Genomic DNA, 288,358 nt, shown 5'->3' on the forward strand with positions numbered 1-288,358 from the left:
TAATTATGCAATGTAGTTTAATGAAAAGGTTAACTGTGCATGAGAAATACGATGTCTTTGTCTCAGTGCCAGACCAGTCGGGGAGCAGAAAAACAATTTTTTCTTTCGGGATTTTCCTCACTAAACAAGGTTTATTGCCTTGTGGTTACCACATAGTAATGTAGTGCTCATGTGGAAGAAGCAGGTTCGAATCAAGTTCAGGTCTAGCACCAACTCCATCCCATCAATTCCTGTCAAAAAAAAAAAATTATATATATATATATATATATATATATATATATATATATATATATATATATATATATATATATATATATATATCTCCAACAAATTTACCATTGGTTTTGTCAGAAAAAATAAAATAAATAAATGCAATAGTTGTTCACAGTGCTTATTTTCACAAAGATCTAAAAGATTTACCACAATGCAATTTAAGAAAAGTTCTTGGATCATCTGAAGCGGACTCGTTGTGCTCGATTATTACCTGTATGCCTTGAGAAGCTGATGGTGGTTGTATCACACAGTCCTGAGCTCCATTGTGCCTTCCAGGTGTCTTACTGAGAGCTTTCCTCCACTGGCCTCCTCTCACTGAAATGTAATTACAGCCCCTGCTGAGAGGTATGGATAGCCACATTTCCATACGCTAAGCCTTTAAATATTCCATTAATTGATAATGTAAATGCCCTTGAGATGCAGACTTTAAGCTGGTAAATCACTACTGGGGCCTCCTTTCCATTGCAACACATCTGTCTCAGTGACAAAAGCTCTTCTAAAACCTTCCAAAGGAAACCTTATGACCCTCCTGTTTTTACATTACGTCTATACAAAAATCTACTTTTTATATCTATATCTCAGTAAATTTATTGTAAGTTACTAGTAAAGTTACTAGTGTGAAACGTTTAGGTGTGTTGGTGGCCCTCACCTTGAATATTTAAGTAGTCCCCTGGACGAAAAGGCCACACTGGCCTTGTTTGCTACTCTTCAGAAAATATTGCTGAAAGGCATTCTAGTTTTGTGTGCTGTCCTACAGAAAGTCTTTTTTGCTGGATTTGAGATACAGTGGAAAATGACAGGAAATTAAAGATCAAGAATGTGATTAGAAATCCAACCTGTGTCACCCATATGAGAATCATCACATCTCAACATGCCTGGAAAATGCACTTACCTCCTCATTTTCTGAGCCATCGATGTTCTACAAAAATGAGAGAAACCAGAAAATTGATTTAACTTTTTTTATATAGAAGCACAGTATTTAAAACCTAGCAAACCATGCTGCTTAGAAATGTAAGTGCTTATTCCAACCACAGAGTGTTTATTAATTGAAATAAAAACCCTCTAGAGTCAAAAACAACCATGGGATCAATAATGTATGGCTGCGCATTGTGCATGTGATGCAGCTGTTAATTATTCAGTAAACGGACTAACATACAAGTCCATTAGTGTTTTTTTAAACGCAAAATTCCTTTGCATAAAAGCAGCTAGCTTTCATTTTTATCATGGCTTACAAGCTTAAAGAATTTATGATCGAAAAATATTTATCTCGTTTTGAAAGCGTAGGATGCAAATCTCCAATGATGAACCATAATGGATGATGTCTTTTCAAAAAGAAATGCGCTGTACAGAGCATTCCCACTGCAGGCATTTGAGAGGCTTTTGTCATGAATTTGTGATGAACTGTCAGTTTACAAATATAAAAACATGAATATTGTTGGCATTTACACTGTTTTACTTATAGTTGACACATTTAATATGCTCACTAAAAGCTAACAGGTTTAAATGACTTCCTCTTGCTGAGTGCAGAACTGTTTTTTGCATGCAGGGGTGATTCTGAAAACAGTTCTTGTATAACATAGCATCTGTGCATAACATTTACATTAAAAAAAATGCAGAATATTAGCTTGTTCAGCAGATGGTCACACACTAGCAAAAGCATGCAAACTCATGCATATACAGCGACAAAACTGCCACCATTTAAAAAAATCCATATTATATATATATTTTTTTTTTTACAAATGCTGATTTATTAACCAAATGAATCACCCATCATATATAAAGTATTTTTTTTTAAATATAAATACATATAATTTAATTATATTATATTTATATAACATAAGGTACCCTTTATTTATATATATATATATATATATATATATATATATATATATATATAAATAACAATAACAGACTGACGTGAATGTCATGTATTTTTAAGATGCTGTTGTAAAGTTTAAAGTACTTTTGTTTTGTATGTTTTCTTTTTATTGCATTGCTATTTATATAAAAAAATGTGTTTGATATAAAATATCAATCTAAGTGTCTTACTATAGGGCCCAAAAGATATCCATCACACCCGTTTGTTACTAGTAAACGCCAATGCCTTTGATCACTGGTTAGCGGCGTACACATGAATGATTTATTTGTCATACACCCCTGGAGTTATGCTTAAAGTATTTTCACACCCTTTCCACAGCCTCATCTATCCCACAAACATGTCACCTTGTTACGCAAACTGACAGGAGTCAAGAAAAAAAAGCAGAGACGGTAAACAGCTACACGACGGCGGGACCGAGCATTGCTTTCAGAAGATCACAGAGCTGAAATTGCACCTGACATTTCAAAAGGCGAAAAAGTTACGTGTGCACACGCTCTGCTGACAGAGTTTCTCCCCCGTTCGCCCTCTCTGGGGTGTTCCTTTATTAATGAGCAGCACACATAAAACGCAACAGTATGACTGAGGGTGTCACTCATCAAAAAATACTCCATTCACTGCCGTCTCCTCGCATGGAGAGGAACCACTCTTTTTTATAAGGACAAGAGACAATCGCTGATTGCCTGGTCTTTCAGATGACCAGACCTTCAAGCCTCATTTTTCAGACACGGTATGAATATTGTATGCAAAGTGAAGCTAGTTTTTGGCAGCACAGGGAGCCTAGGACTGAGCCGCAGATATATAGAGGAAGGCTTCTTCTCAAAGAAGGCTTTACTGTGCGGAGATGTGTGTGCGTTTGTGTGCAGGAAAAAGTGAAACCAAGAAAATGCTTGAGTGACACTTTTTTTTATCCAAGCTTGAACTGTTACTTTATTCTTCTAATGCAACACGCCTTTTTTACCATTAAGATTTGTAGCAATAATGCACGGATTTATTTTCCAATCAAAAGAAAACAAGCCAAAAACATTTCCAAAATATGATCAACTGCATTTAATTGTCTGTATAATCAAAGAAGCTGAGCACGAGAGAAGTTTTGGTGTGCACAGCAGAGGCGGCTGCTGTAACTCAGCTGTGGGGCTAATAGGGTGGAGGGGGGAGAGTCTGGCAGGGACAGGTTTGATGTGGAGCTGTCACTGATGGAGAAGGTACTGTACCTGAGCATGTCCAAAACACCAAACACAGACCTCTGCTCCTCCTCTGCTCCAAAAAACAGAATACAGGAACACAGTTGTTTGAATAATAAATACTCTCGAGTGGCAGGGTGCCTGCAGAGACTCGCGCCCAGAAAACGATGTTGATGTGTGGGGAAAGCCGGCCCGACATATGTTGCCATGAATAAGGTATACGCGAGACATCAATGCAGCTTCCGGATTTCCAGGAGCAGGAGTTTCTCTCTGGCGTAAATTGACACATCCTGAGCGGGAATAAACTTTTGCAGGAAAAGCATCGTCCTTCGAAAAAATTTGCCACAATTCATTTCCCGAGTTGGTGACCAAGTCTGTGAAAGTTTCTCTACTGGTTTTCTTGGGAGTTGGTATCTTATTACCTGAAAAAAAAAACACTGGAGAGAAAAAAAAATGTCTCTAGCTGGTCATTAGCTGGACTACTAGCTGATATGGCCGAGGGGTGACCTAGTAGACCTTGGACATTACATTTCTGGACTGATTGTTATTATGTTGTGGCCAACAACAGAGCAATGGATGATATAAAATCCTATACTATTTAAATAAATAAAATAATTACAAATGGTTGAAAACTAAAATTAACAGTTTACTAGTCTATCTTTCTGTGACAAATTTTGGATTAAGGCATGTGTTAAGTGCATGAACGTGAATAAAAATTTGTTGTGAATTTAGACATGAAATTCAAAATTTATACAAGATTTGTTATTAAAATATTAGCATTTGTTTTAATAAAAAAATAAAACTAAGTATATTAAAAGTCTGTTGTTGTCTGTTTGTTGATGTATATATATTATATATATATTTTTTTTGTTTTTTTTTGATAATTTATGATATATGAAATGAGATGATACATCATGTGGGTTGATCCTAATAAATAAATTCAAAATCGCCAACATAATCTGAAAAACATCATGATTTAGATAAACTGTGCATCCTTAGTCTTAAAGCTAGAAGAGCACAAGCTTGCCTTCAGGTCCAGCTCTGTTCCAGTATGAAATTCTATTCACATTGGAAATTGTCAATCTGGTTAGTTAACATAACGACAGAAAAACTTACTTTGTGAAAACATGCTCCTGGTCTAATTCATCAGTGCGAAGAAATCTCTGTCTGACTGTCTTCCTTTCTTGCAGATGCCACTAAGGCTGCAAGGATGGGAAAACAAAGTTAACAAATAGTCAAATAGTGTTGTATCAAATGCAGGATTTCTTGCCTCTAGCTAATGCAGTAGAGCAAATAAAAAATAAAAAAATATTAAAAGAATCATTATTTTTTAGACAAAGTGTCTAAAAAAGTACAGCCGGTGGTGTTTCAGGATGGTACACTGTGAAATCACATTCAGGTCTTGGCTCCACTGTGGTGTTGAATGCTTTCCACAACGAATATTCGGTTTTACTCTGAAATACGACACATTACAGAAGTAAAATGGGTTGCAAATTTAATTTCTGACTTGAACCATGTTCCAAGACACAGTTTGACAACCTAAACTTAGTTTTCCACTTTACATATATAAATAAAAAAAGTTTGAAAAGTTTAAAAAGACTCTGCTTAGCTTTGGAAAAAAAAAAAAAAAAAAAAAAAAGATCACCGGGCAGGTGACTAATAAAAACGCAAGCAGGTACTAGTGGCAGAATATTTCATCCACTTTGGGACAGCTGTGTCTTTTGATGGCCCTGGGAATGGAGCCATTTTAGTAGTTGATGTGTCCAGCCGTAACCGATATCTAATACGCTGTTATGCAGCGCACCGAACATGACAGAAAATCATTAGCCACCATTGGCTGCTAACTGTCACATGAATGATTGAAGAAGCAGTGAAGCGTTCAGTTTTGCGTGGCAGTAAAACGTCCGCCTGAAAGAGCGCGATCCCGGCGAGACTCATGATGAAGCATCTTGAGGGAAGGCCACCTTCACCCTCCTACAGAACATGAGCGGGAGGTGAAAGAGCACCTGTGTTACAGCCAGCTAAGATCTGACACCGGGGTCAGTCGAGCCATATGGTGTCTGTTCTATACCAAAGATCTCTAAATGCCAGCTGATGCTATGAGATGTGGCTTTACACAGCAAGCCGGACACACAGAGGAAGTCAACACTTCGAGGGCACAATGCGGAATGGTACCTTTTCAAAATCTCAGTAATCTTGGTCCCAAGGTGGTTTAAAGGGAGAAGATTTGCCTAGCAGACCAGTGGACAGGTGTGATGCCTACAGACTGGAGGAAAGAGTCGTCCCACATGTGCAAGCCTCTATACTGTAATGAAAGGCTGTTTCCTGTCTTCTCCTCATACTGGGCCATGTAGAGTTTCTCTACAGAGTTCCCCTGAGCCCCATCAGCTCCTCCTGAGAGAGAAAGAGAAGGACAGACACACACACACACACACAGATGTAGACTCCTCAAGGGACTGACCAGTCTGTCTGTGTTCATGGACTACAGACGGTGTTTTGCCAGCTAACTCTCGTCTCAGCAGTCCGTGTTCATTAAGGTCATAACTGTAAAATATTTTTCCTTGCTTTCAAAGTGGGAAACATGAATTAAAAAGGTCGAAATTGTCAAATTACAAATCGAGTCAGCACCTCAATTATTCGCTTCATTTGATAATAACGTGTGGTTAATTATTCAAAAAGGTTAATTAAAACGAGGTTTATGAAACTGGAATAATGCGAGGGCTGCTAATATTTCCCGTTTGTCCAACTTGCGTGTCTGAGCTAAATATTTTTGACAATTAAATCCTAATTAATATAAACATCAAGAAATATTACAGCAACACCCATATGTTCATTCAATCACGTTTCCTAGTGCTTAATTGGTTTTCAGTTAAATGAATATTGGATTAGGCTACTCTTATTTTATTATATAGTATGTCTACATCAAAATCTTGATAGCCTTTACACCTTGTTCTTGTTACAATTTTTATAATTTAAATACAGCAATGACTATGCTCACAAACTGTCATCTAGTATAGAAAAAAGAAAAGACATTTGTGATTTTTACAACCGTTAAATAGTGTAGTTATCCACCATGAAGCAGAGACTAAAACCCTCTTAATCTGGTCAAATCACTGTAATACATGGCAGTATGACATTACTGTTTTTATTGGTGTCAGTGTGAATACCGGGTTAAGTTGGTGTGCGACAAACAGGGAGGTGAAAGCACTTGCTCAGTCCCACTGGAGAGTCTTGACGTGAGCCCTACGGGGCATTATTAAGGGACCCGGAGCGATGTTTCAGCTCCCAGTCTAACCGTCCCGCCAGTCAGCTTGTTTTATTTACTCTGAGCACTGTGTACGTCTCACTGATGTGTCTGCAAGGGCTTGGGAAATAAAGCTGCTTGTCTTTTTATGGCTGCCGGTACTGTTTACGGCTGATGTGTCCTAACCGCCAGCCGATGCTATTTATCTGCCTCCAGACATCGCTACGATTCCCTCGTGCAATATTTCACCTCGAAGTCCATTCCTCAACTGAAGTGTCTATACACATGTGTGTTTGGGGTTTGCTGGGTGAATATCTACACTTAAAAAGACATTCAGATAATTACAGTTGGTTAACAGCTTAAAAGGGTTCAAATGGTTAGTAAAAAGGTTCTAAATCTTTTTATAGCAGTGCTTGTGTTAACGTTAAAAGGTATAGTTCTCCCAGATTTCTCAAAATTCTTATATTTTAAACCTATATGAATTTCTTTCAGCTGTTGAAGAAAAAAGAAAACATTCTGAAGAATGCTGGCAGCCAAACAGTTGACGGTAGCCACTGACTTCCATAGTACAGAAAAAAATACTATGGAAGTCAATGGCTACCGTCAGCGGTTTGGTTACCAACACTCTTCAAAATAAAATATTTGCGTTTAGCAGAATGAAAAAAAAAAACATATACAGGTTTGGAGCAGGTGGAGGGGGTGAGCAAACAAAACAAACAAAAAAAATGACAGAATTTTCATTTTGAGTATGAAAGTATGAAACTTTGACAGCTTATTTGTGCTACCAACATATTGAGATACTAGAACTATCCTCAGAAACAATATAATAGTTATATTTTATTAATCGTTACTAGTCAAAGATAAACATTTAAAATAATACATTTAAAAACAATTTTTTTATTCAAATGCCTTTTTTTCAAGATTACTCACAATATGAAAATAAACTTGTTTCCACCAAAAAGTATCATGAAAGAGCTGTTTTTCCATTTCCCTTCCCGTCTCCAGTCACTAGGAACTGACCGGGCTTTTCGACTCAAATATTTTCATCACGAGCTGGCAGCACCCTTTTATTCATTCTCCCGCGGAGTTCATATGGACATGCTTGGTTTAAACCACCTTATTAAAAGAAAATAAAAAATAAATAAAAAAGGGACTGCAGGAGGACGGGGTGCATGCGGGAGAGAAAAAGAGAAAACGAGAAGAAAAAAAAAAGATGCCTGTAGTAAATCCTGGCACTTCAACGCACACTTGAATTTGGTTTCAAACACTTGTCTTTCCATACCATTATAGATGTCAGCTCCTCTGATGTCACACTAGCAGGAGGCTGAATAAGGTCTCACTCTTGTGCATTTTGAAGCTATCAGTCGACGCGACTCTGTGTTGTGCCACATCAAAAGTGGAGACACCGAGTCACCTGCCGAGCTCTGAGCGAATATCTTCAAATCAGTTGTCCAAGACATTTCCCCCTATTAGTGTTCCACTCCCACACAGGCTTAAAGACGCAGACGGGCCCCTTTTGGATGTGCTAAGCGGGCCTCTGTGTTACAGCTGATAGATCATAAAGCCTAGATGCTTTTATTATACCGCATGGTGACATGTCTGTCAAAGCTCTGCGTGGGGAGGCGATAAAAGAGGCTGGGGATGTAACGCAGGGATGGAGATGCAAGCAGCTACACAACTAATAAACAAAAGCGCACTTGTGTTCCCTCAGCCGCTGCTGAGTGTTTGAAAATGCAATGTTTACCGCAGAGTTGCTAAAAGGGCAAAGAACAAGAACACTGCAGAACACATTATCATTACAGCTAATAAGCAGGCAGCTGGTCAGAAATTCCATAAAAAAAAAAAATTAAACCCATGTTTGTGGGAATCAGATAAAAGGAGCTTTAGATAGACAATACATACATGATATAAAAAAGTAGAATTCCAATAAACCACAACCTATTATAACCTAACACTTCCATTATGATGTTTAACATTTATTTAAATACGTTTTTTCCCCTAATGTATTTTATATCTCCTCATGGTATCGTTCTAAATTTGTATCTCAAAGAGACATCGAAATCCATAAAAAAAGATAAATGAATCATATGTCATTAAATGTAATAATATTCAAATGCTTTAAATACAATAAACAAAATTAAGAGCTGCACATAAAATTTATATTTTTAGCAAAAGCCTAGAAAACATTGCATGGGTCAAAAAATCATTAGGATATTAAGTAAAGATCATGTTCCATGAAGGTATTTTGTGAATTTCCTACCGTAAATATATCCAAACCTAATTTTTGATTGCTGAGAACTTAATTTGGACAACTTTGGACGACTTTCTCAGCATTCAGATTTTTTGCACCCTCGGATACCAGAAATTCAAATAGTTGTATCAAATATTGTCTTATCCTAACAAACCATACATCAACGGAAAGCTTCTTTATTCAGCTTTATTATTGATAACTAGTTTTGTGGTCCAGGGACACATATATAAACCCTTGAGTATGTGATTGACTGCAATGCAAGTAATGTTTGGTGTATATGAAATAAACTCAAGGTAAACAAACACTGAGTATGTAGAGAGATGCAAGACTCAAGGGTGTGTGTGTGTGTGTGCGTGTGTTTCCTGAAAGCACGTGGGTACTGGAAGTGTGTCTTTTGGGGGTGAGTGTAATCTGAGTAGATCATGTTTTCCAGACCTCAGATGAAGAAAAACAGCTCTGGCAGTCTGCCGTTTCATCTTCTGCACTGGGGTCCAAAACAAAGAGATGATGATTGATTGGATGATGAATAATTTAGAGGCGGAGAGCTGTGGGATGAGCAGAACAAGCGTGAGGCTGCCCAGCTCCTGGTCTCTCCTTAAAGATCACATTACAAGAAAAAGTTGCCCCTGATTATACTAATGTGTGTCAATGTTCATTTGCTAACCTGATATATGGAAAATGAAAGAAGCCAAAACAGAGTGGCACTTTGGGAGGAAAGGATCCCTGTGCACCCCAACATGAACTTCCAGTTGATATAGTGCAGAGCGGATTCAACGTACCTGCTCATACTCAAACAGAATTTGTTCCTACAGATCTTTAGGCTGAGGTGGGCTCCTCATTACACGTCTCTGCAATGTTTGAACTTGAGCATGTTATACACCACACTGAATAAGCATAGATGTAAATTAGCACTTCCTTAAAACTCAGCACCTCTCTTCTCAGTTAGGAACAGTTACAGAGATGCTGGTTCTACACCCCCCCCCCCCATTGCAATTATAGGACTGACCACAGGGGGCACTGATGTGATGCATTTGCAGCCACACAAAATGAATAGAAGATAGACATGGGGCTTTTTCCCAATAACAACTCTCATGAAATTTCATTTGGATTGTAAATGTACAGTAATTTACTGTCATAAATGTGTAATGGGCCCCTGAATCCACCGACATTGTGCTGGCTAATCAACTCATTTGACAATGAATAGAGATCTATTAAGAACTTAGCATTTCACATGCTGAAAACGGGACTTTTCCATAAAAAAAACCCAACAACGGGACTTTTGGGGGGAGTGTTTTTGGTGCTAATCTCATTTTGTACATTTACCTCTAAAAACCTAGACTTAGTTCAAATTTATCATAACCATTTCAAAACAGATTGTTTCAAAAATCCCATTTGTATGATATGCTTTGAATTAGATGCTTGTACATTAAATCAAAATAGCATTAGCAATGTTATTTGAAAATTAAAAAAATACCTTCTTTAATAAAGAAAATAAAAGAGAAATTCAATTATTATTTTTATATTTTAATTAATTATATTAATTGTTCATATATTTCATGCAATATCTCATTAAATATTTAAATTTATACTAATATGATCATAAAAACATCTCATAAAAAGGAATATAAAAAATTATATATATATATATATATATAAATATTGACATATTATATTAGCATGAAATTAACAACAGCATTCAAAAAAAGATTATTCTAAAACAGAAAAAAAGGAAAACAATAAAACTTCACAAAACAGACTGATGAAAAACCACTATGCTAATATCCCAAGAGGCAATCCACTGTAAAAACATGTAATCAAATTGAATTTCAATTTTGTGACCAAGTGGTGTGTAATGGAAAGATTGCTGGATGCAAATCACCTGCGCTCCTAGTCAGAAATCAAGTGGCGTGTGCATGCGTGAGTGTGTGTGAGAGCGAAAGTATAATTCACCCCCCGGTAAGAGTAAATTCAGAACGGTGAGGTTGAATCAGTTTCGAGGTGAATGATTGAGTCCTCTTCCTCAGATCCCGCCATCAATGTACAAATGAACAGCTTGGAGGTGAGATACCCGGTGAGGAAGAGGCACTATCACGCCAGTCGTCATTATTCGTCTCCTCTAGTCCCCAGGAATACTGACAGCGAGGGTCCGGGAGGGGGTGGGCTGAGATGGTGTCCTGTTCGAGGCTTATAATGGCCTCCAGGACAGAGAGAGATGGAGTACTGACAGACTGAGGCAGTGTGACAGGGCGCTGCAGCACTCTTTTAATTCTTGCACTTCTCTAGCCAGTCGCTCCTGCGCGGGGTATGGCAGACGGCCCTGGGAGGGCAACGGTGTGTGATATGAAGCGGACGAGCATCCACACACACACACACACACACACACGTGCTAAAATAAAATAAATGACTGAGGGCTCATCTATCACAAGAAAAGTGCTGCTGTGTTTCTGGTTGTGGGGTGGTGGGAAGTTGCAAGGTCATAGTAATTAAGCAAGACCTGCCTTTAAGGTTAGGTTATCTCTAGCCACCTTTAAAAGTCCTTTCAAACTACATTTTCAGTGCATTTTGTGCTCAAAGTGAGCTTGACTTTATCATTGAAATGTTTTGATTATGTTGAACTTTGAAGCTTCTGCAATGAAAAACGAAAACCACAACAAAGTAGTATCATAAAAATAAAAAATAAATCTCTAAACAACAAAAATTCCAAGGTCTTGAGAAACCGTTATGTAAGGAATAATATAGAATATTAAAGAAAATAAAAACATTCATTCAAATCCCTATTCGCTAAAATGAACATAGATTTTTGGTACAGTTAATTGATTACACATGCAATATTTTACAGCAAACATGCTCTAATGTGTCTTCATGCGCTACATTTGAATTTCCACAAACACAAATGAGATTTGAATAGAAGTTTTTAGGTAAATAATGGTTTACATGTTGGTCTAATGTTCATAAAAATCTATCGAATGCGCTCAGAATATAGTGTATAGTTAATATGGGCCACACTAAGTACACATTTGGAAAGACATGAAGATGAGTAAATGGTGTCAAACGTTCATTTTTGGGTGTTTTTATCATACAATATGGTACCTTTACAAAAACACAGTCATTTGAACCTTACCGTTACAATGATGGAGCGCCGTTCATGCCGTGAAATGAAGTTTCCAGCGCAGCCAACTCTCTGAACAATCCCAGCTGTTGCTCTGTGTCACTGAACTCTCAGGTAATTTTGAGGTGAGGTAATTTAACCTCTGAACACACAGGTTACAGGTGAAGTCTATGGAAAATAATGGAGGATGATGGGTGAGCAGTAAATACCAGTGCCTGTGAGGTATAGTGTTATATTTCTCTGACAGGAATGAGACTGACATCACTTTAAAATTAAAAAACGAGAACACCACACATGCTGAAAACAACCTAAGTAATGTAAGACATGAATTTTGACCATTTATTATCATAAATTGAACATTAAAGTTCCAACTGATTTCAACTGGTTTAGATATATTACCATATCTCATTTCACTGAAATGAGGCTGTCTGTTGAATTAAGTGTTCAATTTTGAGTTAAATGATTGACAACTATTTGGAGTAATTGATTCTATAATGAGACATTTCATATTGAGATATATGTCTGCATTCGATTATACATTTTGCACTATTGTATCTTCATGCAGCTGCTGAGTTTACTCTAAATAATAAAAAGAAAAGAAAAGCTCTCACTAGTTTTGTTAATAAGTGTAGTTTACCATAATTATATTTCCAAAACAGTGTGTATTTTAGATGTTCATCTTGCATTGCTTCACCAGACCTCCACTGTGAGTCTGTTACTGTACTATAAATGTGATTTTTTTTTTAATTGTTAGTTTATATACGACATAGATTCATCAGGACAGCATATAAACACAAAAATAAATTCTGTTTTTTGTTCTTAAGATGTATTGTAGATCATGTAAGGTTTAATTTTGAACAAAATAATGCAAACACACAGTATTAGTAGACTTGAATACTTACTTCAAATGACTTTTTGCAAAACACACCCAAAGACTCCAAACGCCATCAGAGTGGTGCTTTAACCGTCTTCTCCTCAGTACTTCACTGGTCAAAGAGAATGCAAATGACATGCCAGTCAAATCACCTCAGAGGCATGGGATGTGTTTGGAGCCTGTTTAAAAGGCCAGACACATAACTGTGGTTTACAACACTGTATGAGTAGGCAGAGAGAGAGAAAGAGACAAAAACACTGCTGATATTTTTGAAGCTGGCAGACGCTCCACATGGGGATTGTGAGTGCTCATCATCTTGTTTAGAGTGCATTAGCAGGCAGCGCCTCAGCCTCCTTTGCTGTAGTTTTCTTGTTGTCGGGGTGGAGTGTCCTGAGGCGATAACAGGAGCTATCCCTCCCTCTCTTTTCATTCGCCAATGCACAGGGGCCTAATTTTCCATCATCAAAGCATGAAATCAGCTGAGAATGCCACACAACAAGAGTCGCTGCAGCTTTGCCACGTGAATTTTGGCCTCTAAATAAAGTTAAACTCCTGGGTCGAAGTAAAGTGGCATTGCCTAAAGTTCGGGTGAGTAGAAACAACAGTGGCCAATTATCTAGAAATTAAACAAACCTCAAGCAACACACATGAATGATAGCTCCCAGATCAAGTTGTTACTTTTCTAAGTGATCCGACAATTTTTACCTGGCACAAAAAAAAAACTCTGTGAAAAAGCCATATCTAGGTACCAGAATTTCAAAAAGACTTGGATGTGGGCCCAAGAATGCCCTAGCAGTCACCTATAACATCACCAGAACATGACAACCACTCCAAAACAGGACAAATAAAAACAACCATTTCTATTTTAATATATTTTCAGCATCATTACTCCAGTGTCACATGATCCTTCAGAAATCATTCTAATAGGCTGATTTAATGCTTAGGAAAGTATTATTAATCAATAAAATAAAATAACTCTGCTTCTGAAATTTTCTTTTTTTAAAGTTTAAAAGTACAGTATTTATCTGAAAAATATTTTTTTATAACATTATATATCTTTACCATCTCTCTTGATAAATTTAATGCCTCCTCGCTAAGAAAAAAAAAAAAGATTCTTACTGACTCCAAACTTGTTTATTAAAAGAATGTTAAAAAACAATTTTAGAATAAACATTTGCCCATAGATGAGTGCGAGGAATGTTTAAGTTGAGAAGTTGCTCAGAAAGTGAAAACTTTTAGAGAAAAATTGAGTCAAACTGAACTCACAGACTCCAGCAGCGCAGACTCCAAGACTCCTTTCTCTCGTTCCGCTACACAAAACAACTTTCTTCATCAGAGGATGGTTACTTCAACAAACACGCACCCTAAGAGAGCAAGAACACTAGAGCTATTTCTCTGTACTGATTGACAAAAAAACATGCAAAATAGATGACAAGATCACAAAAAAGGGCACATAACAAACCGGAGCTCAGTTAGGATGGTTTCACCTCTCAATAATGAATCGCCATCAGCATAGCATCAACATGCAGAGAAGAGGAAAATAAGCTTGGCTCTCTCAGAGAACAAAACTTCTATATTTAATCTGTGCAGAGGGCGTCTTGTGCGCAATGTACAAAACAACAAAATGAATTACAAGTTCTGTGGCATGCAAATTGCATCCCGGATACACTCTGAGCTTATCTGGCCTTGTCTTTGTGATTGACAGGATTTTTTTTTTTTAAATGTGCAGATTATAAATATTTATAATTGGGTTGATATCAGCGCCGCTGAGTTGCCAACTGCATCTATTGAACTAAGGGAGGCAAGGAGACAGCGCTGTAAATCTTAGAGCACAATATGGCATGCAGATGGCATGGCACGCTGATAAATAAGCCTAGCTTTTGAGTGCTGCCACTTTTTTCCGCGAGTTAATGAGTGAAACTATTTTAGTTTGGAGCTGTCAGCGCTGACATGTGGTGCGGTCCTCTGCGGACTGCGCACGGATCCTTGGGTTCAGGGTGAAGTCAACAGAAGCTCGCCGGTTCTCGCGTAACGGGAGGTGACAGTGAAACGAAGGGGGGAGATGGTGAGGAAAATTTGGAACCGGATATTCATGCGCAAAAGAACCTGATCCAGAACCCGGGAATGTCACTGAAAAGCATTTGAGAGCACAGGAAGCAGCCCTGTGTCTGTTCCTGCATGGCTTTTATGCACGTTTTACCCCAGACTGCATATGTCTTACATAAGACGTATGCTATATATTTCCTGACAGGGGTGACTCCCTCGCTCTTCTCACTGTACAACTCTGACAGAGCCATCCAACATCAACATCGCCTCTCCAAATAGGAGCTCCGAGCCTCCTCTGGTCCTCGGAGTATTGCTGTGGAGTAAATTTCCACACAGTGGGCACTATTTTTCTAGAAAGGACTTCAGGGTGAGGAATTTGAACACAGCCACAATGGCTTCATTATTCTAACATTGCTTGGTCCACTGAGAGTCTAAAACAGCTCCCTCTCTCTGGACTGCTGTCAGCCTTCCTCATCTGCACCGAAAGACACAGAGTGAGCAAGAGAGGAAAAAAAGGGAGGGAAAGAGAGCAAGGAGACTGATATGACGGCATGGTTTTTCCAAGACACAAACATTTTGCCTTGAAAAAACAAAACAAAAAGAGAATCAAAACGGAAAGTCTCAGCAGAGGGTCAGTGTTTGACAACTAGGTCACCTAAAGGTTCGCTTGCACATCTCTGCTTAGTGTTTTCCATTAATAAAACCACAGAATATTAAAGCTTAGACTGAAAACTACAGCACGAACCATCTTGGAGTTTTTTGTCGCTGCGGTTGAGGAGCTACGAATGTGATTTCAGTGATACGGTCATGTGTGGCCTCAGCGGTTGCATTGAACTGGAATCTACTAAACTTCGCCGAATCTGAAATAGCTGCCCGTCTTTGATTGCTTTGTGGCGAATGGGCTCATATCTCACCATATCATGAGCTGCTTCAGCCTCGGATCAAACATGAAACACCAGGCTAGGCCACAAACGGAGTACTGCATTAACTTCTCTGGCTTTCCAATAGTCAGCATCTAGGGCAGGCCTGCACACCTTCACAGTCATGTGTTATTTCAGTTTGTATTAAAAAGAAAAGCACAACATGACTTTGGGCACAACTTTAACAATCAGCCAGTGATCAGATACTTTAGTGTGCAAGTTGCACCTATAGTAAATACATGTAAATGTGCACAAACAATTTGCAAACAAACAAAACAAATCATAAAATTTCCCTCCCTCTTCTCATTCTATGCTATATTAAATCCCAAGGGGTTTATGAATTTAAAGCCAGCATGAAATCCAAACTCTTCAAGCAGATTAAATTCAGAATCAAGAAATCCAGGTAAATGCTGTGACAACAGGGGTCCCTGTGCAATTAGTACGCTGGCTACTGCTAATGCAATTAGGCAAACCAGACAGCAAGAGCTGAGAGCCATGGACATAGAGTAAGGGCCCGAATTTCCATTTTATTCCAGAGGACACAAGTGTGCATATCAGAATGGGAGAAATAAATGTTTCTGTTTTCTAATTTAACAGTCTTGACTTTATACACTGAAAATAAACCAAGAAAAAGATGATTACTGTTGCTATTGGGAGCAAGCTGTCTGTAAACAAGCCCAGAGCAGAGAGGCTGTTGCAAAAAAATAAATAAAAGAACCATTTAGAGGATTCTCTCAGGTGGATCCATCAAAGTGGCAAGCTGAGGAACACAATGGAGGACCACCTAGAGGAATAAAACACTCTCTTTTGAGGGTACATAAACAATCATGACAGGCAAATGCTCTTTGAATGTCCCAATGGAAATACAAGCACAAACACTTTAGACTTAAACTAAAGGTAAAAGTTACATCAGTAAACAAAACCTGAACCCAGACTGTAAGAGGAAAATAATTTAGAATACTTGAACTACTAACAGAAAATTTAACTAAATGCATCATTTACTCACCCTCATGTCGTTCCAAACCTGCATGAGTTTCTTTCTTCTGTGGAAATTAAAAGACTAGGGTTGTTTATTCAGCACAGATGCAACTGATTAATCCTGCATCACAGGATTAAATTAGTTATCTTGAATTGTAATAATATTTCTGTATTTTGGCTCAAATAAAGGCAGCCATGGTGAACATAAGAGACTTTTTTTCAGGAATGCCCAAAAATCTTATTGACTCAACTTTTGAATGGTAGTGTAAATCGATTTGTTAAGCATGACTTAAGAAAGTAAACTTTTCCAAAATAAGAATAATAAAACGGGTCAAAACAGTCAAACAATGGTGTGTGAATGACAATTTCCATTTTTACAATCTCCAACTGTCAAACATACAAAGAACAAGACTTTTTTCGTCTTGTCCCTGAAAGGTCAAAACTCTTGGCTCTATTTATCATCACATTCATGCATCTTTCCAGTGTGTTTACGTGTCATATTGATGTGGACAGCTGCCACGAGCGATAGTTCCAGTGTGATGTGCCATTCCCAGACCGCTGATTTTGGAGAGCTCTGTGATCTCCCATTGGGCTGAGTGTCTTTAGCCCAAGGGCTTAAACTCATCTCACATTCCCAAAGCCCAACTCTGGACACATGACTACCTGTCAGGGGAGAGGCAATTGGGCTGCTCGACTGCAACTGGGGTCCAGTACACACACTCACACACAGTCATTTAATGGAGCATGCCAAGGTGATGGCAGACTTCTCCTGCATGTCTAACCCTTGCTAGTCATTTTTCCCCCCAGTCAGTCTGGTGGGTCTTATTTGACATGTATTATAATGTGGTATAGACTCCATAACACTCACAGCATGGCGAGACTAGAGATTCAAATACTGTGGTGAAAATGACATTTTATTTATGTAGACTTTAGTCAGACCAGATGCCATATTCAATTCAACAAATAGAAATGAGGCTTTGGGATAAAAGTACAGCCTGTTCAATACGCTGTCCCATTTAGCCAAAAAACACTGAAAACATCTTTTCACAGATTTCCAGTAGTCTTAAACTCTGGAAAATGACTTGTGGAAATAAAACAGGACTTAATACTTTAAGGCAGTCTTGGCATAATGAACAGACCATACATCTGACCATCACAACCTCATTTTCATTTGTAAATTGAATGACATCTATTGGAGCAAAACCAAATATTAGATAAAGAGTTTGGAATTTATCATATCATATCATATATGATCATGAGACGATAAATGATATGATAATATCATAAAGAGTTGTGATTAGAATTTTGCCTAATATTTAATTTTACGTTATAATTTCTATTATACCATTGACTTTTTATGTAAAAAATATACAATACAAACAATAGCAATAGTGTGTGGATGTGGTAGTGAAAAAAAGGGAATGTAACTTGAATAAATCCAAATATTTCTTCACGTACAGCACAAGCACATTCACAGTTCCTCTATAAACAGCCGTTGCAGGAAACTAAAAAGGTTGGTATTGTCAGAGATGCACAGAAAGGGGATCAGCGCAGGTTTTCTTTCCTGTTGCATGTGGTTCTCTCTTCCCCTTTAGGCTAGCCGTACTTCCTCCAGCATAGGAGCACATGTGTGGCAGTAGAGAAGACTTCAGAAACCACAAACCAACATCTGTGCAGCAAACCGCAAAAACGGCAAGACCTAGAAGCATCTATTTCAAATGCTGATACAAAAGACTTCTTATTAGCAATGACATCAGAGAACACTTCTGGTAACATTATTGAACTTATTAATCAAGGTTGTATACTCAAACTACAAACATTTCTCTCATGACTCATGTGGCTCATAATCATGTTTTTCTTGGCAGTTATTCTAGGTTACTCCAAACGTACTAATCACAAATAAGAAAAATTCTTGAAGTGCAGGAATGAGTTCAATTTGCACATGTGTGACTGTAAAGAGTGAATCACTGAGTCAGTGTATAGAAATCTTCGGGAGAAGCACTCAGTGACCTTTACAGGACGTACTTCTGATCCTTGATCATAAAAAGAAAGAAAGAAATGTAATGCAGCATGTGTCCTGAAGAGCTGTGTGATGCTATTGTTCACAGACGGTGGTTTGACAGAGACGGGACTTCAAGACTGTATAATAATGCTTGAGTTAAGAACTAGGGACATTGAAGACATGATTAATGTGAGATGACTCATTCTACAGCAGCACAGATGAGCCACTGCTCCTCATGACACATAACAATCTAGAAATACTTCAGAATAATAGTTGACAATAAATCATATAATCAAATCTAATCATTCAGATTTGTGTGAAAACATGTATTAAATAATATATGATATAAATGACTAGGTTATATTTCACGACAAAAAACTTTTGAGTAGACTTTCTTTTTTTATAAAAAACGAGGGCAGAGCTATTTTCATCAGCAATATCACAAAAAGCAGTAAAACAAAAGGTTTCACTAACAAAGATTTCCAAAGAGACTTGACACTAGTGTTAGTATCTATTTACATACTGAGAATGCGCTCGCAGCGATTTGCATAATGTTTTTTTCTGCTGCGTACTCTGGGGAGCTGCATTGTAACATATTGATGCTTAATGAACTCTGAAAAAATCGATTTTCCACAGTGTAAATTAAGAAATGCATTATAGCTGTTAAAGCAATCTTGGGGGAAATCTGAGACTTCCATGGTGAAAGTATGCTTAGAAAGTAATAAATTACACGTTACACTTATTTGCTTTAATTCATGCTAATTTCACCCAATTAATTTATCACAGAAGCTTTGTTGCGCTGTCACAAGAGATTCAATTATTTATTCAGGGATTTTGATTTTCTTCCTGTATGTTTGCCGCAATACGTGTGATAGCATCTACCTCAAATCATGTATATTCGTTGGAGTGTTTATGCTAATAAACGTCTGGTATATTTGCACTGCTGTCTTGATGACTCTGTGTGTTTACTTCTCTGTTATATTTATTGCAGCTAATGAGAGTGGCTATGTTCCAAATCACACTAATAGTATGTACATCTCTTATGATGAAGTACATACTTTATAAATGTCATAACACAATGAACAAAAGGTGAGACATAAAGAGTCTCCCTAATCACATGCAAGCATTAAAATGTAGCTAATCTAAATCATTTAGCTTTATATATTTTTAAGTCAACACTAAAGAAGCTTCTTACTTTGTATATGTAATCTGACATATTTCAGATACAAAACAGGACATTCAATGAGAAAGAATCAGTCAGAATGAGTAGTAGACGTTGAAAATAGTGGGAGTTTTATGTGTTTGAGTCTGTGCATCAGACAAAACCATGCCATTCATTCACACAGACGCATAAAACATGCAGAATTATTAGCGACATGCACTGGCTGTCTGTTGTCAGCTTTATTACTGATGACAATATCATATCATAAACAATATAATTTCAAGACTGAAATAAAATGTATTGCTTAACCCTACTGCATAACATTCGCATGCACTGCAGAAAAAGTCTCTTTGTGCTGAAAAAGAGAGGAAGATACAGAAAAAAGCAGGTGGGAAAACCCCTTCTGTGTACACACAGCATGGCTGGCCTATGGGCGGCTTCTCGTAGAGCATGAATTTCTGATTTGCAAGACTAAAACAGAGGCCTGATTGTGTCCAGGCCAGAGTGTTCATCCTGTAAGAGACATGGACAGGAGATCTGCCTTCCTTCCTTTTCGCTCTGGCACATGCTGAGGAGTCATTGTTTACGGTCTTTTTAGATCTGCTGCCCTCAAAGCAACCTTCCTGACAGGACTTTTCCATTCACTCAGAATTCGTGCATGTCGAAGCCTGACACTGTAAAGCCTAACAAACCCTTTTTACGATCGAAGGTAAAACTCTTTTTCTTTTAGGCCATGCTGCCATGAAATCAAAGCTAGCTGTCCATAAACACTCTCTCTCTCTCTCACACACACATGCAAATTGTTGTGTCTCACTAGAAAACCTACATAAGGCATCTGTGGACAGTGCACTCAATTCAGTTACACTCACTATACAAGCCAGTTTTTATGTCCTAAAGACATTGATACACATCATTTAATTCCATAGATTCTGTTGCACATGCTGGAAACATTTTGCTTGAATTAGAGCATTGTTTACCAGCCTTAGTGAATGAAAACCTTCAGCTACCACCCAGACCTTTTCACAACCTGTATTTATGCACTAACTACTTAGGAGCTTTAATAGTGCATGTGTTTAATTTTGGCTGTATTTTTGTATTTGACTTGAAAAAACATTTGAACTAAACTAATAAAAAAGTAATGAATCTATTTCTGGGATGAAAAAGCTGCTTTATTCAAATCATATTTGCAATATTATATCTGTAATCTTTCCAGGTAGTTTTGCATAAAATATTTTAATTATATTTATATACAGGTTTGTTTTAAATACATGGGATAAAAATGCTGCTGTACTCAAAAATAGTTTTTTTTGTGGTGTACTGATTTTTTGCATTAATTATATTCAAAACATAGCTAACTCCTGACGGATAAAATCATTTAAGTTCTTAAATTGTCAAATTGTAGAAGTGGCATGGCTTACAAAGACTGTTTTAATTAAGACAAACAAAGAAATCTGCCCACAACTGACACATTATAGCACTGTCAAAGATTTTGAGTCACAGACTAAACCAAGGATAAAAAGACGCATTGCCCAATATCCCCCTTCCCTAGTGACACCTTCAATTTCTGCAGCAGCTGTGATGGTCCCATTCCGTTCATATTAAAAAGCTTATGTGCTGCTGGTTTTTCCAGTAAATTAGAGAAAACAAAATCTCCTGATTAGTCAATTAAGTGCCACATTAGTCTGGGACTTAATTAAAAGATAGGGCAGCCTCTTTACGGATATGCAGCGATGTGTACAGAATGGTTAAACAGGAGATTGAATGAATGGTGCTTGTTAAAACTCACTGTGAGTCACTTGACATCTTACACGACTGCAACTAGGGCTTCACAAATAGAATGTCAGGCTGTGGTGCTCCATAGATCTTGCTATGCTAATCTGGAATGGGGCAAGAAGCGCCACGCAATCCCAGCTGGCACAACAGAATGTAAACACTCACAATATCACAAGCTTAGCGGTCTAAAGTGCTGATACAAGCAGACATGCACTGATACACTAATGCATGGTTAGAACCTACTCAGATTGAACTTTGGAAGACTGAGGACACCTGAAAAGACGATATAGGGAAGAAAAATCAGAAATGAAACCGCTTTAAAATCAAATTTTTATTATCTCCTTGACAGCAATGTGATTACATGGAGAGAAAATGGTGAGTTATTCTCTCAATGCTCCTGTTTTTCAGACGTTTCTTCTCTTAATGTCTCAAATTATGCTGACAAGAGCAATCAAAAGTCAAAGACCTCAATTTGAACTCAAACATTTCTCAAATTCTCCAAAATCCAAAATAAATGCCATAGGTATTCACTCCTACTGTGTGTCAATAATAATCTCATTTATTTCTGTTTTAATCATTTTAGGAGAAACATCTAAGACATGCATTAAAAAGTAAAAAGTCTCCATTTGCTCTGCATTTACTCGCTGTTTCTAGGAGAAACAAATCAGATATTAAAATTGTTACTGTAATGAAAACAGCAAATAATTAAGCCAAATTAGTTTATTACATTTCTGGAACTATAAAACAGCTATCTGTAATCAGTAACATTTTAGCTTTTAAGTCCTACTGTAGGTTTGCATAATAACAATTTAATAGCAATAATAGCAATTGCATAATTATATTACTCCAAAAGCAACCTTGCGAGAAATATCCAAGACAAAAGTTGCTATTAAAACAGAACTAAAATCCAATGACAAAGCAACCTCTAAATAATGAAACTTCCCTCCGGGTAGATGTATAACCGCTCACTGACTTCCTCAGTACTTGCAAAAATTATAATAGTGATCAGGTATATTGCATCATTTTCAATAAATGGCGACTGTAAATTCACAGAAGACGGTACAGACATGGTGCTACCACATTCATATTCGTAATTTAAGAGATGAGAAAAAGGCGGATATTTCCTTTTGAGGCGGAATAAATTATGCATCATTTCATTCCAAAGAGAGGTAATATTATACTGGCTTTGTCTGTCCTACTTCATAAATCCTGAGCTTTAAAACACTCATGAATGCACACACACCAACACAATCCCTTTCAGCCAACACACACACACAAAAGACACGATTTAGGAGCCGGTACACTAAAACATCACAGTTCACTGGCTGTGTTGCCGTCTCTGCGTCACATTCTACCCAGAACGATGCGACAGCTGACAGCTTGCACAGAGATTCATCCCGCTAAGCGATATTATTTCTGCCACGTGTTAATTTATTAACAACCTGTGCATGCTCTAATGTAGAAAATTTGCATATACATTTTTAACCTGGAAGCCAAATCATGAATATTCCTCAGGCAGTGAAGTATTTCTCTTTGTTATTCACTTTCGATTCTTAGAAGTGGGAGTGAGATGAGAAAGAGAAGCCAAAATCACTCCAATCTTCCACAAGACACATATTCTTCCAGGCCCGCATTCCGATCCTTCCTTAACCTTTTGCTCAGAACACAGCAGAATCTGACATTAAACCTTTTATGTTGCAATTTAGTGCATCCACATGCATTTGACCTGAATAACATAATGCAGGAAATGTATCATGTTCAGTAATGCACAAGTACTGCAAGAACAGTGGAATGAGGATGGAGATTACTTTAGTGAATGAATGAACAAGTCTAGGAATTTGGGGTGGCAAATTTCCATGAAAGACCACAGGATAAGCAGCTATTAAGAGGGTGATGCTGGGACACCGGTAGGCTGCAGGTGCACGTTTCGCACACCTGTGAAGTTTCCCTGTATTCCCTTGCGTTGCCCAGCGATGCAACAATCAGATGCAGGCATAAACACCAGGCTCCTGAGGCAATGCAACAAATCATACCTGTCAGCCTGACAGGTTTGCCTCTGTATGGTGAATAAAACAGACACAAACAGGTGTAGCTATTGTTTGAGGAGTCTGACAAACTAATCAAGATCATCTGTAATGGTGTAATTACAACAGAAAACAGGATTTAATCTTTTCCAACCTTGTGACTGATGATCTCTGGTGCAACCAGGAAAATAAATGAAATTAGTTTTGGTGCCTTTTTTTATTTTTGTAGAGCTGATCGTAATAATATTAATCTCCTAATAATATTCTATCCATCTATCATTTATTTAATTAATTATATCTATTACAGTAATAAGATCCTTGGAGGAAGTTGTCATGAAAATAAATGTCACAATGTAAATGTTCTATCATACTGATAGAAATCATAATCATGATCCTAAAAATATACTTCATTTTCTTCAAACAAAATACACAATTACATTTCTTAGTTGACTTGAGGGTAAAATATCAGTTTTGTGATATTCATCCTTTCACACCCCATCATAATGTTTTGATGTCAGTGTAAAGACTGCATCAGATCTGCACACTGATAGACTTGAGTAAATATGCTAGCCAGATTTGACATGCCACTGACTTCACCACAAGATATCAGACTGAAAAACTGAACTGTACTGTTCTACTGCTGATTGACAAAACCTTAAATAGCTAAATGTGCTGCACATTCAGATGCATATTTAAAGGCCTTTACATAACTGTCAAATCCAGTGTGTATGGATCAAAATACACAAGCTCAAAGCATCACGGCAAACAAGACTGTCAATCATTGAGAATGACTACAGGCTACTGAGGCCTTTCATTTAAGTGATGTTAAGAGCAAATAATCAACCCCCCTGCTTTGGTACCCACAACACATCCATATCAAAGAATGACTAGCAGTAAAAGGTGACATCTAATTTATAGCTCAAGAACTGCGAACAAGCAAGTAAACACGCATTTCCGAACCACGAGTCCAATTCAATTTGCCTCTCCCATGGTTCAATGCGTTTAGGGAAGTGCAGAACATCAATGTCTTGCTAATAGGCTAGAAAAGCCTTCACAGCTAACAATTGGTAAAAAAGTTGCATATAAAAAGTTAAGAGAGATGTTCAAAATATGTCTCAATGTGTCTCTTTTACTTTAAACCCAAAGCCAGTGTTGACAGCACACAACTTCAAAAAGATGAACCATAGAAACTATGAACCGCTCCGTGCCCCGTCTGTGGCTGTGGGCTTGTATTCCTGATCTCGCTAACTACCGCTTGCTGTCGTTGCATTGCTGTTGCTTGGCCTGCAGGTAAAGAGAGATTAAACAGCATGCAGTGCCCTTGTAAAGCAGCTACGTTTTTATGGAAGGGGGTCTTTAGATATTTAAGGTGTGAGTACAATGAGGCAGAGCTGAAATACAAAATACAAACCTGCAAATCATTTACATTTCATTCATCATGTCTATTTTATACTTAATACAATTTATAGGAACAAAATTCCATAAAGTGAGATAAATGCACAATATGACAAGATGAAAAAAACTCAGTGTCACTATTTTTGCCACTTCACAACTGTATGTCAGCCAATAACTATTTAAACCAGCAAATTCAATATGCAAATCAGCACCGAAATTACAAGAAAACAAAAATATTGAATGTAAAATATTCCTGACCCTTGTCACAGTCAATTAAGTTGGCTAGGTAATGAGGCCATTTGCATTGTAAAGCTTCCCCATGTGTGAGGGTTTTAATGAGGACAGGATCTGAGGAGATTAATTGAGTGTGACATTCCTTGAACTCTATTTTTCCCCCTTCCATGTCCTCCATGTCTTGCTTTTGCTTACCTGACTGACAGGTCTACCTTTCAAACTCTAGTATCTGAAAAACCATCCACTCAAACCCCTCCTTGACTCTGATGTTTCAAAAAGGGCAGGATGGTACATAATGCATATGGTCATGAACAAAAGTGCTTGACTTCAAGAAAAGGGATGGGATAAAACAGTTCTAAAATGAAATACAAAATATCTGCTAATCAAAAGACAACAAATTGACAAAAATATTGAGATTTGGTGATAATAAAGCATAATGAGAGATTTACAAGTAATTTTTAAAAAGCTGGTCATTTTAGATATAACATATAACATTTGAAGGCCACATATCCCTCTAAATCATTATATATTTTAGAATAATGAAGCACTGCTTTGGATCTACAGTCCTTTCTTTCATTGTTATCACTAAAACAGTCATAATGTAGCTGATGGCCAGATGGCGGCAGTTATCCTCTTTAAGTTCTTTATCATTCAATATTATACTACACGCTTCCACAAATCAAACCGCATATACATGTCTGCATTTTTGCAACTACAACTCTGAATATGCAATTTTAGAGTACTACAAAAGGTGGCGGGCAATGACAGTTTGAATGGCAGCCATTTCCGCCATACGGGGTGGAGGTGGTGGTCTCTAAAGACTTATTTAATATTGTAAGAGAAATGACCCTGGTACCAAGAAGTGCAACGTCTCTTCAGCCTGAAAACAGAAACAATGGAACCACCTTAATTGTGACATTACAAGCGGTGGCACAGAGAGGAACAGAGGGGGTTTGATTAAATGGAGAAGAGGTGGATGACTTTGTGAAAAGGTCACTGAACACTTACCTGGACTTCTCAACTCCCCCTTTTTCTGAATAAGAAAAAAAGTGGAAGAATATGGATGAAAACGCTCCCATGTGATTAAAGAAGACTTCCAATATTTTCAGCAATGTCATTAGTGAAATAAGATGGTAATTTTCTGGCAGGTGGTATCTGGGCAGAAGGAAGTGAGGGGGGTGGTAGCAGGTTTTCGGTGGGAACAGAAGGCAGCACAGGTGGGGTGGTGTCGAGGGGTTAATTGAGAGGTTAACAAGGACAAAGGTATGTCATTGGTCAGGGAAGACCACCAGCCAGAGGGAAAGACTCCTGACTTACGCAATGCTTCTGATGTAGCAGCACAATCTCTATTTGTTTAGTGAATGTTTAGTTTGTTTTATTAAAAGAGAGATTTTAGTCATTAAAAACCAAGGTGGCTAATGGCCAATAATAATAAAAATGTAAATATAAATTTTTCTATGGTTACAAAAAATTCTCTCTCAAATGAATGTTTTTTAATCCCTAGTATTTTTTTTTTTTTTTAAAGTAGGTTAACTGTTTTCATCATTGATAATAATCAGAAATGTTGGAACATGTGACACTGAAGCTTTAAAAATTCAGCTTTTTAAAAATACATTCCATCACAAAACAGTTCAAGTTTAGAATGATATTTCACAATATTAATGTTTTACTATATTTTTGATCAAATAAACGCAGCCTTGGTATGCATAGGAAAAAAAAAAATTCTCAAAGCCAACCTTTGGAACAGTAGTGTAAAAAATATAAAACCAAATTTCAGCCAATTTTCATTTAGGGTGACCAATCCCTTCCATGTACATGTAGGTATGTAACATGTACTGTATATGTTATGTATGTAACAGAAAAAAGGGGAAACCCTTCTGTTAATTGACAAAGGGGCAAAGTCCTGTCATTTGGAAGCGTCATCAACCACCTTTTAAAGTGCCTCAGCCAATTTAATAGACTGTACAACTCCTCTACCCTTTAATTCAGCGTGACATACCATCCTGAATCTATCACGAACCTTTAAAATCTCTCTGGAGACATTACAGTTTAATACACTAACTAGGATGCTAACGATATGCATTATATCCATCTCTGAACTTTGTACAGGTGAGGCAATTACCGCATGCCTGAATGCGTTGGGAAACAGCCCAGATGCACTGATGCATGACATGCACATGATAAACATTCAGACCACGGGCGGCTTTCTGAGAAAAATTCAATTCAATTTTTCAGTGAATAATCACACAATTCTGCATCACAAGCAGGTACAGACATCCTGGTCTCCAGTTTAACATTTTATTTTTAGAAAATTGTAATGTTGACGGTCCATTTACAAAACAACGCTTGGTACATACTGAAAACATTTAAAAAGTGAATCGAGGCCAAAGAGGAAAGACAGAAACATTGAAATGGGCTGAATACAGATATATATTCACATTCTATTAAAAAATTAAATAAAATTTCATAATCACCTGCATATTTAAATGTGGAATGCATGGTTGTTGTTTTTTAATAGACTATCACATTTTTGTCTGGTCATCTTAAATTACAATTGGCTACAGATGAGCATTAGAAGACACATGTTTGTTGCAATTACATTTAAATAACTGAAGATAACTAAGATAACATTTAAATGTTTATCTTAATTTTTTAATTAAATAGTTGTTTTGCTCTTAGAAGGGTGATTTTACATCAATTTATTCACATCAATGTATATATTTTGTATTAATATATATTTTGTGCATTTTTCAGGCTCTTGTATATATAAGAAAATAAGAAATTCATTAAAATTAATTAAAAAAAAAAAAAGTTTTAGTTTGCTTACTATTAAAATACATTTCAATACTTTGAAAAGCCTTTACAGTAACAACAAACTTTTATAGTCATCTATACTTTTGCATATTCTCAGTGTAAACGAGCCAGTCTTTGTCAGTTAGGTTTAAAAGTGGGTCTCGTCAAAAGACACACAAGAACTAGTCTGATTCTGGAGAGGTAAAGTCTGTAGAGGTAAAGTTGTTTGTTTTGAACCGGGTTCAGTTGAATGTTTCAGGTCAGTTCAGTCACACTGTGTTCTGAAGTACAGTTTGGCAAGTATGTCGTAAGCAGTTTTGACGAGATGAAACAGAAAAAAAAAAAAAAATTACAAACGCACAGCGTACCGAAGGCATTACGCACTATGAACAAAAAATCAACTGTGTTAAGGTTATGATGCTAACATTAGCTTACATAATGCTGACAAATGTCAGCTTTGTACAATTCACAAGAAGGCCTCAGGCAATGCAATCTGAGCTACATGCATGATTTAACAGTCAAAGAAAAATAACACTTTGCAATAGTGTATTCAGTTTTCACCTAAATACTAAAGCAAAAAGGTGCTTTTATAGTGTGTCTTTAGCAGAGGCTTAATAAAGAAAAACAAAAAGTCAAGTAGAGTTACCAAAAAAGCTTGCATAAAGTGGATTTTGGCATCTGCATTCTACACTATTCTCTGTATCCAGTTCATGTGTGTTTCTTTAAAGCGGCAGGAAGTTAACCCCTAATGCTACTTTAATTAAATGAGCTACAGTAGACAGTTTAAACAAAGACTTACAAAATTGGCTATCACTTAAACAACCCTCTCTGTTTTTCAGAAACAGTTCAAAATAAGAATCCCACTTAACACCCACAAAGACTTGACCTCTGACAGTGTGAAAAGTGCTGCGTTTCCACTCAAATTACAGTGATGTGCAGAGCGACCTCAAGTTGTGTGACGTCTACTCCTTTAATTTCAACATCTGCAAGTTTTTACAATTATAAAGTGTGAAGTGTCTTTAAAAACAAATGATAAAAACCTCTGCAAAGAGATGTAAAAACAGTAAATAGAACAAGCTCTGATACATGAAAGTATTGAATATAAAGCGCTGAATATCTATGTCTATGCACTTTTCGTTTATGAGGATATGTGAAGTATGTAATGTATTTTAGTCCTTTCTTATGACCTTTTTGGTCATCCTGAGCTCAGGAACAGATTTTTCACAAGTGTGAAAAGAACACATGCCATAGCTCTCATTCACACATACAAAGACACACAGTCTCGCTCTCTCTCTCAACATCTGTCCTGGCTGTGGCCTGCATGCATCAGGGCGTTTATGTTGGAAAACAGATTCCGCAGCACTCCATGCAGATCTCCAGGCAGTCCGAGGACTCACAGCACGCATCCATAATGCCACAGTCCATGTCACAGGGGCAGTTGCAGTCATCTCCCAGGTCGTCTGCGCAGCAGCAGCAGCAACAGGCTTCTGACGTGCAGGTGCCACACGATGCCTGAGCCACCACCATATTGCACAGAGTGAGAAATTCACAAAACAGGCAGGCCAGGATGCAGTGGACACAGCAGTCTGCTCTCAGAGTATTGAAGTTGGCAGAATAAAACAAAAACAGAATAAACATACAAAATGATTAAAGTATTTAAAGTTGTGTCATTTTCTACATTGTATTTTGTTTGATGTCGCCAGTGGGGCAAAAACTTCACACTTCACCTTAATCAAATTTACAAAAACTGGACTTCACATTAATCAATTAAAAATGTATTTATAAAGCAAAATTGTATTTTATTTTAAAGCAAAATTTTATTTCTACTGTGTCATGTATGTGTGTGTGTAGGAGGTGAAGACGGCGGTTCAGCAGCGGTGAGAGCAAAAGAGGAATCAGAGAAATTCAAAAGGAATGAATTCCACTTTTGGGTTGATTAGTAGCTTTGTGAATAATGGGGTTATTATCATGCAAAAGCACAGGGTTGGTCACGTAAAGCTGATTAACAGCGTCCAACATTTTCACCAGCAAATTGGCATGTCAATGCTGCCGTTTCTCTCATTTCTGATTAACATTTAACCCTCCTCTCGCAGGGCTGCCACATACTAACTTGCCAAATTACTTTTGTTTAAGATGACATGGACACAGTTTTGCAGGAGCACTGGCCAACCATCTTTTGAGAAATTTTGTAAAAAAAATAAAATAATAATAATAATTTATATATAATAAAATAAACACTATATATTTACTTAGATTAAACAATCAGTCAAGTAGCCTGTTCGCATAGAGAATAACAGTGACCCACTACCGGCCCGGACGTGCCGCTCGGACCTCTAATCAACTGCAGAACCCCATCTCAGCAATGTTGTGTGTATCGTTATCAGTCTAAAAGGTGAATTTGCATGGCTTTCATCAGTCCATGGTGTGCTGTCAGAGAGATCGCTGGGTTTGTTAGGGCTCTGGTGAGGAGAGGGGAGAGAGACCAAGGACGGGGCATGAAGACCACTGGATACTCCTGTTTGTTTGATCAAAGTGAATGTTTTTTTTTTTTTTTTTTTGTAGGCGATAGAGCTGACCAGCGGTGGTGCTGTACGGCCTGGACAGTGTTTGAACATGAAAAAAGTTTGCATACAGGTCCACCAAAGGTTAAAAATACTAACTTTCTGAAAGGTCAAACAGTCATACATTCAGATTTCTCCAGTGCCATATTATGTGACAAGGTTAACTACTCCTATACAAAACATATTGATCAAAAATGACATGTCTGCTATTTGATTAGCAATTCATTCAATAGTGATTTAATTTGCGCCATGTGCAATTTTAGTATCAAAATATAGTATCATAGTATCTCATTTAGTATATAATATTCTAGTTTTTTTTTTTTTCATTTGAAGTTTTAGCAATTTTGTTGTGTTTTTCTCATTCTTGTTTTTTTTGTGTCTATATATAAATGTATAAATGTCTATATACAAATAGTTTTTATTTTAATTTAATTTCTGTTTTAGCTTTAGTTATTTAAGTATACCAAGTTAAAATAAACAAAAGTGAAAAATGTGTCTTGGCAACTAGCTGAAATAAAAGTTTGAAACAAGTAAGAAAAATTGCGTGTCAACATCGTTTCTTTCGCTCTATTTTTCTTGTCCTTTTTTAAACTAACAATTTCTTTCTAGAAACAAATTTAAAGCAACATAACACAATGAATTCCCTTGGATGTATAATTTATCAGCAGCGATTAGTGTGAATCTTAAGGAATGAGAGTCTGTGTAATGTACACAGGAGACAGGCTGCCTTATCTCAGCTGCAAAACTGACATCGGCCCAGAAGGTTCATGTTTAATGTCAGACCAAGCAGAGGATGCCCAGATTCGGCCAGGCCAAAAACAGCCCCAGCACCTCAGAGGAAATGGTTTGAGACATCTGGAAAACTCCAAAGGCTAACATCAAAAAGAAAGGCAGCATGACATAAAACAAGCTCGAAAAGTCGCAGACCGGCAAGCGGGTGCAGGAACATTCAAATGAAGAAAGACTGACTGGTGCATGGGTTGTACATAGTGGTTTTAGGGACCAAAATGAGATGGGGGATAAGATAAAATAAAATAAAAAAGCAGTTAATTTGCAGTCAATATGGAAGTGAGCACAGTAAACTTTTTAAAAGAGAGATCCAGATATGCTGGGGAATCTGCAAAGATGGGAAAAACATGGCATTATGATGCTCCACTAATGACCGCACTAGCTTTCTGCTTACATTCCACAGCCTTAATTGAATTTGTCAGAGGGATTTTAGATGACTGCGTGCTTACAACAGAACACAATCACAAACATGCCATCACTCAAGGTCCTAACCCACCCGCAACGGAACAAAAGATCTCTCAATTAGTTGATTTTCTGCTGGGGATGCTGTTATCACAGCCGGTGACGGCAGCCAAGAACACGAGGAATCGCAATCCCCTGAGCAGAGATCTTGTAAGGCTTTATTCTTCAGCTTCCCGGGCTGTTTAGAGCTAATTTCACAGGCAAACAGATTATGGTAATCCGTGTAAACATTAAAACACAACAGCTTGCTGTTTTCCAGGGGGAAATTACAACTTGAGAGAGAACATATTGATTCAAAACAGTTCTGCAAATAATGCTCACAAGCTGTAATGAGACAGACTTATTGAACTGTTCACCCCCCCCCCCCTCCAATTAAGATGTGAAAACTATGACGCCTTTTGAGATACATATTTCTGTTAAATCCGTTGGGAGATAATAGCGTTTGTTACACGTACCTCGCAGTAGGTTCCTACTCGCGAATCACCTGAGATATAAATCATTACGAAAACTTTCCAGTTTTAGAAACCATTCACACCAATGTACCCTATGTTGATTTTGTGCAAATAAATCTTAATATTACAAACAAATACAGAAATGAATTGACGACTCAACATACACTCAAGTTAAGTATAAATAAAGCTTTAAGCATATAATTATGGTTAGAGAATATGAACAAAACGCTAGAAATAATACACATAAAAGGCTATACAAATAAATATTTTTTAATACTAAAATAGCTAGTCTAGCGAAGTCCTAATTTAGCTGAATTCATGTCAAATTAAATAAAACTTAAAAACAGCTGTACAGAGTCTAAAGTGCTCAACAGGTGCAAGAATTTGCTTGATTTAAAAAGGTTATGGTATCAGACAAGCATGATTGAATATCATTCAGTAAAGAAACCAAATACAGAAGCCAGGAAAGCGATGCTGGTACACAGGAGCAAGGATGAGAGCGGGTCTTAATAAGAGAACACTGTGAGAGAGGGTAGCAATGGCCCCTGCTAAGGTGGGATTGACACATGCCAGACACCCCGCTCTCTGCATTCTTGTTAAAAGGTCACACCTTAGTGACCATTTCTAAGCCACCAGCGATTTCCTTCATTAGTGCCCTCTCCTTACCATCACACCTGACAATGTGCGAGCTGCTTTTTTCAGCTCGGCCTTCTGTTTTTCCTTTCCATTTGCGAAACAATACAACACTTCAGAAATAAAGAGACCAATCTAAATTAAAGATTAAATAAAGCAGTGCATTTATGGGAAACAGAACAGAAAAGTCACATATTAGTTGCGGTTAGGCGAAGGGAGGGGAAGACCAGTAGAGGAAATCTGCAAGCACATATGAGTTTGAGTGCGAGTGTTTGTATGTGAGTGTGATGTCATGTACCCTCTGGAGTTGAGCCGGGTTTATTGGAACCAGTCGAGCTGCTTTTACTCCTTCTGCTGTTGTCGCTGTTGACCGACAGGCTAGAGCGAAGCTTTCTCTGCATGCGGTGTGAGACGGGCGACCGGTGCTTCCTGGACTCGGAGGTGGGGTTGGTGGAGGGTGTCTGCGTGACTCCGCAGGGTGTGCCGTGGCCGTTACTTAGCACCGTGTGCAGGCCGTTCTGCTGCCTGCCAGCCTCTCCGTCGATGCCATGCTGCTGGGATGTCGCTAGCCGGGGCAGAGGCTGAGGTTGAGCTACAGAGAGAGACAGAATTTTTTGCAATCATTGGATTGGACCAGAGAGACTTCACAGCTGGCCCTTTATAGCATTAATTTTAATTTGAACCTTAAAACAGAAAAAGAACACACTTTATGGTCGAAATGTGAATGACAACTAAGTAAATTTTAAGTAACAAACCAAGAAATTTGTATTAAGTAAATATTCACAAAATTTATTCAAACATACACAAGGGATTTCTACGTTTCATCATGCCCTGTAAAAACTGAAATTCTGGCTCCAAATCCAGCTAATTAATGAGCTAATTATCCATATATTTTAGTAATTTCAAGGGGAAAACAATGGAAAATAAAAAGCATGCAATTAACTTTTCACATTTAATGCCTCACACAACAGTGCTTTGTTGTATTTTTATGTAATTTTATTTAAACGTGTAAAAAAAAAACAGAACTGGTTTTAAGCACTCTCTAGTCTAACTCTAAAAAAGAAACGCTTAAAATTATTTTTCTATTCTATCTTCATGTTTTCTTTTTATTTATTGAAAAAGAGACCCTCTAAAGACCTGTTCACACCAAAGACTATAACTATAAAGATGACATTAAAGATTTAACTCTACTATTCTTTAATTTGAAGAACTATTTTTAGAGTCCACACCACAGCTATAACGATAAAGGCACAGAGAAACGATATTTCTGGAATCACTTTTAGAATTTTATGAACGATACAAATATTGACAGCCAATCAGAATCAATTCTGCTATAATGAGCTTTAAAGCGGCAAACGAGTGTGTGCTTGCTGTGTGTACTGCATTAGGCTAACCGAGATTTGTCACAGCACTTAAATATTATTGCCCTTTTGTTGGTTTTGATTTCTGCTATTGTCCTCATTTTTAAGTCGCTTTGGTTAAAAGCATCTGCTAAATGAATAAATGTAAATGTAAACTAAAACTAGCTCTCAATTCCCAGTCCTAATGCCGTGTGATCCATAACCTGAATGCACTCTTCTATACTTTCAATCTTCAAGCAGCCTGAACCGAGAGGCTCCATCTGATGCAACAGTAGTCATGGCAAAGTGAGTACTGTAAGTAACACTAGTGTGCATTCAGCTCCGCTGGGAGTCTTATGTACTGTCACATCATGTTCATTGGGCTCCTTTGAATTATTCATCATTTTCCAGCATTGAAGATTTTTTTTTTCTTTATTCTGGCTTTTATGCAAAGATCTTTGCATTTTATGTGGTGTGTTTTATGATTGTGACAACTGAATTTCTCTGGAAGCATGGGAAATGAGTTTCTCTTAATTTTTTCCTTTCGGTGGGAGGTCCACACTGACTGTGCTATTATAGTTAACAAGGGAAGAAATCCAGACCACCTCTTTATAACAACATATCACCCTAGGAAGACGCTGAGGGGAATGTAAAATAACACAATTAAAAACAGGCCATGACAGCCTCATCAGCCAGCTGTCCATCTGTATGTACACTACAGCTAGCAAACAGGAGCAATCCCACTGTTAAAACACATGTAACAAGATGCTTCATTCGTTTAATTATGATCAAATTAATTAGTGGTCACCAAAGCTCAGGGCTAGAAGGATGTTGGTTGGTGTTTAACTATATGTATTTAAAAATGTTTTTGTTAATCAAAACGATATAAACAGTGCATAAAATATTTCTGAATATTTAATAAAATCAAATGTAACTTTTAAAACAAGTTTTTAAAATGTATTTGTAATATTTAAATTTAAAATAGCTTCAAATTACTATATTTCAGTTAGTTACCGAGGGAACTTTCTTAGTTTTTATTAAAGTAGTAAAATCACTAAACTGAAAAAAAAAAAAAATTGAAATAACTAATATGACAAAAGCACACACAAAAAAAAATACTAAAACCAACTAAAATTATAATCAAAATATAAAATGTTGGTGCAATCGTCTGAGTGACATCACTTAATTTTTGTAAGTTCAAAACAAGTAGTTAAAAAACAAAGGTAAAAATAAAAATTGCGGTTACTGCAGTTCTTGCATTGCTCTGCGGTTTTTGCGATATTGCGGTTATCTCAACAGCCCTATTGGTAGCTACCTTACAAAAAATGTTGAGTTTTAAAAAAGTATAAAAGTAACAGCAGTTATTAAAAAGCGATAATTTATTAACTGATATTTGTACATCAGGAATCAGGACAGTTCATCCGGAGATGCCTGGTGTTAAGTGTCCTGACCTAGGGCACAACGATGATTATTTATGAATCCTGCCTTATTCTTAAGAATAAAATTCTTCTTAATTGCCAATTTCTTCTTATTTTCTAACTTAAGAAAAAAAATACAATATTTTGTATTCCCCAAAAAAATCTTAAGAATGTTTTTATCTTTTTTCTTAAAATTAACCTAAGAAAACCTAAGAAAAATTCCAATTCTTCAAAAGAATCTTCTTAAAAATCATCTTGTGGCGAGTGGGGCGGGGCCGAGAGGCGTGGGAACGAGGAGTGAGGCCAGGTGTAGTGATTGGAGATGAGCTGCACCTGCGCCCCACCGCCGGTCTCGAGTCCCACGTAGATGGAAGGATATAAAACTGGATGAGATTAATGAATTTATTTGGTTATTTCACATTAATTGCATTACAACAACAGCTACATATAATACATAGGAGTGCTAGGGATGTGCACAAGTTTTCTGAAGGGACAGCGATGAAGGTATCATGATTAGCCTGTGTGTGACGCTGCTTTTTGCTGACTTCAAAACTCATTAGCAACTCTAAAACGACAAAAAAAAAAAGACAATTGTGTGAGTTTAGCAGTGCGTCATGAATTCATTCAGATAACGGCTGTTATTTTCTTCTTAAGAAAAAATTCAGATGTTCTTAAGAATATATTTGAGAACTTTAGAATTTTAACACTTAAGAACATTCTTACGAACTTCGTGGAATTTATCGTAAGAAATTTCTTAAGTTATTTCTTAAGAAGATTTTCATGAATGCGGCCCCTGATCTTTATCCACAAAACTACATTACTTTGTTTCAGCAGACAGGCTCAAAAGCGGCCCAGTCAGGAACACGTTACACATGCATCTTGCAATACATTGCCAAAACAACAGAACAGAGAATGTTGTGGCCATCTGGAACACACTGATAGGATCGCATGGACTATGTGAAAGCCCAAAGGCTGATGCAAACCAAAAGAAAAGTTCCCCCTCAATAAAATATAAATGTTGCCTTCAACCCAAGATATGATAGGTGATAAAAACTGAATACCCACACTGAGCGTAAAAAACAAGTGGTGACTGTACACAAGCTGACAGGTCACATTAAAACACCATGTTATGGTGCGGAAGGGAGGAAGGGGGGAAAAGAAAACAGTCCAAATTGGTCTTCTAACCGCTCTGTTTCCAACATATCAACAACTGTTGAGAGTGTACATTTGTAGTTGAATAATACATGGTATTCCCCTACACACTCTGTCAAACACATCACAGGCAAACATGGGGTGAGTGCTTCTTGACTGTCTAAGCAGCATCCCAATTTAGTCCCCTGGATCTGACAGCCTCAAATATCCTTTGAGGATATTGAGGAGCATTTTTAAAAGCATTTTTAAAAGGCCAGTGTTTGATGGATTCATAAAGAACACACAAATATAATTGCCATTTGTCATCTCGGATTCAGTGCATGCCCCACGTGGGGACGGCAAGCCGGGACGCTCAGGAGAGATGGCGCACCACTGTGGCATCGCTCTCTATGTAAAACTGTGGATAAACACCCCTTTGCCTTGGTGTCACAGAAAATAGCTCCGCTGGAAGAATTCGAAATTGTACCCCAAAGACGTGGAAGCGGAGCATAGCAGACCTCCCAAGAACGAATATGTATGAACGTCAACGGCGTGGTGCGGCATAAACAAGACGGTGAAAATTCGGTCAAGCAGGAGGGATGTTGAAAAAGAGGTGAGATGGGGCAGGATGTTCTCTCATTTGCGCTGCTCTCTATGGAGACTGAAAGGTAAAGAGAGAGAGGAAAAAAAGAAAAGTAGGTCCCTGTATTTTTGCGGCTTGAGGCCTTTTAATATTTTATTGTAAGAGTGGAGCTGTTTGCTGTGCCCCATTAGGACACCCATCAAACAGGACATACATTAATTCACTTGTCAACTCATGTCATCCAGCTAAACAGCCCCCATCTGTTTCTTATCATCACCTGCTAATGGCTAACAATCAGTACCTGTACAAAAGAGTTGGTCTATAAAAAAACACAATGTGCTCATTGACATTGACAACATGAGGGTGAAAAACATCCAAAGTTTAAACGGTCAAATAATTTTTATATAATTAGAATAATATAATAAAATAATTATACAAGTATATTCCATTTTTTATTAAATATGAAATTATATTAAACTGACAATATTATAAATACATAAACATAATATTTTTTACTTTAAAATTACATGAAAAGATCAATTCTCTAATAAAAAAAGATTGAGAAATAATCCTTCAGTCTAGGATTTATGTATTACAATTTGTGTGCTCTGTATATATGAATGCAACACAAATAACTGTTTAATACTCATGGGCACATCTCTCTGATTGATATGCTAATTTGTACATTTGCACTGACACCATCTCCCAAAACAGCCCGGGGTGGCATTTCTCCTCACAAACACCTATGGCAAGCTTACACCTTTCGATCCAAAGCAATATACTCCCTCAGTTGAAATGATGTCGCCGTATTTATAGAAACAAAACCATGGGAATTTGGTTGGAGGGAAGGAAAGCAGAATGAATATTATTTTTAAAATAAGCTGCAAAAAAAAAATGGCAAGGTCTTCCAGACAAGAGAAGTAAAAGAATTTACATTTTCACTCAGAGGATCTATTGCCCAAGATAGATCCACTGATGATTGTAAACCTACCAAATAAAGTGCAAAACGAAAAAAGCTAATTGAACAAATGTACCTTGTTTAACCAGAACTTTCCTGATATTGTATAACAGCTACAGGTATGTATATTTTTTAGTTGAGTTATTTAAACTTTTGTCCAATTTGTGTCTTTAATACATTTATTTGAGACTATTACCTGGCTTGATCACAGTAACTGCCCTATTCTTTGAAGCCTCCCCAAATGTTGCATGCCAGAACTACTTTAACTCTATTACAGCACCTCCTCCGGCTTGCTGGCACTCTACAATATCTAATTTCTGAGAGACACCGTAGCTCACATCTTATTTTATACTAAATTTCTTGCAGAAGATGAATAGGTAGTCACTATTACTCAGCTTTTTTGTGCTACGGCACACTTTTAATTCTTTCTGACAATCTTTTAAATTTGGCTGTTCGAATGAAACCTGCTGTAAAGAGGTGACACCTGAGAAGGCGTTTAATATTCCAGGGCCACCTTCTTTCACAGTCATTCACTGTCTGTCCTGCTCCCACTTGCCTATTCTTTCACTCCATCCCTCTGTAACAATGACAAGCTGAGCCAGGCATCTGGGTTTTACTAATTTCAAATTTAGTAATTTGGCTGCTGATTGAGTGGAAAAAAAATAACCCCTTCGGACCTTGTTCTGCTTAATTACATTTTATAAGGCAATTGGCAACTCTAAAGACAAGGAGAGAGATTGTGTAGGCTTGAGCTTTTCATCAATTCAAATCTGCATTTGCACTATGTGACAATGCTTGCCATCGAAAACATTAAATTCCCAGAAAACGATACGGTAGTGTGGAACAGGCACAACCTATCAGAAACAATTTTCAAATTAAACATTTTTAAATTAATACTAATCAACTAAGCGATCCTAAGAAAGTCCTGTATTAAGCTCGATTTTATGTTAACCAGTCTTTGATTGGATGCATTTCACCATACACATAAAAACATTGCATACATATGTTAATTCATTAAAACACAACAACTAGACAAAGTCAATGGAATTTAAATCTAGCCATTCTTGAATTGAACTTTTGCCTGATTAGAGTCACTGTTTTGGATCGCTGCATTTAATTTGCAAGTACAGAAAGACGCGTCCAGTGCGCGATAGTGTCAACAGACACCTGCAAGTGCAGAAGGAGGAACAGCAACAACAGCCTCCCCCGGGTCCTAATGCCACTTCTTCAAGGTGTTTTATTTACTTAGGGGGTGCTGTAGGACTACTTGTAATAAAATGAAAGTAAAATACACAAATAACATTAAGATGCTTGTGATTCTGAATAAATGAAGCAGTAAATCACAAGTCTGTTGTAATTTAAACGTCAAAAGCTACAGCTTCGTTTACATTAATACAAATTACGAACATGACACTTGTAAATTAAATAATTTCATATAAACCAATTTATTTATGGATTATCACAAATGAATCATGTAAACTTAAACAGGAGGATCTAAAAAGGATTTGAGTTTTACAGCTCTTTTGTTTTAGACCATCTATTAATGTTAAATCCAAATCTGTTTGAAAATAATGATAACATTTTATTATAGTTATTTTCAAAGTTTCCATTGTACTCTCATTCAAAAAATAACTTTAAAAATGTTTATTAGTTCTAACAAATACGTATTTGCTCAAAACTAATCTAAGTAATTTGTTTATAATTTATTCACAAGAGACGTTGTGTTTTTACAAAACAACAGGAAATATATATTGGTATCAGCATCGGCTATCAGTTAAAATGATTGGAAAAATATTGGTATAACGGATATCAGCAAAAATCTAATATCATGCATTCCTATAAAATGCAATAATCATGGAGGTTACTCAAAATCAGAGAAATTTCAACTGAAATATTTCAAGAGGTTTGAACTACAAATAAAAAGTTATTAATGCAAATAAACTAAAACTAAAATTGAACCCGTGATGCCTTCACCATTCTATTCTAAAGGCAAGAAGAGCTCTGTTGCTGCTAAAGCAGGCCAAAACCACAGTTTTCCTACTTTCACCTTTTTTCGAAACCTGAAACAACATTTACGCAATCCATATCCGCGCCTCCTTCCCTTCTATCCATTTCCAGCACGGTGGAATGGAAGAATGCCATAAATGCAGAAGTTCTTAAAAAACGTGGTTATAAAACGCACATCTTGCACAGATTTAGCCGTTTTACACAGTTACCACATTTTCTCGAAAGATCAATTATGATGTGACTCAGAGACCGAGCCTGAAGGAGCTGCCAGGCTTCATACGTCGACAAGTGCTCCACCCTCCTTCCCAACGACAGCAAACAAAACACCACAAGCTACACAGATGCAAGGAGGCTAGGGGTGTGTATTTTTAGTTTCATGGGTTTACATCAGTGAGTCAAATATTCCACCAATTCCCCCCTTCAAAAAAAAAAAAAAAAAGGACTTGCATAAGGATCCAGATGTAGCATGCATCACTTGGAGGCCGTACAGAACGAGGCCAGGCACCAAGCGATCCTTACAGAGGCACTCAACTGGCAACTAAAGCCAGCCAAGAGAGTTTATTAAATATATATATCTATCTATCCATAGACAAGGTTCCTTTATTTGCTCCTTTTCAATCTCAGCATTAACTGCACTAATGTGACAGCTGTGGGTCACTGGACTCTGTCTTCAGGGTGCCAATCAAGACCTTAAGCCCTGGAATCAGGCTAAAGGAGAGGGGTGCTCGTCTGTTTCTGAGAAGCTTTTTAACGGGAGATGGTCGTATTGATTTTAGCCTTGGTGGGACTGCTGTCTGAATGGAGTCAGTTGGTGGCTCCCGGTCACCCCCGAGTGATCAGAGGCCTGACGGAATGACCTAGCAGAGGTGCGGTGAACCTGCAAACATGCAGGGCAGGAGGGGAGCACATCACAAGAGATCACTGTAATAGAAAAGGGGTTTAACCTTAATGTTGAAGCCAAAACCCTGTTAGAGTGCCAGTAATCCCTCCCGCTCAACTCTCATTTCAAGTGCTTTTCTGGCTGGAAAAGGCAGTGTTGTGTTCAGGTTGCATTCACGCTCTCGAAGCATCAGCGTACCTTTAATCAAAGCGTGGGCCTCAAATCTACATCTTATTAACAGACAGATGCCACTTTCCAATCTATTATTCTTTGCATAGTTCAAACACCAGCGCAATTTCCCATAATGCCCACCTTGCGAACGAAATAACACTGAGCTGATGGTCAATGAGAACAATCAGAAATGCTAATGGTGTGTTAAACCTATAGCTCACAGATGTGTAGATCACTTCTTATCTGAGGTAATTTAAATAAATTTTACACACATAAATCTGCAGAGTTCTAAAAGGGCTTCGGCACTTGCGAGGATGCTAATTGAAACGCTGGGAATTTTTCCATATGAAATGTGTCTACACCAAGACAATGAGGAAATAATTAGCACAGAGGTAGAATCACAATGGCCATTTTAATCAACCCCTGCGCTAGCATTTCACCCTATTTATTCCAGTTTTGATTCCATGACCCACGGCGAAGTAATCACTAGAAAATTACTCCTCTGTTCTTATGGGCTCTTACATCTGAGGAACACGTGATCTGAAAAAATTAGCATCTTGAATCAATCAACTCTTTCCGCCCAAAATGATCGAAATAAAGGCACTCTTAAAAAGTGCCTTTATTTCGCAGGTGAAATGCATGTGCAATGCAGGTGAAATGCATGTGTACTTTCTTAGAAATATTGGTTTTGAGAATTAATAGCAAAGCCTAATAATTAAAGTCAACAATAAATACCTGATTCTGGACCTATTTAACCCTAGTGAGATCACAAAATTCCAGACATAACAAAGAGGCGTTGTCTATGCACAGGATGATATACATGCTAAAAAAAACTGACAATCATGTGAATTATTCAGTGTTTAAACACCTCTTAATCATTACATCATTCCCTTAAAATTAATTCAGGAATGAACAAGCTTTTCTGTCATTTAGCTAGGAGGCTTGCCACAACCCACACATATGAGACTGTGAGAATCTGCATGTGTAATGCCTTTTTTCTATGACACTGTACTTTATTTCTTCATTGCAGCCTAATAGATCAGTGTGCGATTAAAAACGAGACAGATAGCTCAAGCTGACCATCATCCATTTCTGTTTGCCCATGTATTCTATTCTAAAATGGAAATATGATAAAACCAGATAAAATGTTGTAAAGTAGCCAGTCAAGTTGATTTCCTGCTTGGGATTTAAATATCACATCATACTTCCCAATCCAATTAATGCACTGCCTTACAGCCCTACTCTATCCATACTAGGCCAGACCAGAGTCATATAGAGAGAGAGTTGCATCAACTCCATTGACTCCAATGGAACACTTTTTTTCAGCAATGGCGGCTCGTGGAGCCTCTAAATAGTTCCCCGAAGTAGCAGCAAACCGATGCCGCGCCGTAGAGATGCAGCAGAACAAAGCGTTTGCGACGCACTTTTAAAAAGGTAAGATTGGTAAATTTTTAAGATTGGCAGAATACATGGTTTTGCTAATTTTAAATATTGAAAATGTCACATCACTTCAAAACTAGAAATATTACTTCAACTAGTACGAGTTTGTATGCAGTGTCTCACCATGAGTCTCAGCTCCCTGGGTACTGCAAGGCTTTGCTTGTTCCTTATTTCTAGTAAATAATTTTAAAATTATTTAAAAATAATAAAAAATGTGCAAATAAATTTAAGTATAATTAACTCACAATTTTTTTTTCTAATTATTATTTATATTTATATTGCTCCTGCTGACTTGAGCCAACCATTTTTTTCTCCTGTCCATATTAGCGGGGAAGCCATACATCCTAGTGGAGCATCCCCATGCAGCACAGCAAACCATGGTGGAGACTATGCATGGACAACATGAAAGAAAGAACACATACAAAATGCTTGGCATGCTATTAAATTAGAAGTGTATTCATGCTGCAAATAGTTAATTGCATTTATTTGAATAAAAATACAAAGAAAAAGTAATCTCGTAATATATAATTAAAATTTAAAATAACTGTTTTCTGTTTTAAAATGTAATTTACTCCTGTGATGCAAAGCTGAATTTTCAGCATCATTACTTTTAAATAGCAGTGTACTGTACATGTTTATATACGAGTATGCTTAAGTTGTTTTAAACCCGAATATATTGTGTATATAAATAAGCATTATAAGAATTAAACATTAGATATATAATATCTATAATACATAATTATATTACTATATATAACTGTAAGAATTGTAAACAATAAGCTTCATTTTACATTTACTTAACTTGCTAATTACGGCTGCTAATAGTTAATTGACCCATAGTGCGATGCGAGCTGAAAATCACCTGTCACCAGCCTGTCTCTGTACTATCTGAAAATCATCAATATGACATTAGTTAACATGAGATCAGTGAAAAAAAGAAATATATGTAATGTAAAAATGCAACAGCAACCCGTGTTTATACAACTTAACGTTAGCCTGAAATAAGTTACGTTTTTAAAATAACGGTAATTGAACACTAACTCACAAAATGAACTGATTTGATATTTTAAAAACAACAAATCGCTGTAACTATATACTCATACTACATACATATGTTGGTGTGTTGTATAAATATATAAAATAAATGCATTTATTGACTCCTTGATACCAGAAATCGCAGTTCTGTCATTCTACTCTATCAGTCTGAATGGCCGCCAATGCACTTCCTGGAACTATCTGAAGTCTACATGAATCATGTGACAACCAGACAACCTCATATTATGTATTACTACAATTTAAAAACTGAATATATTTTAAAATGTAATTTATTCACATGATGGCACAGTAAAAAAAATTGTTTGTTTGTTTTTGTTACTCCACTCATGTCTTATTATTATCAAGGTTTAAAACAGTTCTTCTTAATATTTTTGTGGAAACAGATGCATCTTTTAGGTTTCTTTAATGCATAGAAATTTCAAAAGAGTTTTTGATTTTTTTTGTTTTAATTTGAAAAAAAAAAAAATTAAATTCATTACATTACAAATCTTTACGGTCACATTTGATCAGCTGAATGCATTCTGAGAAGCGCTAATGGTATTAAATTCTTATAAAAAAAAAAAAATCTGACCCTCAACATTTGATAGTGTGTGCATATCGCTAGTACATGCTCATCTGAGGAGAGAAAATTAGTTCAAACTCAGCATACTGGAGAGACAGATAAGAAAATGAACAACAAGACAGACGTGGAAAGTGGAAACAAGGTTGATGATAGAAATAAGCTATTTTTGTGTCAAACCTGCTTCTTGCAGGGAACAGGTTTCTAGCACTGTCCACCAGATTCCCACACAGCAGGAATGTGGGAAGTGGGTGTGTCAGGACTTTTTCCCCCTCCAAAAACAAGTGGTGAGAATTTTCCCATCACATCCTTTGTTTCCCTAATTATTTCCAACCGACTCAGAGATGAGTGAGATTTTCCATTACTCCACATCCATCTGAACTCATTTGCATAAAAACAATGCCTTGAGTTAGTTAAAACAACTGAGTAGATCCAACTTCAATCTTACATGCGGTACAACAACCTCCAAGATGTTATCAAGCTCAACATTTATAAAGTACACAAACTCGTATGAACAGAACAAGAAAAGTCCCCATGATGCAATCCCATGCTTTACCAGGTAAGAGAGCTCCTATTTCAGTACATTCAAGTTCTCAGCTGTGATTTCCAGATCCAGGCCAACCAAGGCCAAACCACAACGGGATATCTTTGAAGAGCAGAAGAGCAACTGAATGTAACAACTTTACTGCAATAGAATGGTTTCAATACATTTTCTTTTAATCAACACACGCTTCACTCAACCTATTACCAATACTCAATTCACCTATAGCATTATCTTACCAATTTAATTTAAAAAAGTGCTTATATAGATTATTCACTATCATAATCTTAAATCAATGATACTCCCAAAGGCAAAGAATATCAGCACAGCAGTAAATACTGAAATCCATCATCATCGCAGTAAATGTTTTAAAAATCACATTAGTGTCTTTAGATTTAAGCTTAAGTTTTTAGTGGTGCAGAACTGTAAAAAATGCTGACAAAGGTTGATGTCAGTTGAGAATCCAAGTGAGATTGGATGACAAACTCAAAGTACTGACTAGTAACAAGAGAAATGCTTATATCAGATCAGTTTCATATCACTGACTGATAAAGTTCAAAACTAGATATTTTTGATTCATTAAAACCATTAGAGGAACGTTTGTTTCTGTAGACATGGCATCTGTTACATTGCTTTTTCGTTATAGAAAGTGAAAGCTATGATGCATTCTCAGTCAAGCGAAGATGAAACTTATAAGCAACATTCACCAAAAATATGCATAAACAAGAGTTGGAGTCCGGCCAATGATGTCAAGCATGTTTGGATTACATGACTCACACATTTGTTAACACTTACTTCTAACAAGATCATCATGGGTGTGGTTCTCGGTCATGTGATCTTGCCCGTCTGAAGAGGCATCTCCTGGTATCGGAGTTTGGGATGTTTCTGTAGCATCTGAGGATTCATCAGTGCAGGTGTTGCATTTATCTGGACAAAAAAAATTATACATTTTTCTTTAGGAGTTTTGCTCTGTTCAATAGCTGCCAGGAAGCCAAAGCATGCAAAAGGCCAGTGCTGAAGTTCACACTGACTCTCCTCAGCATCAAGAATAGAAAGAAGAGCTTAAATTTGCCAGATAAAACAGATTCCTTTGGTGAATGGTTGCAAAACCTTGTGGGCGGATCAGGTAGGCCTGAGCCAGAACTCTGGATCTCATTTTCTTGATTCTGCTCCCGGCTACACAATACCTGCCAAGGTTTTTACAGCTATAAAAAGTGCATTCATCTAAACTGGAAAATGGATGAGAGCAATACCTGCCTGATAGGCATACAAAAAGATAGGCAACCTTTAAACACTGCACTTAAACTTATTCAGCTCCCAAGTCCAGAGAGTAAACTAGGCAGTATGCTTCTCCAATTCGCTCTATTTGTGGTGGCCTTCGATGTAGCCACACTCGAACAGAGGCAAAGGGCAACAGTTCATTTATTTAGTACTGTCAAAGCAGTCTTGTTACACAAACATGTGTTTTTCCATCACTCAACTGCATGCTGGGAATAAAGCAGGTGACTCAGCAAACAGAAGCGTCCTTTCACTTTTGGTGTGACTGGAGTGTTTAGTTTTGGGCTCTTTCCTTTCTACAGCCCTCGTTACAGCATATTATGAGACAAGATCAATACAATACAGTAGCTCTAGATACAGAGATTGATATCACTTCATCGAGGCTTGAGGCTGATGAATGGAAACCCTTTATTCCAGCCATGACTTAAATGCACATACAATACCAGCAGCCTTGTGATGCATCGCTGTATTTAGTGATTACAGTTTGAAATAAATTGCTCTATTCTCCAAGCATACACAGTCCATGAGGAGGGAAATCCAGTATTAACGGAGAGACTTTGAAAGCCCTACAAAAATCCATTTGTCACCATAGCCTGTGATTGCTTACTTTGTCCTACTTTGCCATTTTTTGACAGTGTTATAATGCTGCTTGGTATAAATAGGATAGTTAACGGTTCAGTGCCTAAGAATAAAAAGAAGAAGAGGGGGGTAAGCTTATTTTACATGTGATAATCTCAAAAGCAACTAGAAAGTTAATTAAAAACTATAATTGGCAGTAGTTCCTGCTAATAGTTACCAAGGCGCTCCTTCAATCTTTATTGAGAAATAATGAAAACATTATCATGCCTACTGGCGCAACATACATACAGGGAATCTGTTTGCTAGTTGCTATTTATGCAAGTCTGGTGTGTTCAGAAAGAATGGGACACCAGGTAAAGTGGGACAAATAAGTTTTAGAATCAATTGTCAAATAAATAGATAAGTAAAAATCAGGAGATAAAACAAATGTAAACATTATTAATAACTGTTCAAAAAGCAAATGTTTTAATTTCTACCTGAGATTATTACAGTGGACATTGTCAAAATGCTCTTTTCAAATATAAACTTCTAAATAATAATAATAGTAAAAACAACAAAAATAAAAATTATCTTATCATGTTTTGTAATTTGTACTATTTAATTGCAGTAATTTATTTGCTATAAATTCTAAATCACTGTTTGATTTTTGCTAATGAGGTCACATCTTAGCTGGAAAACAGATGCAAGTGAAATATAGTGAATAATTGTGTTTAAATACCTATAAATGATCGCACTGAAGCTATATTAATAATTGTTTGGAGATTTAAGCATCACAAAAAAAAAAAAAAAAGGCTTTTATCAGTGTTTTCTTATGCAAAAACTTGCAGTTTTGCACCACCCTTAGTAACATTGTGAAGTGCAGTTTACAAATATGTATGCATCAGTTACAGTCCGAATACTAACATACAATTCACCATTCATGCTTCAAATATACATTCAATACAACAAAACAACCCGTGCACCCATGATATACCCATACATCAGAATCTCAAAAATAAAAAAGGAAAAATCAAGTCTCACACCTGTTGATTTGGACAGAAGTGGGTTCGTCTCCTCTTGTAGCTGCTTCTTTGGCCCTTCAGGCCCCTCCGGAGGTAAAATAGTCTCCGAGGACATGAGCCGGATATTTAGATACTAAACACACCCAAAACAACAATCCTCCAAAGCAATCAGCCTTAAAACCTGGAAGAAAAAAAAAACTATTGTGATATCAATAGCGGCTTCACTGCGTAAGAGTAAACAAACTCTAACGTTACTCCAATATCGTTCATGAGGAGTGACGTCATAACGGCGAAACGTCGTTAAAGTTAGTGAAAAGTTTCGTTTAGGTTTTTTCTCCACAAACGAAACTCTTATTCACACAAAGACGCGCCTAAACATCCTATCAACTTTTTAAGTCAATATTATTCGTTTGCTAAACGTAACAAATCATTCCGAAGTTTGCTGGTTACCTTTCAAACATGTTAACTCCCAAACGTCTTTATTCCCATCTTTTCTTAAGGCAAAACGATGTCCCGTTAAAAAGTTTCCTTAATAGCCCGTTTAGGATCAAAACTCTGTAAAAACTATCGGATTGCTCCCCAAAATAGTGCAAAAATCCCTGTCAAGCAGACGCTGAGTAACGAGTTAGTGCTCGAGACTCCCGCGCGCGCGCGCTCGAGCCGCTGCAGCTGCTCCTGGAGAAACTTTGAGCTGAAACATTTTCATCACATCCGGATTCCGATGATCACAACCAGCTGCATTCAGCTGTTCCAGAACTGAGCCTGTTTGTTAAATGACGTCTGTCTTTCACACTTGCAGGCATGTTTACCCAGCGAGCTGGAGGAGGACGTCGCGTTGACTTCTGCTGTTCCCACCAAACCCGACTAAAATGTCAGTACTTTTGAACCTTAAGCGCATTTAAAGTTGTTGGTGTAATTATAAATAAATAACAGTTCAGACTTCTTGGTTTCATGAGAACATTTTTACTTTGCTGTTAAAAGTGTTACTAGCCTCGACAATTGCCTGATAAATAAATAAATGTTATTGTAAGTTTTTATTGGGTCTTATTGACTGAGTAATGTCTGACCATTTACAGGAAACAATTTATTTGGAATTTAAAGCATGAAAAAAAAATATTGTTGATGTAACTATAAATATTTTTTATGCCTTCTTGATTACATTTGAACATTTTTACTGTTTTATTAAAATTGTTACCAGCCTTGCAGGCAAATAAATAAATAAATAAAGTTTTTTTATATATATATTAGCTAAGCTTTCTTTTGGATCTCAAGTCTCATTAACATATCCTGTCTGTTTCTATCTATCTATCCATCCGTCCCTCTGTCTGTCTATTTCTATCTATCCGTCCATCCATCCGTCCGTCCGTCCGTCTGTCTGTTTCTATCTATCTAGGCTGGTGGCTACGAAAGGCAGTTAACCTCAGGTTAGGAGATTACAAAATGGTGAGAACAACAGATTTCTACTGAGATTACATCAATGCTTACTCGGTGCCTTTAAAACCTTTCAATTCTCAGCTGTCGGAAATCTGCACACATACATATACAAAGAGCCCTGAACTGATTCAGTCCATTCTCGAGGTGGCCTTGCTGGTGGATAAAGCGTATGAGCATGGAAGTGATTGATGTGAAATATGCCCTCCTCATTGACTGGGTGAACTCCATTTTCTGCTCCTAATACAGAAATCACTCCAGGTCTGTGGCATAATGATTTACGATGAATCTGTGTCAATGTTAAACTCACAAACCCCACATAATCCATCTTGCAGAGACCCTCCTCACTGCGGAGAAATGCTGCATTCTCCATTTAGAAGTGTTGAATCTATTACCCCACTGATTGGTAATAACTTTAGGCCTTTGCTCCCTTTAGACTGTAATTACTCAGATACTGATGCTCTTTGTGACCCGGCACCAAAGGCAAAACTCAGCATCAGCAGGGCTTAGCTGACCCTCCTTGTTTTCAAAGTTATCACTTTAAAAGTTACAAGTATATTTAAGGATTAGTCCACCAGATAGAAAATTCTGCCACTATTTCAACTATAAAAGTATTTATACGACATATTATTGTGAGGAACAGATGTAAATTAAATCATTACACTCTTAACAATCTTCCCCATATCCAAGTAATTTTAACTACTTTTATTTTATGCCCTTGACAAAGGCACCAAACCCCCAACTGTTCCCCGGGTGCCGCAGCAAAAAGAAATGGCTGCCCACTGCTCCGGGTGTTTGTTCACAGTGTGTGTGTTCCCTGCCGTGTGTGTGCACTTTGGATGGGATAAATGCAGAGCACTAATTCTGAGTATGAGTCACCATACTTGGCTACGTGTCACTTTCATTTACACTGCAAAAGTGGCACAGAAGCACTTCTAAAGTGACATTTTAGTGTCTTTACAAAGACTAAGACGAGGCATGAATGCATTTACACATCATTTACAGCTATATTCTTTATGTGGTATTATATCTTGAGTTCTGAGCAGGCACAGAGCAGCCTTAACTTGACTGCGTGAAAATGCCTTAGTTTCATAAAAGCCAGAATCAGAGATTTCTGTCTAGATTTTTCATTGTGTTTGTGTCCACATGGGACATCAGTTCTGCGATTTCCTGTGTATTCCACATTGGCAACGCCGAAAAAAATGTATCTTGTGTTAAATCATGCGCTTCCGAGCTCGAATAAGGAACTGAAGTCACAGGGAGTGCATGAAGCCGTCATGTCGTGTCACTGTTGTGTCAGCAAAGCATCTGTCAGAGTCACATTTCAGAGGAAAGGGGAAACGTCTCTATTGACTCCATCTGTTTGTGTGGCGGCATGCCTGATTGCTGAAACGCTGCCAAATCACCCTGGGTAATCCCACTCGACGGAGTCCCTCCGAGTGCTGGGGTTCACAGTGCATGCATGCAGGAAAACCGCCTGTCACCACAACAACATCGCTGACAAAAAGCCACCTACCGTGATTTAGTAAATATTTGAGCTATCACAGCAGGCGTGGATGCACACATGGCAGCACATGAACAATCGGCGAAGAAAAAACAAACCAGAGTTGAAAATGTGAACTACACTGACCTAATAGCTACTTAAAATTGTTTTATTTTAGCAACTCTTGCACTGCTGAGTGATTAGCATATGAATAACAGCATGCACGAAAAACCTACGAGTTCAAGAAGTGATATGCACACGCTCAAAGATCCTCCTACTAAAGCAGCTGCAGTGTTTTGTGCAAGCTTGATCCAAAGAACTTACTTTGAAGTTGGCGATTTCCTCAACTTCTAGATTGGCTTTGCTGAGAAAACTGTACTACTCAATTATACCTGTTATTCATCAAGGAGAACAAATTGCTCCAAGCAGGCAGCCAGGCAGGGAGGGTTTCCTGTAGATAACAAAAAGGCGCAGGAGGCCCCTTGCGGAGCACTGCGACTCGGCTCTCGTTGTTCTTACCATTTGGTTTTTGTTATGGAATTAAAATTTCACAGCAAATGGGTAGAAGGAAATGTGGTGGAATAGGAAACCTGTAATTAGCACTAATGAGCTTATTCTTGGGCTTTGTGACTGGAATAAAAATGGGAGACTTACCGATTCTTTTCCCATCTCGACTTTAATGGCCAGCAAAAGAAAGGTGTCACTTTGAACCAAGGCGCAGGCACAATGCACATCAGTAACTGATCAAATCTTCAAAAGAAACCTTGCTGAAATCTCAGCTAAATGAAAAGAAGCTAATAAATCTCGCTTTGAAGCCAACAGAAAGCCCCCCTACTTCTCAAGCGGACCGTGAAAACTGGATGAACCCTGGCGACCTGGATGATTAATGGCATTGGGGTTATTTTAGACCGGTTTTTTTTTCTTCATATTTGTACTATTTAGGTCACTCTATGATCAAGATACTAACAGCGCTTGTCGTCCATTTTTATCAGTAGGGAGATGTTGTTTCAGACTTGCTCAGTCAAGGGACATTATCAGGGCAGCGCCGAGGTGGCACGGAAAAATAAACTCATTACAACAACAGGCCTCGTGATTAACGATGTGTAATTGCTTTGATAGAAATAAAAACAAACAATTTATAGCACAACGAGAGAAAGGGAATCAGAGGCCGATAACAGTGGGACAGCTTGTATACGCTGAATGCACATCTGGAAGGAATTGTTCAACCACTGAAATATGCAGGTATAATCAGTAGCAAATGTCTGCACTGACATGTTTTAAGTTCATAAATATGTATCTCTCAAATAAAAGGAATTTTGTTTGCTCTGGGCCTGGCAGTTGTTAGGTACTGTAACTAATAACATACTTTATCGGCCGGTGTATACTGCATAGGGCAGACAGCAGGCTGAAGCATGTAGACTTTCAAGTGAACAGCTGCAAAATCACTTGTGATCAAAGTACTGAGCCATATGCAGCCAATATGACCTGGTTGACATTTCACTAACAACCTAAAATATATGTCAAATTATCCAGTCCGTCGCAATACCCCAGGTTTGCTTTTAAGGATGTGGGTGTTCATGTATATTGAAAAAGAGACATTGGAAAAGAACATGGAGAAGTTTAGTAGACTGAAAAGTCAACAAGATATCAAAAACCATTCTATCAACTTTCTTAATGCACATTTCTAATCTTACTTTACCAAATTTATCAGTATACATTAACCCATTTAATATTTGGCATATATTTTATTCCAAAGCATGCTTTTTGCAAGTCAATTCATTTTAGCAAGTTCATGCATTCATTGGGAATCAAACCAATGACCATGGTTATAGTAGTGTAATGTGCTACTATTTTAGCTACAGGAACCTACTTGCTTTTCAAAAACTCATGCACTCATTCAGCTAAATCCTTAATAATGACTTCATAGCGATATTTCATATACAGAAAAAGATGCTTTCTGTGTAAGCATATGATAGACTGATTTTTTTTCTTTGACATGTCTTTTGAGATGACATTATGTAGCTTTTCACATGAAGCTGCAGTCTAAAAAAGTGGTGCACAAGTTAAAATAAGTTTAACTTAACATTCCACTGCTGCACATCTCGCTTGTTTAAATGCAAACTCACATTTGCCCTTTACTTTGTTTTGCGCCACCAACAAAAATAGTTCCAAAGAATCAGAGAATCAAGTGATTGGTGTGTAATTAATAATATTCATTTAGCTGTACTGAAGTGCGATCTGAACAATTTTACCCACATATGAAATATAACTTGTGTAGCTAGACACATTTTATGTTTACATAATTAACTAGAGTATGTTTAGTAGAATGCATTATATCTCCGGGTATAGATTTATCTGTTTATATATTAACTGGGAATGAAACCCATGAACCTAACAATGCATGTGCAATACACTACAATGTGAGCTATGGAAATGCTAATCCAAATGTGTTCTGATTCATACTGATATCTCTGAACATTATTATCATCATCTATAAGGAACTTGTTTATTGATGTGATATCGTAATTCTAATCTCAGTTGTTTATTGTGACTCACAGATGCGGATGTAACGTAAACATTAGGAGGTAACAGGGTCACGCTCAGGCAGGGGCTGGGTGGCATATTTTCCAGGCATACGTGACGTCCCATATAAACACTGTCCTGCAGTAAGCCACCTCACGCTGAGCATACATACCCCTGAGTTTTGTTAACACACCACTGGGTTCCCGTCGATCATTCGAGACACACACACATACTTCGACACACACTAAGCCTCCATGCATTATTGAAATACGGCGAGAGAACACTAGCATTTCCATCCACTCTGATTAATTTAATACTCTCTCTAAGTCCAAGATTAGGCTCTGGCATAGGTCGTAATTAAATATTGAAAACACGAAAGTGCAGGAATATTCAATTCTTTTTAAAGAAATCAGAGTATTAATTTACCTCATGCAGTGGCGGCCTCGGTCACCTGCCGAGAGACAACCACATCACCAGATCATATCACCAGATGCATGTAGCCCAGCTTTGCAAGTCCTTGCCTTTAAATTGACCCCCCTCCCCCCATTCCAATTTCGAGAACCAGAGTCAAATATTTATCCAGTTGATGAGGCAAACGCAGCGTGCCCCACTGACAATAATTAAAATCCGGCCCCAGACAAAGGAGAACAGCTGATCATTTCTAATAGTTTGTATTCGTGTGGTCAGGCCTGGCACTGTTGATTTCAGTAGCGGCCTACTAGAAGTGTGAAGAAGTCTGAAGTGTATTTACAATACGGTAAACACAGCATGTTGGGCCCCACATTTGTCAGTGTTCGCGTGGTTCACTGTTATTAAACTCTTAAAACCACATCGTACAGGCTATTTACCAAACTCAAGTCACCCACTTAAGAGTAGAGTTTTGGAGCGACTCTCAGTAAGAGGAGGACGGGGTCTTTTATCTTATTGCTCTTTTGATTTCCTGTCCTCCTCTTCAGAACGTGAAGAACAGGTTTGACATCAGGACAGCTGGCAGGTTAGACTGGCGCTGTACAGTACATGTACCCAGAAAAAACATTTTTATTTTTCTCTATTTTATAGTAAATGTATAATCTGATGTCCAGGTTACATTTCTATCTATATATAACAAACAGATAGATAGATAGATAGATAGATAGATAGATAGATAGATAGATAGATAGATAGATAGATAGATTAAAGTGATTTCTCTTCAGATAAACATTTGAAACATCAGGTGTGTCTTAAATATATTTCGGAAATTTTTGGCAGTGTACAGTTAAACACGTCCTTCTAAATGTCATGTCTAAGCCAGAGACTAGCCGCATCATGGCACGGAACGAGAGATGCGTGTTAAAACGAGGATTCCACAAATCATAGATCATAGTTGTCTAATTATGTAAATCATGAATTCTCCAAATGTCAGCATTAGGAAAGAGGATTAGGATTTGCCATGGTAAATGATAAATTACCTATCAAGCAGACAAATCAACAAAAATGCAGCTTATATGACACATATTTGGCCTCCTCAGTTTGAGAGAGGTGGGTATATAATCAAACCAAAAATGAATTTAATTACAGTTTAATGGAGAAAAAGCAAATACTGTCAGTCAATTTAAAGTGGTTCTTGTTAGCCTTTGAAAATATTACAAAACGCCAGTGAAATCTTATCTAAGACCAGTAGATGCTCTACTAGGCACTACATATGACAAAACAGCTGTTGAGATGTTATCGGATTGTGTGTGTGTGTGCATTTATCTCCCATAAAAAAATGCTTAGTCATTACGGGAAAACAAAATCAGCAGCCTATCAAAACCAGCTTTATGTAGACACGATGACTCTTTACAAATAGTCAGTCAAACAGTCAATAAATTAAGAATATATGGTCCGATAGCTACAGAAGCCTGTACGTTGGTGTTAATAAGAAACTCGGGCCTGTGTGATTGCACCTGGTCTGTCTGTTCTAAAATTCCTGAAAATCCTCTGTACTAGCATCATGAATAAAAAAAAAATCATCCCCTCTTGCCTGCAGGTCTGTGGTGTTACTCACCTTCACTCAAACACACTGGAATAAACTTGAGACAGAACAAAACATTCGATATTACAGCACATTTGCATATCATTAGCAGAGCAGGGACCACCACCCCCTATGGGTTACTTGCTTATAAATATATTTAAATATATAAATATCATGAATACATTAATTGATATTGCCCTGGCATCCTCAAAAATGCAGTGCTGCCATTGAGTATCTATTTCTCCTGGGAATGAAATTATATATTTGCAGGGTCCCTGTCAGACACGTACACATTTACACACACACAAAAAAAAAGCACCAAATTAGATGTTGGTGGTGTGTTTTTCTACTTTTATCAACCTCATGCTGGAATCTGACTTAAAGCACACTTCTCCTTGTTCTATTTTTTGCGGTTCACAGGACAGAGCGATTACATCAGTGTCTTCAAGCCTGAAGACGTGAGCATGGCTCGGGGCGAACACCTGGCTGTGGTTACAGCGGTGGTTGAAGGGGAAAGCATGTGTGTATGTGTGTGTAGTGGAGAGATACACAGCCACTCTGATCGGCTCCCTTACAACCTCAGAGAAGCCTCAGAAACTCTTATCACATGCGATTAATATTACAACCCTTCAGTTATGAGACAAGAGGCCACACAAGTTTAGCAGAAGGTATCTTCTAGTGTAGTGCTGCTGGCTCGTCTCTCACTGTTTTGAAAAAATCTGTGTATGTCTGAGGAGGGAGAGTGAAATGTGTCCTCCTTCCTGTCTCAGACTCGACCGCTTGATGTGCAATATCATGGAGATTTAACATCTAGTAAACAAACAATTAAATTTTTAGCTATTCTGTTAGTACATGATTCTTCAGTACAAATTTTCTATTGCAAAAAGTGTCAAATTATAATATATATATATATATATATATATATATATATATATATATATATATATATATATATATATATATATATAAATGTAATATGATTAAATATATATATATTTTTTACATGAATCAAAAATGTATTGCTTCTATATCTTTAATCATTTATCAAAACATAATAACTTGCTCCTCGCCTCATAGAACTTTAGTGTTTAACTGACATTACTTTTTCATCCAGCAATCAATTTTATAGAAAATCACATTTCACAATCCAGACAATTTTCTGGTGAATAAAGTCAGGGCTTGTTTTCTTCTTTTTTAAATTATTTATTTATTTAGGTAACAAAATAACTGATATTAGAATAAAAACAGTTATATACTGACACACACACACACACAAAATCTGTGCAGAAATTAAAATATCAGCAGCTCAAATATTTTCCTACATGTCTAAAGTCTATCTAAAATCAGTACAGTCTTTAAAATCAAATTTTTTTACCTCAGTGCTGTGAAACAATGTTAGTTCTCGCATATCTTGTGACCGATTACAATGCATTTCAATGTATTTCAAAGTTAAATACAGCAATTGATAAATAAATAATTTGTTACATATTATTTAGTTTTTCACAAAAACCGACCTTAAGACCTGTAATATAATGCACTAGTCATATAGACTACTTTTCTTGTGCTTTTTTTTATATTTTTGGAGGTTAACCTCCCATGGTCAATATATGCTTTCACTGTATGCAAAAGAGCACTGTGGATTATTCTTACAATTCCACTGAAGAAAGTCTCATGGAAGTAAATGATGAGTTTTCATTTTTAAGTGAACTTCTAATTTAAAGACAGCTTATGAAGAACACTTTCAAAGTCTGTTGACCCCTGCATGACCTCGCTATCTCAGCCTGCGGCGTTACTTGTTGCTAGCACATTGCTGCTGTGCTCCACTTAGCCAATTAACATTAAAATAAAGCCAAACAGATTTGAGCTGATAAATCTTTAATGGTACAGGGGATTTTACACAAATGCACACTTGACAGTGCTAATTTAAAATAAATACTGAACTTGATTAAAAATTCCCCCGGCTGATGGAAGATAAATGTTTAAATAATTTATCAGGTTTAACTGACATGACTGTGATGTTGTAAACAGAAATGTTTTGATGTTCTTAATGTATTTCAACACCATGGCTTCTTGGGCCCCATCCAAGAGAGAAAGGCAGCAGCAAACAAAAAAAAAAAAAAACGTGGTAGATGGACATGTGTGTATGCATGCATGCAAATCTGTGTTTGTGTGTGTGTGTGTGTGTGTGTGTGTGTGTAGCTGTCTGATTCATGCACTAGCTATATGCACTGTGTAAATGAACTTTTGCTCATCTGTATTTACACATTACAGAGTTTGAGTGTAAGCTGTACTGCCATTGGGCATTTTATAATGAGTAATTATGAGAAAAAAAGATGAAAGGATAGGGAGAAAAGCAATAAGGAAAGGAGGGCAAATCAGATGAAATGAGAAAAGCACTGTATTCCTGAAATTTAAACAAAGCATGTTTCTAGCAACTTCAAGGTTATTGGTTTGATTCCTAAAGACTGTGTGAACTGATAAAATGTACACTTTAAATAAAATATAAATTATGTTTCTTCAGATAAAAGCACATCCTAAATGCATACAGTATATGTAAAAAAAAAAAAAAGTAAGAATGAGAGGAGAAACAGATGGGCATAAAGGAAAGTTCTTCAAGCACAATGAGCAATCCCAAGGTTATGAGTTCGATTCCTAGTGAAGATTCTTATGGAATGTGAGAATGAATAAAATGTAAACTTTAAATGCAATAATTTGCTTTGGATAAAAGTGTCTAGTAAATGCATAAATGTAAACCAAAAGATGAGAGGAGAAACTGTTAAACAATTAGCAACCCCAAGGTTATGGGTTTGATTCCAAAAGAATGCATCAATTAATAAAATGTATGTTATAAAACAGTTTAAGTTGCTTTGGATAGAAGTGCCTGCTAAATGCATAAATGTAAAAAAGCTTTACCATGGAAAACTGACACTAAACAAACATGTAAATACAGCAAGACATTCATTGTCAACATGAGCGCATCTACTCACCTTCATCCAGCAGGGCAGGCTGCGGGGGAAGATGTGACATGGAACTTCACACCCAGCTCCCATCCCAGATGAGACTCATCGGAATGCCAAGAGAACGGCTTCCGAATGTCCACCAAGCAAACATCTCATCTATAAACAAACACTCTCACTCACCACCATAAATGAATACATCAAAATTTGATGGCTTGGCCATGTTGCAGATCCACGGCCCACAGCGAGACACACCATGATACAATGTATACCAGCATACATGAATAGCAAACAAGAGGTTGCGATTGCCAGACACTGTTGACTGAATTTTTAAAGATGTTTTTGGGATTTGACACAGGCACGACAGGGAAACACAAAAGGCATACGTGCTAACCCAAGCATTCTGACCCAGTAAACAGAGATGATTTGAGAGGTGGAGTAGCTACACAATCTCAGTTTCAAAGCCGTACAAATTGCATCGAGTTTACTGAAAATGCAGCGTTTTTCATTCTCATAACAAAAGGCTGCGCAAAAGAGGATCTGCTTTGTGCTGACATTACAACTCAAGATAGTTTATTGTGCCCTGTCGCCCCGCACATCAAAGGCAGACGTCGCCTTTAAATGAAGTCGCCCAAGTGGCGGAGCTTTTTATTAACTTACAATCAATAAACATGCAGTCGGGGCGAGAGGTAATCAGGAAACACTGCCAAATAAGCTGACAATGAATCAAAGCTGCTGCTCGGAGGCAACAGCAAAATCCTAACAAGCAGTTTATTACCGGTAGCTGTTACTGACATTAGTCAAAACCAAGAAAGATAAAATAGAATAAGGAATGCGATGCTGGGAAAGCGCCCGGGGGCTGCATGTTCCTCGCATGCTTTTGATAAGTGCACGCCTCCTCTTTGATATGATAACAAATATAAATTGTTTAAAAACATCAAATGCACAGGAAGTCAGGGCCCACATTTCTTTGGAACAGATGCAGCGGCGGACGGAAAACTCAAGGTGCTAAGAGTTTGTTGAGTAGCTGCTTTTTCTGCAAAAGTTTCCCTTTGTTTTTAATAGAGTCTCATCAACTGGTCCAGAATTGCTCTCTCAAACCAGTCAACATTTGCTGAATGCATAAATAAAAGTGTCTGGATGGTTTCTAAGAGTTTTTGACACTTGCAAGGCCATTGGTAGAGGTTCAGGAGGGTTTGCTAAGGCGTTGCTGGTTGCAAGGGATTTTAGGTGGTTTCTAGGGTAATCTAGGTGGTTTCTAGGGTGTTCTGGGCACTTGCTATAGCATTGCTAGGTGGCTGATAGGGTACAATAGTAATAGTGATCCATGTCTTGACAAACACAAATTTAAACGGTCAGCCATACACTGCAAAATTAGTTGTCAAGCATCCAGTTTTAGCAGACATCAGTCCAACAATTCCATAACTTCTCTGTACATTATGGCATAATGTTTGATTATCTCTGCTGGAGTGTCAAACAGCGTGAAGGGCTTGTAAAACTCCAGGTTTCATTTCAGGTGAGGGGGCAGCTTGAAATCAAGCTAAACTGAAGCAGGAGTTATTAAAAGGCTGTACTGTTGATAGTGTGTGTGTGTGTGTGTGTGTGTGTGTGTGTTATCCATATGCCTCTGGTATACTAAGAAGATGCTACTGAGAAGAAAAAAATGTCATCCAAATAATATGCCTACAGGCAGTTATATGCAAATAAGAGATCAAAAGCATGTTGGATGAAAAAAAGGCAGATTGGTGTGAATATCATCAGGCACTGGACTACATGCACTGGAGAAAAAAGATGCTGATGCTCACTGACCAGGTACAGAGAGAGAGAGAGAGAGAGAGAGAGAGAGAGAGAGAGAGAGAGAGAGAGAGAGAGAGCTCTTCACAAGAAACTACAGCATCTTTGATCAGCACATACCAGAACATACACAGACACCACATTTCCTCGATGTAGGTTCAGCATCTCAAAGCAAAGATGTGAAACATTTGAAAACACACTCACACTCATACATGCTTACCTAACTATCTAAATGAGGACATATTAAAGAATTCTACTGCTGTCATTTAAAGCTAAAAGCAAATAAACAAGGTTGTAAATGGCAGAAGTAGAGTTTATTCAGTTTATTATAATAATATAATAAAATACAAAAACACTACAATTAATTTTTTTTAAATATACAATTAATATTTTAAAAAATGAAGTTAATTAAGTATATATACATACATACATTTTTATTAAACTAAATGTAATTCCTAGAGGGAAAATTAGTTAAAAGGCATCTTCACAATATAAAACAATCTGATCATGGTCAATGTGATGTTATGCTAAATCTAGTGAGGACACGTAGCTGCTGTTTACACACTCTTTTTTTCTCACACACCTGCAAGAACCACACATGCATTCAGATTATGTAACATTTACAATAAACACATTTAAGGCAAATAAATCTAATACTTTTTGTCAAATTTAAATCTTGTTAATTATTATTATTATTTTTTTTATTTAGTTTGTAGTTTTTAAGCATATCTGATGAGTAGATGAGAATTGTCCCAAACACTGCATGTGTTGTTGTGACTATTGGTCTGTGTTAATGGTCCATAAAACATGGCCCTGACCAGAAGTCACTCTAAATTCCATTACAGCATCTTTAAGCAAGTTAAGCTAACTGAGTTTCTAATATTTGCATATTTAATATAACATATTAACATAACATTTAACATTTAAATAGACAAATACACCTGATAAAAAAAAAAAACGATTCTGCTCCAAAATCATGTTAATTGTGCTCTAAGAGTATATTTAAATGTAAAATTGTCTGCATGTATAATTTGAAATCTTATTAATGTGATGTTTTGGGCACAGGCAATGCCACTGTATGCATTCAGCCAGCAGAAAAAGCGAGTTAATTGTACTGGACAATAGATATTTGCTTTAATCTTTAAGAGTCGTGTCATTTAAATCCTCCGGTCATGGCTTGTGAATGCATGCTACTCAGAGCAGCGCGCGCACTCGAGAGAGGGTTCATCCGCCTGGATTACAGACACATTCAAACACACGGCTGCATTTTTAACACTGGTCAGCAGAAGCACTGAAATAAATTCCCACCTCGAGCCGCTGGAAGAAATAGGGACGGCTTCTCCATCGAACATGAAGATTTAATCCATCTCCTCCTGTCTTTTCACCCTTTCTTTCTCTCTCTCTGCACCTTTACCGTGCCTCATTATTGCCAATCATCTGAATGCGAGTGCCCACTGTCACCTGCTCTGTAATCTGATTACTTCATGCAAGAATTAGTATGCATATTTAATGCAGGATTTTCTTTTTTTATCCCTCTCTTCTCAATCTTGATGAATGCACGGGCGAGGAGCACGGCTGCCAGCGTCATGCTAATAAATGACAGCTGATTTATGCATCTGTATTCTTTTATTTATAAAAAATAGCAAGCCGTCCGATATTCCGATATTAATAATACAAGTGGATCCACTTTGATTAGGCCAGTGCGGCGAGCTGTGCATATTCAGCATTACAATTAAATCTTCTGATGTGAAATAGGAATGACACGCTAATGAAGCGAGCCAGCGAGCCTGAACCAAGACTGTCCAACATCATTATGGGATATCTCAGATGAAGAGTAATTACGCGCGGAACACTGAGACGTCATTAAAAATCTTCAGTAAGTGATTTAACCCACCATTCCTCAGTAATGCCAGACTGTTTTTTTCTCTCATTTCCCCCTCCACTCCAGGCCGAACAGAAAGTTCATCTTCAGAAGTTCTGGATGAAGGAAAAGAAAATATTCAGGGACTTAAGAGAGTGATACCATCGAGTGTCCTAATTTAATTTTAATTCGGTGCGTCGGTATTTTATACTGGTGGTACGTAATTGAAATCATTCTTTAATAAATTCTGATGAACTGGCAATTAGTTTGTGGTCTGTTTCCTGCAGTCAGCTTGAAATTGATAGCACTGGTCTGTGAGCGATATTACTCAGGACTCTTTTAAATATCAAATCATATTTTGATATAGATATGTTGGGAAAGTGTTTAATAGATGTTCATTTATTCGATTAGACAGTTCATCAGATTTCAGTCTGATTTGCAGTCCTCCCCCTCCCTTAATTTCATCAATGCTTGTTGTTAACCCCACATTCAATTTTATTCCATCATGCATAAACGCCTATCATGCAAGTAACTTTACCCTATTTATGCTGCTATAAACCTGCACACTAATTCTTGCATCTTAATCCAAACGCTGGTCTGCATCTTTAAGTGGCTCAGTGATCTGTGATATAATGTGTCTGGGTTTTGTGGGGATGCAGAACAGCAAATCTGTAATGGGGCCATCGTCAGCTGAGAGCAGGAGACGGGGTGAGCACCAGCAACCCTGAGGAGGAGAGACAGATAGACAGAGAGGGAGCCGTCCAACCCAAACGTGCCTTGCAGCCATGCAATTATTTTCTGCAGTGTGTTCCAATATCAACTCCAGAGCAATGCAAATTATTTAAGACACACTTTTTCAGGAGCTGCAATTATAATAATGATGATCTCAATTAGCGTTGCCATCGCCTCGGACTATTTAGCAGGCGATTCTGCAGCCGCAGGCGAGTCCCTACTGGAGTGAGGAACACAATGTCAGCTGAGCGGAGAGCGACACTTTTGGCCTCTGAATCTCTAAACCCAATTTTGATATTTTTGATATTTTTTGATGCCTTTTGCGAAGAGACAACTAAATTATATGTTGTATGTGCACAGTGTCATATTAAAGATGCACTATCATACACAATCATTTCAACAGGCCTCACAGTTTTTCGAAAACAAACAAAAATCACGTGTAGAGTAGCACATTTAAAATGGAAGGCAGTCTTTGCACTGGGGTGAAAGTTTAAAGTTTTGAAATTATAGCCACAGAAATCACATTAAAATATTAACATGACACTAATATGATAAAACCACATATCTAAACATGTCTGCTTAAAGTTATTACATTTATCCGCTTCATGGAACCATAATAGCAGATAAAGAACCTTTATTTTTAAGAGCATATATCACTTTTCTATTTTTAATAAACTAAAGAACAAATTAAGATTATTTTCTTTGCTAATTAATATATTTTGACTTAACGTTAAACCCTGAACAGACCTTTAAATCAATAAGAAGTACATGCTATTTTCATTAGTAGACTAGGACATTAGTGGATGTCTACCTGAAGAACAAAATGTATGCTGACCTATTTCAGCTTTCACAGTTCATGTGGAAAAGGCTTGTAACACCATCCCATTCTTTTATTCATTGCTCTGTAAATAACTCCACTTTATGAAAAGCAGCGAATGTGACTCACGGATACCTCCAACCACAAGCCATTATTATTTCATGGCCTTTGAAAGAGGGGTCTGTAATGTGGCTCACACTTTTAATGTCTGCGCTCGCTCTGATGTTGTGTGGTACACAGCGGCCCTTGTTGCACGTCGTATGCCATCCCTCACTTGAACTCACAAACACTTCCAAGTGCATAAAAAGCATGGAAGAAGAGTGTCCTGAGAGGTAGCGCACCATGGAAACTGCTGGAGTTACTACAGCAAACCGGGTGCAGGGGAAGCGTTTTGACTGAATGAAATAAAATAAAAAATCATAGTTCTTCTCAGTGACCAGTGGAGGACCTGCTAAAAGACGGATTCTCAGGGACCTGTTAGCTCGGCTTTTGCTGTGAAGTCGAATCTCTTCTGAGTAAAAGGACACTGACCGGGCGGCCCATCAGTCAGGATGAAACCTTTATGCATGAAAATGAGAGCGGGGCCACTCCAGAGACTTGGGTTCAATGACATCCTGCACCGAGCACCAGCTCGTGACTTTGACAAGTTTGCTTTAACCATTTTAAGTGCCTTTTACAATTTTCTTGCAAACTTGTGTTCAACGCATTTCAATTTCAAAGGCAGAAATTAGGTTAAATCACATCTGTCTGTGTTGACCCTGAGTAAAAAGTGCCGTTTCCTTGGGAGAAGGGCTCATTTGATTAGAGTAAAAACCATAGACTGTAAAAAAAAAATATGGACGTAGTGTCCGTGACGTCACCCATAGACTCCTCAATAGCGGTTTTGAACAGGGGGCAAGGAACTCGACCGGAAGTTGAAGTCTGGTGGGGGCTGCCATCTTTTAGCAGAACTTCACTTGCGTTAGCATTCCCATTGACTCCCATTCATTTTGGCGTCACTTTGACAGCGAATAACTTTACATCTGAGGCGTTTAAAGACTCCGTTTGTCCATATATATTTCTAAAGATACACGACAATGTATAAAGGGCTCCATTACCTTCTATGTTACATTATGGCCCCGTATAAACAGTTTTTGTAAAAAATAGGCTAACGATTGCGTCATAACCACTAGTCTCTGTCGCATTACCGTACAGACAGGAGGAGAAGCTCGCAGGCAATTAACTTAATATGGCGTACTGGCGTTACATTTTAAAATACTATACAAAATAATTAATCAGAATACTTACTCCTGCTCACTCACGACAAAGAACTCCCCGCTCAAGATCGCCGTCTCTGCAAGATTAACGATGGCAGTTTGCACGCACAGCCACTTTAGAAGATTTACATCTGTCAGACAGGTTGCTGACGTCGTCAAGCTTCGTTTGAGTCTGCGCGTCAGAAACGGAAGTGCTAAAAAACGCTAAAAATGGGATTCACTTGTCTCAAGTGAGTTCCAATGGGGTCGCTGTGTCCATTTCTTTTACTGTCTATGGTTTTGAAGCCTAAAGTGTGCAGAGCGGGCCGTCGCCATCTTGGCGGCGCGTCACAGCGCGACTCTCCCGGATAATCGAAAATGGGCAAAAAGGCGGGAGCTGATTGCTGAAGCCAAGCCCATCTAGCGCGACGGCATTGTCAGCAGCGGCAATGTCACCTGTCACTCAAGTGGCCACGCCCTTAATTATGCAGAACTTTAAGGCTTAATATAATTTAAACGGATGAGTTATAAAAAAAATTCACGCCCGTCACAGTTGTCATGAAGGGCAAAATTAGCAATATAGACCAAAATATTTTTTTGAACCAGGCTGTACACATTTTTTTTTCTGCTGTAAAGCTGGGCACTTTAACATGGGGAGTCTATGGGACTGACTCTCTTCTGCAGGCAGCCTCAAGCGGCCAGTAGATGAATTGCAGTTTTAGTCACTTCCTTATTGGCTTCACGAGAGCGAGCGCGAGGTTGCCGCTCGGTAAAAACCTTCTTTTACTGTCTATGGTAAAAACCAGGATAAGGAATAAGATCATTTAACACCCAGATAAAGGTAACGATGCATTTTTTTTTAAATGTTAAAAGAATGAATGAAAATTTCCTGAAAATTGATTCATACTTTGGCTATCCAAGATAAGATTGTTTCTTCATCAGAAAAGATTAGTATTACATCACTTGCTCACCAGTGGATCCTTTGCAGTGAATGGGTGCAGTCAGAATGAGAGTCCAAACAGCTGATAAAAACATCACAGTAATCCTCAAGTAATCCACACAACTCCAGTCCACCAGTAAACATTGTGTAAAGCAAAAGCTGTGTGTTGGTAGTAAACGCATCCATTAATACATTTTTTAACTTCAAATGTTATTTAACTAAAAGAATCCTTTATTTCTATAATCGCTTTGACCATTGAAAGAGTCATCTTGTCTGAATCAGGAGAGAAACATGCACATATGAAGCATCGTTTACAAGTCCAAACCGACCAAAATGGTCCTAAACAAATATTTCGGTGGAATTTGATGTGAGTTCAACCACAGGCTAATTTTTTATTTTTATTTTTTGCACTGAAGAAAGCAATATTATGGATAGAGGATTCATGTTTTGGCCAGAAGAAAAAGTTTACATTAAAACGCCTTGATGGATTTCTTGCAGACGTGCAGCTTTTCGTTTCACAAAATGTTTGTGAGGTTTTCATCAGCTGTTTGGACTCTAATTCTGACGGCACCCATTCACTGCAGAGGGTCCATTGGTGAACAAGTGATTTAATGCTGAATATCTACAAATCTAATACTATGAACAAACAACTCTGTACACATTGGAAGGCCTGAGGGTGAGTAAATTATTTTTTTTTGGGTGAACTATTCCATATAATGTATATATAAGAAGGTACAACATATGTAGGTTTAACCATTGATCTGTATGCTTTTTAACAGTCTGAAATTATTATTATTTTTGATACTTGAACTTTTGGATCACAATATGTAGAAAGTTACTAACAAAGGATTTCAGCGACTCGGCTGTATACAGACGCCTAGACGATATGCATTATTTCTGGGAAATAAACCGCTCCCTCACGCCTTGCTTTCAGCGTTCAAGTAAACACATGCTGAAGCTCAACTTGGGGCTCAAAAAATAGCAAATATGCATGAAGATGAGCCGTTTCCACCGCAGAAGGCCCCGGCTGTATCCCAAATAACCCTTTCAAATAAGTCAAGGCAGGCCACACTCTCCTCAGATCAAAGGCGAGGATGGAGAACATGGGCCACGTTCATCACACACACCTCTGGCTCCTCTCCTCCCATTGTCTAAACAACACCCGAGTTGACAAGAGCCGGAACAAAGCAGTGTAAGTCGGCTATTAAAGTTTTATAGTTTTTTTTCCCCACATCTTTTTTTCTCAGCTGTATTTGTGTTGCTATGACGAATTCCTCCACATTGCATAAAAGCATAATGCAGCCCCATTTCTACAGACTGTGTCTTTGTAGAATAAAAGATATATGTGTACAAAAAAGTAAGAACTCCCTGATGTTGGAGGTAGACAGTTGCTTTTCAAATCCTAGTTTTGGTCCTTTATTTTATTCAGCAGTGAAAAGCCATGAATACAGAAAATAATGACGGCCGTTACAGTTCTCAGTCGTGACCTCTATCGCAGAAAACCGTAACATATGGACACAGTACACGGTAATGAAAAGTATCAAAAAGGAGTCTCGATTTGAAGAAAAATGAAAAGACAAAAACAACCAAAAGGTATTCACCAATTACATAAACATGTTTTTTTCTGCTACAGTCCCAATTTACTGTATACATCAGGGATCATATTCCCGGAGAATGATAGTTATTAGAAAAGATACATGATTCAACTGCCAGACGTAATGCTTCAGAACGTATGCACAGAGGTACAAGCAATAAATACACACATTAGGAAAAGCCTTACAGCTAAGCAACGCAGATGCAGGAAAAGCAGGTTTGCTATTCTTAGCAAGCAATGAGAGAACAGTAAAAAATTCAGGAAATTCAGGAGAAAAAAAAAACACTGATCTTTTTAGCTTAGAAAAAAAAAATGTCTGGTAAATTCATGTGTCCACCAACATTTTTTTTTTTTTTTTTTAATGTATCTTTTTACATAATATGCACAATTATCAAAATACAGACAAAATCATCCCAGAAAAAACCCCAGACAATCCTAGAATCTATTGGAGGAGATTGCCGATCTGGAGGTTCTTCTGGTATTATGTGCAAGCAACTATTTTAAGCCTTTTTTAAAATGTTTTTACAAAACCCATGCAAACTCTACAGGTAATATGCATTCTGTAGCTGAGAGTTTCTTTTGCCGATCATCATCATCTCCTCCCGGAAACAGTATAGCTGAGGTATGCACACTTTACGCACTTATTCCATCAAAATCCTGATGTTTTATTATACATGTTTATTCATTCTTATTTCCAGTCCATCAAATGAATTTTGACATGCATTTTTTAAACAACACAATATCCCCTTACAGGTTTTTTGTACATATTCATTCTACAAATGTCTGAGGACAAACTAGTTCAATGCAAACCTTCCACATCTGCCTTAGGGAATGTAAACTGGTGCTTTTGGTGACGTCCTTTATGAATCGGGCGGAAAAATGTGTCAGTGGCGTTCAAACAATTCGTGCAATCTGCCATTTTTTCGAGTTGTGAAGAGGTAGAAGCCTTTTTTGGATAAGTGGGAGAACCCTTTTTGTATCTTCTTTCTTAAAGACGCTGTGTCCTTATATTTGGTGCCATAAAATTATTATGAATGTCATCTTCAAGTCAATTTGCTGACTCCAGCAAAGGATTTGTTCATGGATCCAGCTTCGCCGTCTGTGTGTGTGTGTGTTTATGTGCTAAAACTAGCAGCCAACCCTTGGGTTTGGCACAAAACGGGAACATCTGCAAAGAATGTTTCACACACAGATACAAACTTTGACATTATTGGTTACAATACAAAGCAGTTAACCGTCTCAAATGGGGTTTCTGCATCAGAGAACTATCAAAGAAAGAGAGAAAGAAGAAAAGGAAACAGGCTTTGCGTTATTTTCATCTCCATCCGCTGAATAAGACGAGGCAGAAATCTGTATAACTTTGGTTTGACTGAAAACAGAAGCAAACTTTAAAGCAACAACCGCTTTTCCTCGATGACATCAGCAACGTTCAAATCAAAGCGTTTCACCTCAAATAACTGGTTGCTACTTGTACACCATACATGGTTTAACCACAAACCTTCCCATGATCCAACACGAGCTGTATCTATGAATTATACAAGGAGTCTGAATCAATGGATCAAAGCAAACGTCAGCTGGAAAAGGATTCATCCTCTTCCTGACATGGCTCTGTTGTTTGCTTTTACAATAAAACCAAGCCACATCATTTCATATCGACTTGAAATCATGACTTTTTTGGCTTCACTAGATATCGTAAAGTTTGGTTACTATATTTTCGGTTTGGCTCTGAAGAAACTGACGGATAGAAGACATGACACGTTGGACAGTCACAATAAACAGTACATTTCACCAGTAAAAACGATGACAAGATGGCTTACGCAAATCATAATAGAAAAAAAAAGGGAACACAAAAGGAACGTTTTCTGCACTTCCACAAATGATTATTTTGGTCATGATCCATTTATAGCTGCTCTCTTGCTCAAGGCGGACCACATGACGGTCGGTGAATCGAGCTCTTCCTGTTTTATTCAGGGTCGACCGACATCACGAGGCCAGAGAGAGCGCTCCGTCTGTCGATCAAATTACATCAAAATCATTTATCTTTGTACAGGGCTAAAGGAGACAATCCCAGAGGTTATTCGAAGGTAGTTAGTGGAAAAAAAAATCTTCTCTTTGTACTAGTTAAAGTCACAGAAGACTGACCAAAGAGTCTGGCGGCTTCTGTCTAAGCTATCGGCCGTTGATAGTGTTGGCTTTGGTTTCTAGCTGTTGCCTGTGACTCTTTGCAGGTAGACAAAGCTTTAGAACAAGGAGGTAAAGAGACTAGAAGAATATGCAAGAAACGCATCTTTTCTTTCGTGTTTTTCTTCTCAGCATGGTGCTCGCAGCAGTTGCGACTGAATCACATTTCACATTTTCAGCAGAAACGGAGCTAGTGAGACTCGAGACCTACTTTGAGGACTTTTTTTGGATAGCTGAAACAGTCTTGATACCTTGGTTGTTATTGATGTGATTTTAAGAAATGCCATTTACAGTTGGTTGTGACTCAAAATGAACATAAGCTAAGTTGCGGGAAGAAGGAAACGACAATGGCGGGAAAAAAAATAATTAACAACAACAACAAAAAAAAAAACATTTTTTTTTCCTTTTTACATTTTTTGTCAACATACAGGCAGTGACACTAATTTTTGATACTACTCATGTGCAAAAAATAACAGAGCAACAACTTGAATTGAACCAGCAATTGCAATCTAACACCAGCGACTATTGTGACTTGGATATTCACAAACGTAAAACTTCTTTTTTTGGCAGTACATGTGGCCGTTGGCTTGCTCCTGTTTCACTTCTGTCTTTTTTCGGTCCGTGAGCCTTGTGTCCGTTGCGTGAGGTGTCCGAGCTGATTCGAACGAAATCTCGTCCTTTTATGTTTGTTTTTAAAAAGCAGACGTCTCATGTCTGTCCATCTGTGGTCCCTAAAGATCTGCGCTATAGATTGTCTTCGGGCCAGTCTCCAGATGCATGCTAAATAAATACTCGGCCTGCTGCGTCCAGTCTTTCTGCATTCACGGTGGTTGTGGATTAGTAGAGGGGCGGGGCCAGAAAGGGCCAGAGCCCTGGCGGAAGGGTGGGGCAAAATAGTCATTCCAGGTCCTCCGATAGGTTACCCTCCTCAAGCTCCCGGTCCTCATCCAACTCAGGACTGTGATTGGCTGTGGTTATCAATGACATCGGACAGTCATCGTCGTCCATGTTTAGTGGCTCCTCCTTCACATGAATAGGAGGCCTGTGTAAGTAAAAAAAAAAAAAATAATAATTATCCACAATTTAGACGGAGGTCTGGTCACATATGTTAAAGATCACATTAATGCTGCATTTATTTAATCTAGAATACAGTAAAACATAATATTATGAAATAAGTAAATAAATAACAGTTTCGATTTTTTTTTTATATTTAAAAATGTAATTTATTCCTGTAATGCAAAGCTGAAAACATTACTCCAGTCTTCAGTGTCACAAGATCCTTCGGAAATCATTCACATATGCTGATTCGGTGCTTAAGACACATTATTTATATTCAAAGTTGAAAACTGTTACTGCTTAATATTTGTGGGGAAACTGATAAATTTTTCTTTAATGAATAAAAAGTTCAAAAGAATAACATTTAGATAATAATTGTAATAAAATGTAACATGTATTTTCTGAATAAAAATATTAATTTCTTGATCAGAATCAAGTATCCCAGGAAGCTGTCAAAACGAGTACCTACAAGCTCTGTAGTCTATAGAAAAGCAAATCAAAGATCGTATTACAAATCTGTAGTGAAATAAGAAAAGTGTAAAAACTGTTACTCAAACATGCTACACTCCACCGGAGACACCTTTAGCTCAAGATGCCCTTGATTTCAAAGTCTCAAAAAAGCATTAACAGCAATTAAACCCCGATTAATGAAGCGCGTGTGGAAACGTGAAACAGTTGGCAGTAAAATATGCTCGCCACTGAGAAGTTTACTGATGGCACCTGCTATTTAAATGGGGAAAAGAGTAGCTGCAGCCCCATTATAAATAATGGAGAAATTCTCATCCCCTCGCCCCTGGAGCAAACGTGGGGGGAGTGGAGCTTTTTTTTTTAAATTTTTTTATCTTGTTAATAGAAAGTGCAGGCCTTCGTTAATATGCAGGGGCCGTGATGGCACTTCTCCAGTGAGGAGACAACCTGCAGCTAGACTCCACCATTAATCAACTTCAGACTGCCAGCTGCCTCGGACACCATGATCCATGTTTTTAACTCCAAATGGATGAATATCTTTAGCGACTGTCAATAAATGTAGGTGAAAAAACACAGAGCGGTTTGGCGAGGAGCGGCGAGATGCTAAAGAGAGGGCGGAAGTAGGGTTACTAACAAGAATAATAACTCTGTCATACACAAACAAGGCTTAACATGATCTCAAGCCCTTGGCAGGGAGAGAGGTTTGTGCTACCATGATAAATCTGACAAAACCTAATTATTTCTGACACGTCGGATGCATCAGGAAATCCCGCTGGACTGGAGAGAGAGAACCCTTATCAACTAGTCTCTGTATTAGGCCGTGTCTGGCTGCTCTCTCCTGGGTCCCGCTCATCAATGGCACGGGGAACTTTGAATATGAAAAGAATTTTAAAAGGTACAGATTACTTTAATATTTATAGCAAAATAGATTAATATTCAGATGTGGAAGCGCCAGGATGTTTCAGTCTCCTATTCTCGGCTACGTGCGCTGGAGAGAGAAAGGGGGCGACTACACCAGACCACCACAATGATATATTTCACACCCTCAAGAAATACCTGCGAATGCGAATTAAAAAGTCCTTCCTTTATTAAAGCAATTAATTCAAGCACAATGGCGTCTGGCCGTCAGACAGTGTAATCTTAAGTAAAGGCATGCTTTCGTTTTGGCATGTCCATCGGCCATTACAAGTTCTTTTTTTCTCTGTACTAATTTGACATACTTTCATATAATTTTTATAATTTATGGAATTCGTTATCGTCATTTCATTTCGTTCTCATCATTTAACTGGTATATTAGCCATAAAAACATTAGCATAATGTTCGCAATTATCTATTTTGTCAATGTAACAAAATAGTGCTATAAAAGACGTTTTCGACTGTCACTGCTCATTACTAAAATTACTTTTTCTGCAATCTCAGCCACAACAATGATGTTACTATCTATTTTGGTATCAGAAAGGTAATATATAGTTAGTATGCTCACCTGTGATTTCTGTCATTGTAATTCACCATATTTTTTATTAGTTTGTACATTTTACTTGTGCCACAGCCATAAAACTGAAGCTATTATATTAGTAAACATCTACTTTGTCATCATAATTTTTTGATGGGGCTATAAAAGACACCATTGACCAACAACGTTCACCTAACGTTCCGTTGGCCACATTTATCGTACAATAACAAACAGATATAATTAAAGATATTACGGCGAGACAAATGATCCCGGTCGGTCTGACGTTCCACTGGCCATTAAGCTCGACACAGGCCTTTACTCCTAATGTGAAGAAGCATGGCTTACAGCTTTCATTTGCATTAATTATAAATCAGCAGCATGCTTGTGAGGTTGGAAGAGGAGAGAGAGAGGAAGAGAGAGAAATGATTAGGCTTTGCCGTCCCTTCTACACTGTATTAAGATGTCAGGATGAGTCATTTTGTGTTTAATGAGAGGCTGGCATGAGAAAATCTGGAGCCTGTGTCAGTCTCTGTGTGTGTGTGTGTTTGTGGACACTGGCACAGTGCTTGAGTAAAGATGCTTCCCTTGCCCAAAATTATCAGAGACAACTATTACTACAACACTACCAGTTTCAAGCATGTTTGTGCAAGAGTGTGTGTTTAATAAGGTTCTATATATTAGTAATATTTTAGTAATTTTACTTCCATAATGGGACATTTCAGAGGATAAACAATGAGAAAATTTTAATTGTACTTAATTTTATCCATTGAGAATTCACTTGATAAAAAGTGCATTTAAAAAAAAAACATTTCAGTTTCAATTTCAATCAAATATTCTTTGAATTTTGCTTGCAAACTATTACATTTTCTCCTCCAAACAAGATACATACACACACATATAGTCTGAAAGATGCCATTAATGCAACATCTTAGTCCAATTGTTCTGTTTCTCAGGAGACAAAAAGTGAATATGTTGTCCTATTCATTATTAAACGCAGCTCAGAAAAAACCACTCGCCAAACATATTTCTTCCATTTTGGGCATGCAGAGGTCATGTAACAGATTTCACCTTTATTGAGCATTTATGTCTTAATGCTTCAGCCAGGAAGAGAGAAAATATGACAGACGGACAGAAATAAAAAGACAGAGGGGGGTCTAGAAACACCAGACTTAACTGTGCGTTATTAAAAGTTAAATAACCTGAGGGAGTGAATACACAGGGATTCTGTCTGGATCTCAGATAGTGGCCCACACTACTGTCCCACTTCTGACTCAAACACACTCCTATTAACACACATTTTCAGAGCGTGCAGTGTGTTTTTGTAGCTAATAGGTTCTTTGGGTTGGCGTTAGCAACTCTTTGCATGAAATGTGCGCGTGCAGGTCTGACGGCGTGCAACACACTTCCCACTGCCAGTAACGCTCGTGCTACTATCTTTGGCTCAATAAACACAGCCATCCAGCATGAGTGACATCACTGATTTGGGCGAGCACATGTTCTATATCACCATTCCTCCGACCGGCACTGCATTAATCTTTCATCAGCCTGTGCTCTCTCTCGGTCTCCTCCTTTCTCTCTGTGAGCCATTAAAAAAGATGGAAAGGCAAAGATTCTAAAGTAATTAATGATATAGTTAGCTGCTAAATATTAATAGGAATGGTCTTGCATAAAATATAACATCTAAACCTCTGTGATGCGGACAGTGGGGTAATTACAAGAGAATCTATAATTATATCAGCCTTCACTTCTTACCTATTTATAGGTAAGAGCTGTAATCCAAGAACCAAATGTACACTTAACCCTAAGGTCTAGATGATTTTTTATTATTTATTTGTATGCATGTGTAATTTAAATGTCATTTAGGAACCTTGCGAATATTCATAACACAGCTGGTTTAATGCTAAAAACCTGAAAAACTCAAATATATATATATATATATATATATATATATATATATATATATATATATATATATATATATATATATATTTTTTTTTTTTTTTTTTTTTTTTTTAAGTATCACTTTAATAATTATTCTGTTACTGCTAAAGTACAATATTCAGTTATTGTTTTTGGCACAAAAATGTTTTGGCTATAATTTCCAAACATCATCCCTTAACATTTAAGGTAAGTATTTTAAAATAAATAATATTTGTAATTATTATGTTATTTTATTATTGCCAAACTATAATAAATGCACATTATCTCTCAAAATTGAAAGTAAATGAGCAGTTTGAAACCCATTTAATTTCCATAAAATGTGAAACTGGATTTTTAAGAGTAAAGAGTGAGTGAATTTAATTTTAAAAGGGAATTTAGAAATGACAATTTAATTTTAACAATTTAGGAACCATTCGAATACTCATACCACTGCAGAATCAGTGCTAACAAAAAAAAACGGTATAATATTTTTTATAAACAATAATAATGATTCTGTTTTATTTTTATAAACATTATTTTAGGATCTTAAACACAAACAATTGATCACATGTACAACATGCTGATGAAATGAATAATAATGATATAAGTAATTAACAATAAAATTATAGCCCACATTTCATGATCCAATCGAATCCTGCTGGATGAAATCAAGCACTGCTGAATATATTTTATTATTATTATATTATTCATTTTATTGATTTTGTAAATCAGTATAGACTTTAAGTGTGCTGTTTTGTGTCTAAATGCACATGTACAGTGTGTGTGAACTCACAGTTGGGTGTGTGGGGAGTATCCGGGACTGCTGTGTCCGTTAGTGTCCAGGTGATCTAGTGTGCCGTTGAGATCTTCATGCATGCTGCCCTGTAATAGGCCGGTCGGGCTGCCGCACATCAGTCCTGGAGGACTCGCCCCCATCATACATGACGCGCTATTCATCAAGCCTGGATTACCCAGCAACGGCAAAGAGGTCTCCGCCAATGCAGCCTACGAAAGAAAGAGAGAGAGAGAGGGAATAGTTATACTCAAGCACTTTCAGCAGTCTGCATGTCATAGCGCACGGCTTCCAGCTCCTTCGAGATTATCTCCTCTTTTTTTTATTGAGCTACTTCCAAATTATTGCTGAAGTATCAGTATGATAAAAACAAATGAGAACTGCTACATAGTGGCAGGGAAAAAAACAACAGGAAAGTTTCGAAGAGTTGGAAAAAAAACAATCTCTTCACCTTACAAGACAGGCCTCAAATGAACACAGAATAAAGACAGACGGAGCATCCACATGATAATGAAACCATCCAAAACTTTACCTCAAAACTGTCAAAAAAAAAAAAAGACTTGACATTTTTGCCTCCTGCACATTAAAGTTATATACAGTAATTAAATTTTAAAGTTTTTGCCACGAGCACCTCGCTGGCCGACACTGCGAAGCCAAATCATTTATGACAGTTTGGATAAATATTAATGATTATGCCCCCGCATTTGCACAGGCTGCAATCAGTCTGAGGCCAGGCTGGCAGAGAAGGTACCTGCCTCTACCACACGGTGTCCTTCTAGACTTTCACTGACTGTGCCAACCTCACACACACACACACACACACACACTACCTGTAAGCTGGCGTTGAGAGCTGCCCCATAACCCAGACTGGATGGCAGGTTCTTGACCAGCGTCGGGCTCCTGAACACAACAACACAAACGTTGAAGTTTATTACTATTAATCTGACTGTAACCGCATCTGAAAAACATTTATATTGTGTTTGTTTGTGTTTACCCTGTTATCTTCTGAGATCTGCGTTTCTGATATTCCATTTCGTCCACGGTCCACACTGCGCCTTTCACGTTCTCCACCCGGACGAAACACTTGTGCAGGCTGAGGTTGTGTCGCACTGCGTTCTGTTAAACATACACACATATACATATATACATATACAAATAATATATATATATATATATAAAGAGTACATTTACTTCAATAAATGTATTAGTGTGCATGATTTATCAGTGCAATAAAAAAAAAAAAAAAAAAAACATTTCTGCTGGTGTAATCAAAGTCGCATAGGTGGGGAAAAATATCAATAATATCACATCTTATCTGCTGAACACTATCGTTGTTGTAACATGTTATGGTAGATTAAAACTAAATTATGTCAGTTATTTAAAGATTAAAGTAGAGAAAAAAATGTAGATGTTTCAGGTTTAGAAATTAAAAGGGGGAAAAAAAGTGCAATAATTAAAACTCCAAAAATATATTCAATTTATCAAAATGACCCATAAACACTCCTTCATAATCAAGAAGCGTGAATAAAAAAAATAAAGAAATATGGCGAGTCTTATACGTCACCATAAAAAAAATCTAATTAAAATGTAGCAAAGGAGCCAAATAATAACCTTAGCTTATATTACTTTTTTTCCATGTTTTATTTGAGGGGCGGGTTTTTTTTTTCTTCAAGAAAAGGGAGAGAGAGGAATATATATAAAAAAATAAACCCTCATAAGCAGATCTCGCATCTGACCTGAAAATCCCAGGATTTGATTGATCTTAATGCCCATGGCTCTGAATATGATAATTTTAATATTAATGAGCAAATGAGCAGTTTTATTATGCATGCTATATAGTTATAACTAATAAGCTGGCGGGGCTGAGAGCTCGATCCCCAAGCTGAGCTGATGAGACCAAGCACAGATATTAAATCACCTTTCATTCCTTTTTAAAAATTCTCTGTTAATCAAATGACAAGCCCGTCACCAGCCGGCCGTGCCCGGGCCCTCACAAAAGAGCAGGGAGGCTCCGAATGTAAATTCCTGCTCCGCTATTGTAGGAGGAGGGACCCGAATATGCCGAAAGCCCCTGCTTTGCCTCTTTGTTCCAGCTGAGACCAGATTAAAATATTGAGTTGATAAGGACAGAAGCAAAGAGAGCTGGAAAAAGGGATGCATATGCAGCCATAATAATGCCTAAAAACTCTACATCTCCAAACAGTAAATGAGTCATGGCCCAGCATGCATCTTTACGGGGAGCTATTGCACACCCTTGTGGAGCAGCAATCATACACCAGCATCATTAGCAAGCCAAACCCAAATTAATTCACCTTGCTAAATCTAGTGCTGGGAAATGCTTCGTATGATGATTGGAGACAGAGAAACCTTTGATAGGACCTGCGTCTCGAGTTAAAATAGAAATGGAAAAACAGCCATGTATCTTATCGACATGCACCGTGCTCTCCTGTCTAAAAATAGAGAATGGTTTTCATTGTATCCTCCTTTTCTTTTTATCCCTGTCTGACAATGTATTTGTTGGGACAAAGATACAAATGAGGTCTTTTGTACTGAGAAATAAAGTGTGTTTCCAGGATGACAGGGGCATTAGCGCTTTAGAACCAAGCGGGTCTTAATCTCTCTCTCCATTTGTCTTGTTCCCCTTTGTTTTTTGTCTCACCGCATGAGATAAAGTGTGTATGAAGCCTCAGCTGACATCAACAACAACAAGAAAAGGTATGTAACAGAGTGCATCTACAAAGCAAACAGCCATCTTTCAAACTAATTAACCAATAATATGCAGGCTGGCGAGGGAGAAAAACTGAAAAGGAGACACTGAGAAAGCAGTAATACGCTATGTCTAACAAAAGGTGCTGATGATTGAGTGGCTGGTTAGTAATTAGCGCGTCAGAGCACACACCTCCCCGTCAAGACTCGGCTATTAATTGCAGCAAATTAGAAAACGATATCAGAGGCTGAATTATTCTTTCACTTGTCACAGAGAGAAAGCGTGAGAGAGAGATAAAGAGAGAATTTGTCCTTTTCATGAGGCAGTTTACAAAGGGGGCGATTGCCATTAATCGGCCTATGTCCCTGGCAGGCCTCCGTAGCACATTACCTTCCAGGTTGCAGCGTTGCGTCTGAAGTAGGCGAAGGTGCGTGTGAACCAGCTATAGATTTCGTTGAGCGTTAGCTGCATGTCACCTGCCTCCAAGATAGCCTGCAATGAGATGCCATTAAGCGGTGCGTTACAAACTGGAGTGCATCAAGACGCTCTCATCCAGATTTAATTCAAGCAGCAATTAATTACAATCTAATCAGGCTAAAGCTAATTTATTTCCCACTCACCTGCCTGATGAGGGTTGCATAAGTAAATGGCGGCCTGACGTCGGCGTTCTTGTAAAACTCGTAGTTTGGGGCGATCTCTGCAGAGAAAAATAAATAAATAAATGATACGAAGCAGCAGATAAATAAAAATAAAATGAAATAAACCCAAGTGGGATAATTGCTAAACGTGTCTCCGCCAGGAATTCATTTAGGATTTTATCAAATTAAAATGAGAGGCGAGTTGGGGGGTAGGGGGGCTACACTTCAAATCAGCATTTTACACGTCCAACTAAATACATTTTTAATTAATCTCTCTCTGGAGAAATCTTAAACATTAACACGCTCGTGAATTTAGAGCACGCATTGATATTTTGTATGTGTTTGAATAATTCATGCCTTCACCGCTGTTCCAACACTTGCAGAAGACCAGTAAATATAAACATCAAACACGATGTTTTTAGATGCACCACCTTCTTGAATATTGCATCATTTTATATTTGCTTGTAATTAAAATGCATTGAATATTGATGATTTGATTTTAGCCTAATTTGCATAAAGAGCGAACAAAATAGCATCCACAAACCTGAGGACAAGGGCATGGAGTATTTGTCAGGGTGGCGTCTGCGCATGGCGCCCATGCTGGGCACGTTGGCGGGACTAAGAACGCTGGGCACCTGGGGCATCTGGGAAAGGGGCGTGACTGGAGCGGTGGGCGTGGTGGGTGTCTGAGGTAAGTTGGGGGGCGAGACAGATGGGAGGTTCTTTGACATGGTGACACTGGAGACGAGATTCAGCTGTAAAAGAGAGAGAGAGGGTGCTGGCTCATTCCTACAGCTGTGTTTCCCCTAATAAGCAAAGGAGGAAGCAGCCAATCTGCACTAATTACAGGATGAAATTTTATTATAAGAATTCTAATTAGAGCACACTGTTAAAGATTATCTAATTATCAGACTGTGAGTTATCCTGGCCCATCTCTATCCCATAAGAGCTCACTGGATGCAAAACACACACAGTGGGAATAACATCACTTGGCTTCCTATCATAACCTAGTGCCTCGCTAGTGATCCATCTTGATCTCTTCCCGTCTTACCACCCAAACACATAGTCAAAGGTTTTCTTTTCAATATGCACTTATCCTCTACTTTCCACCCTGTCCTTTAGTCTCGCCGTTAATTCCTTTGAATGGTAATGACATCATTACATATTCAAACCAAATTGCCTTAATTGCAAATTGGCAAGCAGAGTTCCGGTGCTGTCAGAATTAAAAATGTTCAACGGTTTAACATCAACAATCGTTTGTTGCATGTGTTGATAAAAACAATGAAATGTCAAGCTGGCTATTCTCAGGCGGCTGCTCTATAGACAATTACAGCTCCACTTAATGATGATGAGATAATGCCAACACAGAGAGTGGCATGCGCTATACCACTTTGCAAGAAATCAATGACTACTCTAGGGGAATGTTATATCCTGGCTAACGACTGGAACTAAGACCTTGAAAGGAAATTAATGAAAAAGACAAGTGGTCTACCACCGGGACGTCTTAGCAAAAGGGTAAATGGTTATGTTGTTGACACTACATCACATGCCAAGTAAATACTAGTGTCTTAATCACTATGAAAATCAAAATTGACCCCATTACTTCTAAATGTGTCTTATGAACACTTCATTGCTGCACAGAATAAAAAAATTAAATAAAAATTATATAAACAACAACAAATTCTACAACTAAAATTTCATTTCAAAATATGCTACAAGTTGAAAAAAAGAAAGAAAATAAAACTTACAATACCACCAACAAGTTTTTAATGCTTAACGACTGTGTTACATATGCTAAAACAAAAAACTAGCTTTTTTTATATGAGCGACTAAGTTTTTGTGCTACATTTATTGGCATTTGTATTACCATCTTGCAAAAATGCATTTTGATGTGTACAATACATTGTATAATTTGTCAGGGGTCGGGTCACGGCACCAGATTTGAGGACCGTCTCTATTAATACCTTTCTTATTGTGGCCAAATCACCACATCAGGCTATAATTATACACTACTCATCGAAAAAGGTTTTGATACAATGTCAAATAATGCAAAAAAGCACTTCATAATAAATCCTATCAGTAGAGAGGGAGCGGGGAAACAGATAGAGTGTGCTGCATGTATATTTAAAATGTTAAGACAAGATATTTCTCCTCGTTCCTCACCTGGTTATGGCAACAAGCGTAACATGTTTGCGAAACGGAATTTATTAAAGCTTAAGTGAGCAGGAGTGAATGAGATGCAGGGATCAGCCCTTTACTACCGCTGCTCATCTGAATATACATTCAAAGTTGGCTGAGAGGAAGGCAAGGGGTTGGGAAAATAGAGCCCCTCATTATTCAGGACTAGCAGCCTTGGTAACTTTGATTTTCAGCCATCCATGGCATGGCCAAATGGTAACATTTAATGAAGTGCCATTCAGAGTTTAAATGGGGTCATATAACAGTCTACCAGCACCTTGTGTTGGGATAGCTGCTGAGAGTTTGCCAGTGCTCATTTTGTTGTGCTAATACATTTTCACTATTAATATTTATCAAATGTGTGGAACAGTTCTCTGTCGGCCCTGTGTGTACGAGGGTGTGAAAATACGCCATATTATCTGAAACATTCCTGTTTTGTAGGGAGGATACAAGTGTTCTCTTTGATAACTGTGAAACCGATAACGTTAAAGCTCGTTTGCGTGAGCCTGACACTTGCACTAAGACAAAAAGGAATGAGCCGGAAAAAATATATATTATTTAAGAACTGATTATTTGAGAACTTGCCATTAATTGTTCATTATCGAATGCAATTAGCAGTCCTTTCATATCCGGTTTATGAAATGTAATATTCCATTAATATAATTCATATGCGTTTGTGGATTATAGGCTGAATGTTTCTTATTAGTTTTTCACCGAGCTGCCGGAGTTCTGAGGATGAAAAAGAGAGAGGTGAGCAGTCGATTCCTGATGGATTTACAGGATAATTATTCAGTCTTGTGATTATCTGCTTTATACGGTGGGAGGTGATGAGAAAAAATTATGCTGGTGAAATTTGCTACTTGCTAAGCGGTGGCAACACGCTAACAATGCTTACCCCCGCAAAATTTTTAATAGCTAATAAATAATTCCAATAAATAATATTTATTACAGTCTACTCTCTTTTGTAAACACTTTAATTTCCAGCACAACAACTATGTATTTTGTATCTGATTAATGGTTAAGAATGTCTTTGGGATTTTTTTTGATGGCCATTTTCATATATTGATCCATTTTTCTCCAAATACACAGCTACATCTCTGAATGTTTACAGATTACGGGTTATTTCTTCACAGATCATCTTCTCCCATTTTCCATCTATTATTTCAAACATTTTTTTTTTAAACCAAACGTCTTCCCCCTTCTTTAAGTGCACGGTGCGAAACATCTTTTACTGGCCAACAGATTGTTTGCCGTGCTAAAGCCATCAGAGCGTAATTGCTCTGTGTTTTTGGCTGAGATCGGGTATATGATTTAATGTTCTCTCGGTCCTGGTAGGGTCCCAAGAAAGCAGGCATTACAAATCCCATTCTCTTCTCATCCTTTAGAGAGTTCATTTACCATCCATGTCCTGTTTACTGTATGCGTACCAATATGCACTCACCGGTTTTGGTGATGGTTTGGGTTCTGAAGGCCTCATGTGCAAGTGTGCCATCATCGCCTGAAGACGCTCACGCTCTTTAGAAAGCTGTTAGCGGAAAGAGGGGGAGAGAGAGAGAAAAAAGAAAACAGACCGGTTTTAGAAATGAGTGATTTTCCCCAGACTTCCACAGTAATACATCTTGTTATCAAGCTTGTTCGCTTGTAATAAATCCCGCATATGGCCAGACCGACTTCCTTAAGTTTGCCTAAAAGATAGACATAAAGCAGTGGTTCTCCACTGGCGGGTCATGATCCAAAAACAAGCCAGAGTGCTTTTCCAATGGGGCCATAGACAGCTGCAAAGCAGCAATGCTAAATGCAAATAAAAAATGCAATTAACCATACACTTGAGTTGAGTTAGGATCGAACAATAAACAGGCTTATTAACTTTCAAAAAGGACAGGAAAAATGAACTGAAAAAGGAAAATTGGTAAAATACAACATTTTAGTTGGTCAGTTGGTAAAATTTGTCTGTTTTTATGCATTTAAACAAATGTTGAATTTGGTCATGTTTTTAGGTATATTTCGGTAATTTATGTATACAACCTTACTGCAAAGTGATCCACTATTATGTCTGATTTCTGAAGCAAAACCAGTTGAGAACCACTGAGAGCGAGAGAGAGGCAGATTAAAGCAAAGATAAGAGAACCATTTCTCATGGTGCGGTGATGGAGAGCTGAAGGTGGTGCTCGGAGGTCACAGAAAACAAATAGCACTTCATCTTTTTGTCAATACCAGAATTTGGGTCAGCAGAGCTCTGACAATAACAAGCTATTCAGGCCATAAATTAGAGGGTCCTAGTGGGCGACTCAAAGTCCTGTGGACACTGTTAGGGCTGGACTGGATCTAGCAGCTGCCGAGAGGTGAAGGGGTCCTGCAAACAGAGTGCCAGTCGGTCCCGCCTCCCTGCCTCCTCCCAGGTCCTCCGAGGTCCAGTTAGTGCCCCGGCGATCTGTTATCATCAATCTAACTCACAGTGAATGACAGGGACTGGCCTGCATGGCGCACCACCTTGAACTCTGCCGGTGAGCTGGCATTCGAGTTCTGAACCGGGCCTCATTACCACTGACGGAGGACGAAAAAAAAAATTGCCAAAAAGAGTGGGGAAAAAAAAGCCCAGAAGGACAGAAAACAGCAGCTCTGCTGTAATTGGTCACAGTGTAAGCACGAGAGCTTTGTTGTATCAGCGAACAAGAGAACAAGTCAAGGAATAAATCGTGATGTCCATCTGTTATTTTACATATAAACAAGAATTATTCATTGTTCTGTTTCAAGAGCCCAACAAGGGAGGGTTTCGCCGAGCGTAAAAACCTTTAAAGGTTGAGGGGAACGCTTGGCTTGCATTCAGATTGGCATCACAAAGGCTTAGAGGAGCCATGGTCAGAAAGCAATCCACACCACAAAGGCAATGCAGCTCTTTATGTTTGTAAATGCAAGGGAACCTCTAGATTTAGATAAAAAATAACTAGAGGCCGCACTTATTCTGCAAGTGAAACTGCTTATTTATTTGAAATTAACAGAAGAAAGATGGATTTTAACCCCGTGTGCCACATCCCATGATGCACAGGAAGGTGTGAGGCAAAGGACAGAGTGTTAACTGTTGGGAGAGATGGCCGCAGTGCTGAGTAATAGCATCCCTCAATCACTGCTCTCATTATCTCGCCAGCGTGACACCTTAATAAGGTCATGCTCCAGCTACTGAAAATAGTGGCTCTCTTTAGAGGTTCCTTCAGGTGCAAAGTGTATTTAATTAACACAGTCCAGCCCAGATGCACACATATTAATTGGACGGGATAGAAAATAAGCACAAACCATGATTCAATTATAAAGGCATGTGATGGTTTTCACCTTTATTGGGATGGATTTGCTCATGGTGTCCCTTTTGCAAGTTAATACGCTGCAAGTTTTTTATGGCAACAAGCTAATTAACAAAATGTTTGGTGTTATGCTGCAAAAAACCATTTAAAGTTGAACAAGTGTGTTTTAAAGACAACATTAATTCAAAATCAAGCGAAACATGAACTGAACACCTACTTTTTACAATCAAATCAAGTCCTAATGCATTAAAGCCGGTCTTGCTCTAAACTAAGGACTAAAATCTAAATAATGATTGTTTTCAAACACTTTTACTATCTGCCACAGGATAAGCAGATAGTCCCGTTTGCAGCCTGCCAATCCTTACATTTATTCATTCAGCAGATGTTTTTTATCCAAATGACAAACATCACAAGAAATTTGTCATAATGAACAACATTTTCCAGGCACATTGTAAAGTTTCAAGTATAGTTAGTACACAAACTAGGTAAGTCAGGTTGGTTTAATATTTCAATAATGCAACATTACTTTCACTGTGTTGAGAAATCAGTCTACAAATCACACATGCTTTTCGAATTTCATTTCATGTTGCTCTAAAGCTCACTCAAAAACGTCAATTCTGTCATTAACTCACCCTCATATAATTCTAAACCTGTATGATGTTCTTGTTCCAAACTAACTGATCTTAACTGACTTTTTTTGTACGGACACCAAAGCGTCAATACATTTTTCAAACACTTTCTTTTGTGTTCCACAGAAGTCAGTCATGCACACCTGAATCACATAATGCCAGAATTGTAATTTTTGGGTGAACTGTTTCTTTAAATGCATATATGTTGTATTGTTGTGTCTACTGTACCTGTATCTCGAGCTGTTGTACCACCTGCATCTGTACTCTGCACTGAGCAGTACTCCTGTCATCCAGAGCGTGTTCACTGTTAAGGTGCCTGTGGGTAAACAGGAGAAACGGATGAGAAACCAACCCCTCACACACACGCGCACACACACACACACACAGAGAGACTGAACCAATAATAGACCGTTGCTGTTGATCAACTACCACTGTTGCTGATGAATATGATTTCTGGATTACAGGACATCCATCCCATTAGCTTTTAACAAACCGCCGCCATCTAGCAAGCTTGTCCCACGCTCTCTGAAAGCCGGTGTTTAACATCACAATAGAGCGACTGTCATGCGAATGAGAGGCAGCACTCAGAACACAACGGCTTATGAGGGATGTTAGAGTACAAAAGGCCTTGCGCAGAGGTTTTGTCTTCTACATTTATCAAGAAATAAATACAATAAATGTAATTTAACTCAAGTAACGTTTAAAAAGTGCCTTCTACGAAGAGTGCATTATTCCGCCGACATATTAAATGTATCTACTCATCCTTTCATTAGAATATTAGCAGAAAGAAAAAAAACACTTCAGACTGCAGGAGCAGTCAATGGCAGTTTTCCTTGATTGGATTTTGTCTGCAGGACACAAAAGAAGCCCGCCATTAAAATAGACCTTTATTCCCGGCAAACGCACGAAGGCGAAAAGGTTTTTAAAAGTGTTGTGATGTTCGGTAATGAGCCTCTATCTAAATTATCACTGGTGACAAACCCACAAAGCGCTCTTTTAGAAGACATGCTTGTGAAATGCCAATGCTGCCACTCTCTTTCCTGTAATTATAGGTTAGCTTGCAGACCCTTCAATGATCATTTACAGTACAACCTCCAGTGCATTAGAGTGAGCTTCAATTGCACACACAGTCGCACACACACAGTCGCACACACACACTCACACGCAAACACACACACACAGAGCTAGTTTTAACACTACTAAGCATTTTCTCTATTCATTCTCTATTCATAGTGCAAGCTATTGTTTATGTGCAAAACACAAAATAACAACATATTCATAATCCTCCTCAGACACACCAATCAAAGAGAGGACATTTGAGAACACAATGGCCGCCGCTACCTTTCAATTACGCCCATGCCCATTTAAAATTATTTCATTCCATCACACCCGCTTTTGCTATTGTAACCGTTTCAGGTCTAATGCTCAGATATTCTCCATTATAAATCAAGAGTGAGATAGCACTGAACAGGAAAAAAAACGCATAGGATGACTGGAGAATCGGAGCCTTTCTCCAGCCCCGTGCCTAATTGCTGTTTCAAAATGTGCATGCAAAGGGGCATTTCATTAATCATTTAATCAGGTCCCTCACAGGGAACTAATGCTGCAAATACCCTTTTCATTTCAATGCCCATAATGCTATCTTACGCACTTGATGTATGGTTGATGTCATAAATTACAGCTGCTTCAAAAGCCACGACTGGCTAGTTCAGGTAGCTCGCTAAATAACACATCTTATCTAGCACGCACCATTTCTCATTAGGCACCATCTAGATCTTAATCCTGTTTCCTTGTTTCTTTTAGGAATGTGAGGTTTTTCCAATTTTAAATGGAAGCCAGTTTTCTTCTCCAAGAGCAAATAAAATGAATGTAATTGTCAGAAAGTGTAATAACTGAGTAATATAAGCACAGTTATGAGAATGTCACAAGTCTGAGACATGAAGTCGCAATTGTGAGATACAAAGTCGCAGTTGTGAAACACCAAGTCACAATTGAAAGATATGTCACAATTATGTGGAGAAAATAAAATGATTTTTTAAACAGCCCTGTGACCTATAAAATTTGAATTGTGATACAGTCATAATTGTAAGAAGTTGAAAATGTGAAAAAGTAATTAAATTGGGAAATAAAGTCACAGTTGTAAGATCTAGTTACAATTATTATAAGAAATAAACTGTTGTAGAGTCACAACTGTGAGATACTAAGTAGCAACTGTGAGAAATTAAGTAACAATTACCTTTGTTAATAACCAGCAGAATGAAATACAACACACAACAGTCTTTAGCGAGTGCCAACGATAGCGAGAGCTAGTTAGTGCTGGTGATTACATTAAGATTACTGCACGGCTATGAAATATTCAGGCAGTAGATGTTTGACTATGCATTGATAAAAGCAGGGGGCTGGGGTGGGGTTAGATGCAGTCACCAATATCTCTTAATGAGCCTGTGGCGCTGGGTTTAGTTCAAACAGAGAGGTGAGAGCAGAATGAGACCGGCTGCTCGCTCGCTCTGAGCAAACATCTCTGGAGCCGCCTGTAATTTATGGGTCACTTTATAGGCATATTGATTTTTGTTTTGAGATGGGGAATGAGGGCTCAGACGGACAGGTACGCAACGGACTGAGAAGTGCATCAAAAACCACAGATAGAATGAAATCAGCTGAGTTGGTATATACTTAGGCCTTTCCAGCCAACATGGACCAATCAAATAATTTAGCTAATTCTCAAAGGACTCGCAATTTCTAAAGAACTCATCACCATCAACTGGTCATTTGATTGATTAATCAAACCTGGGACTTCCTATTGGCTTTCATTAGCGCCCAGTTTAAGAAACAGCACTCTAAGTGGCAGAAGCTCGGCAGGTTGCTTCACTATTATTAAATGTTAAATAGGTGAAAAGGATGATTCATTCCCCTGCAGAAACCCCATTACAATGGGCAAGAGTTTGTTTACTGAGATACAAAAGCTCATATTGTGTCCACATGGGAAAGACACTACAGTGTTGACAGCACGTCAATCTTTATTACAGGCCAGCGGGTATGTCTGTATATTTCTCTCCCTACTCATCCTGACTCTTCTCAAAGATGTGAGAGGAAATCAATAAGGGAACTAGGGCAGCAATCTGGAGCTTAAACAATAACAAAATCGCCTGCGTGGCAGAACAACATTAGAACACTATGAATTCATTATCCCCCTCTATTAGCTGCACATAACCCCCGAATAAGCTGCCCTGAATCAAACCCTCAAGACGCATGCTTTGTTGCATTAATACACACGTCTCGAGGTGTACCAGCTTGCTTGCACGCACATCTATTTGAACTTCAGATCTAATATAATGTGCTAGGCACCTCTTGGCTACCCCTCTCCAGGTGCACCGCGCATGAAAGAGTGCAGAGCTACGCTTAAATGCTGATCTTGACAACTTTCTCAGCAACACAACAAAGATTACAAAACCGTGGCTGTTTTCTTCTCCGCAAGCTACAAGCCTGTGCAGTTTGGGTGAATCCCTCCACCCCCTGCTTCCCCATCAAAGGTGCCATTTGAATCTGACACCTATTTTATGTAAACCATTTTAAGCGTGTGTACCTGGATGATACGCAGCAGTGACTGGCATCTCCGAACAACATTAAAAGCTTCTTTTTGACACCGACAATCGCTCCTCCAAGGCACGGCGCCACCCGCCATCTCTCCAGCTCAGATCATGCTGTCTTTTGTGGGAGCGTTTTCATGTAGGAGTTACAGTACGGGCGTCTCCGACTCTGGGAATGAACAAGGGTGTCTCGCCCCCATTTCGATGAAGATTTGGATGATGATTGTTGTAATGGCATCCTACCGCACAGGCTGTCAGATGCGGAGGATTTTTTCAACCTCTGATGATCATATGATCTCTGATTTATGCTGTGCCGCAATGAACGTAATAAACGAACGCCAATGGAGTAGACAGGGTTAATTAACCCTGTAGCTTGAGGTATATGCATACTTTTGGTTGCCAGTCATAACCAACTAGTTAAATGGTAACACACTCAAGGTGCTAAATTCTTGACTTGATTGTAATGGACTATTTAGATTCCATTTATAAAAGAACAGAACAATGTTACCACTCTCAAAGGCCATTTTTATGAATTGACTGGACATTTACACCCACCAAACGCACCAGATTATTATTTCACAGTTAATTACGTATTTAATTAGAATATTCAAATTTTCTCCATTCTTTGATGGTGAGGCTTTTTCCTCTCCAGCCCAGTAAACATCATCTTCTTTGATGTCCCCCACTCACGTCCCGGCAACAAAGCCGACCAATTACAAATGAGCTAATTAACTAAATTGTTGATGGAGCATGAAGAGTTCATTTCACTCCGTTAGCTACGCCATGACAACACCACGCGGCTACGCAGGTTGCCATTAGCTTCTGCCTCTAAACTCCAGCCCATCATCCACTCATGTAGCCGTGGAGATGCACGGTCATTTGTGTGCGCCTTTGGGAAATCTATTAGGAGATTCACCATCCATTTTGTGGATTTACAGTTAGGTGCAAGAACTGAAGTCTGAAAACATTATAAATCGAAAAGAAAAACAATTCGTAACTTGAGGGTAAAGTAACAACTAAGCATTAAAAAGAGACATACAAAGGAAACAGATAAATTACTGCCAACTGAAACTTTTTAAGTGCATATAAATGCAACTATGGTGTCTCTATGGTCACTTACTTCAAAAACTGTCCGAAGTCATCACAAACACTTTCACATCCTGGCCACTTGCACACTCCGTGACCATAGAGGGACTGCGCTGCTCCGGTCTCTTCATGCAGTGAACTGAAAGAGAAATAATGTGCATTAAAACGAGGTGAAAAACATGGTGGTGGTACCTGTCAGTATACTAGGACCAAGAGTTGGGTCAAATTTGGTGAAAACACACATGCTCTCCCTCGACATCAGGCCACCTTGAGATTATTGATCCAGAGTATTACTGAGGAGACATGGGTGTATTAAAAAACACACGGCACGGCCAAGTAAAATCACCCATCAACATTTTTTCCACAGACTTTAGCCTTGTAAAGCCATTACGGAGAACTTGTGTAAATAGCAGAAAACTGGCCCCTGCGCTTTAATTTTCACCAGGAGATTCATTTGCGATGGAACGGGCATTTTTAAGGACACAACCTGTTGTGAAAAGACATTTCGGTAAGTTACGACCACCACTTCTAATGGTGCTGAGGAGCTAATGTGCCAATGTGAGGCTACGCAGACTAGCACGGCGTGTTTGTGTGCGGTACACGCTCACACACACAAACCTCACCGGCTGTTTTGCCTTGCTGTTATCGATCCAGCACATCATAGAAAGCAGCTGGCTCTGACAACACAACACACTCCCGTGATTATGAACGACCGTGGGCCCGAGAGACTCCGCCAACACACGAGAAGAGAGTGTAACCTATTTCTTACAATTATTTCCATCTCTCTCGCTGTCTTTTTTTTCCTTCTCTGCCTCTAAAGATATCTCTCTCAAGAAAGGGCTTTCTGTGAAGACGCTACATACATAAAACCTATTACACAACACATCCTCCCCCAGTAAAGTCAACGGCTGTTGCTATGTACTAACATATGGCCGCTACAGACTGAATAATACATGGAGAAATATGCGAATCTATGCCTTAAAGCAGCCATGGAGCATATAAACACACGTATAAATGTTCAGTAAATGCCACACTGGCAAAGTGTATTCTATTTACATGACAAGGACGCCAGCAAAGCAATTTCAAAAGAAAAGCAACATATTAAATACTTAATGTACAGTGAGGTGAGCTGTGTGTTCCTGCCACTGAAAGTTGCACATCCATGCGTTTGATATACCGGAAGGCGTTGTGTTCAATAACGCGCTGTCTCAAGGGGGGTTTCATCTAATTTCAATTTTAATGCATTATCCAGACATTAATAAACTATTGATGTGCAAACAAACAAATACACACAGCCCTCTCCCTGCAGGAAGGAGCATTTTCCTTTTGCAAATGGGGAGAAACCGATAAACTGTTCTTTTTTTTTTTCTTTCTTTTTTTTTGCACATTAAAAGTAGTTTAAACAGCTGTTTGGTTTGTGTTTGTTAACATGTCTTTATGTTAATGTGCACACAGGACCCTTTATTAGGTGGTTTGTGATCGAATATGTCTGAAAAGGGATTCAGAGTTTGCATGTGAGTGCAACAGAGAAGACACTTTTATCTAAAGTGACTGTACTTGGCAAATCCAGCCGGATGTCAAGGACCCAATGGTGATCGGGTGAGTGGAAGAATAAACCAGTGCCCTTCAGATTACCTTTAGCATGCATGTGTGTGTGTTAGAGTACCTCTCTCTCCGGTGGTTGAGGACCGGGGACTGGCCGTTGGAGATGCCATGATGAGTGATGGGCGGAGAAGCTTTTGGGTTGTTGGTGGAGGTAGTGGATGAGTTGTTGGTGGTGCTCAGGTCCAGGCCACTATGTTTCAGCCCATTGTCCTCCATGGTGTGGTTACCAGTGACGTCTTTCCAAAGTTGCTGGAGTTCAACAGGGCTCAGACCAGCTGCAAGAAAGTCATAAACAGGTTTACAGACAAAATCATTCACGAAACTCCCATTATGAGCTCCCGTCTACCCTTTTCTAACAAGGTAGGTAAACCTTCTCTGCTCTGTAGCGAAACTTGAGCATCACACTTAAGCATCTGGAGGTAAACTGGTGCGAGATGGACCTGGACGCTCATCCCTTGCTTCGTTTCCGTGGTATCCGAAGGTGCAAAGCAACCAGGAATTCATCTGCACATGATTATGCATTCATAAACAAGCCTCTTTGTGCAGAATCAAATCATCGTATAATCCCTTGGATGATAAAACGTATATTCCGCTTTTGGTAGCCCCAGCTGTATTCCAATTAAGAGCCATTTTCAAACTATTGTCATCCAGCTCCATTTCGATAAACACAGTAGCACCAGGTGCTTGTTCCAGGAAAAAAGCAAATGGCAACAGCTCGTCTTCCTCAGAGCTCTGAGCTCGCACTGTGAGCCCGTAAACAACAACAACAGGCAAGGAGGGGAGGGAGAGAGAGTGAGAGAGAGAGAGGGGGGGGGGGGGAGGAAAACAACAAGCACACAGACACAGGCAAGAGAGAACGAGAACTAGGGAAAAAAAAGGGGAGTTTAAAAGAGGACGCAGCCACACACGCACACTCTCAGATAACACGTGAGGGCTTTACCTGGCGGCAGAGTCTGTCCGGGGAGGGTGGGCTGTCCCGGGCCAGGGGGCAGAGAGAGGAGGCCCTGCCTCTGCATGTTGAGCAGGTGCTGCTGCTGCTGCAGTTGCTGCATTTGCAAGAGCTGCTGCTGAAACACCAACTGCTGTGCCGCCAACTGCTGCTGCTGCTGCTGCTGCTGCTGTTGCTGTTGCTATAGTGAGAGAGAGAGAAAGAGTGAGTGCGCGTATACATGCTAAACACTAACACGGACGAGAAAGTATGTTTGGTTATTAATGCGGCCCAAGTGAAACCTAGGCATATTGTTCTCATCGTTTCGCCTGCATGCATTGACTGAAAACTGTGTGTGAGATGTGGGTGGGAGAGCGTGTGGAGCCCCCTCCTTCTGCCATTGGTAGTTAATTGTCTTGCATTTCTAATGGTCCATTACAGCTTATTGGGCCACAGGGAGGGGGTGATGGAGGGAGGGAGGGTGAGAGAGATTTACAGCACCCAACCTCCATCCCCCATCCCCTCTGAGCCCTGTTTACTGCCAGTCGAGCCTCTTACATAAGCTGGCAAAGACAACAACAAAAACAACAACAGCAGCAGCGACGGCAAACCACAGCATTGTTTGATGCAGCACTTCAGTTATCAAAGCACAGCAACTATGCTTGAAATCTTTCCATGGGTAAAAATAAATCTATAAAACCAGGTAAACGATGTTCTAATCCCCCCCCCCACAAAATCAGAGTGAACAAAACACCCATGTAAAACTCATTAAACAGTTCTTGCATAAATTCTTGCTGATTTAAACTTGATAATCATATTATAGATGACAAAAAAAACTAAAAACAAAACACTTAATTAAAATTTTTTTATTGAACTGAAAATCATAGTATTTTACTAATGTTAAAAATACAAACATATAAACATATAAAACATAATATACAAACTGTTACATGTTAAATATATAAACATTAATGTTAAAAAACAATAACTAAACTAAGGGAAATATAAATAATTTGCGAGTCCCAATCAAATAATAGCAAAGAACATTTTGGCCTCATTTAGGAAAAAACAGCAGATCAAATTTGTTCATTAAATTGTTCGTAAAACCAGTATTGCACAAATTATTGTAAATATAGTTTACACTTTTACACACAAGTGGGCCCAACATACAATTTTATGTCATACTAGTTTGTAATAAAAGTTTTACATAAATTGTCATCTATGCAAACTCATTCTGTTAGTGATTCATGAATAAGGCTCAATGTTTGTTTAATTTGGCAAGTGTTTAAATGACAAGACAACATTCTTTAGTCTTAGCTGTTAGAAAATGTAAAGTGGTGTTGTAGTTGCATTTCCATGTAGTGCAGACTCAATTTATTAGCTGTTTTTAAGGAGGTCTGCCTTAAAAATGACTGAAGTTTGCTTCTGTGGACAAAGTCTCCAGAGGTCCATTAGAAACTGAGAGCTAGTTTCTGCTGAGACCCTGTTAGCTTGAGCTCTCTCTCTCTCCTATCCACTTTCCCTTTCCTCTTCTCCTGTCAGAATACATTACAACCTACTCAGTGACAAGAAAGCAAAGACCCCCATTAAAGGAGGGAAGTTAAACTTCCAATTTTTGCTTGGAATTACCCTAGCGGTAGGACTGAACAGACTCCCAAGAAAGACCTTCAGTCAAGAACGGTGAGGAAGACCTCACTCCTTTAGTTTAGGGATGAGAGAGCAAGAAAAAGAGGCAAAACATGTGATGCACTCACTGGAAAACAGACTGCATAATGGAGTGAGCCGTGCGGATTGGCCCCGCTGTCTCGTGAGAAATAAGGAAGCAATTTCTATTCCATATTTGATGCCGGGGCCTGAAAAAAAATCTATTCGCAAATCCAAACAGAAACAAAGCCTTCGGGAGGTTAGCCCTGCTTTCTGTAGGCCCTGCATAATGGCTTGCTTAAGGAGAGACAATGGTAGAAGGTGCTAGTTGAAGAGACTGCAAGGGGCGGGGGATGTTTCCCATCCACGATACCTAGCTAATCAATTTAACTGCTTCTGCACGTTTTGTTTGGATTGCCGACCCTCTCTTTGGCGCACTTTGCTTTTTGATGCCTGCTCCTGCATGTCAGCAACCCCTTTCTGTCTCGTTCGGTCTCTGCCAGACGGATCCACGGTCTGACTGTCAGTTTGATTTATGACTTCGCTGCTGTCAAACTTTTCTGCTCGTCGGCCCAAACCCGCTGCAGTGGTTCATTAATGAACAGACCCTGAGCGGTACGCTAAAATGGGCATTTTAACGTCTGCGTAACTCTGAAATGCCAACAAGGATGGAGTTGAGACACTTGTCTGCCTAATTTTAGCGCTTTACATCATTCAGTAGCATTCAGAAAAAGTTTTCTATGTGGTAAAGGAGCGTAGCCTCTTGTAATGACAGCACAGATTGATTTAAAAGTCGCTTGTGGTTGGCGAACGCAAGAGAAACCATCACTTTGCCTCTTACATGTGTGTACTGGTGTGTTTATTGTACCTCTTTCGCTTGTTTTCCTGGATGCTGTTGCTGCAAAAGCTGCAGATGGAGTTGTTCCTGTTGTTTCTTATAAAACTCTTGCAGGTGTTGCTGTGGAAAGACATGGACATGCACAATTACAATGTGTGGAACGAAACAAACCATACAAATGTGTCTACACTTAAAACAAATGTGCTAACATCTAGGCTAGTTTATAACAGATAATAAAATAATTGTTAAAGGGTTCAAAATATTTCCTATCAAGTCATAAGAGCATTTGCACTAACCACTAAGAGCAAATGCAATCAGTGTAAACACTCTTAGAGCAAACATGCTAAATGCTGGGCTAAAGTTGCGACAAAAGAAAGTAGTTGTTTTAAATGGCTTGGAACAAATGTAGTAACCACTAGGCTACATCTGTGACAAAACAAACCGCCTGCTGTATATGGCTTGAAAATGTATCTATTACTTTGGCCTATTTCCCTTCTCCCACATAAGTGTGACTGTACCTCAAAGCAGAGCTACAACAGAAACAAACAGATTCGTAGCCGACTCTGGGCTCCTGAGGCCGCATGACATGCCTGGATGTGCTTCTGCATGTCACATCCTAAATAACATCTCTCTCCGGTCGAGACAAAGAGACCAGCACTTCCCCTCATCATGCGTCACCATATGGACTTGTATGCGGCTGCACATTACCGCTGGAGGAACAATTAATCTTACTGCCTACATATTTTTCCTATCTGATGCCTTGACAGGCAGTGAAATTCTGAAATGAATGTAATGCACTCAAAGGAGAGGATTCATCATTGTGAATTAATGCATTTAGCACACTTCTCCTCTTCTTCTCAGAGTGCTGTCCTCAGTAGCTTATCGTTGCAATACAGGAGCCAAGTTTTCCCGTCTCGTTCAGCGGGAGATGTCTTCAGCACAAGACACTCATCACGTTTATACAGACCTAATTATAATCAAGGCTGAGTTAATGGAGATGTTTTTAATGAAGAGCTCACTCTGAGAGATTTTAAAATCACTTTTGAAGATATAATCTACTATTGTCAGAGACATGGTCTAGTTCACATGCTCACATGCTACAATAAGACGTGGTGCTCATACAGACAATCAAAGTATGAGCTATTTTTCCTCTTAGCTTGTTAAAGATGGGCTCCCAGCCTTTCCAAGATGGGTTTTAGTTAAATTAGCTGGTCGGCTATCTGGTCTCGCAGCTCGATCAGCTGCACATTAAATAGCATGCAAACTGTTGGTGTACTGTAGGATGGTTAATAGGGCCCTATTTTAATGAGCTAAATGTAAAGTGAAGAGCGCATCCAAATCCACTTTTGCTATTTTAACAACGGAAAAACAGTCCATGGACTGGGTTGGAATGGGTTGTCCCTATTCTCTTAATAAGTAATGGTCGTAACGTTCAATAAACCAATCAGAGTGTCATCTCCCATTACCTTTAAGGGCAAGATGCGCTCACGCCAGGGCGGATCGCTATTTAAATGGCAGATTTTGTTGGCGGAAAAGCTGAATGCTTCTCAAGCGAAGAAACCAATCTGCTCGTGTGCGAAGTTAAAGCACGCGAGCACATCATCTACGGGACAAGCAGGAATCCACCAAAGCTCCGTCCGATGAGTCAGTTAATGTATATGTGTCTGTATTGGCACGATTGTTCAATTAATTAGCCAATTTCATTCATCATCATAAGTAGTAATAGGCTGAATTGCAAATAGGTAGCCTAATTCTAATACACATGATGACTATCCATCACTACATTTTTATATTTATGTAGCCTACACAATAATATTATTTTACACTGTAATCCTTTTGTTTTTAATATTTGGCATGCTTGTGTGATGCGCATCCCTGTGTGTAATAAGCAAAGTCAACGCGCACTGTGGACCTGCCCAGAGGTGCATTTTTCTACCAACGTGGTCTTTAAATAACACAAAAATAATGCGCCACTGACTTTTGACTAGGTTTGAGTTGGTCTATGGCGCAGTCCATTTTCACCTCCTTAAAAAAGCAATGCGCCAGCAATGCACCTGAACACAACTCTTTTTTTAGACCAGCACGCCCATGGGCACACAAATGGGTGCAAATGCATTTGCTAATTAAACGACGTGGCGCTGAAAATGCAAACGGCACCGGACTGAAACTAGCAAACACACTTGAGCTGCGTCTTGCGTCGCATTGCGCCGGGAGTATGATAGGGCCTTTAGTCACAAAAGTCCAAAAAACAAACATGGCATCCCCAAATGTCTAACGATTATTATAGCTACTTTAGCTAACATGTTGAGAGTTTAACAAACTTGCTCAATCGTCAAACTACTCCATTATGATAAAAAAGAAAACCAGTTGAAGGAGGAGTGAAGAATGCAGAAGAGAATCCTAATTTATGCTAAAGCTCACTATATCAGCCATTGCTGCAACAATAAAAACGCAATTAATCTTGCAATGCCAATTAGGCTTGGATACATTAATGAACCAAACACCATGTGAAATCAAGCTTGTGTTTTTCCAAAGTGTTGATGTTCAGGTACAGCTAACTCTATTTGACTTTATTGTTTCTGTGCTACATTTATCCCCAAATGACATCCCCAATCGAAAACAACTACTTGCATGACTGTCCATATTTGTTTCTCTGATCTAAGTATGTCAAGGACAGATGAGAGGATCTGTATGCTATCATTTCAAAACATGACTGCATATGGGACAGTGAGTAAGAAGGTGTTTATGTGTGTTTACCTGCTGAAGCATGACTGCTTGTTGTTGTTGTAGGAGGGCTTGGAGCTGTTGGGGGGACAGCACCTGCTGTTGAAGGATTTGCTGCATCTGTTGGGGTGTGATCACCTGTGGACTCATCATTGCCACAGACACTGGCACCTAAGAGATATAAAGATGGAGAGAATGACACATTAACCATTTCATGAAAACTCTTCAACTGTAAAATCATGCGCTTCTCGAACTTTCTGGAAATGGTGCGAGTGCAGTTTATGTAATCATTTGGCAGTGCATGTGTACTTTCTTACTCTATATATTTTCCGTCAGCCACTCCCAATGGGAAAAGCACTGCGCTTTAAATAGTGGAGGACCTTAATTAGCTGAACCCTTCAACTCCCTCAGGCAATTTCTAGTTCTACACCACACAAGGCAGGTAAAAAGATGCACATCTCCAGAGCCGACTGTGGGTCATAAGCGGACACATGGCCTGTTGAGGAGCAGCTAAGCTAAGCAGCATGGATTCAGGCTGCTGAGGGTATGAAGCTTTGAAAAGTCTGTGAGAAACTCCTGATTGAAGCTGAGCTGCTGTGAAGTATTCTGTTTTACAGAGGTGAGGGGAATTACCAGTTACCTCTCGCTGTGCATTGAAGTTTCCAAGTTGCACGCTTGGAAGAAAGCAGCCAGAGGCACACGTCTTCCACGAGATGTCATTTTTAAAAATTCATGTCATTTTTTAAATGATAAGAATCATTAAAATACCAGCTGTCAAACTGTGCGAGAGAACTTTTTCGGTTAAAAAAACAAAACAAAAAGAAAATATTTTTGCAGCCCAGCATTGAAATAAAGCAAGTGGAATTTCTGGAAACATGCAACATGTACATTAATTTGGCTTGATTCTTCGCTCGTGTCTAAAAGTTAACAGAATACAAATAATTGCCAGACAAATGCATTTTAAGAAAAACAAACCATTTTTTATCTTCTTTTTTCCTGGACGCTACAGCTGACTCTTCAGGGCATTCTTTGTACTTTATGAAGCATGCTGAATGTTGCATCGTCCAACAGAGCAGCTTCGACAGATGCGGTCTATCATCAAGGCAAAAGATCCTTCGGAGGTATGACAGGTAAACATCTCTATTGTTGTGGTGTCTGAGCTTCAGAAAAAAACGCGAGGCTCCATTAGACGTCACGAGGGATCTGAGCGACTCCTCGCGTCGGCTAATCAAGACTGCTTGATTGCTTTCCGTACGTCTGAGCTCTCAGGGCCTTGACACGTCCTTGTTTTAGTCTCCTGGCTCGGCCCAGCTCAGGTTCCCCTCTTTGATTAGCAGAGACATTTGCATGGTCACTACACATTTTTCATTTTAGAAGTCATTATGCATTAGTGCTCCTGAGCGCCGAGCTTGACTAATCCTGATGAACTGAGTAGCGAAGCTGAAGGTCACACTCCATCCCCACTCATATTCATATTCAAACAAATCCAAGCACCATTCTTCATTAGACTGCCCCCAAAACTCAACGAGCACCAGCACAGAGGGAAGTGCACACACAAATACACTCTCATAAATTTCTTTCTTTGTCTGTCTCTCTTTGGGTAGAAAAGTTGTGACGAGGGAGGAGGTATCGGAAGAAAAAAAAACCTCAAAGGAACAAAGTCAGAAATTAAACAGCTGAATGTAATTATGCAAATGTATGCTTACACCTTCAATGTTATTAAACCTTAAGACACATTTGTGATGTGTAATTACCCCCAGGTTCAGCCAGGGTTCTGTGCCGGCCTAAATGACAATATAAAGACCAAAGTATGAAAATACAAGAGGAGATGTTCTCATTATGCCATTATTTGTATATTTAAATGAGATACAGACTGAATAACGAATGATAACCTCACATACACCATGCTGCGGTGAATACAATGAACATGTACATTTCAGAACAATTCGTTAAGTTTATTTATCGACCATAGCTGACTGTGTGTAATCTGATGTTTTATTTTCACCTTAAATTTTCAAATTTGAGAAGTGAAATGAAGAGATTACATTCAGCCTTTCCATTTTTAGTAGATCGACGGATGATACACATCTTCATTTCATCTCTTTTCCAAAAAAAAAAAAAAGACAACAAAGTTGAAGTTTTGGACTACTCACTTCCAAGTCGTGTATAATGCTAATTTCGGCATTTAATGCCAGCATTTTCTGCATGATGTATCAGAGCTTGAAAGATGAGAGCAGATAAGTAATTGCTCTCCTGGTTCTTATTCTTCACTGACAACCCATAAATTTAATTTTACACACATGTTCATTTACATTTTCGAGTGTATGACATGATAATTGGTGGAATATAACACCTCCATTCCGCGGGATACTGCCGGGGGGCGATGATTGACAAGCTGAGTGAATTGAAAGGAACAGAATCTGAATTGCTTCTCCCCGAAATGATTTCACCAGGACGGGGCATAATTAATGAGCGTTTCCCGAAGGGTCGAGCTGTAAACAGTCAGACAATCTGTCTTTTCCCTCGCAGGATACCAGATGAAGAATATGACTGTGAAAGGCAATGATGCAACCCAACAAGTGCTAGAAAACTTCACAGATAATGGCATTCTTCACAAATCAAAGCATCAACTTCAATCATCTGCACTTGAAGCACTTGTGCTGTGAGAAAATTTACTTCCAGACCATCAACTAACATTTTCTTCTCACTCTCCTTTTAAACAACAAGCACGTCCAAATATGGCAATCCATGAAGCTTTGATTTCTATTGGAAAACTACAAATACAAGATGATCTCCATTGACCTGCTCTTTAGCGCCACAAGGCTCAGCACCTGAGAGAGAGTAGAACAAATATCTTTAAATTGGCCAGTGATGAGAAAACATCAGTGGTCCTCCTGAAGAATGAGCAAATCATTACAGGGCTCTCGCTATGCCAAAACGGGTCTCGCCGGTCAACTCCACATCATAAAAACGAAAAACGCAAGACTTGACCCTTCTTGCAATACCTGAAAACACGTAAAATGTCCCATTGGTGTAATTCCAACAACTAGAGGTGTAAAAAAATATTGATACATGTGAATATTGCAATATTTAGTTTGGCGATAATGTATCGATTGTCAAATAAAAAATATAAATATTTATAAACATATTAAAAGAATGGACTGGAGCAGTATATTGTTTTATGTAAAGGTGCTTTGTCAATGGTAGTGCTGGATAACTGGCTCAATGACTCAAAGCCAGAGTAGGCTTGTGGAAGGGACAGGGTTGCACTGAAATTGGCTCGGAACGAATCATTTACTAATCATTGGCAAATGACTCTATATTAAATGTATATTCTGGGAAAATTCCAATGTTTTCTGACCTTAGATGCATTTAAACCGGTTGTAAAATACCATATGTTGCAGAGGACTCAATATTAGAGGACTCAACGCAATATTAGGATACTTTAAATTATCATATGACCTGCACTTTAAGGTTTGCATATGGTGAAGTGTTCTTAATGACAGCTTTGGGTGTGATGTCAATGGCAATTACTTTAGCAGAAAGGGACAGCATGTTCATTAAGTGGTAAGTCCTTTTTTAGTTGGAGAAAGAGAGAGGTAGGAAGAAAGAAACAGACTCTTATTGTTCCACCAATTATCAGTATCTCATTCTTAAGGAATGGACTTTGGAAAAGATTCTGACCTTTCTACCTTGGTAAAACTAGGATTGCTAATTTAGTCAGTAATTAATGGTTTCACAGTCAAGGGTTTATTGATGGAGTTGCTTTATTTGGGGACCACCAATACACACGCTCATTGATTTGAGAGGCAACATAAACACATACTTGCACTAATCTAAACCTGAAACACTTTAACATACTGTACATACACACACTCGCACAGTGATCGTTTGGATTGTAAGATCAATGCGGATCGGGTTTAAGTAGATTACAGGAATGTTTACCCAAATCAATTTATTTTACAGGTGAGCAAAACAGTTTGGGAAGTGTAATGCACTTCGAATTATGATAACAGGGATACAATGGACCTTCCACATAGATTTTGATAACCACACTTTCTTTTTTGTCAATGAAGGGAGGGATCAAAGGTGTACTACAGGAAGCTAAGCCTACTGTGCTTTCCATAGGAAACTACATGAGGAATAGTTGAGATCATGCTACAAAACCATTCAAAGAAAAGATTCTGAAATGCATAATGGGGTCCAAAAGACTGCTATTGAAGAAAAAAAATATCCACCAAATGTGATCTTAAAGAGTTCTTAAGATAAGAATGAAGTCTACTCAAGTCTGAAAGTTGTCTTCGTTTGTTTCCCTCAAATATGTTAGTTACCATATCTGAAGTGGCACATCGTGTGGCATTAAGAGGGAAATCTGTCTCTCGTGCTCACTCCACATGAGGCCCCCTCCTCTTCGCTCTCCTGAAAGCTTTGTGATGTCGCAGGTAATAGGGAGTCTGTTGGATCGCTCTCCTCGTCAAGTGACACACAGTAAATTACAAGCTTCAAGCAGCTCTCTGAATTATAGCTCATGACTTGGAAACACTTCCCACCACTGGGCTACATGTATCAGATCTGCCAGTTAGGATCCAATTAACACTCTGGCCAGAGTAATAAGACTGCATGGGTAAGGGCTGCTGGAACTGGTTTATTACTCTCATGCATCTTCTGTCAGAAGGTACAGTTGTTGCTTCTACATCAAAGTAGTGCCATGGCACTATTTCCCCCCACTCACACCATTCCACTGGCTCTTGCCTAAGGGTTATGCTTCAACCTCCTTTGCATTGCAATGTGAGCCACTGCAAACCGAATCCCTTGTAATTTACACACACTGCCCACTAGCTCGGGTTACTGGCTGTAAAGTAGGATGTCTTCCTGGTTACCAAAGGATTTTCCTTCCTTCATCTTTTTGGAGTGGCCAAACTTTGTTGGAATTTGAATTGTATTGATCACACCTCACAGATAGCTGAAATGGGATTTTACTTGGAATGCACAAGATGTGCTTTCATGGCAATCTAAACACAAACTTTTACCTACAAGGCCTATAATCCAACTTCAATGTTTTTTAACTTTTACCAAAATGTCCAAAAAAGACTTTATCAAGCTAACATTCAAAGTTTTTCTTGCCAAAACTTGCGTTTTCAGTTTTCTGATTACCGCTAAATCGCCATCACCTGTTTTTACATGGAGTGGCATTTAACCCTTGTGTTATGTTGCGGGTCAATTTGAGCCGTTTCGATTTTCTAGTTGTTGGAAATACTGGTTAACCTATCTTTACTTTTTCTCATTTATCATCATGAACATGCATGCAGAGTTTCAACAAGCTGGTGTTTTTTGACATATACAAACAAAATTACTGTTACGTTCGTGATGTTCATGGGTCAATTTGACCCGCATATTTTAACGCTCTAAGGCAACTGTACTGACACAAAATAATACAATTTCTTGGTTATATCTTGTTATTTAATTTTTTTACTACTTAATGAAGCTATAAAATTAGGATTTTCACACTTATTTCAATATAGAAAAATATTTTGTCAGCCACAGATAGTAAAAATTACCTATCATTTATTTGTTCAAGCTACCGGAAATAATATTAAACCTTTTTTCTTTTCTTGATATATTGTGACTTTCTCATTTATCATCATGGACATGCATGCAAAGTTTCAACATGCTGTTTTTTTTTTTTTTTTTTACATATACAAGCAAAATTACTATTACGTTTGTGATGTTCGCAGGTCAATTTGACCCTCATAGGCAGCTATTCAAAAGAAACTGTACAGACACAAAATAAAAACATTTATTTCATATATGTCAGGCATCAACTCCAGTTCTAAAGTGTAAGTGTCTCTAAAAGTGCTCTAACCCTAACCAAACACTCTTCAAAAAAGCAAAATCATGGTGTTTAAAATTAATGGCAAATTACAAATGACAAACCTGAGCTACCCAGAGAGATTCTGAACATGGAGGGCAGAAACATGCATCTGGAGTCAGACCCACAGAAAATAAAGGAGTGAACACAGATGATAGGAAAAAATGGAAGAGATGTGAGCTGTGCCCATCCAAGCACGACAGAAAAACCAGCACCATGTGTGTGAAGAAATTCACATGCCAAAAGCACACACTTGCTGTGCACTCATGTCAGTAGTAAATTCTTGACTATGAAATGAGTTTACAAAACAGCCAACATCAGAAAAGTAAATATTTTCATTATACAGCTACATTTAATTGTTCAGTTATGATGTTCTAAGAAGGAAAAAAAGTAAAAAAAAATTAAATGCAAAACAAGTTAGCATACTGTTTATTTTCAAATTTTGTCAAAACAAAACAGTTTTCAAAAAATGGTTAAAAACATTTTCATTAAATTATACCCTCAGATATATTTTTGGGGGAATATTTGACAAATGTTGATAATAAAAGTTTACAGTTTGTACCTTAATCTTTGTTGTTTTTCATAGTGTGATTTTTGAAGAATTGTATTGAATCCAATTAGGGTCAATTTGACCCGCTCCATAAAGGGTGTACACAGAAATCGAACAGTGCACAAGGGTTAATAGACAGATCCATAGATCACGGACAATCGATATTCCGTACTCATCAAAGGCGATACTGAACACGATATTGCGTATCACGGAACCAGATTTACTGACTAGATGCCCATGATCATATCTTTAGATACATCGCCCAGCCCTACTTGTTACCCTCATCAACATAGCCTGTATAGATTTCCCTTGTGTTTCCTATATTTGGTTAGTTGTTGGATGTACATATTCTCTTTCCTGCCACCCATTGCTCCCCGCATTACACTAGTTGAGTTAGTTTTATTAACTTCTTTGAATGACAATTTATTTGAATACTACTTCCTTACATTCAAATAGTAATTCTGCATTATTTTCGTGAGCTCCATTTAAATTAATTTCCAATCAACTGAAATGGAATTTAAAAGGCATTCCAAATTCTAATCTGAATGGTGCACAACTCTACAGTTGAAAAAAAATCAATGATAATATGAGGGCACTAGTTTCCTTTTAAAAATTCTGCTGGCTTTGTGCACGGTTCCAGTTGGCGTTCTGAGTAGATGAATTTTAAGGAACATGGCGCAGGAGTCTGATGCTCAGATGAGCTGTGCGTCGCTGACCTTTAAATCGGCGACACTTGGAGGATGGCTCACTGCTCAGGAAGTGATTGGGTTGAGCTATCTGCTACTTCACTCTCATCTTAGAATGCACATGAGCAACGAGCCGCTCACAAACGTCCTTCCCAAATGCAGGAACGAGGAAGCCTCCGGAATGATGTGTCATTGTAAAAAAAAACGTTAAATTAAAGTGTGTTGGGTTTAAAATGAACAAGAAAAGGTCATATTGACCATATGTTTCTGTTGCCAACGCTTCCACTGTAGAGTGTACCGTAGTTGCATGCTAAATTGCTTTGTTTGGTTGTTTCACCTTGTTAATGCTGAGATATCGCTCTCTAAGTCCACACCGCCAAAAGGTCAGAGATCAACTCTACCTCTTTAAACACCTTCCTGACACCTAGACTATTATCACCACAACAGCCCGTTGCAACACCCACGTGCCTCAGTTTGTTCAGCATCCTCCTGTTAGCTTCTAACCGCCGTTTCGTCAGTATTCAGTATCGCTAACATGTGTTATCACAGTGTTAAATGCCCATTCTGCCATCAGGATGAGACGCCTGGGTGGCACACAGAGCCAAACAAACAAACCAGCACGTAGCATATCATTGGAGAATGGCAGCAGGGCTGATTGGGAGGACAGGAGACACAATTGCCAGTTGCACAAGCTTTCTGTAATCCCCCTTCCCTTTCGTCCTCTCGCCTTTTATTTGTGCTTTAAATGTCAGTGAATAAAACACACAGGAGATATTGCCACTCAGAGGGAGAGGCACTACGACGCAAGAGGACTGTTGTGTGCCTTGGGAAATCCTTGTAAGCAGCATTGAGAAGGCACAAGGATTTACGGGAAAGAAATAGGTGTTTATTGACTTCTCCTCTGGGCTTAAGGGGTAATAATAGACCTGTCACATTACGCAAATGTGGAAAAGCGGCTTCTGAGCACGTCAAAAGCGCGAGATGAAGCGCTGGATAGAATTAGTCAGCCGACAGGCTTTAGACACTAATACAAGTAATTAAAACCGAGAGCTCCAGCACTTATATGCACGTGCTGTAAATAATTTATACGCCATGATCTATGGATCACTTTCCCTGCCTTTCTTGGACAGGGAAACGGGGCGGATACATCAGTGTCAGGGAACGAGCAAGCATTTACTTTATGTAAATAAGTCATTTTTCAAAATGCTAATTACTTGGCACATTTAAGTACATGCACATGATCTGAACTGAGTTTTTTTAAGTGTTTAAAAGAGTAGGGACCAAAGAAAAAATGTATTTAAAGGAATATTCCATTGGAGGAGAATGGACCCAAACTGTAAAAGTTAGTTTCAATATAGTATGGCCACAAGACACCAACGTGTGTTAAACATGATTTTGATGTGAAAATCTGTTTTCTAACCTGTGTAAAATTATATCATATTTAACAACTGCTGCTATGACAATGAACCTCCATAAATCCTAAAACGACTTTAAAAATGATTTAGAGCTTTAGAATTTAGAGCGCAAATAATACACAAATAATTCAGATTTGCTTTTACTAAATTATCAGCATCACACTTCTGCTTTCAGAAATTGGCCCCATTCATTTCCATTGTATGTACCACACCACATAAGAAAAAAAGTAAATATACATTTTTTTTTTAATGGTAATCAACATGTTGTTTATTGAGCTTAATTGGGTACCTGAACATAAAACATTCCCTTAAATGTTGTTTTTGGGAAAACGGATAACTAGACATTTAGACAGTTAAAACAGCACCAAATAAGTTAATAAAGAAAAGGTTTGTAAGCATTGATTAACTACAGCCTGAAGACAGACCTCAACAAGCCCTGATTCATATTGATTCATATGGTTAACATGAGGCAAGGATGGCATAAGCAAATGTAAATATTCAATATTTACTATCCTCTGGTGTTATTAGAGTCAGGGGCTCAGTCATGGGCTACCAGTTATCACAGACCTTCCTCATCCAATATCACTCGGCTTCCTCATGAAGTATCACAGGGCAATTTGCAGTCACGCTGTGTGCCGGGAATCCATTCCCTGAGTATACAGACGGCTGAGAAACTACAATAGATACATGAAAGTGCATCCACCTAGGCATTGCTTTACAACTAATATCTTTGCACGGAAGCTGAAAAATAATAAAACAAAAGGAAAAAAACTTTGATTTACCAAATATCCCAAGCCTTATTTGCTCAAACCAGCCTGAATATATTAAAAGCGAAAGGAACCAAATCTTTAACTTCTGCATAATTAGATACTCAAGGGTGTGACTCTTGGAGAAGGTGTCGCCATTGTTAAACTCTGTGAAAATATTAACGACAAGGGTTAGTGCCAATTTTCCTTACCTTTAATTAAATGCACGGGGTACTAATGAAGTAAACCACCACTAGCTGATAGCACTTATTAGCAGGGAGGAGGGCACGCTCTCTCTCACACTTAAATTAAACCTAAAAATACAGAGCGTGGTAGATGTCAAGCGTTTACATAATTTGAGGCGGCACGTTTGTATTGTGGGGATGTGAGAGAAATAACACATCAGCACTCAGCGGGTAAGTAAACAGGTCTGGTAATAGGCAATGCGACATGCAATGCTGCTGTGACCTTTACCAAATCACTGACAATAGCAATGCGGCGCAGCTGGAATCAATAATGGCAAATTATCTTGGAGGGGTACAAATGACAGCTAGTTAGAATACGCAATGCTAAAAGAAGCCAGGAAGAGCTGCTATTTGGTTTTTGTAGCAGTGTATTGAAAATAATTCAATTGAAAGTTTCCAAAAACTTTTTATTCTTTGTTAACAATGTTAATTACCACAAAAGAGGACTTTGCAGAATGGGACCCAATCCATAAATTTTTAAACTCATTGTTTCACTACAAAACGTTAACAATGTTAGTATAGTAAGTGCCTCACTGCAACCTTGATTTTTGCTTTTTTAAAGACAACAAGGAACGAGTCAATAATATTTTTTGTGTTAATGAACATTATGAAACAAATGCTGTCAATTGAGCCCGGAATATTCCTTTTAATATGTCAATAACTTTTCACAGCAGATATTTCAAGGTTGCCCAACAGAGGAGGGGAGGTAATGTAGCTGCAGACAACAGAAAGGTTTCAGGTGTGAGGTATTTTGTTTGTTTCTTTTGAAGAAGGGCAGACCTTACAGGAAGAAATTTTACTGAAAGCTCCAGAATTACATTGCCAAATCAAACAGAGTAGCTGGAACAGAGGAAATCTTTTCCAGAGCGCCATGTATTATGGATGGACTTAAGAGATTAGCGAGGAACTGCTCACCTGCAACGGACGCTGTTTGTCGTTGTTCTTTGGAGATTTCAGGCCACTGCCTGGTTGCTGTAGGAGTAATTGCCTTGCTGCTTGTAGGGCCTGCAAAGAAAAGAAAATAGAAAAAGAGAAGCAAAATTAGTGTTTTTTCCCCCCATCCTTCTTCCTCCTCTTCAACTCCAGCACACTCAAATATCAAACACTGCAAAAGGTGACATCAACCCGGCGGATTCTATCCACTACACCATTCATTGTTGTTGATGAACCATGTAGCGTCTCTCAGATATACATTTTTCATGATCCACAAAGCCGTGATGAAAGATAAATACAGTTCGTCTAGCACCTCTGAAGAGCATGAAAGGGGGAAAAAACACACACACACACAGAGTGTCAGTGGTATTGACCTGTCTAGTGTGTGCTCAGCTGAAATACCCACTTCTCTGCAAATTACTGGCCCATTTGCATATTCATAATATCAATTTGAAGTAGAGGCAGGCAACGTGAAGTGTTCCTAGAAGCTGTAATTAAAGTTGACAAAATCAACATCAGATTACCTCAAGATTGAATTAACAAGGAGCTGAGCATTAGCCGGGCCCCTGAACACAGGGGTAATGCCGGCCCTTCTCTGCCAAATCACTCCAGATTAGAGTTGGGTCCTAGTCCACCTTTGTCGAGTACGAGTCAAGACCAAGTCCTTAAAACATCAAGTCCAAGTCCGAGTATGAGTCCAAAAGGGGCCGAGTTGGACTCAAGTCCAAGTTCTAAAAGGCCGAGTCCGAGTCGAGTCCGCCCGAGTCCAGAAAGTAATTATATTAAAAAAGATTATAAATTGGTATTGTAAATTTTTTACATTCTATTAATATTTTAACCTTTCAACCCATTAAACCAATGGAAATGTATTAAAAAAATACCACTGTTACATCTAGTCATTGCCATTGAACATTTTTATTTTATGTCAACAGAACTAGTTTCCTATCAAAAAAGTTTCAAAGGTTTTATTGTATTACAAGTGCATGAATATACAAATGAACCTGTTTATTTTTGTATCACACTATATTGTCCTCCAGTACATCGGAAAGTGTGATAAAATAACTATCTATTTTTTTTTTTTTTTTTGCATGTTTCTAATCTGTATATTGTAGATTATGTATAGACCAAAGGGGTTTTCAGGGAAGTTGGACAATAATTAAGACTCTAAAGACTATGTTTAATAGGAATAAGGGATGATATATGAAATATCTGTACTGTATTTATAGTTAATGATGACACATTCACAAATTGAGTTTGTAGTAAAAAGAACATGAACACGAGTAGAACAGCTGATGAAACTGAACTGCAGCACGTGCCGGTTAGAGAGATTCTCGTTCTCGAGTCAAGAACCAGTTGCATCGGTTTTCAGATCATCAGTACACTGAACCGAAAACCGTTTCTTTCGGACGCGTTCGATTCGAGAACCGAGCAGCTGACTATGGGAGCTGATGATACTGAACATGCGTGATTCAGCGTGAAGCCGACTGACTCACAGAGCATCTGAACCGAACTGAGTCTTTTGGTGATTGATTCTACACTGATTCTGTGCGAATGTTATGAGCGCGGGTAAACCGAGGGCTTGAATGAAGGGCAATCTGGTGAAACGTAAGTTCATTTAAATACATCGCAATGGATTACGTATAGTAAGTGGATCATGATTTCTGCACTGATGACACCTAATTTATTTACTTTATATCTTCAAGACTTAAATCCTCGTATGCACATTATTGCTGTTACTGTATTTGGGTGCATTGTTGCAAAACTTAATTGTAAACTTTTCATGATTATGATGTTTTTAACTGACTGAAGTTATGATTACTGACTTAATATATTTGAATGTTTGATAGACTTGACGCCATTACGTCATCACCAATGACGAGCATAAAAGAACAGGTGAACCGGTGAACCGTTTTTTTTTTCAACCGGTTTATTGAATCGAATCTAATTTTTCATCTCAATTTTATGCTGGGTTTATTGTTACACATGACGCGGACTCGACTGTACTCTGAATATTTTCAGAGTCCAAAATGTTCAAGTCCGTGTCAAGTCAGAGTACAAATTCACCCGAGTGCGTGACAAGTCCGAGTTCATTCAAAATTGAGTCCAAGTCCAAGTCCAAGTTCGAGTACCCCAACTCTTCTCCAGATACCTACTTCTACAATGCCATTAAATTAGTTTGCTAAGGCAAGTGTCCCTATTGCTCATATTTAGTGTTAGGGGTTTGTTTCAAATCTTTAACCCTAAACTTTAGAATGTTTGTGCTACATACATGAATGAGACCTATTACTAATGTTTATTTGGGATCAAACTAATGTTTTACGGCATGCTGGTGAAAACACGGTTGAAAAAAAATCATACAGATTTACAATGTATGAATGAATCCTCTGGGCTCTTTAACCTGGATCACTAAGCAACCACCTAAAAATGTCCTAGCCATCCACATGACCACATCATGTCCTCGGACAACATCTCAAAATAACCATAGTTACTCTTTAGATTTGGTCCAGTAAGTAACCACCTAATAACCACCCAGAAAAACTTAGCAACCACCTTAAAATACTGTAGTAATCACCCTCACCTACTTTTGCATAAGCAACCATCAGTTCCTTTTTCTGCAGAAAATGTAAACTTATTTTTTTAAAACACAGAATGAGTGTGCAAGCCTGATGCCAGTTAGGTTGAAATGATGTACCTTACAGTGTTCCTCATGTACCTACAGGAATACTGATACATGCCTTCAAAGGAAAACAACTCTTTTCAGACTTCCTGGAGTTGCATGTCGACCGTAGACAGAAGTGAACAACGACTCTGTGAACACTGCCACAGACGGCCTCAGCGTCCCGACACAAGGAAAAAAGACAACAAAATAAATAAAGCAATATAAACAACACAATAACTTCACAGGTGTTTCATCTGTCATGGAAGAGGAGAGCGCCGGCCGAAGGGTGCGAAGAAAAAAAAAAACTCCTTCAGATAAAGAGTGACACTTCTTCCAGCAGAATCAAGGGCTTGTTTTATTTCCTGGTGCTTGCCAGTATCCATGACAACAGCTGCCTTGACAGGATGTGCATATGGCACTGCACTGCCAGCTGGTGAGAACAATGTTTGAACTAGTACACTGAGATGCTGAGCAAACAGGGGGAGGGAAGGAGAGAGAGAGAGCGAGGTGAGGAAGAAAGAAAGAGAGAGAGAGAGAGAGAGAGAGAGAGATGGGGGAAAAGTTGCCATGTCTTAACCCGCTGGGAAGGCAGCCATCCCCCTGATCAATTATGAAGAGACAGGGTGAGGAGCTGCCACTGTCTGTCTGGCTGTGCGGTGAGGAGCCAGGCTCTCCGAGCTCCTGGTAAACAAACACAACACAGTGGCGCTGGGTCCTAACAGCATCGATCTGTCTCCTCTGATGCACACACACACATAGCCGTTGTCTGATACTTCAGGGGACACCAGGATGTGGACGAGGGCTGGACTACTTCAAATCAGTTCCCTGTCCTGTCCTGTCTTTGAACGAACCCAACAGACAACAATCGGATCTTGCACTTTGAATGGGGCATACTTGTCTAATGGGATATGTTTGGGAAAAAAAAAACATGGTTTTATGTTGAGCAAACTAATCTAGTAGTATACCAAGTTGGCGGAGGATGTTTTTGAAATCACCCCCCCCCCCCCCATCTAAACAATGCATTTATCGATTAGTTATGGTCCTCGTGGTACTTTCGGATGCATAAGTGACTTATAAGTACCCTCACCAAGTCATAATCGGCAGGACCAAGTGGATGAGAATGTAAATTGCAGGAGATTTCACGCCCATCCAAGCGGTGATTGTGACTGTGACTTTAGGGTCGGCTAATGGCTTTAGCACAACAATTAACAGGAGGAAATGTTTATGCGCACCCCGATCGATACAGACTTGCTGTCCTCTGATGAATAAAAGGACAAAGTCAAAGAAGTCATTCAATACATGGTAGAGGTCAGGAGAGTGGCACTTCCCACAGCACACAGACGGAGCAGCTTAATGGCTTTTCCAATATGAACGTGAACACTGGGAAGGTGGGGGAATGTAATCAGCTCAACTTTGCATATTATAGGGTTAGTTCTCCCAAAAATTTCAATTGTGGGATTATTTACTCCCTCAGCCTCAATCCAAACCCATGTGACATTCTGTTTTCATTGAAACAAAATTTTGAAGACTTCTAGGCCACTTTTTCAATATAAAAAAGGTGAACGGAAACTGGTAAGCTGCAAAGTGACAATAAAAGTCCCAGAATTGGACAATTCGGATTTCAATGAATAATTTAGACCAATTTTGTGAACAGATTCAATAAATCCGATTAAACCGTTTATGAATCCACTGAAATTTCAGTTCGTTCTTTACATAAAAATGGCCAAAGAGCACCATAGATGCATAAAAGTATTCCAAACGGCTCTCTCTCTCTCGATATATATTTTTTATGCAAAAAACAGACTGAAAAGACAGCCAATTCATAAACAAATAAATCGGATTCATTGAATCGGTTCACAAAACCAGTCTATACCATTCATTTGAATTGTACGGACTTGTTTCTTGAATTCAGTGATCCAAACACAAGGATAAACAGTCCATAATATGGCATTTTTTTTGCATCTGACTGATTAAAAAAGAAAAAAGCACACAGGGATACTATAATGATTTTTTTTTTTTTTTGCCATTCTGAAGCCTCAGTCCTCATTCATGTTCATTTCATGGAAGAGTGAAAAGAAAAATTCTCCTTTTGTATTCTATGAATGAAAATGTCCTAAAGGACTGGAATAACAGAGGGAGGGTGAGTAAATGATGACTGAACTTTCACTTTTTTGGCTGAACTACTCCTTTAATGTTTCCAGCAGAACTGTTCATCTGTCCTTGTCCTGTAATGCACAAAAACATTCCTTATTAGTGACAACACTGCATTATACAGCTGATATTCGTCCTTGTGCGAAAATACCCAGAATGCAACACAAAGGCATATTAGGTGCTTTCCAGATTCAACAAAAGCAAAGCAACCACTTAAGTTTTGCTGGACGACTGGAAGCTGCTTGCTTTGCTTTGCTTTTCTTAGTCCTATAAGTTTTGATGCTGTGCAAAAGAAACACAGGCTGCCATCCATTAATGCACACATTGTATAAACAGCACAATGCATCACATTCCTCAGAGCTAGGAGCTCAAGGAGAACCCGGGCTGGAGTGTAAATAACAAGGCACTCAGGAACATATTTGATGTTGATATCTATCTCTAAGGACTGGGAGGGGGAGAAAAAAAAGAACAGAAAGAAACAAACTTGCACATTCAGTACAACGAAGCGCACACGGAAGACAAGCACACAAACATGATTCCAAGGGCTTCACAATCCTTATGATAATACGATTCTGCCCAAATGGATCTACTGTAATTGGTTTCAGATAGCAAGGTCGAGGGGGAAAGGCGATACCGCTCACTATTATACGAAACAGAGGGAAGAAACGTGCATATTTTCACAGGCGTTCCTCGGCTACACTAATAGAGAGAAAAAGAAAAAGGTGAAAGAAACGTATGTTAACTCTCTCACCCCTTTCACCAGGCGGTCTGTGTTTACACTTAACACAGGTAATGAGGAATACATTGCAACGTTCCCAGTGCTAAAACAGGCATGAAAAGTTTTAGCAGACATATGCAGCTTGACACATCATTACAAATGTATCCTCGTTCCTCAGGATCAGCACTTGAACTGAGCTTTTAGAGTCTGTGACCACCTGTATTATGAGACAAACAAATACTACAGTAAAAAAAAAACTAGCAAGGGGTAGCAGGTTTGTTTGAGAATGGAAACAGTGGATTAATCTGGATTGTTGAGAATGTTGGTTCACAACAAGGGTGGGGTGTTTTTGCAAATGTCTTTAATTCAATCATAATGTTTTGTTTTTTTTGGAGACACAATACATATCCAGACAACTCTATATTAGAATGCTACACGTGTTTTGTTGAAAGTTTTGTGCTTCAGAAGATCTACAGCTTGCAGTTGCAGAGGGCACGTCAACTCTTGGCTTATGGAAAACATGCACAACAAGACAGAGATGGAGTGAGCGAGCGAGAGAGCACAACCCTTATCAAGCCGACAGGAGTCGGCTGCCACGAAAAACAAAGGACAAACAGTTTAAGCTGATCAAACAAACAGAGCTGATTGGACGGTGGTCTGTGCGGCCTGTGCAAAGATAGTGCCCCATTCTCGACAGCAAAATATTGACACCATATCTGTTATGTAAGTGTGTTTAGGACATAGGGGTCTGATGAGGGGCCAGGCCACTCATGAATAGAAAGCGTCGCTCCAGGCACTGTTTTCATAAACAAGACGTGCGTTGAGGACATAACAGCCCTGCAGCAGCACTACGTTGGGCGCCAGATGCATGTCAGTATGAATGACAGCTAAACACGTTAAAGGTCCATTTGGACACACAACGCAGTAGGTCAGTCTGTGGACAATGTCCCAACCTCTGTTGTGAGGAGGCTGACTGACACAAGGGCGGAACAGACCGCCTTTTATCAAAGGTCATCCATAGCTGTGATCTGTGTTAGCGTTCCAGTCAACAGTGAACCAAGGCTTATCGGGGAGTCTGGGCGGCCTTGCTGAGCTCCAAAGACTGAGGCTGCGTTTGCCTTTATGGAAACAAACAAAGTTCAATTTAGCAACCTGGAAACATTAAAATTTGAACTGAATTTAGTTTTTATGCGAACGCTCTGAAAAACATCAAAATCAGTTACTTTTAATAATAATAATAACCTAAATTTATAATATTGTAAATTATTTTCGATTATGAAAATGTATAGTAATACATTTGAGCTCTCACATATAGTCAGAATGGCATAATCATAACAGCCCGTGAATATTCGACTGTGAGATTGGTAGTCGAATCAGGCTCCTCGAATCGTTGACTATTTGGGGTCACCCCTAAAACACACAATCTGAATCTACTTTTAAAGCCAGACTTATTAATAACTTGCCACTTTAATTTTTAAATTTTTCTTGGATCTACTCTAACTTTCTTCTTTCTTTTCTGGTTTTAGCTAAAGGAAAACCCTGTCTATCCACCATGTGCATATGTAACAAATAAAAGGCTTTGACTTGTGAGGTCTGAGTTTAGTTCTTTAAGAAGGACTCAAGTGGGAAAACAGCCCAAGACACACAATGTCCAGTAAGGAAGAGTCGTGTGCTCACAGCATCCATTCTAGAAGCCGACACAAATAAAAAATGAGGAGAGGACAGCGAATGAGACTGAGAAAAAGAGAGAGATCTCAGTTATTGTGGATATAGACACAGAGTGTTTTTCCTAAGCAAAACACCAAACTTCTCAGACAAGAGGAAAGGATGTGGGGAATAATGAGTGTTTTTATGTATGACTCAATAAATCAGCGGTGTGTGCAGCTCGTGGGTCGGTCCGTGGAGACACTCTTCAGCTGCAGGGCCAAGCGCGAGCTAACCGGCAGAACAATGGGCTTCTGTGAGCTGCGTTCTCTCTTTTTCTCCTTTCATTCCTTCTCCAGCTTTTTCCTCTCAATCTCTCATACACCGTTCCCGTCTTTCCTTGCTCTGCGGCTCACATCTCCATTCCCCGCTCGCTTCTTGTTTATTGATTTTCTAGATTAAGGATCCCATGGAGAGGGATTATAACACACAACCAAAAAATTATTTTGGGGTGTGCTTATTTGCCTTCCCCTTGCATCTATTTGGCCTGTGTCTGTATTATGCTTCCCCAGCCCAGTCTCAGGTGCTAATAATGAAGGACAAATAGAATCATGTGTGTAAACTTCCCCTTCTGATGAAAATTTATATTAACTTTCTGCCACTGTAAACACAGAGGCATAGCTCAGCCCTCCCTGGTGAATTCGAGATGAATTCACTCATTTCTACCCCAGAAAGCTGGGCATTAACGTGAGGGAAAAAGAGAAAACAGAGATCTGCTTCATTGTGTAACCACACACTTATTTTTTCAAGTGCAAGGAGACAAAACATGAGTCTGTCTTGCCCATCAGGATGAGGGTGTATGCACAGACAACAGCGATTTGTGCTTTTTCTTGTGTGTGTGTGTGTGTGTGTGTGCATGGCCCTCATTGGGGAAACAGTGCCAGCAATAACAGGCCAAACAGAGTCGGCTTCCACCGTTCACTGCAACCACAAACATTCATACACTTCCCACCTCCTGCAGACACAGTTATGGATGGTTCTCGCATATCTGTGCCACACTTTTGCACTGGACCACGTATAATAGTTTACAGTTTCGCCAGCAACCTGTGGAGGGAATTAGAAGGCAGCGGCCCCATACTGAAAACAACATCTGTATCCCATAGAAATACAGAAACGTACTGAAAAGAGCGGGAGGAAAATATTTCTTTTTTACTCTGATTAGTTGCTTTTGCTTAGAGTGACCTGGACAATCCCTAACACTAGTTTAAACTTTGGTGTAAAGCAGTTCATGCTAAAACATGAATGATACATAAATTCATTAAGCTTGTTAAGGAAAGGTGTGCTATTCAACAATTTGAGTTTTCTGCAATGCCATTTCACTTACCAACAAATATTATAAATTTATACATTTCAATTTTAACATTTTAAAAGTATTTTTGATGTATTATTTCATGTTATTAAAAATATTACAATTCTAAAAAAATATATAAATATTTAATAAGTATTATTAAATATATTTCACAAGTCTAAAAATAAAATTTATAGTTATAAAGCGAAATAGCAAATTAGTTGAAAAGCAAAAAATGCCTCATTATTGAGCAACGGCATTTCTTTTGATTCATAACTTTTTTTTTAACTGGTGGACAGGACAACATTTGTTACAAAATAAAATAAAAAAATATGAATGCAATTGCACATTAACAACTCATTTTATTTAGAAAAATGTCAAATTTGGCATCATCTAATCTCTTTAGGTTCATTTTAAAGATGCTTAAACATCATAAAGAGGCATCACAGATCAGTTCTGAAATCAAGAGCCTCTTTGTATCTCTCTGGGAGCTCAGACATTGTTTCTGCACATCTCTGTCTGCTTCCTTATGAAATTCGATCTCTTCCTGCTTCTCAATGACAGGCTTTGGTAAAGCCCTTTCTTTCAACTGCTGTATATCATCTGGGTTTAGATAAGGTGACTCTACTGGGCCTTTTATCTGCCTTCCTTACAGAGGCATGAGCAAGAAAGGAGACTACTTTTCACTTACACCATCAACACGTGCCTGCAAGATCAGGTCAGTAAAGGAAAGAAAGGAAGAGTGAGGCGGCAAACGAGTCCCCACTTCCTAGCATGTGCTCGATGCACTTGGCTTCTTTTTCAAGTGATTATGATCATCTCTTTTTCGCAGTTCCACGCCACTAAGCGTCACACGGTCTGAGGAATACCTCTTTATAAATGTTGCATTCAGGGGTGAGAGAGAGCACTCTCCACACTTCATTTAGAGTGAGGCAAGAGGAAAAAGAAGGAAAAGAATAGCACTGAGCTTTTGTCAGGCCGAGCGAATGGACTTTTTATCTATTTGGCCATAGCATTTGTTGACAAGAACTTATTAAGAGGCTCAGACAGCAGAGTATACAGCTAGAGGCAAAGTGTAGACTCGCTGAAGAAGGGAAAAAAGATGCCAATTGCTCAGTCCCATTGAAAAAAATAATAATAATTGTTTGTGCAAGGTGTCAATAGCAATAGACAAGTCAAAATATATTTAGGGTTAAGGGTTAGTATGTAGTAGCTTAACCTAAGGGTATGAGATATATCCTCATTTAGGTAATTGTATATATCGCCTGATTACCCTCCTGGCAGCACTCTAAGAGTCAATAGTATATATGTCTGAGTGTGTATGTGTGGTCCACAGCGAGCTCTTACACAGTTACCTACAAGGTCGACTGGCCCTTTTGTGACCTTCAATGTAAATCCACAAACCCCTGATTACCATGCAACTAATCACAGATGGTTTCTCCTCCAGCTGGAAAATACGCGCTGAACTAAGCTCAAAAATGGAGATCACTTTTCAGTAGTGCAGGAAAAATGATCACCACAAAATGGAACCGGGTTACAAGAGCACGATCGACTCCTGGTGAAGACAAACTATTGTTTTCAGTCCATTTACCTGAGTGTTCAACTGTCATTAGTTTGTGGTGGACCGGTAGTCCATTCAGCCCAGGTGATGGATCTTCCCGGCCCATCTCTATAAGTGTCGGGCTGTGCTGCAGATCAGCGGAGTTAATAGCGTTACATCTAGCTGGTGGTGGGCCAATGCATCTCCGTCAATCCTCACTGCTGATGGAGCACTGGGGCCCCGGGCCCTCCCGGCTACGTGTGCCAGCGTGCCGTTTGTCTTGTGAATATTCCAATTACAGTGCGTGACTGACCTTTTGAGTGAGCCGAGCTGGGTAGAGTTATCTTCCCTCCTGACACACGCCTCCTATCAGTCAACGTTTCAGTGAGAGAGACAGATCTGTTCTAAGGGTTTCATACTGATTACAAAGAGCTATGGATTGTTACACATACCCCTAGACGTGCGGCGATTAAGATGCATTCAATGCGCAGATAAACATGTGCGTTCACTCAAACACGTCGGCTCTGTGTATTCACATGCCATGTGTCTGCTATAATCAGCTAACTGCCTGACTACACTCCCTCCCATAAACAAACCCTTTGACAGGCCTATATGGCTTTTACAAGGTTTATTTTGCAATCCTAGCATGAACAGTCATACTTTCGTGGTTCCCTCCCCCTCCCAACAGCTAATCTACATCTTTCATTGAATCAAGAATGGAAATGGCCAAGAAAGGCTTCTTTTTCAATTTCATGCTGAGGTAGCTCAACTTAGTGGATGTAATTTCTCCTAACAAGAAAATTCATCACAATGTCGTTCACTTAGTTTGACCATGAAAGAAATCCCCCTCCTTCTCTCACTCTTTTTTATCATTTTCTACGCTTTGATGAACATCCCTAAAGCATCATCACTCCTTTGATAACACGTCTGACCATAACTAGACAATTACGTCGGCTGTTAAAAAGAAGTGATTACAACCTTCATAAAAAGAAATGACAGAGGTCAAATGTAAGACCATACATGCAGGCACTGTTAACCACAACAAGTATCTACTTTTATCTTTTTTATTAAAGCTCCCCAAAACTTAATCTTGGTAAAAAAACACAGCTAATTGCTTTAGCAGCAACTTCTAAACAGATTCTCCAAAGCCAAACAGAGACAAACTACAATGTCGCTACACAACTGGGGAAATACCTAGCGGGCAAATTCATGCAACAAATAACTGGTAAATACCTCTAGCAATAACAATCATATTTCAATTGAAATGGAGTAGCATTGGAAGATTTAAGCGTGAAAGCAATATCAGCTTAGCATTAAATCAAGCATGAAGCCTTACACACAACCTTAATTCGTGTTTTGCATACGACAACAGCATTTCCTTATCACAGTGTTAACGCACAATGTGGTGCACACTGCTGGTTCTCATTCTTTGAGCATGCTAACACTCTCTGTGGTGCTCTGCCTTGTGATGGAGATGTTCGGGCTGAAATGACAGTGACGGAGAGGGGATATAGCATCGATCCAACACTTTAAAAGATAAAAAATTTACCCGGACGAGCCCTCAGAAATAACACCCAACGAGAAAGCCTGCAAGCCTGGGCTAAGTGACATGTGCGTGCATTTGGAAAGCCTCTTGTGTATTTGCGAGCTGAGGCCAGGCTTATTTACAGCATTTGTTGAAAAGCCCTGAAGAGCCACAAGCTGAGAGGGTCTCTTACATATGTATTCAGTGTCTGGGGGCAGTGAGCTATGAGCCAGGCCAGACACCACTCATATGATCTCTCTCTCTCTCTCTCTCGCTCACTCTTTTCCAGCATTATGGAATTCAAATATTCAAGTGGAAGAGTGGCAACATCTGACTACCTTGTGCATAGTAAATAGAAAGATGGAGAGAGGGAGGAATGGGGGGAGAGAACAGCTTTGGCAATCGTAGCCCTCAACTCCTTAACCAGATTTACATCACTTTAATATTTGTTCCGGAAAACCTTCACATACAAACATCCCCAGGCAGGCGTTTCACAGGCTGATTTGTTACTATTCATGGATAAACCGGAGAGAAACTGTAATACTAGACATGCTTGTTAAATTCACAAGGCTCCAAAGCTGCCTTCTAGAAAATCCTGCCTCTTGGTTGTCAGCTTAAGATGCCGGGCATCTGCATATGTGAGCTTTTTAAGCTCTGTTAAATGGTTTGTGGTGTCATAGGCTGTCAGAGATACTGGGAAGATGAGGTTCAGGATGCTCCAGTTTCCTTACCATGTTTTTATTGCGTTTGAGTTAAAGAGGACTCAAAAAAAAAATACATACAGCGTTTGGTTCATTGCTCAAAGTTTGGAAAAGGAACTACACTACCCATAATCAACTGCTCCATAGTCTTAAAACAGTGATTTGATGGTGTAAAGTATGCCGCTTTTGTCTCCAGTGGAGGCTTCTCCCCTGAGGGCCATTGTAGATTTCAGTGCTGTTAATTTCCGCAGGCAGAGCAGTTAGGAAACATCAAAACAGCAGTAAATGAGATGTGAAGTGGTCATTGATCTTGACTGGCTGACTCCTGGAGTTTTATTTACACACTCCGAGGTTAAATGTAATTGTAAAACACTAGCGGCTGGTCAGAGTCGTGGCCTAATGGTTAGCCCCTATGCTAACACATTGAGCCGTGGTGCTCAGCTGGGGTCAAGGGGAGTCTGAATCAGGGATATGTCATAACATTTCCCATGCAATATCCCACTCGACCCACCCTTCTCCATTCAGTCAATAAAGTGTTATCAAATTAAACAAACCGAAATGGATACATTACAAACAGATGGATGTTTATCAGCGTACAGAATAATATGCATAAAGTATTAAATATTTGTAAAGTAAAATAAAATTAATAACTATAAATACATAAAACTGTAAAAAAAAAAAGTATTAATAATGTATAAAACAACTTGGAAAAATAAAATAAAACATTGACTACATAAGCACTGGTAAGGTAAAAGGGCACCTTTGCTATATAAATATTTCTGTTATAAAAAAATAATAATAATTATGTTGCCTGTGCAAACATGGCTCATTTCATTTCTAACACTAAGGCTGAAGGTGCATGCATTTCACCTGCTTCGTCCCCCCCATGACACTACTAGTGCAGCCCAAGCATGAGCAATGCTCTGTTCCTTTCTCTCTCGACCCCCCCTCGTCCTGTCCCTCACGCGATCTCTCTTTCAAAGCCACGGCTTGACATTTCGCTTGGTCTCTGGAGAGGCCGATGGGAAATGGAGCTACTACTGCAGGCGCACTGTAAATTCCATACAGCCACATGTTATGTGGCCTAAACACAAATGACCACTCCAGGATCCACCACTCTTTGGTGATAATAGAATAATGCCTGCTGTTGTCTGGGGACAAACAGAGCATGCACATCTGTCACGGAGAGGCTTATATCTTGCAGTCTCATCTTGAGAAGCAGCGCGCCTCTATATGTCAAAACGATGTCTCCTCATAGTGAAATGGTAACCGTAAAATACAAAGGCAAGTCATCGAAACTAGTCTTAATTTGTTTCTAGCAACAATCTTTGTAAGAGCTTTATGAAATAGGGCTCTGGTGAAACCGTGTGTGTGTGTGTGTGTTGTTTACACACTGTAGTGGAGGAGTCTCAGGCCGGTGTGATAAAGCTAATGAGCTTCTTTGTGCTGGAGTGTAAATGAGACAGTCACCTCGCTTTCGCTATCTGCATGGTAGAGACTCCAGGGGTGATTACTGCTTTAAATTATGCTCAAGGGCAAAGCGCTATTTGCATTAGAAGGGCTTTTATTTGGCTGATGAGCGGCGAAAGCAGTCATCACCCTGCCTGAAGATGTTGCACTCGAAGCTCCCGGTGGACGGTGGGGGAGACATGAAGTGAGACTGGCTGTTTGCGTGGCGTCTCTGCGTTACTTTGTTACTTTCCCCTCCTGAATGACAGGCAATGGACCCCTAGAGACGCTGACTCCCACCTCTTCTGAATGCATGCATGTGTGTTAATGTGTTTGTGGGGTGACGATGGAGTCAGACTCATTGAATATCAATTAGCACTGTTTTTTTTTTTCTGTTATGCTTCTGTTTATGGATATTTTCCAGGTGTTTTCTTGGATTTGCGCAAAATCATTGTGGAAAATTAACTAAATAAGTGCAAAATAAGTCCGATTTAGATCATGTGTTTTCCATGGACACCTCCTACAGTACCTCCTTCCCAAGTGGCTCCCTCAACTGCGATACTACCTCCAGTTTCATTTACTCTTACACCTGAAGACGACGGGGAAAATATGGCTGACACTGGCTGTCAGGCGTCTCATCTTAAATTCTCCTCAAGCTAAAATGTCAGGTTAATTACACCGGGCTAGTGACTTACACACCACTTCCTGTAACAATCACTGTTAGCAGGAGAAAAAAATTATTAAATACAATTTTTTATTAAATTTAAATTTATATACAAACACACACACACACACACACACACACACACACACAAGTGTGGAAGAGTGGCTAATAAAAAGTGCAGAACTGATCTAAAAATGAATAAACAAATAAATAAAAACAGAAATATTTTAAAAGCCAATGGTATATTTCTATAGTATAAAATACTGCTGAATATATAACTGAATTCTAATGAATGAAGGTAAAATGCAAGGTGTGTGGATTTTAAAATGCCACTCTTTTTACTAATACACCTCAGAAAACTTCCTCTCCAGACAGGAAGTTAAATTGCAGAGCATGGCTAACTACACTATAAATCCATACAGTCACAGATTACTGAACTACAACAATCATCTAGAGGTTCTATTATATCACATCACATTATCCACAGATCGATGCAAACATTCTTGTATGCACACACCATTCTACATATAGCAACATTAAAACTCATTTAACATCAGCCTTAACAGGGCAATTTGTCATTTCTAGGTGTGGTTTTTTTCTCCTGAGTTAGAACGTTTGGCAATGGACAAAACTATTAGATTAAATGCAATTACTATCAGTTATTTCTAATTGGATTCTTTCATCTCTCTCTCTCTCTCACACACACCAAAACTCAGAGATCTAGGTGGTTATTAGGCGGATGTGTAGGAATTCTCTGACTGTGGTGTGTGTGAGAGAGAATTGTGCAGGAAGTGTGTGAAGTTAACAGCACCTGGCCTCCCTTTAAAAAGCCTCCCGGGGCCAGTTAGCTGGCCCACTCATTTCAATGTGTCTGTCTGCGCTCTTCCGCTCGCTCTCTGTAAATGAAACATTGTCACTCTCTCCACTGTCTCTATGGCACTTATCTCTCCTCTCTTCACTCTTTCTGCTTACACTGCCCTTTTCTTCCACTCTTAGTGCGGATTATCTACAGACAGATAACAAAATCTATTCAAGCAATATGCAGCTATACAGGAATAATACTAGTGATTATTATTAACAAAAATTAAAAAAGAAAAACAAATTTATAAATAAAATTGAACAATATAATAAAACAGAATACATATTATATATTTTAAATACTATAATTTTATATTATGTACACATTTATAATAATATTTATTTTTTAATTCTGTTTATGTGCACAGTAATAATAAAAACAATAAAACTGACAATATGAACTATTGCTATTAACAAGTAACAACAATAACAGTGATTAAATAATAAATATAATAATAGTCATATATAATAATTAAAATAATCATCATCATCCTCATAATAAATATAATAATACTTGTTAGATGCTTCTGTGGCTAGCTGTTTCATTGGTTCTTACTGTTCTGTACAATAACACTGAATCTACAATTTATTCTATATTAATTAATTTTGATTTGCTTAAATTTATTTTAAATGTACATATTTAAATACACATTCATAATTATAAAATAAATATTTTATTTTTAATATTTCTAATTGCTTACTGCAACAAAAACATTTTATATAAAAACAAAATACACTACATTATTTAAAATTTTGCCAATTCATTAGAGTTCATAATATTTAGAATTCATAATATTTTAAGATTTCAGTCAGATACTGATCATAACAATTACATTAAATATATAATTGTATACACATTTAATTTTGTAATATTTTATGTTTATAATAGTAATATTAATAATAAGAACATCATCATCATCAACTAACAATTCACACATATAAACTATTATCAATAATGGCTTAGATACAAGTTTACAAGAACACTTTTGAAGAGCCGAGCATTAAGCACCAGACAGTGATCTGTATCTCACACACGCTGAAATGTGCAGGTTAAAACAGAAGTCAGTAATGAGAAAGCGGGGGGTGGGGGTGGTAGGGGGTTGACCCCAATCAGACGCGTGTGTGAGACACACAGAGAGAGAGACGGCCGGTGTGATGATGAATGGGAAGAGAGGCCGTGAGATGGGGGTGCTGTTGTAATCACCAGCTGGAGAGGGTGGCTATGAAGGAGGGGGTGTTCGGAGGGGCCCACAAAGAGCCGCAGGACACACTTCACTCTGCTACACTGATCCTGTCTTACCCACAGGCCCATGGGCTGCTTTGAGTCACATACACACACACACACACACACATACATAATAATATAAAAAATAACTAGCATTTAATAGCTATAAATTTAAGCTTGAGCATAAAAAAAAAACTAAATACAAACACTAATACTAATACAAGTATGATAAAATAATACACTACATTATAAATACACAATAAAAAAATATATAAATATTATTAAAAAATACATTAATAAAATCAATAATTTTGGAATTATTTGGTCCACCTTAAAGTATTTTAGTAGTATAAACATTCACATGGCAACCAAAAAAAAAAAGGTAAAGTATTAAACATCTTGCTTAAGTCCTTGAAAACAAAACAAGCAATGCCTGAGGAATCACACGTTCTGTTTTCAGACACACACTCGCATCCAATGACACGCTTGCGAGTGAATAAGTGAACACACACTCCACACCGCCAGCAGACTAACCCTGAGCTCAGCCTGACCTCTCATGCTGCTCTTTTGGTGAGCTGTCAAACCCATCTCTCACTGCACCGAGACACATACAAACATACAGAAATATATACAACACACAACTGCGTTGCTTTTAAAAGTCTAATAATTATGTATATATATATTTTGAGACAAATACAACAGGCACTGGTCAGTTGAGGTTTCTGGAGTGAACGAGTTGCCTTGCAGCCCATAAAGTGTTGTGAAGTCAAATAAGGAGGCCCTCTAGTGGCCACAAACAAAGAAAAACAGGAGCAAGGCTCCGTATTTCACACAAACACACATGCACGGCCTTAGCCGGCACACTTCTTGCACAGAAGCACCAAAACACATCCCAAACAAGTCAGAAACAACCCAAGATTTCTGAAGATTTTCTACAGCCAGATTTCTGAACAAAACTCTTGAAATCTTAAATGATTACAAGTGAAAACTAAGCTTAAATAAACACTGCCAATAAATACTCAAATATAATACAAACAAGAATAAAACAATAAAACAGTCCAGTTCCTGTCTAAATGTGCACAACTGAAGAGTGTCAGTCAAATAGCTGCCTGCTGAGCCCTGTGTGAAAGCAAACGAGAGAGAGAGAGAGAGAAAGAGAAGGAGGAATTGGGAGAGAGAGAGAGAGAGAGAGAGAGAGAGAGAGAGAGAGAGAGAGAGAGAGAGAGAGAGAGAGAGAGAGAGAGAGAGAGACAGAGTGCAGCGGATGACAACGGACAGGGGAGAGAGACGCAACTTACCTGCTGTTGTTGCAGATGCAGCAGCTCGACTGCGCTTACTTCACTTCTCGTCTCCCCACTTGATCTTCCATCTCTACTGCCAGCATCTAATTGGCTGCTTAGGCTGCTCATTCCATTTTGACTCATTGAACTGTTGCTTATTGTCTCATTGGACGACTCCTGCATCATGACTTAATACCTAGAAGTGATTAAGAGGCACCGGTTAAGGCTCTTGTTACAATCCCCTTTAGTTGGCTCCTAAAAAAAGGAGCGGGGTGGTGGGGGTTTAAAAAAGAAAAACTGGGGGCAAGAATGAAAAAAAAAAGCTTTCCATTATCAACCCCTGCTCACTTTGCAAATTAAAGCATTTACGGGGGGAGGGGATGGAATTATGCATTCACTGTGTAAATGAAGCAATACAAAGAGACGCACATTTCTTCCTGCCTTTTATTTGCTTGTTTTCACATTTTTCTTAATGCATGCTTCTAAACGGTTTTTAGTTTTTTGCATATCAACCATCACACACACAGATAAACATCACATAGTGTGTATAAAAATACATTTAGTGAATTTAATGTGGTGTGAATAATTTCAAAAGGAACATATTTGAAATCTAACACGTATGAAGCCAGGAGCCTTTTTTCCCTGGTCAAACGTCTTAAAATATCCCTGTTGTGTCTCGTCTGAATGGAGTTGCTTAATGACGCACAGCTAATCATGCAAAATTAAAATTTGCTACAGGAGGTGAGGGGAGAAGAGGGGGAATTACAAATCACATGCTTCTGTACAGTGATGAACGATATAATGGTCTTTTCTTTCAGCTGAAGCTAAATAAAATTTGCCTGCTAGTCAAATGAGGAGAGAAAAAAGCTCATGTCACTTAGCACAGTCCACAGAGCACAATTAAAATTCAAACACCAAATTCAAAAAGAACAAAAATCGCACGTGTCAATTTTTACTCTGGCAAATAAATGAAAAGATATTAAATTAATTTTCCCTGGCATCTATTAGATATGAAAACAGGGGAGAGTGGTGGCTTTCACAAATACCACTAATGATTGTGCTAAAAACAGCATAAATTATGCATATTACCTCTTCTCTGGTAATAAATGTTTTATCACTTTTCCTGCATAAATGTTGTGTATGTTCACAGGATTTGTAGAGATCCTTGCAATAAATAAAAGAATCATCCGACCCAACAAATGCAATTCAAGGTGTGTTCAACATAGCTAATACACCCACAAGAGCCTTAATACACACACACAGATACACTCCGTCATTCACTTTTTCGTCATTCGATCCTCCTCCTCTCTACCCATTACACATTTTGTTTCTCTCAGAAAAGGACGATGGGCCATCTCATATTTCAGCGCATTCAAACATAAACAATATTAATTATGCTAATTGCAAGCATGCACAATAAAATATCCCTAATCTCGTGTAATGTTTAGAAGGGATTCGTTTTTCCAGCAACACTTTCATTTATTTACCTGACAGCTCCGCCATCCTTCTTTCCACAGATTAAACACATCAATTTTGTCACCTGCTACGTACGGACAATTAGCAGCGATCTTTGAACGAGAGCGTACAGTATGCATTGGTCAACTTGGGAACAAACAAAAGTGCAGAAGATTAACAGACGAGGAGAGAGAGAGAGAGAGAGAGAGAGAGAGAGAGAGTGTGTGTGTGTGTGTGTGTGTGTGTGTGTCGTAGAGCGTGAGGGCTGACGAATCTCTCCTGAAGAAACACAAAGCTGGGTAGAGATTAGGCAACTAATAAGTATTCAAATTAGGCATACATTTTACATGCCCCATGTTTAAAATATTCAGAGAAGAGCTGCTTGATTGCCTTTTAACTCAAATTTTATGAACATCATAATGGAGTGTTTTTTAATGCCACAATAAAGGAGACTAAAAGTTTAGTTCTCACTCTAACCTGGAAAAAAAAGCGCTAATTAAAATTACATTTCAGATCACTGTAATCCCAGTTTGCACTGTGGAAATTCAAATATGATTTCTACGACTGATCATTCCTAGATTTAAACACACATTTTTTAAATAAAGAATAGATTATATTTTCATGTAATACTGGGAAAGAGGAGAAAAAGAAGAAAAAAAATCCCCTTCAAATTTGGTTTTTGGGTTGGATGACGTGGAATACTGATCCTTTCAATATACAAACACACATTATTAACACAGTATCCTTTAAATCCACATGATCCACAACTGGCGTGTAGGTGTCTAAACGAACGTAATGCTCATGCAGATGTATGCAAAGTGTATTCAGAGAGATCAGGTGCTGCTTTAACCTTAATGACAGCGGTGAGATAAATTAATTAGCCATCTGAAGGTAGCATCCAAATCTGCCAATTACAATGTCAATTAGAAACACATCCTCGCTCGTGATAGTTTCCACGTGATGGAGTGGACGCGAGGGGGTCTTATGTGTCTGAATGACACTGAGTGAAGGAGAGGGTCTAGTACAGTACTGTACCGACAGAGAGATGGACGCAGTGAAAGCGTGAGCATGAATGAGAGAGAGCAAAGCCAGCACCCAAAGTCTGTCTTTGTTCATGTCTACCGTAGGACCCCCGTTTCTCTGTCTTTGACCCTTGGGGCCAACTGTCTGTCATTAAACACATTTTGGCAAGTCACTGCGATAAACACAGAGCCTGTGAAACTCCATTACCCATATCATCTTGATAACAGTCATCATATAAAAGTAAGTCGGTGTGTATTCGAGAAGGTTGATAAAAACCCAAATCGCTGCGTTTCTGGAATAAAAGATGTTATTTGAATCATTTCTTTTCTCACTGTGTGTTTTTTTGTGTTTTAAACACTGTAACAGTACCTTGCAATTCCTTTCTGGCTGTGCAAATGTTTGCTCTTGAATCATAGGCTGTGCAAATATGTCCTTTCCATCAGGTGAAAAAATCCCAGACAGGATCCTGACAATGCATTCAAGGGCTACGTCTGTGATTTCAGGTGGGTGGGTTTGCAAAGAAAGGTGTGGGGAGGGAAAGCCACAAATATAGCCCAGATGTTTCTCATACACACACACTCTCCTCATCACGGAGGAGTAAAGTTACTCACGCTCGTTTGAGCTGAATGGATTTTACAACCGCAAACGTTGCCTCATTATCAAATGCGGCACCCTTCTTATTGTAGCTGGGATATCACAATTCTAAGTTCTCCATCATCATAAGTGCTCGGAAACTGTGAGATATGTTTTATACATGTCGCTGAAAAGGGGCACCGGAGGGTGCGACTGTGACATTAACACATTCTCTCTCACACACACACACACACACACAGAGAAATCATCCACTTTTGCCGAGATGCACTACATTTTTTCCCTCCCGTAGAAACCGGCGGCCCTCTCCCTTGATAGGACACACAAAACAGACCTGAAAAAGAGCTTGATGATTATTTCAGGGAGGCATTGGAAAGGCAGACTCTGTGATCCAAGAAGCCTAGTCATTATCAGTGCATTGCTCAGGTGCCCAGAATCCTAACATTACAAGGAAGGGGGAAAAAAGACGGGGGAAAAATACTAAAAATTACATTTCACAGTCTGCTAGCTTCACCCGCTCTGATTCAGTTAAGATATGGATACCATTTAAAATAATCACAAATTCTGTGCTCCACTGAAATTAATTCATCATTGCCATAAGTTACAATGCATACAAAATAAAGCAGCGAGGCTCTGCTATTCTCCAATATTTAACAGTCAGGAATGCTTAATAAATCAAAATGCCAGCTTTGGAAAATGATGATGCAAAGTCTGAATTTCATCCTGTGCATATCTGTATTACATGTGAAATTGAGAATACGCCAATTAAAAATGCCACTGAACTGTTTAAAAGTTAAACAATGCATGCCAGCAGTCTTTTTTGGCTCCTTGGGGTCGCCGTACACCGTTAATGACTCCCCTCTAAACCTGAATGTACTGTAATATTACAGAAACCCTCTTCTCAGATAGAGGGATTTCAAAGCAATTCACAATGGACGAGATTATAGAGTAAAAAGAGCATGAGGGAAATCATATTTATACTACGAGTTCAAAAATGAAAAGGGAGGATGAACACATCGCTTTTCAGGATTAATAGTATGCAAAGTAACCGAATCAAGTGTTGTTATCAGTGGTAAAATGAGAACATGTTCAAGAAAAGAAAAAAAATAATAATTCACAATAAATAGACCATCTGGGCTATTTACATTAAAAGAAGGAGAAAAGGAGAGGGAGATGAAAAGAAAGAGAGAGAGAAAAAAAGCACAGACTAACAGGACAAAGAAAACCCTGAAGAAGCTCTGAAACAAATCCTTGAGAAATAAACACACATAATTCATAAATGCTAAACAACGTGACCTACAAAGCCAGAGTTTCGTTCATATTTCCCAGCACTTCCAGAAAAAAATAATTCTACCCAGCAAGCACCTCCCTCTTGTACGAAAGCAGCCTCAAAAGTGGGTGACTAGACAGTGACGCTGGTATCTCATCAAGCAGTCCCTGCGCTTGCATTTTGGGTAATTTCTTTAATTAACTCAGCTCACCTAATCAGCAGTAATTGACCTATAAAAGTAGGAGGCCCCATTGTCTGCTCCAATCATCAAAGGCTGGAAGAGAGAGTCTCTCCCTCACTCTCTTTCTCACTATTTATCCATCGTCTTACACTATTTACCTGTCTCAAATGCATATTTCATTTCATTTCATGCCACAATTATCCTTTGTGACACCGACTGAGTGTGGGGCGAGATGAAAAGACTTGGGGTGAAGGGGGGCAAGTGCGTTCGCCCCTGCCTGGGACACGCAGCCACGTTAACGATTGGGACGGACGTGGTGCCGCCACACAGACACGAAGCCGCGGAGAGACATAGCTCATGGTGACGTTTCCACTTATTTGAGGCTGATTAGGGTCATTATGTCGCAACGCTCTGATTTATGTTGTCATTCTTTCGGCCCGGTCCTGCATCGATAGATCTTAATGAATTGGTAAATAAGGGTGAAGATTACACTTGACAACACCCCAACATTTCTCATTCATACCCGACAAGATTTATGTAACCAATTAGGGTGGTAACAGGCGAGATTGGTCAAGAGAAAAATAATCTTTCCCGAGGAAAATTACCCCCGAGTCTAAAACCTAAAAAAAAATAGATAATGGGCAGTCTTTAAGGGAGACTTAGTCACAGAGCGAGAGCCCGGGCTGAAGGGTTCTCAGAAGTGCTTAAAGAGGGAAGCAGTTCTTGTAAGACTTACAAATAGATTTTGTAACCACACGACTGCAGGAACTTGAGCACACGCATGCCAACTGCACACATGCTAACTAATCAGCCACCATCTGCATTTCCAAACCAGAGGCCATGAAATCAATGGATTAAAAATTAACCTCTCTCCAACAAAGAAGCACTTTGATGTGCAAATGTGAACTCAAGGAGGTAGATTGCAAACTAATACAATGCACACACACACACAAAAAAAAATACAAATCAATCATTTCTCCATGACTTCACTGTGTGATGATGCCTCGAAATAAATTTGCATTTTTTTAATAGTCTGTTATTTCAATTATTTAATTTACATCTGTGTGGCAAGAGTAACCAGTCGACTCATTTTACATAAAAATATCAGATAAAAAGGCTGATCATCAATGAGCGCAGACAGGCCGAGGAGAACCCGGAGGGATGTAGGACAACAGAGGGAGGAAAAACGAGAGTGATGCTGGCGTCGTCTCATCCAGTTTCCCCCTTCAAGCACATGCAAATAAGGCTGTGATGCTTAACTGCATCATTTATGGGGATAACAGCGGCATCATTATTATGGGACACAAATTAAATTACATCACAATTAGCATAACAAAGTGATTGGTTAAACTTTCAAAACAAATACCCGCCTTGGCTAATGAGCGATGTTAATTGCCACATACAAAATTAAGGTAAACACATATGTATTTTTTTTTTAAATTGATATTACATTTTTTTGTTTGTTTATTGTTTTCTTTTTCAAGAGATTGTACAACGAGTCATGAAAAAAGCTCAATGAGGGGATTTGCATAATAAAAAAAACCTAAATATGCAGCATTTAATTTGATTGCACTAAACAAGCTATTACACACAGACTCAGGAGAACAATGTAAATTATCCATCTGATTCTGCATACAGTATGTACTAATCACGCAGCTCATTATACATCAGGGTATTAAATTATAAAGAAGACCACATTCACATGCCAGCACAAAGCCATATAAAAACTTAATAATATGCTCACAATAGCCCAATAGGAAGCGTCGCTCACCCTTATGAATATTTAAGTAAACAAATTATCTGCCTGCCTGTGATAGGGATAATTAGTATATGAGGGCTAATCATTTTACTAACCCCACCTCCAAAATAGGACAGGCTCATTTAAGCTTTAGGTGACTATGAAATCTTAACGGTTTCAAATAAATAAATAAAAATTATAAAATCATTAAAAAAAAAAAAAAACACACCTACATCTAATTAGAATTTTACAATTATTAGCCAACAAAAATTACAATAGCTGCTCATAAAACTACTTAACTTTTAATAAACAAAAAATTACTCAATTTAATTTCCCATCAGCAAACTGCAAACTCCACAAACACTTCACTTCAAATAAAATCACCTACTAGGCAAAGTCAAAGCACACTGTTCTTCAGCACACACTCACACACACTTAACGCCACACGCGCACACACACACACACACACACACAAAACCACATTCATTATCGCCGTTGCCATTATCACCAGCAATTAACCCACAGATGAAAGCAGCCCACAAACCAAGCCGGAGCACGGCCGTGAGGAATGACAGCAAGAGTGAAAAGACCCGATGGATGGATGAAAGTAGAAACGCATGGATGGATGGAGGAAAAGGTGGCTTTATTACCTGCAGGTGAGCGTTGTGGGACAGCAGGCTGGAGAGGGTGTTTCGCGGAGAGTCGGGGATCACGGGGAAGAGCATGCGATTATCAGTGTCATCACTCCAACTGTGTTTATACAGACTCGCATCATAAACAAGCGCCTCTTTGGCCCCATCCCTCATGCGTCGCTCATGCATACTTAAATCGGCAGTGCATCCATAAAAAAAAAAAAAAAAAGACCCCATCTCCTGACAATTATTCCTTCATCTCCACTTGTCACCGAGCAATTACGACAGCGCACAGACAGGGCCCAATAGGAGACGCAGGGCTTTGGGAAGCTGTGTGAGCGGCCGGGAACGAGGGGAGGTGATGAAAAAAAAAAAGTGCCTGAAATGGAAATATGTCACCCTGACCTGGAGCTTTTCTGCATTTTGTAATGCACTAGAAATACTGGCATCATTAGCATTAAATCTCTCTGAAAATGATCTAAAAATGCAACTAATCATTGAAGGTTTTACTGCTTCTGGGCTTCGTAATCTAAAAATGCTCTTCAAAAAAGTCCTTCTCCCTGACTTTTGTTTTTCTTTTTCTTTTTTTAAAGAAAGGAAGTCTTTCGTCTTGCTGACCGAGTGCTGACTGAAAGAAGCGAGTGTGTGTGTGTGTGTGTGACTGTGCGCACCAGTGTCTCTCACACAGTCTGTGCGCGGAGCAGAGTACTCGGATCGCGCTCCACCAGCAGCCTCTCGTTGCTCTCATTTGAGCACGCGGCTCGCGGCACACACACACGCACTTTCTCTCTCTCCTTCTCCTCTTTTTCTCCTGCATTCGGACTCCAACTGAGAGAGGATTTAACACACGCGGCTAGTTGTGGAGGACATCCTGAGCCCCTAAAAACACGAGGTATGTGTTCCTGTATTTTTGTATTCATTCTCGCTAGAAAGTGATTAGCCAGCATGCGACCTTCTTGTAAGTCTGCAAACAAACTAAGCATGCTTTGCGTTTTCCAACAATCTCAGCCGGAAAGAAAAAGTTAACCTACCTTTTGAAGAATGACACACAATCCCACTGTCTGAAGGTAGAGACATTTGAAGATATTCTTAGAAGCCTTGAAGCATTAACTTGCATCAAAAATGAGGAATAGGATGCCACTGGTAGGCAACAGCATCAGCGCAAGAAAAAAAAATGGGGGGGGGGGGGGGTATACAGAATGAAAGAAAGAAAAAACTAGCTGACGTTCACTGTCAAAGCCATCATCAGTGAACTATTTACAGCAGTATTTACACGAGCGACTCCTGCCCGATCACGTCTGAGAAACCCATGGCATTTTTTCGCCTGTAATTAAAACAAATCAAGCAGACCTCTGATTGTTTTGGCACCCGAGAACTAATCGTACACAAAAATCAGCGGTTTGATTGATTGAGGAGGAGGGGTGGCACTTCTTTTTCCTGTGTTTCCTTTTTTCCCTTTTAAGATAGATGGAGGGCTACTTTAGCAAGTAGAGTGGTAGTTGAAATAATAAATAAATACGCCTGATGCTTTCCTTATTAGGTCAAGCTAACCCCAAAAAAATCCTAACGAGGGAAGTATTTTTTGTCCTTCCTTACGAGGAAGGACAAAAAATGCTTGGAAGCCAGATGGGTTTGCAAATTTGTTTTTACACATGCATATTTGCTCATTTACTGCATGTAATTAGACCTTCAAAATCGTTCGTTTTTGTATCTGTTATTTGTAAACTACTGGTTTTTGTCAACTCTTTTTTTGCCTTGTTCTCTCGCCCTGCATGCCACAGATGTTTCTCCTAGCTGCTCCCGCAGATAGGAATCCGCTCACAGAGACGAGAGCCACGCTCTCCCCTAGGAGAGGAGTACAAAGGCCAGTCTAATGCAAAACCAAGTCCATCTGCTGTTGCCACATGGAGATTGAAAAGTGAGGGGAGCATTCACGCAGACACCGCTGGAACATGAGCGTGGAACCCGCTGTTGGTAAACGGGAGAGACGTGAACGAGCAGATTATAAATACAAAAGACTGACGTAAATGCACATGATTTATATGGAAATTTATATGGACGACGAAGCAATTTTCTATTCAATCTCTTGTAAAATCAATTACCTCATTTTCAACTCTAGAAGGTCTTAAAAATATGCACACATCACCGTGAGCAAGAACTTCCACGTTGTGCATGATCCACCTAAGCCAAGCATGATAGATTTGTTTAGCTAAAAAAAAATACAAAATTCCAATTGACCAATTGAGCTCCCCGCTCGGAGCATGATATAACAGGTTCAGAGTAGCATATTATCTACCAGCTCTACTAGAACATATTTTAACTGTATGATATCATTAGAAACCGCTGAGCCCGAGTCAATGCTGTTTGCTGGGCCTCCACCCCTGCAGACTAGGGCAAATGCTCAATGAGGCAGTGTAAAAGGTTGCAATGGCAGGCATGGCAGTGTCTCAGCATCACAGCAGGAACTGCGTCTAATGAGTCATATTTACATTTCTACCCAGTGCTACAGGCTACATTGTGCTCTAACCTTTATTTCATAAGACAAACAGGCTGCTTTAGCTTTTAGAGCTTGTTCGCTTCTCTCAGTTCTCACTCATATCTGGTTTTAGTCTCACTTAACTCCCTCTCTTGTTTTCTCCTCATTTCACAGGGCTTTGGACTGCAAGGTCAATGAGGACAAACAATTCCAGCAGCGGCTCTCGAGCGCATGCAGAAGAAAGTGTCGGGTGATGGGGGATGGACTCGTGTGGTGGCAGAGCTGGTGTCTCCGAGCGCTGGCATAATTTCCATGGCAGCCCTTCTTACTATTAACTTTCAATTAAAGCATACACAAAAATGCCCTGCCCCAAGCCTCTGGAATGTGTCAAGAGGGGGAAACCATGTATTTTTGGAGCCACAACACCACTGGGATCATTCATAGTGACAAAAATCACACCACTGAACATCTAAGCCCTGTTTTTATTTCACAATCACACCAGTGAGAACACCAAAACCACAAATGAAACTCATGCATGCTAAATATTAGTGATTAATGGGATGTTATGTGAACCATTATGTCCCTTGGTGGATTAACAGAGGTGTTACCTCCCCCTTGTGTCAGTTTTTCTAATAAAATTTTTTGGATGAATTTTAGTAACACTGTATTAAACAAGGTGCACAAAATTAATTTGCAGCCATTTAATTTTACTACACATAAAATTGGCTAAAAAAGTCTGAGATCTCTAAGTAAAATATTAATAATTTTTTGAGAAATTATAACTTGTTGGAAAAAATAAATAAAATACCTTACTACCACATTCAGACATATTTTTTTTAAATAAGTCTCTTATGCTCATCAAGGCTGCATTTATTTGATCAAAAATACAGAAAAAAACTAAAAATAATCTTGCAAAATGTTATTGCAACAAAATAAAATATAAGATATAATTTATTTCTGTGATGCAATGCAGAATTTCAGGATTCTTTGATGAATAAAAAGTTATAAAGAACAGCATATATTTAAAATATAAATCTTTTCTAACTATATAAATCTTTGCTATCACTTCTTAGAATTTAACACATCCTTGCTGAATAAAAGTTTTAATTGCTTTCAAAAAATAAAGAATAATCATTTACTGACTGAACTGTAGTGAATATTGTTAGAAAATATTTCCATTTTAAATAAATACTTTAATAAATAATAATAATAAATCAGCATATTAGAATGATTTCTGAAGGATCATGTTACACTGAAGACTGGAATAATGATGCTGAAATTTCAGATTTGCATCACAGGAATAGATTTTAATTTATAATAAAATAGAAAAAAAAATTACATTGTAACAATATTTTCCCTGTATATTTGATCAAATAAATGCAGTGTTGATGAGCATAAGAAACTCCTGTAAAAAGCATAAAAAATCGTTCTGATCCCATGAATGGTAATGTACCTAATTAGATTCAATTTTGAAATCCATATTTTCAAATAAACCTAGTATGTTGGTATTATATCAGTCACTCTGCTCTGTAGATATTGGCATAAGCCCTTGAAAAACTTCTATTGGTCGACCACCACTAAATACTGAGCTAACAGCAGATTAAGCTGAGCTAGTGTGCACTCACTAAGAGATGTGTGTTTCAGGACTCACAGAAACACTGGCGGCATTAAAGCTGTTCTCTGGCTGAGAGTTATGTACTTGAGCTCATCTCTACCTCTGATCCATTCTGCTGATGACTGACTGTGGAACACACTCCGCCTGTAAACAGCCCTAATAAACTCTCAGCCGAGGGTCTGCCTGTATCCTAAGCACACACTTATTTGCAGATGTAGAGTTTGAAACAAAATGTGACTCTCAAACACTACAAATGTAAAAATATCTAGTCTCTGGTCACAGACAATGTAAATCAAACATCTTCTGATCAGCTGCTGTTTACCCAATTTTAGATTGTCAAATTAGTCAATAACAATCAGCTTGGTTGAACAACAGAAGGTTCCTTGTGTCAAAATCTACAAACAGTGTACCAAAAATATGTAATAATAATAATCTGCAATGAAACAAATGCATATATAATTATTGCTATTATATATATATGTGTGTGTGTGTGTGTGTGTGTGTGTGTGTGTGTGTGTGTGTGTGTATATATATAAAAAAAAATTGTGCAGTATTTGGATCTCATTTTGTTAGGCAAAAACTGTTAGCCTGAATGCACTTAGTGGCTTTGGATAGAAGCATCTGCTAAATGCATAAATTTAATTTAATTTCAATTTTCTTTCACTATAAGATATAATGATAGAAAATGAGACAACTACTGCAAAAAAAAATTAACATACATTTAATTACAATTTACAACATTTAATTAAATATGAATGAATCTATATTATTATTAATAAATGTATCTGATTGCTTTTAATTAAATTATAAAATATTTTAAACAAAATATATATGCACTTGTTGGTAATATATCTCCATTTATCACCATGCCATCTAAAAAGACAAAATTGACAATTTACTAATTATTTGTCCTTGTCAAAAATCAGCTTTGCTTAGTTTTAGCTGAAGATAGTTGCATCTATGGTGATCAGGATGTTCTTATCGTTTGACAAGGCAAGAAATAGTTTGAACTATACATAGCTCTATTTTCTTGTTGAGTTCCAAAACGCAAACAAAACTGAGATTAATGACAAATTCATAAGACCGCCCTCTGTTCTTCTTAATGATGTTCTTCATCGTCAATCAATATGAACTGAAATGGACCATTAGGGGACACTGATTATATAACAGGCAGCTAAACATTATAATATACTGTACTTAAGCGCCACTGTACCCATGGAAACCTCATTTTGCCTTGCATGGCTGAACCTTAATGAAGTCCTATTAAGTAGCCTATAATGATAGTGTCCAAATGTATTTGCATATATACTTCAGTGGGCGAGGGAGGGGGAAGGAGCAAAGCTCAACAATCACAACAGCACAAGATAAGATGTGCATTTAATCCACAGCATTACTCTGAAAATAACAACCCAGAGCCTCATAGAACTCAGAGACATTACGCACTTCAAAATAAGCCGCTATCTGTGCCGGTAAATAGGCTACATTTGGTGGCACCTCCATTAAAAAGCTAATTAAGCTCAGGGGCCGGGAGCGAGAGGACCCCGCGCAGGATTCCTCACATGTGACTTTCATTTGCGACCCTGGCAGGACTCCCGACAGGACATCCCAAAGAGAGTGTTTGCTCGACTAAATATCAACAGGCACAGCGAGTGGCCCAAGGAAAAGGGCCCTGCCTTCAGTTCCTGTTGAAAACAAACCAGCTCCAGAAGCCTGGTCGAATGCTCTGTGACGTTCTCACGCTCTCTCATTCTCAATTTCTCAGTTTAATGATACCTGCTCCACTCTAGCATCTGTAGGGAGGATTGAAGTATACATTTCAGTGGAGAAATAAAAGAGATAGAAATGACAGAAGTCAGACGGTTCAAGCTGACCGGCCACTTCAAACAGAAAGCCCTGCAGAACGAGACAGACACTCCAGGTTAAATTGGCTCTTCTGTGTCTATCCTTAAAATGTGGGCTCCTTCAAAAGCGCATTTGAATTAGATGAGTTGATGAAATCAAAGAATAGACTGTGTGGATACATTTATACAAGCAAATGCAGCTCACAGCAGTTTACCTGTTATGCAGCAGATTGGCGGCAGATGAAAGCAAACTGAATGGCAGTTGACTTCCTCTCTCGCTCAAGAGATATTATCATACTGTAAAGGCTGTAATTTGTATTAGCGTCGCATTGTTGGAGAAACGCAGGTAATGAGTATTTGATTCGCTCGAAACTACCAAACTTATAATATGATAAAAGACAACATGACAAGTATTCAACGATGAGAACTCGACACGTTTGTCCACCAAAAATTTTGTTTAGTTTTTTTAGACTCTTAAACAACGTTTTTTTTTCCATTCTGTCTTATAACTCAAAACAAAACAAAAAATTGATACCATTTTGTTTTATTATTTTATCAACATGGCAAAAACAAACAAACTAACAAAAAAAACTCTAAAAACATTAATACGTTTGTTTCTCAATTCAAAAGATAAAAGACTGAAGGTAAAGAAAAACATTGATCCCTGTGTTGAAAAATAAATAAACCTTTTTTTTTGGTAATAAACTTAACACTTGTCAAGACAAAAAAAAATTAGACACTTAAACAACTCAAATTGTAAAAGAAAGCAGGTTTTTTTCTCTATAATAAACTGAACAATACATTACACCCAACTTTACAAAAAATAAATAAATAAATAAATAAACAACTAAATAAATACCCAATTTTTTTAATCAAATCAAAATGAAACTGATTGTTTCATAAAATACAAAATCTAGTAAATAAGAAAAATCTTCATTTTTAAATGTCCGAAAAACTTGTGCTTTGTCGGCATAAATCTTTATTCTTCAAATTAAAATGCGTCAAGCTAGATTTTAATTTACTACCAAAACACCAAGTCAATTTTATCTATTTGCTTTAATCAAGAGGACAAAAACTAATCACAAAATCACACACGACACTTCACATAGTTCTGCTTAAGACTGGTGTTTAATAATTTGGGGGTAGTGATTTGAACAAACGCTTATGAGACAATGAAACTGGGCTTAGTTTGTTAAATTTGCAGCTGAAAGCAAATAGATTTACAAAATCTGATCACAATACTCCAACATTTCGATATATATATATATAAATAACAAAGACTGAGAGAAAAAGAAAAATATAGTGATAAAAAGCAGCAGGAAAGTTGGAAACGTCTTAGCTCTTCTCACATTACACCAGAACCCCAAAAGTACCACAAGCTACATACAATCCAGAGGTTGATTCTATTCAATCAGACAGCAATTACTCCAAAAAAAAAAAAAAAAAAAGTAATGGCATCCCACCAAAGAATAATAAACTCATTATAAGGAAATTTCAATCTTAAACGTTCTCCATGCCACAGCTAATTTAAACCTAATTTTTACTAGCCACTAATTCAGAAGGGGGGTGGGGATAGGAATTACATCTGGAGGTAATTCACTGTACAGAGGCTAGCCATAAAAAATAAAAAAATTGTTAAAACCAATAATACAATTATGAGGGGGGGTCTGCTGAATGTTTTCATAGTGCTGTCATCGAACAGTTCAGAGAGGTGTGAATAGTGGCAGATTTCGACAGAGATCCTGAAGTCCTGATAAAGTCCCAGATGATCAGATTCTAGTGAGGTGGCAGTATTGTTTCGACTAGATGGTCTCACCCCACCACCGATATTTAAAACATCTCATGCTGGATCACCCGCCTGAACATCTGTGTCAACACAGGAGAAAATCTGAAGCAGGGAAAAGTTGTCTGGGTGCATCAGACAGGCTGAGAACACAAGGAGAAGAGCAATTCCCAACCTCAATCATGACCCAAATGGGTGTTTCTTTAACTATGAGCAGTTTTATCGTTAAAAGTTTTGATCTTTATTAAGGAGTTCTTTTTGTCTTATGAATGTCACATTAAAATTGTCTTGGAACCTTTTTTTCCAAATGTCTTTTTTTTATATAGACCAGATTTTATTGCCTTAGGCCATCCTTACAAATATTCTTGTTTGCCGTAACCAGACCAACCCTGTCAATTTAGGACGGACTCAAATTTTTTTATTTTTTTGTCTGACCACAATAAAATAATATTAATTATATTTTAGTAAGTATTGTAAATATATAAATTGTCTAGGCCTACTTACAAACAAAGGCTACGTTCTTTCTTTAAAAACAAAACAAAAAAAAACATTATGTTATGTTTACACGGATGTCACACTATGGCCTGTGCATTCGCTTCGTCTCATATTCTCATTCACTGTCAGAGTCAACAGATTTTTTTATATTTGTAGGAAAGTTACAAGTCACTGTGGTGTAATTTCCATCACAACCAACTATTAAAAATACTAAAACTAAGTGTACTTAGCCATTTTTTATTAATTCCATTAAGATTTTTTTGGGGGGGAAATTGTATATAATAATATGCATTTAGGACACATACAATTTTAGCTGAATGAAATTAACCTTAGCAAGACACATTTTGCAGCAAAAGTTTTATTAAAATGTAATTTTTACCACAAAAAGCGGAAAAAAAAATGTGTAATTCAATTTTTTGCTGCATAAAAATTGAGAGTGTGCAAAAAGTGTTTGTCATCGTTGAAGAAATGCCCAAAAATCGTACATTAACAACCTGCGAACAAGCAGACAGGCTCCTTGAATAGTTCAAACCCTAAAAAGACTCGAAGTGAAAAACTAAGACTTGATGGTCTCATTTGTAGGCATTGCATATACACGTCGGATTGGAAATGAAAAGTTTGGACTCCAATAATCTACAGTGAAAAGTGACTAAAAGAAGACATTTACATTCGACACAGAGCCTGACTGCCCCTTCCTCAATCCCAGCTACCCCCGTGTCCTCTTGAACAGAAAATGTGTTTTCCAAATGAAAATAAACGGAGGCCGGCCAGTTTGAGGCAGTTAAATTCAGGAATAGGAGATCAAATAAAGAGTCCTGTGGCGGCTGAAAAGAGAAATGAAATCACTTCTGAGGAGAGATGTACTGGGTAATAAAATCACTCCTTTATATCTTCCTAAACGGCACATGTTCCTGTGGAGTGGTTAAGCTTTGGTGCGGTTGGTCAAAGACAGTATGCAAGTGGTAATTTTTACTTCCTTAAGATCTCCCTACCGTTATGCTTCTTAAGTCTTGCGCTCTGCAATTTGGCAGAAATGGCAAACTCTTTTAACATCGAGTTTGAGGAAAACTTTTGGCCCAGAATTGCTTTAACAACATGCGGTGAACGAGAACTTCATATTCCATTAGCCGAACATAACTGGAGGTCATAATCAGGTGCCTTTGATGACCCGTTTCCATTATGGTGGGTACGGAGGATGAATACTTGCTCTTGATTGGACGCAGTCAATAGTGCAGAGTGCAAACAAAAATCATCACAGGAACAACCGCTTTGCTCTGAATCGCTTCAATTCATCTATTCGTCCATTGACGGCAGAATTATGGTGCATTACAGAAAACACGTAATTGATTTGCCTTTGAAAAGGTAGCCACAATAACTTTCAGACCACATTTTAGACAGCTATATTGAAGGGCATTAGCAAACGGAGGAATACATTATAATTTATAATACAGTGGTTATTAAAGTCCCAATAAAAAGGGTTTAGAGAGTGGAATGATTCACTTATCAGTTTGCTTGCATGGTACTTGAAAGCAGCCCTCTTCTGTCATTTTAGCCGCAAAAAGTAGCCTGTGATGACATTGAAAGCAGCACTGCATGTACAAATTTCTCCCTGATGCAAATGGTTTCCATTAATTCCTGGAATGGAACAAAATTTGTAATTGTTTATGCAAAAGGATGGAAAAAAAAATTAAAGAACAAAATAAGAGTTCAAAATGGAAACATTTGCTATAAAACATGTACCATTCCCCATGTAATTTTCAAATACAGGCCAATCAAAGACCGTGAAAAACTTATTAAACGGCAGTTTCTATTCAAAGAACAAATTGCTCTGTACCGTAAAAAAGCTTAGACTATTTGTACCAGAAGCTAAAGCACAGTAAAAGGGCCTTTCAAAGCCATAATAAGCGTTTTTAAATAAGCCAAATAAAATATCCCCAGAGAAGTCAGGAATTAAAATTAAAATTATATGTAGTAAAGACAGAGGTTGACATGGGTTTCAAAACCTATACTGTACACTCTACCTACTGTACCTTTTCAAAATGTATTATTTAGGTACTGATATGAAGATTTTAGGTACTAATATATGCATCTTTAAGGTACTTGTATGCACACATGCAAATATAAAATATAACACATTTTATACTTTTTCTTTTTATTTAATCCAATTGAAATCTAATTGAATTTTTCACAAGCTATTACCATGTTTACACATGTTGATGCTGTTCACCTGTGAAGTAATTCACTTGTCCACTGACAGTGTCATCTTAGTGAGCATTAACTGATTAATTGCTGTGGAACATATTTAACACACGATCAACACATTAAGACAACATTACAGCATCTGAAGAATCAAACTCAAAACAGAGGAAACTATGAACATTACAACCACGACCCACACCTTCACACGTCCGAACAAAAGCCTACAGCATACTTCCAACTTTTTTCCCCTCATTAGGAGTTCGATGAGTACAAGTCTCTTCGCATTTTACTGGATGGAAAGCAAAAGGGAAGGGGGAAAAAAGAAATGCAAGGATGTTCTGACAGTTTAAAAGTACCCAATAGCTGCCGTCAGGTCATCTAAACGCACATCCACCTGCCCAAACAAACTAAGACACAACTTCAAATTTATAGCTGGACTGTTAGCTAATCCGTCCATTGTTCAGATTCAGAGTCTCTGCCCCCATCGCCCTTTCTGCTCAAACTACAGCCCTAGAATAGCAACCGAACCCTCTGTGCCAGTACCAAACGACAGTAATCAATACCTACAAAAACCACAGAAACATGCATGATGCAAATTTGCCATCAGAGAAAGAGATGAACAGCAGTAGACACGCACTAAACGGGGGTCTTTTTTTTGGCACGGACAAATCCAAGCTTCCCAAAAGAACACATAACACGATGCACAACTAGAGTCAGGAGTGGTCTGTTTTGAATGCCGCACAGTCAATTTCCTCCTGACAAATAAATGCATTGAGGTCGATGGTTGCCACCAAAGTATGAGCCAGAAATAAATTAAATGTATTTTAATTATTTCAAAAGTGAAAATAAAAAAAGCATTATGCTGGCACACGGAAAGGGGCCATCATTTAAATTCACCCTGACAAGTTGCCACAGAATCAAAAACAAATGTACTTTAGCAGCTAACTTTGTTTATTAATCTCCAGCAGTTCTGATGTAGCGATAACACACACCATGCACAAAAAGAAATGTACACATGCAAATTATAAATGCAAAGCTTTTGCAATGGGACTTGAACTTTTCACACCTTTCAAAGCCGCAGAATTGGCTGCGTTCAGCCTCTCTGCAGCTGCTTCTTTGCACTAAAGCAAGACAGTGTCATATGAAAACTATTCCTCTACCCAAATCACAGATCTGGTCATTAATGAAACGCAGCCTGCACAGTGAGGTCATGATAAGTCTACATTTCAGCAGCCACATATACAGAGAAAAAAAAGCTTAATTCCATAAGAATAGAGTAACACACACACAAAAAAAATAATGTAAAAATCAGATTCCAGTCCCAAGGACAGGGAAAAATAAATAAATGGCAGGGAACAGTGAGGCTCCCTCACATTTTCCCCCACGCTTTGCAAACAACCGTCAACTGTTGCTCAGAAACAGCGCTGCTTCACAATGAGAGCAGACTAAACAAACTGATCCCGGCCAAGACAAACGCTCTGCAACTCTGCACACTCACATTTCAGGACGTCTCAGCTTAATTGCCAAATATCAAATCTCACAATGGAATCCGTCCATTTGGCAGGAACCCCATCAGCAGACCTGATAAAATGTTATTTAAAAAGTGCCAGCTTCGTCCCATGATGAGAAGAAAGTATTTTGACGGGATTCGAGTTTCGGTTGGCTCTTTTCTTCATTTGTCGAAAAGAGGTAGACCAACTCTACATAGTTACATTCGAAAAATCGAAATGTGTGAAGTGAGTTAAAGACCTTAAAATCAAGTTTTATGGCTCTTAGTCCAAGTCTCTCAGCTTTGAGGTCTTTAAGCTAGTGTAAATATATATATGCGCATTGGTATTTTCATATTTGTTTCAACATTTAGTTTATAGACTCTTAAAAACATTTTATATGGTTTATGTCTATATGAATATTACATGCATTCTAGACGGCATTTGTTTGGACTACAAAAACTATGCAGTGCAGCACGAGTCATTAAATTCTTTTTTTCCTGGAAGAGACTAAATATAAATAAAAAATGAATCAGTTTCATATGGGACTTTTAAAAAACGCCACACCTCAATCTGTGTCTGCACAGTAGAAATTCTTTTGAGCTACTGGTACATGAAGTTCCTGGGCTACTGAGGCTACCAATACAAACCAGAGAGGATGAGTCTCTAACCATTTGAAGACAGAGAGAGGATGAACACTATCAGGACTACGAGGGCAGGATAATCACTTTGTCACTCTCATGGCATTCTGTTTATCTCTGACTTTCTAACTCCCAGACCCAAAAAACTTCAAACAACCAAAATACCAGCACATTCATAAAACAGAACAGAACTGCTGGGAATTTAAGACGAAGAGAGAGAGTACACACACACACACACACACACACACTTTGTTTGCACAAAGGTAGCAGACCTCAACAGCAGATGGTAAAATTAACATTTCAACAGTTCTCTTCTTTCATGTAGGTCTCGGCAAAACCGCCTTTTTTTCTTTTTTTTTAATGTAAAGGCTAGGGTTTGGAAAGATGCAAGGCTAGAGAAAGCATCTGGAAAAAGGGAAGGAGAATATTAGCTTATTGCTCCTGATGGTCCTCCTCTATGAAAAATTAAATAGGTCTGTTTTGCAGGTTTGGCTCTCCGGAGTCAGGAAACATCATCTCAGTAATTCATATGTGCTAGAACACCTGGTGATGAAAGAAAATAAACTTTTTGGGGGCTTCTTTAAATTAGTCCACTGACTTGTCACTTATTCACCCTCATCTAATCTCATCCGTCTCCCCTCGTTAGTGTCCAGGTGAAGTTGACAAATACATTCAGGAGAAATAACATGGAAATAACAGTGCTTTTCATAAATTAACGCATTTCAAAATTGGTAAAAAAATAAAAGATCAAAACACCAAAGTGACAGGCGTTCCATTCAATGGACTCAAATGAGTCTGAGTAGAGGTCATTAATTTGGACACATTTATGGCTAAATTACATGCGTTTCACCTCTGTGACATTTTAAACGCAATTAAAAGCTGGTTAAGAAATAGTGCGGACTTCCTCATGATGAGGGAAATCACTGCAGTGATAAACATGCAAACGATGTCACGCTGGTGGAGAAGATTGAGGTTTGAAAGCCCCATTTACTTTTGGGCGATTATGTATTTACCAGTACACAGCCTTCAATCTCTCGCTGTTCACCCACCACACATCACTCAATTACACGCCCACCTTTATTTACGAAGGTGTGAATGATGATGGGCTTGAAGCGTCCATTCCACCGAGTAAGCTTGTGTCTAAAAATCATGAGTTGGACAAGCAGCAATCCTCCTCGGAGGTAGAACACAGCTGGAGCATGTCAAATATCAGCCCTACCATTTGGCTACGACGATACTGTAAACTGTTCATTAACAAAGTGTCTCCGACCGCAGTTTTACAAGTTGGCCCCTTATAAATTGATGAGTTGGAGGAGATGTTCCAGATGAAGATGAGGGGTCTTCTGAATACACAGTCTCGCCAGAGGACCTCTGGATTTGGATTGAAATGAACTGTGCTGGAAACACTCAGAGCGCTATTATGTTTCGGCGTGTTGATGCAATTATCATCTGAATGCCTAGCAGCATCGGAGGAATCTAATTTAATCATTTTAAATGGATGAATAACCCCAAAATCCTGCTGTAAAAATATGCACAGCGATAAATGCTGGAAATTCAAAAATAAATAATATCTCGATTTAAAAATCCAAGAAACAAACAAATAATTATGAAAATAGAAGCATAACTTATTTAACGAAATTAAGATTTTAATTTAAGAAAGTGTAGATACCAAAACTACTTCACTACCTCATTTTAAATGGTCCTGCAGCAAGCTAAATAATTTTTTAAATGCACAAATATTTCAAGTAGTCACTTAATATTGATATGCTCTTAAATAATTAAATAAACTAAAATAAACAGACTTCCAGTCCGTTTTAATACACAAAGTGCAGCTTGCTTCTTCTGGACTGTAAGATCTCATCTCAGGTTGTGTCACCCACTCTGGACAGAGTCTGGACTGTATGATCTTTTTCTCCAGGATTCATGCTTCTATGATGGGCCAGAGTTTTGAGAAGCCTTTGGCTCTTTTAAAGCTCCTGCTTTTTCAAGTGTTCTCAGTCTGCATAAAACAAACCCTTGTTGATCCAGCCAAGGGGGTTCAGGAGAGCAAAAAATGGAAACAGTGCCATCCAGTGATGTGTCTGGGCATTCCTCAAGTGCGGACCTCAAGGCTTGATTTCCAGGAAGCCCACAGACTGATATGTACTCTGGCAAAAGCCTGTAATCTGTCATTTCTTCTTTGTGGTGACTAAAGACTAAAGAATTGTCTCCACGGAGCAGTGCGCAAAACACATCATAGTGAATAACGGTAAGACCCTGCATATGTGCGAGGCTTTGAGCTGATTCTCAAGCAGCGGTTTAGCAACTGTGAAGAAAACCAGAACAAAACTCACCTGTCATACTGTAATCTGTGGCACTTCAGGGGAAAATAAGCAGGCCGTTACAGTCCTGAATACAAAAAGCATCTGCTGGTAAAACATTGGCTGCTATTAACTACTACTGATCTTAATGCAATCTGATCATCTAAAAACAGCATGACATTAGACCATCTCATAAACTTGCACTCAAAAGCATCTGGGCTTCATTTATAGTAAGAAAATATAAATTTTTGTGATGCAGACAACAAGGATTCTCCATTTAAACCTCACACACCATGTTAAAATCAATACTACAGAGTTGAAACCATGTTCATGTTCTTAATAGACATTCTTGGTCGTATTGTGCATAAAATATTATGATTTCTAAAAAAAACTTTTCTTTTTGACTGTCATTAAATTGTTGTCGTTGATTGCGATTTCACTTTTCCAACATCAGTTAATGTTGCTGTTTGAGCATAAACAATATCTGCAGAGTTGCGTGGCTGAAAGTTTAATGCAGAAGAAGACATTGTCTTTTAAAATTAAAAAAAAAACAGCTCATAGGGACTACAACCAATTACTTCCAGGTTTGTGACATCACAAACCCAAATAAACCCCGCCCCTGGGAACATGGAACAAAGGGGGCGAGGCCATGCTGTGCTGCTTTAGAGAAGAGGAAGAAAAATATGGGTGCACGTAAAAATCTATTCATATATGAATTGCTATTCTGTCTTCTAACAATTCTAAATGGATTCACAAGTTTCAAAATAATTGTTCTAAAGCAGCACATGTTCCTGGCATTGCCCTGCTCTGTACACGCTCTGCATCTCTCTCTCAATCAGATCACCAGCTCAGCTCAAACAATGAACTGTTCCATTTACACACTTATTTTCCATGGCTATGAGAAGCGTTATGCATGCAGAGTACAGTTGCCATAAAAAATATAATACAAAATATATAATACAAAAATTCTAATTCTGTATTAAAGCTTTAATCATGATCAAACCGCATATTAAAAGCTAACATAAGCAGTAGCATTTACAAATATCAGGGTATCTAAAAGTATGGGACAACAACAAGCAAAAAGTACACCATTAAGAGTCGTGCTTGCACAGATTCTGCACGAACGTCTTCACGAATATCCTTTGGGTCACAATCTGGACTCAAATTGATAAGCAACATAGACAACGACATTGTTTACAATAAAACTGGAGCACAAATTAGCTAACCAACTTCAGAGGGAGGGGCTTCATAAAAGCAGAAAATAATCTTCGTGTTTATATAAGAAAGTACAGAGCAGTGTAGAATAAAGGTAAAATTATGTATACATTTTTTTTTGTTTTTTAAACAAAGCATCAACACATGTTAGACTGCACCCCATAAACAATCAAACCTAGAAAAAGTCAACCTCCCCTTTAAGTTCTCTATTTTGTTTTCCAAACCTTACCTTTCAAATGATGTATAAAAAAAAAAAAAAAAAAAAAAAACAATTCCAATAATATATATATATATATAAAAATACATTTTTGGATTTTTACAATCCAAAGAAACGCCTTTTTCTTTTCTGCAATTTTTCTTTTTTATTTTCCTGTTGCACTTGAAAATACACCAGATTATGGAAGTAAATACGTTTTGAAGACTTTTAAATGGTGATTTTTAGATTTAACAGCATTTTTAATATTTTACTGCAGTGTTCACATCTGGAAATTTGCATTTAAATGCTATTTTAAACATGTATTTATCGCTTTTTGTGTACTTATACACTATAATAAATATTACATGCTACATAAAGCGTATAGTGTAGTAGACAGAACGATTAAATTTGCATTTAATTAAACCTATATAAAAGCTAATTATATAAATAAATGAGAGATTGGTCTGCTAAAGAAACATCAGAGGAATATTTTGTCCAATCCTCCCCCTTACTCCAACTCTAAATCTATTGATCTGTGAAACACAGGACTCAAGGGAGGAGATTCACTTAATATTATACAACTAATCATGAGTTGAATAATGATCATACCATTTGGTAATTAAACGTCTTACAAACCATTTAACTCACTGTACGTCAGAAAGGGCCACCGGAGGTCAAAGCAATTGTTTTTTAACTTTTAGTTGTGAATCAAGGGAGCGAAAGGGAGGGGGGTACAAAAAATAAAATAAAAATCATGCTATGTGACACAAAGGTGAAAACATGTTGATGGTTGTTAGCAGTTATACCGCTAATCCTCTATGCTGTCAAGGCAATGAAAGGAAACAATTTGAACAGGGAAAAAAAACACCTATTTTTCATGATAAAGTGGGTAAATGATATATTTAGAAAGCTCATTAGTCGACATACATGTGGTTTCAAAAAGAGAGAGAAACAGCAAATATGCACAAACTCGTAAGTGTGTGTATATATGTTGTGAAAGGGTTATTGGCACAAAAATCTGTTTATCACAGTCTCTGATCAACACGCAGGTGCACAAAACGCATGCTAAAAGCCAATTTGCTGTCAACAAATCCTTTCTTATCCCCACTTAAAGGTAATAATTACCCTGCATTAGAGCTGTCAGTTAGTTGTCGAGCACGAAGGGTGGTCTTGCTAACATACAGTGTGTTTGTACATGCAGCGTCCAAAATTAACACTTCATGAGCACCAAACACAACTACAAATTGGCTTTGCTTGCCAGTTGGTCGAAAAATTTAAGAAATGCAACAATATTTGGTTTTAATTCAACAGCGAGAACAAATCCCATTGATTTAATGGTGCGCTCAAGTCATGATGGAAAGATCAAACATACAAATTAAATGAATATCACCACAATGGCATAATTGCAAGTGGGAGACTTTATTTAAGCCTGAAATTCCTAGTTAGGGGTGTCAGTAAGAAAAGTTGGAAGAAAAGTGGATGTAATAGAAGCATTGTTTGTATTGATTTTTAATTTGATGATTTTTTTTTACTATAAAAAATAGCTAATTTGCATTTACAAATTACAAAATTATTGTACAATTACAACATAACAAACATGATTCAAATTACAGCACCTTGATAAAGTGAATAAAAACAAAGCAAACACATCCCACATTAAAAACACAATGCACATTTTTTTTATTTATCATCTTTAGAAATTAGAGTTAAATCTTTTGACTTTTGAAAAACCTTTTTAAATTTTATCTTGTAACAAGGTAGATCGCCATATTGCTCTAACCACAAATTTAAGACAAATTAAATTTTTGCAATTTTTTGTTTCATCAAAACTCAATATTGCAACATTTCTTGCATTAAGGCACCATAAACAAAACTATGAGGAATAAAATCACAATGCCTGTCTATTATTATTTGATAGAGGCATTTCAGGCTAAATTATCTTTAGATTAAAAATAATGTAAAATACATTTTCACAGCCGGTGATAAATAATGTGTGGTAAACTTTCTGAATTCACCACCTATCTACTAAAAAGTGAATTTAGGAAAAATAAATTCAAAAATCCAATCCCCATTTTTAACAATATTTCCCCATGTCACCCATAAAGACACACGATTACAGAAGTACCGTATTTTCCAGACTATAAGTCACACTTTCTTTTTCATAGTTTGGCTGGTCCTGCGACTTATAGTCAGGTGCGACTTATTTATCAAATTTAATTTGACATGAACCGAGAGAAATGAACCAATAGAAAACATTACCGTCTACAGCCGCAAGAGGGCGCTCTATAGTGCTCAGCGCTCCTGTAGTCTACTCTGAAGACATATAGCGCCCTCTCGTAGCTGTAGACGGTAATGTTTTCTCTTGGTTCTTGGTTCTAAATAAATGCGACTTATAGTCCAGTGCGACTTATAGTCTGAAAAACATGGTAACATAAGTTTTGAATAGGGTTGGGTACCGAAACCCGGTACCAATATGGCACCGTTACCTATGGAACCGGTATGCACTGACTTGATCAGAACGCAGATTTCGGTGCCTCATTTATATATAAATATACTCAATCTAATTATACATACTTTATACATACACTACTGTTCAAAAGTCTTAGTCTTAGGCAGTCTGATGTCAGACTGCTTATGCATTCAACAATCTCACTAGATTATTTTTAAAATTAATGGCAAAATGAATGTTTGGAAATGTAAACTGATATTTCCTACTGACACACTACAGCAAAATATATAAATAACGGTCTTAAAACCCTTTTGGGTGAAAATACTAATGTGCCCAAGACTTTTGCACAGTACTGTACTTTACAAATGACATTGTTGCTACTTTATAAAGAATGACCATAAAGTCATTCACTGTATCACTGATTAAATACAGTGACAGACAGCACTCACTGTAACTAAATATCAGAGGGATTGACAGAGATACAGTAGAAATTTTATGTGTGGTTTTGTATTATATAACGTATATTGAGTATCGAAATGGCACCAGTATCGTATAAAACCCTAGTTTTGAACACTTAAGTTTCACAGTTGGTGTGTAATAATCGGCAGTAAACTTTCTAAATTCAGCCATCCAGTAAAAAGTGATTTTGGACTCTGCGTGCGAGGGCATTAGTGCATCATACAACACGAGCACACACATACACATTTTAAAACCACTTTTATGTTCTTGTATCATTGATAATACTTCATGCTTTGCCTGCGACCAGTCAAAGGAAACATGGAGGTACTTGAGATTTTATTAAACGGCAGCTTGTAAACGTTGTTGTGAGGAAAAGTGTGTATTAAAATCCTCTAAAAGGCATTGAGCCGGGGTGAAACGAGGCTAGAAATCCCAACAATGGTTTCCAGGAGGGCAGTATCAGGGAATGCAAACGTCTGCCGTGATGAGCAAGCAAGAGATTACAGACGAACTGCCCCCACCCCCTCCACCATTTACATAATGTAAAAACCATTTTCTTTCGTTCTCTAGGTCTTTCTTCCTCTTCAACTATTCACTAAATAAATGAGGAAACTATCAAAGCATTGGGATGTTTGATAAAAGACAGACAGAGTGGATTCAGAACAGCCCGGCACTCTTCACAATACACGCGGCGAGTGGCAGCATTCAGAGGCAGCCAACTGAGGAAGGGCTGGCAGAATATTTATAACGGAGGACAATGCTAATGTATTAGGGTGACACCTATACCTCCTCTAAGCCAAAGGGAATCACATTCTAACGCTGGCTTTATCTTCAGAGGGAGAACGCAGCGCTGGGAGGAGGCTTTTATAGAAATCTGGACAAATGTAAATGTATAGAGAACGTGGATTATTCTTCACAAGGATCTTATTGAATGTGACCCTTTTTGTTTGACTTCTGTGTTTAAACCAGCTGTTCATTCAAATCAAGAAAGAGTATACAATTTTTTTTTATGTACTGACATATTAGGAAATTAGGCTATAAATATATTTATAATATTCCAATAATAAATTAACATTTATTAATAAGGTTAATGAAGCAAAATTTTAACATCATGTTGTCTTTAAAGTCAATATGTAATGGTATAAGCAATCCATTTAACTTACAATGTGATATGTTTCTGTTTTTATTTAATTAGAATTTAATTGGATTATGAAAAGCAGATTGATTTTACCATAAATCTGTAATGTAAACAAAGAACATTTATACTCTATAGTAGTGAAGAACTACACTAAGTGATGAAAATCCTTCTGTATATAGCCTAAAACATCAAAAATGTCTCTGGGCCTTATGTAGTACCAACAGAGTATAAAGTCCCTCAAAACTACTTAAAACCAAGTAAACACAAAGACTGGGTTACATCACCTGGCAGCAATGACCGAGTTCTGTGGTATACACCTCAAGTATATTTATGAAAGTCATTCCTTAGAAAGAGATTTAAATTGTGCCTTTTGCTTTCTCTCAGGCCTCTCAAAAAACATTGAACTTGTGGAATTCCTAGCTTTCCCGTACCTCTAGAAAACTGCTCATTCCAGCCATTCGCCTGTAATATATGAACCAATCAGAGGAGCGTCTGCTCACCGTGTGTGCGAGAGTGTTTTCTAGATCATTCTGGTCTATTTCAGTGAATTCTCATAAGGCAACCTATTTTATTTACTTTACCTTCAATAAAATGGTTCAGTGAGCATTAGTAACTTTGAGACATGAGTTTCAATCAGTTCTGTGGCAGTACTGTCAGTCTGCATCCAGCTCTGTGTGTGTAAGTGTGTGTGGTGCAACATGCCACTGACAGGCAAGACAGACAGATAGAGAGAGAGAGAGAGAGAGAGAGAGAGAGAGAGAGAGAGAGAGAGAGAGAGAGAGAGAGAGAGAGAGAGAGAGAAAGTCATCTAATAACAAGGGGAGCAAAGCTATGAATGAAAGAAAGAGAATTAAGTGGTGGAAATAGGTCTGGAGAAAGCATAAAAGAAACATTAGGAGAAAAATGGAAAAGCAGCAGAATCGGATGAGAAAGAAATGAAGTCTAAACGAAACCAATTTTACTTACATTAAACTTAAAAACTAAAAAAATTACAGTAACATGAATTTCTTAGAATTTCCGTTCATTTTATACTGCATAGTAAAATTAAAATCCAGCAGATGAAATCGTGGCTATACTTTTGAAACGTGTGCTTTTTGATGTTGATTGCACGGCACCACACTCAAGAATTCTACCTTTGGAAAAAAATAAAAAATAAATTTTCTTCCTGTAGTTATCAACATAAGGCCACAAATGCTGTCTTTAGAGTGTAACTTAATTCCTCTTCACCAGTCAGAATGATAGAAAAATAACCTGCTCTCTGAGAGTTTCATTTAACGGGACTTCACTTCAAGGAAACAGCTGGAGAAGTACACCAAAAGAAAAAAAAAAAAAGAAAAAAAAAGGGAGACCGACAGGAAAGGAGAGCGAAAGAGATTTGAAAAGCCTTCACAGGTGAGGTGGGCTGAGGGACGCCCTGTCTGTTTGGTCTCTCTTGTAGAAGAAGAAGGGCATGTTTATGCAGACGGAATCTCTCTCACATGACTCCCTCTGGCTTCAGCACTCAACATCACTCCACGAGCCTCAGAATCAGGTAGTGTGACCGCAGAATTGGCCCAGAGGCATGGCTTTCATAAGAGAAGGTTACAAAAGTGAAGCGTGCGCCATGGAGAGAAATCAGAGACTCTTGGATTTGGCAGCACGGTCGCGCCAACACACACATTCCAGCCTGAGACAGACATGTGACCCAAATCAGGTTGCTCTCGTCCCAACAACAAACTGTTTCACCATCTATCAAAGCAGGTAACCGTGACACAGTTTGATTGTACAGGCTTGCAGTTTGTGGTAGGGAAGCCAAATTCCAGACTCTAGTACCTCTCCTTCCGCAAGTTCACTTTTCAAGCCATGATCAAATTATCGTGAAGAACAAAGTGGTAGGCTTGTATCTTTTGTAGTAATGTTTTTCCTGTGAATGAAGCCAGACAAAGCATTCAAATGGAGAAGGCATTTCAAAACAGTACTATCAAAGTGTTGTGGGGGAGAACTCAGTTAACGTATAAGATCCTTTCTTCAGATGAAAATAACATTAGCTGTTTATATAAAATATCAAATACGAGAAATGCATTGAAATCCTGGAATTCTTCTGAGAAGAATAACATTTTATAAAACACACATACAAAAATAAGACCAAAGATAATTTAATCTAATTTACATTTAAATTAATCTTTTTGTGGCCAATTATTCACATAATCTAGGAGTCTTACAACTCCACAGGAGGCTGAAATCCTTCATATTCAGTTGGTTCAAAGTCTCTAAATAAATTGGCTGCAAGAAACCAATGGCAGCTTCCATTGCATGTTTTGTGTCATAATCCTAGTTTAGTCAACTCAATTGAAGTAGATTTGACAATTGTCCAAACATAAATTTCTAATCTGACTTGTGATTGATTAATGCACATTCTTAACAATGAAACTGGCAGAAATTGGTTTTTGTTGGCGTATTGGTTTTGTTCCGTTGGCGTCAGACGGTTTTGATGTCAAAAAGAGGGTCTTGTTTCACAATCATCCCACCATTTGAAAACATTCCAGTGCTTATAGCTTCTACACAGTAAACCACGTCGAGTTTTGTTCATCAAACTTACTGGGTATGTATTAACAGACTAAAAAGACCAGTAAACCAAGTAGAAGGTGCCGTGAAGGACACTGACTCTTGGCCCATTCAGACAGCTGATTAGCATAGCACTCCAGCCGGATCAATAACCTCATTGACTCGGTCTGTCTCCTCTATCAGGAATGATGGCAGACTCTCTTTTGTAACTCTATTCTAGGGGCAACTGTCCATTCTCCACAAACTCCTGCTCTATTTTTCAAACTGGCCTCAATTTGTTTCCTTCTGTCTCGCTGTCTTTTAGGATGCGAGTAAAAAAAGCCGTCTAGATGCCACTGAGAAAGATTAGCATGTAGCTTTTCGCTTTATCTGGATCTGAATGCCTGGAAGTGAGGGAACAAAAGCACCACGGTTATTGCCAGAGTTTACTTTGCAAACCTCTTATTATCACGTTTAAGAAAAAGATGTGTGAATGGACAAAACAAGGAGCTACTCAAGCTCCAATTTGCTCACAGCATGGCTTCATGAGCCCTTTCCCAAAACAAGCTTAACAAGAATATGGAAAGTTGTGCAGAATCCAAAAAAAAAAATCCTTCTTTCTAATACAGAGATAAAACAATGAAGCGAACAGAGTTTAAGAAGAAGAGAAAGACCAGAACCATCAAGTGAACCTCTGACAGCCTGAACTTTTTTCCATCCATCATAAAGTCTTAAGTTTAAAATATTCAATCGAAATGGGGGGATTGACCAATGACCTGATCCCAGGAGCTGCTTGGGTTCTGGTGGTTAATGGGGGATAAAGATTAGGAAGAACCAGGCTTCGCTTCATCTCTGTCCCCAACCACCTTCTCTTTACAATCCCAAATCAGCCACACAATGAGAACTTCCAATGGAGACTGAGCCCAGTTTCCTTTGATATCCTTCCGAGCTCTCGGCTCCGTGTGTCCAGAGCAAAGCCCCATGGAGGTTACTCTCGACTACAGGGAGTGAAAGAGCTCCCTCTGAGCCATTTTAGATGGAAATGGCAGGCGTTCTACTAGAACAAGAAATACATTTTTAAAGTGAAGAACCAGCAAGTCAGTCCAATCGAAGAGTGAGCAATGCCATTCCTCGTCTTTCAACTTGGGTGAGATATGCTTAATTGCTGTAGATTTTACAATGGTTGTGCATTGGTAGTGTGAAGTTGGGCAGCAATTATACTTTTTTTCTGATTTGAGGACTTCTGTTCCAGAACAGATATGAGTTCAACTTTGAAGATTAAAGTGGATACTCATCAAATTAAAAACTAATATTCAAATCTCTTTAAGGTGGGGAGAGGGAAGCTGGGTTTTGCTTAGCCTTGAGGCAGTGACTTCTGGGGATTCAGCCCCTGCCTGAAGCCAAGCCACACAAACTCTTCAGCAAATGCGAACTTAAATCAGTCCTGCACCTCAAAGGCAGAGTAATGGCTTGGAATAGCCTCACTGATGGGACACTTTTTTTACTGAGCCAAGTGGAGTAATGGACTCAGCTGACTTTAGCAAAGCGAGGGCTGTTACTGCTAGCGCAAACTGAAACTTTCTTAGCTCAGCTTTATATATATAAATTTTATGCAAGTGTATTGACTAAATCATACCAAATCACCCATTAATCTAGGTGCTTAACCAACTTCTAAAGCTTTCTCTAAATAATATAACATAACCTTTTTTCTTAATCATTATTTGTACACTAATTATTAAAAGGAAATTTTACCCAAAAAGTGGCCAAAATATTCAGTCATCATTTACTCACTCTTAAGTCATTCCAAACCCATATTACTTACTTTTTCCTTGGAACTCAAAGGGAGACATGTTCCAAAATGTACTTTAGACTGTTTTCCATATAAACGAATGAGGATACAGGTTGCACCAATAAAGTTTCAGAGGACCATTCAAGAAATGCATTTAATTCGCACTTCTACATATTTAAACAAACTTTTTTGTGATCAAACGTTACATGTTGCATCTAAATGCACCATATTTTAATAAATAATGACTCAACTGTCGATCTGTTTGTTGCAAAAAGTAATTTTCATGGCACCATGTTTATAATATTTTTATAGTGTTACCCCCAAATGGATTATATGTTGAAGATTGGGCAGTATATGCTTTAATATTTCTCCTATTATGTTCCACAGTTTGTTTTTTATCCCATCAGAACAGAAATTATAATAACAACTGAGTACCTACAGTAACTAGTAATATCAGGACCCTTAAATAGTCAACAAATCTTTTACTCAAATGATCAAACATGACCTAAACATGCCCAGGTTTCTCTCATTTACTCTTTGCAACTGTAGCCACCCGTCTGGCAATGTCCACTTTGCTAATGATGGCAACCACAAACTATACATAATCATTAATCACATTCTTACAGATGGTGGGATTCCTTATGTGCATTTTTCACTTACTTGGTGACAAAACCATCATCAGAGCTTCAATGAAGGGCCCGATTGAGCTGGATAACGTGCTTCAAACCTTTACCTGCTGGGTTATGCACCACAATACATTTATCTTGACTTCAACTGCCTTTAAAGTGAAACCCCACAACCGTCAAGGCCGTCAGAAACTAAGTGGACTCTCTCGACTGTCATAATGCATCAAGAATCTTTAAGAGGTCCCCGGACTCCTCGTTATTAACGCACCTCTCAGGATGTGGTTGATGGAATATATAATGGAAGTGATTTTTGAGAGGACATATCAATTATGGCCAAGACAGACAGACCGAACATGGAAATTAGCACTTTAAAGATTGCTTTTACTCACCGCTTTTGCCTTGGTTTCAAAGTACTCCTGCTGCACTATGAGCAACGGCCATACCAGTTCTCATCCTGATCGACACAGAATGGGAAACATGTGTAAACATACATATTTTTTCCTTGAAGCATGCATTTTTTTTTTTTTTTGCATTTTACCTTTTTTGAATGCTACAAAGGTGGCAAAACAACAAAAAAATGACAGTGTGAGCATGTTGCCAGTGATATTTAGGGAGACTATAATGACGAACAAGGTTCACTGTTTGTGTCACAAGTGTTTTTCATCTCCACGGCAAAATAATTACAACAAAGTCTGTCACACTCCATCAATAGAACAGGTCAATCAAAAAACTGGATGTGGGCTCGTTTCACGTCAATGGGCTGCAGTTGCGTATGATCACACTCTAGTTTTTTCTCTTTTTCAAAGAGTGCATCTGACAAAAAGATGAAAGTGTTGACAGAAGTACAAGAGAAGCTGTGTTTTTCGATCTTACCCTGAGGGGAAACTTTCAGTTGATGTCCGTTTGTTTGGGAGAACTGAGTCCAAGAATGAGAGAATCTGTCAATAAAAAACAAACAAAAAAAAAGTTTTTGATCTTTATTCAGAAATCAACATTTTTAACTTTAAATTAAAACACTTCGATATGTCTGCATTTAAAAAATTGACAAAAATCACACCCAGAATAATAATATGCATCAGAACTGAGAGAAAATGTTTTCCCTTCGAAACTGCTTGCCATGCCTGGCCGATAAAACATAAATCAAACTTTCCATCCAGCCTTCTACTGTTTGTTTTTTTTTTTTTTTTTTTGCTGACACTCACAGATATATTAGACTAAGTGAGCATGTACAGCTCAGTTCACCTCATAATAATAATAATAATAATAAAAACTGCAAGTTGTGACATACTAACAACTTCAGGATCCCTGGAATGTGCTCCCTTAACTGTACAATTGTAACTCACCACTACATTAACCGCCTGTGTTTGAAGAGGTGTTGTAAACCGAGACACTAGCAAATACCACAAACTGTCTAGCCCGAGTATTAATATACACATCTTCCGCACTCAATTTCAGATATATGGTGTTTGTAATTCTGGAAGTGCACTCAGTTTAGGAGCACAAATAGCGTATATTTAAGATCACTGGCTCAGCCATTATTTGATTGAGAGATTTATTATCAAAATTAAGACTGTTCTGTCTCTGCTTTTTGCACGCACACATGTACACAAACTCTGGAAATGAAACATGATATAAAAAGCTCAGAATAATAATTCTGGAAAAGCGTTTAGGTCCCATTCATTTCCAACTTCTTCAGAGTTTGTGTTAATGCCATAATGTCTTTGGACTGTGAAAATTCACCTTTTAAATCGACTTTTCCAGTGTTATTAGTTTGCATGACCTTGTGGAAACGGGTCTACAAAATACCAGACCTGTTTCAATTTGAGATCTCTAAATACTATCGAATTATATGCACACATACTGAATTAAGCAGAGGCTGTCCTAATATTTCTGATATTTACATGAACCCCTGCTTTAAAAGATGCGATAAACTATTTCATATCAAGGGCAGAAACACCTCTCCGGCCCCTCTGCTCGGTGTGTGGATGAAAGAAGACATTATGTGAATAAGTCAGATTACAGTACACAATAATTTTTTTACCTATTCAAGCAAATACCATTCCAGTGTTAGGAGGTGGAAGCCACAGTAACACATTTTGACTGAGGGCCGAATAGTCCTTATCAGCACTAGTCAAGCAATTCAGGCCCCCCGAACAAAGATGAGTCTTCAAACTCCCTCCATTCATCAGTGGACGTGTAATTACCCCCAGTTCACAGTCTAGACGTTACCGCTTTCAGGGTATTTAAGATCCTCTTTGCAACATGCGGCATGCTCACGCCAGGCCCAACGTTAAATCTGCGGCAGATAAATTAACGAAGAATGCAAGTTAAAAAAAATTGTAAAAAAAAGAAGCGCGACCACAATGAAAAGAACTTTATCCTCCCTGCTGCTAAATGAGATTTCTTTGAAATGCAGATCAGTGGCGCTAGATTAGTGAATTTTAGCTGCTGTCAACATCATAACAAAATACAAATGCGATTGTTCATCTGGGCCTTATCTCCTTGCTTCCATCTGCTTCTTCCCGTATTTACTCGGGTCGATTTACTATGCAGATCTAAATAAGACACGCTTGCGGCACAATGGCTTCTTAAGCTTCTACATCAAGGTATTTGAGAGCGCCGTCACATGAAAAGCTGCCCCATCAAAGGCACATCCCTAATGAACTTCCCTATCACTGAGGGATGGCGTGGCGCTCCGGAGAGCCTTGCAGAGAGGCGCTAAATCACAGGAAGGATACCTCAGCGGCCCATGGAGATTAACACACAACAGGGACACTCAAACAGAAGGCCGTCCAAGCCAAACCCGAGGTAGCTTGCAGATCAACGGCCAAATTAAAACAACCAGGTAAGGGTATAGCAGCATGTACCTCAAGGTAATATGGACGCTTCTAACTAATACAACAAACGGCACACCATACAAGGCTGTGTTAGCCATAACGATGACAGTAATCTTCAAAGCCAAGGAATAACCTCTAATTTCACACCATATTTGTTGCATCCTGCGTACACAGATGGGATTACGACTCAAATCCCACAACTTACCCCAGAAATGGGTGGAAAAGTGCGGTGGCTGATAGAGAGAGGGAATGTATATAAGGGTACGAAGATGCATTTTGGGTTCAAATCATCATGCACCAGCTGTTGGGGCAATTAGCCCCAGAGGCAGCACACACAAACGAGACCGGCACATGTGGCTCTGAGTAGAGCTCTGACATCACGGGATGATGAGAGGGTTGAACAAGCGCATTAGCCATAAATGCGTGTGCCAGGTTCCAACTTCTGGAGAAAAGAGGGGGGGGGGGGGGGGGAAAGCAAGGTGGGGGGACTGTATCTGAGGCCATTTTGGAAAACATCCTCACACGGAAGCGGCATCTAACGGCCGTGCAGTCGTGTGACACAAACCGCGGTTGTCTTTTCCCTCCTCCTCGCTGTCTTCACCCTGCCAAGTGGGCTCAATGCCAGTCACATTTGCAACCACAAGGGACTGCTGCCGTTTTTTTCTTGCTTAATGAAATGACAAAACAACAGATTTACATATGCAGAAACAGGTGTTGTAACAGGTTTGACTCCTCTTGACCTAAAACGTGTTGCGTGGGGGAAAAAACAAGGGGGGAAAAAAGTTTATTAACAACAGTTGCCCAGAGGGTGTTTAGGCTCTGATGGGCATTCAAATCTACACCATCTGCCCTGCTGGTTGCCAGAAGTGACAATTTAAATTAAAAACCACTCATCAAATATCATAAAAATAAACTATTGTATTGCTGTGGCCATATGCTGTAAGTGGCCCTATCAAAGACAAAGAGAGAATATAATTAACCCTCCGCAGTCTAAAAGACACCAAACACAGCAATGGCACACACACATTCCCACAGGCCCCTGAACACATACGCAGAGTCATAGCTACACTTCAGAAATGATGCTTGTGTTTCGAAATTCTAAATATGATTGTGCTACTGATTCAAATTGGCAGACTTTACTAAATTGTGCTACATATTAGTGTTTAATAAATTTAGAGGCTAGACTATATATCTAAAATCTGTTTATTCAACACAAACACCAAAACACACACACACACACATACTGTGGCAATAACGTGATATAGTGATGAAACCAGAAGGAAATATTGTGATATTTTGATACATACTGAATGATCAACATATTCATGATTTAGGCTAAGTAGGCTCTATGTAAAATAAATAAGAAAATAATATCAGTATGAATGATAAAATCTGATTATTCTACATTAACCCTTACAAACAGCTACTCTAGTGGCACCATGGTACAATGATGGTATTATACTTTGAGATTTACTACGGTACATTATGCATCTTAGACTGTATATATATATAATATTTGGCTAATATACAATTATTTGAAAATCTGGAATCTGAGGATGCAAAAAAATCTAAATACTGAGAAAAATCACCGTTAAAGCTGTCCAAATGAAGTTCTTAGCAATGCATATTACTAATAAAAAAAAAATACGTTTTGATATACTTACATTAGGTATACTTATTTTTGGACATGATCTTTACTTAATATCCTAATCATTTTTGGCATATTAATTTTGAAAATATTATTAGCTTTTTTTTTCTTTTTTTTTTTGGCTATTGCTAAAATTATATCCAAGCAATTTAAGACTGCTTTTGTGGTCCAGGGTCACATATATCATGGCACTGAATGATTAACATAATCATAATCCATATTCAGTCTAAATTGGTAAGATCACTACAAATGATCAAACGTTGTTTTACTGTTTTACCAATATTACTGGTGCAAAAAAACAACATTGTATTGATGTGTTATCACATCGAAAAAAATATGGCAATACCAGATAACTTTTTTAAGCATAAAAGATATCTTGCTAGACAAATGAAATGTCAAGCACAGCAATCAGACCTTCCTTTAAAACAATAGAGAAACATGAAGGCCAAACACATTAACTCATTTCATCATAACTCAACAATAACAACATGAGGCACAAAACCAAAGAAAATAACAATTCGGAGTCAAACTAAAAATATTTACTTTGCCCTTGTCAAAGACAAAGGGAGCATTAATTTGCCCTGTTATTATTTAGAGAGGGCAGGGCGAACAAACCTGAGCCCGTCGTGACCCTGCCACAGTGTTGCAACTTGTTCTAGAGCGATGCCAGCAGAAGGCAGCACCATATGCCCCCAGCCTCAGGCCTGATGCTCTTTCTGCAGCCTAATACGCCTGTCAGGAGACGTTACTGTCACAAATCCTCTGTTTTTCCACAACTGGTTTCAAATAAACAGTTTTTTTTTTCTCTTGTTAACAGAATTGTCCTCAGAGATTCACTTAGAAGGTCAGTATTTGGTTCTACTGTACTGACAACATCTATGTTTTTAAGTTTTTTTGTTGTTTTTTACAAGCATGGTAATGATTTATATATATTTATAGAATCAAGAAACTATATCTATATTTTTTTTTTTTTTATTAATTAAATGTTTCATTTTTTTTTTAATATTTTGTATTTAAACCAAATTATTTGTACAAAAAAAAAGAATAAATAAAAAAATAAAGAAAGAATACATAGCTTCTGAAACTAAGCCTGGTGTAAAAAGCAACATACATACTAGCAGTGAGTCGCCTTCCACATGTTCTCTTGTCACAGGCCACGGGCAAGTTTGGTCCAGCTAGGCTGACCTTGCCGTTTACTACAAATGACGCCACCATTCAACTACAACGACCGGGTTTTAAGTCAACCAGAGACTAAAATGCTCAATAAATCAGAGCCTTCAGCCCAAAAGACCCTGTCATGCCTTCAAAAAAAAAAAAAAGAGGTATGACAACACATATCAGCACTGATAATATCAGCTAAGCATCAAATTAATAACTTCAAGGGCATATGTACTACGATAAGATGCTTTTGGGTGATTTTAATACCTCTCCATAAAGGTCATGTGATATCGTACATGCGAAAGAGCGCTGTCACAATCAAAAGACTAGAGTTGGGGATCACATGCCATGTTTAAGAAAAATAATAATAAATCAAACAAAAGAGCATTGCAACCTCAGATTGAGAAGTAACATTCCATTAGTCAATGCATTGAACATTTAAATCCATAAAATAAGCATTAAATTCACATCCAGTAGAAAAGAAATAGCTTTAATACAACAACAAAAAAGCGTTGTTTTCTAATAGGTGGCCTCAGAGGAAGCACTCAGTATCTTAGTTACTGAAGCACACCAAACGTCGTTAGGATGATGTGGATAATTACAGCACAGAAGACCTCTTAAGCATGTAATACAGTCTTTTATCTGGAGAAGTCAATCTCTGCGAGGCTGACAGCTAGCAGCATATGATCCCGGTAAACAAATACTTTCACGCGGCACCAAAGTGCCATTAAAGGCCAGAACTGTCAACACAAATTCCACTCTTGCGAGAGGAAAGGAAGGGGTGGTGGGGGGGGACTTGATCACCTCTGGTTGCCTTAACGTGCATGAAGGTTGTCATGGAAACATTTCTGTGAAGTTAACATGGATACAAACAGAAGGCTTTCCGGCTTAATTGCCATTAGAGTTTAATGACCATTTAGATATGTATATTAAAACACACACACACATTATGACAGTTATTGTAATAACGTGAATGAGAACTAAAAAAAAAAAAAAAAAAAAAAAGCACAGAAAGTTCAAGTGTGCATTTTTTTTTTTTTGTTAGATACCATTTGAAAGCAAAACTATGAAATAAACTCATGATTTTAAACAATGAAACAGTCCCACCCAAAATACTCTCAAAAGGAATAACCTAGAAGTATTCAGCTCGCCGTGACATCTTAACTCAGACAAATGATTTTGTTTTACTCAGTGCACACACACATTACTAACAGTGCACACACATTATTAACATCACTACAGTGCACTGCACACACCCCTAGCCGATGATGAATGCCGTAATCAGGCTGCGACTACAAAAACATCAGGATAACTCGAATTTAGGCCCCTCTTTCCTGTCGTGCGGGTCAACAGTGCCTCCCTCCCTCCATGTGTCATACGTGAAACATCACGCTCATTGAAACACTACTAATTAAAATCACCTGCGAAGAACTGTGTTGGGCTAACAAAAGGCCGAGCTTCACGTTACAGAGCACATCTGGGGCTGCCGATGTGTGTGTGTGTTTGAAATTTTACTAGTGCTGTTACGACCTCTTTGAAGCGACACGGCGTTGAGTGACGAAACGCAGTGATGCACACCTGCACTTCACCTGCCGGAGAGAAACTAAGATGCTTCTGCAACCAAAACTCTCACAGCCATGAAAAGAGCTGTAATACTATACACCTTGTTTAAAAAGATAAAATAAAAAAGAAGTCACGTACCCTATTGATTTAGTCCCAGATCCCCTGAACCCACTGAAAGTGCTCTGGCAGTAGATGTGGTTGAGTCTTAAGAGGAGTGCTGTCCATTAACACTACAATACAGTGTCAGGACTCCAATACTGTCCCAACACTCACTGCTGCTGTGAGCAGCTCTAAAGCCACGAACATTTCACTCTGGATTATGGAAATGGAGCAAGCAACCACGGTAAGATTAATGTTAACCTTGATGATGATGATAATGATAATAATAATAAAATCTACTATACATTATTATCTTTATTACTATATCTATCTATCCATCTATAAATATCTATCTATCCATCCATCCATCTATATATATATATAGATAGATAGATAGATAGATAGATAGATAGTAAATGTCAAGTTCAAATAGTATTTTTTATTATATATATATATATATATATATATATATATATAAAATGTTGAATATCACTTGCTATAAGTATCATTTTTTTTCACACTTCATGACAATTTGACAATACTAAATTTAATTAAAAACCACAATTCTCAAAAACGGACTCCAGCACTGTATTGAAATTAAATGACCTAACGTTATTATTTATTTCTAAAACTAAAACTGTAAACCTATGAAACACTAATAATTATTTGAGAACAACTGTACAAACAGTAAATGTAGTTAAATCAATTATAGATCATACAAATGTTTACATTTTATGCCGTAATGAACTTATTAAAATTGCGTACTGTTGAACTGATAGAAATTGTGGTGTTATGCTAATGCAATGCATGTTTCACACGTCATTTTAGAAGTAAAATGCGCAAATAAACACTGCTATAAACACTGCTATAAACACAGCGAAAGTTGCGGAGCATAAAAAGACGTATAATAATATAATATGCCAAAACTGTCACTGGACGTTTATAGTTTATAAAGACAGAATCACAGTACCGAACTCCCAAACTCTCTTACAACACAAACACTGTCAAAACAACAAATTAACCATCCGATAAACACTAAACAACCCGTCTGCAACTTCTCAGTGAAGTCAAACTCGTATGAAAGGCAAAAACGTGAAAAACTCACCCAAAGAAGTGAATGTATCTCATTCGCGGTGGCTAAAGTTTGGCGTGTTTACGACTCTGTGGTTTAAAAAAGCGCTAAAAACAAACGCACAGCACGCGCTGTTGATATTCCTCCGCTCGGAGTAGTGAGACGCTGCTGTCTTTAGTCAGTGTGCTGCTGTTATTACCGATGCAACTGTAAAAAAACGCCAGAGTAACACCGACTCCTGTTTGAATGCGCTCGCATGACGCGCAACGCGAAGCTTGGCTTGTTTTTTTGTATCTCGATTCAATACATCGCAACGTATCGGCCGAGTTTTGGGGGGGACTAGCTTATTAAAATGCTAGGAGGCACTTACGCGGACGTGGATGTTGTTATTTTTTGGCGTACTGCGACCCCACGTGACGTGATGTACACCTGCTGGGTAAACAATACAGTCATTAGAAGTTAACGACGTTTTTGTTAATCGGGTCTCTTAAATACACTATTAAGAAGAAACAATATTGTTCAACTGCATCATTTGTTAAAGAGATGAAGAACAGCACTGCGGAGTGCTATCCTTTATTTTATTTACCAGTTTTATTATAACGATCACTATTTTTATTGAATTGTAATTCCTATTTATCTGTTTATAATTCAATAATACATATTTATATATTATTTATTATGAATAAATAAAATGAAACAAACAAACAAATAAAGATGAGCAATGTGGAAGAGTGTTGAAAATAAAAAAGGAACAACTGAGAATTATTGTGCTTTGTTGAAAAATGTTCTGTGTGCTTTATTTTTTATTTCCTTAATTGTTTAAAATAAATTCTAGCTTTATTTTATTTATTTTTAAACACAGCATTTTTATTTCTTTTTGGCATGAAATGTATCAACACTTGTTAAACTCAGGTTCATTTAAATACACCTCGAGCTGAACAACACTAGATCATTTAGCTATTTGTTTTTATTATTATTACTGTGATGAAATATTGTTTATTTGAGTGATCGGTTGATGTTGTGAATTTTTTTTTGCTTTTGACCATTAATGTGTTTGAATTAATATAGCTCTTTATTTGAAACACATACTGTAATGGTGAGTTATGCATCATATTTGTACTGTAACTGTGTGCCACTGCCTTGAAATGTTCATATAAATAAAACGGGGGAAATGATTTTCAGATCAAAGATTGATAATATCATAAGTCTCCCTTTGTGGATGAATTATCCCTGTCTCTGTCTGAATTAACTATCTTCATTACATGTTGTGGTAGCTAACACTTGCTTTATTAAATATGATAATGTTATAAAGGGTGGATGGTCATGTTAAAAAAAAAAAGTTGTATATTTACATTGTCCATGCATATTTAAATAAATAGGAGGCATAGCAGATTTTGACTTGGTTTTATTAGAACATTTTAACTCTTCCAGTTTGTGATAATAAATATCTGTCAGATGTCTGCAGAGGTGTTAGGAATTTTTTGTTAATTGATCGGAAATATAATATTTATTGCCTTCTTTTCACCACATGCATGCATTTAAATAAAATGTTTAATTAAGAAAATGCATAATTTCATGGGTTTTATCACAGAAGAAATAAAAACGCATGCATTTTCTACATGGATTTTAGGGGAGAAAAAGTATTTTGGGAAAACTGGCATGAAACGTAAGGGTTTGCTGCCACCTACAGGAATGTTTTGGAATCCACTTTTGCTTCTCAAAGAAACAAACAGCGTGCACATATCTTTGATTAGACACTGACGCCTAGTGGCTAATTGTATTACTGCGCAAAAGTTTTCTGGAATTCACACGTCATAAGAATCTACCATTGATTAAATGACTATACAGTAAAACAAAAATGAACAAAAACATAATAAATAAACAAAGAAAGTGTCCTTTTTTATATAAATCAATGAAGTAAAAATATTTACTAGTCAGTTTTAGTCCTCCACATCCTGGCTACTTAAAAAAAAAAAAAAAAAAACAGTATATTGAAATGGTCTTGTGTGACAACATGCATAATATTAAAGCAAGCTGTCACAATAGGAACCTACTGTTCACTGACTATTAGTTTGAAATATGAAATATCTAAATGTAATAAAAGCCATCTTAAACAATATGAATTTAAAATGCACAACTGGCTAAAAGTCTTTTCAATTAAATATAAACAGTGAAACGAATAGAAAACAATTCAAGAAACAAACGGCAAAAACTATAAAATAAAACATGAGAAATAATCATTAATGAATTGGGTAGATTGTATAAAATATATTAAAAATATGATAACGTGCCAAAACCTGACATGTTTTCATTATATTATCTGAATGTAATGACAGTGTGGTAATTATTTTGTTTATTTGCTTATCCAACAGATATATAACAAAATACGACCATAGTAAAACTTCGTCTCAAGAAGTTTTTCACAAAAATTGGTCTTTATCATCTAGGTGTTTGACGTTAAAATACAAAGCCACAATCATTTAAAACTCATAGTTACTGTTTTTTATAACCCTTGAGCCAATTGCTCATGTGACAACTAGCCCCGGTCTCTTCTACATTTCCAAACAGAAGCATTGTGTTGTTTCAGTACAGATACACATATATAATTCAAAAGCATTTATCAAAACGATCAAGTTTCCGCAGAGTTCAGCAGACGACATTAACACATCAAAGTGTCCCACGTCTACCAGATACTGGTCATCAGGAAGTAAAGTTCAGCAGCACTTACAGCTATTTTTAAGCCTGGCAAACACACAATGTTCAGCTGCAACCTGACGCTATGGCAGGTCACATTGCGAGTAAGGGTTTAAGACGGTTAGCGTTGTTCTCTCAGGATTTACCCATCCAGCATTACCCAGGCATGTCTGCGGAAGAGCTTGCACCCTCCGTGGTCTCCTTCAACCTAGAGCTTCCCAACTGTATGAACCGGATAATGAAAAACAAAGAAGAAAATGTCAAATTGGAGAAAACAGTGAACCGGATATTAGAGGGAAGCTCTGGAGATGAATCCGAGGAAGTGGAACCTGACCCTCCACCGGTAGCCGTACGAAGAAAGGTGTCATTTGCGGATGCCTTTGGTCTGGACCTGGTTTCTGTGAAGGAGTATGACAACCGGGATTCATCAGTGCTGGAGGCAAATAGTAGAGAAGCTGAGGAATTCTACATCTCTTGCCTCTTTAATATCCTAGCATTGCACCAGGAGATGGAAGTGAGACTTCAGCAGCAGAAGCTGGAGCTGGAGCGCATTGAGCTGTTCCCTGGATCCACAACAATCCGCGGCATCATCCGCGTTCTTAACCTCTGCTTCCACAAGGCCGTCTACGTCCGTGTCACTCTGGACGGCTGGCAGAGCCACTTCGACCTGCTGGCTGAGTACATGCCTGGGTCCAGCGATGGCGAGACGGACCGTTTCTCTTTTCAGCTCGTGTTGATGCCTCCGTTCCAGGTCGAAGGGTTGCGGGTAGAGTTCTGTCTGCGGTATGAAAGCGCTGTTGGAATCTTCTGGGCCAACAATGGAGGGACAAACTACATTGTCTTCTGCCACCAAAGACGAAGGAGCGATCTGAAAGAGAAAGAGAGTGAAAAGGAGAAGTCTGTAGAGGAGAGTAACCAAAAAGGTATCAGGAGCTGCCTTAAAACAATCAGGTGGGGAACACACACACACAGAAAAACGTACATTCGAATCATTACTTTTACTCATGCTTAGTGTTAAGGGTTTGAACTTTGGTGTGTAACTCATCCCGGATGTGAATGATACAGTAAAGCGGATTGTTGAAGAGCTGTCGTTTAGTAAGCAGACTTAAAATTTTAGCAATGTAGATGAATGTACACTGGAAGTAAAAAAAAACTGTCTTTAAAACAGGATTGTGTTGCTATGCAGGATGGTAATTGCATAGCAAAACCTTTAGTAACCACCCAAACATCCCACCAATTGCATAGCAGCACTAAAAAATATTCCGAAAACCAGCTAAAAAACAGCCTTTTACGCTTCATGGTTAAACTTTGTTAAATAGGTAAACTTGTTTTTTTGTGTAACTCAGTAAAACCAGACGTATTTGTCTAGTTGTCCAATCAAGTACTTTTTTGTTTTGACTGGAGATGATATGTTTGAACACATGGCTGGTGAGTGTGATTGAAAACCTGCTAAATATTTACAGTAAAAAGACCTACTGGGAGGCGACACCTGCAGAAACGAGCGGTGAGGTCTCAGGTGGGTTTCATATGTGGAGATCTGGGAATAAGGAGCTTTGATTCTGAGGATAAGAGACCGAATTTGAGTTTGTTTGCTTTTTTCCAGAACAAGTCACACCCAAGGCCAGGCATACTGAGGAGAACATAACAGAAAAAGAAGTAGGAATAAATTCCTGCAAATCCCTTAAAGACTGCTGCAAAACTCTGGTAGGGTCAATGAGTGCTCCGTCACGGTCCAGAGATAAAGGTGGGCATTTAGAGAGGTAGTTCACCAATTTGCCAGAATAAAACCAGCTGTTTTTTTTTTTTTTATGAATAAATATACAGGTTTTGAACAACTGGGTGAACAATCTCTTTGAATGCACAGCAGGAAGTTATTAGTAAGGATAAATTCATGCATTTTGCAACATTATATTCCACTCAATAAGTGCCTCTCATTACAAACATGACATAATAAAGCCCTTTTGAAAACCACCTTTTCTCTCTTCTTTGTTTGTTTGTTTTTTTGACAGGTGGATCGTCGTAGGAAACGTCAAGCTGCTCGTTTGGCACACGTGCAGGACTACTTCACTCAGAAAGCAATGGAAACCCAGATGGGTTATAATTCAAACACAAACACAAGTACCACATCCATCCCGAGGTTGAGTATACCAAGTAGAACCCATTTGCCTGTTGTCCACGACCAACAAGGATACGGCAATGACACGCCACCAATACTAATGTACCACCAGATCCCTCTGCTTTCCCTGGATTGGGGCAGTACCACAACAACACCTCCCCAAGCAAACCCTCCAGATGCCTACAGTGAAACAAGTCATCAGGAAGAAGATCACCTAGCCATGTTGGCTTCTAAGGCCTGGGAAGCTTCTCTTAATGGCACTGATACACAGGACAAAGTATGTGTCCGTCCAGAATCAGAAGTTGTAGCTTTAAGGGACAAAGTCGTAGTACCGACGGAGGAAAAGGGAGCTGAGAAAGACCACAGTCAAGAGTCCGCTGACAGGAAAGCAATGGAAACCGTAAAACCTGATCCTGTAGTAAAGCAATCAAAGGATCTGAGCATGAGTCCTTCTAGAGATCAGGTTTTGGATTACCAACTAGTGAAAGAGCCAAGGGTCACTACCCTACCATGTTCTGCCCAGGGATCTGAGCCAAAGAGGGAGGTAAGTGATTTAGAAACATCTCGTGACCGCCAAGCCCCACATCATGAGCACACAAGCGGATCTTTGGGTCAAGACACGACCAAAGCAAGCCCTGGGGACGAAACTCGAACCACGCATGATACTGAGACTCAGAATTCAGAAGCCGGAGATGGAATCTCACCTGAAGAATGCATGGGCAGCTCCGACACCTCAAAGGTTAAAGAAAACACACACAGAGCGGTCAGAGACACCCTGACATTTACGGCGAGCAGGGACATGCCGCTCACAAATAGACAAGCCAAAGGATCTTCTTCAGAAAGGATGGATATAAATAAAGACGCCAGCGAGGAGCAGGTGGAAATGAGGGCATTTTGTAGAGAACTACATGAAGAGGACACGGAAAGCAGTAGAAAAGGACAAGATGAGACAACTACGGATCACAGCGCAGAAATACAGAGCGTTTCATCTTGCGAGAGGGAACCATTTAATGAGAACGAATTATGCACGTCGAACAAGATTTTTAACAAAGACTGTTCAGAGCTACTGAAAAACGAAGAGAGGCGTTTTGAGGCAAACAAAGGACTTCAAATGAAGGAGCGACTGAATGAGACGGCTGTAGGACCTGCTAGTGCTGAAGAGCTTGTAGAGGACTCCCAAGCAGTGCATGACAACTGCACAGATGGAGAAGAGAAAGAGTTTGAGAGTCATGCTACCAAATTTGTACCCGCCCACTTACCTTCCTATCCAACAGTTAGCATTCACCCATCCTGGCACCTCCTTCAAACAACAGCTGCAAGGGAAAGAGAGGTCACTTTCGCAGAGGAGGACTTTGAGCTTGGGAAGACCCTCAGAAACTATCAAGAACCACAGCGACTGGATGGAGAGGATGAACTCTCCCCGCCGTTACACAGCATTCACCTGTCCTGGGTGGATGGGAACAGCAGTAGGCTGTTTTCATGGTGGTGGGAGTTCTGCTCGCTGGGTCACATGGCCAAGGCTCTTGTGTATGCTACTCTGTTTGTGATCTTTATAATGGCGTATCTATATGACCTGCCGACCTGCATGGCCCTCTATCTGTTTTCTCTGTGCTGGTGGTGCAGCCAGGGCATGAAGCCATACCAGGGAACACGTGTTAGGAAAAATTGTTAGCCTGAATGCACTGTAAGTCACTAAATGCATAAATGCATAAATAAATAAAGCAGCGTCTGGACGGAGCTTTCAATGTGGACTGAGACCAGACAGAAAGCTCTTATCAAATGTATGACTCTGAAATGAAAAGTGACACAAAGTGATTCTACAGGCCCAAAATCACTTGACAATATGAGATTTAGGTGGCATTTTAGTTTTTTTTTTCTTTCTCCTCACTTGTGTTCCCATTAAAAGTCCCATTTAAAACAGGAAACTTTTAATCTAATCCTAAATTCAAACTGCAAGAATAGTGGAGATGTGCTTATCTAGTTTTGTGATATAATTAAATGACAGAAACACTCACACAGATACTAATTTCTTTCATTTTTGAGCGTTTACTTCTACCTTTTTACAAGTTTTTTAATTACATTTTTTTTTTGGCCTTGTTTTCCGGTAAAAATACTGAAAAGTATGATAAAATTACTACATGAGCAACAGTGCATAAGATATGAAGACTTATTCTGATTTTATTACTGTGATTGTTGTGCTATGTGTTGCCCAAAGTCAAATTGATTGTAAAAACTTAACATATTTATCATATTGTTTTCTCCTGTTTTTGGTTTAGTAAGGGAGAGGGGGAAGTTGCCTGTTCATTTATTTGTTTCTTTTAGGCAGGTAAGTTAGATTTTCCCAAACTTTTGACTGGTACTGTACCTTTATGTAATGTTTCGCTGGATTCATACAAAGGCATATTGAATGCATTATGTAGCCTGTGAGGACACAGCTGCATTTCACATCTCTTTGGGAATGTGTGTGATGGACGTGACATGTCCTGCAAATCCCACCATGTCTCTGTCCCTAAAAGAAATACAACACTGTTTACTGAATTTGCCAGTGTGTTGGTCCTTGTACAGTATGTGCTTGCTTTAATTTCGGACAAATGCAGATCGCTGTAAATATGTGAGTGTGTAATAGATATGTTCTGTGTGTGTGTGTGTGTGTGTTGCTGTAGTCATATGATCTAGTCTACTATGACTATGACCTTTCGGTGTCTAGCTGCTGACCTCATGTCCAACTCGAGCTGTTCATTTGTACAGAAATAGCACACATTCATAGTTTCACTGTTATTAATACCTCTATTCACTGCAACATTTACTAAAATTAAGAGCACTTAAATCCCCAAAAGGAGGGAGCTAAGAATTATATTTTAATTTATTCAAACATAAGGCATAAGACTGAATAAGGCTAGGTTTATACTGCTAAAAAAAAATTAATTATACTGTACCATCTTAGGACAATTTCTCTGTTTTTTTATTTGCCTGTAGCAAATAATGTCATAAAATACACATTTGTGTACTGTCCTTCTATGCAATTTCATTTATTTACATTGCATACCGTGTTTAATTGTTTGCAGATGATCCAGGCATTCACACATTGTATTTAATGTCAGTCTGCAGTAGGAAAAAATGAAATTAAAATGAAAAATGCTCCAGATAAACTGACCACTAAACACCGTCTGGCATAAAAACAACTCAAGTTAATCATTAATAGTCACCCTAAACAAATATCCCATAGCATTTACAGTTATTCATAATAAAAGAATTTGCTCCATTTTTGGCTTTATTATGCAGTTTGTGCTGAGCAGCGTCATGATAGACAGACGTAGGTACACTGTGTCTTTCCTGTGCATTTCCATTGAGCTCAGCATGGTATGTTATTAAAGTGACTCAGGAGGAACATGATATTCCCAACCCTGCACACAGACGAAAGACACGTAGGCCACGGTACCTCGCTTCGATCACATGAGGGATTTTTTCTGAGGCGTGAATACTTAAGATGTTTCATGCATGCTAGTTTTGCAGTTAATTACGTGTTACATGTTGGCACCTTTTCCGTTGTTGTTGTTGTTTTTTTTATGAACGTAAGGCATCTTAAAGCTGAGTCTAAAAGTTGCTGAGCTTCACCAATCTGCATTTAATGTCACATCTAGCATTTTGCAGTATAAACCAACTTCATAAAAAACATGCCCTCATCATAATCAAAGTTATTGTAATCTAAATAATTTAAAATTATTGTATAATTAAGATTTTCATTTATACTGCTTTTTATTTATACTCTATAAAAATGTTTCATTTTATTTGTAGTTTGCTTTATTTTTACTTGTAGCCTATTCTATTTTTTATTTGAACTCTCAATTTTTACTTTATTTGTACTTTAATTTTTTTGTATTTTATTTGTACTGTAATTGTGCTCTATTTTCATCTGTATTTGTTTTTATTTATTTGTATCATGTATACCTATTTTGTATTTTATTTCATTTTTACCTTATTTTATTGACAAAGTAGGGTTGCCGCCACTAGATGGAGCCACAACAGCACTTTTACTCCTGACAGCTCAGCCTGGGATAAATAAAACAGTCTGGAGGAAATTCGCCTTGACATATTGTGCTGGGTCTATGGGTCAAACACTCAGGCACCAGTGTTTGCCAATGAGATGTGTAGCTGCAAAGTAGAAAATTGTAATAAACACAAATATCGATTGTTTTGGGGACTGAAAGGCTAGAATTAGCTCACTGCTAAAACAGAACAGACTACATGACACACGATGGCAGCACGTACCGCTGAGATCTGCTTTGTTTTCTCATACAAGCACACACACATAAAAACCACACTTAACTTAAACCACACACAGACACAGTCATCCGTCTTCTCGCACGTCCGAGCACAGAATCTGGGTTACATCCTGGGTATCACAGGAGGCCAAGTGCTCATACATCATTATTGAAACATCCCAAGCTCCCGACGGATCACACATAGCTCCTAACGCTTTCTAATCTTTCTCTCCCCGTCTCTGGGTCAGGTGTGGGCTTGCCAAGATATCCTCATCCCTCCACATTTATAAAGTGTTGTGTATGTTTCCATCAGGATGCAGCAGAGCAACGTTATGCAGACTCTGCAGAAATTGTGGAAACTGCAGAAGCTATCAAGTTAAACGGCTGTCCTTTCATGCTATTGACAATAATGCTACTTTTGATAAATAACCACCGTTGCTAATTTTACTTTACATGCAGCCTAATGATTCATTAATGATTTGACTAATGGTGCAATCAGAATGAAAAGCCTTCTTGTGGCTTGAGAAGGTAGGTCATGTCTTAATTAAAAAAAAAAAAAATTCTCTAAACCCACTCAACCAGACCAGATAAGACCAGCAAAACACCTTAGTCTAGTTTTAAAAAAGTTATGGATCCTACTAATTTGAATCAGTTGAATTAAATCAACCTGGAAAGAAAACATCTTAAACCAGTTTAAACTGGACTGCTGATTTCAGCTGGTCTCCTTAAGAATTAATTGTTGGTATGTTTTAGAGAAGTTATGATTGCTTTTCAGCTAATCAGACTTGGAGAACAGATGGACAGCCAGCTAGAACCATTATAAACCAGATAAGACCAGATGACCATTTTAGGGAGGGTAAATCTTAGAATATATCACACAATCTCTAGATTTGCAATGACGTGACATGACATGACATTCAGTCAAGTATGGTTTAACCCATCCAAAGTGCACACACACACAGCAGTGAACACACACACAAACCATGAACACACACCCGGAGCAGTGGGCAGCCATTTATGCTGTGGCTCCCGGGGAGCAGTTGGGTGTTCAGTGCCTTCCTCAAGGGCACCTAAGTCATGTTATTGCCGGCCCGAGATTTGAACCCACAACTTAAGGTTAGGAGTCAAACTCTATAACCACTAGGCCACGACTTACCTAGTTGAATTGCAGTTTAATTAAATTACTGTAGATCTGAACATAGAAACAAAAACACTATAAACTAGCCTAAACTGGCCGGTCCCCTGGTTTAAGAGAAATTTGGTGCCGTTTTCTGCTAGTCAGACTTGGAGACCAGATTGATGACTATTTAAGACCATCATAAATAGCTAAGACCATCTTTGGTTGGTTTAGGCTTACCTTTTCAGTGGGAAAAAACTTAAAATATATCTTAAAATCTCTAGATTCAGAACTACAGTTGGATCTTAAACTAGCTGATCTCCTAACTGTTAATGATATTTGCATGCACATACATTTTGTTCCCAATAGACATGACCTGACGTAACCCTTCTGGTTCTCCCCTCACTTCCACACAGCTCTTTCTGGCCTAAATGTAAATATTCATTTTATTGTCAATTTTTCATAAATAATAGACTCTGAATCCGCTTTCAGACTTTAGGTTGATGAAAATAGACACATATAAATCCTCTCATGACGCTTCATCTTAAGCCACTATTCACTCTGTGCTTTTCGGTCAGTCATCTGAAGCTTGTCTGCCACATGGATCCAAAACCCTCTGAACTCTTCGAGGTCAGAGCTGAGAATGAATAGAAGATGAGAAAGAGAGATAGTGAAGGAGGACAAGTATTGGAAGTGTGCCCATGGATCCCTAGGGGCCTGTGAGATGCCCTGGTGGCAGTGAATGAATCACGATGAGGTGTCATCTTGTGCTACGGCGCGGGCCCTCAATGAGAGCAGACAAGTCGCTCCTGAGACAACGTCTCGCGGGAAATAGCGCTTGACCCGTGATGTTCTCTCTCTCTCACTCACTCGTTCTTTTTCCTTCTGTGGGTTGTCACAGGGTCAGTCCGGACAGCCACTCATCCTGAGCCAATCACTTCAGTTTGTTTTTATGGTAATTAGTCATCTGTGAGTTCACAACAGACTGCAATCAGCAGTGCGCGTGTACCGCGGCCCCAGATACCTCGGCAGCAGTCTATACCAGTTAGTGAAGTGTCAAGACGAATCATATGTTAGCATCGTGTTAGAGCTGTCGGCTAGTGGTTGATGCATTAACTAAGGTTTTTCTTTTTGGACATTGGGCAATAGCAATGACATATTGGTTTGGACTTTAGTGTTTGCTAAAGTACTTGAGTTGAATTGGGTGCTTATACGGGAAATGTTATTTCGAATCCAACTCGCAACATTTTCCAAACCCCTGTCCCCATAATTTCTTGTCCTTTGTTTTACCGAAAAATTATTTCCTAATCATAATGACTAATATCAGTTAATAATAATAATAATTATTATTATGCATTGGTAGGACAATGCTAATAATAATAATAATAAATAATAATTATTATTATAATAATCAATTATTGTTACTGTAATAAACAATGTTGTTGTCACTATGACTACTACTATTAATAAAAAGTATCTTATTATTAGTCCTGTTATTTTTGAATAATAATAATAATAAATAATACAACATTTTATTGTTTTGGTTGCTAAAACTACTACTTACTACTACTAATAAAATGTTTTATTACTGCTGTTGATAATAATAATAATTATTATTATGATTAAAATTATTATTGACTGTATAACTAATTTACTAAATCTTACATAAAACTGAAAAAAAAAAAAAATTATTATTATTAATTGTATAACTAATTGACTGTATGATAATTCTTACTGTCATTTTATATATTTATTTAACATCAGGTCAGATATGTCCTCATTGTAAACAGACAAATTTCTTGGAGCTAGATTCATAACGCCTGATCAGAAAGCATGTTAACATTACTGTGTACTGTGTTTGTATTTATTTATTTAACTTAATTTTTTTTACCATAAGAACAGTTTACTGCAAGACTCGGAGAGAGGTGAAAACTGGATGATTCATCCCAACTGTTCCCAGAGAGAGTTTCACTCCCCCGCTCATTCTCTCTCTCTCTCTTTCTTTCACACTCGTACACTGTGAGATTGTGAATGTCAGATGAGTATGTCTCAGTGTGTCATGCTCTTTTATTCCTGTGCTCTTTCTGTTACACACTCGCTTTCTTCCTGTACCTCAATAATGATAGGTTTTATTCTATATACAGTCACACAGCTCTCACTTTATATTAGGTTTCTTTAACAACTATGCTTGTTCAAAAATAATTGAAACTTTTGTAAAAATGTCGTATCGCAAATCACGTTTGAGGTGGGATATGTTCAATGTTAGAGGCAGGTTTTCTTTGGTTTAAGGGTAGGGTCAACAGTGTAACTAGATGTAACTACACAAATTATATACAGTATATTTACAGTATACTTATTTATAAATATACATTCATTGTAAAAACATGTATATACACATTAAGTGCATTTCATCAAATGATTAATTTAAATGCAAGTACATTTAGTTGAATTTATTAAACAAGTACCGAATGATTACCACATTCATATACCATGGTGTTAACATAGTACTCAAAAATAGTAGGGTATTAGGTATATACCCCAAAACACAGCATTTCCTTGTATACAAATTATTGTTATTGGTGGTTATCAGTACAAATGTATAATAATAATAATAATAATAATAATAACATTGTTGTTGGTAGGACAAAAGGCATGATAACATTGTTAACATGGTACTCCACACTACTCCACAGTACCATGGCACCATATCCAAAAACACATTTCTAGAATACCATAGTAATCATAGTGACACCAAAATAAACCCAAATTTGTATTGTTAGTGAAAGCAGAAGTGTAATGCAGTGAAATACAGTTTCGTTAGGATCACAGCTCTCTGCACACATCCGAAGAAGCTAAAGAAGGATTGAGGAAGTGTCTCCTCCATCAACCGGATTGCGTGCAGCAGCCTCAGAGCTTTCCATCACCCGCTCCAGGCCCAACGCAGTGCTCCACCACCATCGAATTACGCTTTATTATCGCTGCCTGTCCAACACATGGGCCTCAACATGACATCCATCTCCTCCACTGCAGCGTTCACCGCCTGACAAGTGCTCAGACCTGAAGGCAAAGCGACGTCACAGATGCTTGGCCACGAGTCCAGTCTGAAAGGAAGGGACCAGCGAGACGCTTGTTTGTGGAGATGAAGAGGAAGTGTGTTGGATAATGATGGCTAGTTCGTGATGGGTATATTTGGTGTGGAGTGTAGGTGGAAACACAAGTAGGTGCAAGTAAACTGAGGAATATTTTGAAAAGGCATCTGGGAATCGATTAAAGCAGGCTTTATTCTAGGAATAAATAGGTAGCGACGCATTCGGAATGGGAGCTGGGAAAGTCACTGTGTTTATTCAGGCTAAAAATAAAAACTTTCAGCATATGTTGACAGCAGAGGCCACACATGCGGTAATGATGAAGTGCAGAGACGCTATGTGTGAGATATTATTCTTGTGCATTTTGTCCCCACAGCCGTCAACGACTGTCTGTTTGCACAACATCAGAAAATAAGGCTTGGGGCGATCTCGAAAAGCCTGGCTTCCTCTATTTTTATTGCACACACACTTTCACTAACATCACCCGTTCCATCCATGCAGCGTTGAGAACGTCGCCAGTGATTCGCATGGGGCCATATCGCAGGGTACTGAGAGATCAGACCGTAACCGTATTTCAGTGCAACATCTAACGGTGGATTACGAAAAACTTCAGGACAGTATTTCTGAACATCTTCCACTGGTGACCAGTGTTTAACACTGAAGCTTTTTTTCTGCTTCTTGCTGTCTTGTAAACAAGCTGATGTTGCTGAGGATTACATCAGCAATGATAATTAACGTCAATAACAACATTTATATTCCTCCTCATTGGAATTCTGACTAGGCTGCCAAAACGTGTCGGTTTAAATCATAGACCGTAAAAGAAATGGACACAGCGACCCCATTGGATTCAACGGAGACAAGTGAAGTCAATTAATTTTATAAAAAAAAAAAAAAAAAATTACTGACCCCAAATTATTGACCAGTAGTGTATATTGTTATTACAAAATATTTATATTTTAAAAACATAGTTTTTTTTTTTTTTTACTTTTTATTCAAGTATCCTTAAGAAGTATCACATGTTCTGAAAAAATATTAAGCTGCAGAACTGTTTCCAACTTTGATAATGAATCATCATATTAGAATGACTTCTAAAGGATCATGTAATAATGATCCTAAAAATTCAGCTCTGCATCAAAGAAATAAATGATAATTTAAAGTATAATCAATTTAAAAACAATTATTTTAAATTGTAATAATATATCACAATATTACTTTTTTTCTGTATTTTTGATTAAAGAAATGCAGGCTTGATGAGCAGAAGAAACTTCTTTCAAAAACATTAAAAATAGTAATGTTTCCAAACTTTTGGTCTGTACTGTATATAACATATATACACATATACATTTCTGTATAATATTATATATGTATAAAAGTATATACATGTATATATATATATATATTATTTATTTATGCACGCACACACACACATTATATATAAAATTACATATCTGAATGTTGTAAGCATTCTGTAATTGTGTATTACCATCTGATATCATGGTTCCATCTCAATTCTTTTGAGGGGGATGACACATTTTAAACCTCAGAGAGCAGAAGCTCAAATAAAATGTGTGTGGAAAGTGTGAATGAGTGATCTCATGTTTAACAAAAGAAAAAGAAAAAAAAAACACCACTCTTTTCACCTCAGCAACTCATTTAATGGTATCAGAGAGGTGAGGAAACAAGGCACACAGTTTCCACAGGATGTGAAACAATGTCGACAGCCCTGACTTTCACCTCTGCAAACGCTGGCATCTAAAACTCCACCTTCACTCACACACGGCTTCCACAGTAGTCACAAATTACACCTGACTCACACCTAAAAAAAGAGGAAAAACCTGGCCTTGATTACTAAAACCAGTGGGCTTGTTTTTATTGCTCTGGTGGAGGTTTTATGCTTGATATGCATGAGGGGGAAAACATTTTCTTGCACAGCTTTTCACAGGGATTGATTTTACCTTGAGTAGCTTGCTAGACAAACAGCAGCTCGGCCTGCAGCTGTCAGCTCATGAGATTTACTGCCAACAGCTCATGTGGACGTGGTGTACTGGCTTATGTATGTGTGTTTATAAAAAAAAATACATGCTAAGCAAAATGTAACCTCATAAATGACTGATTTGAGATTTTCTTCATTGACAGCAACTTAATCCAATGCATAAACATGACACACAAATATTTGGTGGAAGATGATTTTTTTCCCGATTTCTACAATGCCTTTCAGTGTTATTTTAGTATCACTGAGTTCCTATTAATATTTACATTTTTAGATTTATTTATATTTTCTGAATTCATTTAAGATTACATTTTTGTAATTTTGGTGCACTGTAAAAACAAAAAATAAATAAAATTCAGACCTCTCCAACTAAAATTTTTCTATTGGCTGATCACACCTTAAGTTTTCAATTGGCAAAACTGAATATGTGTGAATTAGTTACCACATTTAAATATTTCAACTGGCAAAATTTAATTTAATAAATTCAATTAGGCCAATTGAAAAATTAAGACATATCCAGTAACTAGAATTTTTGTTTTTGTCATGTTTTGTATATTTTTTATCATGTTTTAAAGGTGAACCACATAAAAATGAGAAATGGTGCCTTTGGCAGCTGGCTGAAATAAAATAATTTTAAGTTTTTTTTTTTTTTTTTTTTTACATCTTATTTTATTTCTGTTTATCTAATTGTATTTCAAGTAAAAAAACGTTTCTTTATGGTTTTAGTTTTAGTTAATAATAACCCTGATGGATTCTGGGATTATCTGAAAAGGATATATGGTGAGAAAAAAAGGTTGATAAGTCAAAAAAAGCAATGCATAAAATACCCAACAGTCATTTATACATTTTCCAGTACAAAAAAAAAAAAAAAGCAATTTATTGACCGTATTTTTCGGACTATAAGTCGCACCTGAGAATAAGTCGCATCAGTCCAAAAATACGTCATGATGAGGGAAAAACATATAAGTCGCACTGGACATATAGGTTAAAACATATAAGTCGCATTTATTTATAACCAAGAACCAAGAGAAAACATTACCATCTCCAGTCGCGAGAGGGCGCTCTATGTCTTCAGTGTAGACTGAGCACCCTCTCGCGGCTGTAAACGGTACTGTTGTCTATTAGTTCATATATCGTGGTTCATATCTTTTGGTTCATGTCAAATTCATTTAGATAAATAAGTCGCACCTGACTGTAAGTCGCAGGACCAGCCAAACTATGAAAAAAAGTGCGACTTATAGTCCGGAAAATACGGGTAACCACAAAATTCCAAAATGTTCACTGTTTAAATGAAGTAATTTCAAATGCATTTCCTTGACTGTCAATTATTCTGAAATGCATTTCCATCAGGACCATGCCTATGACATAACAGCAAGCTTCAGAACTGAGCTTCAGCAGTGTGTGACTGGACCTGTCCCTTTCTGAATAGAAACACTTACTTACACAGGCCAACACAAGAGCACTGCAGGCCATTAGCTCTGTCATAGAGCTATAGGAGCCATCCCATATAACGTCTCTGTGGCCAATGCCTGGCATAAGTGTATGAGTGGGCAGAAAAGCTCCCTTCCAGACCTGATAGGTTGCCATAGCGACTGTCTTTGCATTGAATCGATATAGCCATCTAAAAAAAGCCATGCAATTCAGCTGTAGCCCAGAAAAATCTAATGAAACATACCAGGCTGCCCAGGACAGATTCAGCTTGATCTGTAAATACGAAGATGGTTTGCATTTGAATAATTCCCATTTGGTTGGGTCTGCTCGTGTTTGTGAGGACAAAACGGCCATTTTTGGCAAGGGTGCCTCTTGTAGACAAAATCAATTAAGTCTTCAGCTCTCTGAAACACTATCCAGCATTGTGGTATTTTACATCGAGATGTTGTACGTATTTTGCTAATGCCTGTCCAAATGTTTTTAGTAAACAGGTCTGATCTACCTTGCCGGTGTTAATGTTCTTGAGTCAATCAGGGTATCAGTTATTACTAAAATGTCCGAAATAAACACATGGACCATTTCGCCAGAAAGGCAGTCTGTCTTTAAAGTGTGTGAAATTGAATTCGCTCCACATTCGTTTCAGACATCAGGAACGGACTGGCCTCGTTTCACAGCGAGGGGAAAAGGATTCCTGCTTAAACAGGCACAAAGTGTCTTTGGGAAGCGAGAGAAAGAGAAAGAGGGAACACTTACCAGCTGCTCAGAGACACCCGAACACATCAGGACAGACTCCAATGGCAGCTCACACGTGTGGTGATGCAGAGGGTTTTCCAAGGCTACCCCACACTCCTCGTCTCCGTCGTCTCTGCCTGAATGTCAAACAGCTAATAAAGGTGACTGGAACAGCTCCATCAGCTCATAACCCTCTGTGTGCCTTCATCTAAGATCCACAGCATATGAAGTTTAAAATGTGTTCAGATCCGACTGTAACTACAGTTTCATGTCCTCTAAAGATGTAAAAGCTGCTTTCCTCATTGCCAGGGTATTCTGGGTGGTCGAAAGAGTCCATTCCTGAGCCTCTGTGAAATGATGGTCAATAGAAACAGCTCAGGTGCGACTTCAAAGTGAAACTTTTTGCCAGAAACTATTTTTTTATTGCCAGTGACAGGTGGAAATAAAATGCAACGGCAAGCCATATAATTTTTTTCCCCCATCATATTTAGGTTGCACACCAAACTTTGGTATAGGCTGCATCTGGAAATGCATGCTCTCTAAGTATACGTCTTGTGAACAAGTACTTAGCATTAAAAATGTATGTACGTAGAATAAATGTAATGCAGATGTCATATTCTGTCTCTACACTGCCATTCACAAATGGCTTTATGGGATAGTAGTGTCCATTGGACGCACACTTCAGAAGTACTAGCATGGTTTTCACCCACTATATAGTAGGGAAGTATGCATATTCAGACACAACCTTAAGGGTTTGTTCAAAACAGCCTTAAATATGAGCAAGCGGAATAGTGATGTTTGCTTTAGCAAGCACTTAGTAATAATAAGATCCATCAGCTATGAATACCCAGAAGGGCACCTTATGGTCAAAGCTATTGAGCAAATGTAGATCTTGAGAGGGATAATCTCTGTTCCCTTTGGAAATTTGGAGATAATCCATGCGTTCTGAAGATCTCAGCCACGTGCCTTTGACTTATCAATTTGAGAGGCGAATTTAGCAAAATGGTTCCATCTTTTTCAGCATGGGTTCCAAGAAACCGTAATAATAGAAGCTCTTATAAATTATTACATTATCTTCAATGAATACATGAATAGTACACTCTAAAAAAAAAATGCTGGGATAACAACAACCATTGCTGAGTTATTTGGCAACCCAGCGCTGAGTACATATTGGACAGAACATATGCTGGGTTATTTTGACCCAGCTGGTCGGGTTACATGTTTTTACTCAACATGCTGGGTTGTTTTATTGCCTCAGCTATTGTATAAAAATGGCATGCTGGTTTAAAATGGAAATTGAAAGAAAAAAAACAAAAAACACTAGAGGCACAGCAATAATCAAAAGATGAATATTTATAAATAAGCAAGAACACAAGAAAGAAAATTGAATTTATTTGGGTAAATAAAGCATAGTTTACAATATTAGATACATTTAAACTCATTTAACAAGCATATTAGAAATAAAAACTGTAACATTTAAAAGTAACATTTTAATTCAAGTGTATTCAACCATTCTATGTTTGTATCCCTTTTAACTAAAACAGTTAATAATAATTCTCACAACAGTGTGTCGCCAAAGTCAGAGCTAAAATTACACCCCAGCTACATACATACATACATACATACATACATACATACATACATACATACATATATATATATATATATATATATATATATATATATATATACACATATACATATATATATATATATATATATATGTGGTTTTATTAACAAAGTTCGGGAGAAGCACGATCAGATAATCATCCAATTTGGCACAGGTGCATCTCGTTTAGCTAATCATCTTAAATAGCACGCAAGCGTATATATATCCAGTCTTCCTACCTCCTGTCCCACGACAGTTTTTCGGCAACCCTCCTCCACCCCAACTCCTCACTTCTAATCTATTTATCCCAAATTAGGGATAGGGGGAGTTATTTGGGTTCGGGCTATGCTCCGGGCCCGGACCCCTCCCCCAGGACAGCACGCCAAAATATGCCTACTATTTGCCTTCAGATTAGATGTAAGGGTGAACTCGTGAAATATAGTTGGGGTGTAGTTTTAGATGTCAGCCACTTACCCAATGGTTTTCGTTTTCTCCAGAAAATGGTTTGAATTTAAAATAGCATCACAAAAACAGACAAAATGATTCTTGTTGAGTCAACACTGATAGTCCATCAGACACTCCAATGTGTGTGTTTGTGTCCATCGCTTCATGGTTTGTGGGCGTTCGGTTCATTAATCAGACTCTTTGGCCCAGTGGGGTACTGGTCTGTTATGGAGCAGTGATAATGCATGCAAATGCTCTGCATGTCCAAACCAACAGAAAGAATAAACAGCATCAGATATTGACCCCATCAATTATGAGAGAGTCAGCTGCTTTCTCACAAATGCTGAACGGGAAACAGTTTGTTTGTACCTTTAGGGAAAACAAATTACAAATGCCTTCTCTTTAATACCTCAAATGTTTTTCCTAAACAGACTTAATAGAGAGCAAATGGTGACTTTTCGAAATAAAAAAAGACCTAGTCTCATATACTGTATCCCCTCTAGAGCCCTCAAACTGTGCTCAGGTTTGCAATCGTTAGTCTCTAGATCCCAATGTAAAGGTAGATTTCTCATCAAATTCCTCCAACGCAAAGTTATCTGAGATGAGCCATCAACATTCATTGTATAGCTGAAAAATCTTAAAGTCTATAGTTTTAGAAAAATTAGTTTGGGGAAATTTTTAGCTGTTCATTTAAGCATAAACCTGGACATCCAAGACCAGCAAACCACCTTTGATTGGTTTAATTATGTATTTCAGCAGGGACATATTTCAACAATTTGCTCATATTCTTCTCCTTCTAAAGTTCTCAACAAATGCTCAAACCTTTTTAGGATTTTAAGACACAAGGTTGAGATATACAGTACATGAAACATAACTCACACTGAACTCTGCAAACAATCCTTTGGATGATGCTGGTTATTATGCGACCATCAATAGTCTATTTTAGGAACCGGTGCAACATTTGTCCTCATGAGGAACATTTTTCCAGAATCCTTTTCGGCCTCTATTGATTGTGAATGAATGTGTCATTCCAAGTCCTTGGCAAAAGAGGACAATGGAGAATTGTTCTTAGTACCCCAACACCTTATGTAATCCTGAAATTGCTTCCTTCCGCTTAAAACATTGCATGTTCTTTCTCTGTACAGTACTTTGCTGTTATGTAGTCCTCTCCGTTCACTGAGACAAAGAGAGAGAGCACATGGACACATGGCACAAGTGGTGTCATCTTAGTGCTTACCGCAGCTGCAGTGCATCTGGTCTTTGTCTCTCTGACGACTTCCATTTAAAAGCTCACAATTTGTGCTTCCACCTACTCTTTACAAAGTGTCAACTAAATCAAACTTACAAAGATCTGAAATGCTAGCTTCACATTCAGAATTAAAGTTTTCATTTTATGTGTGTGTGTGTGAGGCCATTGACAGCTATGCAAAATGACCTACAGGAGAAAGCTTGAGTTGAATTCTAATCAATGACATTGGGGTAAGCCTTGTGTACATAATTATGTTTTTATAGATTAAGCTAGGGACTGACAGCTGTAATTCCCCCACACCAGACTGATAATTCTCTGCATGGCAACTATATCTGCTGGGTACTTGCTCTTTAGATGAACAAATCGGGGCACGTCATAAAAATCTATTAGAGGAGGAGGAAAAATTTGATTTTTCTTCTGTGCTCTGCTAAATTAGACACTGAAGACATCTCCTCATGAGGTGGCTGGGATTAAATTATTAAATCCGAAGGGATTACTCCTTCCATGTCCTCATGTGACACAGCAAAATCAAAGACAACCAGTGTCCAAACAAACACAGAGGCCTTTATGCAATCAAAGGGCAAATTTTATATATATATATTAAAGACTGATCTAACTGGGTAATATTATTCATCCTGTGCAATATTTCTTTCCAACAGAGAATGTTTACGGTGTTCTTTACTTTAAAAGCTGACTCTAAGAAACATACAAGACTTCCAATGTACTTGTACTGTAATCTATCTATCTATCTATCTATCTATCTATCTATCTATCTATCTATCTATCTATCTATCTATCTATCTATCTATCTATATACAGCTGGGTTGGGTTGGGTGTTGTGTGGTCATGGAAACAGCTTCCTTTCAACATTCACTTAAGCCAAGTCAAGGAATTTTGCATCCATACGGCACCCAAACATTAAATAACAGCTAAAAAATATGTGCTAATTACATTAGAATAACTTGTAGCTGCAATTTCTTGCTGTGCGAATGACACCAAAAGTTACAACACACTGTAAGGTGTTAGGGTATGAAAAGCAAAGAGATTAATTATCATCTAAAATGCTCACTCTAATAAAACTGAACGTCTCTCAGGAGGGAAAACAATGGCTTGCAGCATTTCTGATAGTGTGTGCGTGTGGGTGTCATGTTTTACTTTTATTAAAGTCCATGAAATGGCATTCACAACGCAATTTCACTTCTGAGTCATACAAATTATTCAAAATCCATCGGAAGCTGATTGGATTTTTAAAAGTGGGCATTCCATACAAATCAGGCACAGTTAAGAAAGTTAAGGCAATATTGATTTAATGTTGACATTTAAGTTGTAATACATGAGGCAATTGTTTAACCGTTGACTAAAACATCAGTCTATTCACATGTTCTGATAAATACAAAGAAATATTAAAAGAGACTAATTGATAAGATTCTTGTGCTGTCATTTAAATGAAGTGGCCACAATGGACCAAATCTCCTTGGACTGAGATGTGTGGAGAACAGCCTGAGTCATCAATTAATCAGCGGCGCATGTGGTGCTATAGTTGACTCACCATTTTATACATCTCTGCCAAAAAGAATCAAAAATCTAATCAACAGTGACTGAGTGGTAAACATGTTTGAGTGTTCAAAAAGGGCCCAGTGGGTACATTCAGACCCAAGAAATGTGCAATTTCTTCAATGTGCAAAGTCTCTCCTTTCAAATTTGGTATTCTCTGCTCTTTCAAACCTCCAAATCTTGTTTTTAGCTTTCTTTTTCACCTCTCACCCTCCCACCAGCAAAACGTGATTGTTAAAGTACTGTAGACAACTCACTAACAGAATCCAAACAATCATCCAAAGACGTTAACCTGGTAATTCAAAATGAGTCTCTCTGATGTGTCATTTCTCAATTCCATTACCTCCTCATCTTATATTTTGAAAAACTCTCCAAACCCACTAAACACAATGTAATTGTGATTTCACAAGGTTTTCTAAAGGCACTGCAAACAGACAGAGATGGACTATTCAAGCTGACAACGAAAACAGAACATTTGGACCATATTTATACAATTTCGAGTTCCCCCAGTGAAGGTTTTTGCTTTTGAAAAGGATGACTGCCTCAGAACACTTAGACATCCTTACCTGTAAGTCTTTCCTGGAAAACAGAGGAAATGCATGCTTAAAAATAACCCACTTCTCTGACACGGTGGAGCTTTCGCTGCACTCTGTAATTACCAGCAGTGCAATCAGCAGTGTCGTTCATTTCCCCTGATTGACAGACGCTGACGGCTCAATTGCAGGAAATGTACAACTACGAACTTCAGAACTAAATGGAACTGACATGCGTGTGGTTGCGTGACTCTCTATGCAACCATAAGATCCTTCCACCGCGTGACACCTGACCGCTCTGCATCAGTATCCATCAAACTTCAACTAAAACATCGCTTGCTACTGAACGTAGACGTCAAATCTCGACTGTCAAAACCATGTTGCCAAGTTAAAAGATCTAATGTTTTTGAACCAAAGCCAACGAATCTACTATACATTCACAGCACAGTCTTGGACCACGTCATGCAATCTTAATATTACAGTAGAGTGCTTTCTGTCGAAGAGGGAGGGGTGCAGTCATCGATTTGAAAGCGAAGCATTCTGAAGTGCTCCACCGCAGACATTCAGCCAAAGTAATTGCAGTGAGTGAGCTAGCAGAACCGGCCACGGACAAATAGGTCACTTAATAGGTTGTTTACCACGCAGTTGGACATGATTCATGGAAGGAAAGCAGCAGAGGTCCTGTGGACCGGGCCCTGGAGAGAATTCTGGGATGGTGCTGCGATTATGATGGACAATGCATTTGTAACTTTGGGCTTGCTGCCACTTTCGACAGAACCAGCACAGCACCTACAGAAAAGACTAGTGAAAAATCACCAGCATATGTTGCGTCCCCAGCATGCTTTACTTCCTGCTGGGTTGCTTAACTGGCTTAACCTACAAGAATATCTTGTTCAAACCCAAACAGCACTGGTCAAATCAACTTTACCAACTGGCAACTAGCATTGCAATACTATAACAGCATTTTAAAAAAGTGCATGCTGGTTAAAGTACAGTGATAGGCATTATGGTTAAATATGCATATCTGGGTTGGTTTCTACTGTACATACCTATGGGAAAAAAAACTGCTTAAACAAGCCTTAGATGAGCTCAGCTGGTTTAACCCTCATTATGTGTCCTGAAAATGCTAGTTATCCACAGGTTCTGTATTTCTTTATAGAGCTGATTGGTTGTAGGCCTCATTGATCTGAGCTTATGCAGTTTTTCGATATTGCCAAAATTATCTATAAATAATGCTTTTTTTCATAAGGTTCATAAGCCTATCGATGAAACCTATGACGAATTAGTTCCAAAAATACATACAAAACCTGTGCTAATTGAAATAAAACGAGCTAAAATGAGTGAGAAAGACTGAATCAAAGATTTTGTGATATGTACAGTAGTATGATGAGAGATTTACAAGCAATTTTTGATTGAGAAATCGAAATTAGGTATAGGGTTTTCAAGACAGCTCTAGGGTTAACATAGTCTCCTATCTTGGTCAAGCTGGTTTTCGGTTGTTTTAGTTGGCTACAAAGCCAAAAATCTCTCTAAAACTCAAAATTCAACAGACCAGCATAGGAAACCAGAAAAAACTATAGGTTATATTGCATTAAAGGCACCCATTTCATCAATTCAAGTATTCCCTGTCACTCAAACCCATAACTTGGTGTTGCTAACACTTTATTGTACTATTTAAGCTACAGGAACACATCTAAGCACCTGGCCGTGCATGAACAGGCAGAATAAACAGGAGATCACTGGAAACAATATCACACGTTGAACATTGATTGCTGATTCACATGCACAGCAGACAGAAAGCATGCTGATTAGCATGACAGAGCCGCCGTAGCCTGGTGTTCACACCTTCTACATGCCAGAAATCCAGAAAGAATAATTAAAACCATTTCAACTGTGCACACAAAAGGCTTAATAACGATACAATTATTAAAAAGATTGACCAAATGAACACCAGCAATCGTCACCATTATCATCAGCTGCTCCTTTCAGATAGGGCAGCATGAAGCATTGACATCTAACATAAAATGTTGTTGAGGAAACAGTCAGTGTGCGTTCTCTGAGGGCGTGATGGCCCAATTATTAGTCTGTTGACATCCCTCTCTGAAACAGCCAAGAATCCTCTCCTGATGCTTTCATGTGGACTGTGAACCCCAAGCGAGGGCAGAGAGCTTCATGACAACAGCGAAAGCGAGGCAGAAGTCTGCATCACCATGGAAACAGTGAAACCATTGAAATGTTGCTGTCTCTCTACCCTGAAAACAGTCCTCTTAGCAGAAATGCACTCCATGCAATCACTCCACGAGGAAAGCATTTATGCTAACAATTTGATGACTGTTTTTACTTCCTCTTTTTATCAAGTAATTTGTACATGGAACTATATTTTGCTTGGGCGTTAGTTAAAGAGCCAAAAAGCTGCTTTTATTGGGGTGTTTTCAGAGGGGCTCAAAAGTGTCAATGTTGAAAACTGATTTGCATTTAAACCTGGGAATAACTTGAAAGGTTTACGATTTCAAAAACTAAAATTCTTTCAATTCTGAAATTAAAGTTGTTGTTTTTTTTGTTCTAATTGTCATGCTGATAATATAATTTGTAATGGGGAAAACTATTAAATTTGAAAAATGCAATTTAAGGCACCACTGGTTTCGGATTATATATCGCATTGATTGTTTCTAATAATTATTCTAATGACCAAACTGAGGACAAACACACAAAGCATTGAAGAAAGACAATGAGTGCAGCCCAGAAAAGATAACCATGACCTCCAGTTGCATCATATACATGAGTGTATCTGAATTTAGCATTTGTTTTTGGGTGATAGGCTGGCTCTGTAACCCCATATCTAACTGCAGGGGTTTGCAAACTGGGGCCTGGAACCTCCAAGGGCGGTACTAGGTTCTCTGTGAAAAAGTACATACATACATACACACACATATATATATATATATTACTGAAATTTCTTGACAAACAAATCAGACCCGGCAGCCAACAAAAAACACTCATCAAGAAGAAAACAAACTGTTTGCACTGCTAAAAATATGTTATTCAGACATAATCTGGATAATCTGCATATAAAGCTATTCTGACAGATAGACTAGTGTTCCAAATAAGAAAAAAAAATCTTCTGACCAAAATCAATGCAATTAAAGTAGTCATGATGCATAAATTTGGCTGGTATACTTAAACTTATGCAACATACAAATGTTGTTATATTTGAATAGACATACAGAACAGTACAATACAATGCATATATAAATATATATACATAAAGAAAATTAAGATGTAAGATGTTTTGCTTGAAAGGCCACACATTAGTCTTTGAGAGACAAAAAAAAGCTCCCGATGTAACCACCCAAGCACTGGCCCATGAAATGTTTTTGGATTTCGGTTCCTCGGACGGAGGCCTGCACTCAAGGGGTGAATTCAGAAGCGGTGGAAGAAAAGGGAGCACATCACTTCTGTGTAATTTATCTTTGTAAAAGAAAGAAGAAAAGGACAAAACACAAACAAAACAAGAAAACAAAGTGGTTTGGTCTCAAAACCACTGATCATAAAATCCATTAAGATTTGACAGTGCACTAAATTGGAACTAGGGCATTGAGCTTTCTTCACCTAGAGTTGGAGCAATATGGGGGGAAAAAAGACAACTTGAGGTATTGGATTAAAAGGCAATCAAGCTACTCTAAGATAAATTGATGTCTTAATTATTAGCCCACAACTCTCAGATTTTGAGTAGAAACAATATCTGTTTTGCATTTTCACCATAAAACGGAGCAGATAATTATGAAGAACACATTGAGATGCTTTGATGAAGAAACTTACCTTTAAGTCATTTCACAGTGTCCCTCTTTCAGTTGTCCAGCCATGAGTCATGAGACCCGTCGCCCATCGTCTCGGCCAGCATCTGAGCTCTGTTAAGTATTTAACATCCAGAACATTAGCACAAAAGCCACAGGACAATCCATTCGTCATGTCTCCTCAAAGGAATTCATTATGGATGTACCAAAGGTTCTGTACAAAGACTCCCATCGTTTTCAAGTCTTTGAAAGTCTTTTTCTCATCTCTGCTAAGCAGCCTGTTCTGGGCACAATTAATCACATGTGTTTTGTTCTCATCCCGCACAGGTGCTTTGATTTGTTGTGTCAGTGGATGACCGTTATTAAGCACGCAAGTTTACTAAAACTGAAAAGAACTGAAAGCCAACCAGCTAAATGTACGGAAGTGTGTACCTGTGTTCAATAAAATATGTCAACCAAAATTTGGCTATACAGTTAATATACCACAGTACTTTACACTGCTTTCAGTGATGTGATTATGCACTGCAATTTAGGTTTGGATTCATGAATGTGTGCTCACAGGTGTGTGTGTGTGTGTGTTGATATTTTACAATGGCTTTGAATGTGGCTCATCCAATCATAAACTAGACTGAAAATTACAGCCTTATATCCTACAATATTTATTTATAGTGTTACATACTGTACAATATAAACTATGAATATTATGAATAATTGTATCTTTATTCATCAAAATCCAAAATAAAAAGGACATAAGAATAAATACTTAAAAATATTTTTTGAATTTTAGAAGACCACATGATCAAACGGCACTTTGACAACAACATTATATGAAATCAATTATAATAAATATTTATGATAGGATTTTTTTTAAATGTAAGAATAAATATATATATAAATAGTACAACAACTATTACAATTTTTCTTCAAATACAAATATATTGTACATCATATATATTTTCATTATATATATTTTTACTATATCTATCTATCTATCTATCTATATACACACATACATTTCATAGTTTTCTTCGTTTCATATATATGTTGTAATATACAATGGCAAAAAAAAAATTATCTCATGCGGTGATATAAGATCATATTGCCAACTCCTACTGAGTCAGCTAAAAAAAGTACAGTATTGCTAGTCTCCAGCATATACAAGTTGTGTTTTGGATGTTGGTGTGCTGGTCTCCAGCTTCTTATATACCACCCACGTGTCTACATCATCAAGTTCACCATAAACCTACCATCACACCCGGGTTTAAGCAGTCTGTAGGAGCCATGGTCATCGATCAGCGTTCAAATCGCCAAATATCGAAAATATTAAAGTGTTTCTCTAGGAGGTCAGGACAGTGCCATTCATCTCCTGCATCCAAATGAATGCTTTAGAGAAAGCTCGCATTTCAAACCAGGTGATAATCTCTGAGCCAGCATGGGTGAGGGAAGGGAAACGGGTCGGCAGGATGAAAAACAAGGTCGTACAAGCACCATGGCAGGCTTACAAGGTCAATATTTTTTAGTTTGGCAGGTGTGCTCTAATTAAATTACACAGATCTGTGTGGCATGCAGACAGTGAGATGCAAAAGTGCTAAGCCCCCTCCATGATATACGCCAATTAATCTGTGGCATGGGGTAAAAAAACATCAGTAGTGGAAACACTGGAGCAGATTTGTTTCTTTAAATACAACAGGACAGAGCTGGAGTCAGAGCTGGAAAAAATCTCTAAAAAGCAACATATAGTGAGTGAGTACTAGTGAAATAAACAAACATGAGCTATCATTCATGGAACTAAGTACACAGAGTTGACGTGAGGTGACGCTCTTTATATACAACTATAAATTGTCAAGAGAGACCTACCAATCAAAATGAATTATTACTGAGGACATTTGATGGCTTGATCATTTATCCTAATTTTTATTTTAGCTACTTCAGTCTCTCACCTGCTATCAGTCTGATAAAGAAAAATGTTTTTAAGAGGTTTCTGAAAACCAACAACCACCACACACACACACACACACACAAACACACAGACGCGCGCACACACACACACACACACACAAACACACAGACACGCTCACACACACACACACACACACACACATTATCATCAAGGGATGTTAGAAACAACAACAAATTAATTCAATGCTAAAACTTAAGACAAGCTTGCTGTAATAAGAGATTGTTACTTTACATCTACTGACATATTATGAAATCCTTAATAGCAGGGGACCTCGAAGTTAGCCAAAAACTAGTACTTGTCAAGCCAACCCCTCAAACTAAAAGGTCCGTTTCATTTTATTAAATCAGCACAGCGTGAAATCTTTGATGGATAAGTTTTCAGTCTCTACTATGAAATTGTAATATTTTTTTCTAGCTCCACTGTTATGAAGCAATCTTATTTGGATCTGATTTCCTTTGGTTAGAGAAATATGACTTCTTAATTTACTTTTGTTAGGACACTATTAGTTTATTGATGGAAAAGTTCATATCAGGCCCCTTTGTCTTTAAGGAAAATAATATTATATGGTTTTATAAACACAAATATGCATAAGTGAGTTGTTGGGTATATTTGGGTTGCATCACACACTTTGTATTAACTACCAAAAGGTTTAATGGGTATGCACCCACTGAAAATGTATGTTTAATTCTAGGCCTGCATTAATGGTGTCCCGTTAAGCATTTGTGGATAATATGTGATACTTTTATCTGGATTTCATATGCCAATTATTTTATAAGGCCCTCCTCAAAGGAGCCATTCACATCCAGGGTCCATTTCCAAGATAGCTCAGTATTCAATTCATACTACAGTCAAAAGCTAATGACCTTCGCTATTACATAACCAAGACTGCAACGATTTTTTTTTTCTTGGCTTGTGTTAGCTAATTAAGTTAGTAAGTAGACTAATGCCCTTTCTTTTTGTTAAACCTATAGAGCTTTTCAGTCATGAAGCCGATCTATAAGCAAACTCAGAGGACTAATTTGCTATTGATTCCCTTGAGAATTTCTTACCGATTTTTGAAATGATGGTTTTCATTTTATTATTGTTTATGATTTCGAATGTATGTAAAAACTGATGTCAGATGTTTGTACACAGCAGATGCTTTCCAGATGAAGCGATCTTTAACATCTTGCAGATTTCTGTGTGCTATCTGGGTAATCCAGGCAGGTTATGGAATTAAAGTCTCTTCAATGTTAACCACAGACATTATTTCTTCTTGTAAATCGTAAACCATGTTATGTGAAACATAAACTCAGTGTATCATAGGCCTACTTATTTAATTAACTTATTTGAATATTTGAAACTTGTTTCTCATTAAAGCAATGCTTAAAATAATACAGTGCCACGGTAGTTATCATTTGGAGCTGGTTTTGCTGGTGATCCAGCCACCATGTTCCAGAAACTCTTAACCAACATTAACTAGTATTATTAGCAGGCAGCTAGTTAGCTAGCTAGTAACCAGCTATTATGTTCCAATCAGCTTAAAATCACCAAATACATTTTTTAAATATTTTGCTACAAAAAAAAACACATTTGTGCGCCTTTTTCGTGTGAAATTCCTAGTGAGGGAAGAAATTACGAATCCTATTATTGCAACGTCTTAGCTCATGAATATTAAATAGCCTACGCCAATGGAGACGCCATCCAATAGTGAAAAATATTATTATTGTGATTCTGACGTTCCGTCTTTACTTTCCAATGGCTCGTCCGTCCTAGCTTTTGAATATTAGTCACTAAACCTTTCCCATAGTAGTTTTCGTAAAATCAGGAAATGCAGCGAGATCACCTGACGTGTCGTCACTGCTGTTGCGCTTCTCTCCACGCAAGTCGCAACTGACCAACAACATGGCTCCCAAAGACCAAAATCTACGCATGGTGCTCTGCCTTTTTCTCCTGACGCTGGTCCGCACCGCCGAGGCGTTTGACGGAGGAGATGCGGCGGCTTTACTGCTGGGCGCCACAGTGACGCTCGTGGGAATCTGCGCGTGCCTGGGCTGGTACGCGCGCACACGAAACGGCCAGTTTTGATGACTACCTGCTCATCAAGGCCTCATCCGGAAATGTGACTGAGTGCATAAAGACTTTCATGCATTTATGCTGCAAATAATTGGTAATGCGCGCAGAGGAAGGACCTATATGGATAATATGAGCTATTGAAATATTCCTTGATGAATTATCCTCATTGAGTCACTTATATTGGACACTGGACACTTCCTGTCTTGGTGGACCATGTGGGACCATGTTCTACAACTGCATCAGCGTTAAAAAGCCCATTAGATTATTACTGCATGACAACAAGATCACATTCTCTGAAACATTTATATGTGACTTGAACATACCGGTGGACATGATGTTGGTCTCCTGTAATTTTACAGTCACTGCAAGACAATCTGCTTCCAGTTTCAACTGCGTGATAAAAGCACTGTTATGAATTGTTAATTGGCTAATGTCTCTGTCTATATAAAGCATTCAGTGTCAATTGGCTTTAAAGGAAGGTGATGCTGCCTGCTTTCTGTGTTTTTGTTAATAAATTGTGTAAACTGAATGTGCCTATCGTGTTCACTTATGAGACTGTACATCTTTTGCAAACTGAATAGAACAAGTTTGAAGTTGCATGCATTAAAATCATATTCACTGTGTGAATATGATTAACAAATTATTAGTTGTGGAAACAAGTGCTTTTTTTGTTTTCTTTGCAAAATGTGCTCTAAAATGATCAGGATATACAAAATGTACAGTATTTAGACATGCAAGTCATTCCTTCTGTGTAATTTCATTAGATAATTAATTATCAATATATGTGAGATTTATTTTCAGAATGATGAGCACAGTCACAAAATATTTCACAAAATTGTTTTAATTCGAAAGCATAAACATTAAGACAAAAAAGGGGTCTTAACAAATGTTTGTCAAAGATTTGTGGATCATACCCATAGCTGATGTATTTTGCTAGGACACCTGTACGCACTTTACACATACATTTATCTGAAGCAACTTACACTGCAAAAAGGATGCTTTTTTATTTTATTAATTTTTTTTTATTTTATTTTTTATTTTTTATTTTTTTTGCAAACAGTTCATGCATTCATTGGTAACTGAACCCAGGACTTAGGTTTTGTTAATACATTCTTCTCTAACTCAGGACTAACTGGTAAAAGGTTTTCACAACCATTTTACATTATATATAATGTTTTAAAATACATATTTTTTTATTATAAAGGTTAAAGTGTTCAAAAAATACTTTTGTTTTTGCTGTATGTCCAGTGTCAAATATGCAACAGAATGAGACAACCATCTTGTTTCTTATTCAGGGCTATGATGTGCATCAAACACTATAGGCCATGCCAATTATTTATGATGTGTAAGTGTATCCTGTGCTACTCGCTTTCTCTGAGCACATTAAAATACGCAATGAAAGTAATGATAACCTGACTAGATTGAGTTCAAGTTTAGAGTCTTGTTTGTCAAATGCATAATATTTAAAAGGTGCCTTCACAATAAATACATAAAGGCCACTATTATTTTCACTCTTCTATTTATGTATATGTGATAGATAGATAGATAGATAGATAGATAGATAGATAGATAGATAGATAGATAGATAGATAGATAGATAGATAGATAGATTGATTGATAGATAGATAGATATTGCAGTGCATAAGATAAATACAGTGACACTACTGACATAATACAGATACAGTATACACAGTAAACATTTATTAAAACACATGCGATGGCATATATGACACTATTACACTCTGATAATGGGTAAAAAGGATCCGTGATGCTGCTGCACCCATCAGTGCAGATGCTGCTGCTGGGATCACAAATAGCGCCAGTGCGCATGCGCCATCCGCACCGTTTACTGTATAATCACAGTGGGGGAAAAGAGAAGGCAACAAAACTAAACCTTTTTTTTTACTGCTAAGTGAATGCTGCCATGTAAATAACCGCCAGGGAAACAAAGGGGGAATATCAACAGGTATGTTTTTAATTGATATTTTACAGCGCTGTCTCTGTTGCACTCGATATTTGCATGCATGTATTTGAAGGAATTGCTGTGCCTATAATGGACGCTCAGCCATCCAGAAATCATTCCGATTTAAAAAGGAAAGGGGAAAATAGATCGTTTGTGTACTAAAATCGCACGCAAACACCCTAAAGATCCTCTATCTGTTGCTTATTTTGACGCGATGCTCTGAAACGTGTTCAATGGTGGATGTTTTGGGAAAAATGCAACTGGATACACAAAGGCTTATTATTTTATTATAGAGAAAGGCTCTTCGTGCATTTAATATGAAAGAAACGGGAAGCTATTTAACAGAGTCGATTTATAGATGCCATCCATTGTTTATTTTTTTTTTACTCGAATTCGTCGACATACCAATACTAATAAACAATAAATGTAGGTTAGAGGAAAAAAATAGAAATGCAATTCTTAAGCTTGAGCTTATTTCACCCAAATGACTTGCATTAAATTCTTGTTTCTCTATGAAAGAGAAAGACAAAAATAACCTATATGTATTTAAGATATAAAATGATGCATTTCTTCATATTCCTGTTCATGACTGATTTGATTCACGATTGATTTTACACCGTATCATGATAAACAGAGGGAATGAACACGATCAGATTCTGCAGGATCTTTGGGTGTGATCAACAGCTTTTCTTGCTGCAATTTGACAAATGTTACTTTTGGATAAGGGGATAACAATCATTATATTTCAAGTCTTTTTCCATCGTACCACGGAGGAATACGCCTCTAGACAGATGTCTAGTCGTGGTGATGAGCATCTTGTCGACTCCACTCTGTTCTTTGCCGTTATTTATTTAATTTGCTGTGGAAAGGGGGGGATGTTGGTGATGTTGATGTCTGTTATTTTAACCAGGATTTATGTTGGTGTCCAACGCTGAATCCTTGTGTTGAATTAAGCAACTGTATGAGCTTGGCTCAGACGGCATACCGTTGCAGCCGCAATTTCTTATGCAATTAGAAAAGCAATCTCAATGACAAAAGAAATGAGCAATGCAATGCAAAGCCCCCTAGATTGTTTTGTGTGAGCGAATCCTAATGGGTGGATCATGTTTTTCAGGAATCCTTTTAGGTGTGATGAGACAAAGGAACAAAGGATGTCTTAGAAGAGAGGCAGCGACGAACAAGGCTGGAACCTGCTTCAAAGCACACCAGATGGATATATCGCTTCCTCTCCATCCAGATCATGATACTTGGCTAAAGCTTTAAGCATTCTCTATGATCCCTTCTCCATCTATGGCGAACTACAGCCATGCAGGGGACCACAACATCTTGCAGAATGTCTCTCCGCTTGCCACTTTCCTTAAACTGACCTCCCTGGGTTTCATCATCGGCGTCGGCGTGGTCGGAAACCTCCTGATCTCCATCCTGCTGGTCAAAGACAAGAGCCTTCATCGAGCACCCTACTACTTCCTTCTGGACCTCTGCGCTTCGGACATCCTCCGCTCGGCCATCTGCTTCCCCTTCGTGTTCACCTCCGTCAAGAATGGCTCAGCCTGGACTTATGGCACACTGACCTGCAAAGTGATTGCCTTCTTGGGCGTGCTCTCCTGTTTCCACACTGCCTTCATGCTGTTCTGCGTTAGCGTGACGCGGTACCTGGCCATCGCCCACCACCGCTTTTACACCAAGCGGCTGACCTTCTGGACATGCCTGGCCGTCATATGCATGGTGTGGACTCTGTCGGTAGCCATGGCGTTCCCTCCAGTGCTGGACGTGGGCACATACTCCTTCATCCGCGAGGAGGACCAGTGCACCTTCCAGCACCGCTCCTTCCGCGCCAATGACTCGTTGGGCTTCATGCTGCTCCTTGCACTCATCCTCCTGGCCACCCAGCTTGTCTACCTCAAGCTCATCTTTTTTGTCCACGACCGCCGAAAGATGAAGCCGGTACAGTTTGTGCCCGCCGTCAGCCAGAACTGGACCTTTCACGGCCCGGGGGCGAGTGGCCAAGCCGCAGCGAACTGGCTTGCCGGCTTCGGCCGGGGCCCCACGCCTCCGACCCTGCTGGGTATCCGGCAGAACAGTAATGCGGCGGGCCGCAGGCGTCTGTTGGTGCTGGACGAGTTTAAGACTGAAAAGAGGATAAGCAGGATGTTCTACATCATTACCTTCTTCTTCCTGAGCCTGTGGGGACCCTACCTGGTAGCCTGCTATTGGAGGGTGTTTGCCCGAGGCCCTGTGGTCCCGGGAGGCTACCTGACGGCGGCCGTGTGGATGAGCTTTGCCCAAGCGGGAGTCAACCCCTTCATCTGCATCTTCTCTAACCGGGAGCTTCGGCGATGCTTCAGCACTACACTCCTGTACTGCAGAAAATCCAGGTTACCGAGGGAACCCTACTGTGTTATATGAAGGTTTGGTGTCATTTCTTGTTTATCCGATGTGGTTTTTGTTTGGATGCCCTGGTTGGTCAGGGATGTGTTCAATTGTACAGCTCTCTCCTCCTCCTGTTCCTCTCACTCCCTTTTCGAGGCCTGTAGTTGAACCATCTGAATGGAATAAGATGATTAATGGACAAAGGACAAGTCCCGCGTTTATGTTCTAGTAAACAACCAATGCGAAAGGCCATTTAAAACCCAATACGCAAAAAAAGAAGAAAAAAATATCTAAAAAAAATATAAAACAAAATGGAAAGAAAAGAAAAAATGGATACGTCAAGAAGTGACTGATCTTTGCTTTGGATATCTGGAAGACTCTGGAAAGGGTGTAAAGAAATCAAACTGTTACCTTAAGGAATCATTGGAATTTGTGTCTAAAAAGTTGCACTAATGAGAAGACCTGAAGATGCTTTTATTTGCTCCGTTGCATTGCAAGGATGTCTTGTTTTTCCCAAACTGAAATACGAATGCTTTAATCTGAAACAGACTTCTCTTTCACTGTAAGTAAACAAAACATGTGGGGTGACTAACTGTTGGAATACACCTTCACGAGAGGATAAATTGGTTTAAATGTAAGTGATATCTTTTTTCCTTTTAGGGTGGGGATGGGGCGGGCTGGTGGGCGGGCCTTAAGAGGGCGGGGATTGTCGTGTGGTTTCCGGAATTGCAACTTAAATTATTTTCTGTAGTTTTATGATCCATATGGTATGTCTCTGTTGTCTGGCAATGTTATTTTCTTATCTCATTTTTCTAAGTCTAAAAACTAATGTTTGAATTTTAAAACGTTGCTCTTGAGAACCTTGTACTTAAACTGACAGTGGAGAACCAGTTAAGCTAAGTTCAGTGTGGCATATCCATGTACCCGAATACGCAAATTTTGTTACAGATACCACTCCAGCTGTTCTTGCCTTAATGGTTCTGGTGTATTCTTCATGTTTTCATTCGCAAGGTTGAGGGTTGTTTTCTAAATCCACTCCTCTAAAATGTCTCCTCGAAAGCATTTCGTGAGGCTTTCCACATCAGGGCGAAGTGCATGCTCATTTGGAAAACAGTATCCACCACCACTATCACAGGCACAGATCGTGCACCGACAGCCCATTTCTTACCCTGTAATGCTTGCTACACCACACCAAGTGCGCAGAGCACAGGGAGCATGTGTGCGCGGACGTCTGTGCGTGAGTGTGCGTGTGCGTGCGTGCCTGGCAAACAGCTGTCATGTCAAGACCAGAGCCTTAGTCTGAAATCTTGCACAATTTGTAAAAAATGTAATAGGAAAAACAAAAAACACTGTATTTAATAAGGCACAGAGTCTTGTTTCTACTTTCCCAACATTTGCTCTCTACTAATTGTTTTGATTAACTTACTTTTTTCTCTTGTGGCCATTTTAATATTTATTCTGTATTCTTTTTGTATATTATAGGTAGATAGTGTGTAAGTTTGTGAGTCTTTCATTTTGAAGTCCCGAGTGTGAGTACTGTTTAAGTTAGGACTGCAATTGCTGAAAGTTAACTGTGTAATCTGTTGCTTACATTTTTGAAAATAAAATTTTACATTTTGCAAAGTCTGTTCTTGCTATTTACTCTTAAAAGCACCGGCCTGGTCCCATGCTTGGTTTAGCAGGCCCAAATCGAAATGAAAGCTCAATTAGAGAGGAAAACATGTAGAAATATTGACCGAGGCAGGCTAACAAGCTCATCTTTGCTATTAATGATCGCTTTGCATTGAACCGTCATGATTAGTTTCTCGCTAATATGTTTCTGTGGCCTGCTTGTGTTCCTGTTTAATTACTGTAAAAACGTTCTCTTGTCTCCTTTCTGATATTACTCCATGAAATGAGGCTTGCTTTATGTGCTTTTGCCATTATGTGCTTTGTCACTTTACCTCTTCATCTTCTCTCTTTCATTTCTGGCTAATTTCAGACTGTGTGGAGTTTGTTTGGATGCCTCTTTTTTTCCCCTTGTGAGCGCTGTTGAAAGTGATGAATTAACTCTGCATTCTGCAATTCAATACAACAACTGAGTTTTTCTCTGTTAAATGTTACGTTTTCGATGCATATTTCGAGCTGACCTGAAAAATTATTTTTCTAGTGGGCATGCATTTGGTACAAAATAACCCACTGTTATTATGGGAGGAGTGTCATTAATATTACCAGGAAGTTCTTTAACTGCAGCCTTCATCAAAATCCATTTAGATTTTGTAGGCGACCAGGGATGTTTTCATTTGAGTCCATTAGCCCTTAAGTAATAGGACACTGGTTAGAACAGATCCTGCCAAATATTTCAACAGCCTCAATTTAAAGCCTTGGATTTTATGTGAACACCCATTGAAATGTTGACATATGTGGGATGCTGTACATCTAAATTAGAAATGAGCAAGGCCTGGTGCATTTATTTTGTGGTTCTAGCTGTAGTTTCCTGTGTAAAGGTCAACATTGCCTTATGACCTCATGCTGAAATTATATATTCAAAAGTGTCGAGTAAGACACTTTCCTGTCTCTATGATTCATGTCTTTGAGATTAAAGTAATATCTCTACTTAATGTATTTTGATTGTGCCAATTATATTATGCAATTTCCTATGGGTTTGATGCTAACCCCTTCGCTCACTATTAAGCTCAAGGAATGTGAATTCTTTAAACTGACTTTCTTTAAATTGATAAAAAAAAATGTTTTTGTTTATGTCTTGTCTAAAACATGACTTTGAAATACAGGTCTATGCAAAAGACCACCAAGATTCATTTACCAATGCCATTGTAGAAATACGTTACCCACAGGCATATTTAATTAAATTGCATTTATACACCATAAAAAGTCAAGGTTCCAAATGAAAGAACCTTTTGTGCAATGGATTAGTTCCAGGGATGTTAAAGGGTTACTCCACCCTAAAATGAAAATTTTGTAATTAATCACTTACCCCCATGTTGTTACAAACCCGTAAAAGCTTTGATTTGAAAGAAAACAGAGCATCAGAGTGTACGCTGCTTGCTTTCAGCAGATATTCGCCAAAATGGCACCAGGTGATGCAGAGAGACACAGAGGAGATGAATTGTTAAATAAAGTAGTTATTTTTGTTTTCTTCAAATACAGTACAAAAAGTATTCTCGTCACTTCAGAAAGTTACGGTTGAACCACTGATTGCAGATGGACTTTTCTGTAGATGTCTTTCATACTTTTCAGGTGGCGTAACCCTTTAAAGGTTGATGGAACCATTTATGCCAATAAAGAACCTTTATTTTGTGTATTGAAATTTATTAACCATCCATATGAAATATGATTACTTTTATTTGAATCACATTTACTTTCTTAATTTATAGGTGAAAAAACATTGCAACCTCTTTTATAAATCTCTTATAAATCTTATAGTACGATACATTTTCATTCTAACTGTGATGCCCACTGTTTACAATCCAATCAATTGCAAGTTACCCATATTTTTCTCACTGAATATTCAATTTCGCTCATAAATACATAACATTATATAAATAAAATGGGTTGCAAATGTTTTTATGTTCCACTAACTTTCTTCTCTGCATAGAACATAATGTATTTTTCATCTAGACTTGTGAGAGTCCAGCAGTCCATAACATGACTGACCAGTCAGGCAGAGGCCCCTCCTGTTGCATGCTGATGTACTGTGACAGCTTTCTGCACAACTGCTCCATCAGTTCATTACCTGACGTGTGCAAGGCAGGTGGAGCATAGTCGATTGGTGAAGGGGCGATAGGGGGAGGTTCATTACAGCACTGTTAGCTCGAGCTGTAAAGTACGATTGGGGCCACAAGGTCCTCGTTTCTCTCAGCATCCCTGGTGAAATTTCACAGAGCCGACTAAAAGTTCTCAGTGTTTCAGGAGATGCCTAGTGCTGTCGAGGCAGAGCTGGAACATCAGGGGTTTATTGTAGCTTTTCGAGGGGTCAAAGAACTCCTCGAATGTAACGCTTGCAGATCGATACCTAAAGTGAACAATAATGGAGAAGTCATTGTGTTCATTGTTAAATTTGTGCCCTACAAACAAATTGACTCGATGCTAACTACAGCAGAGGGGTTCGGCAGTGTGGTTTCAATCAATCCACGTTCTGCTGTATTAAAACACAAATATTACCATTAATGTTAAAGCTGAACTGTGTCACTTTTCTGATAATATGATACTCTGGTTGCGTGACATGCTTCACTTTTAACAGAGATTTATAACGTTAAGCAGGGCTTCTACACATTTGTTGACAAGCTGACGTCTGGATGGGTTTCGAATGCCCTTTATCTGGAAGAAAAAATGCATGCGGAGTGCAAGATGGAGGTGCTTGAATGAAAGGCTAATAAAAATCAAGATGATGATGGCTGTTCCCTTGGGATGCACTGTGTTGCTATATTTATCGTCATTCACATTCCTGTAACAGCCCGCTGGGGCCTTTGAATACAAATGATCAGGCAGAGCGGACCATCAGTATGTGTGCATGACTAGATCCTTGTCTCGAAAAGTCTGCAAACTTAGTTTTAGCCACTTGACACGCTGCTGGCTTTGAAAAGTATCTCCCTGCTTTTAATAATAGCTGATTCAATTGTGGGATATGAATAGAAGAAGCTTCAAGGGGTTTCTTCAGCTTATTTAAATAGATAGTTCATAGAACTTATTTATTAATGACAATCTTTAGATCATTATGTCTTCTGTGGAACAAATCGGTGAAAAGTAGAAATGTTACACCAGTAAGTGGCGGTAAGTGGCTTCTTTATGAGTGATTTATTTTAATCATTTACTCAACCAGATGGTTCAAAAACACTGATTCGCTCATGAAAGAAACAAGTCACACTTAAGTGAGTAATTGAATCATTCATTCAGCCGATTTGTTTAAAATCACAGATTAATTTATGAACAAAACAAGGGACTTTTTATATGCAAAATTCATTCAAAAGCACTTATTTATTCATGAAATTAAACACCATCGTGCTTGCTCGAAAATTCATGTTTTGCATTTAAATTTGCTTTGACAAAAATAGACCAAATATCTTGCAATATCATGTCTAAAATGTAAGTTACCCCATTTTATCTTGTTTACTAAACTGTTGTATAGAAGCAATATTACATTTGCAATGTAACATAAATTACTAACATAGTGTTTGTCCATTATTAAATTCTATAAAAAAATATATATTTATTTATTTATTTTACTATTTTTATTTATCTTTAATTTAGATTTAAATTTTAGTCATTTTAGCACTTAAATTAATTTTATTAAAAGTAAGTTGCCAAGGCATTTTTCATTTTAGTTTTTCAACTACTATTCATTTCTAATCTTTATTTTAGTTTTATTTTAATGAAAGACTTTATATTACTTTTACTTGTTGTTAACAATAACAACACAGACAGATGGCTGCGTACAGGTAAAAAAACAAAAAATACAGTTCATAATTTTTTTTTTTTTAAATAACTCTGTATGAGTTTGGAATGACATGAGAATAAATAATGACATTCACTTTGCCTCGTAGCTTTTTTGTTTTGTTTTTTTATTTGTCATATCTTGTCGGAATGAGGGATTGAAATGTAGTTTACAGATATATGCATCCCTCTTGCCTGAGTTAAATTACACCATCACAGAGGAATCCATACATCAGATCACCAGTGCCACAATCAGCAATGGATGACGTGCACACCGGCTGCTTATTTTCCTGACATCACGTTGACATAGGACATTATTCATTAATTCTCAATCATTTCCGACACGTCAGTGCTGCATAAACAGTGATTATCTGCTGGAGATCAAATATCTTTCCTATAGCTGTGTGGAAACCTTGATTAAAATCCAAATGTTCGCTTTTGTATTCTAACTACTGACATGTCCCCTTGAAACCCCTTTAGGGTGACTACTGAATCAACACACTGCTGTAGATGCTTCGCTCAGGTTTCTGAGAGAGCTAATGGAACTACATGTTATTTAATAAAAAATAAGTCAGTTAACTTCAAAGACAGACAAATTGTTATGATAAATGTGACGTTGTTTTTCAATCTGCAAATGATTCTATATTGTATGTGCATTATAGCATTTTACTAATGCAACAGTAGATCAATGTTTCACAACTGGTTTTGCTTCAGGGCCCAGATTTGACATTGCACATCAATTGGGGAGTATAAAAATTGTGCAAAATTGAATTTCAATGGTTTCATGCTCTTGGCAGTCAATAATTCACCTCACAAAACACACTGTGCTCGACACACACATCCATAGTTATCCTTTTTATAAGTGAACTCATATTTAATGTAGTTTGCGTTGTATATTCTCTTACCTTATGTGGTTTTATTTAGGGTTTTTGTAGATAAAGTTATATCACACAGCGTGGCGATGTCACTCTGTGCCAAATTTGTTGAATCTTTGTCAAAAAACGTAACTTTAACAAGAAAATAGAGAAGAGTTTTCACCTTTATGGTTTATAAGTATTAAGTCTGTTTATTGTTCTATCTAAAATATGTCCATATGTCATGTTTTTTCTATACTTTCCACAATGAGAATAGACCCATTTTTGGGTTGCAACAGCCCAGTCGAGCACCAATGCTTTAAGAGCATTGTGATGGTTCCTGCAGCGAATGGGTTAAATGTTCAATGGTCAGAAAATCTTTGTCATCTCATTTCCAGCCTCATGTAGTCATACAACAAGCTGTGTTTGATATACGAGGACAGGATGTCATTTGCATGTCCTCTCTTTCAGTTACAGTGACACAGAGTCAAATGATGAGACTACAGGAAGTGTCAGCATAAATGGGGCATGCAGTACAGACCACCAGTGAAAACGCTTCTGTTATATAATTTAATTAATTAAAGCTGCAGTAGGTAACTTTTGTAAAAATATATTTTTTACATATTTGTTAAACCTGTCATTATGTCCTGACAGTGGAATATGAGACAGATAACCTGTGAAAAAAATCAAGCTCCTCTGGCTCCTCCCAGTGGTCCTATTGCCATTTGCAGTTACAGACCGATCCCGGTAAGAAATCAACCAATCAGAGCTGCGGTCTGTTACTTTGTTTGTGTTCAAAATGTAGAAAAATGTATATAATAAGCGAGTACACCATGAATCCATTTTCCAAACCGTGTTTTTAGCTTGTCTTGAATCACTAGGGTGCACCTATAATAAGTGTTTATTTTCGGACTATTTTAGATTGCTTCGGGGGTACCGCGGCGGAGTAACCCAGTACCTTTGTGATTCTTCATAGACATAAACAGAGAGAAGTAGTTCCGGCTACAATGTTCTTCCGCAAGACGCAAGCAGTTCTGTTTATTAACTGCTAGAGCGTCAAAAGTTACCTACCGCAGCTTTAATTAGCATTTTAATTGACTCAGATTATTGCACTGAAATATTGTACGCTAAAATTATGGTTTATGTGAATTAAAACGCCTAACATGACGACTTTGTCTTGTAGTGTGCACTTGGTCAAAAAATATGGAAATCCATTTCCGACACAGAATTTAAATAATAATATATATATATCATTTTTTATCTTCACAATTTTTTATCTTTACAAAGAGAACTGCGACATATAAAATTCAAAATTGAGAGTTTATATCTTACAATTCTGACTTCTCAGAACTGCAAAATGTTCCCTCACAGTTTCTATGTTATAACTCGCAAGTGTGAGACAAACTCGCAATTCTGAGAAGAGAAGCCTAAATTGTAAGATATAAACTCGCAATTATAAGAAAAAAATAGTCAGAATTGTGAGATAAAATGTCACAACTACCTTTTTTTTTACTTTTTATTCTGTGGTCAGGGGAAAAAACACTAAATTGCAAGATTTGCACAAGAAGAAACTTGGATTTGTAAAAAAAAAAGTGTCAGAATTCTGAGATTATATTTAACAATGCTGCTTTTTTTCTCAGAATTACGAGTTTAAATTTTCAATTCATTCAATTCTGATGTTATGTCTCACAATTTTTGAAAAACAAAATTTTAATCTCAATGAAAGAGTTCTGTCTTTCTCGATACATCAAATGAAGCAGCACTGAAAGTGAGGGTATCCTCATATCTTTGGACCCAGCTGGAAAATAAGGGTTTGCTTCGTCACTCTTACCAAACAGATACAAATCTGAGAAACTCATGGATCTGTGCCTGGCAGATGGGAATGAAGTGGAAAGCTGAAAAAAGAAGCTTTGATTGTGGTCAAACCAGCAGCTCCTCTCTAACTACCACATGCTGGCCCTGCTTGGTTTTGCTGGCAGTGTGTTTAAATACCAGAAGGATAAAACAGACCACCACAAACATTTTCCCTTTGCTTGATGAAATATTTAGAAGCCACTCAGTGAGGATATATTCAGATGCTTACTTTTTTTTCCCCAGGAATGAATTCTAGCTTTAAAAATGGCAGATTTTTCAAGCTCTTTATATCACAATTGTGTGTACTGCATAGCCAACAGTATGATGCATATATTTTATGTAACTTTATTTCTCTTCCTTAATGCACTAGGCAAGATTTTATTGCATTTTCTGGTGTATATTCACCCTACTGTAAAAAATGACTGGGAAAATTCAATAATGAGACATAATGTTTTATCTTTAGAGTGTGTGATGTGATTAATTTAATCAATATGCTCTCCAATATGATTTTAATGTACCATACAATACTGTACTTACATATTCTGCAGAATGCAGTTGATATCTATCTATCTATCTATCTATCTATCTATCTATCTATCTATCTATCTATCTATCTATCTATCTATCTATCTATCTATCTATCTATCTCTGTCTGTCTGTCTGTCTGTCTTTATAATTATCATTTGTTTTCTAAAATGTGTTGTAACAAAGCAAAATTATTTTGTGCACATACAGCACATTATTGTCAGCACAGTTTGCAATTTTTCTGTATGCATTGGATACTCAAGTTATAAAATGTGCAGTATATATCTCATTGCTCACTATTTAAATAATCTGCCTTGATCAAACATTTTTTAAAAGAGTTATACCTTCTTGAATGCAACTTACTTTATAAATAGTGCAAAAACAATATGATTCATGTAGTACACAAACTACATGTGGTCCAACATATCAATTTATGGCTCAGCCAATGGAGTGCGTTTGGGGTGTGACTTCTTGTTTGAGTGTCCAATGGTTGATTGGGGGCGGAGTTTAAATGGACATTTGAAAAAGCCATTTTATACTCTTTTAGTGTTTCCATTTTATTTGTAAGTATTTATTTATTGATATTTTGATGAATTATATCCGCTTATGATATCATCATGTGTTCAAAACCAATAATTACACACTTCATCTTAAATATTAATTATGTAAATGGACATTTCTTGAAAAAACTCCATATTTATTTATACTTGTGAAGAATCTCAAGAAGAGTCGCTTTGGCAGCTTGAGAATCTAGATCAGCGATGATGGCATTCGTCAGATGACACAGATTAACCAATTATCACCGCTTCACCTTATAAACCTCAGCGTAATTAGAGTGCTACCATTTTGTCATCCCAAATGATTGTGTTTTGGAGCTCGTGCTGGTCTGATCGTGTTTGTCAGCCACGCTGATGATGCATTAGTCGTATTGTATGTGTGTCGATAGTTTCCAAGGTAACTAACTCGTTCTGTGAATAATACAGTATTATAGAGTGTGTAAGAGACTCTTGTTACTATAAGCTGACAGCATCAGGGACTAAATAAACGTATCATTACCCCCTCTTTGTTTAATAGAGGAAAACATCTACTGTCCCTGATGTGTTAAGGACGTACTGCTCAAAGGCACAATGGTTCAATGCACGGTTTGAACCTACAACCTTACAATTACCAGCTCTGACTGCTGGAATTGCAACTTTCCGCATGCATGAACACAGTTAATAACAGATTTTCAGAAAAACAAAACAAAAAAACAACTACACTCAAATCAAATGCACAAACGGGAAAATTTCAGATTTGCTTAGCCAACATTGCAACATGCAGAGATAGCCATGTGCATCAGAATTTGTAGCATAGATACATGAAGGAAACCTATTTTGGACTGTGTTCCCTTCTCAATAGGATCTGTATCAATCTGATGCATATTTTTTTTTTTTCACATTATGGAAGTAAAATGGATTGCAAATTCAACTTTAAAACTCAAAAATATATCCACTGCTTGAAACCTTGCTGCTGTCATTTTACCCTTTTTGTGGTCCATAAATTACGATTTATTAACATGTCAAAAGCTTCAGAATAGCTCTGACTTGTTTTACAAGGATAGCCCTTGAAAACCATGAGGGTTAAAGTGGGTCAGACCCATCAGTGAGGATTTAAGAGCCACTGCTGCCATTTTATTCATGCATTTCTGTTTAATTTACACAAGCGCAAGAGGAATCTTGCAGGCATTGTATCTGCATGCAGCGCCACACACCTGCTTATATATTTCCTGTTTGCAAACACCATTAGCATCAGATAAACCTGAAAAGATTAGGATAGTTCAACAAGGTTCTGTACTAAAGTAACCAGTGTCTCGTGCAGTGGGAGCAGTTTGCATAATCAGAGTCGACACAATGCAAAGAAAAATATCTCTTCCTCTCTCCCTTTAACACATCTTCCAGCAGAAAATCTTGCACAGCGTGCAAATAAAAAAGCAAGTAGGTGTACTGGACATACGCATGGCCTTTAGTGTTGTCACCCCTTCATGGCTTGTCATGGTCAGAAAGGCCTGTTGGACCGAAGGGCCTGGAAATAACAGCTCCGCGAGATTCTGCTGTGAGACTTGGCCACTGATTCCACCTCGTTCTAACAGAGATATCACTTAAACCAAACGAGCCCCATCGGATCACGGGCGTCAAGTGCACTTTGTGCTCCAATTAGATCACAAATGGGACTTTGTGTAATTACGTCCATGAAGCAAGGACAGCGCTATTCAGTTTGATTCAATGAAAATGAAAAACACTTGGAGAAGAATCAGGTGTGATCTGTTTGTTGGCAGATGTGGAGGTATGTTTCCATCACCTGAAACGACCGTCTGCCATAGTGTGTGGACACTGAGAAATCAATGCTAGCGGAAATATTCTGTTTTTAAAAGCCAGACATTGATTGATAAGCAGTTTGATAAGGTTTTGACAATCTTTATGGGAGAGTCCTTTAATCATTCATAATCCCAAAAATATTAATTGAGCCAGGAACTTAACAAATATCATCTATACTGAGTGAATCATTCACTCAACTGATCTGTCCAAAAACACTGATTCATCCAAGAATGAAAAAAGTAACTGTCTTTATGAAATAGTTACTGAATCATTCCCTCAATGGACTCATTCATAAACACTGATTCATTCAGGAATGAAACAAATCGCTGCTTCTATGAGAAAGTCTCTTAATCACTCACTCAAACGATATGCTCAGAAACATTCAGCAACTAAACATGTAGCTTTACCTCTATGAATGAATCACTGAATGAACTATTCATTCAAAAGCAGGAACGAAATTTGATTGTCTTTACAAGTGAATCATCCATTTAACAATTTGTTCAGAACCAATGATACATTCAGAAACAAAAATCAGTGACTAGCTGGTTAGGAGAAGGATTCATTTATATATTCGGTGAGGTAATAAAGGCAGTTGGCATATTAGCATATTAATTTCACAAAAAAAATGTTTGCGAAACAAATAAGAAGTCCTCAAATCTTTAATAATAAGGCCTTAAGTCCCTTTTTATAAAGTAGGGAGATGATGGGGCAAAGATGAGCACTCAGTAAATGCTTCTCAATACTCTAGTTGCTGCTTCCTTGTTTCCTCGCATCTCCGTCCTCCAGCCAGTGACCCGGAAATCGGAAAACACTAAAACCTGACACATGCATAAATTCTACTCCACCTTCACATCTGTCACAATAGATTTGTCACGTTTTTCCTTTGTGGTTAAAAAAAAGATACTTTCCATATATAGAATGTCTTGATTAATCAAGCTCCAACAACATAGAAGTAGGTATACATATGTTTCAAAATAGCTTCCTCAACACTGGTGCAATGAAACAGAAGCTTAAAAGTTACAAGTTATGAGTTAATACTTGTCTAGTCATCCAATCTTGATATTTCTCCAGCAATCAAAAGCCTCACTGACATTTTAGAAAGTCAGTCTAAAGAGGCAGATGATGATTTTGGGTAAGTGAGACGTCTTGCTGAAAGAGCCTCTTGATCATTAGCTTGGATGGCGTGTTTATGGGATAGGTAGAGAGAAATGTCAGGTTAGGTTATGCCTCCGCTACATCATATTCAGCTGTCAGGGAGAGAATGAGAGAGACGATGAGAGAAGATGAAAAGCAGCAATTTATTTTGAACGCATTAGAAAATGGGAACAGAAGATGGAAAGGAACGTGAAAACATGCTTTCTCTTGAAAGAAAGGATTTGTGCTTTTGTTGTTGGTTTTATTTCATTGTTTGCATTTTGATTTTTTTGTCCACTTTTCCCAGCTCTGAAAACATTACTGCTATTTAAATTCATTTGCTAACTAAAAAAAGTTAAATAATAATAACTAAAAAATTTCCATAGCAAATGAGTTAATTTGCTACTGATTAGTACTTACTTTATTTCAGTAAGCTGCGAATGCAACATTTATATTTTTTGTTTTATTTAATTCAATTAACAATACCAATTTGAATAGTTCTAGATTTAATGAATAATAACACAAATGCACACTTCAGAGAATCTCACAGCTGGATTTGACTGCAAATTGAAATGATTATTGGATGTCCAAAGACTTAGAAAATGCATTTTTGCTGAATGCTGACAGTATTATAGAGGTTACTGTTCTATATGTAATAATAGAAAAGCAAAAGGTATAATACTTTTTTCATAAACCGTTTACTTTCTCAGCCGATATATCGGATACTCGCAAAAAACTCATACAATAAATGCATGTAAATATGCTTCTGCTGATGCAAATACTTAGCAAATGGATTTAAAAACTGACTGTAGAAGCAGCCATTTTATAATAATGCCCAGTGCATGTTGTGGCAAGACTGAAAATGCAACATGCATTGTGTTATGGATTGCACTCATACATCTCCGACGCAGTAACACATTAAAAAAATTATATGAGTGTTCATGAGATGCTGAAGGGCCATCTCAGGTGAAAAAGCCTTATCTGACATGAACAGCATTAACAGCTGTAAGTGCTTCTGTGCTTTTAACATTTATTATTCCAAAGGGAGTTTAAAAGCTGTAAACACAGATGCTGTACTGTACATTTGTTTATATGTATATATCTATATATATATAGGTCATAGGTCATCCTACATTTTATGGTTAGAATTATTTTTTATTTTATTTTCACAAGATTATTTTTATTTTTTTTATGTTCCACAGAAGAAAAACAACTTGGATGAGTAAACGACAGAATTTACATTTTGGGTGAACTATCCATTTAATACCAATTTCATGGCATCATTTATGCAGTTGTTATCACAATAGTAATGCACCAATTAACTAAATGCACCAACTAAACACCAATTAAGCTTCTGAAAAAAATTAAAATCATGGCCATTGTAGCCTAAATGTCTGTGTTATAAATCCTATGTTGAATCCATTGAAATATTTAATAATAACGCTACTTTTTGTAACTTCTATTAGATTTTTTCATATATATATATATATATATATATATATATATATATATATATATATATATATATATATATATATGTGCGTCTGCATGTGTGTGTGTGTGAGCTTGTTTATGTGGTTAACGAGGACACAAATTTGTATAATGACATAGGTATGACACAGGTATTACAATGAGGAAGTGGTTTATGAGGCAATTTTAATGTGCCCGTAATTCAAAACGCTTATAAATCATACAGAATTAGTTATTTTGAAAATCCAAAAATGTGAGGGTTAGGTTTAGGTGTAGGGTTGGGGTAGGGCAATAGAAAATACAGTTTGTACAGAATAAAACCCATTACATATGGAGAGTCCCAATAAACCACATATACCAACATGTGTGTGTGTGTGTGTTTGTTTGTGTGTGTGTGGGTGTGATTTTAGCTAAATATATTATTTATATTAATATGTTATATTAAATCTATATTGATTTTAACTAAATATATTATTGAACAGCAAGTTCAAGGGGTGACTCTCAAGTCAAAACCCTGTGTTTGGTCCAAACAGTTGTCAGTGCCGCCCTGTCCCAGCATGCATCTCTGTCTCCCTTATCTTTTGGGACCGAAGCTCCAGCAGCGTGTTGGTGCCAGGACCTTTACTCAAGATAAAGCTGAAAGCAAAATCCTGCTGCTGACAACTTCTCGATCTCAGATAAGCATCCCATGTCCGCAGGTCCTGCACAGTGTTTGGTGGAAAAAAGATCAATGAGAATTAATGGAGACAAAGTGGTTGCACCATTTATTTATTTTTTTGCCGTCTACTAACCCCAAAACCTCTAGCTGATGAATAGATGCATAAACAGATAGGTCACTGCTTTCTTCTTCAAATTCTCAAGAGAAACTTTATTTATTTAAAAAACACAAATATAAGCTCAGCCATGTGAAGGTTCGCTTCAGAGGAAGAGTTTCCACGGCACACTTAATCAAAGCGTTTTTTAGTGAATTAGGTCATGAAGACAGGGTCATCACAGCAGCTTTCTGAGCCTCTGGGATCTCTGGTCTATCGGTTAATGTACAGTTTGCTGGCTGAGCCCAAACTAATCCTCTTCAGGTTCATCCCTAACATTCACTCGGTGTTGTACTACATGCTATTATATCACAACAGAGAAACACTCTATTACTCATGTGCATGTGTGTCGTATTGGAGATGTGAGTCTGGTGGTGTGGGTTCATTTTTTCAGCTGAAATCCCTTAATGGACGTAAAATGTCATTCTGCAACACTTTTAACTCCTCTAATGTGATATATTATTGAATAAAGCTGGATATTCAGTGGGCAGGATTTGATTTGGATAATGAAAAGCTGGTAATGTTTGGATGGTTGGTTCTTGCTCAGTTTTTCTATTGCCTTGCTGTGAAACCCCACTTTTGGGACCTTTATATTAAAAAATGTAGCAGCTCAAATGTAAAATGTAACATGCAATGCTAGCATGTTTTCCAGGTGTGCCATTATGAACAGAAAGCATAATTTTCCTTTTTATATACTTTTATTCAGCAAGGATGTACTGAATTGATCAAATGTGACAGTAAAGACATTTATAACATTGCAAATGATTTCTTTAATAATTTTGAAGGTCTGCCTTAATTTGAAATACTAACACATTTGTTACACCACACGTATTTGTAGCAACATGCTGCACGCTGACTACAACTGACTTCTGCTTAAAAATGCACACACAGTTGTTTTTACAAGATGAGTCCGCTGATGAAGGATTCTGGGCCGTCCGACTCAAATCACTGCACACTGATATTAAGCATTTTGGCGTATGAGCTAATTAGAGCACCATTAGCACCCGCCTTTCCCTTTGTCTCTTAATACATTATCACTTGTTCAGCAAAAGCTGGAGGGCGAAAAAAAGAGAAATAAATAAACATAAGAAAGAAGAAAAACAGGCATTAATCATCTTCTCTGAAATCCAAGTCGGTCTACAGAAACATGCAAATTTAGAATATTGTTTTTCTGTGAGTGTTAGCTAATGCTCTGCGGTCTGATAGCTAAGATGAAAGACTCCTTCTGGTAAGCACATATGTTTAAACCTTGCTCAGTATAAAGAAACGATTGCACAAAAAGTAATTATGCTCTGGAATTTAAATTTTAAAGATGTGCTGTGAGAAACTGAAGCTAATTTCAGACCCCATTAAACCCAGTTTTGTGAGACTCTTCCAGGAAAATGCCATCTTGGCATTATCCTTTGACCCAGACAGTCAAGGTTTTGCACAATATGGCTGTCATCCATACTCAGGATTTTTATTTATTCGGGGCTATTTAAGTATGCACTATTTATTTATTTATTTTTAATATTGTGAATGTAATATTTTATTTTGCATTTCAATGTCATGTTTTTATTTTAATTTTTATATAATTTGTCATGTAGCTGACATATAATAAGTTTATTTCTGTTTTATTTTACTTCAATTAACATTTATTTTATATCAAATAACAGTTTTTTATGGTTTTAGTTTTAGCTAACAATAATAACCCTGTAATGACTACAGTCGATATTGGATATTTACTTTTGCATGTTTTTTTTCTGCTGTATTTACATTTAGATTGCCTTTGTCGTCATGCAAATCTTACTTAAAGTCCATTTTTAGACTAACAATTTAATAAAACTGTTATATGTAATATTTAGCAGAATTAAAAATGAATGATCATACTGTACACTGTATAATGCTGCATTGCCTAAATTCACAAAATTCACAAATAACTGAATTTTTTTATTTTTATTTATTTATTTTTTTTTTTTTATCAGCCTTTATATTAAAGTAATTATCTCCCTACCACTTAGGACATTGTGTTGTATTCCATTTGTGTGATGTATGACATACTCACAACCAGGCTGGTGTAAAAGAAAGCACAATTTACCCACAAGGAACTTAGTGTCATTTAAGGTGCTTTAAATTGATATTAGGATGTGGCGGCTGCACTTTCATGTATTGCTTTAAAACAAAAGTCTGCATGCACAGTTGAAAGCCTGACTGCTGTGTGTTTCTTGTAATTGTACATGCTGAACGCTGATGTGTTTTTGGCACAGCGCACACACTGTAAATAGCACTGGGAGCTTCTGCGGTGTAAGCCAGCCGCTTTGTTTTGCCAGGATTTTGATAAAGACAGTCTCTCAGCACTGATCAGAGGACGCTTTGTTGACGAGTCTTTGTCAATTTATAAGCACACTTGACATGAATCTTTAAGAACACCATACAGCTTTCCAAAAAGAGGATGGGCACATATACTAGGAGCACCTTCTACACACCATAACAGTCAAAAAGCCAACATATCCAAAGACCATCACACATATACAATCCCAAAGCATCCTCTCTGCTATATGGCCTACTTGTTTTACACGCAACGGAACACAACATTGCAGCTTCTTACATAAGAGTACAATTATAGTCACTTTTGGTGGCTTGCGATTGGTGCACAAGCTAAAACAAGGAAAATTGGATGTGTTACATACTTGGATGTTGTTTAATTCCTGACCAACCATTACATTTGTTTTTTGTCTTGATATTTTTGTTGCAAAAAGTCTGAGAAACAAAGCCAACTGGCATTTTGAAGAAAATAAGCTTTTTTTTCTATTTCTTGAAACATTTTCCCAAGTTATTTGTTTTGGAGTGTTTGAAGGCATGAGACAAAAGCTCTTCATATCTTTCAAAGCATCAAAAGGCCTTTTAAAATAGAGAATATATATATATATATATATATATATATATATATATATATATATATATATATATATATATATATATATATATATATATATACAGTTTTTAAACAGTTTTTCTTTCTTAACTCCCACCACTGTTCATTTGATGAGTAACAAAGGAAAATCATAATTTGAATTGTATTTATTTTTATTTAATTTATTTGTAATATTTTCTTCTTTGTCTGAAAGTTAATTGGTATTATAGTTCTTAAAAAAAGAAAAAAAAAAGAAAAGTAATTTAAGGAATAGTTAAACCAAATATGAAAATATGCTGACAAATTAACTCATTCTCAGGCCATCCAAGATGTAGGTGAGTTGTTGTTGCTTCACCAGAACAGATTTGGAGAAATTCAGCATTACATCACTTGCTCACCCATGGATCCTCTGCGGTGAATGGGTGCCGTCAGAATGAGCGTCCAAACAGCTGATAAAAACATCACAAGAATCCACAATGCAACCTCAGTCCATCAATTAATGTCCTGTGAAAAAAATTGCTGTGTTTGTAAGAAACAGATCCATTATTAAAACATTTTAACCTTTTAACCATCACTTCTGGCCAAAATAAGTCCATCCCCTGTTGTCCTGTCATATCAAATCCCACTGACATGCTTGCTTAGAACTCTTTTTGCATCTAAACAGTGCTTGATCTGTGCATATTTATCTCCTGATTCAGATTAGATTACTATTTCACTGGAGAAAGCAATATTATGGATAAAGGATGCATATTTTATATACTTTCGGCTAAAATGTGAGTCTTCTATCCACAGTATTATTTTATCCAGTGTAAAAGTCATCTCTTCTAAATCAGGAGAGAAATATGCAGATCAAGCTCCATTTAGAAGCAAAGACAGTTCCAAAACAAATATGTTGGTTGGATTTAATGTGAGAGAGGACAGCAGGGGATAGGCCAGAGGGAGCATTATTATAGATTATGGGCTCGTATTTTGGTCAAAAGTTACGGTATGTACTTACAAACAAGCTTATAAAGCTTTTTGCATCACAAGATGTTAATTAATGGACTGGTGTCATGTAGTTTGTGATGTTTTTATCAGCTGTTTGGACTCTCATTCTGATGGCACCCATTCACTGCAGAGGATCCATTGGTGAGCAAGTAATGGAATGCACAATTTCTCCGAATCAACATCTTGGATGACCTGAGGGTGAGTCAAATTTTTGGGGCGAACCTTTCCTTTAAATGATTTTAGCTGTCGTATATGTCAGAAATGTCCATTTTGCACCTCAGAAGTGAACATCGGGTGTCATCTCCTATTTAGAAAAGACATGTACATTTTTCAAGACAGAACACCTGTCAAAACGGTCATACATAATTTATCACATTTGCCATATCTGAGCATGTGAATGTCTTGTAGTGTCAGCTTGTTTGATTTGCAAAGATGTGCTGTCCGAGCCAAAGGAAGTCAGGTTTGGATAAATGGCATCCTGAAGGTGATTGTTACACCTAGATTTCACCTGACAACTGGAGATGTTTATGTTGATCTGCATCCATCTTTCGTGGAAAGCAGGTAATGGAACGAGAGCTGCTGGTGTATGAATGAGAGGCAGTAGGCGTGAAGTGTGTGAGCAGATGCATCACGCAGGGCGTCTGAAATAACACACTGCGTTACACCATCACTGTCTCCTCAAATACCTTCGAAAATCTTATTCATCTCAATAATTAGCGCCGATGCAATGTGATCATTTTCCACTCACATCCTCCATATGGTGTGAAACTGGTCTATAATCTGAGAATGTGCCGTTAAAATCATGAATCAGCATGCACATCCTGTTTCACTTCTGTAATGTGACAAATTTCAAAATGAAACATGATATTCAATGACATATTAAGAGTGGCTAAATATACCGTGGCGACTAGCCAATAGGGATGGGATTGTAAAGAATTTTAAAATTTCAATTCAGGTTTCTTAGCGGTTCCACTTTGATAGTCAACTTTAGACATTTGCCTCGACTTTGCAACTACTGTAAATTTCAGCTACCAGCAGTGTTGCCAAGTCTGTAATTTTACCTTGGAATTGTAAACTACTTTTACACTGTTGCTGTGGGTTGTTTTTTTAACCTGTTAGTTGAAGTCATCTCTATGGAATGTGTTTTAGATGAAGAGGGAAACCATGGGGAAAACATAATTGGGATTGTTTTGATTTGCAATTTGGGTGGTTTTGCTCACAGACCTGGCAACATTTGATTATTAGTAAACCATCTGCTTAATATCTGTTACCACTTTATTTTGACATGTAGTTGCAAATTTCTGAGAGTTAATTACAAAGTTACTAACAGTTAGTAGGAATTTGACTATCAAAATAAAATAATTTGAAAACATATCTGGCATAAGGTGTAATTACACTATGTTTAATAACTTTTTAGAGGTGGCAAAAATCTATAAAAATATACATTTGTTCAGTATAAAATCAAATTTGATGCACACTAGAGAATACAATTGGTGTAGAAGCTTTTTTTTACTCAGAATTTGCTAGTAAATTTTACAACTAATTGTTAAGAAGAAGAAAAAAAATATATAATTTATTTATAACTAAATAACAAAAATAACTTTGTAATAGTGCACAGTAAAAGGTTAGTTTGAGTGCTTATGAAATAAAACAAGCTTCTTTGAAGCCCTAATGGAGACCCAACGTTTGCAAACAAATGCAAAAAAAGTTCAAATCTCCACAGGCATCATCGAATTTAAAGGGATCTATTAAATCAGTCATTCCTAAACATTCACAGCAGTAGGATATATGAGGACAAGTTTATTTCACAAACATATTTGTAATGTTTTATCCATTTTGTTGTTGATATGTTTGCCAACCCCTGCACGCTCCACCACAGGAGGCCGGGTGATTAAAGGTGTTTATCAGCTGGAGTGGACAGTTTGCCAGCCAGCCACAGCGCATCGTAAGATGCATGGTTCTGAGCGGAGTTCAAGAGCGTTGCTGATCCACCCCGCAGGCAGCGACGACGGCGAGTGAGGATGTCACAGCATGACACACCTGTTTCAATGATCTGCTTCAAAATCAACAAATGACTGGCTGCCAAAGCCAGCGCGATTCCCCCATGACGGGAAGACTGGAGCCCAGCCCTGCCGAGGTACTAATATTTCAAACTGATGAGGTTCTGCGCTACTCGTAATTAAACTTGATATTCTAAAGCAGCTTCTGTTGCCCAGGGTCTTTCATAGGATTGTGCAGCTAAAATGCGATTTGTAATGCAATCTTATTAAAGAGAATCCTTATTATGCACATTCTTTTTAGCTTTTTTACATTTTACACACATCTCACTGACACACACTTGACGTGTCTCTGTGGGAGCTCATGTGTCTATTTGTTGTACTACAATCACAGTAGTGCTTGTCAGCACACACTCTCATATTAACTCCAAAAGCTGTTGGAAAGCCACCCCCTGCCATATGACAGCTGCTTCCCCTGGAGCGTCTGTGTTTGCCCCCGTTAGCACTGCCTGCCGCCAGCCAGGTAGCAGCCAAAGGGGTGCACGGACCCTGATCACATTGTTATGTCACTTGCTACCTCTAGCTCATTATCTGTACTTGCTAGTTCCTTCTCTTTCTGGATGATTGCAATGCATGAGACATTTCAGTTCTCTGCCTGCATGGATAGAGTACTAACACTGAAGGGTCAAAAGGCAATGTGACATTGGGTTTTTATGAGGGGAGTGGATGTTCATGCCCAGAATGAACTACTGTACATCGTTCATCGTTTCATCGTACATCATGATTCATGTTCAGGAATCGAATTACACTGATTCACTACAAGAAACTGGCTCAAAAGAGGAAACACACTGTCCTGTTACTTTATATCCAATATTTACCTGTAAAACTAGCTGGTATAGGTATATACTTACTAGTATAGGTACAAAGGGAATATATAAACAGTGCAACCAATGCCTGTTTTACATGCATGCAGAAGGTCGCGTGAAACCTTTTTCATGATTCATTTTTGTCCTGAGGAGAAAATTCGTTACATATGTGAATACATTTGCATTACGTTTATGAATTTGGCATCCGAAGCAACTTACAATGCATTCAAAGTATGCACTTTATCAGTTCATGCATTCCCTGGGAATCAAACCCATACCCTTACGTGAGATGCTTTCATTCTGATAAATTATGTTTTTGTATGTTTATAAATAGTATCCTTAAAAATGCAGTGACATTGCTTGATATACTTTAGGTGCGGCTTAAGTGTCCAATTACTTTAGGGGACATTGGAGATGTTCAAGAATGGTAAACTCTCTGCAAAAAGATATTTTCAGTGGACAAAAGCCATTTACTCCAACAAAATACACATCAAATTTCAAAACCAGACTAAAGATGACAGCGTCTGCATTTGTAGCCTTGGATGACTCCATGAGTCCTTTGAAAATCAGAGAACTGCCATTAGCTTGTGATCTAAAGCCCTAGAGATCCTCCAACCCAGTCACAATGAATTAGAATTTCATGTTGATGATTTAGGTGTGAGGTTATTTTTTATTTTTTTTCTAGACACCCCCTAACACACTCTCCAGTCAGGCAGGCTCCCTGTCTACTTGTGACCTTCTCCGCAGCCATATTCTTCACAGAGCAAGAACATAGCCCTCAGCGAGACGCTGCTTCTCTCTCCAAAGCCTCTCCATGCTTTGGCACTTATTTAAAATTTCTCACCGAGACAAAAGATGGATTAAGTAAAGTTGCTTCAAATCCTCAGCAAGCGAGTTAAGGGTTCTTTCTGAAAAATGATGATAAATGTACTTTTTTCTCCCTCAAATTTGATTTGAGATGAACAATGCAGCAGTTTCTATTCCGCCGTTCCTCCCAAGTTGATATTTCTACAACAAATTCTCCATCTATGCACGACGAACCAACCCAGTCTCGAAAAACAATGCTTAATTTTACAAGTCCCTGTAGCTTTGGTTACAACGTGATTTATTAATCTTCCACAGCCTGCGAAGTCTTATTTCAAAGCTTTGTATTTCCAGAGAGGGAGGGTGGAAATTTAATCAAACACTAAGAAAAAAGCATCTGAGGGTGCACAAAGTCTTCAGAGACAAACTGCCAGAGCTGTGCTAGCATGGTTGAGCGTCACCTCAGGTGAGTTTCAGCAGCATGCGTCTCACATTGTCATGTTGCCATCGCAAATGCATCTGTCTCCCTCTCTCTCTCTCTGTTTCTCTCTCTTTCCGCAGGCCTTTAAATGAAGGGAAATGTTATATTTAGCTGACCAGTATTTTGTTTGTTCACTGGATGTAACGGTGCCCTTGGAAGACTGCCAGACTGCTGCTGAGACCAATCTCTCTCTCTCTCTCTTTCTTTCTCTTTTTGTCTCTCATATACATGTATAAATTTATGAATATATTTTTTTTATTGTGACATTGCCACCCAGACTGAAAATGCCACGTCCAAAAGTACCAAGTTGACTTCACATTGCACTTCCAAAATACTAATAATCTTGAAGAAGCATCAAGAGTTATCAAAGAAAACTGCATGCTCATTTAATCCTGTCTGTCATGAAACACCTTGGGTGTATTAATACTGTACTTTATAACCACTTTATTAAGGACAGTTCGCCAAACAAAAATCAAGCTCCTAAATGACAAAAAAGCATTATGAAAGTGGCTAATTCATCTTTTGCATTACATTATAAGTCATTATATTTACTCACCCTCAAACCCATACAACTTTTTATGTGGAACACAAAAGGAGATGTTTTGAAGAATGATCACGCTGCTCTTTTCCACATAAAAGAACTGGATGGGGACCAAATACTTTCAAGCTCCTAAAAGGACAAAACGCACCATAAAAAGCAAGATGAAATTGGTGTTATTTTCCAAGTCTTCAGAAGTTTTGTTTACAAAAGGTATATCAAAACATACCAAAAAGCTGTTATTCACTGAATATCTTGACATTTTTTGATCTCCATTCACTTTCATTGTATAGAAAGAGTAATAGTTGATGCTCCTTTAGCTTCTTTTGGTAATGTTCCATTGCCAGAGCAAACGAAACAGAATAATTGAGTATGTCGTGCCTGAAATGTCAATTTTTTTTGTCCATGTATTTTTTTACACTGTATAAAATGGCACTGACCTCACTTCTGTGACAATTCATCATGATAACACCTCCGCAAACCAATTTACCTGTGTCTGTCCCGAGGATTATCTCAAAATGAGAATTTATGAAATCAATATTTGCCATGTTGTTTTATCTGACACATTTAGATAGTAATGAGCTCAGCTCACATCAGATTCGGGCCTAATCGGAAACATTACCTTGGCAAAGCTTCTGCATGCGTGGGTGCCGTGATCCTGGAAGGTTTCACCATGTAAATGCGCTTTAAGGGTCTTAAACGGCATTTGTTTTTGGAGACAAATACCCTGAGCAGTCATTCAGGCTTAAAAAAACAAACCCTGACCTACTTCTAAACGTGGACATACTCAAAAGAATATAAGTCAGTCAGTGTATGATAGCTGTCTTGATTAAAACGTAAAGTGCAGTCAACCTGCTGTCCTGTTGGTTTCTACCTCAAATTCTCCATGAATGAGATTACTTTTCCCAGAAAGCTTTTGTACATTCAAAATTAGTTTTCCATATACTCACATGTCTTTCACAGAATCTCTTCTCTTCATGTGAGAGATTAATGTGAGCGAACAGCTGAATCACATTTTCAAAGGCTGCATCACACAGCAGCGGGGTGGCCACCTCTGCTTCGGCCTCGTCTGGTCACTGGAAAGCGCTGGCTTTTATCAGCACAATCTGCTCCTGTGTCCCATGTGATGAGAAAGCACCTGGCCTCCAATTGAGGAAAAGCTGTCCAAACCAACCGAGTTTCACTGGTTTGTGGTCGGGACCTCAACTGCGGCACTCGCAAAAACAATGTGGCCGCCACTTGAATACAAAACCTCAGTGACCGAAAGCCTCAAATACAAACATCTGACCGTTAATAATTACAAAGATGATTTCCAAGGAAGCACCCAGATTGAATTTGCTCATTTTAATTGGATGTATGGAATGCAGCTCACATTTCCTAAACAAACAGAGGGAATTGAGCTTTGCCATTTTCCGAGTGCAATGAGTCTCATCGTACATCAACTAATGGAAAGTGCAACGAGGAGGAGCTGTAAAATCATTTATGTATTCATAGAGAATTACTCAACCGCTGCTACAATGTTATCATACTCTGAGAATGAGTGTGAAAGCCCCAGATTGAGAAACACCTTATTCTTTTTATTCAAGAATTTTCACTTGTGTCTACAATTGCTAGACTTAAATGACCCTAAAAGCACCAGTAGCTGCTGCTAGTATAAAGGAGCTTACAGTGAAGTTTCCTGCACTACACTGTAATTAGATTTGTATTTTTGCTTCCTCTGCCAACCTGCTTTGCTGGTGTCACAACGATTAAATAGCAAGAGAGCTTCTTCCACACTGACCTTTAGACAATGTTCTCACAAGTTTTAATTTGTCAACTAACAGCTGTCCTACAGTGGATATAAAGTACATGTGCATAGCATTTCATTGTATTTAACAGAGTCATTTTTTTCTGAAAAAAAAAAAGACATATTTCCACCACATCTCTATATGTACAGTGTTAAAGTTTATTATGAAGTGGAAATTACAGTTTTGGAATATAATTGTGCCCGGCGATTAATGAATATGAAATATACAAAATAATATTTAATAATAATAATAATAATAATAATAGCTAATAATAATTTAACATTTTAGCATATTTTGACCAAATTATGGCTTGATATGTAAAAATAATACAAATGTTTACAATGATAATATTTTAATATTTTAACAAGAATATTTTCATTTTATTTATGTATTTTTTGCTCAATTTGACCAAATTACAGGTTGCATGCAATTATTAAAAAATTTAATTATTCTGTTCAAAAGGGATTTTTACCTTGATTTTTCACATCATGTTTCATCTTGGTTGGCTGTCTCTGTGGTGTCTCTTCATAAACAAGCAAACCCCCCCCCCCCCCCCCCAAAAAAAAGTATAGTTGATATTATTGGTTATCGTGTAAAAAAATTTATAACTGAATGGCAATTTGTAATGTGTGTAAACATTACAATCATTTTCCCACAATAAATAACAAAATGGTTTATTTCGATCTTTGCAATCAGTTTTATTAATTTATTTCCATATTTTAAGATTGAAGGTCTTGGAAAGGGGCTTTAAATAAAAGGGAAAACTGTAAAATAGCAAAAATAATTACGATTAATGCATCCTTCATATAACAAAATCTGTTGGTTTTAATAAAAACCAACCCCTGAAATTCTAAAAATGTCCATAATTGAACAAACACACATTTATGTGCATCATACATCTGCAGGAAAGCCGCTGCAAATGGCGGTGTTGCTGAGGTTCTGTAGGCGGAGAATCGCCGCCTCCTCAAGTTGCAGCTGCGCTTATCTCAGTCAACAGGCTGCGGCGAGTCTGACAAGCACTTTTGTCTCAGCCCACGTGCACTCCTTTATCTCAGTCTTTCTTTCCTTCGCCCTCATCTTCTTCCTCAACAGCTGTCCAAACCCAAGCACCCCTCAGCCTCTTCATCACCCACTTACGCCAACTTCGCGCAGCCAATTAGCATGTTGAAATCCCAATCAAAACAACGGTCTGTCAGCCTGAAACAGAACGACACTCGGTTACTCTGCCTCCATAATCCATACGCCTGAGACTTGAGCTTTGACAGTACAAGTGTTGTGGCTGTGGTGATACCCCTGTGTTTGTCTGGAGACTTTCTGGATGTCTTAGTATGCCAACATACACCTCGACTCACACTACAACACAGAAACTATCCTATGTAGATCATTCTGCAATGGTAGTCAGCCAATTGGAGCCCTTAGGGCAAATTCATTAAGTATGCCATTACTTTGTTCAGCACATTTTTTTATTGTGTTGATTTTCTCTAGTAGGCTTAATATAGGTGTAGCTGATTTGGTGGAAATAAGACTAAAATTAAACTTGATGGCTGCTATTAGCAAAATGAGCAACAAGCAAGGGACATTTCCATAGTGTGCTTAATGTTTTGTTCAACGGCTGGTGTCATTATTATTAGCAGGCACTAAGCGGCCAACGGCTTTCTGTCACCTGCAAATGAAGATGCATGACACCACGTTTCTCGCCGTTCAAGAAGCATTGTGGACAGATGCCCCAGCTTCATTCTGTATTCATTTAAGTGTACAAAAAAGGGAAAACATCTGCATAAGGTGAAGGGCTTGTCATTGGAGGACGAATGAGGAGATTATTTGGAATATGCTGTCTCAGAATTAGCTATAAAATGGATTTTGCATCACTAGCTTTGTGATCCCAGACTGTAAGAGTTTCTCTGAGATACCAGATAAGATGAGTCTCTTTTAAATTTGATTGCAGAATCCAAAACTGACACTCGCCACATGCAAGCAAAACTTTTGTTTATAAAAGACTCTAAAAAAATAAAAGTTATTGACTAGCATGTAGGGTTCGATTAAGAACTTTTAATATTCATGAAAACCTTCCATTGCACAAAAGGTTATTTATAGTGGATACAATTTCTTCCGATTATTAAAAAGTTCTGTTGAGTGGTTCTTTTAAGAACTTTTCCATTCAAGGTTCTTTGTGGAGCCAAATTTTTTCCAAATAAATAAATAGCTAGCCAATCGTGTGGAACCTTTATAATTTAAGAGTGCATAATACATAGTTTAAATTAACTAAAAATATCATAAAAAAAATAATAATGCAATTTTTTTTAAATACAGTTTTTTTTGTTTGTGTGTTTTTTTATCAGAGATAAACAACTTGAGAAAATCTAATTTAATTCAATAGTTCGAGTTCCTCGATTTGAATCGATCAAAAACTGGAATATTATTATTATAAATATTATTATAAAATTTAGTCCAATGCACTGTTAAAAAAGATCAAAATAAATTAAGTTGTAAAGAAAACAAAGATTATTTCATTTCTTTCTTTTTGTTTCTTTTTCCAAACAGTGGTTAAATATGCTCTGGTTAATTTGGTAATAATTGTGTATAAGTGGAACAAAAACAGACAAAGTAACTGACAATATTTTATCTTTTATTTTATTTTATGTTTTATATTAGTTTTTTGTTTATTAAACTGCTGTATTACACTAAAACACAAGTGAAGTCACAGAGAAAATGGTTAATATATAATGTTAGAAACAATAACTGGCTCTGTTTGCCTCAAATATAAAAGAGTAATATTTATTTGTCATGGGGACATGACTGCTTCATAATGAAATACTGCAGCATACAGTTTCATGGCCAGTAAGAAAAATGTATGGCCTGTAAATTTTCTAAATTCACCTGCTTTTGGCAGGTGAGCCAGAGAGTCATTTTTTGACCCAGCTTCTTAACTCTTTCTATTATATATTCTGCTCTGTTTACCAATGGAAAGTAGGATGTAACGGTGGAGAGACAAATGGGCAAGCCAAAGAAGTGCCGCAAATGATTTTTCAAAACAAATTTGGACATCGATTCCCTCAGGTTGTGGAACAAGTGAGCAGATTTAATTGGGAAGATGCCCTAGAAATAGGAGCTCACCTGGAGAGGACCATTTTTTACACTCTTTCCTTGTCTCTCTCAGTCTCTCGCCCTCCCTCTCTATATTCTTTATCTCAGTCTGTCAGACAGGCTCTGTAATCACTTCATCTGTTATCAGTCATTGCCACTGTTTCTACCATCCCAGAATGATCGACTCTTGGTTGAAAATCTCAACCATATATCTATATCTATAAGGAATAATTGACGACGGTCCATTTAATTATTATAAGGGAATGAGGGTGAATAAATAAAATGAGATTTTTTTTTCTTGAATGAACTATTCCTTTAATCATATTAATTTTTTTAACTCATTTGTCTGCTTCAATGTAGCTATTACAGTACAGCATTGTTTTTTGGCTATGCATGCATCAGCGTGATTAGGAATGCTGTCCTGGATGTGTTTTGTGCTGTTGGATCTGTTGACTTTGATTTGCCTGTTGTCTTATTTGTTCCCTGTTTTTGCATCAGTTCCAAATCCATATCATGACTCAGCCCCCAAGCAAGCTGCCCGCGTCTATATTTGCACTGACTCAAAAGTGTACCATTAAGTGGGTCACATCTTAGGAAACTTTGGCCTGCTTTGCCAATTGGACCCATGGTAATGAGGACAAAAGGAGGGCGAAATCTGTTGGGCCTTGCGTGGCGCTGACTCATAAACGAGAAATGCGGTCTTCCCGAATTTTGGCCCGACTAGCCGGGAGCTCGCCGTTAGGGTTGCCTGTATGACCTCATCGAACAGCCTCATAAATCAGAAAAGTTTGGTGTTCCTAAAAAGTATTTTCCCAGAGAGTTTACTGCAATCTACATAGAAACGGTTTAGCAGAAAAGCCTGTGATGGAAGCAGCAGTTTTATGACTTTGCAGCTGAATTAAATGAGGCATGTTGATGGCTTCGTGCCTAGAGTGTTAAAAGTGGTTTTCTTTTATTTTGTCGCGAGCAGGCCTCAGTGGTACAGGTAGCCTCAGTACTTGGCTTGATGGGGCCTGTCCATTTTCAGCTCTCTTTTGCTCTAGTGGAGATGGAGAGGCCGTGATTGTGCCGGAATAAATATCCGGGAGTGCATGTGGCCTGAATCAACCCTAGTTCACTTTGCTGGACATTGTAAGGTCAGTCTCAATGGCCGGAGGGAGGAGGGGACATCCTGCTAATCCAAGCCCCCGTCCAGCTCACATGTAGGGATTACATCTTCCCTCTACATTACGACAATCGTCCCCGTGCATCTCGCCGATGACCTGTTCTCTTAGCCGGAGAAAGAACATGGCCAAAACACGCTTAATCATAGCACACCAACAGCTGTTGGATTTTCTGTACTTGAGTTACTATGGAGACAGTCATGTTGGCCTTGATGTTTTCACAGTCCCCTTTTTCGGTGCATGTGCAAATGCTTCTGACAGCACGGTCCACTGAAAGAGAAAGTGATCTTAAATAATGGCAAAAATAATTTAAACGTAAAAATAGATTAAATGTGCATGCATAATTAAATATATACTGAAATATATAAAACTCTCTAATAACAGTAGATAAGATGTCAATACTGTATACCGTAGCATGCATCAATGCACCCAGCACAAGACCATACTGTGTATTAGAAAAGTAAATAGATTCAATGTTAGTTTCATAATTTAGCATCAATATATAACATTAATCATATGTTGCATGTGATTTGTTGCTTTGCAAAGAAAATTGCAAGTAGATTTCACAATTATTTACAAAGAAACAGCAAGTAAAAAAATTATTAAACATGACATTTTGGGATCAAATAAAATTTAGTTTTATTATTATTATTATTATTATTATTATTATTATTTGTAAAAGGCACTCCAACTATTTTATTTACAACTTCAAAAATAATTTTATAGAGGGTAGAAGAATTGGAACTGGCCACAATAACTTGACCTAGTAAACAGTCCAATTTATTCCTATTTCATTATTATACCTGCCAGAAATATTATCACAGTCACTCACCTTGAAATGTCATACATATATCATGCTAGATGAAGCTTTGTGTGATTTGGCAGTATATTTCATTCATCACTGAACACACAAGCATGAGATCCATAAACAAAATCCAGCCTCCTGTGAGGCGAAGTAGATGTGAGGTGGCCGACACTCTCTGACAGCATCTCAAAGAGGGACTGCTGAAATCAGCCCCTCTGGCAACCCATTTATTTTTAACTCTCCCTCATCCCACCCTGCAAAAAAAAAAAAAAAGCTACCGGCTTGCCATTAGTGCGGTCACATGCTGTCAGCAATGCATGGGCAAGTGGATGGCAACAAGGGACCAAGAGTCCCCTCTATATATATATATACAGTCAGTTTAAACTCAGTAATAAAAATAACCAATAAGACTTAAAAGAAAAAAACATTTCAAAGTGTGCTCCAATTTATCAAGATAATCAACTGTTTTATTAATTGCACATCAAAAATATTCTCATTTGCGTCTATATTTATGTTTCTAAGGATTGTAGAAGAAATATCAAGCAAATGCTTAAATGAAACATAAATGCTGCTCCAGAGACTTAATGGAGTTCTTCAAAGTAAAACCTTGGAAAATTTAAATTTTTGGCGTTGGGAATGAATTATATGCAGTTGCTGAAGATGAGACTGATCCAACGGATGATTGATGGAAACGTGACAGCATTGTAACACAAGAACCGTGTGGAAGATGGCACGTTTGTTTATTTGCAAATCCTTATTTTGTTGTGCCTGTTACAGGACTGCCAGCTGTGCCGTGCTCCAGTTTTAAAAGCTGAAGAATAGTCTCTCTGGAGAGCAAAACATGCAGTCTTAGATGCAGGAGAGGATTGGACGCCCACTTTCTAGCATTAATGCACTTCAAAAACAGTTTGGATGCATTAACCACCTCTGGTTAATATTCTGAGTGTGTGGTGACCCCGATAGAGTGCAGCTCAAAAACTCCCACCCGTTTTGCCATGACAATCGTGATATACGTGCAGCAATACAACTGTGCATGCGTGTGAGGCCACGGCTGTCTTTTTTACGATTCATTACTGGTGCAATCAGGCATCTCAACCACTGTGTCTATTCTGTCTTTAATGCTTTAATAAAGCATGAAGGTGACTCGCTCGGTCACCTTGAGTGTGCGAGCACGCACGTGTGTGTATGGGAGGATGAAGAGTGTGTCAAGTGTCCGCTGTTGTGTGTCAGACTGACTCACCAATCAGGAGAGGAGGTGGATTAATTCATTGCTGTAGCAATGGGCGGACTTTGAGAGCTCCTCATGCAGTCACATCATCTCTTTTCCTCTGAGCGTGTGTGAAACTCTTCAATGGGTCCTTATACAATGGCCTAAAAAGCATGCAAGTCCCTCTTAAAAATGTATGAATGCCATTGCATTCGAAAACAAGATATCAAAACAAGTGGGATTTATTTTTAACAGAGGTATTTTACCAAAATCACGTCTCTCAGATTTGGCCTGCATTTCAACTGAAGAAAGTACGGTCCAGGTTACTACGTTACTCACAAGCAAACATGGTGCATAATGGTCTTGATCTTTGAATGGTCAGAAGGACTGAATGAAAATCACAACCATGGGCTGGCTTTTGAAGTTATTTAAATATTGTAAAATTATACACATATACATATATAATGTTTTATTCAAATCAAAATAAAATAAACAATTCTAAAGCGAGCTCATAATTACATGTTGGTAAATGAATTTTTTTTAAATAAAAAATATGTATTTTTATAAAGTCCTTTATTTTTCTCTGAAAGTAATAGATAATTTGTTAAACTATATGTATAACATGTATGTACTGTATATACACACACACACACGCAAATGCATGCATGTATACATACAGTACATATTACAGTTTGACTAAAGTACCAGTGCATTGTGTCAAAAAATACATCTGGGTAATGTGCCATGTAGTTTTGTTTCATAAATCTATTTAAAAATATTTTAAAAAATCACCTTGTGGGTTTAAAACAGCTCAGAAAAGTGAAATTAGTTCTGAGAAAAACTCTGAGTGCCATTTGTTAGCATTCAATGCCACATCGGTTAATATTTTATTATTGAATGCAATGATTTTTAAATACATCTTAACTGTCCAATAACTTATCGCTGTATTGCTCTGTTCTCATCAGCTCCCATGGAGCCTTTGCAAATATAAGCAAGAAATGAGGACAGAGAGGAGTAATCATATGGCTGTTCTCTCTCTCTCCAGGAGTTTTGGCTGTGAGTCAAGCCTCCCCAACACACATTCTCCCTGTTTCTATCTATCTAAACTCCTGCTCTCTTGCTTTGCTAAAAGAGCGCTCCCAGAGGGCTCAGCGTTGTCTGAGAGGAAACTCTCTGACTAGGCCGGGTACGACGCAGGAGGAGGGTAAGTGGCGCTTGGCTCATGGTGCTGCTTTGATTTCGCTTTGGTCTCTCGTGTTCCCTGACTCCCTCTGGCCGTGGCTCTGGGAGATGTGAAGGGTGATGAATGGAAGGGTTTGTGTTTTGGGAGGAGCGGCGTTCCCTCCAGAAACCTTTCAGCCAGACATGTCATCACTCATGGCTGGCTGGACAGCAAAGCGTTATCCCAGGTGCTGCTGGCTGGTGATTTTCTGCCAGTATTTCTGGCAGACTGCTCAACACAATGGATAATAGAGTGTGACAAAAAAACAAGACTCAGTGGTTGAGATACATTTCTCCTCCCATGAGCCACAGTATTTGTGCTCAATTCAATGTAAAAACTTCACTTTACATATAAGCAAAGGATCAATCCCAACCAGAGGGCAAAGTCTGAACCAGTATTGAGTACAAATTCAATCAATCCAAAGCCTCTGCATTTATCTTAACTGTGTTCGATCCTTTGTTAGTGTCCTGTCAAACAAACCCGAACCACTCCTAAAACCACACAGAAATGGCAGGTTGCTAAATTTTATTTATTTATTTGCTCAACAGTGTGTAACATTCCTTTCTTAAACCCTTAAATCTAATTGGAGAATAAAAACGTTCTTCCAGGATGAACAAAAACGTCTATGCAATTTATGCTAATATGCATGCTAAATGCAACAAAAATAACAAAACGAACAGCCTAACTGTATCATATTGTTCATATTCTTCTTTTTAATTGCAATGCTTTTATCTATTACATTTCACTTAATTAAATGTTTAATGCTGAATGTTCATGTAAGGTCAAATATGTCAGTCAGTGTTTAGTATTATTGATTTGTGTATGGCATCAAAAGACTCTTACGAACACATTTTTTATAATTCAGTAAAAGGCCACTGACATGGATTAATCATGCTTCTTCATTTTTTTTTTTTTTTTTTACACATATCTTCAGTGTAGAATCGACATTGACCATAACTGTTTCTAAGTTAATGTCATGCTATGAATTGTGCATACATATGTGACATGCTCATTCATTTTTAATTAAGACTTCACAATGGGTGGAATCAGTGTGTCAACATCTTGTCACCCAACTTTACATTAACCTTTGATATAGCCTAATATCTGGTTGAAAGAAACCCTGAAAGAATCCCTCATAGTCACTGTCATTTATATGGCATTGAGAAGCATGAGGAATACGACCACCTTCTCACACTCCATCTGTCCAGTGTGTGATCAAGCGGCAAACTGCTGACCCAGCCTAAGGCAACGTCCTACTATAGCAGACTCGAAATAACTTGATTTGGGTCAGGTTGTCAAACAGACAACTTGTTTATGCAGATTTTATGAAAAGAAAAAGGTTTAAATCAGCCTAAGCTGCAGGTTTGCAGGTCTTTTCCTGGCCAAGCTGTGACAAAAACCTCCAAAAAACCTTTTCAGCAGGATGACCATACTCACCGATTAAGACTAGAAGACAGGTGACAAACTTGCTGATAATTCCCACCATGGATGTTGAAATAATACCAGAAGTACCTTGAAAGCAATTGTCATAGATTGAATTAGGATGCAAATGATGGAGAAATTTTACTTTGTGAAACTGATTTTACCTTGTTTATTCTGGACCTGAGCTGGACATTGGCTTGCCAGTTTTTAAGTGTGAGAAGAAGCTCATAACGTCATGTCGGACTGCATCAGAAGGTTTGGCAGAGCTGTAAAACAGAAAAGTGTTTCCTTCGTGTTTTTGAAAGTTTTGTGCATTAACATTGTCAAAACAATCCCAGTTAACACAGATGTGCGGAAACTATTAAAAATGCTGTATTATGCATAACAGGATATAGTGGGCGATGCCACTTTGTAAAGAAGCACTGTGCATGTACCTAGAGACTGAACACGTAATATGCATGATGTCATCTTTAATACAAACTAGCATTTTGTAGTTCATTCAGATACAATGTATCATTTTCAAAAACTTGCACTCTGGAACCCATTTTTTTAAGTTTTCAAATCAGTTTTTAGTTGAAAGTGGTGTCGTGCAAACCCCCACCCTCATGTTTAAAGTTTATTAAGGACTGGGTTTGATCTAGGACCGGTTTATGTAATATGATTTACTTTTGGTGACAAATAGACATGAACATCTCGGTGCAGGCAACTAATAAAAAGCTTGTTTAAAATAGACAGCAAGTTTAACTCAAGAAGACTATGTGAATGAAACTTACAACTAACAAGATGTCATCCTTACTGTATCTCCAATATGCACGCTCTCAGAAAACCAAAAAGAAAAAGGTAGAAAAGCTGTCACTGGGGCAGAATTTTTCCAAAAGGTACACTTTTGTATCTTATTTACCACTAAATGGTCCATATAAGTCCCTTAAATATACATATTACTATCTTTTGAAAAGTGTACAACCCCAGTCACAATTTTTGCACCTTTTTTCAGAAAAATGTAGAACAGCAGAAGATTCAAAAATCTGACTGAAAAGATCAGTTGACCCTGAATCCTACATAGTTGCTGTTATTGACGGGGCATCATGGGGCATCTGTGATTCAGCCACCCTTTTACACTTCATCTGTCCAATGTGCACTCGAGCACCCGGGCTGGAATATCACGTGTCAAACTGCTCACTCAGCTTTACTGATCTGACGATTCGCTTTTAGAGGCAAGAGGAACAACGGCATCTTTGCCTGGGATTCATCCTAAGGGATCAGTTTCATTTACTTCCCATCTTTGATCAATGAACGTAATGGCTCAGACAGAGAGATGCATGCGTGTAACCTCTGAATCTTAATCAAGCGGAAGATCACCGATCAGTTCGAATAAACATCACCGTATGGGACATCTCATCCCATTCTGAGACTTAATCATGACCATAATACATTCTCACCAGAAGATATCATCAGTATTTCATTTATTTGATCATGGATATGATGACTAATGCCTCCTTTTGTTAGTATGTTAATAATTCTCTCTATTGGCCGTATTACGGTCGTACAACAGCCCGCAGTCCCGTCATGTAGCTTTAGCTTCAACAAACAGATTAATGTTGAATTGCAATTTCCTAGCAGTCACCTCGATTAATGGATCCCGGCATCATTTCTGGAGCTCAGAGGTATCGAACAGGTCAGATTATTAAAAAGCCATTTTGGCTATACATGAAGGTGATGCATGAGGTCACCGGCATGAAAGGAAACGTCTTAATGTTTGAGATCAACTGTGATACAGTCTTTCTCTCTTTTATTAAAAAAACAAAACACTGTGCTTAAATGTTACAGGAGCTAAAGACAAGCCAAGTGTATATTTAGCTCATGTAGGCTGGAACAGAAATTGCATTTTTTTTTTTACTTTAAGTCGATTTTGCTTTTTGGTTCTGTCAGGGAACATTTGCCGGGCGACATGATTAATTCATGCTAAATGAAATGCTTAAATGTAATACACCAGAATGAGACACAATGTCTCAAATGGCATGGCATAACGTGCTAACTGAAGTGTTTGAATCATTTATGGAAAGACGCATTGACAAAACCGACAATTCCTAACAAAGACCTGCAACATTCATCGACAGAGACTTGACCAGACGTTGTTCAGATGAAAGATCCTCTTTGTCCTATTGAGATGGATAAGTTTGGGGATATTGTGAGGTGTAGCTTTAGGGTTCAACAAGCATTAATAAATTGTAATACATCACTAAGATTTGACTCTTTATTCTCCATCCCTGTCTTTTTCATTTGAAGCCTGACATGCTTCTTGATTTAGGCTGTAGTGTGGCTGCCTCTCCAAACACCCTCTTTATGAGACTCAGTACATCATATTGATTTCTGTGGGAATGAGATTTGTTGCGAGCAGATCCCTCACGCTGCTGATGCTGTACTTGTCAGATGAAGGTGGTTGTGCACAAGGAAGGAAGGCAGAAGAATGGAAGGAAGGAGTTTGGTGAATATGACCCCAATTCCTTGAACTGTATATTAAGCTGGGCTGCATATATGGCGGCCGGCTACGGTCTAATGCTAGTTCCACAAGTTAAACCTACAAAGCACACACAGCCCGTTCACTCACTGTCTGAAGCATTTTGCACACAAAAATTGCAAGCACTGACTGAAATAACAAAGTCAAATTACAGTCAGTTATATAAGAATGTCCATAATAAATCTAAAAATTGTGGAAACTTTTCTTTAAAGGGCCAGTCTACTTTAAACCCATATGTGACCCTGGACCCTGGTCTTAAGTCACTGGTATATATTTTTTAACAATAGCCAATAGCCCCCCCCCCCCCCTCAAAAAAAACAAACATTGTATGGGCCAAAAATCATAAGGATATTGAACAAAGATCATGTTCCATGAATATATTTTGTAAATTTCCTACTGTAAATATATCAGTACTTAATTTTTGATTAGTAATATGCATTGCTAAGAACTTCATTTGGACAAATGCGATGTTCTCAGTATTCCAGATTCCAGATATTCAAATAGTTGTATCTCGGTCAAATATTGTACATCAATGGAAAGCTTATTTATTCAGTATGTATAAATGTCAATTTCGAAAAATTTAAACTTAAGACTGATTTTGTGGTCCAGGGTTACATATGCATTCAATACAGTACTCAAACATTTATAAGAATTATCCAATTAAATATATAATAGATAGACCTTGAATTCGTTATTGTTTTCAAACCTTCAGCATGGCAGTATTTGGCTTATACGTTGTGCACATGCTCGAGCAGGACACAAAATTAATTAGAGCAATTATCCTCTCTGGAAAAAGTTTAGTCAACATTTAAATCAATTTCAATCAGCCTCACTGAAGATGCTTGCTGCTCTTTTTTTCACAACATGGTGTTGAACGGAAGAGCGGTATTTTTTATGACCCTTTTTAATGTGTTGCCACATGCAGGTTGCCAGGTGGTGTGGAGGTGTACAGGTGTGCATAATTCATCGTTTTCTCTCTCTCTTATTTTTCTCTGTGGAGATGGAAGTGGTGGATGGAATTGTATAGCCCACAGAAATCCAGGAAGCATGACTCCTGCAATAGTCCAACATCTTTAAAAAAAGAAAGCAGATTAACATGTGCATGCTTATTTGTGTTCAAGTGACTCACGAAGCATTCAAACACACTGAAAGGAAGACCTCTCAATAATACGTTCAACTGTGCTAGTGAAAAAAAGCCCTCGTTCCCTTTGTTGCACTTATCTTGTTCCTTCATAATTACATAGCCTATTTTGTGAAGAATGACCTCCATATTTCATTCAAAAAGGTTTATTGCGGACTAATGGATGAGACCATGCACACTTCTCCTTAATTCATTCATTCTTCATACGACAACTCAACAGAAAGACATGTTTTCATGTTTCAAAATAAGATGGTGATAGATGCTTTCAGACTATTTTGAAAAAAAAAAAGTCTACATGTTTGTTTACCTGAAATAGAGTCGTTCACGAGCTGGAGGTGTTCATCTTCAGAAAGTCCTTCACCATTGATGCAGTAAAATATATGATTTTGATGGGAGGTTAGCCTACACTTCTTACAATAAACATGCAGGAGGATCAATAATAATAATTGTATATATATATATATATATATATATATATATATATATATATATGGCATGGAGAATAATTATAAAAAAAATGGCAGATTCTGGATTTACAATTCCCTTATTTTCAACGGGCTCATGTGCCAGCCGAGCAACTGTCATTGAGATGAATGAGTATAGCTTTCTCCAGGTATTAAAGACCTCCTTGATGTAGGTAGTAGACAGCTATGGGAGCTCATAACTTCTCTCTCTCTTTCTCTTTTCATGCTTGCTGAAGTTTGTGTGGGAGGCAGCCTGCCTTGTATTTACCCAGTCAGGGAGCTCCTACCTACGCGGGAACATTGGAGAGAAAATGCCACACTTTGCTAAGGTTCCATTTTGTGATTAAAAAGGGAGCGGGAGTGAGCCACTTCACCTACTTTGACTTCCCTGATTACTGTATGCCACCGTGTTTTTATAGCATGCTGAGAGATTTATGCTTTCTATTATGGAGGCTTTATTTATAATGCTTTTTAAGTATTTTATTTTCAGGCATAAAAATGAGAAAAGATTTGAACTGAAGCATCTTATCCACAGCACTAGAACAACTTAGCTTGGCCATCATTCATGTATGGAATTATGTGTTTCCTTATGCCAACTGCAAAAATATATAAATAATAATGCATGCCTTTATGTTTTTCATCACTGGAACTCTCAGCCCACAGACAGAAACACTTAATAACTAAAAATCACATCCTAGGATCAGAACCATTTTATTTTGTGCAGGTTGCAATTTTTTATTTATATGAGATAAGCTATAAGCCCGTATGAGTTTATTTTTGGTACATGGAAAAGGTAAACAATAGAGCAATACAGTAAGCAATACATTTTCTTTGTTACAAACAGAAAGCCTTTTTGACATCACAGTTCAGCATCGGACTCAAACCCTATATATAGCCTAAACCGACTAATTAATTATGTATATGCCAATACCTGAAAATACATCCAACACAACACGTCAATGAGGGGGAGAATCTCAGATTTTTCATTTCGCGTTTGAACCCTCTGTGCTGCCGTAGTTTGGAGTGCGGAAGCGTCATGGACTTCGGGGAACCCAAAACTCGTTGTCATAAAGAAATGTAAGAATAATTCAGTTTGCATATGATTATTATTATTTTTTAACAAAGACTAATAGAATTTCAGTAGTCAGTTGTGAACACTACTTCTATGATCGTTATCGCGATATTTTATTGTCTTCAGAGTGTTTACAGTGATAAAGTTTAGAGTGTCTGGTCATGTTGTTTATGTGGCAGTTTCACATTAGATATCTACTAATCCTGAACTTTGACATTCGTATTGTATTGAACAGGATCGGTAAACATATATCTGTTATGTATATATCGTTATGTGTATATATATATATATATATATATATATATATATATATATATAGAGAGAGAGAGAGAGAGAGAGAGAGAGAGAGAGAGAGAGAGAGATAGATAGATAGATAGATAGATAGATAGATAGATAGATACACAAACACACACACACACACACACACACACACACACACACACACACACACACACAATGTGTTTACAATATCAGAAAGCTATAATATGCTACTATGCCATTGCTTGTTTACAGAGCCCAAATGACTATAATCCATTTTCTTTGTATCATCATTTGTCAAAACGAGATGATAATTCAGTTTTCTGAGCTCACAGGCATGATTAATATATCAATTATATGATTGAATGACTATGATATCAGTTATATGATGTGTTTTTGTAATTGCATCACTGACTAACAACTCTTTGTCCTATTATTGATTTTAGTGGAATGATTCAACATTATCTTTCCTAGTCTTGGAGGAGTGGGGTCTAATCCTCTGTGATTATACTCAAAAAATGTCCAGCCAAGAGGAGTCGGACAGGGGTGTGGACATGTGGTCCTCCCTCCGCTGTCTGGGGTATCTCTCCAGCTTCAACCTGCTGGTAGCCGTGTGCTTGGGAATGTACGTACGATGGGAACAGACTGCAGAGTCCATGATCCTGGTCATCTTCATCCTGGGTTTGTTCGTTTCGGCCATAGCCTGTATCCTCTACTACTACTTTTCAATGGAGTCAGCCAGTTTAAGTCTCTTCCACCTGTGGTTCGGCTTCCTGCAGGGACTCCTGTGCTTCCTGAACAGCCCGTCTCTGGAGAAAGACATAAAGGAGCAGGTCACACACTACCTGTTGCTCGCTAGCGTGGCTGGTCGGACGCTCTGGGCCCTAACAGAACGCTTGTGCAGTAGCACTATGAATAAACCAGTCGTTCTCACCTCTTTCGAGCTTTTAGAGCTCCTGGGATTTGGTGTTGCTAGCATCAGCTTGGTTTTCTACAAATCTATGGCAATGATTGCTCTGACGTTCGCGTTAACAGCCCTCATTGTGGACCTTCGCATGAAGTCACCCTTGGCTCTCCCTAATCTAGCCTGTTTTGTTGTGATCACCGCAGTTACCTTCTTCAAGTCCTTGGAGATCCAAGCAAACCCCTTCGCGCTCAGCTGCTACCTGGGCCGGCTTATCTGCGAGCCTCTTCTGGATGTGTACTTCAGCAGCTTGTCGGCAACAGAACGCTGTAAGCAGTTTCTCTCAGCTGGTCGTCTGTGGAGGAGATTTTCTCTGTTCCCATTGGCGTTCGTTGAGTTGGCATTCTTTGTGCTCTGTGCCTTTAAGCTGGGTAACTTGGATGTTTGGTACCTGGTCATCCCTGGCTTTTGCGTCTTTGGCCTCTTGTGGATCCTGTGCCACATGGTGTTCCTTGTCACGCTATGGTGCTTTCACACCAAACTAAGCGAGTGTCAGAAGACGTGGGCGGCCCAGCGCTCGCAAACGCTCAGTTTGGACAGGATCATGGCCTCCAGGGGCATGCGTCATTTCTGCCTCATCTCTGAACGGCTGGTGCTCTTCTGCCTGATGTCCACAGTCATACTTGTTGCCGTCTCATGGCAGGTAATGCATGTTGATTAATGCTTTCAGAATCATTCTGATTTATCTAGATATCATGAATCCTATTTGACAATATTTGACATTAACCACATTAAAATTACAATTCCGTCATCATGCAAACCGTATGGCATTCGTTCTATTATGGAGTCAATGTAGATTCTTTCTTCTATGGAAGACAAATTAAGATACTTTGAAGAATGTGTCAGCTGGTGTTAACCATACAATAAAAGTCAATGTAATCAAAATGGTTTGATTACCAACATTCTTCAAAATGCCTTGTTTTGCATTCTTCAGAAAAAAGTCAAGTCATGCAAGTTTAGAATGACGAGTAAATGATAACAAAAATTACGTCATATTTTTGTTGAAGAATTCTTTTAACATATTAAAAACACCATATGCCATAATAACTTATCTACACCAAATATGCATAATGTCAATTCACCAGTGAAAACAGTGTGCTGGTTTTTATTCTGGTCTTTATTCTGATGTCTTTTATCCAAAATGACTTCGCATTCAAGTTATGTATTTGATCTGTTTGTGAGCATCCTGAGAGTTGAAACTTTGACCATAGTGTTGCTAACGCCATGCAACATGAGCTACAGGATCTAGAACACTAACAAATGAAGATGAAATTATATAAATTATATCAATATCAATGTCGAAATTGATCTAAATTGCAAGTAGAGTAGTATGCAAGTACGCTATTGCCAGCATAGCCTCTTTTATTGTGATTTTTTTTTTTTTTTATCACTTGCATACATCAAGATGTGTATAATTTCAGTATTTTTTTTTTACTCTGCCGTGACGTTAGAGTGTGTTTGTTTGGATGGATGTACTTCAGAGTTGTTGATCACCGAGGGTTCCTCTCTACAGGTCACTAATGGACTCTTCATGAGTGTGTTTTTAGTGGTACTGCCACTGGAGTCTCTGGCTCATGGACTCTTCCACGAACTGGGCAACTGCTTGGGAGGCACCTGCGTTGGGTATGCGGTGGTAATTCCCACTTGCTACAGCAGGTAACTGCACTTATACATAAACACAACAGTGATATGGCATTCAAAGGCATTTTCTGACTTGCCTGTTCACAAGTACATTGATATAAATCAATAACCTTGCAGAAAGCTTTTCATTTCTGTTTTATATAACAAACATGAATACCTAAGAAACGAGTTTCTTATTAATCATATTTCTTAGAATCAGTTCACATGCATTTACATGTATTCATCTAGAAGAAGCTAAAAGTGGCTTACAACTGAAAAAAACATTTGCAATTTATCATACAGGAATAATATTAGCAGCAATGCAAGACTGAACTCCAAGCCCAATTCAGTTAAATATCTGTACCCACGGCAAAAACATATTTATATTTTAAATATTTGGTGTTAAGGTCTACACTTTGCATATCGTTTTTTTCCTAATGTCCACTTATAATGATTATAATATTTTGTTGCAGTAAAAACTGCACTTATTTGCATCCTTTCCCTGACCCTTATAATTAAAGTTTTTCCTACTCTAGTTTTAAGACTTTGACAGTATGTACAAATGACTTCTATTTTAATTGGCCTTTATTTACCAGCACAGTTCGCACTGATGTTCAGCACATCAGGTCATGTTGCTGAATACTGAATAGCTTTAGAAATTTTTAGAATCGGGCATGGTTGTGATTTCACTATGATGATGAATGAATTTAAAACAGCTTGTTATGTACGTGTAGCTAAATCGGGAAGATGATTAATAATCATGATTGCACTATCAAGGGATCTGCTGCCCCACTCTTGCTCATTTTGAATGTGCATCATGACCAGTCATTTGCTAAGTGTCAAGAAAAAGAAGAGTGGAAAACCACCCTGAATTGGATCTTATGAACACATGTTAGCATTAAATAAACTCATAGCCTTTTATAAACTTGGTCTATTGTTGGTCCCGCCGGGAGAAGCATGTGCCATGCATACTGAGAGAGCTCAGGGTGGGGTACAGGGCCGGTCTTCAGTCAGGTCTCTGATCATGATGTCGATTAGGATGCAGCTCCACAGCCTCTTCACGCTCAATATTCCAGCACTCTTGGTGAAAAGGCTCTGCGTGAAGCGGGTGCATGAGGGGAATGTAGCAAGGTGCAATCTTCCATCTGATGGGTACAGATCATGTTTTTACCATGACGAGGGCCTCTGGGGAAGATGAGAAGAGAAGAGAGAAATGCTCAGGTCGACAGGCTCGCCTTCAGCAGCAAGAGCTAGATTACATTCTTAGCAGATGCTGTGGTACCATTTCCTTTCCTTCACCTAGAAAGCATTTTAATACTTTTTGTAAACCGTTAACAATTTATTAGTTTTTAATTAAAAAATTATGTTTATCTGTTCTTATAGATGCCTTGTGGCTAGTAAACTTCTTGTGAAATGTAATTTCAGCTCAAATCTTGCCTTTGGTCATGATATTATTTTTAAAATGTTGTGTTTGGGAACTAGAGACATTGAACCAGGGATGTGTTGAGCAGAAAAAAGGATCTAAAGCAAACAGGAGAGCTCCAGAGTTGAGAGAAAAAGAAAGAGTCCTGACAAACGAGCTCAGAGAAGCAGTAATTTCTGCTTGAATAGCTCAGCACCTGCCTGGGTAATTGTCATGGGTCAGTGTGCCTTAGACTTGCCATTTCAGTTTTCAGCAAGCACGGGAAATAATCTTTTAACACTGGCACCACAAAGAGTTGGTCTTGGTTTTATAATCACAATCTTTGGGAAGCAGTGTGGGGTGGGGTGGGGGGGTCATAATGATCTTGGTTGTTAATTGTCCATTTGTTATTAGCGAATACTGTTCTGGGTGATATTTACAGCGGAAGCTTTGCCGTGCTCTTTCAGAAAGGCAGAACGGGTTAGATTGACCCTGCGAGGAGCTGCAGAACTGCTTGCATTTTTCAAAAGCATTAACGTCATCCTTACTATGGCCTTTCTCCTTTTCTTTGTACCTTTTCCTGCATCTTACATTTTCAAGACCTTTTTGAATTCCCTCTTCATTGTGATTCCCCCTCTTCTTTTTGGTGCATGGGTTTGTGCACACTCTGAAGGTCAAGGTGACCCAGGTGGCAATTCAAAAACATCAGCCTCTCTTGCACATTTCACCCATCATTTTATCCTCTTTTTCTCAATGTGATGCAGTGCGGATGGACAGCCGTTGCTTTTGCATCCAGGGCAAGCCCAGGAATTACACTCCACAGCTACTTTAAACGCTGTGCAGCGACTCTTCTCCCACCAGCTCATCCAGACCTTCGCATGTGACTACTCCACCAGTCTAAGCCTGGACACCCTGCAGGCCAAACTGCGCTCTTTTCTGGAGCTCTGCACTACTGAAGGTCCACGGCATGACACCTACATCCTCTACTACAGTGGCCACACACTTCCCAGTGGAGACTGGATTCTGGCAGGTAAGAGCTGGATAGCAGGTGCAATTGGTATGGCAGGATTTATCTAAATTAACTGAAAGTTAAGGTTATGAATTGGAGGAATGAATTGGTGTTTTTTTTTTTTTTTATCGAAACATATGGATGAAAACCTAAACTTATTTTATTTCTGTATATCATACACCAATTGGTAGTTATTTATATCATTGGTCCTTAAATGGCAAAATCAATATTGCTTTTCCTGGTCTTTGTAAAAACTATCAAGGCATGAATGCTTTTATTTTGACTGGGCTTTAGCAATTTATCGTTCTGATAGCTCTCTAAACTGTAGCGATATATCTTGGTTCCCTTGCTTCACCATGCTTTATCTTCCTGCCTGTGTGTGCGTCCTGTAACTCAGTGAGGTATTAATCCTTATGAGCGATATGGGATGCCACAGCCTCTGTCATGTTGTTTGATCAGACCAGGGTGGATGAGAAGCAGTCAGGAATCCTCATTCAGTTTTTAAACAAGATATTTGCCGAATGTCTTACCCGCAGCATGGCAAACTCAGATTTTTTACACCTTTTCCGTGTTGCTCGCACAACTATCTCTATTTTCCCTGCAGCAACAGTCCATCACATCTTGTCAGCACATTCTGTATCTGTGAATGGAAATGTCTTTACTGAATTCAAGCTGGTGCAAATTGTGATCCAATAGTCTAGAGCTGACAAAGCCTTGATAGTAAATGACCAAATGTGTAGTACCGTTATTCTAGTCACTTGGTCAAGAAAAGAAGCACCCACCTTTTCCATTGATTGACAACTTATTTTGTCCACAGGTGGTGACTGCTTGCGTTTACAACAGATCCTTGAAATGTGGAAGGAACGGAACGCTGGCTTCTCCTCCCGCCTCATCCTGGTCCTGGACACAGAGAATTCTGCTCCGTGGGTGAAGGCAGTGCGAAAGGTGGAAAAGATGTATGTGGCAGTACAAGGAGCCAAGATGAGCCCTGTCCAGGATGCAGAAGCCCAGGAAGCCCCTCGTTTGGGAGACTTCACTGCTGAGTGGGTGAAATACAACTTGGATCCTGACAGTAGCGTGCAGTGGTCAGAAAGGGGTCGGGTAATCTCTGCAATATACGGCGTGTCCAAACCCTGGAGTGACTACGCTCTCCACCTGCCCACCGGAAGCGATGTGGCCAAACATTGGAAAACGCACTTCCCCAAGGCCACTTACCCATTGGTGGCTGTGGCGAACTGGTGCTGTGGATTCAACCTCCTGTGGCTGTGTAGCGTGTGTTTGCGCTGCGTCAGGAGATTGAAACTTTCTTGGTTCCCTCCCAGCATACTAGAAACTGGGCAGGGGATTAAACTAGTCCGATCATAGGTGACCAATTGGATTGCTTCTACACAATGTATATACTTCACCATTTGTCTTTTCTATGCAATTGTTCAGTTGCCTTTTACAAATTACTTTTACTTTACTTTTCGTTCAATCCTGCTTCTAAAGATCTACTTTCCTCTATAGTTTATTCTCGCACATAATTTTCAAATCCAACCAAAAGACCTTGATTAGAAGATTCAGGAATATTTTGAACTTATTAACTTTGCAGGTACGTTGATCTTTAGGAACAGAATTGAGACCCATTGTCATATGACCGTGCCCTATATACACGATATAGCCACTGTCTTTTCTCATATACAGTATTGAGACTGTCAGTACCAAGTGCCTTGTTTTAATTTATTACGTTTTCATTGGGTTTTCTAAGGATTTGGGTGAAATACATGTATTGCGATGTAAAGTCAAGCAAGAAATCTAATTATACCTTTAAAATGATGTTACTTTTTTTTTAGCCAAGCTGTAGAGCTGGTTTGGTTGTTTCTTCAAGACCTCTGCAAATGCCAATGTTTAAACTATAATATCATGCTATATTTTATTTTGTATTCTCTGTGGGGGTTTTGTGTTAAAGAGTTGACCTTTATTCATTATTTTCTCAACAGACCAGCGTCTTTTAATAAAGACAGTTTGGTAAGAAGGTGTTCTAGCATGTGCATATATACCTCTGTTTAGTGATGGATGATTAGTTAGGATAGCTTATGGCACTCCTGACTGTACCATTGTCAAAATCATTACAGTGCTATGGAACGTTCACTTCCGAAAATTGGCACAATGCACAGTAAAAACACTATCTTGGTACTCTTTTTCTATTTCAAGCCCAAAAATGGAGGATGACTGCATATAGCGCTGCACTTTTTGGCAGTAAATGAAAAAGAATGATTTTAGTTCTAAGTTACAGTTGTTGAAACACCAGTGTATACCATCACTAGCCCCTTTCAAATTCATGGACATAGGGAACAAGAGAGAGTAACTAGATGCAACACCTTACACCTTACGGTTTTATATATAGTTATGTACATATATGTACACACACACACACACACACACACAACATATGTGAAAACATGGCATGTGATGTCATGGAAACACTGATTCTGTCAGTTTGTTCATTCTTGTCCTTTAGAGAGCATGACCTGCGTTTCACTGCAGCTGAACACATCTCCCAGGCAACATTTTAGAGTCACTTTCATGCATTTTATTAGTTCAGCACAGCAGGTGGGTGAACTACGGCTACCTTGAGGCTGTTCTTTCAAAGTGAGGAAGAAAACCTTTCCTTGCTTATCTCTGAAAGGTATGGAGAACATTTATGTCAGTTTTATTACCTACCCTCCAGAACCCAGTTCCTACTACTTGTTGACACTTCTCTGTTGTTAGCAGAGGCGGAGTGTAGCATCTTTGCTAAGGTCAGTGATTCATGTATTTGTGGCAGAAAGGTTTTATGAAGTGATTAGATTAAAGTTAGCTTCATCCTCTAAGATGAATTAGCAGTGCTATGCTTTACCTGCAGAGGATTGCTGAGTCAGATCATTATGAACAAACACACACACACACACACACTCATCTGGACCTTGTGTGTCATTCCAAATTCAGATACATCTGCTGTGAGTAAGCAGATGTCAGAGTCATATTATGAAACTGCACAATTGGGTCAGAATCATAAAACGGAAATGCACAAGGTGCTTTGCTTTAGACAAACAATTCATTTGAAGTTATTAAATGCATGTTTTAAGACTTGATTCCTCTTGAACAAACAGGTCTATAATACGAAGAGAAAGCTGTCCATGAGCGAGTGCAGAATTTCATTGCCTTTACCAGAGACAAGTCAGTGGTAAAACATATTATAATATAATGAAATGTAAAACCAAAAATAAATATTTAGATGTTGCTTGTGAAAATTTGTATTTTAATCACAATTCAAGTCTTCCTGGCAACTTTTGAAAAGCTGTCAATGGACATTCACGCCCACAGACCATTGGCTGAATGTCTGATGCATGATGCACAGAAAATGGGACACACTTGTAAGGTCCATTCACTCGGTCCAAGGAAGGTATCCGGTGCTGGCGGAAGGTTTCCTGCGTGTTCAGTCTTTTCAGCGTGTAGGGTTATTCAATTTAGGTTAAACTCAAATCTGACTCCATTTTATTATGACCTCGAATTTAGGTTGGAATGTGAATTGTTTGTATGTCTGTTTTTTATTAGTATTCTGACATTTGATTATTCTAGTTAAACTCTTTATTTTATATTTACTTGTTCATTCGGGTGCTTATGTCGCTAACAAGGATATAACATAATCTACTAGAGTCAATAATTACAGAGTAAACAGAATAAAATGAAATGTAACAATTTATTATCAGTCAGGTAGATCTGCATTCTGCCAATTACATATCCAGTTGAAACATATCAGCTCATATTAATAAAAAACGTCAAACTCTCAAAGATGAATCGAAAAGTAAAATATGCATACCTGACCTCAGAGAGTACATAGTATGAAGTGAAGAAACACACGCCACACTACGAGCTTTCTGGCTACAGAATCGCCCTAATCCTCTTGCAACATTTCCTTAAGTATCTCAGACCAAGACAAACATCCCTGGCCGAGATGGAGACAGGAATTGGAATTTGCATTAACTCAGGTCCCAAACCTGGGTGGATTACAACTAAAATTAATGGGAACAGAAAGGGCACTCCCATTACAGTAAGCAATGATTGGTTGAATTCTACAGGATTTGCTGGAGATGTGTTTGTAATGTTCTATAACAGTCCATCCGGAAACAAAATCGTTGTGATGGCAAACCCCTAACGGAAGAAGAAAACCATCTTGTTGACAACAGTGAGAATGAGCACATCAGTATCAACTAAATGCTGGGTTTTCTTAAGTATTAGAAGTTCACAGCACCCTTGTTGTACTTCACTTGCACGGTGTTCTTGAATGAATAATGCATTAAATGCATACCGGTCTTCCCATGGTGGAAACGTGATTCAAATCCCACTCGTGGAGCAGAATCGAATGGGTTACACTGACACCAAGAAAATAACAATAACATTAACTATATTATCATGCAATAACATTGTTTATGAAGTGTTATTATTAAAAAATGCTTGAGTTGGGTTGTTTCTCATCAGCTGTCATTGTTTTACCAGCAGCCGTGATCCCCACTAGCGTATTTTGTCTCAAAGCTCATGGATGTGGAGTGATTTCAGTTGTGATTTCTAATTATTTATCTGAACAGCTGGATCTGAATAGCTTGAATTAAAAGTGTTGATGTAGCCAAATAACCTTGGAAGGGTAATAAGCTCACCTGTCATGAGCAAAGCCAGGCAGAGACAGAGCGATGGCAGATACAAACTCACCCAGTGGACTGTATCTAAAATAGACTTTCCCCACAGATGCTTTGGATTGACTATAGTCATTTAATTCAATGCCAACAGGAGTTTGAGACTATAAATGAGAGAGACTCTTTATTGAATCACCTGGTAGCATGTTTTTTATTGAAGTTAAATGGCAGTAATGTGCATCTTGTAATCTATTTGTGGTGTTTAGACAAGGATACATCTGTGTTTGCGAGATAGACTGTGAAAATCAGTGCTTGATTCAGGAAGTTTCTGGCTTTGCCAAAGTATACAAGATTTGTGTCATTTAAAATGTTTTAATATTTAAAGTATATACTGGTTCTTAGTGATATCTGTGATGCAGTCACTACATATAAGTCAATTATTTTTACATTGTTTACTTTGTATCCAAAAAAAAAAAATACGTTTCTGCTTGTCCATTTCTTCCTGCTTTGTAATTGTGCAGTACTGTGGTATTAATTGTTTTAGATTTACATACAACTAAACTGCAATGAAGAGAGAAAATGAGCTAGGGTTGGTTTTTTATGCTTAGTAGAGTCAAAATCTTACATACAGCACCTTTAATTTTTGACAGGAAAACAAGGCTGTTATAGGGATAGAAGTACTGTGTCAATGGATTTTACTGTTGTTTAACAAGCTGAAAAACATCTTCCTTAAGAAACATTAAGGAAAGAAAAGAAGTTGTGAAAGAAAGAAGTTGTGAAAATTACACAATACGATATTTACAATGTGTGCCACTGTAAACACTTTAAGTCTATTTCACACAGCTTCAGTTTTCATCTGCATTAAATTCAGTATGACGTCTAACCAGATTAAGGTCTATTATAAAAAAAAATTATGACAGACGTTTTGTTTCTATTTAGAGGGAAAAGTAAAAATGTTTTTTTAATTTTAAAATAACTTTAAATAATAACATCAGCAAATATTATTATATTATATTAAATGCTTTAATATTAAATAATCTATTATTCCAGTTATTAAATGATTCGTAAATGACCATTTGAGATTAAATTAATCAATTAATTATAGATTAGCCTAAAGAGTTAAGTAACTGTACTATGCTATAATGTATACTATTAGATTCTATTGACTAATTAGCTAACATTTCTTTACCATTCTACAGATCATTACTATATAGCATATTTTACCTAGTTCTAGCTTATTATTATACTAACACTTTGTCTTTACAAAAATGAAATCTTTCTTGTAGCCATGCTAGCATTTATACTCTGAATGTAGAATAAAAAAAAAGTGTGTCCAATGTAGATCCCCTGATATACGCACACCAGAAATAATTAATGGACACCCACTGCATTTAAATGCAAAGGTTTATCTGTAGCCTCCTCTCAGATACTTAGCAAATATTTTAACCTTGAAACACTGAATTATAAATATGATTTAGTTCAAATCATATATTGGGACTCATGAATGAAATGTATGAATAATAATGAATAATGAATTTAAACAAGGCTGTACACTCTTAAAGATAAAGACGCTTCAAAAGGTTCTTCAAGCAGTGCCATAGAAGAACCATTGTTTGTTCCACAAAGAACCATCTCTTTCTTACCTTTTTATAATCTGAAGAACCTTCTTTTGCCACAAAGAACCTTTTGAAAGGTTCTTCAGATGTTAAAGGTTCTTTTTGGAACCATTTAGAAAAAATGGTTCTTCTGTGGCATGGCAAACCACCTTTATTTTTAAGATTGTATAAATGATTTAGCAGAAATTTGTAGTTGAGCCATAACGAATAAAAATGCTTGCAAACACAGTCCATTCTTAAAAATACACATGAACTTCATGTCTCCAGGTATATGAATTGTCCTCACAAGACAGATGGTGAGATCGCACCCTTGTCTCAGTTTTATAAGTGGAATCGATTGAGATGAATTTCAAATGCTCTGTGAGTCTCATGTGGTCATAAGAAGGAACATAAAAGGCTTGGTGCTTTAAAAATCTCTTTGACAGTGTTAAAGATATCAGCAGAGCTAGTTTTTGATGAGCTTTTAGTTAAATAGCCCATCTTAGAAACTCTTAAACAGATTAAACAGATATGAATTTAAAAGACCAATCTTATTTTATATCATAAAATGAGTAGAAAATAAATTCTCGGCCCACAATTGAAGTGAAAAAATACCCTTTTGATGTTTGTATGACTAGTGAAGATCAGTTACATCTCTGTAGAGCTGTGAAATCCAATTCAAGTTTGCTCGAGTGTTTTCGTGGGTAGGTGAGTAGCCTGCATAGAACAGTCACGAATCAGTAATTTCACTAAAATTGTTTTGCCGGTTTTGTGCATGCCTATTCATTCAGTTAAATTGAGTATTGGATATCACACTTTGAAATTTGTCAACATTTTCTCCTCTCTTTTTCACAGATATTTACAGATTGAATAGTAGAATGAAGAAGAAAGAAAAAAATGTAAGCGGTGCTTCTCTGTGAAAAGCTCGACATCATGATGCCAAGGTGCTGTCTGTGGTTGTCAGGTAGCTGCTTAGCATATAGCCTTAGCCTATTATAAATTCTATGTATATATATATACACACACACACACACACACACACACATTATGGCCACAAATTAAGAATTCATTTCCAGAACATGTTTATTTGTGGCCAGGATTTAGTAATTCATTCCATCGTTGTAATAAATTGTATAGCCGTGATTTATTTTACTAATTCATTCACTTACTGCTGTAAATAATGGCCATGATTTACTCATTTTTTCTCTAATTTTAAATTATGGCCATGATTTATATATTAATTAAATTTGAGTTGTAAAGCGTGGCGATGATTTACTAATTCATTAATTTTTTTATTTATTTTGCCAATGATTTACAAATTCATTAAATTTGAGCTGTACATGGCCATGATTTAACACATTGCTAAATTGTGGCCACAGTTTTCTAATTTGTTCGATTTTAGCTGTAAAACCATGATTTATTAATTTATTCACTTTTTGCTGTAAATCATGGCCACGATTAACTAGTCCGTTCCCTAGTTTTTATTCGAGGCCACAATTTAGCAATTTATTCAATTTTAGCTGTAAATCATGAATTTGTTCCTTAGTTTTATTTAAATCATGGCCACAATTTATTAATTTGCTCTCTTGTTTTAATTAAATCAGAATGAGTGAGCAAATTAGTACAACATGGCCACAGTTAACTAATTCATTCATTTGTTACAGTAAATTGTGGTCCTGATTTACTAAATCGTCCAGTTTTATTTTTTTTAAATCGTTCTCGTGTTAAATGAACATGAGGGAACAAATGTACAAAATGTACTAAATTGACAAAACTAATAAGTAAATCATGAAATGTACAAAATAACAAGTCGTGGGAACAAGCACTTAATTTGTGGCCAAAATATATAATTGTTTCCCTCATGTCCTGTTCAGGGCTCAATATCATACAAACGGTTCAAAATGAGTTGAAAACGTTAGCAAATCAAAAATTGACTGAGTTCAGAGTAGGATCTGATGCAAAAATATCAGCTATTTTCTTTCACATTAATTAATATTGAGTCTAGTCCAGGAGAGCCTCAAGCTATGGACTTGATTTAATATATTAGGTGCACTATGCAAAATACTCATCAAATGCCCCTTCAAGATGTTTGTGCAACTGTAACAGACTACAGATTGTGTGTTTATTACTTTGGAGACAAAAAGTGCTGAAAAATAACCCCAAAGTGAGCTCAAACCATCTTTTGGCATGTTCCTAAAGCAAAAGTAGCTCATAAATAAAGTAAATAATGCTGTTATGGCCACATTTAGTAAACATGTATGTAGACTAGTCCCAACAGGTGTTATATTTGCTTGTATCCCTATATTATTGACATCACAGCATGGTTTTCAAAGCATTACAGATGATTCGAGGGCTGAATAACTTAAGCACAGTGCTGTAATAAGAGCTCTTCTTGGATGAGAAAGCAGCAAATGCTGTAATTAGATTTAGAGTGACTGCTCACTGATTTCTGGACAAGCAGTTCTCTGCATTAATGTTTCCCAGACGCCTTTGAATAAACAATCCTGTCATTTCAATTTGCAGTTTGCTAAAATTACCATTACCCTTATGAATGCTGGTGTTTAGATATTAATCTACTGTTATCCTGCTTGATTCCATCTAATCAATAATTCTGAGCCCTCAATGCTGAGGGTTCATAAAACATATGTTTTTTTATTTAGTTTTAAAAAACTAAGATAAGCTACACAAGAACACACCGTTGACATTGATTATGGATGTCAGACTTGCAGGATACATCTGAGGTTTTACTTGCCCCAAAGCATATTTGAACATTCCTAAAATTAACTTTTAATGTTGAAACAATTACTTTTAACTAATTGCTTGACAACCAGAAAGTTTTCAAATACTTATTTATTTGTAATAGTATATCTGTTGTTATAGTCCACTTATTATTTTTAATTAAATTAATTGTAATTATCTTACAAAATAATTTGAAAAGTGTGGTGTATCTTTCTGTAAAATACTCTAGTTTGGCACATGGAACATTTTATGACATTTTTATATGAACTCTCTTATGCATGTTCAGGCTGATTTTTGATTAAAAATACCATTAAAAGAGTAATATTGTAAAATGTTATTACAATTTGAAATAACTATTTTCTATTTTAATTTTATAATGTAATTTATATCTGTGATCTCAAAGCCACATTTTCAGCACCATTCCTCCAGTCTTCAGTGTCACATGATCCTTTAAAACTCATTCTAATATAAGCTACTGGTTTGCAGCTTAAGAAACATTTCTTATCATTATCAATGTTGAAAACAATCGTACTCCTTAACATTTGTGTGAAAACTGTAATATATTTTTTGCTTTATTGGTTCATAAAATGTTTAAAAGCCTTTACTGTCATTTTTGCTGAGTAAAGTATTAATTTATTTTAATAACTAAATGAAGTACACATATCCCTTGCAAGTTAGTCAATCCCAGCGTGCACCACCGCAAAAAAAGAAAAAAGAAAGTTTATAAAATGTACAGTATATTTCATTTTATAGTGAAAAGTATCAATGCAAATAGATATGTACAGTTAAAATTGACTATTTCACACAATATTTGTGTATGCAGTGTATTAGCTTAGTAACATGCTAATGCAGACTCAGTCACTTTCTTTAAATTATTATCGTTTCATTTCAGTTCCATTCCAGTTGTAATGACATCTAGGTAAGCAGCAGTTCCTTAAATTTTGAAAAAGCACTAACACCTCTTTTTATCAGTACAGCAGGAACACTTCCCAGCAAGCAATTTTGCGTTTAAAAGATGCCTAATAGCCATCCAAACACAGCCCAGACGATTTGTCAGTGAAAATTTTATAGACCAAATGAAACCAAACACTCTGTAATCACTGTTGACTTTGCATAAATGATGGAATCATCTCGCAAGTTATTTTGGCAGAAGCGACATGTAACCAAATTTTAATTGCCAGACTATATTGGGTCTATAGTTAACCTAGACGGTGAAATGACGGCTATTGCTTGCTGGGTTACCACTGTAAGCTCCAGTCCTTGCCATTGGCCCTCAAAAGATTTAGTAAGACAGTCACCTAGACCTGCAAGCCAAGCATCACACCAATTTCAGCACGGATAACAAGTGTACAAGACATCGTCTTGTGTAAGTAACATTATGGTCCGAGGCAATCCCACATAGTTACTTTCTGTCTGACCTGATAATGATATTCATGACCTACTTGAAATTGCTTTCATTTCTCCTTTGGTGGGAAAATGAGCCATCCGACCGGGATCCCAGGCTGAGAAAAGGCCCGAAGCCGTGGTCATCGTGCATGCTGGGGTGATATTATAGAATTGATTTATATGTTCAGAAATGTTGCACTCCTCCTAATAGAGGTTCACGACAGCATGACGGACGGCTCTCTGAATAGACTGCATTGGTGTATTTCTCCCCATTAAAAGCGCAAAATTTACAGTAGCTCTGTCGTGATAAATTAAACACACGAAATCCACATCCAAAGCTTTTCACTCTAATCAACAGCATTGTAACACTGCCAGATATGTCACAGTGCCATGAAGACCTCTCTTCATTTATTGGAGGAATAATAAACACTTTCATGCTTTCCATCCCACGACATGATGGTGTATTTGTGTCTGTTAACAGATAAAGTACCTCATCGCATAGAGGAGATCCTTATTGCTCTTTGCAGTGAGAGCAATATGACATTTGAATATGAGTGAGAGGACCTAATATCTGTTATTTCGCCTGTTTCACATTTTTATTAAATTGCTTAGTCCAAACCCAAGTTCAATTCCAGCATTTTCAATCCTACAACACTGGTTGTGCTGTATGATTTTGATTAACTAAAAAGAAGCAGTTCATAAAAGTCATATGTTTGTGAATTGTTCTACACTGGGTACACTGTATGGTTTGGACTGTATTTATATCAAACAAGGCTGGTTGCATTGTGTGGTGTTGAGTCATTAAAACGAACCAGTTCATAAGAGTCATTTGTTTGGGATTTGAACTAAACTGGTCATGCTGTATGTTATTGCATGTAGAAAGATGTGTTTTCTTGCCATTAGTTCACAGTAAATGCCAATTTTATCTCATCTGTACTGTATTTCAATGGGTGGCAGTTGATACTTACACTACCCACTCTTTCTCCTTTATACGGATGTGGACGGACATCTTTAGTTTTTTTCCCAAATGAGGATGGTCACATTCAGGAATTGAAGTATGCTATCCTCACAGTTGTAATCCATGATTCCAAGTGTGTAATCTAATCATCTGTAGCGATTTTCTGTTGCCCCATTCATGTGATTGGAGGAGCCTGTGAGTTCTCCGCAAAGTCGTCCAAAACTCATTCACCTGCTAAATGGCATAAATCTTCTCTAATCGTGTAAAGTTATGGAGAGGTGTTTTTGGTGATTTGTAAAATGGCAGGATTTGATTCAGCCGTCAAAGACTGATGTGTCTTGAGCCCTGACTCTGCATTGCTGTAACATGCATGTCTTATGTTTCCATTGCGTAGTTGGTTTTTATCTAGTTTTCCTGTGAACAGTTCATTCTATCCACCCTTTTGTCTTGTTAGTTACCTTATTAGTTCCTTTGTTTGGTTACAAGTCCTCAGTTCTCCCTCAGTGTTTGTTGGTTCTTGTTTAAGTTGACGTGTAATTCCTTCCTGTCTCCAGTATCTTTGTTAAAGTCTATTTCCCTGTGTTTATCTTCGTCTTCATAGCTTTATTAGCACCAACCATAACAGAAGAACCAGCCTACGCAGTCTATATATTTAGCCATGTTTTTCTTTCTTTTGTTGTATTTACTTTTTCCCCAATGGACCTACCTAATGTCCAACTCCTCTGCCTCAAGCAGGAAGATCGTCCCCTGGAGAATCACTTTTTGGATTTGGATTTAGGAACAGTACCCAGGAGAATTTCACCGCTTCCATGGAGGTGCTGGTGAATAACTATTCGGCTTTCGCCGTCAGCCTCTTCAGCCACAATTAAAAAATTTTTTAAGTAAAAATTCAAAAAAAATAAAAATAATAATAATATTCTTTACACAATAAAAATTTTATTTTGGATTCTAAGACTTGCAAAAACTCTTGGTGCTATGATAAGTCTGGATATCTTATCTATGTAAATATACAGTACATTTACTTTTATGCATTTATTCAAAACTATACTTATAGAAGAGGAGCAAAAGCAATTCATCAAAAAGCAAACAGTATTCGAAAAAAACACAATTGCAGGTTTATTAGAAAACTAGCTTAGCAAGCAAGCTAGTGAGATGTAGATGTTTTCTACATAGACATTTTACACATCTAAATGTAATCCACAATAATGAAATGACTAATGCAGTCCATTTCCTGTTACACTGAGTTTTTTGTGTACTGAACACTCATTACGACCATGAAGAGTAGGACACGGGCATCTTTGGAGCGCCAGAGCTCTTGACCTTCACTGCTGTTTTACAGCAGCACCCAAATGGCTCCATTGGGTGTCATTTCTAATAACCACCCTCTCCCCTCACTTCAACACACTCTCATCCCGAAACCAGAGCTCAATGGACTCAATGAGTCAATTACACCGAGCTCAGCCGGAGTGCTCTGTGATACAGCTAAGTCAGTGTGGCTCTGTGGCCTGAAACATTTCCTGGGACAGCCAATCATATGTTCCCGCTGGAACCACTCAGCCACCCTATTATAACCACTCCGTACATAACAGTTTTGCACTGTGCAACAGTCCTTCGGGGCAGATGCTGGCCCAGTGATGTTTTGGCCGAGAGCCAGACCCCTGTGAGATACGGCAAAACTAGAAGATGACTTCATCAATTTGATAAGTGACCTTTAACCAAGATTGTTATCTTGTGTTCTCCATGCCCGGGGATCGTCCATCGCACTGAAATTATTCATTAGCTGATTAAGTGCGAGCTCCAAGGTTAAGTGTGCATGTGTCGACGGGCGCTGCTTGCACACGGGGTCAACCGGGAAAACACAATCACTTCGCAAATGAAGTCCCCATGCCTCGTGGGGAACTGCAACAAAAGGCGATCGATAGGTTTTGCTCACTTCAATGGATAAGAACGAAACTCAATTTTAATATGCCGACTGCTGTTTTTTCTTAAATGAGATGGTACTGATGATGAAACATTGATGAAACTGACGTTTTTCATTTTGTATGCATAAAATATGTTAAAATAATTCACATTTATTTATTTAATAAATTAACAGGGTCATATAATGATGCTAAAAAGAACATTATTTGGTGTATTTGGTGTAATGAAATGTGTTCATGTGGTTTAAAGTTAAAACCTTTACTTTACTTTTTTTTCACATAATGTACAATATTGTTTCTTCTCTATGCACCGCCTTTCTGAAACACATATTTTTTTTAAAAAAGCTCACTGCTCTGAAAAACTAGGTGTGCTCTGATTGGCCAGCTATCCAGTGCATTGTGATTGGCCACATGCCTCAAGTGTGTGACAGAAATGATGCGCCCCTTAACATACTGTGATGCATGTCCTGGTCAGAACACTGGTGCGACAAGACAAAAACAATAAAACCCATTACAAACAAGGCATTTGTTGCACTCAGTGGGGACATAATTATGGATTATAATGATTTATACTGTCTTTTTACACGCAGGGTTGCATCACAAACAAACAACAAACACTACTCTACACTGCATGGCGCCAGCGACAACAGCAAGAATCAAAGTTACTCCTCCTTTCTTTGTGTGAACATTTGGGTGCCGTTATGCAAATCTTACCACTTTGTGATGTAGACATGTGTGGGCGTGTTTAAACAAGGCGTTTTAGGAGGATGTGGATGAGTCTAAACTTTTATTAAGAATATCTCTTTGAGTTTGTGACTCTTTGGGTCTTTGCAACTTTAAGGATTTTATCTATTCACAAACAGCTTGTAACACTTTAAAGAGAAAGGAAAACTTGAAATCGCATCATATGACCCCTTTAATAAATTCATATCATTAAAACATCTTAATTCATTTATTTTTATTTTCTTTAATTTTATTACAAATTTAACTTTTAATTTAATTTCAGTATTTTATATAACATTTTTATATTTCTTATTATATATATATATATATATATATATATATATATATATATATATATATATATATATATATATATATATATATACTTTGTATTTCATTGAGTTTATTTTTTTGATGCAAAAATAAATAAATAAATATTAATACTTTAAATATATAAATATATTTAAATATGCATTGACTATGACATCAATGTAATTAACAGAATGTAGTTATTTGGAGGTCCAACCAAAATCACGATTTGGGGGTAGGGCTTCTTGTTTGTCCAAAATATTTTAGTCAGCGATTAAAAATTCTTATATTTGCCTGTAGCCTTCAGAGTATTTCATGTAAACAGTCCAGAAAGATTCATGAGAGGGCCTCAGACATGTGTCATGAACATGTTTTTAGGCCATAAACAACAATGTGATACTCCATTAGGAACGTTGTCACATTGTCAGATGCGTGTTTTTGCGTGCGCCTCAGGAAGATGAATGATCAGCTCTGTATTCAGTTTGCTAATTCAATCCACCCACCCACTTCTTCAAACCATTTGCATCTCTTATTTTCCCCCTACCCTGCGACAATCATTGTTCATTCATTCCAAGTATGAATCTCTTTGATTTCAAAGCCATGTGCGTGCACGTAAGGTTTCAGCAACCGTGTGGAGTGCTTAAAGAGCAGTGAGCTTTAAGAAATGCCATTTTTAAGTGCCGTTTCATAGAGGATCTGGAGCGTTACAGCATTAAACCCTCCTGTGGAGCCGGTGCACACAGGAAATGTCCTGGATTTAGTAATGCATTAACCCCTTAAAGCCCTCATAATGGTCCATCTACTCATATCATTCCCATTCTGTGAGTTATACATATCTATTGTGAGCTATGACACATTATCCGGCTTTAAATGGCTTCTCAGGACTATCGATTTGCCTACTTGTCCGTTTTCCCCAATGTATTGTGTTTCAGATTATAGTATTTATTCGGGCTTTAGACAGATAACCATTCCCAAGGTTGTTAGCAAACACGAATGCCCCCGTGTGATTTAAATCATCCCCTCCAACTGAAGCGCACACGCTTGAGATCTTTGTCGTCCTGCAGGATGGGAGATGAGTTACACCCTTGAACCGTCCTGCTGTCCATGCTCATTTCATCTCTAAATTGCCTCCCAAAAGTCCTGCCATGAAATAACGTTAAATCACTGAGTGAGAAAAAATGATTTTGCAGTTTTAAAAGGGCAAGACAGCTCGGCCAGTGAATTAGGGTGTGTGGGGTCCAACCAAACCAAATAGCCAATCAGAAGACATCAATAATGGGACATCTGAAGACTGGTTTGAGACCTAAGAGGTCAAAGGTTAATAGATAAAGGAGCCATGTGCAATGAAAAGAGGTAAATGGAATATCAGGTATTGCTGTGAATGGCACTTTGCATTGACAGACTACTGTAATAAAATCTCAGTTTGTTTAATGCATAAGGATCAAATACAATATAGTTGCACAGAAACGGTTTGCTTTACCTTATAGCAATTTTAAAAAAAAATGCTTGGGAGTATTTTTCATAAAGCATTATGTGAAAAGCGCTGATTTCAATATTTAGTTATGCTTATGTAGTGGTGCATTTATTTTCCTGGCTCAACCTTTTTCACCAAAGAAACATATAATAATATAAATACAAGCTCTGTTCCAAAACCTAAGCTGACTATGTACAAAATAAGTGAGTTAACTATGTGTTGTGATAAATGCTTGTCAACATGTAAAAAAAAAACCTTTTCAGGCCAGATTTGGTTAGCATTGGTGTTAAAGATAAATTTGTAACACATCCATTCAATTTAGGAATATTCTAATGCTCATTTATCAGTTGTGTAGATTCAACATCTGGATGCTGTGATGGTATTGTGGAATGCAGAAGATGTTTCTCTTCAGCCTGCTTTCCATAATGAGATCATGCGTTGTGATTTATGCCAGAGTCACAAAATATTGTCTATGGGGTACGATGTTCTGCTCAGGAGGGATGGCAGATAAATTAGATGCACAATGTCGCTGAATTATTCTCTGCCATCTGTAATCTGTTTGTCTGCGATAGGTGAAAAGTCAGGGTATATTTGAATATTGTGTTTTTTATGTTTTTAATGCAGAAAACCATATTGTAGATCTTATATTTTTGTGCTAGTTATTTATTTATTGCAATGTTGTTTTTTGTGCTACATTTTTGCAGAATACCATATTGTAGGCGATTATATTTTTGTTTTTATATATTATATTATATTATATTATGTTATATTATATTATATTATATTATATTATATTATATTATATTATATTATATTATATTATATTATATTATATTATATTATATTATATTATATTATATTATATTATATTACACTGGAAAAAGTTTTGTTTTTTCTATTGTGTTTTTGTTCTGCTATAATGATGACTACCATAACATAGGCCTTCATAGTTTTGTGCTTTTATGTACATATTTATTTTTCTTTATTTTTTCCATTGTGCTTTTTGCATCACATTAGTGCAGAATAACATATTGTAGAACTTTATTTTTGGGCATTACTATTTACCCAATATATTTCGAATTAGTCATTTGTCCAGAATGGGATCTGACTTGGACCAGTGGAAGATTTTTCTACAGTACCTGATCATGAAAGAGCTCAAATTAGACTCCCTGATGCTATTCTCAGAAGCTATTAGATGATAATGAGCTTCTCGTCACTCGCAAGAAAGGTCCTATAATGAAGTACTATCATCAAAATATCATGCCATCACACTCATAAATGCATGCAAACACATTGTCGCGTGTATAAGGTGTAGTTTGTCATAAAAGTATTCATGCAACTTACATGCAAACCATGAAATGAAAGGGGAAAAAGGCAGAAAAAGGTAGATTAGCATTAGATTGGATGTTACATAGGTGGGGCTGATTTGATATGCATGGCCTGGCAGGATTTGACTGAAATGTGATTACCATTTTTATGTTTTCAGTGCCAGCCTTTTGCATTATCTATTAGATTTTCATTAGTTGCTTGTCCATCAAGTGTGAAGAAACACAAGTTTCCTGACACGGCCGTTGTCTTGAGCAGGTGTAACTGCTGGTCGTTGCACTGGTTTTTATTATAAATATCACAGCTCACAATTCACGTGGCATTTCCACGGATGGAATAATCAAGTTGAAAAGGTTGTTTGTGGAACGGTACATGGAAAGGAAGTGAGATGGGGAAAGATAAGGAGAGGGAAAGAGCAAGCCACAGACATGCTGAGAGAGGAAAACATGCAATAGCTGCAGTGAAGCGTACAGAGAGCTGCTAAGGACACGCTAAATGCCTGCAGCCTTTCAAACCAAGCCTCACGTTTCAAAACAACATTTCCGCTGAGAGATAGTAATACAGCCAATGCTGTATGAGTTCAAAATGTATGACAAATAAAAATTTTAGTAATTTGTTTGAATATCTATCTATCTATCTATCTATCTATCTATCTATCTATCTATCTATCTATCTATCTATCTATCTATCTATCTATCTATCTAGTGATCAGTGATACTCGCCTTCAGTCATAAAAAAGATGCCATTTGACAAATATTAAAAATATACTGTCTTTATGTTGTTTCCACATAAATTTGAATATTGAATGTGAAATTATTGCAATATAAAAGTATATTTAAAAACTTTATTTGGTGGGATGAATCACGATTTTTTAAAAATGTACAGCACTTATATATATACACACTACAGTATATATAAATTGAAGTTGATTTAATTATATAATTAAAAATTAAAAATATATATTTTAATATTTATTTTAATCAATTTGAAATTGCATCATAGCATTTTGAATATGTTAAAACAGAAAACAGGTTTTATAGGTTTTTATAGATTTAAAATTTAAATTTAAATTAAGATTTATGCATTAAGCAGACGCTTTTATCCAAAGCGACTTACAGTGCATTCAGGCTATAAATTTTTACCAGATTTGATAATAATGAATGAATTTTGATCAATTTAATGCATCATTGCTGAATAAAATTATTCATTTCTTAAAATAATAATAATAATAATAATAATAATAATAATAATAATTGATAGTCTCCAAACATGTAGATTAAAGTGTGTAATTTATAATTCATTCTATGAAGCATTTTATTGGTCAAAATAAAGAAAAGTCAATCATTCTGATTGATCAATTGTTTTCAATATTTTTAAAATAAAAAGTGAAAAGTTTCAGTCTAATTAAAATTGACAAAATGGACATAAGCCATAAAATAAGAAATAAATCACCTTCATATTTTGAATATCAGTAGCAGTTTTGTCTGCTTCACGAGCACACAAGCAACGTTCAGGCCTGATAGACAAACTCAGCCTGTCAATAAATAACACCAGCGTATTTACTACAGCTGTAAAAGGCTGACGACGGGATACTATTGAAGTGTTAGTGCATAATAAAACGGACGAAGGATGCATGAAATCATGACTGGCAGTAATTGCTGCCTTTGTTTGAGCAATCGTGTTTTTTCCGAGAGGTGTTGTAAAGAGGTTATCAGTGATATTAGAATATTTAAAGGGCGACAGAGTAGAAAATTATGCAGTGAAAATGTTAATCCAGAACGCCGGTATCTTTGACCTTCCATCATCCCTAAAGCCTTTGAAGTTCTCTCTCAATCTCAGCTCGTCCCGATCTTAAAATCATCCTCTGTCTCTGGGTTTTATACCTCTGCAAAACACAGCGTGCATTTTAAGTGGCTTCCGTCTAGTCGCCGAGACGAAGCGTCGTCTCCAAAATGATGCCACTTTGGCCTTGATGATCTCTTTCAAATGAAAGGCAACCTTCAAAAAATCAATTAACGTGGAGCATGGTTTCGATTTTTATGGATTTTTGAAAGAGTTGTAAACTAAGATGTGCTCTCAGGTCGGGATGCTTGCTGAGTTAATGTGACTAGTTTGGAAACCTCAGTCATTTGAGGGAACCAATCAGCTCGCGTTCTCCTTCAGAGCCCTGGCAACAACCCCCAGAGCACGGGCAAGTGTGCTTTAATCATCCTACTGAGCAGCCAATAGCGGGCACACACATCCATAACACACACACACACACACGTTTGTTTTTGTGAAAAGTGTGATCATCCCATAGGCGCACTAGTTTTTATACTGTACAAACTGTATATTCTATGGCCCTACACCAACCCTACACCTAACCCTAACCCTCACAGGAAACTTTGTGCATTTTTACTTTCTCAAAAAAAACTCATTCTGTATGATTTAGAAGCGTTTTGAACCTTATAAATTACCTCACAAGTCACCCTCTCCTTGTAATACCTGTGTCATACCCATGTCATTATACAGAGTTGTGTCCTGATATGTCACAAACACAAGAGCACACACACTCGCGCGCGCACACACACACACACACACACACACAGGCAGTCATATAAGCATTCATGTAAACACACAGAGAGATCTCTCAGAAGCCAGCTGGGCGTCTGTGTTGAAGTTCCCGTCCTCTTCCCATAATTCCCTGTTCTATTTACTCATGATTGCTCTTATTTAACTGACCACGGATGAACTCAAATCTGCTCCCAAAGCCCCATAACCTACATTTAATCCAACTAAATGGCTTTGTATCTGTTTTAACAGGACTAACTGAATAAGTTCAGTCCTCGACATTTTGTTGCTTGTCTTCCCACACAGATTTCCAGACTTTATGACATTGCGAACTGATGCACTGATCTGCTGACTGTATGTGGGACACTTTCTGGAAAAGTCCTATGCTAATACTACAGTCGACATATACACTGCTGATCAAAAGTATGGGGTCTGTTAGATTTTTTAATGTTTTTGAAGTCTTTTCTGCTCACTAGGGCTGCATTCATTTAATAAAAATACAGTAAAAACTGATCTATTGTGAAATATGTTAATGAAATTTAAAGTGTTATTTATTCTTGTGATACAAAGCTGAATTTTCATTATCATTAACTCAGTGTCACAATGATCCTCGAGAAATCATTTTAATATGCTGATTTGCTGCTCAAGAATTTTTATTTTTTATCACAATCAATGCTGAAAACAGTTGTCATGCTTAATAATTTTGAGGAAGCATTTATTTAAAATAGAAATACAGTAGCATTATTAATGTCTTTACTATGACTTTTTATCAACCCAATGCATCCTTAAAATAAAATAATTTAATAAAAAAATCTTCATGTTTTTTTATCTCACATTTTCATCATCACCATCAAAAAATCAAATTCCAAATTAAAATGAATACAGGTTATTTAAAAATAGTACCATGGTATGTTTCTGTACTTGTTTTTATACTTTTTGTAAGTGTGATACCAAGGTTTTTTTTTTTTTTTTTTTTTTTTTTTTTTTTTTGCAACATTCAAGAATACCACGGTACTACCATGGCACAAAAACACAGTAATACAAATTTCCTTTACATTACATACAATTGTCTTAGTTGTATATAATTCATAGAGGCTTGTATTTATCTTTTTTAAGCATGAAATAATCAATTTCATGTCATGCAACATACAGTAAATTTGAAATATAAGCTACAGCACGCTCAGATCTATCTATAATATCTTCTAATATGCATTGCCACACTTGTAATATCCATCTTTTATGTTATCAGCGCTCTTGAATAACCTCATGTGGGTGGGTCTGTGTGAATGGAGCTCTAGCAGCGATCTAATATAGTGATCTGCGCTTGAATAGAGGAGCTAAAGTGGCAAACCCGCTGCGCACGCATTTCTGGTGCCAAGGTTCTGGCTCGTGCTGCTCGTGAACAGGTGCCTTGCAATGAACCCCAGCATTACCCAGCTTGGCACGGGCCAGTAAACAGTTGTCAGGCCCTGTGAGCGTCCGAATGTGTCACTGGCCTCCATCACGAGATCGTGTGGCACCGGCTTCCACCGTGACAGTGGGTTTTTGGCCAAAATGAACCTAGCGCGTATGTGTTTTTGTTGGAGGCTGGCTGCCGACCATGGGAGTGTTTAAACAGGACTGTTCTGTGTTTATGTGTCACATGTTGGAGGAGTCACTTAACATCTGAGCTTGGCTGAAAAAAAAAACAGCATGTGATGGCACGACTGATATCCAGTTCCAAAATTACATTTAATACACAATTTATCATGATCGTGATATGAAGGCGGCACATTTAAACCTAATGTGGTGTATTTTCCAATTATGTGATTGAAAATGTAATGGTTTCTCATTTAAACCATCACAGAGGGAAAACTGCATTTGGATAAAGGTGTTGCAAACCATTTAATTAGACTACTAGAGTTCTTGATAAATATTAATAAACAGGTTTTTTTTTTTTTTTGCAGTTTAGGGTTGTTTCAAACACTGGGGCCTCCTGTTTTAGTGAAATCAGTGAGGTAATGATTAAAAAAAAAAAAAAAACTACATCAAGTATTAGGTGATCTGTCTAAACGTAGAAATAATTGACACGTATTAATGGAAATAAGTTGCAGCGTGAATGTGTTAGTAGGATAATTAATGACGTAACCTCATTATGATGATGAGTTTAGGGACTTACATTCTCAACAGTGATCAGCTGCCATCTGCTGGAAGATTCAGCTCCTGCAGGTAACTGTTGAATAACAAATAGTGCGCATATTGCTCTGTTTGCGTGTTTATAACGCACCACAAACCTTAATATCGGTGTAAACAGTTAGTTAAATTATTATAAATGTTGACTGCTAACATAAACCGAAAACAAAGCAAAAAAAATAAATAAAACAATTCAGGATTCGGGTACATCTCACTGTAAATGTCAAAAAGGTAGATTGACCTGAATTTACCTTATACGTCATGTTAAACCTTTTAAATCTATCTATCTATCTATCTATCTATCTATCTATCTATCTATCTATCTATCTATCTATCTATCTATCTATCTATCTATCTATCTATCTATCTATCTAAGTAAACTAAGTATAAGTAAACACACACACAAACAGCCGTTGTGTATTTGTTTACAGTGTTATGCTAGGTTCTACTGTGCTAATGAACGTAACATTATCGCAGATGTTTCCGCATAAATTGAACTAGAGGTTTCAAGCATGCCTAAAAACACCTACTATCTCACAATTTAATATATTTGATTAAAGCCATCTTTAGAAGCAGCGAGAGGACATTTGCCAGCTCTCACTTGAGTGTTGATGCTAAAAAAACGATGGAAGTTAAATAAATAATAATAATAATAATAATAATAATAAATAAATAAATAGCATTATGCATCCCCCAATTGTTAGTCGCTTTGGACAAAAGCATCTGCAAAATGACTAAATGTAAATGTTTTACACTACAGATTTATATTGCAAATATATCTACTTTTAGTATATCTATATAGAAATTAAGTAATACATTTATTTAATATTATTTTATAAAATTATAAAATGATACATTTCTAGATATTTACATATATTAATACATTATATAAACAAATGTTATTTTTAATATATATTCAATAAATATTATACGATGTGGCATTTATTTTTATTAATATATTTTAATCTATTTATTAATCAATATATTCAGCTATAATATGTGGCCTGAGAAAGTTGTATTGGGAGTCAATTTGGAAATCTTGTATTTTGACGTATTCATGTGTATTTTTTGCAGGCTTAAAGTCAGACATCTAACGTTGACACGTCGTTGAAAAGATAAATCCGGGTTCAACAGATTCTCACACTGACCCAGAATCCAAACCTCCTGTTGGCTGCTACTCTCTGAGTTTAGAGGCCAAAGGAAGCTAATTATACCACAATGGATGACGCACATAAACAAGAGGCCACAGTTGTGCCATCAGGACATGAAATATGTGGGTCACAGTAGCTAGCCGAACCATATTTATTGTAAAATCTGGGGGGGAGACCAGGAAGAACCCTGAATTGACAGTTTTATGGTATTGTGGAGATCAAAGAAGGAAAGTCTGTGAAGATGCATTTTCATGTGCAGTGCAGCTCTATGACAAAATAACTCTAATCTATACATAACATTTTTCATGTTGCTCTGTCTGAACCGTCAGGACTGTGGCAACAAGAAGCAGACTGGAGAGGAGGAGTTCTGTCAGGATACATCAGGTCTGATTTATGAAACGTCCCAGAGCTCTGCACCACCAGCTGCTTCAGAGATACTGCTGTGTGTGTTTACTGAACGAGATGCACTCAGACGCACAGCTTCATCTGCTGACTTAGGTAATGCTGACATGCATGACCCTGTTGAACTGAGGTGAAAATAAAAAAAACATTAACAAGCCATGATTAGAGGAATCATAACTGTAATCTTCTATTGAATAGTTTTGACATTGGTTAAACTACAAAATGTGTATTTAATTGTAATATTTGAATTAGTATATGAAATAATGTGTATTCACTCATTTGTGACTTAATTTTTTTATTGTAAAAAATAAACATGTATATTTTATAATATGTGAATTTTTCAACCACATGGCCAATTACAAAATGTGCAGTAGCTTTACAACGCAATGCATCTGCAAAATAAATACAGTATCCCATAATGCATTGTGCTCACATTGACTTCCCTTTTCAGACAAGTACACAAAATTGGATTAAAAATGCAAAGTAATGTAAAATTGATAACTGGATGCCACTCAATGACACAGAAATGTGGCATTGCATAATTAATTTCACATTAAACAAAAATGATAGTATATGGGCAGGCAGTAGACTATTAAGTGCACAGTATTCAGAAGTGTTATTTTATTATCATTGAGAAACTATAAAAATAAAAATCTCTTCATGTGTTTTTCCCATAACGTCTAGGAAAGGATTTCATTTCGGATGCAGTGTATACTACTCTTACGGTTTAAACTCTTCTATATGCTAACGCTGTATGCTATTCCAGATTTAATTTAGATATGGTCTAATAAATCACAAAGTTATCATAACCATAGGAAAGAGTATCTGTGAGATACACAGGTGTCCTTATCTAATAATTATGCTGACATACAATTTTGTTACAAAACATCAGATGGCTATTTCAGCTTCAGTGAATCTGTGTCCATGGCAACTGTGAAGCAAACAAGTGCACAGATTCCATGAAGTGCAGAGGAGGTTCAGGATGTCTGATGTAACCATTTCTTTGAGAGTTCATGGCTTCTCGTCTTATTAAAAGACGATAATTATTATGAGAGATACTGAAGAAAACAAACCAGGACTTTTGAACAGGAGGCATCAACATTTTTTTTTAATGTACAACCTAGTCACTACAGTACAGCCCATCGTGACATCACTCAAATACTGTGCAATTCATAACATTACAGGACCTACAACTACACAAACAACAGAAAACATTATCTGATGCTGACCAACCCAACACCATTTACATATAAACTCAAGTTAGAGTCAAAGAAAAATGAGTCAATTTATAGATAGCAAATATTAACATTTAACATAGATGTATATATAAACAGAGACCATGTTAGGAATGCAAAGAATCATAAGAGTTAAATGCAAGATGAAAAAACAAATAATGAGCTTTACAAAAATTTAAAACTCCCCAACATCCACTCTTTTGTCCCGAAACTTGCTCCTGGCCTTGGTACGAGCTTTAAACGCAGCTGCATTGTAGAGGTGCTGAAAGAACAATAGCATACAATTACGTAACAATCAAAACTTAGAATTTTTTTAATATATCATAAATAAAAACGCATAGAAAATAAACGGCTTTCCTACCCTCTCCAGTCTGGAGCTCTTCATGGCTTTCAGAGCAGCAGAATCGATCAACATGGGTGGTCCCAGCTCAAACACGTCCCTTATAAACTCGTTTGACTGTGGCCAGAAAATTAAATTTCAATAAATCACTTCAAAGATCCCTTTTTTGGATCTATACGCAACATCTGAGAGCTTTACCTGTAGATGGTAGTTCATCCCAGAGCCAACAAACTCTCTGAAGGCGTCATAAGTCCTCTTCTTCACCCAGCTGTCAATGACCATTCGCTCTGTGGCGAAGCGGATTGTCTCGCTCTGAAAATCCCCTTCCTGTTCCAGACACAGAAGAGAGGTCAGGGTCCGAGCTGCAGCACCGATGAGTCTGTCAACTATGACAACTGTTTACATCCTATCTCACCTCTACGGCCTTAAGGACATCTCTGAAGACGGATCTTTGCTTCCTCTTATCAGTCTTGGCTCTGTGTTTGTTGCAGTCAGTGGCTAAAGCGTTCAGCTGCTCACACAACGGCTCCCAGCCATCATAATCAAACTCCTGTGAAGATACAAATCATATTATACTAGAAACTAAATTATTAAAATAAACATTCCAAATAAAAACTTATACAAATTACATTGTTATTTGCAAAGTAATTCACTAAGCTATTAAAACCATTTTATTGAAAGTTAAATACTTTCATGCATTTCATTACTTTATGAATTAATGCATATTATTATTGATATGGTAACACTTTAGAATAAGGTTCCATTAATGTTAGTTAACTACTTTAGTTAAAATGAACTAAGCAATAACAATCCTTCTAAAAGAATTTATTAATCCTAGTTATTGTTAATTTCAACATTTACTAATGCGTTATTCAAATTAAAGTTGTGCATGTTCACATTAGCTAATGCACTGTGAACTAAACTAACAATGAACTAACAATGAATAACTTTAAATTGACTAACATTAACAAAGATGAATAAAGAGTAATAAATGTATTGTTCATTGTTTGTTCATGTTAATTAATACATTAATGGAACCTTATTCTACAGTGTTACCATATGCATTTAATAAATTTAATATTTAATACTTAAATATTTCATAATTACATTCAATTTTAAAATATTTAGCAATTAAATCTATTTTATCAATATTATTTTGTACTATTAATCCTATTTTTAATACATTTTAATACAATCATTTTTTAAGTTACATAATCACTTCATAAAATTAATTTGTATTAAATATCTAAACATTTTAATACTTTAAATAGAACACTTAAAATATTTTCAAATAAATTATTGATTAATAAAATATTAAATACATTAAAACTATTCTTTTATCAAATACACGATTTAAAAATGCGTTTAAATTTAAATAATGAAATTCGTGAAACCATTGATTAAATATTTGAATAATATGATTGAATAAAAAGCTAAATAAATGTGTAGAATTGTATTATAAATACTAACAACTTACAGGGTCAACATCTCTGATGAGCTCAAACAGAAGGGCGATGGTCTCCCCAGCAGCAATCCTCATGTTGACGTTGTCATTCTCCAGCAGACGTGGAAGTTTAGCGAGATGTCTGAAAACAATAGCACATCAATATTAGGATAAACCTAGGAGGAGGTTGTACCTTAGTTGTAGGTTCCAACGTCTCCTTCAAGATCAGTTCGTGAATACCATCAAGGATCTCTGGCCTAATAACAGTGTTTTCCAACACTTACTTTTGTGCAATGACTCTGATATGGCTGCCTGTGCAGATGGTAAGCAGCAGGGCCCAGGACAGGAGAGCGTTTGTGTGGAGCTGCGTGGTTTGAGGATTCACAGAAGGTCTGCTTCCATCTTCCCTGACATACGAACGAGTGAAGAGGCTCTCAAAACACTCCATGGTGGCATACACATCCTGGAGGTGACACAAAGATCAGGTCTGAATCAATCCTGAAAGCCTCGGAGGCATCAACAGGTCTAAGTGAAAGGACGAACTACTCAACGCATGCTTATGGTTAACTTGGGTACCACTTTGACTGGATCATTAAATCACTCAATGAATGAATCAGTCAGTCAGATTTGAGAACCAGCTCAGTGGAAATTCAAAGATCTGTTTCAACTCTGATGATTTTCATGATGGTTGGTTGGTGTTTTAATGCCATGCCAGGTTCCTTGGCTATTTTCATTACAAGCAACAAGTTCAAATGCTATAAAACAGCAATACAAAAAGCTAATAAAGGGGTTTAAAAGTTTGTTTTGGATAAAAACCCTTAAATGGATTCAAGGTGGACTCATTCAAAATGATTTGAGGAATAAACCAGCACGATTTGAATGAACGGCCATTGTGTTCAAAATCTGCAGATATAGTCTGTTAAAAAAATTCCACAGAAAACAATTTTACAATATATGGGTTTGAAATTACATTGTCAATCATTTTCTCTCTTTCGTTTAGAAGTAAAACAACGGTTTAAGACTGACGTCCACTTGAAAGTTAAAAACTTTTTATAGTCAAACTTACCATGATATCATCTTCTGCTACAAGAGTGCAGAGGCCTAGACTTGTAGCACACTAGAAAAAGTCGAGATCAACAGATTGTTAAAGATTGTAAAATCATTTTAATTCTTCAAGGCGCAGTAGAGGAGCATGTCCGCTTACAGCTTGTCTGGCTTGAATATTAGCTGCTCCATCGTTGAGGATGGTCTTAAATACGGGTTTAAGAGTCTTAAAAACCTCTTCGCTCTCAATCCCAGACCCCAGCTGGATGCACAGGAGACACGCCAGCGAGGCTGCAGCACACTGCTCCACTCCTTTACCTGGTTAAAAAGTGCAAACATCCAACTCAACTTTCCGCACTGATGTCATGACAACATCTTAAGAGAAGTTTAATTCCAACTATACAAAATCTCAAATGAAGCCAACCTTTCTTCAAGCAGCGTTCAATGCTGTCAGTGATGGTCATCCTTCTCTCAGAAATGAATTCGTAGAGGATTTTGGTTGCCATTGCAGTCTTTAGTCCATCAAGGGCACCTTGTCTGGTCTTGGCACTAGAAAGGGAGCATAATTACTTTAATATTACAGTCTGCTGCAGGCTTGAGGTTTTGACAGAAATTGATTATTCTGAACAATCAAGCACAGTTGAGGTCCGAAATCCAAATGAACACAAACCTCTTATCCACCGTGCTGTCGATGTACACCTTCAGTTTGTACTGGAAGTCCTCCTGAGCCATTTCTTCAGTTTCACCAGCTGTCAAATAGGAAGAGAGATAATCATAAATGTTGCTTTCTTCTCCGATAAAGCTCTACACAAGAGTTTATTCATCCTTTGCATTACACTGTAGAGTAAAAAACAAAAACAAGAGCTTGTGAATATACCCACCTTCCTCTGCTGCACTGGTTCTTTCACTGAGGCTGCTGCAGTGACTGAGGGTTTCAATAGATGCATCTTCATCACTGAACGGCTGGACATTCCCCTGTTGTCCCCCTGCAAAAACAGATGAACTATAAAATACTTCATAAAAACTTCACTGCAAAGCTGCATTTCAGCATGAATCTGGATCGGTCACAGTTTTCAGTGTCACTTTTTCCTTCAGAAATAAATTTCATATGCTGATTTGATGATCGTTTCTGGAAAATAAATATATAAATAATTGTTTGCTTTGCTTATTATTTTTCTGATGAATTGTTAGTTGAAAAAAAAATAGCATTTAATTGAAATGGTTTTTTGGCCTTTACCATCAGTTTTGATCAATTCAGTGCATCCCTTAATTATTATTTTTTTTTTTTAAAGTGTGTTTTCCAACTAATTTAAGGTGGTCATATGACATGGGAATGACCTTATACAACCATTGCATTCCTTAATGAGTGTACATAAAGATTTAGCCTGACGTCTGCAAAAGGTACTAAGTGTCAGAAGACAAACAAAACTGCCACTGTGTGGAATTTCTCAGACAAAAGTAAACATTTCTTGCTTTAAAATAGTACAGCAGAGTTACAATAAAACAACATGTGTGATAGTGTGAAGGACAACAGCAGGCTGTCAGTACACAAAGTCTCTTCTCCTTCTCGAAGGCCTGGGCAAATCCAGCGAGCAGATGGGATGAGAACATTTAATAACACACTACAGGCTGATTTATGCACGTCTACGGTTGAAAAAATTGGACTTCGTGTTCCTGGTTCCTTCTTCCTATCCTCTATTTGGTCCCAAACAGGCCTGTGTTATATAAGCAGGCTAATGTGACCACATGGCCAGAAATAACCTAAAACACACACATTGACATCTGAAAGTTAACACAGAATATTACAGCAGCTTCCTCCTATTGACATTTCTCATAACAAATTCGATCTTATATAATATCTTAACATTTATTAATCTTAAGTCATAATATTTTAACATAAATGATCCAAGTTGATTGTTGTTTTGATATTAATCCTGTTATACTATATGATAACCATATTAATTTATTCCATGTTAATCTTTGGTCGTTTGATAAATTTAATTAATCTGACAAACGTTTTATATCAGACCTTAGTATTTAAAACTAAACAACGGTCCCTTAAAAACAAATACCACATTTAGAAACTCCAACGTACATTTTCTGCTTTCCATGACTCACATTGTGTATTATTCTTTTGTTTGTGTCAAAAGAAAGACACTCCTGGCTGTCAACCAATGCGGGTCACGTAGTGATGGGAGTTGTAGTTCTCTTCCTTCTATTTCATTACTCGGTCGATGTGTACTAAACTACAAACCCCAGAATCCCTTTTGCGGCTGAGGCCGCTAAAAAAACAACCGGTCATTTCCAGATATTCCATCCTACTTACCTCTGCCGCTCCTTTTCTTGGTCCTTGGCATTTTGCTTAAATTAGTAGTTCCGTGCCTAAAATCAACCAATACTCGACCAGTTTTTACTATAATGTCTTTTCAGTTGAGTATATTCCAGTGGCACAGTGAAAAGGAAAGAATTAAAAGCGATTCCGGTGTTAGACTTGGAGCGCGTGCGATACATTTTCCCTCTCAAACTAGGGCTGCGTCAGCGCGCTGCCGCCAAGCACTTTTATACGACCGATGGTGACGTATTTAAAAAGGCGTTACCTCACGCGGACCTGGAGACAGTAGGACCAATCACGTTTGAGGATGCGCCGACGTCATCACATATGACAGACTTCCGCCTGGTTTGTATTGCTTTTGTCACGACACCGTCCTCATGCGGGTTCTTATGTGTGCACGTTGCAAGTACAGCTCGTGTAATGCTGAATTATCCTTTATATTACTATTATTATGTGTTACTTAATACTTTGCATGATTTTATCATGTGCAGTGATTTTTGTTTATTATATTTGATCTTATATATGAAGTTAACATTAAACTTTTTACCATGCATTAATCATTATAAAATACTTCAAATACTTCAAAATACTTCATTATGTTTCACAATATTTCAGAAATGCCCTTTACGCATAGTTTTTACCTTCCAGACATGAGTGGCATGCCTGTATATGGACTATTGGAGGTTTTTAATCATACAAATTTAGAAATAAACCATTGATTTTAACTGGGTTATTAACTTAAAATCCAACTGAAATCAAAATTTACCATATTTACTTTGATCGTATATTTAATTGATCGTTTTATGGTGAACATTTATCCATGCAAGTCAATAATCCACACAAAAAATTTTTTTGGCTCTGTAATCTTTAATCAAAATCTGAATCAGTTTCAAAATCGGTTTGGGTGTTTGCTTAGCATCCGTGATCACGCCCCTCCAACTGACAGTAGAAAGGCTGCCTGTGTGTTTGTGAGCACGGACAGCACGTGAAAGGAGAGATGGCGAGGAGGTGTATTTTTCGGTTGTGGCTCTCATGAAACACTTTTCCCATTCCCCTATAATTCCCTCGTTACTGTCCAGATGGCTCGAATTTTTAAATTTCGAGGGAGGAGGGATAACAGAGAGGTCACAGATGTGCTCGAAGCACTTCACGCGTGAATGCTTAAAAAATTGGACAGAACACGAAATGGGGTTTGTGAGATATCTGTCATTAACAGATAACGCGGTCCCGTCAGTGTACACCATTGGTACCTCACAAAGTTTGACGGTAACTGGAACTAGCTACAACAAAACTCTTGAGACGTTGAACATCATTCAGGGCTGCCAACATAACTTTTCTAGATCAAATCAGGTGCTAGTTGGAAAATAAAGCCACGCCCAATATTTTTCCTCATTTAGTATTCCGTTTCTCTCGGAAATATGTCACAACACTGGAGAAAAGTCGTTTGCAACGTCCGGTTCACGCGGACTTTAAGCTAAATTTTTACTGCGAAGTGGGCACAGAAGCTCTTCTGAAGTGGCATTTAGGTGTCTTATGCAGACTGTTTAATACTGTTCAAAGTGCATAAATGCATTGACACAGCAATTACAATTTACAAGTATTTGGTAGTAGTGGTTGGGGTGGGTCATAGGCAAAATTTAGCCTGGTTTTTATGCTGCATTGTGAGTTTACATTAAATTTTCAGCTGGTACAGAGCAGGCGTAACTCACCTTTAGAGTGTTTTTAAGAAGTTCACATGACCAAAAGGGTACATAAAAACACTTGCATATAACATTTCTTAAGTGCATGTGATCAAAGACTTGTTGCATAAATTCATGAAGAGAATGAATACTGGATGAAAGGCGTGCAACATCTTGCAAAGCTTGTTATAAGTGCGGCATGGTGCTGTTTTGTTGCATATGGGTTATCAGAGCAACAGTTGACCAAAAGCATAGTCTGTGTCCAGCACATGTCTATAAGCCATTTGTTGATATAATTCAGAGGGGAATTGCACAAGCGATGCCAAAAAAAAAAAATTACCTTTTATATACAGTGGGTACAGAGTATTCAGACCCCCTTAAATTTTTCACTCTTTGTTATATTGAAGCCATTTGCTAAGATAATTTAAGTTAATTTCCCCCCCTCATTAATGTACACACAGCACCCCATATTGACAGAAAAACACAGAATTGTTGACATTTTTGCACATTTAGTAAAAAAGAAATATCACATGGTCCTAAATATTCAGACCCTTTGCTGTGACACTCATATATTTAACTCAGGTGCTGTCCATTTCTTCTGATCATCCTTGAGATGGTTCTACACCTTCATTTGAGTCCAGCTGTGGCTGAAAGCCACACACCTGTCTATATAAGACCTTACAGCTCCCAGTGTATGTCGACTCAGAGCAAATGAGAATCATGAGGTCAAAGGAACTGCCTGAAGAGCTCAGAGACAGAATTGTGGCAAGGCACAGAGGTTAAAAAAAAAATTCTGCTGCACTTAAGGTTCCTAAGAGCACAGTGGCCTCCATAATCCTTAAATGAAGACGTTTGGGACAACCAGAACCCTTCCTCGAGGTGGCCGTCTGGCCAAACTGAGCTATCGAGGGAGAAGAGCCTTGGTAAGAGAAATGAAAGCATGAAGGCCCCCATGGAGTTTGCTAAAAAAAAACACCTGAAGGACTCTGGTCTGATGAGGCCTTAATTCGAAGCGGTATGTGTGGAGAAAACCAGGCACTGCTCATCACCTGTCCAATACAGTCCCAACAGTGAAGCATGATGGTGGCAGCTTCATGCTGTGTTTTTTTTTTCCAGCTGCAGGGACAGGATGACTCGCTGCAACTGAGGGAAAGATGAATGCGGCCAAGTACAGGGATATCCTGGACGAAAACCTTCTCCAGAGTGCTCAGGACCTCAGACTGGGCCGAAGGTTCACCTTCCAACAAGACAATGACCCTAAGCACACAGCTAAAATAACGAAAGAGTGGCTTCACAACAACTCCGTGACTCCCCCTGACTTAAACCCAATTGAGCATCTCTGGAGAGACCTGAAAATGGCTGTCCACCAACGTTTACCATCCCACCTGACAGAACTGGAGAGGATATGCAAGGGGGAATGGCAGAGGATCCACAAATACAGGTGTGAAAAACTTGTTGCATCTTTTCCAAAAAGACTCATGGCTGTATTTAGGTCAAAAGGGTGCTTCTACTTAATACATAAGTTGTAGGACCATGTGATATTTCAGTTTTTCTTTTTTACTAAATGTGCAAAAATGTCAACAATTCTGTGTTTTTCTGTCAATATGGGGTGCTGTGTGTACATTGAGGAAAAAAAATTAACTTAAATGATTTTAGCAAATGGCTGCAATAAAACCAAGAGTGTAACATTTAAGCGGGGTCTGAATACTTTCCGTACCCACAGTGTATATATTATTTTGATATCGGTATAATTCTGCTATTATTAAAGCAAGTGTTTTATGTTTATGTGCCTAAGCAAAAGCTCCCACTTTTGATGCAAGCAATACTAAAAAAAGCAAAATCTGCGAAACTAAATCTTATCAGGATAAAAAAAAAAAAAAAATTGCACCACTTGAGGGAGCTCTTTCAAAATACTTGCTTGTCATAAACTCCAGCACCTGCCAAGTTCAGAGTATTCTGAGATTGTAGCATTATGCATAAAAAGATTATTTTGTTGATTCAAGATCAGTCTACATCAGTCACAAATAGGTTAAAGCACTCTGTGGAACGTATACCACAGCGTTCCATCTGATCCCTCTAGTGTTTCCTAAATTAATGTCATGTTGGTAACAAAATACTTCATAATGGGTTTTCTGTGTTTCCGTCTGATCTGTTGATCATTTGAAAAAGCGCCCCCCAAAAAAGAAAATATTGCTCTTGCTTTGCTTGACCTTTAGAAATTCATGGGAATTCGATTTCATGCTATTCTCAACAGGTTGTTCAATGGGATGTGAATTTAACATCAAGAAAGCCTTTTCTGGGCTTCTGTTCACCTGATTGAGTCTTTGTGAGTTTATGTGGGTAAACTGGAAGAAGTGTTATGTATAATGTACAGAATTTGTCCAGAAGTGACGGTTTAAAGTTAAAATTCCTTTATAATGGATTTGTTTCTCACAAACACACTGCTATTTATTCTAAATGAGGTTAATTGATGGGCTGGAGGGGTGTGGATTATTGTGATGTTTTTATCAGCTGTTTGGACTCTCATTCTGACGGCACCCATTCACTGCAGAGCATCCATTGGTGAGCAAGTGATGGAATGCTGCATTTCTCCAAATCTGTTCAGATGAAGCAACAAACTCATCTACATACTGGATAGCCTGAGGATGAGTACATTTTCATCAAATTTTTCTTTCCTTTTTTTATTCATTATGATCATCCCTATTGCTTTTCCACTCCTAATTCATCTGCTTTTAAATATGTATTCTCTCCCGCAAAACTCAAACCCAGCACAATGTGCTGACAACCTGATTGCACCTATTAAAAATACATCAAGCAAGTCATTACATGTTGGATACACTGGAGTAATGGACCCTGACTTTTGGCAAACTCTGAAAGTGTGTGGTATTTCTATTTTAAATCTGCTACTGTCATTCTAGAAATAAAATAGAGGCTAGTGAGATCTTTATCATCTTGTGCTTTATTTCATGAATAGGGGGCCATAACAAAATGATAAAGACTAGCCGCTATTAATGGTGATGTCTGCATGTGAGGTGATATAGCATTAACATTGTCATCGTCTGTTTTTGTTTTGTTGATGAGAGTACAAAGTGTTGTCTTGGCAAAAGAGGAGTGTTGGCAGTGTTTTTACCACCATTTTCCAGGTTTCCATCGCACACGCTGTTTTTTTTCTGGGCAGTGATTCAGACACTTAAGATTTCAGGACGGACAACTGAATGAATTTTCATTTCCTTTACCACTTCCCTCCCCACATATTTCCCCTGCCACCTTCTTTTAGCCTAGAAGTACGTATGCTGGAAAATGTTTCCGAGTTTGTTCTCTAAATGAATTGCGACTCTTCCGGAAGAGTTTATTCAGCCTTAATGGCCATAAATGTCAAATTCTATATCAGCGAAGGAGGTTTAATGTATCAGATTTACTTGATAAGTGGGTTTTGGATGACACTATGCATTTTCCTAATAAAGTTTTTTAAGTATGACAAAGCAAATATGTTGATATCAGTGCCAATAGACTGACCAAGATGATGTGATCTGTTCTCTCTAAACTGCTGAAAGAATTTGTTGTGGGTAGTTGCCAGGTTGCGATGCAATTAGTTTTTATTTTTATATTTTCTGTTGTCATTTTAATTTTATTGCAAGTTTTAGTAATATTGTTTTGTCTATAAATGTTTTATTACATTCATTTTTAATTGTCATAGTACATCAAAGTAAACTAACTGAAATAAAATATGTTTTAGTTTATGTTGAATTTTGGTATGTTGGTATGTTGAATGTTTTATTCTATTTTATTTGAAGTAACAATATAAATTTCGTTTTAGTTTTAGTTAGCAATAAGAAATCTGTTAACTTACGGGACCAAATGAAAAAGCCCACCTCCATCTCTGTGATATTCTGATCCCTATTAAATAAATATTATTAGTATAATAATAATCCCAATATAAAAAAAGACCCTAATATTATTTTATACTATTAATCCCAATGTTACATTATTATTTGTTTTTAAAATATTTAGTTATATATTTTTTATATTTATGTAATTGTTTTTATTTATTTTATTTCATTCACACAATATTAAATTTTTCTATTTTGTTTTTCACTTCATTTGTTGTGCGTTCTGATTTTTATACAATATTTAATGTATAACAATCATGCCTTTTCATGTTAAATACTTTAAATAGGAATTGGCTCTTTCATTTACCAAACGCCACTAAATAGATTGTTCATTGCTGAAACACTGAAGTTTGGTGTAGATAAACTGATATACACGATTCTAGGAAATAGACATCTTGTCCTTCAATACTTAAAATGATATGCGTGTATAACTTCACCATGCTATTATGAATTTGCTCATTCAGTCCGCTAAGTACAGCACAGTGGGCCTGTCTCTTTGCTGCGGGCCAAGGATACTCTGACTTCTTTGGGTTGCGTGACTACCATTTTCTGATGCAGTTCATCATTTCGTGGACTTTTCTCTTTTTTTTTCTTTTTTTTTTCTTGTCGCTGCCCCTGAGATGTCTTTCTGCTGTCCCACAGAACCACGGTGCGTGAGAAAGAGAGAGAGAGATAGAAATGCAGGCTGATTGATCTTGCAGAATAACCACAAATCTCAAACCGCATTATGATCAGGTCCCCCCGAAATAAGAAAAAATAAGATCACAACAACACACGTGGCTGTAAAAACAGTGATCTTCAGCCAGAATGGACATTTTCAGTAGCGTGGAGTGCTCTGGAGATGTCAAATCTGTATGTTTCTTTCAGTTTCATTGAATAAGGCATCATTTTATTACATATGACAAGACCGGCTGTTCATGTAGATTAGTGCCACCCTGAAGACCACACGATCTCTGTTCATTCAGAGCTGGTCTGTGTCATCTCCATTGACTTGATGCCCCAATACTGACAGCACAGGGCGGCCCACCACAACCTGCATCCATTTTTAAATCACTCTCCAAGACGTCCTTAAATAATATATTCTGACAGAGAAAAGCAGGCTACATTCTTTCATTCTGACTCTCTAAGTACAGCAACATGTCCGCAGAAATATAAAGGCAAATACAGTCTTAGGGAAACTGATCGAATAAAACACACCGTTAAGTTATTCTATTCATGACGATGTTTTTGTCACAGTGGTATCAATGTATCTGTCTACGAAGGGAGCTGCCTTTTAAGTCCAGATTGATCATGGAACATCATTACTGACTATTTGGGACACTTAAATAATGTTAGTACATAAAACTGCAAAGAATTTCAACAGAGTTTAGCATAATTTTCAAAAGTTAAGAACATTTCTTTTTTACATAGAAAAATAAAAACAAAAAATACATATCACACAGAACTATTGGGTATCTTTTTATATTAGTTTAGGCCAAAGATGCCCAAACTAGGGCCAGAGTTGGCCTGTGATTAACTTTGATTTGGCCTGCCACAAGGAGGGAAAAAACTGTTTAAAAAAACATGCCATTGAAAATGTATAATAAAAAAAAAATTTGCTTTTGGCCCACAACACTCAGTCAAGTTACATTTTTGGCCCTTCATACTAAAAAGTTTGGATACCTCTGGATAACACTATTTTATTGCTACTCTTTTGTATAAAATTAATTATGCATGTTGGTATCATATCATATAATAATTATACTAGCTTTCTAATCTTTTTGTATTCTATCTGTTTTCTTTTCATTTATTATACAATTAACACAGATAGGGAAGGACCTCTGACGCTAGCTCTGTTCTTTTTCTATTCTATCTGTTTTCTTTTATATTTATTGTATTGTTTAAGGGGCTCTTACTATGTGTTCTGCATGGAGCTGACTGGGACTTGTTGTAGCACTTGTATGTCACTGCTCTTTTGTTGGATTTGGTTGCTTCCATTGTCCTCATTTGTAAATATTTTGGATAAAAGCATCTGCTAAATGACTACATGTAAATAAATGTAATAATTGCATTTCTATCAACCTCTCCACCATCATGATTTTATTCACTGCGCTGCAATGCATTCTGGGATGATCTTATCTACCAACAATACATGCAGTCTCACACATCTCCGTTGCACATCTCACTTTTTAAATTTTTTATATCATTGTGGTAAAGTAATACATCTATTAGAAATGCCTCTGGAGATCCGTGCATCCTGTCCTGCTGTTTTCGAAAACAAGAACGAATGTGAATTAGCTCTTATAAGGCAGCACAAACACGCTGCCTCCCTCCTTTGAAAAGCCTGCTGAAGATGCCTATTAAGATGCTTATCTAGATAGGCAGCTCACTAGGTTTTGAAACAGAGCTTATGTCTTAAACACCCCAAAGAAATCAACAGCTGTGACTGTTTTATGTTCAGAAAAATGTCTATAAAAGATTTGTCTACTACTCTCTGAGTCAGTCTAAAAGAAAACAGTGCAAGCAGGCGGGAATCAGTGTTTACAGCATTTCCATTTGGGCTTGGAGATATGCATCTTGGAAACCAAAATATTCATACAGTAAGAAGCTGTGAGTCGGACGGATCTGGTGCTTCTTGTTATAGTTTCTGTTCTGCTTCTCCCAGACTGTGATGTCTGGTGTCAATGGCAGCAGGGGAAACAATAACTGCTAATTGATTCAGATACTCTATAGGAATAATAGAGTATACAGCATCTTAATTCAGGTGTTTCAGTTCAATTATGTGTAATGTGAGTCACTCTTGGGAGAATATTGGTTTTCTCTGTGTTGCCTGGCAACCAGATTTTACATTTCATTTATGGGGAAAATTTACCAAGGGTGACATCCATCCATTCAAATATGAGCTAATATTAGTGAGAAATGTTCGAAATCCTTCTAGATCCCATTAGCTCATATAAGTGACATGAATACAGATTACACAGGAATAAGGAATGAACTAAGTAGCGCAGAATCATCTTGGCAATGAAATGTTATGTATATGAAGAAGTGCAAAGGACTGTAAAAACTGTAAAAATAAAATAAATAATTAAAAATACAATTCAGTTTGAATTGACCCATTTGATGTTATCACTCTTCTGCTCTTGCATTAAATGTAATATCAGATAAAAAGAACACTAAAAAATTAACTAAATCTGTTCTAATGTAGATAAATACAAAATATAAACAGCATTTAAAGTTTAGCTTTTTATTATTATTATTATTATTATTATTATTATTATTATTATTTCTATGGTGTTTAATTTATCATTATTGCCTTTGTAAGTTAAATAATTAAACTAATTAAACTGAAGCAGTTCTAATTGTTTATACTTTTAGTTTTATTTTAGTTTATTTCAGCTTTATTTTAATTAAATAACTGTTTTTATAGTATTAATTTTAACAATAGCAACATTGGTTTATCCACCTAATTTTGCAATAAGTAATCTATTTTCTTGGAATGGGAAAGACATACAGTTCATTAGCTGCTACAGGTAAACAATTTATGATTGTGATAATATATCAAAATATGATAACAGAATAACAATTTGAAATACAAAAGCAGAATAACATGGTACAAATACAAGTAAACTTCCTGACAGCCACCAGAATGGGTTATTAAGGTGGATTTTTCAGCATTTTTTTTTATGATCGAGTCATTCATTGAGTCATTCATTCAACCAATTCATTCAAAGCCACTGATTCATTCATGAAGGAGCCATTAAACCATTCACTCAATTTTGAATTTTTAATATTACAATTAATTTGGAACAACAACATTCTTCATCACATGAAATTGTGAATTGTATGTTGTTCATGTAGCTGTATTGGTTTTATAGATGTTTTTTTTAAAAGATCCAGAGATTATTTTTTTGAAAAATAATTATTTGCTGATCCATCCCCGTGTGCATTCAGAAGCAGGGATCATGTGGCCCATATTTAAATGAGTTTGGCATTGAAACACACATCTGACTGTGAGTTGATGTTTGTGTGTTCACTAGTGCTGCTCATGCATGAGGTACTATTTGTACAAAAAGATGAATTCAGAGAAAGCACAAAAGATTTTAACACAAAAGACTAGCTATACTTTTCTCATATTACTTTCAAACCGGATTCAGGTTTTTGCAGAGGAAATCAAGTGATTCCGTTACAGAACATGAAAACAAATAAAGGAAATACTATTGGATTGGCAATTTCACTAAATATTCAGAATGTGCCCAAATGCAGAGTCATATTTTTGTGCATGCAGCCAATAATTGATCAAGTTACTCATTTGCTAAAAGCAATTTGAAAATCAACACTAAAAATACTAAAAGTCATCAATATTTATTAGGGATATCATGTACTGTGTGACATTTCTAAAAGTGGGTGGGACTATGGGACTATTTTAGTGTAGGATGAACTTGAATTAGCTTGGATCTGCTCATATGTGCATTTCCTACAGACATATTGTTTGTATTTCCCTTTTACTACCGTAATAAAACACTTGCATCCATGCACACAAAATCCCGTGTACCACATGTACAGGATTCCGGATGTCCCCTTAAAATATAGCTGTTTTTTATTTATGTGTATAAAAAGCAAGCTGAAAATAGAACAAGAACCCCATTGAGCATGTGATCCGTCGCAGCACCTGTGCCCGTCTCCTGGCTTCAGGACTTATAGATGTGGATCTGCTGTAGGCGTCCTGCGTCTGTGAGGCTTCCTTCTCAAAGCTCAAAGGGCCTATTTACTTTTCAAAAAGGCATAATGCTTATGGAGAGTCTTTCCTATTTGCAGGTGTGTGTGTGTGTGTGTGTGTGTGTGTGCAAAGGAACAAGCCAGTGATCTTTTGCCATTGATAAGCATATGTATGTGACAATAAAAGCACTTTCATAGATGTTAGTATGTCCGTTAAAAAAAAACCTTTTCATTGTTTAATCTTTTAACAGTTATGTATTTGTAGTTTACAATATAAATAACATATTTGAAGTGCTCTAGTTTCAGATAAAGCCACAAAAACAAGTCAAACACCAATAAAGAAGGTGAAAAGTGAAAATAGTCTTTATAATAGTCTTGGTATTCATTTATTATCACATAAATACATTGACATTGAAATTACAAGTTACCAACCACTAGTGTGTGTGTGTGTGTGTGTGCGTGCGTGTGTGTGTGTTTGTGTGTGTGTGTGTGTGTGTGTGTGTAAATCACATTGATATATAATTAAGTCATTACCTGTAACTTTATGTATGTATGCATTTATATATGTATGTATTTATCACATTGATATATTGACAACAAATATTACTTAATTAAGTAATCACTTTGACATATAGACAGCCATTACTGGTGACTTTCTTTCTTTCTTTCTTTCTTTGATTAATTGATCTATTCATTTATTGAATGATTACTGGTGACTGTATTAATGTATTCATTTATTGTATAAGACAATATATCACTGTGTTAAACATGTTTTGGCCCCCATTGACTTACATGGACAAAACGGGTTGAAACATTCTTCAAAATATCTTCTTCTGCGTTCTACGGCAGACAGATACTAATACAGGTTTGCAACAACATGATGGAGTAAATAATGACAAGTTTAGTTTTTGTGTGAACTACTATTTGAGATTTTAAAAAAAAGATTAAAAAAAATGACAGACTTCACCCACAAGAAAATTTCAGTTTCAAATGCTGTTGTGACATGAAGCTACATACATCATTAGTCCTCAACACACTCTACAGTCTATTAAAATCGATGAAGGATGGATATCCAGTAGTCAAGCTGGGTCGCTGGCAAAAATAGACACGTCAGCTGCTGGGAGCCGCGAGGATCCTGAAGGTTATGTCTCTGGAGCTGTGACGTCGGACGAGCTGCTGGTCTGTATGTGCCAGTCAGGATGTATGGTCTGCTGCCCGTCAACAGGTCCGGGCACAACACCATCAATGAGCCACAGAAATGAGAAAAAGTGTCATTTCTATTTATGTCAGTAACGGAAACAATTTTCCACTCCGAATAGCAAATAGAGCAACATTTTTATACACCATGAGGAAAACAAATTAAGCCAGTGGTGATTATTTATGGTCTCTTTGGCGGGGCGTGTGAGCGTGGAGCCAGAAGCTGTACCTTTGTTAGAGCGAGTTTGTGAGGTCATGAGGCATGTCAGCATAAACCTCTCATGTACCGATGCCATTTTTGCCATTGTTGTTGTTTTTGTCTCAAGAAACTTTCACCACACACCTCACCACCATATAAAAAAGTGTTTTATTGGACATGACAGACCTCTTCCTCCTGCTCAGCTTAGCCAAATCTACAGATTTTAAACATTTGTTACTTGTGCTCTTCCTACAGAATACCCATTATTTGCTTCTTTTTCACATGCATAACTTTCACAAATAACATCTATTCATTCATTCATCACACTGACATATTGACAATAAACACATTAATGTAGACTATGTTTTTTTATTTATTTGAGTACACACTCATGTACTGACAATGAAATCCGTACTGGTGTTTAATTAATTTGTTAGATTATAAAATCCTGACACAATGATAATAAAGGAATTTGTGTCAACTTTAAGAATATTTATTAAATTAAATTTATGCATTTAGCAGATACTTTTATCCAAACTTACAGTGCATTGAGGCTATCAATTTTTACATATCATGTGTTCCCGGGGAATCAAACCCCCAACCTTGTGCTTAATAGCGCAGTGCTCTACCAATTGAGCTACAGGAACACTATTTATTTATTTATTTATTTATTTCTTACACACTAGCATATTGAAAATAAATTCATTAATGCAGACTTCATTTTATTTGTTTGTTTGTTTGTAAAATCATTTTTTTTGTGTGTGTGTGTTGACTTTAAGAATATTTATTTATTTATTTAGCTATCTATCACAATGGTATGTTTAAACTAAGGTAATTAATGCAGACATTATTTGTGTTTGTTTGTTTGTTTTGTTTGTTTATAACACCCTGACATCATGTTGTCTTTAAGATTACTTATTTATTTATTACATTGGCATGTTGATGATAAATTTGTCTATGGCTAATTTGTTTAAAATGTTAAATATTTCATGATTTAAATATTTAGTTAATGTTTACTTTATTTAAAAAAAAAATTCAGTTACTGTAATGGTCCAGGGAAGGTTGGTTCTGCATGTAGCCATCTTGGAATCAGCACATCCATCTGCAACTGGATTCTAGATTTTCTGACTAACAGACCTCATTCTGTTAAGTTAGATATCCACTCCTCCTCCATCATCACCCTGTGGTGTTCCACAGGGCTACGTACTGAGCCCTCTTCTCTACTCCTTATTCTCCCGTGTTTCTGTTTATGGCTCCAACACCATAATCAAGATGACACCACGGTGGTAGGTCTGATTAAAGATGATGATGAGTCATCCTACAGGGATGAGGTGCAGCACCTGGCTGTGTGGTGTGTCACCAACAATTTGGAACACCCCTAAACACCCAGAAGACAAAGGAGATCATTGTGGACTTCAGGTAGGCTAGGATTCATGCACACACACCCATCTACATCAACTGAGCTGTAGTGGAGCATATGTTGAGTTTCAAGTTCCTTGGCATCCGAATCTTTGATGACCTCACTTGATCCCTAAACACCTCCACCCTGTTCAAAAAGGTGCAGCAGTGCCTTTTTTTTCTTACGGAGCCTTAAGAAAGTTCACCTGAGTGCCAGGATCCTTGTGGAATTCTATCACTGTACTATTGAGAGCATACTCACAAACTGAATCTCAGTGTCGTACAGCAATTGCTCCGCATCTGACCGCAAAACACTAAAGCGGGTGGTGAAAACTGCTCAACGGATCACCGGCACTCAACGACCATTGAGAACATTTATCATAAGCGCTGCCTGTGCAGGGGCAAGGAATCAAGGATGTCTCTCACCCTATTCATGGACTTTTCACCCTCCTTCCATCTGGCAGGCGTCTCTAGGCTCAGGAAGAGCTTCTTCCCCCAAGCTGTGACACTTCTGAACTTCACACCACCAATCTAACCTGCACCTGCTCTTTTACTGCACTGGTCACAATACTTTACATACATGTATTTGCACTACTCATATTTTGCACAGACTACACATTGTTCTAGCTATTACACTGTAAACTAACTAACGTTGTTACTGTACATATAAACTATTTCTA

General features: G+C 37.7%; 7 protein-coding genes and 2 long non-coding RNA genes across 18 annotated transcripts in view; 5 read left to right on the forward strand and 4 right to left on the reverse strand.

The window, feature by feature from the left end:
* The window catches only part of LOC127970408 (uncharacterized), an 8,104-nt gene extending 3,512 nt beyond the window's left edge, over positions 1-4,592 (reverse strand). Inside the window, exons 1-5 of one of the 2 annotated variants that reach the window (XR_008156599.1) lie at positions 4,450-4,592; positions 1,166-1,192; positions 923-1,043; positions 485-588; positions 1-230 (exon numbers count right to left, since the gene is read on the reverse strand). The exon at positions 1-230 is cut by the window's left edge and continues 314 nt beyond it. This is a non-coding gene — a long non-coding RNA (uncharacterized LOC127970408). The remainder of the gene's footprint in view (positions 231-484; positions 589-922; positions 1,044-1,165; positions 1,193-4,449) is intronic. The other variant, XR_008156598.1, reaches the window with a different exon arrangement.
* A 21,389-nt stretch (positions 4,593-25,981) lies between these two features.
* On the reverse strand, positions 25,982-48,799 carry LOC127977453 (myoD family inhibitor domain-containing protein-like). 2 transcript variants are annotated; one of them, XM_052582338.1, is made up of 6 exons: positions 48,428-48,799; positions 47,999-48,158; positions 45,915-46,046; positions 33,334-33,627; positions 26,354-26,378; positions 25,982-26,225 (listed from the first exon to the last, which is right to left on the reverse strand). In XM_052582338.1, the coding sequence occupies exons 2-6, from the start codon at positions 48,090-48,092 to the stop codon at positions 26,168-26,170; spliced, it is 603 nt and encodes a 200-aa protein (XP_052438298.1). In that variant the 5' UTR covers positions 48,093-48,158; positions 48,428-48,799; the 3' UTR covers positions 25,982-26,167. The 2 variants fall into 2 exon arrangements, with proteins under 2 accessions (XP_052438298.1, XP_052438297.1); XM_052582337.1 differs by lacking the exons at positions 25,982-26,225; positions 26,354-26,378 and adding an exon at positions 27,614-29,724 and having other exon boundaries at positions 48,428-48,780.
* Positions 48,800-67,143: 18,344 nt separating this feature from the next.
* On the reverse strand, positions 67,144-166,109 carry LOC127977475 (forkhead box protein P2). Of its 5 annotated transcripts, none has more exons than XM_052582348.1 (19): positions 165,807-166,109; positions 158,270-158,334; positions 157,786-157,850; positions 125,293-125,470; positions 107,495-107,584; positions 97,102-97,239; positions 94,375-94,464; positions 91,875-92,064; positions 90,996-91,209; positions 89,364-89,468; positions 84,885-84,972; positions 82,173-82,256; positions 79,098-79,308; positions 78,536-78,612; positions 78,306-78,407; positions 76,203-76,324; positions 76,039-76,108; positions 75,209-75,420; positions 67,144-70,560 (listed from the first exon to the last, which is right to left on the reverse strand). In XM_052582348.1, the coding sequence occupies exons 4-19, from the start codon at positions 125,458-125,460 to the stop codon at positions 70,416-70,418; spliced, it is 2,106 nt and encodes a 701-aa protein (XP_052438308.1). In that variant the 5' UTR covers positions 125,461-125,470; positions 157,786-157,850; positions 158,270-158,334; positions 165,807-166,109; the 3' UTR covers positions 67,144-70,415. The 5 variants fall into 5 exon arrangements, with proteins under 5 accessions (XP_052438308.1, XP_052438334.1, XP_052438328.1 ...); XM_052582374.1 differs by having other exon boundaries at positions 91,875-92,049; positions 165,807-166,108; XM_052582368.1 differs by having other exon boundaries at positions 91,875-92,058; positions 165,807-166,108.
* LOC127977501 (uncharacterized) lies at positions 132,805-135,291 on the forward strand. Its single transcript, XR_008158250.1, has 3 exons — positions 132,805-133,056; positions 133,946-134,082; positions 134,815-135,291. It is a non-coding gene; the product is annotated as an uncharacterized LOC127977501 (long non-coding RNA).
* Positions 166,110-168,494: 2,385 nt separating the features above from the next.
* Positions 168,495-173,121, forward strand: LOC127977507 (uncharacterized). Its single transcript, XM_052582393.1, has 4 exons — positions 168,495-169,418; positions 169,931-169,983; positions 170,071-170,171; positions 170,477-173,121. Exons 1-4 carry the CDS (start codon positions 168,553-168,555, stop codon positions 172,253-172,255), a joined length of 2,799 nt encoding a protein of 932 aa, XP_052438353.1. The 5' UTR covers positions 168,495-168,552; the 3' UTR covers positions 172,256-173,121.
* A 23,039-nt stretch (positions 173,122-196,160) lies between these two features.
* Positions 196,161-196,928, forward strand: LOC127977514 (small integral membrane protein 30-like). The gene has a single exon (XM_052582406.1). It carries the CDS (start codon positions 196,229-196,231, stop codon positions 196,409-196,411), a length of 183 nt encoding a protein of 60 aa, XP_052438366.1. The 5' UTR covers positions 196,161-196,228; the 3' UTR covers positions 196,412-196,928.
* Positions 196,929-198,204: 1,276 nt separating this feature from the next.
* On the forward strand, positions 198,205-201,393 carry LOC127977522 (probable G protein-coupled receptor 85). The gene is made up of 2 exons (XM_052582420.1): positions 198,205-198,365; positions 199,477-201,393. The coding sequence occupies exon 2, from the start codon at positions 199,635-199,637 to the stop codon at positions 200,766-200,768; it is 1,134 nt and encodes a 377-aa protein (XP_052438380.1). The 5' UTR covers positions 198,205-198,365; positions 199,477-199,634; the 3' UTR covers positions 200,769-201,393.
* Positions 201,394-239,355: 37,962 nt separating this feature from the next.
* Positions 239,356-246,875, forward strand: LOC127977527 (transmembrane protein 168-A). Of its 3 annotated transcripts, none has more exons than XM_052582444.1 (5): positions 239,356-239,621; positions 240,349-241,481; positions 242,352-242,494; positions 244,625-244,890; positions 245,687-246,875. In XM_052582444.1, the coding sequence occupies exons 2-5, from the start codon at positions 240,393-240,395 to the stop codon at positions 246,232-246,234; spliced, it is 2,046 nt and encodes a 681-aa protein (XP_052438404.1). In that variant the 5' UTR covers positions 239,356-239,621; positions 240,349-240,392; the 3' UTR covers positions 246,235-246,875. The 3 variants fall into 3 exon arrangements, with proteins under 3 accessions (XP_052438404.1, XP_052438393.1, XP_052438414.1); XM_052582433.1 differs by having other exon boundaries at positions 239,358-239,621; positions 240,321-241,481; XM_052582454.1 differs by lacking the exon at positions 239,356-239,621 and having other exon boundaries at positions 240,416-240,555; positions 240,654-241,481.
* Positions 246,876-269,304: 22,429 nt separating this feature from the next.
* LOC127977539 (interferon-related developmental regulator 1-like) lies at positions 269,305-274,839 on the reverse strand. Of its 2 annotated transcripts, none has more exons than XM_052582463.1 (12): positions 274,615-274,839; positions 273,170-273,274; positions 272,959-273,037; positions 272,713-272,837; positions 272,449-272,606; positions 272,311-272,361; positions 271,529-271,707; positions 271,278-271,386; positions 270,216-270,350; positions 269,999-270,127; positions 269,822-269,917; positions 269,305-269,722 (listed from the first exon to the last, which is right to left on the reverse strand). In XM_052582463.1, the coding sequence occupies exons 1-12, from the start codon at positions 274,643-274,645 to the stop codon at positions 269,636-269,638; spliced, it is 1,284 nt and encodes a 427-aa protein (XP_052438423.1). In that variant the 5' UTR covers positions 274,646-274,839; the 3' UTR covers positions 269,305-269,635. The 2 variants fall into 2 exon arrangements, with proteins under 2 accessions (XP_052438423.1, XP_052438430.1); XM_052582470.1 differs by lacking the exon at positions 274,615-274,839 and adding an exon at positions 274,407-274,607.
* Positions 274,840-288,358: the final 13,519 nt, after the last annotated feature.

The sequence above is a fragment of the Carassius gibelio genome, chromosome A4 (assembly GCF_023724105.1).
Source record: "Carassius gibelio isolate Cgi1373 ecotype wild population from Czech Republic chromosome A4, carGib1.2-hapl.c, whole genome shotgun sequence".
Taxonomy (NCBI): domain Eukaryota; kingdom Metazoa; phylum Chordata; class Actinopteri; order Cypriniformes; family Cyprinidae; genus Carassius; species Carassius gibelio.

Bases quoted from the DNA above. Each gene is read 5' to 3' on its own strand.
- LOC127977453 (XM_052582337.1), bottom strand. From the start codon at position 48,092: ATGTCCTCGGAGACTATTTTACCTCCGGAGGGGCCTGAAGGGCCAAAG. The intron at 46,047-47,998 runs GTGTGAGACTTG...TTTTTTGTCCAG, and splicing joins ACTTCTGTCCAAATCAACAG to ATAAATGCAACACCTGCACT. The intron at 33,628-45,914 runs GTAAGTGTTAAC...CTCTCTCTGTAG, and splicing joins CCATGATGATCTTGTTAGAA to CTCAACCTCAGCCTCTGCCC.
- LOC127977507 (XM_052582393.1), top strand. From the start codon at position 168,553: ATGGCAGGTCACATTGCGAGTAAGGGTTTAAGACGGTTAGCGTTGTTC. The intron at 169,419-169,930 runs GTGGGGAACACA...AAATATTTACAG, and splicing joins AGCTGCCTTAAAACAATCAG to TAAAAAGACCTACTGGGAGG. The intron at 169,984-170,070 runs GTGGGTTTCATA...GCTTTTTTCCAG, and splicing joins AACGAGCGGTGAGGTCTCAG to AACAAGTCACACCCAAGGCC.
- LOC127977475 (XM_052582348.1), bottom strand. From the start codon at position 125,460: ATGATGCAGGAGTCGTCCAATGAGACAATAAGCAACAGTTCAATGAGT. The intron at 82,257-84,884 runs GTACAGTAGACA...TTCCGCTAACAG, and splicing joins TACAACAGCTCGAGATACAG to CTTTCTAAAGAGCGTGAGCG. The intron at 70,561-75,208 runs GTGAGTTCACAC...TTACTTACACAG, and splicing joins TACTCCCCACACACCCAACT to GCCTCCTATTCATGTGAAGG.
- LOC127977539 (XM_052582463.1), bottom strand. From the start codon at position 274,645: ATGCCAAGGACCAAGAAAAGGAGCGGCAGAG. The intron at 270,128-270,215 runs GTGAGATAGGAT...TGTCTGGAACAG, and splicing joins ATGTCCTTAAGGCCGTAGAG to GAAGGGGATTTTCAGAGCGA. The intron at 269,918-269,998 runs GTAAAGCTCTCA...TTCTGGCCACAG, and splicing joins GGATGAACTACCATCTACAG to TCAAACGAGTTTATAAGGGA.
- LOC127977522 (XM_052582420.1), top strand. From the start codon at position 199,635: ATGATCCCTTCTCCATCTATGGCGAACTACAGCCATGCAGGGGACCAC.
- LOC127977514 (XM_052582406.1), top strand. From the start codon at position 196,229: ATGGCTCCCAAAGACCAAAATCTACGCATGGTGCTCTGCCTTTTTCTC.
- LOC127977527 (XM_052582444.1), top strand. From the start codon at position 240,393: ATGTCCAGCCAAGAGGAGTCGGACAGGGGTGTGGACATGTGGTCCTCC. The intron at 241,482-242,351 runs GTAATGCATGTT...TCCTCTCTACAG, and splicing joins TTGTTGCCGTCTCATGGCAG to GTCACTAATGGACTCTTCAT. The intron at 244,891-245,686 runs GTAAGAGCTGGA...TTTTGTCCACAG, and splicing joins TGGAGACTGGATTCTGGCAG to GTGGTGACTGCTTGCGTTTA.